This window comes from Mercenaria mercenaria, chromosome 10 (assembly GCF_021730395.1).
Source record: "Mercenaria mercenaria strain notata chromosome 10, MADL_Memer_1, whole genome shotgun sequence".
Lineage (NCBI taxonomy): Eukaryota > Metazoa > Mollusca > Bivalvia > Venerida > Veneridae > Mercenaria > Mercenaria mercenaria.
The window spans coordinates 24,043,213-24,331,570 of NC_069370.1; the positions used below are offsets into that span (position 1 = coordinate 24,043,213).

The 288,358-nt window shown below is 35.6% G+C and overlaps 11 protein-coding genes across 18 annotated transcripts in view; 6 read left to right on the top strand and 5 right to left on the bottom strand.

The window, feature by feature from the left end:
* The first annotated feature begins 2,495 nt into the window (after positions 1-2,495).
* Positions 2,496-22,760, top strand: LOC123559642 (speckle-type POZ protein-like). Its single transcript, XM_045351615.2, has 11 exons — positions 2,496-2,638; positions 3,774-3,972; positions 4,796-4,917; positions 5,806-5,957; positions 8,097-8,224; positions 8,746-8,923; positions 9,336-9,391; positions 10,563-10,685; positions 11,336-11,478; positions 12,587-17,002; positions 17,931-22,760. The coding sequence occupies exons 2-10, from the start codon at positions 3,934-3,936 to the stop codon at positions 12,729-12,731; spliced, it is 1,086 nt and encodes a 361-aa protein (XP_045207550.1). The 5' UTR covers positions 2,496-2,638; positions 3,774-3,933; the 3' UTR covers positions 12,732-17,002; positions 17,931-22,760.
* A 4,797-nt stretch (positions 22,761-27,557) lies between these two features.
* On the bottom strand, positions 27,558-55,023 carry LOC123559640 (uridine phosphorylase 2-like). Of its 2 annotated transcripts, none has more exons than XM_045351613.2 (9): positions 54,956-55,023; positions 44,963-45,055; positions 44,002-44,119; positions 39,618-39,779; positions 38,867-38,981; positions 37,495-37,565; positions 34,155-34,293; positions 33,671-33,817; positions 27,558-32,440 (listed from the first exon to the last, which is right to left on the bottom strand). In XM_045351613.2, exons 2-9 carry the CDS (start codon positions 45,028-45,030, stop codon positions 32,301-32,303), a joined length of 960 nt encoding a protein of 319 aa, XP_045207548.1. In that variant the 5' UTR covers positions 45,031-45,055; positions 54,956-55,023; the 3' UTR covers positions 27,558-32,300. The 2 variants fall into 2 exon arrangements, with proteins under 2 accessions (XP_045207548.1, XP_045207549.1); XM_045351614.2 differs by lacking the exon at positions 54,956-55,023 and adding an exon at positions 49,950-50,262.
* Positions 55,024-64,771: 9,748 nt separating this feature from the next.
* Positions 64,772-108,062, top strand: LOC123559637 (histone H4 transcription factor-like). Of its 2 annotated transcripts, none has more exons than XM_045351608.2 (10): positions 64,772-64,806; positions 68,988-69,175; positions 69,863-70,095; positions 70,445-70,550; positions 72,811-72,966; positions 96,347-96,424; positions 102,847-102,967; positions 104,472-104,610; positions 105,467-105,588; positions 107,631-108,062. In XM_045351608.2, exons 2-10 carry the CDS (start codon positions 68,992-68,994, stop codon positions 108,031-108,033), a joined length of 1,542 nt encoding a protein of 513 aa, XP_045207543.2. In that variant the 5' UTR covers positions 64,772-64,806; positions 68,988-68,991; the 3' UTR covers positions 108,034-108,062. The 2 variants fall into 2 exon arrangements, with proteins under 2 accessions (XP_045207543.2, XP_053408502.1); XM_053552527.1 differs by lacking the exon at positions 64,772-64,806 and adding an exon at positions 66,615-66,639.
* On the bottom strand, positions 78,188-91,236 carry LOC123559638 (estradiol 17-beta-dehydrogenase 2-like). The gene is made up of 6 exons (XM_045351610.2): positions 90,999-91,236; positions 87,785-88,186; positions 85,553-85,765; positions 83,780-83,962; positions 81,455-81,592; positions 78,188-78,611 (listed from the first exon to the last, which is right to left on the bottom strand). The coding sequence occupies exons 2-6, from the start codon at positions 88,116-88,118 to the stop codon at positions 78,232-78,234; spliced, it is 1,248 nt and encodes a 415-aa protein (XP_045207545.2). The 5' UTR covers positions 88,119-88,186; positions 90,999-91,236; the 3' UTR covers positions 78,188-78,231.
* Positions 108,063-117,557: 9,495 nt separating the features above from the next.
* On the top strand, positions 117,558-189,885 carry LOC128559835 (ankyrin repeat and SOCS box protein 3-like). The gene is made up of 9 exons (XM_053552529.1): positions 117,558-117,615; positions 160,913-161,018; positions 163,665-163,763; positions 164,730-164,879; positions 170,616-170,879; positions 171,149-171,356; positions 183,724-184,233; positions 184,900-185,066; positions 189,626-189,885. The coding sequence occupies exons 2-9, from the start codon at positions 160,922-160,924 to the stop codon at positions 189,856-189,858; spliced, it is 1,728 nt and encodes a 575-aa protein (XP_053408504.1). The 5' UTR covers positions 117,558-117,615; positions 160,913-160,921; the 3' UTR covers positions 189,859-189,885.
* On the bottom strand, positions 144,234-152,814 carry LOC123559632 (uncharacterized). Its single transcript, XM_053552528.1, has 2 exons — positions 152,701-152,814; positions 144,234-149,238 (listed from the first exon to the last, which is right to left on the bottom strand). The coding sequence occupies exon 2, from the start codon at positions 149,229-149,231 to the stop codon at positions 147,486-147,488; it is 1,746 nt and encodes a 581-aa protein (XP_053408503.1). The 5' UTR covers positions 149,232-149,238; positions 152,701-152,814; the 3' UTR covers positions 144,234-147,485.
* A 5,691-nt stretch (positions 189,886-195,576) lies between the features above and the next one.
* Positions 195,577-213,759, bottom strand: LOC123559635 (radial spoke head 1 homolog). Of its 2 annotated transcripts, XM_053552530.1 has the most exons (8): positions 213,601-213,759; positions 209,026-209,150; positions 206,178-206,272; positions 204,857-205,083; positions 204,538-204,609; positions 201,432-201,597; positions 200,906-200,943; positions 196,055-196,192 (listed from the first exon to the last, which is right to left on the bottom strand). In XM_053552530.1, exons 1-7 carry the CDS (start codon positions 213,652-213,654, stop codon positions 200,936-200,938), a joined length of 747 nt encoding a protein of 248 aa, XP_053408505.1. In that variant the 5' UTR covers positions 213,655-213,759; the 3' UTR covers positions 196,055-196,192; positions 200,906-200,935. The 2 variants fall into 2 exon arrangements, with proteins under 2 accessions (XP_045207541.1, XP_053408505.1); XM_045351606.2 differs by lacking the exon at positions 200,906-200,943 and having other exon boundaries at positions 195,577-196,192.
* Positions 213,760-213,823: 64 nt separating this feature from the next.
* On the top strand, positions 213,824-225,434 carry LOC123559634 (PIH1 domain-containing protein 2-like). Of its 2 annotated transcripts, none has more exons than XM_045351604.2 (5): positions 213,824-213,953; positions 217,319-217,507; positions 218,796-218,913; positions 219,569-220,152; positions 223,147-225,434. In XM_045351604.2, the coding sequence occupies exons 2-5, from the start codon at positions 217,325-217,327 to the stop codon at positions 223,282-223,284; spliced, it is 1,023 nt and encodes a 340-aa protein (XP_045207539.2). In that variant the 5' UTR covers positions 213,824-213,953; positions 217,319-217,324; the 3' UTR covers positions 223,285-225,434. The 2 variants fall into 2 exon arrangements, with proteins under 2 accessions (XP_045207539.2, XP_045207538.2); XM_045351603.2 differs by having other exon boundaries at positions 213,857-213,878.
* A 9,202-nt stretch (positions 225,435-234,636) lies between these two features.
* On the bottom strand, positions 234,637-253,340 carry LOC123559630 (ATP synthase-coupling factor 6, mitochondrial-like). Of its 2 annotated transcripts, none has more exons than XM_053552531.1 (4): positions 253,219-253,340; positions 242,927-243,097; positions 240,291-240,424; positions 234,637-234,906 (listed from the first exon to the last, which is right to left on the bottom strand). In XM_053552531.1, exons 2-4 carry the CDS (start codon positions 243,088-243,090, stop codon positions 234,845-234,847), a joined length of 360 nt encoding a protein of 119 aa, XP_053408506.1. In that variant the 5' UTR covers positions 243,091-243,097; positions 253,219-253,340; the 3' UTR covers positions 234,637-234,844. The 2 variants fall into 2 exon arrangements, with proteins under 2 accessions (XP_053408506.1, XP_045207533.1); XM_045351598.2 differs by lacking the exon at positions 253,219-253,340 and adding an exon at positions 246,695-246,759.
* Positions 253,341-271,733: 18,393 nt separating this feature from the next.
* LOC123559629 (GA-binding protein alpha chain-like) overlaps positions 271,734-288,358 on the top strand; it is a 36,818-nt gene continuing 20,193 nt past the window's right edge. Inside the window, exons 1-4 of one of the 3 annotated variants that reach the window (XM_045351596.2) lie at positions 271,734-271,846; positions 273,578-273,664; positions 277,466-277,617; positions 278,297-278,391. In XM_045351596.2, the coding sequence (XP_045207531.2) occupies positions 273,598-273,664; positions 277,466-277,617; positions 278,297-278,391 (314 nt within the window). In that variant the 5' untranslated portion in view covers positions 271,734-271,846; positions 273,578-273,597. Of the gene's footprint in view, positions 271,897-272,050; positions 272,204-273,577; positions 273,665-277,465; positions 277,618-278,296; positions 278,392-288,358 lie in introns of those variants that run through there. The other 2 variants (XM_045351595.2, XM_045351597.2) reach the window with 2 other exon arrangements.
* Positions 282,406-287,827, top strand: LOC128559836 (uncharacterized). Its single transcript, XM_053552532.1, has 3 exons — positions 282,406-282,596; positions 286,101-286,268; positions 286,668-287,827. The coding sequence occupies exons 2-3, from the start codon at positions 286,202-286,204 to the stop codon at positions 287,147-287,149; spliced, it is 549 nt and encodes a 182-aa protein (XP_053408507.1). The 5' UTR covers positions 282,406-282,596; positions 286,101-286,201; the 3' UTR covers positions 287,150-287,827.

Consider the following 288,358-nt stretch of genomic DNA (forward strand, 5'->3'; position numbering starts at 1 on the left):
AAGTTCTGGTCCTAAAAACTGTCTATTTGCCTCTTTCCTAACACAATGTCCACTGTCTTTTTATATGATCCAATGTGTTTTTGAGTATCTTATGCGGTTTGTACTTTCCTCTCAGGTCTTGTCCAACAAAGTGTCTGTCTTTCTTTTTCTTCAATGCATGATCAATGTATGATGTCCCGACGCACAAAGTTTTTTAGAAAAATGGTTTACAGACTGATATTTTCTCATTTCCTAGTACAAATGAATACTGTCTGTCTACTTATAGTAGTTGCTTTCGTTTTTTCTTAATATTTCCATCCTTGTCGATGTAAGTTCTAGTGGGTTTTTCTTCAACTTGTGAACAAGCGTTTTGTTTTGGCCACCTTCTAAATTATTTATCAGTCACATCTGAAATTTGTTCCACAGTATATTGAGGTATACGGTCTGTTTCACCCTCTGACCAATCGCTTCAGTCGTCTGACATCTAGAATACAAAAAATACATGAAGTAACATTCAAAACATGACCATGGTTTTCATGAAATCATTACATTTTGATGAAAGTCCCAAATGTAAATATGCATAAATGATAAATAAAGTTTATATGACTGAACAATTGTTGAAAAAGACGTTAAACCCGAACACACACACACACACACACACACAAGTTGATAACCTGTTAAATTCATTACACAACTAATGATGTTTTAAAGGCACAGGGGTTATGGCGTCAGTCAGTAAATCCTTAGCAATAAAAACCCAAATTGATGTCATGTGTCATAAAATATGTTTACATGGTACTGAATGGAACACGTAAAAGTGTACACAGATGAACCTTTTTCTTTAGGATTTTCTATAGAATACATTCGAATTCTATTTTTCACCTGGTCAAGAACATGTCTTTGTTACAATGTACAAACAAAGCCTGTTTTATCATGTTTTATCTAACATTCGACTGGTATAATTATTATACTATTTTTTGGATAAATTGAGCTAAGACTTAAAAAGTCTTGTTCTGAGAAATGTATATGTGCATATTTTCTAAAAATGATTTTTAATTTAACTTCGCCATGCATAGTGTGTCTTTAAGTTACTATTTACATACATAGAACGCAAGAGTACATTCCAATAGGTGAGATGTAATTTAGATAATATAAACTTCATCTAATGCAAAAGTATATCTATTTTTGAGTCTTATTAATTTCATTAAAAGCAAAGCATGCTTTCGTCACATTGAATAAAATGACATTTTGTTTCTTATAAATTAAAATGAAATAATATATACATATTTATAAGAAATGTTATATATTAATAATTTGAAGTTTGTATATTATAATCGAAATTCTTACCTTTAACGTATGAACATATTGCTTCAAATAAGAACAGAAAATGTTTCACTTCGTCAACATTATAATGAGTCCAAACATCTGGTTGGAAATGTACATTCCAGAAAAATATAAGTGGAAAACATTCACGATTGAAATGGATAGCATGTTATAAGCATAAAAAAGTGGAAACAATGGCTTATCTTTACAAGTCATAATTGCCCTATATTTGCATACCTGTTTCTTGATATTAGAATGTAATAAGATCTGGAAGTATACTCATTAGCCAGAATGCCCTGTTAAACAATAGAGTTAATAGGCCAATAGAAAAATGTAGTCTGATTAAAATTTTAAGCCCTATCTGCGGATAGGGCTTTCTGGTCTGATGATACTTTATGTAAATTGTTCAACATTTCTTCTTCCAGAACTAGATATCACTACTTAGCAGGTTTTGGCAGTCTTGTATTTTTGTAAATTCAAAATTATATTGTCTGCCAAATCCACCTATCATACAATAGAGTGATATGGCTCCATAAATGCGTGTGTTACTAAAATACATAACATGTTATAGAAATAACTGTTTCTGGATGGCGTCTTCTTTGACTTTAAAATCATAACTGATTTGATCTTTATTGAATAACTATTGATAGAAATGAAATAGAATGGTCCAGATTTTACCAAAATGTGCAGCTTAAAGTGATAAGTCAGAAAATATAAAAAAGCTAAAATCGAAAATTTGCATGCATAGGGCTTTCTGGCTCTAATACCTCGATATGTAGTTCGTAATACGTCATTTAAAGCACGAGAGTCATCTTACACCCCGGGGTGTAAGATGGATTTTTCCAGCACCGGTAAAAATACCGGAAATCCCCGTCTGGTATGCAAGAAAAAATTATCCAGGAACGTGTGTGCGCTTAAGTCATTTAGTCACAAGAAATTGCCCCTTTGAAACTATTAATGGTGTCACAGTTCCGTGTAGGAAGGTAAGGATTTGTACTCTGAAACAGGTCTAGCTATATGACAGCTCTGTGAAAAATGTTAATTTTGTTTATGATATGTATAGTAATTACCATCTGGAGCAATGATATAAACTTCTTCCCGGATACCATTTAGGTCTGTGTGACCTATAGAGAAAATAATATTTAGTGCTGTTGAACCCTATGTAGATTTAGAGGTCAGAGCCTATAAGTCTAACTGCGCATGCGTTACCGGAGATAAATAAAGGAAATTGAGATTTATCGACTTATTTACAAAATTACCAATCTTTATGTTTGTTAAGACCAAATTATATTCAAAATGTAAAGAACACGTGACAGAGTCAACCCATTTTATGTTGGTAAGTTGATGTATCGAAATATCCATAATTTTTACAAAAGTATGACCCCATCACTGATGATAATTTTTTTTTACAAGCGTCGTCTTGTTCCAGATTGACTTTGGAAATATGGTCCTAATGAAACATAATTATCTGCTTGTTAGTGTTCAAAACAGCCATAGCCTATACCATTAAATTGTAGGTGCATTTGGGATAACACAAAAGTAACTCAAGCTGTCGATTCCATCAAAATTTATGGTTTGTTGATAGGACCAGGAAGATGGAGTGGTAGACCAGTGCTTTGCGTTAAAGCATAACAAATTTATGAGTTTGATACAAATACATAATCTGTCTGCCCCTTTCTTCTGTCCAAAATTAAAAATTTATCTTAGAGCTTACACTGATCGAAACTATTATAATCTGCGAGCACTTGTCATGATCATGTCTGGAATATCGAGCATAGAGTTAGGGGCCAAATTATTTTCATCATAGTAATTTGGTTTTCATGGGTCATGGTTATTGATACACATGAACTTATAGGATGGGCATTATCCCGTAGTAGTCCCCTCTATATACTGAATGAACAAAAATAATAAAGGGAAGTAAAAAATACGTTGATTTAGAAACCTTTCTGAATGTCATATTTAAATAAATAACATACTTCATTCTGTAGAGAGGACTTATGGGATAATGCCATAGAATTTTTTTTTTTTTTACTCAGTAACTTCTAATATAAATTAAATATGGTTACTAAGATATCTACATCGTTACAACCAACAATTGATTTCCGATTATGACTGGATATATAGGCTAGAGCTCTTTCAGCTGAATAACTTGAGTAAGTAAAATATAAGACTGACATCTGCTTTGAAATATATTTGCTTTTTATAGGTAGAAAATGCCTTTTTTAAGGGTGCCTTATCTAAACCTTATCTATTGGACAGTGATACCAGTTTACTGAATTTATCAATTCAAAATCTATTTAGTTTGTGATAATATATTAATTACTTTACTTTGCACAGAATAAAACCAATATAAAAGATACAATGTACAATTCTAAGTGTGACATTCTGAAAGTAACTGTGGAAATTTACATTTTACTGCTGTAAATCCACTATAATGGTATTCTGTTTATGAAGTATTTTCTGTTTTTTAGAATTTCCTAAAAGATCTTGATATATAGAAGATTTTTATCTGGCTCCACATAAGCCGCCAAGCTGTCGTCCGAAGCATTAGAGCGGGAGTCGTCTTCGACGTCGTCGTTGGATCACGGCAGGCTGGCAGTCTCCCGTGTTTCAACGCCGCCACCCCCAGATATGTCATGTCCAGTTGCAGAAAACTGGTGTTACACACAGGTAGGTTAAAAATGATAATGCCTTGGAAAGTTAATTTGTTAGTGGATTTACAAAATAAACCTTCAATGTGAGACTGATTTGAAGAGGAGTTAAGGGAAAAGCTATTTAAGGCGAGCAGTTAGTTATATTATGACACTGTGAAAATATACAGTGAAACTGAAATATCCATAAGAAGGTAAAACTAAAATATTTAGCATATTTCAGTGTTTTAGTGTTTCTGCAGAGCTGTCATTAGTAACAAATATTCACTTTCACTAAAACGCTTTGGACATGAGCTGTCTGAAATTAAAAATGTTACTTTTTTTCTTTCTTAGATCTTGAAGGAAATGAATATGCTGTGTTGTTCTCCTATACTTTCTTTGTATTTATGTTGAAAATGATTTGGTAAAAAACTTTTGCAAAAAAGTGTGCATGATGGTCGTCATCTATTTGCATTATTACCATAAAATTAGACAATGAATAAATTTTGATTTGTGATATGTAATAAGCTGCAAAAATTCTTTTGCTCCTTTTTCCATGTGCAAAGTTAAGCAAAAAATTTTGTTGTGCTTTGAAAATTTTGCAGTCATCAACATTGCCTAGTCCAAATAGTTTTTGTGTAATCATTGCTTTGAGTAAAGTCCCAATGCAGAACAGTTTCTGCCTAATTTTTGCCATGATGTAAGCCCCTTATCAACATAAAATACCTAAAAAAAAATAAAGAAAGAAATAATGGTATATGAAGACTTTTAAACTGACCAAGATTGAAGGACTTTGTAGGAAGACTGTTACAAATGTTACAAATACATTTTCATCTGATTTTTCTGTTCTATTTGTTTTCCAGGTGAAAGTAGTGAAGTTTTCATATATCTGGACAATAAATAACTTCAGTTTCTGTAGAGAAGAGATGGGTGAGGTTTTGAAAAGCTCAACATTCTCTGCTGGAGCCAATGACAAATTGAAATGGTAAGTTTTACAACTTTATTTAAATATTAGGGAATGGATTTTAACTGAATGCAGCTTATATACCGATATCTGTTTGTTTCCATGTAAGGTCAGTATCCTAGTATATGCAGTATTTTCATGTGTGATATACCCACAAATGAAAATGTAAAATTTGATGCAGCTGATAAAACAAAATAAGAACCTAATGTTTTTCTTGTCATTGAAATGATGTGATGTCTTCCTGTTTACAAATGAGCCGCGCCTTGAGAAAACCAACATAGTGGCTTTGCAACCAGCATGGATCCAGACCAGACTGCGCATCCGCGCAGTCTGGTCAGGATCTATGCTGTTCACTTTTAAAGCCTATTGGGATTGGAGAAACCGTTAGCGAACAGCATGGATCCTGACCAGACTGCGCGGATGCGCAGGCTGGTCTGGATCCATGTTGGTCGCAAAGCCACTATGTTGGTTTTCCCATGGCACGGCTCAAATGTTGATTTCTTTCGCTTTGAATACACTACTGCAAGGAAATTATGCCATAAAAGAAATCATTCATTTGATTTTATTTCTTTGATCAGTTGTTGAATATTGCATGCAAGAAAGGTTGTAGATGCAGATGGGAATATGCAGTTGTTAGGCAACTACTCGCCTGGTATTTTTTAACTAGACAGGGCCTTTTTACTGCCCAGACAGTTACATGTACTTTCATGCAAGATATTCCCATCTGCACCTACAAAGTGAAAGAATCTTATATTACAAGATGTACATATAACAAACTTGGCACATGTTTGTGAAATCATATGAGGTTATTTGTGTGCTGGATTTGATTTGATTCTGTGTAATTTTGACCTTAAACTTGTCATTAAATGCGATGGTATTAAGATAGACACTACCTCTCATTTCTTTCAGGTGTCTGAGGGTGAATCCAAAAGGTTTGGATGAAGAAAGTAAGGATTATCTGTCCTTGTATTTATTACTAGTCTCCTGTAACAAGAGTGAAGTACGAGCCAAATTTAAATTCTCCATACTAAATGCAAAACGAGAGGAAACTAAAGCTATGGGTAAGTAAGGAAGAAAAATTTGCATTGGAAATAGTTCAAAATTTTTTGGTGTTAAGCCATAATCCATATTTTAAAATGAGAAGAGTTTTTTTTTTTATCAAAATGTCAAATAGATTTATATTAGTTTGATACTTGGCACATGCAAAACTTCTTTCTTAATGATTCATCTGTATACTTAAGTTTTTGATTGAGTTATGTGTCTGCCTGTCATATTTTGTGTTAGTTTCATAACTCAGACTTCCAGTGTTTTGATGCACTTTCACTTTATCTCTGATATTGCTTAATGGATTTGCCTTCAACCCCCAAAGAAGCTGTTCCCAATGATAATACAGATCAAATGGGACAAGGTCCATAATACACGCACAGATATTTTTGTATAATGGCCTTTATAGCTCACCGGAGCACAAAGTGCTCAAGATGAGGTATTATGACCGGTCATTGTCTGGCGTCCGTCCGTCCGGCGTGTGTTGTCCATCAACATTTGCCTTTTTGAACACTCTAGAGGTCTAAGTTGTGACCCAGTCTTTATAAAACTTAGTCAGAATGTTTTTCTTGATGATCTCTAGGTCAGGTTCGAAACTGGGTCATGTGGAGTTAAAAACCAGGTCACTAGGCCAGATCAAGGGAAAAGCTTGTTAACACTCTAGAGTCCAAAATTTAAGTTTGAAACTCGTGAGAATTGGTCAGAATGTTTGTCTTGATGAACGCTAGATCAAGTTCAAATCTGGGTCATGTTGGGTCAAAAAACTAGGTCATCCGATCAAATCAAAGGAAAAGCTTGATAACTGTCCAGAGGCCACATTTATGATCCTATCTTTATGAAGCTTGGTCAGAATGTTTGTCTTGATGATCTCTAGGTCAAATTCGAAACTGAGTCATGTGGGGTCAAAAACTAGGTCACTAGGCCAGATCAAAGGAAAAGCTTGTTAACAGTCTAGAGTCCACAGTTTAAGTTTGAAACTCATGAGAATTGGTCAGAATGTTTGACTTGATGACTGCTAGGTCAAATTCGAATCTGGGTCATGTGAGTCAAAAACTAGGTCATCTGGTCAATCAACGGAAAAGCTTGATAACACTACAGAGGCCATGTTTATTATCCTGTCTTTATGAAACTTGGTCAAAATGATGATCTTGGTGATCTTTAGCCCACATTGGAATCTGGATCATCTGAAGTCAAAAACTAGGTCACATTTTAAAATCAAAGAAAAACTTTGTGCATGCAGTAGAGGCTGCATTTTTCATTTGATATGCATGGTCAGAATGTTTGTCTGCATGAAATCTTGGATGATTTTTTTTTTATGTGGGTCATGTGGGGTCAAAAACTAGGTCACCAGGTCAAGTCAAAGAATAAACTTGTTTACACCCTAGGGGCACATTTTTTATTTTATCTTCATAAAACTTGGTCAGAATGTTTTTTATCATGAAGTCTTAAATTTCAAATCTGGGACACATGGGGTCAAAAACTATGTCACTAGGTAAAATCAAAGGAAAAGCTTTAATACACTCTAGAGGCCACTTTTTTTTTCTCCAATCTTCCTGAAACTTTGTCAGAATGTTTGTTTTCATGAAATTTTGGACAGGTTTGAATCTGGGTCATGTGGGGTAAGAATCAAGGTCACTAGGTCAAATCAAAGGAAATGCTTGTGTACACTCAAGAGGCCATGTTTTTTGGTCCAATCTTAATGAAAATTGGTCAGAATATTTGTCTCCATGAAATCACTACGTAAAACATGTTTACATCTTGGCCCTCTTGTTAACTTAAAATTTCAGGTTTAAGTTTCGTACACTTTCACTGTATTTTTGGATGATGTATGAATTTAAGTAAACTTTGCTTGAAAAAGTTTTTTTTGCACTTTCCCTGTATTGTTAAAATGTATTTGCTTTTGACTTGGAAACAGCTGTCCTAGTCATCAGACTTCTCAGTGTAACAATACATCTGGCACCAGTATTTTACATATTTATATTTCTGCATAAATTTAGGATAAGATTGTATATTTCGCTTTGAACTGAAATCACCCTTTGGATTTCCCCCCATTTTATTATTTAACCACAAAGTAGTGAAGTGCACTGTTTCCTGTGGCAGCTCATGTTTTATTGTTTTGGTCTTTTACAATTAGTTGTGTGAAATTGCTATTACAGAAAGTCAAAGAGCATATAGATTTGTTCAAGGCAAAGACTGGGGATTCAAGAAGTTTATTCGAAGGGATTTCTTAATGGACGATGTGAATGGATTGCTTCCAGATGATAAATTAACCATATTCTGTGAAGTATGTATTCAGTCTACTTAGTACATTTGTGTATATTCATTGTGATAAGTTGATAACTACAGATACATAATGGGTAAAAAAATATTAGGAATTATTATATTAAGTGATAAGTTCTCTACTGGATGAAAGCCAGTTCATGGGAAGTAGGCTTGCTCCTTATCTGTCTGTCATTCTATCTGTCCATTCCATTCTTGTCTGATTCATAAGTCTGCCATTTTATAGATACAAGATAAACATTATACATGTACTTCAGTGTTTGACAAAACTGCAGTAGTTGAAATACCAGAATTTTGTGTTTTATTGTGCAAGTCATAGTACACAGACATTAAATAATCTTAATTATTTCATTTTCCATGATCTTTAAAAAAAAAAGGAACAATTCCAAGATAGAGGTCAGAAAGAGACTTGTAAATGTCTGATTTTCAGTTGACTTGTAAATGTAAGATAGTTCAGTCTTATTTCAATGTTGTAAATGAGAAAGTGCTTAAATACTTCTCTTACAATTTGTCTTTTTTTTCAAGGTGAGTGTTGTTGGAGATACAGTCAATGTATCAGGCCAGTCTAACTGTACACCAGTCAAAGTGCCAGAATGTCGACTAAGTGAAGACATGGGCAGTTTATATGAAAGAACATCGTTCAGTGATGTGACATTATGTGTTGGAGGCAGAGAATTTCAGGCTCATAAAGCCATTCTAGCAGGTACCTGCATCTTTCTTGATTATTTGTATTTGGAGAATTTTCTTTGTATCTATATTGTCAAATAATTCAAAGCCTTTTAGCTCTCCTGAGCACAAAAAACTAAAAAGCCACCCAACTTTCCAACAACATTACCTGTCAGTATTTCGTGGAAACTAAAAATCTTCAAGTCAGAAAACACTGACATGCTTTCAAAATATTTTTCTTGCACGACTTTATACCAAAATTGTTCAAACAAGTTTGAAATAGGTGAGAGACCTAGGGCCGCCATAGCCCTTTTGTTCATTAGTGGATAGCTTGAAAATCATAGTAATCATACAGATTTTTTCTTGTTCTAGACTTGCTTCAGGTACTATCCAGCTTTATAATTTAATATAATGTAAATTGTGCTTAATTTAGTCATTTTTTATTGCAGCAAGGTCTATGGTATTTAATGCAATGTTTGCCCATGAAATGGAAGAAAAGAAACAAGTAAGTATCATTATTTATCAAAACCCATTTTTTTGTTTGACTTAGAAATTTTGTTCCAAGTCTTGTATGTAAGCTCCAGAAAGTTAGACATTCAGACTTCACACATGTCTAACATCATCATGAGATGACCTCAAGTGGCGAGTTACATAACTCTAGCTTTTCTTTTGTTGAAGTCATATCCCTTATAAAGATAGCAATTTTGTGAAGTTTTGCATGTAAGCATGGTTCTTGGGAACTACTACACCAAATTCTCCACACATCTTTTGCATCATGAAATAATCACCAAAGGCAGGTTTCATAACCCTTGATTACATTTTGCAAAGTTATGCTCCTTTTTATACTCCAAGATACAAAGTATAAGGAGACTATGTTGGAATCAGAAATGTCCATCCGTTGATCTGGACACCCATCTGTTGTGTCCACTCTATGTCATAACTGCTGGTAAGATTTTTTGTAAAACTTGCTTTAGTTATTATCCTCATCAAGACAACATGCTGCAGAGCAAATAGTCCAAGATTCAAGGTCAAGGTCACCCTTGGAATCCAAGTGTCAAATAGCTTAGTTTCATGTTGGCTCATGAAATGTCTTCTTACCACTTAGAAGATTTTCATAAAAGTAGCATCAAGACTCAAGTATATACCTCACCAGATTGATGTACAGAGTCCAAGGTCACCCTTGGAGGTCAAAGATAAGATAGCACAACTTTGTGTCCACTAACCTGCTTTGAAGATTTTCATGAAACTGACCTCAAGTATTTATCTTGTCAAGACAATATGCAGAGCATACAGCTCGGGTCACTAGGTCCAAATGTTATGTTGTTGAATGTCTAACAAGACTTTTCAGATTAATTTAAATTCTCTAAAAACTTGGGGACACTTTTCCCTATAGCTGTGTATAATGGAACATTTTCTTATAGGAAACTGCTGTCCTGATTTCTTAGTTATTTGACAGAGTTATTTCTTGGTCATATTGTTTACAAATTGTTTACTGTTTGAGATGTGAAATTTTGGGCCATCGGAACCCCCTACTTGTACTTTAAAATTTTGGTAATACTTTCATATGTATGCTGTTGAAGGATGGTATGATATTTTTAGATAGTTGAGTATGTTGTCATTAGACAGTTCTTGTACTGAACATAGTGGATATAGACAGTCCTTGCTTTTTATTTCAGAATCGTGTGGATATAGCAGATGTAGACCAGGAAGTTATGCGAGAAATGTTACGCTTTATTTATACAGGAAAAGCTCCTAATTTAGAAAAAATGGCAGATGATCTTTTAGCAGCTGCTGATAAGGTAATCATTTGTCTTCTACTGTTGGTTACTGTGTCAGTTCGCTCCTGTTATTGCTTTTTTCCATCCTTTCAGGGATTGACACTAAGAGTGATCCCCTGGACCGTAGATTTTCTGAGGGGTCCAGTAAAATCAGAAAATTGACAGGCCCCCAAGGTCACCAGAAACTAAGAAGTGATCAGTCCTAATCTAAGTAACCTTTATAAGAAGATGTGATAGTTAAAGTGCCGAAATGTTTTTGTAAAGCATTTTTTTTGCTCCCAATTTTGACAGCGCTGTAAGAAAATTCAAGGGAGATGATCACTTTTACCTTACACTGCAATTTCAGAGGAAATTTTCCTGACATTTCTAGGTGCATACTTCAGTGCCTGTAGGACCTTCATTAAACTAACTTGGCTTTGTTACATTCAGATCACTGTGTGAAGTCCTAAAAAAAAATCTTTTATGCTCTAAGAGGACTCATTTTTGCCTTGGGTCATCGTATCAATATAAAGTTTGAAACTAGGTTACTGGTCAGGAACCCAGGCAATCCTTGCATGTATCACTTATGTATTTGATTTGTTTACATGATAATTAGATAGAATACTGTTTAAACTATAGCTATAATACTCATGTTTCTTGAATTCATTTTAATTGAAACTATTATTTTTCAGTATGCTTTAGATCGTTTGAAAGTTATGTGTGAAGAAGCTCTGTGTTCAAATCTCACCATAGAAAATGTCTGTGAAATACTGGTGCTGGCAGACCTACATAGTGCTGATCAGTTAAAAACTCATGCCATTGATTTCATAAATAGGTAAGACTGATAAAATGCTGATAAAGAAATAATAAAGGAGTCCTTGTGTTTTATCAGTGAATTAAGATATATACAGGAGTTCGGATGCATAATAAATCGTTGTAATTGGTTATCTGGGGTAAAGAACTAGGTCAGGTAAGCGATACAGGGCCCTCATGTTTTACCTTTTATGATTCAGTATGTCATGACTTAATATTTACATTCACCCTATTCTTTTCCATTGAAATTTATGACGTTCATTTCGTATGAACAGCAAAGGAAAGGCGCAAAAGTTACGTCATCGTGGCTCAGTGATAACTGACCGCTGTTATGACGATGTCTGCGTATAGTCAGCGAGAACGTTCCTTAGATGACGTCGCAGTTGTTCTGTCTGGTGAACAGAATGGCTGGGAAGCTGATTTTAATGTTGAATGCTACAAAATATGTGCAATTTATAATATTATCTTGTTGTACCCCCCGACAACAAAGTTGTAAGTGGGGGGTGTATACTGGTTTCAGGTTGTCTGTCTGTCTGTTCGTAGACACAATCTTGTGCACACCAACTCTCCTCATCCCCTTGACACAATTTAATGAAACTTCACAAAAGTGATCAGAAACAAGAGTAGTTGTGCATGATGCATGTTAGGTTCTTTCAGAAATTTTTTTGGAGAGTTATGAGGCTTTGTTTATTGTTACTTTACTATATACATAGACACAGTCTTGTGCGCACCAACTCTCCTCATCCTCTTGACACAGTTTTATGAAACTTCACACAAGTGATCAGTAACAACAGTAGTTGTGCATGGTGCACGTTAGGTTCATTCGGGGAAAAAAATGCAGAGTTATGGGACCTTGATTTTTGTTATACTATATACATACAGTTTGCATATGCAATCTTGTGCACGCCTAACCTCCCGAACGGGGGGTACATTCATCACCTTCATTGATAGCTCTAGTTTACAAATGGAAATATAGTGTAAATATTAGAAATGAAACTATAAATATGTCATCACACACAGAAAATTTCATTTCTTGAATATCAGAAGAAAAAGGTCAGATGAGAAACTTATGATAGCACTCTTGTTTTTAATTGTATGAAGATTTATACTTGTTGTTTTAAAAATTTCAGTCACGCAACAGATGTCATGGAGACACAAGGCTGGAAGACATTGATAATGAGTCACCCACACCTGATTGCGGATGCATTCCGTGCTTTAGCAAGCCAGCAGAGTCCACCATTGGGCCCACCAAGGAAACGCGTTAAGCAGTCCTAGAACATTGAGGACCGATTGTGATAAAAACGTTGTTTTTGGGCTTTCTTTATGAATGTTTTCATACATTTATTTAAAAAAGAATAGTTATACGGGGATCTTGTGCATTGTTTGATGTATATGGTACTCATATGCCATCAGCTATATACTAAGAGCCAAGGAGACATACAACATGTACACCATTCACACCTGTGATTGCTCTTACTGCAAGATTATTGGGTCAAAATACATCGGCCAAAATGTTTTTGATCTTACAAGTGAACAACAGCTTCTTTTGTTGAGCATTTTATACATCACTGTTAGAGAAAAAAGCAGTGTTCTCCTTCAACATGTTGTCAAGGTAATGTGACATTGTTATTTGAATTTATTATCACACATTACTGCCATGTTGCCAAGGTATGTAACACAATAACATAAATGTGTCATCACACATATCTACCATGTTATCAAGGTATATGACATAACATTGTGAATGTCTACCATGTCAAGTTATTTGACAGGATAATGTGAATGTCTTGCCATGTTGTCAAGTTATGTGACACAATAATCTTAATGTGTCATCACATATAACTACCATGTTTTTAAGGCATATGACATGATTATGTGAATTTGTCATCATGTAACTACTACCATGTTATCAAGTTATAATGTGAATTGGTCATTACACATAAATGAATTTGCACTGATATTTGTAAGATTTTCTATGTTCTGAGCTAAACTATGTGTAAGAAGAGCTATCATAATCGCCCAAGTGTAGGCATGCATCCATTTTTGTTAAAGTTTGGTGAACTTTGCAGGTTTTTTTTTTTTTTTTTTTTTTTTTTTCACTCCTTGGCTTCAAAGTTAAAATATTTATTCCTCATTATCATCAGTATCTTTCCTTTTTAGAATTTTAGGTAAAATAGTCTGTGTACATCCAATTAAACTGAAATTACTCATTTAAATTCATTACCCTGTGCCATGATGGCGGAGGTGAATAAAGTAGTACAGTCCGTCCATCTGTCAGTTTTTTAAGGACGATACTATAAACCCATTGAACGGAGTGTTATGAAATTCGACATAATGATAGATGGCAGTGATGTGGAATCTAGGTCAGGTTTGAAAAACTGGGTTGAGGAATTTTTAGTTGTATCCCACATAAAGACCAAAACTATCCCAGCACAGTTCTTATTTATGCTTTTATGATGTTAAAGAATAAAAGATACAGGCTTGTTTCCATTATGAAAAATTTCAAAGAATTCCTTTTTTTTTTTTTTAAATATGCAGCATTTCACTATCCAGCATCAGAATAGTTATGTATATTGCTGCCTCTTATTATGTCAGTAGCTTTTTGTTTGTTAAAATCTTAAGAATGAAAAAGAATTTTGTTACAAAAGTAGAAAAGCTTATCAGTGTCGGTATCATATACAGGGTTTTTTAAATATCTCCCAATGTGTGAAGGGATGGACTTGATTTTGTTGTCTGTCTTACTGTTTGTCATTAAAGTTTGTCAGAAATACTCGCCTTTAACTTCTGGTTGGATTTCAAACAGACTTGGTAGGAAAGTGCTATAAATGCTAATTTGGTATACTATCAGTATTTTCAAATGAATGATTTGTTGCCAGTTATAGCCAGTTGCCAGTTATTAAGTCAGTTTATCACAAGTATATTTATATTTTCCCAAACAATAAAATTGTTGCATTATTTAACATTTGAACATGTCCGTCCTCTATTTTGACCAGCTATTATGCATTCACTCTTGCAGTATGGGATGTTGTACTTTGGGAACACAAGAGCTAAAAAAATCAATTTCTACCTCTAAACCACTGTTCTGATTTTGAAATAATTTCAAAGGAATTTTCATTAAGTTAACATTTACCAAGATTTTTCAAATTATACTGATTTATCAAAAAACATGGCCACTAAGGTTTGTGGTCACCTTTATCTATACAATGGAAACTTTGAAAATCCTTGCAGAAATGGCCTGCTTAAGTTTAAAAGTATTTCAGACAAATGACTCTTGAGTATTTTACCAAGATTGTTCAAATTATTCTGATTCTTTAAAAAAACAACAATGCCCCCAGCAGGCATGGTCATGTTGCCCTGTATGTATGTAGTATAAACATGAAAAATTTTCTTGTCAGAAACTTGTAGCCCAGTTTAAAAGCAATTTACACAAATACTCGTTTTGGTGAACCTTTTTTGAAAATCATTTAATTTTACAAATCTGCCATAAAACATGGCCACCAGAGCTAAAACTTTAAAAATCTTCAGATTACATCTTGCTAGCACTGGAGGGGACTATAGGAATGCCCTCCGTCCATCCGCCAATCTGGATCCTGCAATTAACTCAAAAAGTATTCAAGCTAGATTCATAAAACGTATATATTTGTATGTGAATAGAGGGCAATATACAGATTATTCATGTATATGATTTATGCTTGTAGGTCAAAGGTCAATATTGAAGGTCAAGTAAAAAATTTTTTTGCTTCATAACTTTTATATGCATTGATGGGTTATCTTAGTGCTACACAGAAATATTCCCCATGATGAGACAATGTGTGAACACATGACTTATGCTTGTCGGTCAAAGGTCAAGGTCACTTTTGAAAGTTTTCCACCGGTAGGGGACTACTGTATTGCCACTGCAATACTTGATAACTTGTTTGATTTTAAAATAATTTCACAGAATTGTCCCCTGGCAGACCCTGTACCAAGATCGTTCAGATTAATCTGTTTTGTCAAAAAATGTTGTCTTCTAGTTATTCCTGTTTTAACTTTGAATTATCATGGCCTTCTTGTGTGAGACTGTGTAAAGTTATACAACATCAACTTAAAAATACTGTGAATGGGAATATTCCTGTAAAGGGGCAGATTAAGATGTTTATCAGTGTTTTGCTACATAAAAAAAAATATGTATTTATTTTGTTGAAGTGTGATTATTTTTCATTGTCCTTTAATTCTTTCCTTGCATATATTTATTAAGTTACGATTTAAGTGTGATTCATATTGTTTTAAATGAAGGATATATTTGTGGAGTTACACCAGAGCTGTGACAATTTAAAATATCATGATAGTGAGAGAGAAATGTCAAAATGCAATATTATTCTTCCAGTTTTAGGCTCTTGCAATTAGAAAAGCAAGAGCGAAGTACTATAAAATGCTAGATATTATTATGTATTATTATTCCCCATCTTTGAAAAAGAGATGGGCTATTTTTTGCTCGTGTCTGTCGGGTTGGTCCATCTGTAGACATAGGATTAATGAATAACCAGAGAAGGCTTTGGCTGTTGTAGGTCAGACTTCATATGAAGATTGCCTTTGATAGTAGGTGACCCCTACTTTTAGGGGGTCAGTAGGTCACAGCAGTTTTGAAACTAAAAATTACATACCGTGCTACTTGTGACAGGCCATCGTGAGGGGCATTTGTGTTGCACAAACAGGTTTTGATTATTGACATTATTATTTCTTTTTCAACATCAATATTTTTAATGTTACGTTTTCTTGTTAAACGAGCTTTTTTACATTTTGCTAAGTTGCAGCTTATGTTTTGATATTTTGCAATTTTTCAGTGATTTATTTATAAAAAAAAAATCTTTTCATGATGCTTGAAATTTATGAATTTTTTTAATTGACATTATCTATTGCAATTTGGTATGAATTAAAAAGGTGGAGATGTTATATCATATCCTAGATAGGTTTGTTAGTTTCCTGGGTTTTCTATGTCCTTTTTGGCAAAACAAATCACTAAAAGTAAAATAGTAAATACAAATATTGTCTAAATGCCTGCATAAGACATTTCTGCATTGATTTAAACAGGAAATAAATCATTAAAACTAAAGATGTGTTTTTAGGATGCCTGTTGAAATGTAATAGTGTGATGCATGTTTACTTTAAAGTTTGTATTTTGATAGGATAGTTAATTTTAGCTACAGGAAGAGGACACCATTTAATTGTTGTTGTTTATATATATTTCTAGAAAATATAACACTTCCACTTGCAATTTAATGAAACAGTGAAAAGCAAACTATCTTTCACCACAATATCTTGAAATTTGAGCCACTTGAGGTAGCATGATTTTGGAACCCAATGTGACATATTTTAATGTGTTTGTTGTCTAGATCAGTACCAGAAGTTGCTCACCAAAAAGTCAGCTGGTGTGGTTTTGAAATAACATCACTGACATGGTTTAAAAATGCATTCCTCTCCATTCTGCAATAGATGCTCCATACCAAAAATAGAGAAGAGTTTGCCTTCTAATAACAGGTCACATTATTACTGTGTAAAATGTTACCGTATTTTGGTGTGTATTGGTCGCGGTAATGTATAGTCCGCATCTAATTTTTGCTCTGGAAATGGTCGGAAAATTTAACTTCTAGCGTATTAGTCGCAGTTAAATTTCGGATTTTTTCCCCAGCAATATTAATATTTACCGGCAAAAAAGTTATGGCGGCGGCCATATTGATGCCGCGGACTGAATTATTACCAGAACCTGATTGGTGGAAATCGGACAGTGTTGTTTTCGTTTCCAACCGTTTCGTACCAACAGTAGTATCGGTAACAGATTATATCAAAGAAAAGCGGCTTTTTGACACTAATTGGCAGCAGACGGTTTGCGTTTACATTCTGTTATCATGCAAGTTTAAGTGTGAATTGTTTGCACAGCAATTATAACACCTTTCCGTGTCATGTAATTAACCGCGTTCTTTTGATTCTGAGTAAAAAGATTAACAAAATATCTCTTTTTGGATTTTTTTCTTTTATTTAAAAATCAAAAGTAAAAAATTATCTTTCAAGTTTTTTAATACGCTCAGAATTAGTATAAACAATGTTTGGAATGGAGGACGGATCTGTCCAGATTTTATCCAACCCAGAGTACATGTCAATGGCGTCCAGTAAAACGAAAGTAGAAACAAACGTAATTCAGTCTGCAAAAACATCTTTGAATTAAAGTCATTCGTAATTTTAATAGTCTGTATAGGTTATTTACGATATATTTTATTGAAAGTAACCGCTATTGGTTGAAAAGCCGCCGATATTGATATTTTTTATCCATTTTGTTCGTTCGTAACAGATGCACGTAATTTTGCGAGAGCTACGGTCAGAAAATTTGCCCGAAAAAAAAAACTGCTGGCAATGTTCTGTCGTATAGGTCGCAGGAACTTTTTCAGGCAGCAGAATGGGTAGAAAAAGTGCGACCTATACACACTGAAATACGGTAAGCAAAAAAAAAAACACCATTTTTTAACAGAGGATTCTGATAGTGACAATGACCGCAAATATAACGTCTTTGAAAAGAATACTTGGCATCAGAAATATCTTACTTCTATCTTAAATCACAGCGTTTTTTTTGCTCAGAATAATTGATTTTTGTATTGATTACAGGTTTTCTATCACAAAACATGATTTGTATTTTATTTCTTTCTAAATAACTAGCTTAGATGTTGCCCATGTCTGGATAAAAAAAAACCTGACTAGACTATATATTTAATGTGCCCCTTGAAAGAAGAGTGTTTTTTGGGGTTTTTATTTGTTCTCGGTCAGTAGGTCATTCTATTGACTGGCCGTGTGGTTTCCAACCAGTAACTAAAGTACACTTTGGCCTACAGTGTCAGACTTTGTAGGAATGCAGCAACATAATAATCATCTCTTCCAAAGAATCATTAATGAACTTGTGAATACCCTTTATCCAAACTTATTACATAGTTTATCAGTGAATTTTTGACATACACAGAAATGGTTTTGAAAAATATCAAATATGGGTGAAAAAAAATCAGTTAAAACCATTGAAAAGCATGCAGTAACAGGAAAATTTGTTTGTTTTATTTTTAAGATCAAATAATGTCTTTCACTCATGAACACTAGATCCTTCTCATGAAAATATTGCAGCATGTACATTTTTGTACTATCAAGAAAATTTGTTTGTTTTCGATGTTTAATTCAATTTGAAATTTGTTTGTATTGTTTCAAGAGTGCTGCCCTATTTCTGCAACCGTTGCTGTATGTACACCTGAATCATTTTCCTTTGACATAGATTAAGGATAGAATTTCTGTTGTGAAATTTAACTTCATTGTAAAAAATTATGAACTTACTGTTGAGCAAACAGACATATGTTTATGTTACTATTTGTGGTACTTGTTCTAGGGCTTTTCATCAGGAAATTGGGAAGAGGCCTTGGCCTTTCAAACTGGGAAATTTATGCAAGATTATTGTCCATTTTGGGAAAAATAGTCAACCGGAGACTAATTAAATTTATCTCCCCTGAAACATGGACTAAAATCCAGGCCATGGAACATAACAGATTAGACTGGTAATGCGTCACACTGGTTCTGTGCACTGTTAGGCTATAGTGCGACAAAAATAGATACCAGACAAACACTTCCTCTGGAAATATTAAAATGTAAACAAAATCTTAACCATCTGTTGGCATGATTTTGGGAAATCTTGCCATGCATTTTTGGAATTATCTCTGCTACAGTTGGGAAAATATAGTATATTTTGGATTGGGAAGTGACCTAATATAGGCCTCTGTTATATAAGGATGAAAAGCCCTGTCTTCACACTCAAATGTAATTCAACTACAAAAACAAATTCCTGGATGCACTTTTTCATTTATATAAATGTCAGACAAAATGATATCCTTTATTGCAGAATAGACTACAAAATTGCTTTTCACCTTTATGGTAACTTATTATGTTGTTGTCAGAATATTGAATGAAATTGCCTCCATTTATTTCTTGCATTAAAGTTTGACATTTCTCAGAGGTCGTGTCGAGAAGGGTTTTTAGCATTTGTATTTGTGTAGTGTCAAGTGCTGTTTTGATGGTATTGTGTATGAACAAGCATGAAGATTTGTTTATAAGAAGAATCAAATAGATGATCAAATGATAGTGATTTTTTGGACAGATTCTGTACTAAACGGTGTTTGTACATAGAATTTTATGAGAAACATAAGTGCGGTAAGTAGTAATGACATTAAATTGAAGAGATTTTGATTGGGATTTTACAAAATGTGGATGTAGATTTAGCATTTTTTTTTTTTTCCATGCTGGTTGATAATGAGGATTTTTTAGATCAAGTCTTAATCTGGTTTCAGTAAACTTGTTATTGGTATGATCTTTACACATTATGTATACAATGTACATGTATTTGCACACAGTTTTCCAGAATACATGGAGGTAATGCAGTGATTTTTTAAGCACAATGTACAGATCAAATTTTGACTCCATTTGGCAAGATTTTAGTGTAGACTCGTAGATTTTACATACTTGCGCCTTTCTTTCAGTTTATGCCATACAGACATTAATGCTTGTAACCAATTTTGTCAAGGAAACATACTGTTAAAAGAGAGCACTTTTACTGTTATTAGCTCTCCTGAACTTTATTCAGGTTGAGATATTAGTATAGGTTGATGGTCCATATCTGTCATACATGGTCCAACGTCAACAGTTCTACTTAAACACATTTTCTGAAACTTCTGGTGAGAATTATACCAAACTTGATTTGAAGCATCGTGGCTTGGACCTCTCAGTTTTTCACATATGGTTCTGCTTGGCCCCCTTAGGGGCCACCAGAGCTAAAAATAGTAAAACCTTTTATTGATTTCTTCTCATGAACCACTTAACGAGTCTTCACCAAATTTGGTCTGTACCATCTGTTTAATTTATTCAGATAGCACAGTCCTATTACGTGGCCACCAGAGTTAAAAATAGGAAAACCTTATAACAGCTTTTCATGAACCAGTTGATGGATCTTCAACTTGGTAGCATGTTTTATGTACTTCTCTCAGGTTTGTTAATACAGTTCTGCTTGACCACTTTTAGGGGCTGCCAAGCAATAAGTAGAAAACCTTCCAACAATATGTCTTGAACTGCGTGATGGATCATCATCAAACTTGTATGGGCCACCAGAACTAATAGTAGAAAAACCTTTCATTAACTTCTTCCAGTGGTAATAATCTTCACCAAACTTGTTACATAGCATATTTGCATATAGACCTGTCTCTCTTTTATTCAGATGAGTTGGCTTATTAAGAACTGCCAGAGCTACAAATAGAGAAAAAAACACTTTTTCTCATAATCCACTTAAAATATTTTCAGTAAACTTTGCCTGTAGTATCCTAGAATGGATCTTTCTCAAATTTATTTACATGTTTCTGCTTGACTGAAGGTTGGGGCTGTTGCAGCTAAAATAGAAGAATCTTTTAAACAATATGATGGATAAAACTTAATCAGTTGCACCGTTAGTTGGACCACACTTAAGTTTGCTGTAATGGTTACGCAGTTTGTGGCCATCACAAAACGTTCAAAAGGTTAAATCCTTAGGTGAGTGACTTAGCCTCTTATGTTTTTTGTTGTTTGATTTGAAAATTACCATTATGCATACACCAATTAATGTAATAGCAGTGCTAGTCAAAGATGTTTTTTACTTTTTTTTAGATTCTTAACAAAACTCTGTACCACTAACATTCTGTGTACTTATTACCAGTTATCTTCCCTCTTCTATACTTAGTACATGTACTTTATTCCATGTAAAATCTGCTGTAGATAAGAAAAAATAGGATTCCTGTAAAATTCTCTTGTTTTTTTTCCATATGTTTCTTCTTCTGATAATTCTTGTCTTAATATGTTTATGCATGAGTAATGTAATGTGAAAATGGTAAATTCTTTAGTTTTTTTAAAAAAAATTCTAACACATTGGGCAGACATATGTGGGCTTTTAGCACTTATGTTGGCTCTTAAAAAATTGTCCTTTGTTAGATTTTATAGTTAACCTTTTTGCTTGAATGTTATTTTGACTTTCTAAGACAGTTTACAGTTCTGTTTATTTTGATGTAACATAATCGCCAACTATCTTGCTTGATGGAAAGCCAACATGATTTGATCACAAGTAAGTTTTTCATCCACTCAAAAAGAATTTGAAATGTGAGTGAAGCTGTCAAATTTGGAGTATCTTGTTTGTACCAGTAACAGTATATGTGAAAGCAGAATGTTTCAGTAAATGAAGCATGTAATTTTCATCTTTGGTCCACCACACTTAACACATGATGATGTTATGAAAAGGGAAGGTACTTGATTTGTTTTTGTTGGAATTATCATCCAGTTGACACAACCATAGGTCATAAAGCAGCTGTCCAGCATTTGAAGGTAGAGGAAGACTGCAGGTGCCCCTCCCGGCATTACTACAGGCACCTTGGTAGAACCACTGACCTTTGGTTAGCTAGCTGGATGGCACCCTTATATGATAGAATTCTATTCCCTAAGCAAGGTTAAGAACCCACAGCCGTGAGGGGCAAGTGACAAGCCACTGAGGCCTGGGGAATTGAGTATTAAGTTTCAAGTTATTTCTGTGTAGGCTTAAACTTGTTAGAATCTCAGTTTGTTTGTGATAATATAATTCTGAAGGAGAAAAATTGCACACTTACTTGTTTGTTGCCAGTTGTTACAGTTATCCTTTAGTAATCTAAAAAAAAAAAAAAATCTTACAATCCGATGTAAAGTTGTCAGTAGTCAAGAAGTTTTGATAAAGTTGCTTTTTTATATCAACATGGTATATAGACACACTGGCATACAACATACCTTATATATTACATACAAGGCAGTTTAAATACTTCTAACATTTACACACAATCATAAGTATATATATATACTGGTTAAGTTGTAGGGTTGAAATAATTTTTTTATTGTCAATTTCAGTCTGTACATTCTCCAGTTTTACTTCCATAGAAATGTCTTCAAGTTGCAGATGAAACACTTAATTTTTTTTACCCTGACCTGATTTTATTCCACTGGGTGGAAAAGAAAAAAATATAATAATTGTATGAAAATAGTTTGCTGATCATGTTCTTTGTTGCTGTTCATGTATTGTTTACATTTTGAGTGAGAAAATTGTATAAATAAATCTGTCTATGTTGTTAATATCCCAACTTTCTAATTGTAGCTAGGTTATTTATATTGTTAAATCACTCTCTGACAAGTGACATGTCTTAAGGATTGGATGTATTACACTGTACACTTTATCTATGTAAATACTATTAAAATGTGTAAATCCTTTTCAGAAATTTCTCCTTCTTACAAATTGTCCCATTGTTTATGTGTAACATCTTTATACAGCAGATTGTCCCGTTATGTGTAGGAACTTTATACAGCAGATTGTCCCTTTATGTATAACATCTTTATACAGCAGATTGTCCCGTTATGTGTAGGAACTTTATACAGCAGATTGACTATTATGTGTAGGAAGTTTTATACAGCAGATTGTCCAGTTACGTGCAGGAAATTAATACAGCAGATTGTCCCATTATGTGTACGAACTTTACACAGCAGATTGTCCTGCTATGTGTACGAATATTACACAGCAGATTGTCCCGTTATGTGTACGAACTTTACACAGCAAATTGTCCCGTTATGTGTACGAACTTTACACAGCAGATTGTCCCGTTATGTGTACGAACTTTATACGTAGGAGCTTTATACAGCAGATAGTCCGTTATGTGTAGGAACTTTATACAGCTGACTGTCCCGTTATGTGTAGGAGCTTTATACAGCAGATAGTCCATTATGTGTAGGAACTTTATACAGCTGACTGTCCCGTTTTGTGTAGAAACTTTATACAGCAGGCTGTCCTGTTATGTGTAGGAACTTTATACAGCAGATTGTCCCGTTATGTGTAGGAACTTTATACAGCAGATTGTCCCGTTATGTGTAGGAACTTTATACAGCAGATTGTCCTGTTATGTGTAGGAACTTTATACAGCAGACTGTCCCGTTATGTGTACGAACTTTACACAGCAGATTGTCCCGTTATGTGTACGAACTTTACACAGCAGATTGTCCCGTTATGTGTACGAACTTTATACGTAGGAGCTTTATACAGCAGATAGTCCGTTATGTGTAGGAACTTTATACAGCTGACTGTCCCGTTATGTGTAGGAACTTTATACAGCTGACTGTCCCGTTATGTGTAGGAGCTTTATACAGCAGATAGTCCGTTATGTTTAGGAACTTTATACAGCAGACTGTCCCGTTATGTGTAGGAACTTTATACAGCTGACTGTCCCGTTATGTGTAGGAGCTTTATACAGCAGACTGTCCCGTTATGTGTAGGAGCTTTATACAGCAGATAGTCTGTTATGTGTAGGAACTTTATACAGCAGATTGTCCCTTTATGTATAACATCTTTATACAGCAGATTGTCCCGTTATGTGTAGGAACTTTATACAGCAGATTGTCCTATTATGTGTAGGAACTTCATATGCAGATTGTCCATTATGTGTAGGAACTTTATACAGCAGACTGTCCCGTTATGTGTAGGAACTTTATACAGCAGATTGTCCTATTATGTGTAGGAACTTCATATGCAGATTGTCCATTATGTGTAGGAACTTTATACAGCAGATTGTCCCGTTATGTGTAGGAACTTTATACAGCAGATTGTCCTGTTATGTGTAGGAACTTTATACAGCAGATTGTCCCGTTATGTGTAGGAACTTTATACAGCAGATTGTCCCTTTATGTGTAACATCTTTATACAGCAGATTGTCCTGTTATGTGTAGGAACTTTATACAGCAGATTGTCCCGTTATGTGTAGGAACTTTATAAAGCAGATTGTCCTATTATGTGTATGAACTTCATATGCAGATTGTCCATTATGTGTAGGAAGTTTATAAAGCAGACTGTCCCGTTATGTGTAGGAACTTTATACAGCAGGCTGTCCTGTTATGTGTAGGAACTTTATACAGCAGACTGTCCCGTTATGTGTAGGAACTTTATAAAGCAGATTGTCCTATTATGTGTAGGAACTTCATATGCAGATTGTCCATTATGTGTAGGAAGTTTATACAGCAGATTGTCCTGTAATGTGTAGGAAGTTCATACAGCAGATTGTCTCATTATGTATAGGAACTACCGATAAGTTACTTTATACAACAGATTGTCCCATTATGTGTAGGAACTTTATACTGCTGATTGTCCCATATTTAATGTACAAGAACCAGCCAGTGCATCTAAACAGTACATGTAATAGTTGTATGACTTTATAGGGTTTCCAGGCACTATTTGTCATAGACATTCAAAAACTGTTAATTAATCACTTATCCAAGCTGTAGGCTGAATAATCTAGTGAAAAAGCTTGCCAGCATGTTACCTCCCCTAGTATTGCTTGTACACAATACTTTAAACCAGTGATATCTCTCGACAATAAAAACAGACTTGTTTTTGTTTTTATATGGCAAACTGAAGCTGGCATCACATACAACCTGTTTTGCACAAATTATTATGAATATATTTGTTTAAGTGTTTTATCATAATAAATTTGTTCTACTGTGATTGTAATAGATACTGTATATTTACATGGAAGGCCAAAGTGGAAATAAGTTCATTGTATTTTATGCACTTTCTCAAAGTTATTATTATCATAAATTCAAGGTCAGTGTCCAGTTCAACACTTGTCTTCTATAATTTGCAGTAAATGATCTCCATAAGAAAGTGATCAGCACAAGATCCAGGCCCTAATTACAGACACTTGAGGTCAAGCTCCCCTTCCCATCCTCCACCCCATTTTGACATGACTTGACCATAGCTGACAATCCAAACAATTCATAAGAATTTCAGCATGTTTTAAAAATATAAGCAATGCTCTTTATATTTGAAGACTGCCAAGTATGAAGTTGACAGTGGGAACACTTCATTGCACTGGATACCCGCTCTTCATCACCCATTCCCTGGGTGCCAAAAGTAATACATATCCTTTCATAGTAAAGTCCTCATGTAGTAATTTCCTAGAATGTCAATATTTGGTACAAGACTTCCCTGGCCTCTGGCAAAGCAGGTATCCATTCACACAGAGGTGTTCCATGGAAGGAAAATTAATTGATTGATGAAAGATATTGATTTCTCATTGAAACACGAATGTCAACTGTCAGGACTTGTGTCATTTGATGGAATGGTTACAGACCCATTGATTGATTAATAGGTTGGTTCTAATTTAAAAGTTGAGTCAACTATTGTTTCCACATGTAAATTTCCCTCTTGCCTATTGTGTATTGAAGAGCATTGATGGAAAAGTGCATTTTCAAAAATGCTGATTGTCACCTAGGCTCATTTTGTGTTAAAATACTAAAGATATTGGACAACAGTTGAAAGGGCAAATGGTGTCCAACATGCTATAATTACATGTCATTATGATACTTCCTTTTGTTATTACATACTGTGATATTCTTTTTGCTATTAGCTCACCAAACCTATTGGTATAGGTGGAAAGTGTGGCACCAATCTTCCGTCATCCACAGTTTACATAGAATTACACCAAACTTGGTCTGTAGCACCTTGGAAATGTATTCTCTCAAGCTTCTTCAAAGATTCTGTTAAAGCTAAAAATAGACAAGTATTTAGGGGCCTCTAAAGATAGAAACATCTTAAAGTGACTATCTCATGGATCTTCATCAAACTTGGTCTGTAGCATTGTTATACAGTACTCTCCCAGTTTTATCGCAAAGGGGAAACTGTGCCTCTTTTAGGGGCCATAGGCACTAAAAATAGATATACCTCTCATAGACTGCTTGATCCATCTCCATCAAACTTGGTCAGTAGTATCATTATACAATTTTCTCCCAATTTTTTTTTCAAATGGAGGCAATTGTTCCCTTTTAGGCGCAGCCAGAGCTAAAAAACAAAAATACTTTGAATGACTTGTTCTGTTGGACCACTTGGATCTTCATCAAACTTGGTTTGTAGCAACATTTCAAGGTCCTACTTAAAACTTTACAATTATGGGGAACTCTCCTAATTTTGATAAATGAGGGAGTCAGCCTCTTTTTGGGGACGCTAGAGCTTAAGATAGAAATACATTTGAACGATTTCTTCTCAAGAACTGCTTCACTGATCTGTATCAAATTTGATCTGTAGCATTGTTATTAGGTCCTCTTAATTTTTTCAAATAGGGGCCTTTATAGAGACAGCTAGAGCCAGAAATAGAAAAACCTTCAAATGACTACTCCTCATGAACTGCGTGGCGGATCTTTTGAAACTTGGTCTGTAGTATTGTAGTAAGATCCTTTCCCAAATGTTTCAATGATGGCATTTGGCTTTTTCTCATTGACTGATCAATGAAATATTCAACCAAATTTTCAAGAGATTTTAAACATGAGGATGGATCAGTCATGAAACCCAAGGCTCCTCAGACATTCACCTTGGGTTGATGCAATAAAACATAGGTTCTGCATGAGAAGACAACATTCCACCCTAGTTACTTACATATCCTTCAAGGGTTTCAGAAAAAATAGGCTGGTCACACAATTGTACAGAGTCATCATAGACGGATGAACAGACAACATGAAAACTTTCTCCCACTGTTTTTAAGGCGGTTAATTTTGGGGGAAAACCTAAACATTTCAGATTATAAGTTGATCAAGTCTGATCTGCTGTGATACAGGTCTGTTTGCTGCGTTATTGTTTCTGATATAGGTACTGTTTATGGCATCACACAGAAGGCCATACTGAAAATATATGAGCCACGCCATGAGAAAACCAACAAAGTGGGTTTGCGACCAGCATGGATCCAGACCAGCTTGCGCATCCGTGCAGTCTGGTCAGGATCCATGCTGTTCGCTAACGGTTTCTCTAAGTATAACAGGCTTTGAAAGCGAACAGCATGGATCCTGACCAGACTGCGCGGATGCGCAGGCTGGTCTGGATCCATGCTAGTCGCAAACCCACTATGTTGCTTTTCTCATGGCGCAGCTCATATATTTATGTTACTAGTACCTTCAAGAAATAAACTTGTGTTTATCACCATCATTACAATTAATATGATCATCAAAGTATTAGTCAAAGAAAAACACAACACAAACTTTTCATTTAAATCTTTCTATTGTAATATAAATATGTATAAAACAAGGTTACAAAGCTATTACTAAAAAGAAACTTGAAAAATGTGTTAACAACAGGGTCCTATATCGCTCACATGAGATTCATAGCTTCCTTGAATAATTCTGGTACAAGATCAGGCAAGCAAAGTATCTGTGAATTTATTTTGAAATGCCAGTGTTTTCTGACAAAGATAAAACCACTATATATCAAAACTAATTGTTTTTAGGGGTTAGTGGATTTGTTGTGTAGAACACACCCTTGTTTGTACTGCTAGGCGCTTTGTCGTAACTCATTGCACAGGTCTGGCGTATTGTGGTGGTGATTGGTTTATATAAATCTCTCTCTTTTACAATGCGGTCTCGTATTCTTGCAGATCTCACATATTGGAAAGTAAAGTGTTCTGAATTTAATTATACCTCTTAATGCACACTATCTCTCTTAATGCACACTATAAATTCATTGTATCCTTGTGATCGAGTTAAATTTCAGAGAAAGAATATATATAGATTCTCTTGTCCGAATCAGTTAAAAAGACTAAAACTTCACTGATTTGTGAGACACGATAACAGAGATTTGAGTATATGCAAATGTTGAAGCAGAACTGATGTGTACTTGTATATAAAGCAGCATTGAAACTTACGTTTTTTGGTTAGTCAATTTGTTGTGGCATATGCAGATTCAGTTGTACTGCTAAGGGCTTTGCAGGAACTGGTCTGGTGTAATGTGGTGATGTTTAAATTCTCTGCATCATATATACACAGTGGAAAAAGTGACAATACCCTCTGGAGGTTAAGCTTTTGGCAAAACAGAATACTTTTTAACAGCGGTCTGATATTTGAAAACTGACAATGGTATTTTTTATTTTTAGCTCTGAGCCTCTGGAGTCCATTTATTTGTTTTTGACAAGTCAAAATGATTTCAACGATTTTGGAGGAGGGTCCCCCCAAAAAAACAATTCTATGAAATGATTTCAAAATCAAACTGAAAAGCAATTTTGGAGAACATGTCATTTGCGGATATCTTTATTTTTAGTCTTGGCAATTATGTGTTTTTGACAAATAAAAAAAAACAGTACAGTAGTTGAGTGTCTTCTGTAGGTTCAGCTTTGTAAGAAACGTCTTTTAGAGAAACATTTAGTGAAAACTATCCCATTTCTTTAAAAAAATCAAAATAATTTTGCCATGGCAAACAGAATTGTGCATGGATGACGTAGACTTGGAAGAGAATGAAGGACAGCTACACAAGGAACTGTGAAGTTTCGCTGAAACTGGCTTAGTGGTTCAGTACAGCTGTTTGTTTTTGTTGGGTTTAACAATTACACTGACACAACTGCAGGTCATATGGCTACTTTCCAGCTTCAGTGGATGAGGAAGATTCCAGATGCTTCTCCGTGCACTATTTCATCACGAGTGGGCACTTGGATAGAACCCCCTGACCTTCCTTAAGCCAGCTGGATGGCTTCCTGAAATGAAGAATTCAACGCCCCAAGTGAGGTTATGAGGACCAAGTGACTCAAAGTCAACAACCTTAACCTCTCAGCCACTGAGGCCCCAGGTTCAGTAGAAGATGTTCTTCAAAGAAAATATGGACAATGGACATCCAACAATCCTAAAAGCTCACCATGAGCACTTTATGCTCAGGTAAGCTAAAAACTTAACAACATATAACAATATTAACTCTCAGCTGTAGTATATTAATAACAATAGTTATATATCTAACAAATAATACAGAACATTTCTGTTAACAGTACAATACTGAACATTCAAGTAACATTTTGATATATAGAATGAAGACGTATATAATGTAATAACAAGTGGCACAGTTGAAAGAAAAAACAGTACTGGGCTCTTAGTTGGATGAGAGACACTGTCGAGCATCTCAGAAATAATTTCCAGTGCCTGGGCCAGGATTCAAACCCACAACCTCTTGACTGACAGGCAAGCATTTTACCACTGGACCACAGCACCACCATTTACAGATTTAATGTAAGCAGAACATTTAACATGTTACTGTTAATGATATTGCACTGAACTATGGCAATTTTCAAACACCATGAAACAAATACCATGATGCTGCTAATGTACAATAAATATAACTAGCATGATGTGGAATGTATAACAGATAAACAGCCACACAACAGTAGGCTGAAAAGTTTTCAAAGAAAATATTTCTTAAGACGCTTGGCTCAGCTTTGCAAATTACCTTTTAAGTTATATTATGCCCACATTTCATACCTGAAAACACATTACAAAAAGTGGGGTGATATACGCCCGATGTTTTAGGTCAATGGAGGACGAGCACCAGAAGGTAACCATATATCAAAGCAAAGTTGTATCATAAGCTTAGAACTTAATCATTTAAATACATAAAGAGAAATAATATCATTCATCAAGTAAGTATTCACAGTAAATTTTACTGCACCTCAGTGTAATGTGTGCATATAAAGGAAGTAAAATGTGAAATGAACCACACCATGAGAAAACCAACATAGCGCGTTTGTGACCAGCATGGATCCAGACCAGCCTACGCATCCACGCAGCTTGGTCAGGATCCATATTGTTCGCTATCGGTTTCTCTAATTGCATTAGGCTTTGAAAGCGAACAGCAAGGATCCTGACCAGACTGCGTGGATGTGCAAATGCCCTATCTTGGTTTTCTCATGGTGCGGCTCAAATAAGGTTTTTAAAAGGGATTAAAGGGGGAGGAGTAATTAAGAATTAATTTATAGCAAAACGTATTTTAACACTATTTATATACGATGGGTGGTTATATGTCGGGCTTAATAATTTCACAAGGGCGCAGCAAGAGTTCAATTATTTCGTATGATATATAACAGCCAGAGTGTATGAATACTGCTTAAATACGATTTTGCTTTAAAAAATTTTGATACTAACACGTCTTTTATTGTAAAAGTTAAAAAATATGATAGAACTGTTTCTTGGCACATGTATGGCACCAAATGGTAGGCTGTCACGCTCCTTTGTTTATACATACCAGGACCGGAAATAGTAATATGTCTGGCAGTTCCATTAGGATGCAAATGATGGTGAATTATTCTGCACAGCTAATAACCAAGTTCATGTGTGTGTAAATTAATCAAGACAGTTGTGCTAGGTACACTTCATTTTAACATGTTTTTAAGTAAAATATTTTATCTAATTTGTGAGCGCTACTTCTCGATGTGTACATGGCACTAAATATCATATTGACATGACGTCAACATAATACCTTTGTGGTGATTTATGCATTGCTAATCATATTAGAATGTGGGTAGTTGCACTCTGCACAGCATCTCATCATCACCTACCTATATTATAAGTTTCAAGTCAATAGCTTGAATAATTTTTAAGTTGTGTATGACAGACAGATTTGACCTTTGAACTCAATTTGTGACCTTAACCTTTGATTTATGACAGACATATGTGACCTTTGATTCAATTTATGACTGTAACTTTTGAACTACAAACACTGTTCATGCACTCTCCACTTCATTTTGTCAACACCTACCTATATGCCAAGGCTGAAGTCAATAATTTTTTAAGTTATGCACCTGACACAAAATATTATGTCAGATTTGACCTTTGATCTCAATTTGTGACCTTAACCTTTGACCTACCAGTTTGTTTTTGCTCATTGCCATCTAGTTATATATAACTACACTAAGTTTTAATACCTTGACTACTAATGCTCCAACACGAATAAGACCGAATGAAAGACGAACAGACACACACACAATCATATGTCTGTTTTCCAAAACAGGCATATAAAAACACAGTGGCTTTAAAATATGAAATAAACATGTTTGTCAATATAAATATAACAGTGTGTTAATTTAAAAATAGTACAAAGTAAATAAATGTAGAACTAGCCACAGTATGAATTTGTACTCCCACTGAAAAAGCTGAGAGTGGTTGTTACAAAATGATATTTAACTGTGAATGCAGCCCGCCGCTTAGCTCAGTAAGTAGAGCGTTTGTCTACGGATCGCTGGGTCGTGAGTTTGATCCTCGGGCGGGGTGTATGTTCTCTGTGACTATTTGATAAACGACATTGTGTCTGAAATCATAAGTCCTCCACCTCTGATTCATGTTGGGAAGTTGGCAGTTACTTGCAGAGAACAGGTTTGTACTGGTACAGAACCCAGGAACACTGGTTAGGTTAACTGCCCGCCGTTACATGACTGAAATACTGTTGAAAAACGGCATTAAACCCAAAACAAACAAACAAACAAACTTAACTGTGAATGCAGCTCTGCATATACAGTAAGCTTTTATATTTAGTTAAGTTAAATAAATATGATGAGGATTTCCTACATTTAACCTTAATAATACCTAAAAACAAAATGAGCCGCGCCATGAGAAAATCAACATCCGCGCAGTCTGGTCAGGATCCATGCTGTTCACTAACAGTTTCTCTAATTGCAGTAGGCTTTAAAAGCGGATGCGCAGGCTGGTCTGGATCCATGCTGGTCACAAACCCACTATCTTGGTTTTCACATGGCATGGCTCAAATATTTTGAAAAAAGATGTGCATAGTATATCTTTAAACATCATTTGAATATCAATGCCCTTCTGTATCAAGACTTAACTCCTAACTGCATACACTTATTTTCAACAGCCTACTGTGTGTCAGAATAATCATGGTCCTATCAATAACAATGAGAAAATTTAAAGATAAATAGAGTATTGGATGATATAAATTTCTTTCTAAAACAAGTACAACATCTATTTCAGTCCCATATGCTGCCGTATATACTTGGCAATAATTTTCTGCGGCCGCATCTGCCATTCTTCCAGTGTTTCATGACTAGCTGTTATTTGGTCACTTTTTAGCCGGTCCACAATCGTACAACAGATTATTGCACCTGTCAACATACACACAGAATTAGTTTTCACAAACAAGTACACGGAAATGGAAGATCAGCAATTCGGCAATCCACATAGTCTATAACAGTTTTTTTGTTATATATATTTCTTTTAAAATACTTGGTAATGATATCTATATTGTAAAAAATTCTACACAAAGCAACATCTGTTGTTAAAACACATATGCTCGAGTGTGTAATTTTCAGTATCAAGTATGCTGAAATTGACCTTCAACTTAATGACTACTACAACAACTTGTAATAACAAAGTTACAACAACTTAAACAATGTGGGTGTACATGTGACCCCACATGATGCTCAGGATCTTTAAGATTATCTTTACCAAGATAGTATTTCTTAATTAGCATGATACAACATTTCTTTGTTATATACTATGAATCTTATTAAGGAAAAGTTAGTTTAAAAATTCTGAGTCTTCAATGAAATATCCACATTTATGTGAAAAAGTGCAATATAGAGAATGTCATCACTTTGTAAGAAATGAAAACTGAGCCAGCAGTTAGTAAAACAAGAAGCCTGACCAGACCTCTGTCACTTGCCTTAGGTGGGCTTACTTTTAACTTGCTTCCTATGACCACTAAGCCAAATTGTTCTCTAGTCATATATTGGTAACCACATTGTCTATCAAAAGACTGACAAACATGAGCAAAATGATACACCTGTATTCTTTCAAAGAGGGGCAAAATAAAAGTACAGCTAACTAGATGTGTTTTAATCAAGAGTGCTACCTAACATTCTCAAGTGGAATTAATTATACACTAGAGTAATGCACTGCCTGCATGTGCCAAAACTCTTCTGTAACCAACAGAGTTATGGTTCTTGGCCTACTAATATTCTGAGGATAAACATTTATGTATAATGGGATAAACATTATGTATAATGTTTCAAAGCTATAGCTCTTATACTGTCATCAAAAAAGGAACTGTACAGGGAAAATAAACCGAAAAATAGTCTCAAAAGAAATTTTAAAGTGTCTTATACATTAAGAGAACAGATCACACACTGGCTATATCAGAATTTTCAAGTCTAACTTTCTTAGTACTTACCACAATTAAAATGTTTTTCATATTACAACTTTAACATTCACCAAAAAATGTTTTTTTTATTATTTTTTATTTACAAAAATATCTCTATTATTAAAACAACTTTATCCCTAAGAATTTCTTTTCAAATTTGTCAGCAATTTTTTAATAACTGTATTTTATTTACTTTTGACAGCAGCTCTATGTGCCATAGCAGCAAAACAGAGAGACTCCATCTCTATATTCTGTATACCCCGGTCATGTATTCTCTTCAGAAACGCCATCTTATCTTCAGCAGTAAAGTCACAGAATGCTCCATCTAGTCGTGCTTGACCTGAAATGATAATTAAATAAAAGCGCTATATACCGTCATCTGCAAACAATTGCTATTTCAAGTTGCAAAAATGGTATAGTGCCTACCAGACTGAGACCATTTAAGTATCTAACTTCACATTTAATGGGGATAATAAAATCGGAATAAGGTTGTCAAAGTTACTGCAGGAACAAGAAGATGACTGATCTCTCCCAACACTGACATTGGATACTGTGCATCATGCATTAATATGTAACTATTGGTAGATACTACTGCTTTCATAAGAAGAAGAAATTTAGTTACAAAACATATGGTTCAACCAAGGAATTTAAATATAAAAGATCTAATGTGACCTTACCTTCGTAAAAGTCGTATGTGCACATGGTTTTGCCAATGACACTTTTGTAAGCTTTGTCCTCATTGGCTATTTCCAGGAGCTCTTCACACAGATTTTTGTCAAGGAAAGCTGGATGCTGCAGTATCATACCTAATGTTGCCTATGAAATAAAATAAAAAATATTTCAGTCAAAGATGAAAAACAAGAGGGCCCTGACAGCTCTATTTTGCTCACCCAACCTAACTCTAACCCCACATAACTTAGTATCTAATTTGGCCTTGATTTCATTCAAACAAACATTCTGACCATGTTTCATGTAAATCCAGCAGATCATTAACCAAGTTTTTAATTATTTGACCTTGTGACTAGCTTTTTTTTTACCTTAGTGATCCCGTTACAATTATATCTCAAACTTTAAACAGACAAACATTCTGACCATGTGTCATGAAGATCAGGTAGAAAATGTGGCCTCTGTAGTGTTAACAAGGTTTTTACTACTGTTAAATGTAAACCAGTTGACCTAGATTTCATAGAGACAAGTATTCTTACAAGTTTCATGAAGACCAGATAGAAAATTTGGCCTCTAGAGTGTTAACAAAATTTGTCACTGAACTTACTGACCTACTTTGACACTAGATGACCCAGTTTCAACTAATTTGAAATTTTACTGAGGAAAGCATTCTGTCCAAGTTTCATTAAGATCTGGTAAATATGTGAGCTCTAGAGCATTAACAGTAACACGGATGATTACACAGGACAAAAACAGGTGTATAACAATAGCTCAACTTGTGTTCAGGTGGGCAAACAAGAGCTTTTTGTAAACTATATGCACCTCCCAAGCTCACCCAACCACACATACACAAACCCATCCCTATGTTTGCCTATGAAAGAGGTAGGTGGAATGCAATCATCTTGTAAAGTTTGATGGCTATAAACGGAAGTGTTCTTCAGATACTGATCAGGAATTATTATGGGAATTGAGGTCACTATGACCAGTTGACCTTTGACCTACAGCACAACAGGAGGTCATCCTCTTGACCAAAAGCAATTATATTTAGTGTATAAAGTTTGAATAACAAACTCACACAATCAAGCTCAAGTTATTGTTAGGAAACCAAATGGTTAACCAACTGACAGGAAGATGGACAGAGATTAAAAAAACAACACATCCCTGGACTTTGAATAGAGTATTCGCTTCACAGAATAAGCAATTTTTTAGATTTAACCTTCAATAAATTGTGTCTAAGTCAAGGAGTTGCTTTCAACATAGTTTGCTTGATTTCATTCATTGACAAGCCTTTCGTGTGAAGAAGTGGTTGACAGTAAAAAGATTTATCAAACGTTAGTACAGAATGGTGTAGTTCTCTTGTGCTCTCTGTTATATTGTATGGCACTTACATCTGCGGTGCCAAATGTTGGCATTTTTTCTTATGTTTTGAAATGATGCTGTCTTAAATTGGTGTAAATAACACCAGCCACTAAAATGACACCTTGTCATAAGATGCATACTGCGTAAATAAAACATTTAATCCAGGGAAACTACTCTAATATAACTTAATATTAAAACTGTTCACTGAGGTTATTATCGTATAAATGTCCACATTGCCCAGCTACATAACTTAGTCTTACTAATTATAACAATGCCTAAAAGGTATAGAAACAAGAAGCTGCATTCAATAAACGCTTGATGCCGGCATCCTTGTCGATACAAAGCAACCTAAGTCCAAAACGAGGTCAAGTTCAATGTCAAGGTCAAACTGAGGTCAGGTGATGTCTGAAGATGAGGAATGGTCACAGGTTACATCTGCATTAGTATCAATTCATTCTTGTAAGAGGTATGATGCTAGACGAAACGGTCCCATTTGGTTAACCAAGAGATGGCTCATATAAAGCAACCTAAGTCCAAAATGAGGTCAAGGTCAAGGTCAAACTGAGGTCAGGTGATGTCTGAAGATGAGGAATGGTCACAGGTTACATCTGCATTAGTATCAAGTCATTCTAGTAAGGGGTATTGATGCTAGACGATACAGTCCCCATTTGGTTAACCTCGTAAGGATGGACAGATGGACGGACAGGACAATCACTATATGCCTCCCGCATCAGTAGATGCCGGGGGGCATAAAAAGAACCTGTTTGTGTCATTGGTTATGCTTGCCATTAAAAATCAGTTCTAAAAATTCAGTAATATCCATGACAAAATATGTAAAATGCCCTATTACTAGTACCAATTGTTTGACAGCAAATGAAATTAAGTTATATGCATGGTTATACTGATTTGTTTCTATGTTGTTTCCTATAAACCTGACTGTTTTATGTAGGCACTTTACTTTCTTGTAGCAGTGCCATCAACATATATGTATATATTTGCATAAATTGACTACTCCTATTGTCTCAGGATTTTCTCTTATAGTTGTTGGTATCAAACGAAACCTGTATACACTGCGGATTAAGTAATAGAAAGAGCATTGAAACTCGAGGGTAGACGATTTGTACGAGGGGGCATAGCCCCCGAGTAACAATCGTTTACCCGAGAGTTTTAATGTTCTTTCTGTTTTGTATCACAGCCATCCATATATGGTAGTTGTAGGCGTTCCACATTGCCATATACAGCAGTTCAGTACTTAAAATCCTTGCTTTACAAATATAAAGCCCAGGTAAAATAAACCAATGCTAGAGCAGAAAATCGATAAAATACACTTCGCTGTCTACTGTTCCAGACACGCTGGCATACTTTCCTATCCAACAGTGCGGTAACTAGCGTGTGGGTATTAAATACCTGCACACTTTTAGTTACCGCACCCTGTACTCAGTGCTTACGAATTACCTGCACCAAATTTGTTAAGAAAGAACACCTAGCTATGATACAAATCTTATTTGTTTACATGACTTCAATCAAATTTTCAGCATGTTATACTGCAATTACCTCCCAAAAGAATGTGGCTCCCCTCTGATTACATTTTGGCAGTGGATTATAACTTCAGTATATTAGATTTGGCGCAACTAACAGTGACTGTCACACTGACCTTTCATCCTCTGACCTCAGAATGGATTCATCCACCGCCCATGGGCAGTGCTCTGTCAAATTTTGGTACTGTAGGTCAAGGGGTACTCAACATATTGAATGGAAATAGCTTTTGTACTAAATGTCATTGTGATATTGACCTTTGATCCACTAACCTCAAAATCAATATGGGTCATCCACTGGCCATGAGAAATGTTCATATCAAGTTTGAGGATCATAGGTCAAAGCAGTCTTAAGTGGAATTTATTTAGTGGAAACGAAACTGCTAACAGACGGACAGACATAAAGAAGACCTGTGCCATTCCATAATACATCATTTGGGTATATAACAATACTAACAACTTCCATATAAGGTCTTAACAGTCCATCAACAGCAGCTTCTGTAATAACAACTGTCCCTGGCTCTATACCTGAAATATAATATGGAAACCCTCTTTACTGTCAAGTTTGTTTGTACAAAGCAATAAATTAATGATCTTTGCTTAAGGAATGGCTTAAAATGTAATGCCTTTTCTTTTTGCCCTTTCCTTTTTTTATTCATTTATTTTTCCCTTACATGCATCACCTCTACATGAATGTAAAAACGTATGTAAGGAAGTTTTCTTGGTTTGCAAGTAAATGTAAAATATTTGAAGACTGATTTTAAGGTCATTACTTGCAAGATTATCATCAAACCTGCAAATTACTTGTATCATTGTCCCAGGCACAACATTACAATGGCCTTCCACTAGTTCCTATCCTGAAAAATTTAACATCAGCAGACTTAATCTAATGTTAAGACTTATTTAGACCTTTGCTGCTTCTTAGCCTGAAGAATTTCTCATTGGTACATTCAGAATGATATAAGACTTACCTAACCCCCCACTGGTTCCTAGACTGAAGATTTTCTCATCGGTACATTCAGGACGATACAAGACTTACCTAGCCCCCACTGGTTCCTAGCCTGAAGATTTTCTCATCGGTACATTCAGGACGATACAAGACTTACCTAACCCCCCATTGGTTCCCAGCCTCAAGAATTTCTCATCAGTACATTCAGGATGATACAAGACTTACCTAACCCCCCACTGGTTCCCAGCCTGAAGAATTTCTCATTAGTACATTCAGGATGATACAAGACTTACCTATCCCCCCCCTCTCCATTGGTTCCTAGCCTGAAGAATTTATCATTGGTACATTCAGGATGATACAAGACTTACCTAACCACCCCCCCCCCACCACCCCCCTCCCCCATTGGTTCCTAGCCTGAAGAATTTCTCATCGGTACATTCAGAATGATACGAGACTTACCTAACCCCCTACTGGTTCCTAGCCTGAAGAATTTATCATTGGTATATTCAGAATGATACAAGACTTACCTAACCACCCCCCACCCCTCCCCGATTGGTGCCTAGCCTGAAGAATTTCTCATCGGTACATTCAGGATGATACAAGACTTACCTAACCCCCCACTGGTTCCTAGCCTGAAGAATTTATCATTGGTACATTCAGGATGATACAAGACCCACCTCCCTCCCCCACTGGTTCCTAGCCTGAAGAATTTCTCATCAGTACATTCAGAATGATACAAGAATTACCTAGCCGCCATTGGTTCCTAGCCTGAAGAATTTCTCATCGGTACATTCAGGATGATACAAAACTTACCTAGCCCCCACTGGTTCCTAGCCCGAATAATTTATCATTGGTACATTCAAAATGGTGTAAGACTTACCTAGTCCACCACTGGTTCCTAGCCTGAAGAATTTCACATCGGTACATTCAGAATGATGTAACAGCTTTAATACTTCATGGAACACAATAGATAATGACGGAATACCCATACCATGCTGTTTAACATAAAAATTTAATATAAATATACAAAATATTCTAGGTAAGGAGCCAGTTAAGCCATTTTTTTAGACAATATGTATGTCATATTCTAATAACATTTCTAAGTGAACAAATGGTCAATTACCAACCATGCTTCTTTTATACACTTATACATACACCCAAAACATTGTGCCTATATTTGATATGCATTTCAAAATCAGCCCTAATATTTTTTGACAATATGGTCAATGCTGAAATGGAAGAAAAATACCAACATCTCTGTATAACTAACCTGACCTAGTTTTTATCCCAAATGATGCAGTTTCCAATCTATATCAGGTAGAAAATCTGGCCCCTAGAGTGTTAAAAAGGTTTTTGAACTTGTCTACGATTTTAATATCGGTAAAATTCCGCCAAGTTTCATTAAGATTCAGGCAAATTTGTGACCTCTAGAGTGTTAACAGTCAAATTGTTGATGCATGACCATATTCATATAGGCCTTATTTTGTTATTATTTTATGTTTGTTGCTGATTTTTTAGTTTCTTTTTAGTTATGCCGGTAGTGGACACATGGCTTATAGCAAATGTTTAAATCAATTTCTGTTTAGAGAATATCAGTTAATGCACATTAACAAAAGTGATTTTTAACTTACACTGACAGACAGTACTGGCCCCACTTTGTACAACACATATCTGTCGGAACCATGAGATATGTCTTTCAGTGCCATACCCGCAGGAATCTGATAATCAATTTCCTTCACCATGAATTCAGCAAACTTTTTCATACGGTTTGGTGATCCACCAAAACACACAAACTGTAAACAGTATTTGTAAAATATCATGAAACAAGGCTTTGTCAAGTGATCTTATACACTGGTTGACACAGTTACATTTACCTAGACGTGTGACCATAGGACACTGATGCCCCCACTCCTGTCACTGTCGAGGGCCATAACTCTAACGTGGCTGTGTGAAATCCCAATTAAAACATCAGGTGCACAACTTCACGTGCTGAATAACAATCCTATGAGGTTTGATGAGGTCAAATACTTTTCGAGATATGCACTATACAAATTCAGATGGATGGACAAGAGCAAATAAAGGGGAATAACTTCATCAAAATGAAAGCAAGAGTTATGACGCCTAAGCCATTCAGCTGGTATTATTGAGAAAGGCCTGTATGAAGTTTCATTCAGTTGTAATGAGTAATAATTGAGATATTAGCTCGATGAGAATTGTTAACACAGAATGCCAATGCTGGGGGTATTGCAATAGCTCTGGTGACTTTTGTCACCGCAAGCTAAAACTAATTTTTTCCTTTAGCATATTCAAGAAAAAGATTCATTTACATGAACTCGGACCATACATTTAATGTTTCTCATATTAAACTAAGTCACAACCTGTGAGATATATGATGTTTACATATCTGCTTTCCAGAGACTCAAAATGTAATATTTGAGGTAAAATTATTTATATATTAGAATTTTCCTTCCTTATTTTAACTGACTATCTTAAGTTTATGAAGAACTGCTTTAAAAATGTTCTATAACTATTTTTTTTCATGAAAATACATTACATATTTCCCACATTTCTGATATTTCGCAAGGACAGAACTTCTCCCAAATCTGCTATATCCAGTGTGTACATACCACGTGGTTTGTGACGTCATTTTCGGGTATTACGGCAAGAAAATTTATAAACAAAATCCGTCGATTCAGAACTTAAAAGCACCGTAAGTACTTCATTTTTTCACCGATTTTAATAATTCTTTTACGAGGCTCAAGCCAAGATAGTGGGCTATAAACATAAGACAAAGTTTTCCTGAAATTCTAAGCAGTTTTTGCATAGGTCGGTTCCAACCCTGAAATTCGGCAAATTCTCGGAGGGTAATACGGCAAGAAAAACCAGTGTTTTACAAAATACTGCAGGATTGCTTTCCTTTACATTGTTCTGCCTTTCACCGCTGTTTATTTCGGTTCCAAGAAGTTCAGCGAATCACTTGACTGAAAATGAAATGGTAGGTTTCTCTGTGAAAACCTATGTCTTCGGAAAATGCTAATACGGCAAGAATGATATGACGGCAAGCAGATTCATGAATACTCCTATTGTCCCTAACAGCAGTTGAGACTTACTTCTGTCGGCAGGTTAGTAAATAGGGCATACATACATAGTGCATGGTATGCTAAACTTGAGGGAACCGTTTATAAACAGTAAGCCCTATTTCATTTTTGAAGTTTTGACAAAACATTTTTCCGTATGCCTGGGATTTATTAAAAAGAATAATTCAGTGGTCTGTTTTCAAAATTATTGTTACGTTTTCATGCACTTACAGTCCAAAGGAAAAATTGGGGCTTTGCTATACTATGAGAGCGATAAAGGACTGTCATGGCTGTCTTAAGATTATTTTTTAAAGTTTGTCTGTTTAACACAACTTGAAAATACGTTTTGCTAATATTTTTGGCAAGTAAAGTGATTGCACAGGCACAGTTTTACATTCTATTTTACGAACATGATTCTGAAACGATATTTTGAATGATTGTAATTTTGTTCTAAAAGATATTTATCGTTTGTCAAAAATAATTTGATACTATGACAACTTACGTATAGGGGTCTAAAGAATGCATGTAATACGGTACAATTTTGATATTAGATTATGCAAAATCTTAAGAAAATTCAAATTTATAATGTTACGTTTACCGAACAGAATAAACCTTCTTTTCTTTTCTTTTCATACTTTTACTTTTATGCCCCCTTTTTAGGACATAAAGTTTTAGCACTTTCTGGATTAATCATTATATGACTGGACATATAATTCTTACGTTTTATGTTAAGCCCAAGTTATCTTCAGTAATGATTCTGCGATCCTTACAATAACTAGGGTCATAACTTAGTAAACAACTGTTTCATGACATGACCTGTATTAAGAAGATGTTACACCGACCCTTGATTCCGTCTGTGACAACTATGTTTTATTTACCAACATTTATGCCTCAGGAGCAGATCAATATCGCAATGATATGTGCTCTTTGGTTAATTACTAACGCTTTATTCAAAGGTCAGGCAATATTTTTTTCTCTCACGTTCGGTGTGGTCTTTATGAGATATAAGGAATCGTTGGTTTACGCGTTGAAAGTGTCCAAATATTTAAGAAAATATTTTAACACATTACGTTTTGTATATTGTTTTTATTTTTTTGAAGGTGCATCTGCATTTTACACTCTAGTATGACATACTAGAAGTACACATGCATATTTTTGTTATTAATAATTCTATGGTTTACAATGATTAAACTGTGATTAATGGACGATACGACAAATGCAGAGTCGAGATGGAAATCCTTTGCACTTACTAAGTTTCAATGTGTATAATATGTCGTTGCGTTACTTGCGTGTATGGAAACTACAAAGCTGGCTTGGTGACCTTTTGTAGTTTTTGCATTTGTTGTGTTACCATTGCTTTCTTGGGTCTGATAAAATGAATTGTTCAATTTTACTTAAATTTTACTGTTATGTTTTACATTTCAAAACATTTCATAAACTAAAATTTGTAACTATCTGCTTATACTGTCATAATTTAATGTGTAATGCGTTAATTTTATTAAAATAAGTAACTTGATCGAAAATTTCAATTTCTGTGTGTAACCATAATCTCGAAATCTCAGACTTATTTCGAAATGCAGTTTCGATACATTATCAATTACTATTATAGATAGGCATTGTTCAGAGGCCCAGCTATCACTATTTAAATGATTGATAAGTAAACACATAATTTGAATATGTAGGATATATTTTCAATTTTAAACACTTTTTAGCAGTTTGACTCTTTTAAGATGGTTGTTAGCATTCGCGGATGCAACAGTATAGACACATAGGGACGCATTTATAAGATACCTCTTGTGACTATAAATAAAGTAGAAATTAGGAAACTTCTCTTGAAAACTCTAATTAGATAACAAGTAATGAAACAGAAAAAAACAGATCTACTAAATGATCTTTAAGAAGCATTGAAAAAAGCCGTTCTTTCATATCATATCATACTGAAATTTATCTAAAGAGAAGCTAAAGAAATCTGCAAACTGGTATTATACATGAGGAAACGAGTCTCAAACTCAATAATTCGCGAAACTGTTCGTAAAGGAACAAAAGGCATAGTCATGAATCTGCTTGCCGTCATATCATTCTTGCCGTATTAGCATTTTCCGAAGACATAGGTTTTCACAAGTGGTCTGCAGGCCTTCTTGGAACCGAAATCAACAGCGGTGTAAGGCACAACAATGTAAAGAAAAGCAATCCTGCATTATCTTGTAAAATACGGGTTTTTCTTGCCGTATTACCCTCCGAGAATTTGCCGAATTTCAGGGTTGGAATTGACCTTTGCAAAAACTGCTTAGAATTTCAGGAAAACTTTGTCTTATGTTTATAGCCCACTATCTTGGCTTGAGCCTCGTAAAAGAATTATTAAAATCGGTGAAAAAATGAAGTACTTACGACCTGCTTTTAAGTTCTGAATCGACGAATTTGTTTATAAATTTTCTAGCCGTAATACCCGAAAATGACGTCACAAACCACGTGGTAAGTACACACTGATATCACACTATGTGAGAAATCTTTAGAATATTTCAGTAGCTGCCACCCCTCCAGGGACCAGGATGGCCAACCAACGTGACTCTTGGATACCGCACACATGGAGAAAATGCCCCAATTCAAGCAACATTCTGCCTACCGTAAATAGTGTCTGTGATCAGTTCTCAGTACTTTTTTCAAACACTTGCCCAACTGTGAGCATGTTATCTGCACAGCTTTTACACAAAGAATCAGTGATGTGTACAGTATTCAAAAGTCATGTGGGTTGACCACCCTGAGGGACAGTGTCTTAAAAAACTTGTAGTATATGTTCTCACCAAACCTTTCTAAGTAAACAAAATTGTAAAGATTTCCTATATTTTTCAATCTAATTTTTTCCATGGATATTTACAATAATTAAATTCTTTTTTACCTAAATACATTGATGGGAATAAGTAGTAAGAAAAGACATTACCTTGACATCTGAAAACATTGCAGGCAAGTCATTGGCTTTGTTACTGAGGTCCAAGTGGTACAAAACATCCTCTGACAAGTGTTCTATATGAGGGTTCCGCACACTGACTGGGCCATCCCTTCAATTACAATTACATTTATTCCTAATTTTATACACTTACATTTTAAGGTTTAGCAGTATATCAACAAACTACAAAAATATTTGGTAAATGAACATCACCTTTACCATCAATCTACCTGACAGTCGTTTTGTAGAGTAATGTACGTGTTTTATATGCTGTTCAATTTTCATGCTAAACAATTCTTTCTTTCAATAAATTGGTGTTGTTTGATTTTTTCCCCAAAATATGGACCCTGCCCTTTAAACAAACAAATTCAATTTATTCCCAGTGAAATGTCTGGTCCCATTTAGTTAACTTTTACCCTGCTAAATTTCTAAAATGTTTTACCCTGCTAAATTTCTAAAATGGACTGGTTCATCTTTCAACTTGGGCAGTATCATTAATTATTTGAAGGGGTGTTTACTGAAAATTTACTAACTGAATTGCAAACAGTGCAGACCATGATCAACCTGCACAGACTGCAGCAGGCAAGAGGTTAAAAAACTAAAGTCATTGCAGATTTGGTCACAGAAATGAAAATGAAATATACATGTTTACAGTTTACAATCCATCTTTACTTTATAATCATTTAAGGGGTTATAACTGTTGCATTAACAGGGCAAGTGAGAAGACATTTGCTAATACATAAAACCATTCAAATCACATATCATTATCAAAGGAATATCCAGGTCAAGTTTCATCAACTTACACAAAATGATTCACTGGAGATGTCAATGGACAACAGTCACTGACAATGTAAGACAGTGAGTGATTGATATAACTCACCCGGGGGAACACTTCATGTTCCAATCAGCGAAAAATCATAATACTAATCAGATTGTATACTTAATAGCTGCTTACCTAGGAGTTATCCGACCACTGATATCCTTTTCAACATCCAGATCCATGAATCTTGGATAGTTTGACATTTCTTTATGAACTGTACTGTATATGCTGAAAATTAAATGAATAAAGTTATATGAACATTATACACTGATGCAGCTTCTGACCCTCTTTAGTTAGAAACAAGACATTCAAATGGGCCTTAGCCACTAACCTGTGTAGGACCCTGATCTTTTCAGCTTTATTCTGACTATTGTTCAGTGAATATGCATCAAACGTTTCATGAAAAAAAAGTCATTTAAGTTTGTTCTGGAGGTCACTAAATGTAGTCATGAAGAACCATTTGAACAAAACTTGAGAAGGTCCAAGGATGCCTGAATGTTTCTGACCAATATTTTATAAACAAGAACTTGTTTAAAGGTTTTCCTCTACTTTTCACAGTGGCAGAAAACTGAAAAGGTCCATACAAGGATGCTTGTGATCTAGTTTGGTGCATATTCACCTAATGGTTCATGAACAGAAGTTGTCTGAAGACTTTTCCTTTTTAGCACTGGCAGCCCCCAAATGTAGTCTAGTATACTTCAGTGTGGCTACACCACAAATCTCAGTTTTGAATATACGATTAGAACTTTTTATTATGAATACTAAAAAATTTCATAGAATTCCAAATAATCCAAAGCACTACGAAATAAGGAAGTTCTTGTGTATTCTTAAGAATTCAAATTAATTCAGTAAGTGTTCCAAACAAATCAAAACTTTTTCTGCTTTTTAATATTAAGGCCATGGCCATAAAAACATTTAGGGTCAGGCCAAAAATTTAGGATAGGTCGGGGTATTGGAAACAAACAATTTTTTATGCCTTATAATAATATAACCTTAGTTTTGCTGTTTAAAGAAGTAAAATTAGCCTTCTGAACAGGACAAGAGAGTACTGGACTGAGTTCATTTAGAATACAGTTAGCAAGTACATTAAATTCAAAATTTGTGTCTTAACCCTTATCATGTTGGACACGATTAATTCTGCCTTTGTGACCAGTGTCACCTTTTAATGTCTATCACTCAATCTTATTGTTCACTCAATAAAGTTTAAAAATAAAATTTTTGTTACTAAAAATTTATTAATAGAATTAAAATAAAATGTATGTTTTCTACGCAAATATTTACAAAACAAGAGCTGTCTGTCGACAGCATGCTTGACTATTGATGAAGTATGGCCTCAAAATATTACCAGAGATTTTCAGACAAAAGAAGAAAACTAGATACGACAATGTACCTGTTTTTTGCAGATTTGGATAAGTCTTGTACTATATGATGGTAAGCAAGTGTTCAAAGTTTCAAAGCCATATATCAAACAGTTTAGACAAAATATGGAATTGTATATGAAACTTAACTAATTTCTATGTAAAAAAAGGGCCATAACTGAGCTAAAGTCCTTGTCCTAATTATGTAGACTTGCCTTCATATGTAGACTATGACTGTAAACAAGTGGTCAGTTTCAAAGCCATATGACAAACAGGTTAGGCAAAATATAGACTGGTATGAAAAATTTAACTGATTTCCAAGTCCAAAACGGGCCATAATTCAGCCAAAATAGTTGACAGAGTTATGTACTCTTGCCTTCAGATAGAAATCATGATGATCAGCAAGTGTTCAAAGTTTCAAAGCCACATGTCAAATAGTTTTGACAAAATGTGGACTTGTACGAAAACTGAACCAATTTCCAAGTCCAAAAAGGGCCATAAATCAGCCAAAATAGTTGTCAGAGTTATGTACTCTTGCCTACAGATGGAAATCATAATGATAAGCAAATGTTCAAAGTTTTAAAGCCACACGTCAAATAGTTTTGACAAAACAAGGACTGGTTCGAAAAACTTAACCAAGATTTGTAAGTTAAAAGAGGCCATAATTCAGCCAAAATCCTTGATGGAGTTATGTACTCTTGCCTAAAACTGGACATGGTGATGGTTCACAAGTGTTGAAAGTTTCAAAGCTTTATCTCAAAAGGTTTTGTCAAAATGTGGACTGGTACGAAAAACTTAACCAAGGTGTGATGCCGACGCCGTGGTGAGTAGGATAGCTCTACTTATTCTTCGAATAGTTGAGCTAAAAATAAATATAATTCAATTTTCATAAATATTAATATATAGATGAAATAGATAAATTGTAATTAAACTGAGATATCATGTTACATACTATTCATCATGCACTTCATATTTTAATTAATTTATTAATTAATTAATTATTCTTTATGATACAGCACACATAATGACATATGGTTCGGTTTTGAGGTCACAATGTTTTTGACTTTAAATAACGGAACAATCTGTTATTTAGGTAATATTCACGAATAGAATTATTCAGTACAATAAATGTAAGTGTTTAATTTCACCAACACAAAAATTTATCACCTTAATAGTCTCTTAATGTATTCTGCAGATGCAGGGTTCATATTCAACATTACAGTTCGCCCAAGTTGCTTTGCCAATGCAATTGCTCTATTTCATTCAAATCTGGCCATTCTATTTCGCATACAGTTGTGTCACATCAACTGTATGTATTAAATTTAATTGAGTTGTGACCTTGACCTTGAGCTGACATGGCTTACTCATAAATTCTGCACATTGTCTTGATGAGGTGACCATTTGACCCAACTTTCATGATTATCCTTCAAGGGGTTTAGGAGATACAGAGCGACACGAAATTCAAGGCTCAAATCTTTGACCTGGAGTTGTGACCTTGACCTTGAGCCAACATGCCTGACTCATGGGTTCTGCACATTGCTTGATGAGGTAATTATTTGACCCAAGTTTCAAAATTATCAGTCAAGGGGATTAGGAGATACAGAGAGGACACAAAATGGAAGACTCAAACCTTTGACCTTGAGTTGTGACCTTGACCTTGAGCCGACATGGCTGACTCATGGGTTCTGCACATCATCTTGACGAGTTGATCATTTGATCCAAGTTTCATGAAAATCCTTCAAGGGGTTCAGAAGAAACAGAGCGGACAAGAAAGTTACAGAAGGACAGAAGACAGAAGGATGGACGGAGACCATTCCTATAACCCCCCGCCACGAGTGATTAAAAATTATATAATACAAAATCAGTGTGTTGTCATGTGCAAAGAAAATAAGTTATTGTATCTAATGCTTCAATGACTAGAAAAATTTGCCTGGACTCCAGAACTTTATTGACACAGCTGGTGAAACTTTCTGCTGATGAAACATAATGAATAGTATTTTGCATAAAAATGGAATTTACTTGTACAAGACAGTATCAATGAAACAAGAGGGCCATGACAGCCATAGATCACTCATCTGAGTTTGACAGATTGCTTGAACAATTTTTGTAGGTCAAGTGGAAAATATCTGTGCAATTATTTTGAGCCTTTTCTGATAAGATCTTTAATCTTTAGCCTAGCAGGCAGCAATTCATTCTGCCTTTGCGACCAGTGCAGACCAAGATCAGCCTGCACATCCGTTTAGTCTGATCATGGTCTGCACTGTTCACTATTCACTCAGTAAATTTTCAGTGAACACCCCTTCGAATAATAAGAGGTACTGTCCAAATTGAATGATGGAACAGTCCATTTTAGAAATTTAGCAGGGCAAAGGTTAAAGTACCCACTATATGCATATTAGCAAGTACCTTATCCATATATGAACAAGAGTGGCAGACTGTCACAAAATATGCCCGTCATCGAACTTGGCCTAATTCAAGAGCCATAATCCAAGAGTGCCTGGGGCGATTTGGCTGGTTATTGAACTTGGCCGAGATATTATGCCCACAAACATTGTCAGCAAGTTTGGTGAAGATCCGATGAAAACTGTTTGACTTAGAGGGCGGACAAGGCTAAATTCAGATTTTGAGTAATTCAAGGGCCATAATGCAAAAGTGCCTGGGGCGATTTGGCTGGTTATCAAACTTGGCCGAGATATTATGCCCATAAACATTATCTGAAAGTTTGCGGAAGATTGAATGAAAACTGTTTGACTTAGGGAGCGGACAAGACAAAATTCGCAGTTTTTCGAGTAATTAAAGGGCCATAATCCAAACGTGCCTAGGGCGATTTGGCTGGTTATCGAATTTGGCTGAGATATTATGCCCACATTTGCAGATTTCAAGTAATTCAAGGGCCATAACTCAAGAGTGCCTAGGGTGATTTTGCTGGTTATCGAACTTGGCCGATATTATGCCCACAAACATTGTAACCAAGTTTGGTGAAGATCAAATGAAAACTGACTTAGATAGCGGACATGCTTTTTGATGCCGACGGCCCGCCCGCCACGGGTGTTCCCATAATACGCCCCACTCATTCAGAGACAGGCATACAAAAAGTGGCCTCTAAAGTGTTAACTTGATTTTTCTATCATTTGTTAAATATCTCTGGAAACCCAGTTTAAAATTTAACCCCATTTCGTAGACAAATATTCTGACAAAGTTTATGAAGAGGAGGTAGAAAATGTGGCCTGTATAGTGTAAAAATGGTTTTCTTATTAACTGACCTGCCGTCCTAGTGTTTGAACCAAGATGACACAGTAACAAACTGACTATTCTGACTAAGTTTCATTAAAATTGGGGATTGTGGCCTTAGAATGTTGACAATCAAACTGTTGATGATGCACTACAGACACAGCTCACACTGAGTACTTAATGCTCAGGTGATCTAAAAATGTAATTAGAAATAAAATGATTACTATTACGAAAAATGAGTTGTTGATGTAATGAACCCCAGCTGCATAGTGACAGGCCACCATGCTAAGAGTAGTTATAACAAGTAGAGACTCTATCTATTAAATAAGGCAAAGCAGATTTCCCTCACTGGCAGTTGAGTCTATAAACTGAACTCTCAAATGACAAAATCAAACTTTTAAATACATAATAAATAAAATTAAAAGTGAACATACATGTATTTCAGATCATTTACTAGTTATACTTACTGATAAATATTTATACCACATAACACAATAACTGAAAATACAGCCCATGAAGTCTAAAAGACTTACCTTCAATGCTGCCCTTGAATAGAAGAAATTAAAGCAGCTCTCTTAAGCCCAGTCAGAGGATGCACTAGTTAGCATGACAAGAGTGGAAATATGTTCAATTTTACTGGTATTTGTATGCAGTCAACTGTATCACAGTAAAATTACATTATATATTCAAACAGAGAACCATGTCTTGTGTACAGATGTTATATTGTTAACAATACACATATTTTTTGTCATTTTCTGTAAGTCCTGAAACAGTGATCTTTTATCAGCAGTACTGGTTGGTAACCAGTTTCCAGACACCTTTTCATATTTCAGCTCCATTATTCCCTTAAATAATATTTGACATAAATGAAGCCCCACACTGTACAAACTTCAGCTCCTTCGACATCCGATGGTGTTATCAGCATCGCGTTGTGACGTAAAATATGGGTTCCATCGGGCCTCAAAATGAATGGGATCACTAAAAAAAGTTATTTTCCCCATGAGGTAAACCAGTAGCTGGACAAATATTCTGACGATGTTTTGCTGATATTTTGATATCAAATTAAGTAATTAAACTATTTTTACACATTTCTTTTCATTTATTTCTTCAAAAATGCACATGTAACATTACCCGACATTAAATACCGGTACCAGCTACAAAAGCAAACTGAGGTTGACTATAAAAAACTTGAATTTCGTCTAACACGAATTCTTGATAATTCCAATAGACTTAGAATAAAATTACTGCAAAAATAGACAGCCCTGCATTTTATGTAACTATTACCATGAAATTAAAAGTAGCACATGTTATCAGAAGACAATCAATATGTAGTTTAAATATTTCTTCTCAAAACAAAAACATTTCTGTAAAATTATTTTCAAATCGAGCCAGCAGTTTCAGAGAGAAGACTTTCAAATTTTCCATACAGCCATATCGGGAAAACCCCACCACTGCCTTTTTATTATTTGAAGGAATATTGTCAAGGGTCACTTTAGGTACACTGCAGTGAAATTATCTTGCAACTGGACTAGTAGTTTCAGAGAAAATCCAACTGTCATCACTTCAAAGCTAAGAAGGACCTTGATGAAGACTGAACAAAGCATGCCAAACAAGATGGCTCGTCGTTAACCAGTCAGTACAGACAACACTCCTGAAATATCTGTGTGTGCTGCAAACACTAAATACTCAATACTACAATCGTCTGACACTGCTGCAATGGGACTGCTTACAAAGGTAAGAAATGTTAAATTCCTGAGCACTATTTACATTCCCAGTGATATTCTACCAGTTCTTGATGCAGTATGAACAAGAGCTGTCTCCATAGGATGACACATGCCCCCAATGGCACTTTGAATGAATAGTTATGGCCGATGTTAAGAGTTTAGGACCTGTGACCTACGGAGCTGGGTCCTGTGCGCGACAAGTCGTCTTACTGTGTCACACATTCATGCGTATTTATTTTAAAATCCATGCATGAATGACAATGATATGGACCGGACACGCCCATCAATGCACTATCATGAAAAATGACCTTTAATGTTTAAGTGTGACCTTGACCTTTGAGCTACGGACCTGGGTCTTGCGCGCGACATGTCTTACTGTGGTACACATTCATGCCAAGTTAATTGAAAATCCATCCATCGATGACAAAGATATGGACCGGACACGCCCATCAATGCACTATCCTTTAACGTCTAAGTGTGACCTTGACCTTTGAGATACGGACCTGGGTCTTGCGCGCGACATGTCGTCTTACTGTGGTACACATTCATGCCAAGTTATTTAAAAATCCATCCATCGATGACAAAGATTTGGACCGGACACGCCCATCAATGCACTATCCTTTAACGTCTAAGTGTGACCTTGACCTTTGAGCTACGGACCAGGGTCTTGCGCGCGACATGTCGTCTTACTGTGGTACACATTCATGCCAAGTTATTTGAAAATCCATCCATCAATGACAAAGATATGGACTGGACACGCCCATCAATGCACTATCCTTTAATGTAAAAGTGTGACCTTGACCTTTGAGCTACGGGCCTGGGTCTTGCGCGACACGTCGTCTTACTGTGGTACACATTCATGCCAAGTTATTTGAAAATCCATCCATCGATGACAAAGATATGGACCGGACACAAAAATTGCGGACAGACTGACAGACAGACGGTTCAAAAATTATATGCCTCCCTTCAAAAATGGAACAGTTGACTCTCATGAAAAGGGTTAACAATAGATTACGCTAACAATAGATTACGCTTAAGACAAATCTGCCAAAGTTCTTCACCATTGGATATGCTAGAGGTTGACAGGCAGCCAGGAGGGAGGCTTGCTTTGTGTGACTTTCAAATCACAAGTCAACATAAAGTGACAACACACAATCTCCTACTGAAGTATGCTGGTAATGCTCAAATGCAAGTTGGACAAAAGGTTTGAACAATAAATGTAGCCAATTCTGTCATCATTAGCAATATTTCAGCCATTGCAAAATCCTAACAAGCACCATCAAATTTTTAGGATCTACAATGTATTGACAAATTGGTATAATCTCTTTCACATCAAACAGTGACACTGATGAAACAGAAACATATGAGATGAATGTGGAATAGAGAAAAATTACAGCAAGATAAGCTGTTCTGGAAAAGGGATACTGCAAAATACCAAGATTCTGACACAACACTCATAATGAAACCAACAGGATAGTGTCTACAGCAGATTTATGAAGGTGAGCATTTTTATGGACAAAAGGATACTACAAAAGAGGGTTCAAATACTGCCCCCCCAGCCCCGCCCGTAGCCCCCTCATCACAAAGGGGCACTGCCTCCTTCCCTGAAAAGGGAGGACCCCCCAGATCTCCCTCTACATCTTTTAAACTTCCTCCTTCTAACTATTTATATTAGAATTGAAACTAGAAGATGATTTTCTCCCCCAAAGCATTGTAGTAACAGGCAAGAAGTCAATACAGGACAGGAGCAAAAATCAAAGTGACTCTGATGGTTGGCAAAGTGACTGAAATGCAATAGGGATCATCTACTCAGTATGCCCAATCATCCCATGCAGTTTCAATGTTCTAGGTCAAGTGGCTCTCAAGTTATGAATTGGAAATGGTTTTCCATGTTCCGTCCCCTGTGACCTCGACCTTTAATGGAGTTACCTCAAAATCAATAAGTGTCATCTGTTCTGCATGTCAAATCATTGTATGAGGTTTCAGCATTCTCAAGTGGTTCTCAAGTTATTCATCGGATATTGTTTTCCATGTTCAGGTCCCTGTGACCTTGACCTTAAATGGAATGATCTCAAAATCGACAGGTTCATCTATCCAATCACCTTATAAATGAAGTTTAAACATTATGGGACAAGTGGTTCTCAAGTTATTGATCAGAAATGGTTATCCATGTTCAGGCCTCTGTGATCATGACCTTTAATGGAGTGACCCCAAAATCAAAAAGGAATTATCTGCTTTGCATGTGTTCAATCATCCTATGAAGTTTTGATTGCATAGCCTAGTGGTAGAGCATTCACTTCGAGTGCGGAAGTTTGTGAGTTTGATTCCCGGCTGCGTCATACCAAAGATGAGAAAAATGGTACCAGTAGCTCACCTGCTTGACACTCAGCATTAAAAGGGAAACTGGCTTCTTTCCTCTCATACCCTCGCAATAGATTCCATCAGGAATTTGGGTGTTGAGCATGATTGATGTAAGTTGAAGAACTTGCTTAACAATCAATCTAAAATAAATTATGTTTAAACTATGATGTTTCAACATTCTGGGTCAAGTGGTTCTCAAGTTATTGATCAAAAACGGTTTTCCATGTTCTGGCCCCAGTGACCTTGAGCTTTAATGGAATGACCCCAAAATCAATAGAGATCGTCTACTCTGTCAAGTTTGAAGATTCTAGGTCAAAAATAATATGATTGGTTCTGGTAATGAACTGCAATGGATTCTGACCCCAGTGACCTTGACCTTTGATGAAGTGACTTCAGAATCAATAGGGGTCATCTTTTTTCTCACTCTTTCATGCATGATGCCAATCTGTTTTTATTGTGATAACATTGTAGATGACAGAGGCGGGTGTGGCACTGTGTATGACCCTCTCAAGCCCCTTTTCCCTCTCGACATCTTTCTTTCGGTAGGTTGGGATAAGTACTTTACTTGGGGAATTAGGTTTTCTGTCTCACACTTGTCACATACCCAACTGTCAACTACTAATTCCTTATTTATGCCTATAGACTTGTATTTTTACTTGCATGTACCAATATAATATGCTTATCTTTTTTTGCTATGCTTTAACCATGTACTTTTCTTTCACAGCCTTTTTTTAATAGTTATATTATTTTTTTCATATGTTTGTCGGGAAATAGCTTTAAGCTAATGTTTTTGTTATATATAGTATCCAACGTTAAATAAAGTTTCTTGTATCTTCTTGTATCTTGTATCTTGTAACTCTGCATGTCCAATCATGACTTACTTATCTATTACAAAATGTGATGAACAAGCTGCTAATTAATAGTCTTTTAACTGCAGTATATATAAGCCTGTATTAATACCCTGCGCCAATAATGAAACACTGACAAAACACCCATCATGCAGATGATAGTTATCGGCATGACCGTCCTGCAAATAAGAAATATAATTTGCTCAACTGTCATGCCGACAGACACTTCCAGCAGCTAAACAGCGTGTGCCGCAAATTTGAAACATATTGGCCCTCAGAGGCCAAGACATTCAAGCCAATCCTGGGCAAAAATTATCCAGCATACATCTATAATTCATTAACTAAATACTAAATGAATATATATAACTTGCTGATGTATTTGTTTTTTGTCCTTGAATGTTTATATCATATACTATTGTCATAATCATACTAATAAGTAATAATTAGTCCGTAATTTATTGATCAAACAAAAATTATGTGCTTAATACTTATGTAGATCTAGCCCTGTTGCGCAATTCAACAGTGTTTATTTTCCAGCTTATCTCAAGATTTTTTTCTCAAAATATAGATATATGAATTTAAAACTATTAATTATTTAAAACATACTTTACATCTACTGTACATTATCCGAAACTCGAAAAGTAGATGATAAATTATTTCCGATTGTATCTAATCCCCGTACCGTACCCGTACCGTACATATACCTTATAACCCTAGCTAATATACAGAATATGTATAGGGAAATCAATTTGAATTTTAGAATGGTGTTAATTGCATATTATGATAGCAGTTATGGATTTAATAGACAAGATTTCTCAAATAGATACTTTGTTTTATGTATTGCTACAGCTGTTTTACTTATGTTGGGCTTATTTACATGTGTTTGTCGGAAAATAGCTTTAAGCTAGTGTTATATGTTTTATACTTATCCGACGTTAAATAAATCTTCTTGTATCTTGTATCTTGTAAGTCAATCCCCATATGTTTCACTTAATCGTTATTTTAATTTATTTTGAATATTGATGACCTATTGTTTACTGTTGAGCATACCATAGTTTCGAGAAATCATATATGTCAACACGTTATTTGTATTCTATAGTTTTCCAGAAGGTTCAGCCACTTTCCTGTATTTCTTAGTATTACAAAATGTTAGAAGTTTGGACCTTTAACATTCGATGGATAAGAGAGGATATATATTCTTTGGATATACTGAATTCAGTTTGCATTCTGTGTGAAATTTGGAATTAATACTATCTATCTATGTTTACTGCCTCACGCTTCTTGCGAGCATTATGGGCAGGGTGCACGCCGGGTGTTAGTGCAGATAAAAGTAAAACTGGAAGAAGACTTCCAGGCATAGTAAGAATATAAGACATAGCATGATTGTTAAAATGTTAAAAACAGTAGAATAAAAGAAGGTTAAAAACAACTGCTATATTTAATACTGGAACAGGGCCACTGCCTGCTTGAAGGATTCAAGATCAGGCAGAGTCGCAATATGCGGGGGTAACCTGTTCCACAGGACTGTGGTGTGGGGGAAGAAGGAGAATTTAAAGAAGTCCGAGTTGACGTGAATTTGGCGGAGACTGAGGGAGTAACCTTTGGCAATCTGTGAGGGAGGTAACTGCAAGGTACACGGCTGTGTCGTCTGCAAATAGCCGTACCTGGGAGGTGACTGTGTCAGGGAGATCGTTTATGTACAGTAGGAAGAGCAGGGGCCCCAGGACAGAGCCCTGGGGGACCCCGGATGTGACAGGAACTTGATCAGACATATGACCGTTGACCACGACAGACTGGGATCTACCAATTAGAAAGGAGCTGATCCAAGACACGATTTGTTTGGAGACACCATGTCTTGGAGTTTGAATAGTAATTTAATGTGGTTGACCTTATCAAAGGCTTTACTGAAGTCTAGCAGGATAAGGTCGGTTTGTTTACCTGAGGAAAGATTCCTTGATATTTCATCAACAAGTTCTATTAGCTGGGTCTCACAGGACCGTTTTTCCCGGAACCCGTGTTGCAGCTCATATAGAATGTTGTGTTTGGAGAAGTGTGTGGATAGGCTAGAAGCAATAATATGTTCTAGGAGTTTGCATAGAACACATGTTAGGGATATGGGCCTATAATTTGCTGGGTCACTTGTAACACCTTTTCTGAACTGAGGGGCTACATTTGCCTTCGTCCATTCAGATGGAAGTTGACCAGTATTTAGGGATCTTTGGAATATCAGTGATACTATGTCAAGGATCTCATATCGGAGCTCCTTAAGAACAATGGGCTTTATCAGATCTGGGCCAGCAGCCTTATCCACCTTTAGGTTTTGGAGAAGTTTCAGGACACCTCTGGGGTCAATGACGATATCATTCATAATCGGGTATCTGGTTTTACCGAGGGCATTCTTACATAGTTGGGTCAGTGAGAGTGCAGAAACTCCCGAAAAAACAGACTGAAACTGTTTATTCAGGATGTTTGTTTTTCCAATGCATTCTGAGTTAATTATGATCTTTTAGTGGAGTAATACCGTAGTTGTCCTGTCTGGCATTTTTTATGAGTGAGTAAAGTTTCTTAGTGTTGAATTTGGAAAAGTGCGTGTTGTCTGTATGTTGGATGTCAAGAATGTTTTCAGTGTATGTTTCGTAAGATAACCTATTTTTTGTTGTATGAGGATATCAGAATAATTTGTATAATTAATGTATTGCTAACGTAACGCATAAGCACAGATAGTGCTCGACTCCCTTTTCATGCTATCTTTGTTATAATTATTGTTGAATTGCTGTTAATAATAAACTTTAGGTCATTTGTGGCTGATTTGGGTTCATTATGTCGATAGCTGGATCCCAGCATCACACATTGAGTCATATACAATAGTTAAAAGGAACCGGACATTTAATAGAGCAGGTACTCGTTGTAAGACGTTATGTTTAGATTTGGACCAATCAGAAACAAGTTTTAAAAATAGCACGTTTGCTGGGGTATAAATAGATAGATGGATGACAGAGAGCTCATTCGGTATCCAGCGGTTGAAGAAGTCACATCGAGGATTCAACTAATAATTTATCCCAGTACTTTGAGAAGGAGACTATTGCAGTTACCCTGTCAGGGCGGATAAATTATTAAAAAGAAGACTTTGGAACTTTTTAGACTAAAGAAGAGTAGCAGAATTTCGATAAGGTTTCGAGCTATAGGGCCAGCACATAGGAGTTTTACCTTAAGGGTAGTTGAATGCTATATACGATAGCATATATAAGCTGAGCATCGGGAAGCTGAGGCAGAGACCCAGAGTTTGGTAATCTTCTGAGATAGTAGGAGAGTTCCGGCTTATAGACGGTTCAGCATTATGGGAGAAGTACAGCCAAGGCATCGGGGATAATACCTATATGGTAGTTGAATGCTACATATGATAGCATATAGGCGCTGAGTATCCAGGAGTCAGGGCAATTTTATAGAGTTTGAGAGGACAGAGGCCGAGCATCTATGCGATAGGACTCGTATGTTGTTGATTCAAAGACATTGTCTGACAGGAACTTCAACAAAAAGACCAGTCAAGTATAGAGTCTCCAGCCTATAGGAGTTTGAGCTAAGTGGAAATTGTTAGTTTGAAATATTTATTTATTTGCCTGATCCCTGAAATTGACTAGCTCATAATTAAAATCATTTACGAATCATTGGTACACGAATCATTTAGGCAAGGTAGCCAGAGGAAAATTCTATATCTGAGATATTTGGTCTCACCAGCTTTACGTTTTAACAAAGGACATTCTACATCGTTTGTCAGCTAGTCTAAGACATAGTCACCTTAGCGATTGGACCCAAACCATTGTTCAAGATACTAAAGGCGTAGGCACTTCCCTAGGTCATATAACCAGTATACTGACAGAGGTGTTTAATGGTTTTAAATTGCCGGCAATACTTATTTTGACCACTGTGCAACTTGACCTTTTGAAGCAGTTTGTCCCTTTTTCTGATTAAACGTTTTATATCTTGGGTGACCCATGGGAGGAACTGCTTTGTACCTATTTTTTTCATCGGGACAATCTTGGATATGCCTTCTTGTAATAGGAGTCTAAGCCTGATCCAGAGGTCTTCGACTGGGATACCCTCTGCATCTTTCAAGAGATTGACCTTAGAACTGTTTATAAATTGTTTGAAATTATCCCATTTAGCTTTTTTGAATAATGGAATGTTTCTGGGGACTTGCTTGTTTATGTAGGGTTTAAGTCGGGCCTGGGTAATGACTATGTTATGGTCTGAGATACCTGTTAGGACAGATACTGTGGTGACTAATGTTGGGTTTGTTGTTAAGAATAGGTCAAGTATGTTATCATTTCGTGTGGGAGTGTTAACCATTTGTGTTAAGTTGTAGTCATCAATAATTTCAAGGAGTTTGTTATAGGATTGGGAGTTTGTACTGTTTGGTTTCATTATGAGTATGTGGTCAGAGTTCCAGGTGAGATTGGGGGGTTTAAAATCACCAAAATCCACTTGGTGCCCTTAAGGGGTCTGGAGAGTTCCAGTGACCTATCGAGCTCAATAAGACTCATGAGATCATTTTCCTTTGGTCTGTAGTAGGCAGCAACATATAGAGACTGAGAGGCATTCATATTTATTTTGACCCATAGCAGTTCACACTGTGTACTGAGTTGTTGCTGCACTGATGAAGTATATTTGTTTTTGACCAGAATGAAAACGCCACCACCTTTACCTGAAAGCCCATCTTTGCGAAATGGGGTATTTCCTAATGAAGAGGGTAATATCTCACTTGTGCGGTGGTCTTTGGTAGTCGAGATTCAGTTCCTATGACGATGTCTGGATTTTGAGTGTCAAGTAGGACACAGAATTCATGTTTTTTATTGACTATAGATTGGCAGTTCAGATACATTACCTTTAGATTAGCATGTGGTGGAGGGGTATTTTTAACTTTGGAGGTTGACCTGGTGGGACCTGACTCTGGGCTACTATGTGAAAGCGGAGAAAAAAAGTTGTGATTTCTGGTGGGGGATGTGCAAGGGCTGGAGAGGCTTCATATGTTTACTGAATCACAGTGAGAGCACAACCATGAAAATGAGACGTCAAGATTGAGGAATTTGTTGTACATGTTATCCCCTACACCTTGGCAGGCAATGTGGTGCCACCTTTAGCATTAATCACATTCCAGTGCTTGATCTGTGTCCAGAACCTGGAGGTGGCAGCTTCCACATGGATAGATAGTACCAGGACCAGGATTGAGTTCAACATCTGCTGACAATGATAGCAGTAAGATAGATAAAACATGAGAGATTTGGAGCATTTTGGCTTTACTGGGAAATCATACCTGTACAGCTGTTTTAATCTTAAGAAAATAGAACAAAGTTGTTTTATATTATCTGGTACAATCTGACTGTATTTAAATTTGGCAAGAACAGGATTTGGACTATTCTTGGATATTAGAATTGAATTTTATACTAGTTAACATTCTCAAGATATTTGAATTGTTATTTTTCAAAATAAACTTTCTTATTGTTAATTGTGCTAGTTTGTTTTCTGTTATCTTTAGTATTGTAAGCAACAAGCGAACGTTTCCCTTTGACGTAACAGTATGAATAGTTCTAAATATTGTGTTAATTTTCCATTTTAAATTATTGATTTGATACATAGTATATAATACAACAACAACCTTTTTTGTCATCTTTTTAATTTACTACTACTACAGCATAATGATGAAAGTCCACTTTATTTACAAATGATAAAATGTCATTACAATGTATTTTATAAATGGAGCATAACACGTATGAATTTGACACATACTTATCTAAACAATAAATATAACACACATAAGAAAATTAACTTTACAAACAATACATCATAGTTGAAAAACTAATGGTATGTGAAATTAATTCAGTGAAACAACAAAATAAATAACCGACATTTTTCAAATTTCATTTAATGGCAATAATAGATTTAAACATCATTCTGTTTGAAGTTTTCAGTATTACAAAGAAAATAACAGGATAATTTTTTATTACAGATGTGCAGTCTGATCTTGGTCTGAAGTCTTTGCGATCTAGTCAGTAAATTTTCAGTGAACACCATTTTGAATAAAAAGAGGTACCACCCAAATGGATTAATAGACCAGACTATATTAGAAGTTTAGGATAAAGATTAAGTATGAATGAACGAAAGTACTGAACGTTTACTCTAAATATAATGGTCATAGTCAAAACGAAAAATTATGACCTTTACAAACGTTTACTCCAAATACAATAGACATAGTCAAAACAAAAAAGTAAGAACCGTTATAAATGCTTCATACCAATACAATTGATTAATCTACACATACAAGGGTCTCACATATTAGCTGGTCAGACATATCTGTAAATACTGGAAATCTCAGAGTAAGACGATAGTTAGACAGACCGCAGTATCACCGGCAAAGAGTCGAACTTGACGCAAAGTAGCTGATTAATATAAATGAGAAAGCAGAGGGACCCAAGAACAGAGCCCTAGTCCCCCCCCCCCGGAAGTAACAGGTACTCCTGTAGAATAATCATTATCTATGATGACAGTCTAGCTTCAAGACGCAGTATGTTCAGTTTAAGATTTGAGAAGAGACGCCACGTTCTTGGAGAGTGTGCTTTTTTGAGATTATTTATCTTGTCAAAAGCCTTAATAAAGTCAAGAAGAATGAGAATGAGATTGTAGTTGTATTTTCAATCAGCTGTGTTATGCAGGAACGCTTCTCTCTAAAATCATGTTGAAGATCAGAGCAGTATACTAATAGAGTTGAAGTGTGGGTATATATGGAAGAAACTATATGTTCCAGGGTTTTACAGGTGAGAGAAATTGGCCGTTAGTAATCTGGTCACTGCTGTCATCTTTCTTATGCACGGGGCGTACGTTGGTCTAGATCCAGTCATGCGGGATACCACAAGATGATAAGATTTCTGAAAGTGAACGGTTATGATGTCTGCAATATCATGCCTCAGTTCTATTAGAATGCTATGCCTGATCTTATGTACCCTGTGTGTTTGTTTTATTAGAATCACCAACGTCAAGTACGCTTTCTATGAATGTACTGTATAATTCTTTTATGCTAGTTTTTATGAGACCCTATTTTATTGAATTTACTCCACTGCTCATGGTTAGGTCTGTTTTTCTTTACTGTTTGTCAGATTTGATAAACTTTGATATTTCCTCAGTAACCCAGGGAAATAATGATTTATGGCCAATTTGCTTCTGTGGTACATATTTAGATATTCTTGCTTCACGTTTTTAATAGGCAAAACGATCTTCAACTGAAGAGAGAGAGAGAGAGTCTAGTGATATTTCTTCTCTGGGTCTCAGTTTAAACATATCTATTCCTAAAATAAAGTACATACATCAGCAGATGTGTCATACTTTAATCAAAGCAACACAGGAAAGGATAAGAATCGAAGACAAGACTTATAGAATTATTTTCCTTCTTCTCCCTTGAGTCTTTCATTTAGGTTCCTCTCAAAATTTAACTACATAGCAATTTGTCGTATACACCTAAATCAGCTAAATTATGATCACGTACATTGAAAGGCATACGTCATCTTCGGAAAAGAAAGATTTTTTGGTCTATGGATTCCCTAAGATGAGTTAAAGCCATAAATTATTTTAAAATGACCACTACTTTGGCGTATATTTTGTGTAAAAGGTTAATCTTTACCCCTCAATACCATTACATTTTGAAGTAGCACAAAAGTTTGATTACATATTTAATATACTCCATATCCATAAAATAATATATTATTGGACGCTTTTAGGACGACTATAGTCTGTTACACTGATCTGTCTTAGCGAATACAGTTAATATGTAGTATTTAACGCGTAGAAGAGTCAAAGAGCTATAAAAATAAATGTGTTTTATACTTCTTTGGAAGAGTCTAGGACGACTACAGACTACGTGTCCGGTTACCAGACGGTAATCTGAAAACTTTAGTCAAGCACACCACAGATTAAACTTGCTGGCTATAGTTAATGTGCCAAGAAATGAAAATGGCACACAAGCAGCATATATTTGTGCTAATTCAAATTGTGCGCAATGGAGGTGAAGTGCGCAAAAAACCTTTTTAGGAGCGATAATTGGATGAATATTTAGTACAATACTCACAGTTGTCTGTTTAAAATTGTTTGAAAGATTTTATTTACTCTCGGTAAATGCTATTGCAATAAAATAATAGATGTATCATAATTATAATTATAATTATATCTATCATTAATAATAACCCTTATATAACTGCCGACTTAAAAAATTCAATCAATTCTATTGTATAATCGTTGTATAGGAAAGATTATTATTGTGTCAACTTGTTTGAAGTAATGGAATTGTCGTGAAAATTCTTAAAAAAAAATAATAGGCACATAACAGATATTTGTGCTAATCACTGACACGCAATGGAGGCAAAGTGCGCAATGGAAACATTCTATTAGGAGCGATAATTTGATTTTTTTTAAAAAAAATACTCCCAGCTACAGATTTTCTGTTTAAAATAGTTTTACTTAATTTAATATCGGTAAATAATATTGTAATAAAATGATAGATATATCATAATTATAACTTTAACGAATTTTAATAACCCTTTTATTGCTCTATATAAAATAAGCTGCCGACTGATTAAGGTGTATAATTGAATTATCAGGATTATCACACCTATGCTAACTGATTGGGTCACGCATCTGGTAAGTACTTCACGCTATTTTAATTGGTTACATCAAGAAAGCGCGCACGTGTTTATTGATCTAATTATCGCTGTATAATGTCTTTTAATGTATAAAAAAGTAATTAAGTAAGTTTTGAGATTAAATATCCTAATGCTACGATTGTTCCAAGTTGTATTATCGCCTTTCTTAGATATACAAGTACAAATTATTCTGAAAAATGTTAATACATTATAAATAAAGGGTCATAGGTTTACTGAGCAGTGTGTAAATATTTTTTGTTTTGTTTATAAATTATGTACCATACTATTGTTGTTAAACATATCATTTTATATTTCTTATCTTATCTATATAATTGGATGAATATTTAGAAAACACTCACAGTTGTCTGTTTAAAATTGTTTGAAAGATTTTATTTACTCTCGGTAAATGCTATTGCAATTAAATAATAGATGTATCATAATTATAATTATAAAATAGAAAGAAGTGGAAACTTCACAGGTCGCTCAACACAACAAAAACGAAAATGTTGCAGGCTCGGTTTGATTGAGCCTGTTCATGGAGGGTAGTGGAAATGCATGCTACCGTCCACGCCCTCTAGCCCCGGGTTGAGCAGAACTCAACATTTACACATGCTAAAAGTACAAAAAGCAATTTAGAGACATCCGCACCTTATATAACTGCCGACTTAAAAAATCAATCAATTCTATTGTATAGTCGTTGTATAGGAAAGATTATTATTGTGTAAACTTGTTTGAAATAATGGAATTGTCGTGAAAATTCTTTAAAAAAAATAGGCACATATCAGATATTTGTGCTTCACGCTATTTTAATTGGTTACATCAAGAAAGAGCGCACGTGTTTATTGATCTAATTATCGCTGTATAATGTCTTTTAATATATAAAAGAGTAATTAAGTAAGTCTTCCATTTTACAATTGATATTAAACTAGTAGACTTTTAGCATGTTTTAATAATGAGTTTCAAATTCGCGTGTTTGTATGTTTAACATATAATTTATAACCTTTTTGGGAAAATTGTTTAGAGAAATAAAACTATCTATTAACGTAGTATTGTATAATACCATAGGTGAAATAAATATATCTGTATGTCTGTCTGTCTGTCTGTCTATAATTTTTTCAAAATGTTAAATTATGGGTTCGAATCTATCTAGAATGAAATGTTTGTGTATATTGTTCTAACGTAATTTATTTGTTTAAATTCAGTTGTTTGTTGTTCTGAACTTTGTCTGTACTTCAGGAAATATTGATATAGAAAATTTTTTTTATGATTGTTATTAAGTTTAAAAAAGACTTAGAGCCGCGCATATATGACATATATTATATGTTTAAAAATGTATGAAATCTAAATGTTTTTGCTATGTTTTCATCACATTGTTTCTTTTAAATATATCATTTCTGTTTAAGAAAAATTTGAAATTAAACTGCATTTACGATTTGCAGCATGTTGTAAATGATTACTTTCAAATCTATTAAATTCATATGTTTGTATATTTTTAACATCATATATATCATTCAAATACGTTTAAACTTAGTATAAATATATTAAAATAACATGTAAAAATATATAATTATTTGATGGTTGTGTTTCCTTTTTAATTATTATTATTTAATTACCCTTCCAATGATATTTCTTTTAAATAAATAATCATTCCTAAAAAAAATTGACTCCATTGCGCACTTTACTTCCATTTCGCACCATTGCGCACTTTATCTCCATTGCGCACTATAGGCGTACCCCAGATTACTTACGCGTTCGCGCCTTGTCACACTGCAGGTAACAAACATTTATTTTAACAAAGTGAATGAAATGAACTTGAATTTAAGAAATTGTTTTTGTTCATGTAGTTTATAAATTATGCAGGTAAAATGAACTTTCATTTCCCATCTTCCTTTGGCACCAATATTGGCTCCTCTGACTCCAACTTTTGCCAAATATTTTTTTTTTGGCAGTGGCTGGAGAACGGAATCGGTTCCCCAGACAGCGAACTTATTCGTCCGGAACCGGTTCTCTAACCAAAATACCATGCATAGGCTAGGGAACCGGAATTTCATTTCTATGCAAAAGCTGTCGAAATTCACTTTGTTTCTTTTGGAAAGTGGCTTGCATGTTATTATCTTAATTATTTACTCCATTTCATCAAGCTAGCTATATGCCTTTTCAATTTTCTTTATTACTGTGTCTCCAAAAGTGTACTCGCCGCATACTCTCCCCCATACTGGAAGATAAACATGTACTAATGAATGCGGAAATCGTCGGCATTGGAGCAAGCCGAAATTAACTTGAAATATAAACTTAAATGGTACTGGCTAGCGTCCTACAATCGGACACTTTTGGCATAATTTTCACGATAAATTGGGAGATAGATAGATCTAGTGTTGAAATTTCACATGAAAATAAGCTAGGTTCTCCTCCCAACTAAAGAGCTAATTTGTTAACTTCTAAAATTAGGTCAAGTACTTTTTTGAGGCCTGAATGAAGGGCAACCAAATCACGTTTTAAGGTCAAACAGTACCATATTTACGGACAGCAAGTTGAGACTTTATTGATTTTCAATTTACGTTCAACATTGAATTAAACTTTATTTTCGACCAAGGGAAAGTGGTTGTACAGTGTCTGAGTCATAAAATTACCTCTCTTGAATGAATAGTCCGATTGCATCTCTCCTGACAAAATCTTTTAAAATTTAATTTTTCAAAGTGGATATTTGTTTAAGGGTGTATTAAAATCATGCACTAAATTATCAAAGCTGTATTTCTCCGGTTTAAATGTTTACTAAATGTCTCGTCTGCTTACCTCAAATTTGCATGGGGCTTTAGATTTAATGGCGGGACCCTACAGAGATACTGCGCACCACGCCACTTCCGGCTTTCCCCAGCATGTAAACATGCTTCTTGAGTGCAGACGAAATGAAATGTAACATTTCTTGTAAAAAACTTAGATGTAACTTTGCTTTGTTGTTGAAAATCAAACGTCCATTTGATGGTAAATAGATAAGAAGGTTAAAGACCAAAATAAAGCGTTTACGGGACTGTCCGGTTCGGTGGTCGTCCTGATTTGGTGGTCGCCAGCCAGGACAGTACGATAAAAGAAACAATTAAAACAAACTAAGTAATTTCTTTTGATTAGTATTGATCATATATCTTTGAACGTGTAAATGCTGAGGTGTTACAGACCAGTATATAAAGTGATCAGATAATCTGCAAGAAGTTTAAATGGCAGTTAAATTACAAATATAGTTTGTACATCTATAAACATGTATTGACGCAAATACAAATTAATACTATTTTTTAAAAAATAATTTAACCACTGTTTAAAACAAATAACATTTAAAAACAACAAAGTAGTTTTATTTCATACTAGTTTACCTCGTTCCAATTTATATGGCGGACACGATATGTGGTGAGTACACTTTTGGAGACAGTAAACGTAGATAAATGGAAGGAAATGGTAAAATGAAGAATTAATATAATAATATGCATGATATTTACTTATAGAAACAGCGTGGATTTCGGCAGTGTTATAAAATTCCGGTTCCCTAGCCTATGCACGGTATTTTGGTTAGAGAAGAGGTTCCGGACGAATAAGTTCGCTGTCTAGGGAACCGAGGTATTTCAAACAAAACTAGGTCACTGATGCAAGAGATGTGTCATTTCCTCGGGCACATAGAACAGTTGATCCATTCGTCTGCAGTCATACAACCAGGACACATTCCATTCTCATCATAGTCGTCTTCTGAGTAGTTCACATCTACCTTTCTCCTCTTTTATACTGTTTGCTTGATTTATCTTACTGATCCTTTTAAGTTCCAACTTCTTGTCTTCTCTCGTTTTAAGCTTACCAGAGCCAAAGGCTCAGGGTGAGCTATTCTGATCACTCACTGTCCGTCGTCGGTAAACTTTTACTTTAAACGACATCTCATCATAAACTGCTAGGCCAATTTCATCCAAACTTCACAGGAATGTTCCTTGGGTGAAGCACTACAACAAGTATTCAAAGAATTGAATTCCATGCAGAACTGTGGTTGCCATGGCAACCAAAAGAAAAAACTTTAAAAATCTTCTCAAAAACCAAAAGCCTTAGAGCTTAGATATTTAGTGTGAAGCATTGCCTAGTGGACCTCTACCAAATTTTTTCAAATCATGACTCTTAAAAAATCCTCTTCTCAAAAACCAGAAGCCCTAGAGCTTAGATATTTGACATGTAGCATTGCCTAGTGGACCTCTACTAAAGTTGTTCAAATCATGACCCCGGGGTCAAAATTGACCCCACCCCAGGGGTCACTTGATTTTACATAGGAAAATCTTAAAAAATCTTCTTCTCAAAAACCAGAAGCCCTAGAGCTTAGATATTTGATATGTAGCATTGCCTAGTGGACCTCTACTAAAGTTGTTCAAATCATGACCCCGGGGTCAAAATTGACCCCGCCCCAGGGGTCACTTGATTTTACATAGATTTCTATAGGAAAATCTTCAAATTTTAAAAAAAAATAAACCAGAGGGCCTAGAGCTTAGATATTTGACATGTAGCATTGCTTAGTGGACCTCTACAAAATTTGTTCAAATCATGACCCCAGGGGTCACTTGATTTTACATAGGAAAATCTTCAAAGATTTTCTAAAAACCATCAAGAAAGCCTAGAGCTTAGATATTTCATGTGTAGCATTGCCTAGTGGACCTCTATAAAATTTGTTCAAATCATGACCCCGCCCCATGTGGTGATTTGATTTTACATAAAAAAAATCTTCAAAATTTTCTAAAAATAAACCGGAAGGCCTAGAGCTTAGATATTTGACATGTAACATTGCCTAGTGGACCTCTACAAAATTCGTTCAAATCTTGACCCCCCAGGGTCAAATTGACTCAGCCCCAGGGGTTACTTGATTGTACATAGGGAAATCTTCATAAATTTGCTAAAAATAAACCAGAAGGCCTAGATCTTAGATATTTTGATATGTAACATTGCCTAGTAGACTTCTACAAACTTCGTTCAAATCATGACCTAGGGGTAAAATTGGCCCCGCCCCAGGGGTTACTTGATTGTACATCGGAAAATCTTCCAAAAAATTTCTAAAAATCATCAGTTTGACATTTGAAACATGTAGCTCATATTACTCAGGTGAGCAGTCCGGGGTCATCATGACCCTCTTGTTTTTCCTTTCCTTCTCTTCTTCTCATTCTCTCTTCATCTTCAATAATCTATCTTCTTTCCTTTTTAGCTCACCTGTCACATAGTGACAGGGTGAGCTTTTGTGATCACCCTTTGTCTGTCAGTCAACTGAAAAGAAAGAGAGGGCCATGTAACGATAAAAAGAACAAAAGAGAACAATAGCGTCAATCCGTTAACAAAAGATTAAAGGGCCAGGGCCCCCTATTCAGACTAAAGAATATAACAAAAGAAACGGCCCTCTCTTTCGTTTTGTCATCCGTCCGTCCACAATTTCCTTATGAACTCAATAGAGACCACATTTTGTATTTGTATAATCAAACTTGCACTCAACTAGTATGGGCATAATATCTCGGTTCTTTTTAGAAAACTGGCCAGATCTCATCATGGGTTCCAGAGTTATGGCCCCCAAAAGGGCCAAAATTTGTTATTTTTGGCTTGTGAACAGGATAGAGACACCATTTTGCAATCAACTTTAATCAGACTTGCACACAATTTGTATTGGCATAATATCTTGGTTCCTTTTGAAAACTGGCCAAATCCCATCATGGGTTCCAGAGTTATGGCCTCTTAAAGGGTCAAAATTTGCCATTTTTGCCTTGTGAACATGAAAGAGACCACATTTTGCATAGATAGCTTACTTTTCCATTGCACTGATATGACATAGATAGGATTATGATTGACAAACAGTGTCACCCTATAAACAGATTGTTTCCCTAAATGTGTAAAATGGGCTTAGGGTAAGTCTCTACCCAATATGATTTTGAACAAAGATTTTTCCACCTTTTTAGGAAAATGCCTCCTAGAGTGGAACGAAAAGCGGTGGTGAACATCAAGCCTGAAGAATTGATTCTGCAGTGTGAATGGAGGGACTGTAACGAGATGTTTAACTGTATGAACACATTTACTCAGCATGTTACTATGCATCTAATGCAACATCTTCAGTATACGTCCGAGAACGGAGCAATGCTAGAACCAGGTAGGAATAAGGTTATTATCCCTGCTGAAGGCAGAGAAATATTGTTTTGGCATTGTCTTTCCGGCTGTTCATCATTCTGTCTATACATCCAAAATTGAAAACAAAAGTATTTCAGCTAGAGTTACCAAACCTCGCATGACTGTTAATTAGCTGATGATCTTTGCTTACATATAGTATTCAGGGCTCGACCTTAAGGATTGCCCTATTACCTTGGGCAGGTAAAAATGGAGTGCGTGCAGACAAAAAAAACATACTCAGTTGCTTGTCAAGCTGAACTTTGTAGATGGATGGTTTTCCATTAGATATTGCCCTCCGTCAACAGTTTTACTGAAACATCTCCTCCTCTGAAACTGCTGGTTAGAATTTATATTAAATTTGGTCAGTAGCATCCAGGCATAGACCTCTATCAAGTTTGTTCAAATAGTTCAGGTTGACCCCTTATAGGGTCTGCCAGAGCTAAATATTATTGAAAAAACTCTAAACAACTTTGTGTCATGAACCACTTGATGGATCTTCTTCAAACTTTTGGCATTGTATAAGGTTTTCTATCAGTTTATTTTAGAGTAGGGGCAGATTTTAGTTATCATTATACACCCCAGAGTAACAACTGACATATTGATATTGAATAATGAATAATGTATCTTTATATTTCATTGTAATGTAACAGCTTTATTAATTTTTTTCAAGAAATTGGCACAGATATGCACTGTTACTGGCGTGAGTGTAATGGAGATGTTGATGGAGAGACATCAGATTACCTGCGGCATGTCTACTTCCATACATTCCATGTGAAGATTAAATGTATTGGTGCACTTCTGCTAGAAAGGACAGGACGCCAGCCTTGTTTGTATGATTCAAGGAATAGGAACCTAATACCAGATCTGCCAGAATGTCTTGAATGTGGTTGGGATCAATGTCATGTAAGTTCTTCTGTGTCAGAAACAGCTGGCTCAGTTTTGATACCTAGATTGTTCAGATCAGTTTAATTTGTCACAGTTTTCAAAGCAATTTGACAGAAATGTTTTCTATTAAACTGGTTTGAGGTGTGAACCTCTGGTGAGCCATATAAGACTGTTATTTCCTGCTTGTTTGGACTTTATAATATTATTCTGTCAAGAATTTTCAAAGGGCATATGACATAGAATGGGACATCATCCTTGTTTGGTTATACGTTGTTAATTTACTGTACAGATATTGTATCAGTATATAGTCCAGGAGTATGATCATAGGTCTTGTATATAATAAGTGGGTTTCAAATTAAATTACCAGGTTAGATTTGAGAATGCAGAGTTGTTTTACCGCCATGTACAGAGTCACGCAGATGGTTATCCTGATGGTAATGCTGTTCAAGGTGGCTGCAAATGTCACTGGGAAGGTAATAAAATATATCTCAAATAATTTCTAGGGTTATTAGTGCAGTCATATGATGACTTAGTTTCATGAAATTGTGATATCTATTGGAAAGGCATGAAATTTGGTTCAGCTGTTTATCAGAATGTGAAAACAAAAGGATGTTAATTTAGTTGTACTACAAAAATGTAAATATCCCAGATGGCTACATTGTCTGCCATTTTCCCCAAAATCATAATATTCTATTTCCCATGTTCTGGAGTCTTACCAGTTATTAGTCCCCTACAGTTTCAAGGGCTGTAGGATTGCACTTTGCTGTTAAAACACATGACTTAGAGGGGCTAGTTTTCCATATATGATTATGGAACACTTTGAAAATTTTCTTTGCTAAAGCCCGGATAGTTTTTTTAGAGTTTCACAGCATTATTTCTTGTTCCAAAATTATTCAATCCAGCTGCGAATGTTAGAGGAGTGATCTAGGGCCATTATGGTCCTATTGCTTCAATAATTTACTCTTGTGGCCATTAAGTCAGATGGAACTATATGAAACGTTTTGAAGAAGTTCCGTCCATGGATGTTTGAGATCAAGTTTGGGGAAGATCCATACAGTGGTTCATGAGAAGAAGCTATTTAAAGGTTTTTCAATTTTTTCCTCCGACCCGGCCCATTCGTGTAGTCAGATGGAATATTTGAGCAGACATGTATGCCAGGATGCTATAGACTAAGTCTGGAGTAACTCTGACCAGTATTTGAAAAGAACAGGATGTTCGAATGAAATGTTGAGGCTGTCAGACAGATGAAGGAGGGACTTAGAATGATAACAAAAACTCCTCCTGAGCAAAATTCTTAAGTGGGTTGAAAACCTTTAATTAGTAAAGTTAACTAGAAATAGTTTCTAGTCATGAACTGCTTTATGGAGCTTCACCAAACTTGGTCTTGAAGAATGCTTGTATGATCCACTCTGATGTTTGTTGAAATAGTTTGACTTGGCCTCTTTAAGTGGCCACCAGAGCTAAAAATAGAAAAAACAACTTTAAAAACCTTAAGAATCATATGTGATAGATTTTTATGAAACCTGGTATCTTGCATATTCTCAAGATTGTTGAAATGGTTCTGTGCCCGAGTTCAAAATAGAAAAACATTTGGAGAAACTATTCTCATTAACCACTTTGTGGATCATCACAAAATTTGGTATGTTGCATCTGTTATGGTCCCCTATCTTGTTCAGATGGTTTGGCTTGTACCCTTTTTGGGCCAACATAGCTAAAAATAGAAGAAACCGTTAAACAACTTGTTCTAATGAAGCATTAAATGGATATTCACCAAAGTTGGTCTGTAACATCGTTTTAAAGTCCTCTCTCACATTTGTTCAAATGTTTTAATGGCCATCAGAGTTTAAGATAGAAAAGGCTTAAAACAACTTATTCTTATTAACCATTGCTTGGATTTTCATCAATAATAAAATCTGTAAAAAGACCCTTTGGAAGCATAGAATGCAACCAAGCATAATAATAGCAGACTCGGTTTGATTGAAGCTGTTTATGAGAGGTAATGAAATGTGCAACACCTCTCACGCCCCCTAGCACCTGCTTAGGTGGAACTTGATCTGTAGCCTCCTTGTATGTTATTCAGTGGTTTAGCTTGACTCCTTTTAGGGGCTGCCTGAGCTAAAAATAGAGAAAAAAGCATTTAATTAACTTCTCCTCACTCAGGAATTGCTTGATTACACAGCTTGGCCTCAAGATTCTTTGTATGGTCTTTGCTCAAGTTTCTAGTGATAATAAAATCTATAAAACATCACTTGTTGGTCATATGTGTCCATTTAAAACTGTTTCCTCTTACTCTCTCAAGTTTGTTCAAAACATTAATTTTTTCTTGTCCCGTTTTATCTAGGTACACATTGTTAATGCTGATCATTTTATTATATATTAAACATTTTAATTACGAAAAGCTAAGGTATTATCAAAAATGAAAAGAATAATAGCGAAGTTGGTAATTTCTTTGACATTTATGAGTTGTTAACTGTCACTATGCAAGAAACCTCACTGTGCACTGTTTATCTCAAAACTTGTGCAGAACTCAGGAAATATTCCTTATAAGTTTTTAGTGTATGGTAGGCTAAGCTGTTCCATAGATGGTCGAAATAAGTGAAAAAAGAAATTTCCAGAATTGGAAGTGGAGTAAAGTGATGTAAATGTTATCTATGCAGCTGGTGCTTGTGACTCGTGTACATACTCTTGTTAAATGTACATTAACATTTTACTAGATTTTACCTCATTTTACAGGATGCAGCGTTGTGGTGAAATCAAAACACAAATTAAAAGATCATTTCAAAAGTCACACACAGGAGAAGTTGGTTGGTTGTCCAACATGTGGAGCCTTGTTTTCATGTCGTACAAAATTCTTTGATCACCTGAGCAGACAGCAGGGTTACAGTACAGGTATCATTCTACTTTCTATAACAGTTCTTGTATGCATTTTAGGAGTCTGTACCCTCACTCATGTCTCCTCTTTTCATGGGCAACATAATGTTTTTGACTTTGCTGTTTTTCCATCTGCATTTAGCTTGTCTTTTCTCTGTACCTCCAGAATCCCTGGCTAGATTTCACAGGAGTGATTGATTGAGTGTGTAAGTCATCAGCAAGTTTTGCTAGGATCATTTTTAGATTGACATTACAGAGTATATGGAGAGCTGTCATACTGTATCAGGCATCCGCGTCCGTTGTTCGTCTTTTACCTCGGTAAAAGGTTCGATGCACTTTCTTTTTATCTCTGTAATTACTAGTGATGGGCAAATCGGTTAGATTTGCCAACTGATTAATCGGCATAATCGGACAAGCCAACCGATTCGATTAATCGGATAATCGGTTACTCTAGTTGCGTATCTATAAGTTCACCTCACAGTGTATGTTTTATGTCATTACTTAAAACAATGAACAACACAGACATCAATTATCCTATTTCTTTTGTATCCCTTCATAAACGCGAGTAAGTTAATGGCATAAAAGTGAAGTATTTGTGAAGATAGTAAACTTCAAAACAGGTACTCGTCTTAATTTTACAAGGGACTTTTCCAGTGATACTGTGTTATTAAATTAAACTTATTTATTAATCCTTAGTTAACGACTGGAATGATTTTAATGCCAAAAAAGCAAAAAATGAAAATTCCGTTGCTAATAAGCTTGCGTAAGTCTTTCCCGACTTAATTTTGTAAAAGCCATATATCTTCCAAAATCTGAGTGATCACAGACGACTTCAGTTTCTTTGGAAGCCATTTTATGTAGAGTAGTTTCCCTTGGCGTAACTGCCCCAAAGAACCGTAAATACCAGAAAGAAAAAGGTCAGAAACAACTAAATTATCTGTTTGGGGTGCCAAGTAATTAATCGGTCAGGGAAAAAGTGAAGTCGGCGGTCGCGCTCATGAATGCAACGCCGACGATTATTCGATTGTCGCCGATTGTTGGCCCATCACTAGTAATTACTTGATGAATTTGCTTCAAACTTAAAATAGTTATTTCCTATCATCACCCACATCATATCACAGAAAGGCCATAACTATCGCAAAAATAGTTAGTTCTCATTATCACCCACATGATAATGCAGGAGGGCCATAACTAACACACCAATATCTCATGAATTATCTCCCCACTTTTACTTAAAAGTTTAGCTTAAAGTTTTGGTGCACTTTGCACCATATCTCAGTTATTACTGAATGTATTTGATTCAGACTTAAAATAGTTGTTCCACATCATCACCCACATCATATGATACTGGGGGCATATCTCTGGTACCAATTTTTAGCTCACAGCCAAAGGCGCAGGGTGAGCTATTGTGATCACTCACCGTCCGGCGTCCATCGTCCATTGTCCGTCGGTAAACTTTTACTTTAAACGACATCTCCTCATAAACAGCTAGGCCAATTTCATCCAAACTTCACAGGAATGTTCTTTGGGTGAAGCTCTACAAAAATTGTTCAAAGAATTGAATTCCATGAAGATCTCTGGTTGCCATGGCAAAAACCAGATGCCCTAGAGCTTAGATATTTGGTCTGAAGCATTCCCTAGTGGACCTCTACCAAGTTTGTTCAAATCATGACCCCGGGGTCAAAATTGACTCCGCCCGAGGGGTCATGTGATTTTACATAGGAAAATCTTAAAAAAATTTCTTCTCAAAAACCAGAAGCCCTAGAGCTTAGATATTTGACATGTAGCATTGCCTATCGGACCTCTACAAAAGTTTTCAAATGATGACCCCTGGGTCAAAATTGATCCCGCCCCAGGGGTCACTTGATTTTACATAGGAAAACCTTCAAAATTTTTCTAAAAATAAACCAGAAGGCCTAGAGCTTAGATATTTAACATGTAGCATAGCCTAGTGGACCTCTACAGAATTTTTTCAAATCATGATCCCCGGGTTCAAAATTGACCCCGCCCTAGGGGTCACTTGATTTTACATAGGAAAACTTTCAAACATTTTCTAAAAATAAACCAGAAGGACTAGAGCTTAGATATTTAACTTGTAGCGTTGCCTAGTGGACCTCTACAAAATTTGTTTCAAATCATGACCCCCGGGGTCAAAATTGACCCCGCCCCAGGGGTCACTTGATTTTACATAGGAAAACCTTCAAAAATGTTCTCAAAATAAACCAGAAGGCCTAGAGCTTAGATATTTAACATGTAGCATTGCCTAGTGGACCTCTACAAAATCTGTTCAAGTCATGACCCCCGTGGTCTAAATTGACGCCGCCCCAGGGGTCAGTTGATTTTACATAGGAAAATCTTCAAAAAAATTCTAAAAATAAACCAGAAAGCCTAGATCTAAGATAATAGACTGGTGGCATTCCCTAGTAGACTATTACAAAATTTATTCAAATCATGACCCCCGGGGTCAAATTGACCCCGCCCCACGGGGTTACTTGATTGTACATAGAAAAATCTTCATAAATTTTCTAAAAATAAACCAGAAGGCCTAGAGCTTAGATATTTGACATGTAGCATTGCCTAGTGGATCTCTACAAAATTTGTTCAAATCTTGGCCCCCCAGGGTCAAATTGACCCAGCCCCAGGGGTTACTTGATTGTACATAGGGAAATCTTCATAAATTTGCTAAAATAAACCAGAAGGCCTAGGTCTTAGATATTTGATATGTAACATTGCCTAGTAGACTTCTACAAACTTTATTCAAATCATGACCCCCGGGATAAAATTGACCCAGCCCAAGCGGTAACTTAATTGTACATCGGAAAATCTCCAAAAAATTTCTAAAAATAAACCAGAAGGCCTAGAGCTTAGATATTTGACATGTAGCATTGCCTAGAGGACCTCTACAAAATTTGTTCAAATCATGACCTCCGGCATCAAATTGGCCCCGCCCCAGGGGTTACATGATTGTACGTAGGAAAATCTTCCAAAAAATGTCTAGAAATAAACTAGAAGGCCTAGAGCTTAGATATTTGGTGTGTAGCATTGCCTAGTGGATCTCTACAAAGTTTGTTCAAATCATGACCCCGGGGTTAAGCTTAAATGCAAATCTTCATAGCAACCATTTAACCAGGTGAGCAATATAGGGCCATCATGGCCCTCTTGTTCATGAATTATGCTCTCGTTTTACTTAGATTTTAGGTTTATTTTAATGCATTTTGTCTATATCTCTTTTGTTTTAGATGGGATTTAATCCAAACTTAAAATAAATGTTCCATGTCATCCCCCACATCATATGACACAGTCATATTGATATTTTTTCTTTATGATATTTAAAACAATCGTTGCTTTTCCTGGTATGTGCTTCATGACATATATCTGTGGTTGAATGTTTGTCATATTAGTAACTAAAGGCAGTCATGACTCTTGTTTCACGTAAGATTGAGCATGTGGTCTAAAGGAGCTTAGTTATGTCATATGAAAGGCATGTCTTGATCAGAATTATCTGTTGGGGTTGTATCAAAATATTGTAATGAATATTACTTATGAATGTTACTTATACTGAAAGATTGTAGAGCAGTCATCCATTTACACAAGGAAGTATAAAATACACAGAATGGCAACAGGAGATAATCTCGCGTAAGCTGGTGTCAGCGCGTTATCTTATTGAAACGTTTGCAGACTTCATCAAATCAACAGACACTTATTAAAGCATTACACTGGCGATACGGCCAGCACATAATAAACCAAATCTGGTCCAGATTTCAAACAACAACTGTTGATTTCTCAGACTTCCAATCATCAATTCAGTCCTTCCCCATGTAGGAGATACTGCTAACATTAAAAAAACACCATTATCATTATAAACAAACGATCTAATAGAAAGTTTTTCACTACACAAATTTTTACTCTGCTGTCTATTTGATACACTGGTAAAAGGAGATCTCATTCAGCTCCCAGGTGATGCTGACGAGATTTGCTCTGTATGCCTTTCAAGTTGCCGATCTATTTCTTAGCTCGACTTTTCAAAGAAAAAGTAGAGCTATTGCACTCACCCCGGTGTCGGCATCGCCATTGGTTAAAGTTTTTGATAAAAGTCAAATATCTCTGTTACTATCAAAGATATTTTCTTGAAACCTAAAAAAGTTATTTACTATCAATAGAATTTTTGGTTAAAGTTTTTGATTAAGTCAATATCTCTGTTACTATCAAAGCTGTTGACTTGAAACTTAAAAGAGTTACCTACTATCAAAGTCTGCATCAGGAGAAACAATCACCATAACTCTGATTTGAATTTTGATGGAGTTATGCCCTTTTTTTAACTTAGAATTTTCTGTTAAGTTTCCGATAAAGTCAGATATCTCTATTACTATCAAAGCTATTGACTTGAAACTTAAAATAGTTATCTACTATCAAAGTCTACACCAGGAGAAACAATCCCCATAACTCTGATTGAATTTTAATGGAGTTATTCCCCTTTTTGATGTAGAATTTTTTTTGTTAAAGTTTCTGATAAAGTCAAATATCTCTGTTACTATCAAAGCTATTGACTTGAAACTTAAATAGTTATTAACTATCAAAGTGTACACTTGGAGAAACAATCCCCTTAACTTTGTTTGAATGTTGTCAGAGTTATGCTCCTTTTTAACATAGAATGTTTGTTTAAAGTTTTATAAAGTTTTTACTGGCAAAGCTCTAATTTTGAGTCAAGCACTGAGAAAAGTTGAGCGTTCTGTCTTACACACAGCTCTTGTTTTTATAGCTCATTGATTTGCAGTGCTTTTATAGATAAAAATGGATTTTACATTGTTTTTGTGTTGTAAGACATTTTAACGGTATACTTTTATATTGGAGGCTCTGAGATATTTTTGTCTGAATCCATTAGGAGGGTGGGAAAGAGTTTTGCAAGATACACGTATGTACAAACTTACTGAGACATGGATATTGCATTTTATGCTTAAGCAATGTGCAAAACACAGTAAATACAACAGCTTCACATTTAACAATTGTAACAATAACTTGTTAACCTTTAACCTGCTGGCGGTAAGTGATTCTGCCATTGCGACCAGTGCAGACCAAGATCAGCGATGTGCAGACTGATCATGGTCTGCACTGGTCGTTATTCAGTCAGCCAATTTTCAGTGGACACCCATTTGAATAATAAGTGTTACTGCCGAAATTGAATGATGGACCAGTCCATTTAAGAAAAATAGCAGGGTGAAGGTTAATAAAGATAGCTGAGAACTATTAAAGCACTTATTTTATTTGTATTGATGTCTTACAAGTTCAGTGTACCTTTCCTAGTTTAAACCTCTTATTGCTTCTGTCATTCTTATCACATTGTTTTAAAGCTTCTGGTTTGAAGTTGAACCAGTGACCCAGTAGCTTCATAACAGGTTCTTGTAGAATTGACGGAAGATGCAGGTAAACAAAGGGTAAAGTTCTTGCTAGGAAACCACTGTAATAAAATGGTTGAGGATTTTTCACCGACACAGCCATTACAATCGTGTTCACTATAGGTGAGAGGTCAGGAGTTGTTGATGATTCATGGTTTTCATATTTAAATTCTGGTGTAAAACATTCTTTCCCAAAGTCATCTTTTACTGTCTGACTGGCAGATTTCCACCATCTTTCAGCTGCGGCAGTTTTGTCGTATGCCAGAATTCCTGAAAATGAAGTCTTGTAATGATTATCAATACATAGTTAATACGATTTCTTTCAGAAAGTTTGCCAAAAATAGCCTCAAATGATGTACCATCAATCTCTTGTTATTAAACACCATGTATGAATGACCGGCTAGTATATTTCAACAATATGTTAAACCCTACGATATTTGTATCCAGCGGTAGAAAATATTGGTACACAACAGGCAGACCAAGAGACGAACATGCACGACTTCAGTATAGCCCACATATGTCTCTTTGTCTGTTGTGTTCCCTCAATATATTCTACCGCTGGAAAGATTTCATAAAACTAGCATTAATTGTTAACCTCTTCAAGACGGAGTGCAATGCAGTGCAGGTGTCTAAATTGAAGGTCAAGGTCACTCTTGGAGGTCAAGGTCAAATACTTTATGTCTGCTCCATATTCTCAAAATTGCTCCGAAGATTTTCTTTAAACTAATATCATTCATTTACCTGACCAAGATAACATGCAGAGCACATAACGAAAGTCACAAGATCAAAGGTCAAGGTCACAGTAGGATGTCAAAGGTCAAATATCTTCACTTAGTGAAATTTTTCCTGAAACTAGCAACAACTTATAATTTATGTCGTCAAGTTGATGATCAAACTACTTTACACTTGTAACTGTGTTCAGGATAAGGATCACAGTATGAGGTCAAAGTTCAAATATCTTGATTCATGTTGACTCCATATCCTGTAAATCACTGAGAAGCTTTCATAAAACTAGCATCAGTTCTTCAGCACATCAAGATGACTTGCAGAGCACACAACCCAGATCATTTTGTCTGAGGTCAAGGTCACACTTGAAGGTCAAATAGCTTAAATTTATTTCCACTCCATATCTTTTAAACCACTAAAATGAATTTCATAAAATGAGTGTTAGTTGTTATCGTCATCCAGATCACATGCAGAGTCCATAACCCAGGTCAGTAGATGTAAGGTCAAGGTCACAGAGGTCAAATATTAAATAACTTAAATTTTTGTCTGCTTCAGATTTGTTTATATTGTGATTTTTTTAGCTCACATGTCACAAAGTGACAGTGTGAGCTTTTGTGATCGCGCAGCGTCCGTCGTCCGTCCGTCCGTGCGTCAGTGCGTAAACTTTTGCTTGTGACCTCTCTAGAGGTCACATTTTTCATGGGATCTTTATGAAAGTTGGTCAGAATGTTCATCTTGATGATATCTAGGTCAAGTTCGAAACTGGGTCACGTGCGGTCAAAAACTAGGTCAGTAGTTCTAAAAATAGAAAAACCTTGTGACCGCTCTAGAGGCCATATTTTTCAAAAGATCTTCATGAAAATTGGTCAGAATGTTCATCTTGATGATATCTAGGTCAGGTTCGAAACTGGGTCACGTGCGGTCAAAAACTAGGTCAGTAGGTCTAAAAATAGAAAAACCTTGTGACCGCTCTAGAGGCCATATTTTTCAAAAGATCTTCATGAAAATTGGTCAGAATGTTCATCTTGATGATATCTAGATCAAGTTCGAAACTGGGTCACGTGCCTTCAAAAACTAGGTCAGTAGGTCAAATAATAGAAAAACCTTGTAACCTCTCTAGAGGCCATATTTTTCATGGGATCTGTATGAAAGTTGGTCTGAATGTTCATCTTGATGATATCGTAAGTTTGAAACTGGTCAGCTCGGTCAAACTAGGTCATTAGGCTAAAATAAAAACCTTGTGACCTCTCTAGAGGTCATACTTTTGAATGGATCTTTATGAAATTGGTCAGAATGTTCACTTGATGATATCTAGGTCAAGTTGAAACTGGGTCACGTGCGTCAATAACTAGGTCAGTAGTCAAAAATAAAAAAACCTTGTGACCTCTCTAGAGCCATATTTTTCATGGAACTTCATGAAGGTTGGTCTGAATGTTCATCTTGATGATATCTAGGCCAAGTTCGAAACTGGGTCAACGTGTGGTTAAAAACTAGGTCATAGGTCTAAAAATAGAAAAACCTTGTGACCTCTCTAGAGGCCATATTTTTCACAAGATCTTCATGAAAACTGGTCAGAATGTTCACGTTGATGATATCTAGTTCAAGTTTGAAACTTGGTCATGTGCCTTCAAAAACTAGGTCAGTAGGTCAAATAATAGAAAAACCTTGTGACCTCTCTAGAGGCCATATTTTTCATGGGATCTGTATGAAAGTTGGTCTGAATGTTCATCTTGATTATATCTAGAATAATTTCGAAACTGGGTCAGCTGCGATATAAAACTAGGTCATTAGGTCTAAAAATAGAAAAAGCTTGTGACCTCTCTAGAGGCCATACTTTTGAATGGATCTTCATGAAAATTGGTCAGAATGTTCACCTTGATGATATCTAGGTCAAGTTTGAAACTGGGTCACGTGCCGTCAATAACTAGGTCAGTAGGTCAAATAATGAAAAAGCCTTGTGACCTCTCTAGAGGCCATATTTTTCATGGGATCTGTATGAAAGTTGGTCTGAATGTTCATCTTGATGATATCTAGGTCAGGTTCAAAACTGGGTCACATGAGCTCAAAAACTAGGTCACTATGTCAAATAATAGAAAAAAAATGACGTCATACTCAGTTCAAAACTGGGTCATGTTGGGACAGATGAGCGATTCAGGACCATCATGGTCCTCTTGTTTATAAAGTGCAGCAACTCCATTTGATTCTGAAAATTTTCACTGGATTCTAACGGGTGATAAACGAGGCATGAATTGATGGAGCAGTACACTATACATTGGGAAAGTAATGCTATTCGATGTCTGTAGGTGTCTCATAAACCAAGCATGGCTGGCTGTTTTAGTAGGAATGACACTATAATAAACAAACACTTTTCTTTTATTTAAACATACCTGTTTTGTAACCACTGGGAACAATTGTTGATACTTTAACACCCCATTGCTCCAGCTCATATCGTAAACTCTCAGAAAATGTGGCCAGTGCAGCTTTTGAAGCGCAGTAGACTCCCATATGTGGAATAGGAGCCAAACCTAAAGTATAATAACATAGTGTAAATATTTATATGTATAAGAGTATAGAAAATGTTTTGAGTATAGCATACTTATTATGAAAACTGATGTCAGTAGTATTACTTAATAGGAGTTATAAATAAATTATAAATATGGTTTGTAGAAGTTCCTTAAAGTTCCCTATAAAGTTAGTTGTGAAGATATATTACTTTGTCTTTTCTGTCTGTCAGTCTGTCTAATCCACTTTTCTGTTTTGGATTAAGTTAGACTTTTACACTGCGAAGTTTTTCTTGGCCTTTGAACTATGATCTAAAGTGCATGAAAATATTGTCTGTAGTATTTCGGTGAATTGTCAAGACAAATTCTCTCAAACTGCTTGTTGGATTTCAATCAAACTGTAGAATGACTCAGTACCAAGGCTAGTTTTGCATGTTTTATATATTTTAAGGTTGAATGATATTTGATGTAGTGATGGCTTTTTTTAAGGATTCTTTTTTAATAAAGATTGTTCAGACTATTTTTCTGTTACTGCTCGTTGAGTTTAATGTGACTTCATAGGAATGATTAATATGAGGCCTAGTTGTGCATATTTTACATGTGTTATAGCTGAATGATTGTGGCTGGGTATAGGCAGTTAAAGTATGATATACCTGAATCTTGTCCCAACCAGATACCTGAAACTTTGACTTGTCGAAAAAACCTAATGCTTAGATTTCAGCCTAGACTAGCAACTAGACTGATAATAACTGTATTTCTATATTTTTTCCTTTTCAATTTCATAGAGACAAAAGCCAGTCTATTTTACAGATTTTCACACAGGACTGATGTTGAAATTATCATATTGGACATAGGATATAGACTGGCTCAGTTCACTACATTCAATCATAAAAATGTAAAAAGATATATCATAGTCTAGGAGCTAGTCTAATTTCAGCCAAACTTTTTAAGAAGGTTCAAGTCAGCAGCTTTCTTCTGCACATAGTTGTTATTCCATTAATATAAATTTGATGGAGTATTGCCCATCAACAATTTTAAACTCAACTATTTGAAGAAAATGTAGAGCTATTGCATGTGCTCATTTATCCATGTCTGCATCTCAAAGTTAAATTTGTAGTGCACAGGTTCAGTAACTTTCTTTTGATTTTTGACAAAGTTATGCCTCTTCTTTGACTTACTAATGTTTGGCTCATCTGTGAATTGGTAATTCAGTATCCTTTTGTGGGAATAGATTTGAACACACTTTTTCACTGTACGTGATGTTGTGACATGTACATACCATAAATTTGCTTTTTCTCAAGGTTATGCCCCTTTTTAGACTAAGCAAGTTTTTGTTAAGTTTTTGTGTGTAAGCTGGTATCTCAGTAACCACTTCTTTTTTTGTTCTTTTTTTTTCCAAAGTCGTGACCCCTTGTTGACTTAGCTGTTTTTGTCTAGTTTTTATGTGTAAGCTGTTATCTAAGTTAGTATTTTAAGATGAGAAAGTTTTATGATTCTATAAGTAGAATTGTTGCCCCTTTTGTAATTGTATATGTCATTGTATTAATTCATTTAATATTTAACCCACCCACTTAGCTCAATAGGGAGAGCGCAGATCTAGGAATCAGGGGAGTTGTGAGTTTGATCCCTGGGCAGGCCGTATGTCTACCATGAGGATTTGATAAAAGACATTGTGTCTGAAATCATTTGTCCTCCACCTCTGATTCATATGGGCAAGTTGGCACTTACTTACAGAGAACAAGTTTGTACTGGTACAGAATCCAGGAACACTGGTTATAAGGTTAACTGCCTGCCGTTACATAACTGGAAAAACGGTGTTAAACACAAAACAAACAAACAAAATTCATTTACTTTAAAGGTACATATCTAAAATCCAATGTGTACATTGTAGTCAAATTGTGTTTTCATGGTATTAACCTTATAACATGTTGTTTGTTTTCTCGGTAGACATGCTGTCCTCCAACAGCTTTTGCTGTGATTTCCCTTAAACAAACTTGTATCATAAACACCATTTTGTTTGTCAGGTTCACACACAATGTCATTTCTCATAAGATTTAGATTACTTTGTACAATTTTTTTTAGGCAAACTGATAACTCAAACAACTTTATACAAAAATTTACCAGGGAAGGTACTGCCTAGCCAGAATTTTTATTGCTAGCCGTTATGTTGTAAGAAAAATAAGTTGTAAAAGAATCAGAAAGATGTCAAACCTGCATTGCTAGCTACATTAACTAGACGCCCTTTGCTTCTTCGTATGAGAGGTAAAAATGCTCGGCAAACATTTATTGGTCCCATGTAGTTTATAGCCATGACATTCTCGATGTCATCTGTTGACATGATCTCTATGTTGCCAATATAACAGATCCCTGCATTATTTATGACAGCCCACAGTTCTGATGAGACAAGAAATGTTTTGTAAATCACACATTAAGTAGGTATTTCAAAAAAGGATTAATTGTTCTACCCATTTCCCATCTATATCAAGTATTTTGAGTAGTAACTTACTATTTATTTCTTATTGGTTAACTTTTTGGAACTGTTTGGTAGTGCTTAACAACTTCAAACAAAACATATAATAAAAAAGAGCATAATTTACTGTAGTTCTAATGATTTATACCATTGTCGATAATTGGTCAAGAACATGTTCACAATTTCATAATCGGATGGACCTGAAAAACCATGACGTAACATATTTACATCACATGTTGAAAAAAGAAAAAATAGGGAATTTTAAGATAAAAGGTCAGCCTATTATCACACAATATTATTTTTCTTTTCACAGAAATTTACCATAGATATGCTGCAAAAACTGTCAATAGTTGGTTACGTGAGGCTATATATTGTGCAAAAACAGCATCAATGATCGTGTTTTTATAGCAGGTAGAAACTGACAGTTGAAGAAATGAAAACTATCATCATTTCCATCTCAGTCCAATGTTTTATGAGCTTATGCAAAAGTCATGCACACATACGTCAAGTTTTCTTTTTAACAGCAATCTATTGACTTACTACCATAAACCAATTTACTGAAATATTGTCTTTTAGATTAATGTTCCAGTTCGACACAACATCTCTGTGTAAATATACATTTGGTTGAGCAAACACTTTCCATTTTCTCTGTTCAGTTGTTTAGGCTACTTGTAGTGATCTGGACATACTCATCAAAATGGCTGTTTGGTGTATACCGTATAGCGGGTTATTTCTACGCGCGTGATAATTCTGCGTTTCTGCGGTCTCCCGGTGTAATCGCAAAAAATATTTCCGGCAGACTTTTTACCCAGAAAAAATTTAAACCGGAAAAAAAGTCTGCATTTTTTCACCAACTAATTTCACGTTATGTTTACAATGCGATGCTCTAATTATTGGACATTACCGCCGTCGTCTATCAATTACCAATAATTGTATAATTGAGTGTGATGGTCCAACAAAGTCCTAACTGTTAACCCCACAGATTTTGTTTCATGTTATAGCAGTTTGCTAACATATACCTTTTCAATTCACATGTAATTATATCTTACAATTTATTCATTCAAAGCAGAGTTTCTTTACAGCTTTAATTGGTAATTTAGTTTATTTTTCACGCGCTAGAAATTCGCACAGCGGGGTATTAGCTACTCCTTTGCATTGAAATCACAGAAATCTATTTTTCTTTCATGTGAAAACGTAGACATAAAACACGCATAAATTTATTCCACATTTTTTGGGACCAAAACGCAGAAGTTTTTGACCGCATAATTAACCCACTATACGGTATGCATAATAGTAGTTTAGTTCATTCATCAGATTTTGTGTGGACAATAACTTTGACATACATTGAGCAATCTTGTTCATATTTGGCATAAATACTGAACTCAGTTTATCCCAAAGGCTAATGTCGCAATTGGGGTAGTAAAAGGTGTATTTGAAGATCTGGTCTGGTCTGTTGCCCTTTCTTGTATTCCAGAAAATACATACTTACATAATTTTGTATAGTGAAAACTCACTGTTATGTCCAAGCTTGGCTTGAACCTGGATGGCGGCCTGTTTGACTTGCTCTCGATTCCTCACGTCCATCTGAAGTGTTTGCAGTCTTGTGGAGCAGTCAGCCACTAGCGCTTGTTCCCCTTTTTGGCCCTTAAACAGACATCCAGCAAATACATGGTAACCCATTGAGTCAAGCTTCTTGGCAAGCTCATACCCTATTCCTCTGTCGCACCCTATTGAATAAAGAATATTTATAAATTAGTTGTTGTTTGAAAAAAAAAAACTCTAGTTAAAAATGAAGTAAGAGCTGTTAGTATAACATATAATATGCGCTATATGACTGCATCATTGCACAGTCTAATTTAGTTTGGTATGAAACTTGCCAAGTATACAATGACCTTTTGGTTTAGTTGGGCTGCTCAAGAATTCTCAGTCTGTTGATATGGAACCGTTGGCATACTAATCTGCAAATGATGGAATCATCTAACAATGACCACAAGAAATCATCCTAAAACGATTGACACGTTTTGGCCCAAGTGTTCTTTAGATATCAGCTGGAAACTGTTTTCAGTCTCAAGATCACAGCGACCTTGGTAATTTACAAACTAAAGAAATCTTCATGTGAAGTTTGAGACTCAAGCTTACTTCCACTATTGATCTGAAACCAAATGATCTACCAACAAACAAATGAACCGGGCACAGGCCGACTAAAATCAGCTACTCTTTTTTTCTAAGAAGAGCATAAGAAGAAATCTTTTTAATATCGGTCAAAATTTATTATTAAACCCTAACAAAATGTTACAGCATTTAGGGTTAGGGCGGTATAGGCATCACTATTACCTTTTTTCATTCAGGTTGAAATTTTGTGGTGAAATTCACAATTTCACTATATCTTCTTAACTTGTGCCTCTACTATCAATAAACTTCACAGAAGGGTTGGACTTAGTAATGTCAGACACCTTATAGCTAAGGTTGAGGTAACCTAAGGTCGAGGTCATCGGGGTCAAGTATTGTAATAGAACCAGTTAATGTTAGATGGCAAGCTTCTCAGTTTCACAATAACTTCTTGACTACTGCCCTATAATCATGAGATCTCACATTAGGGGCAGACATCTATGGGTTTAAGGCAGTTACTTTAATTGTCAAGGTCACTGGAATCAGATTTTGTCATAGTGTTTCACTTAGATCTCAATATATCATAGTACTAAAATCCTTTATGCCTCCACATCCAAGCCCTACCCTACATTTTCTACCCACCTATCGCCAACGATATAGAGGACATTTGTTTGTTTAAGTGTAAGATCGAAATATATTTCACCGAGTGAACACTATAATGCTATATTTTCACGAGTGGCGTAGCGACGAGTGAAAATGTGAATAATGGTGTTCACAAGTGAAAAATTTTTCGATCTTACACTGAAACAAATAAATTTTCTATTTATTTTATGTATTTTTAATGTTTTTAACCAAATTATATTCAGTTTGTCCGCGCAATGTCACGTGCATCGCATCTTAACGTCATAATGTCATGACGTCAGGGTGTCTATGTAGAAAAACTATGAATAGTGCTGTTACGTTTCCTGATTTCCTTTACATTTTATTATGATAAAATGTAAATATTTATGATCCTTTTATTATCTTTATCCATCTTTACCTTTACTGTAGAATATTTTGCAAGGGAATTCCAGTCATTGATCATTCATATCATTTCGCATTCAAATGTAGTTCTGTTCCATTGAAAAATAAAAATGATATTTTCACTGTTTGAAACAGTGAAAATATCAATTTTATTTCACTGATAAATTCAGTATTTCACAGAAGAGCATAGAATAAATTTAACCCATACCTATGCATGGGCTCGCACTTCATTAAATGTTGGCAAAATACATATGTGGAGTGTCTCTATGATAAGAAACATTGAGAAATTATGACTGGCGCATGATGGAATATAAATTACCAATTGTTTAATATGCATAGTGCCAAATTGCCAAACCGCGCTTTTCAGATGAGAAATGTGTGATTAAAATTGGGAAGTATATTTACCCATTTGGTACAATGTTTCTCATAGTTTACCTAGAGGTGGGGTATAACATGTACAGAGTCTGGTGTCAGTGATCATGGCCCTCTGTTCTGTCAGAGAAAACCACATTTCACCAATATCTTAATGTATGTACAACTATCTTGCAACTTTCAAGAAATAAGATCTTCTTAGAAATAAGTAGAAATTTGATGAATTGAAGGCTGTATCTTACCTGTTACAAGAATGGCTTTGTTTTCCACGGATATATAGTGTTGAGGGAGACAACTCCAGTGATGAAACAACCCAAAGATACATATTGAGTATCCAGTTACTATGTAATCCAACATGAATAATACTAAGCTACTGAGAAAAATGAGCACCAATTCTACAAATGACCAGGTAGTCCAGGAGATTACATTCCTTACCAACTGGACTAACAACAGTGATAAATAAACACCAATTAATGTCAAACCTATGGTGTTTGAATTGAGATTCAAAGACTCAATTTCTATGCTCAGCTTTTCTATGTGCAAATTAGTTTCTTTTTGAGGATTTCCTGTTTCCATCTCAACAGGATATATGGTTCTGATTTGTTTTGGTTGAAGTTGTTGGTTAATTTTATGTTTCTGGACTCCTGAAAAACAAAACATGAAAAAGGTTGCATAACGATCAGTAAATGGGAAGAAAGGGCAGAGTTTGACATAAGGGAAATTATTGGCTGTAAGTTTACTGATAAAATACTAGATGCCATAATTTTCTTCTAAAGAAACTTGGTCAGAATACTTGCCTTAGGAAAATCTCAAGACGACTTGTTAGCGTCAAAAAACAGGTAACAAGGTCAAATCATAGAAAACCGTGCTATCACTACAGGCCACACTTTCTTCTTAATATTCTTTAATTTTTGTCAGTGTGTAGACCTGTGAAGTCATATTCAAAACAAAACTGGGTCACCTGGTCTCTAAAGGGGGTGTCCGTGGCCAAGTGGTTAAGGCCACTGACTTCAAATCACTTGCCCCTCACCAATGTGGGTTTGAGCCTCACTAAGGGCGTTGAAACAGCATGTGAGGAAGCCATCCAGCTGGCTTATGGAAGGTCGGGGGTTCTACCCAGGTGCCTGCTCGTGATGAAATGATTCACAGAGGGGCACCTGGGGTCTTCCTCAACCAAAGCTGGAAAGTCGCCATATGACCTATAATTTTATCGGTGCGACATTAAACGCAACAAAAACAAAAACAAAAATGATCTCAAAGTAGGTTACTAGGTCAACTTATTGAGAAACTTTGTAAACACTCTAGAGGTCACATTTTCGTCTGTTTATCTCTATGAAATCTAGGACAAATTTAAAGTTGGGTTATCAGTGGTGATAAACAAGATCACAAGGGCAAATCAGACAAACAACCTTATTAGTACTAGATGCCTTTGCGATATGGCTGAATATTGCATATCAGTCCACCTTAAAGGTTAAAATTAATGAAGCAATATATGGAACCATGTGAATTTATTAAAAGCAATCTTAAAAGCAATCTCTAGTTACTCTCAGTTTCTTCAATTTTGTGATTCTAGACATTGTATTGTCATTACCCACGTTGACCTTGAACTTGTCATTAGGAGCTATGGTATTTAGATGAGTGACATAGGCCCTCTTCAAGTGCAGTGCAATAAGAAAATGGTACGAAGAAAGTAACTATGTTCTTGATAATTATATTCTCAACCCAGCTATTTATCTGTCTGTCCATCACAAAATTTTGTCTACAATTTATTTCAGTATGAATAGATTTTCCAGTGTTGACCATGCAGAATGATATGTATATTTTTTCTCCCTAGAAAGTTTTTCAAATAATTTGCCACAAATGTTAAAGGTGGTTAAACACATTTTGATCAAGTCAGGTATTTGTCCGAAAATTTAATAAATGATCTTTTACCTTTATTTGCTTTCACAGAGTGCTCAATACATGTTAGATTTTCGCTGGAAGTGCGTTTGATTTTCCTATCCTGGTTGCCCAAATAAGACAGAATTATTCTAGCATATGTATAAATTTAATAAACGAAACCTGCCTAATGAATGATATAGAATTATAAGAATTATTGTATTATATTTGTCAAAGATTTACATTGACAAATATATATTTAGCCAAAATACGCTAGAAATGCAAGTTTGTAATATTATTATTACCTCCCTTTACCAATTTTGGTTGCGCAACCAGGATAGAATTTTGATGAATGAATTTTGTAACTACATAATGTTTTAAAACATGTCTTTTGGTTCAGATTGTTGAAATATCTCCGTATCTATCAAATGTAAATGTAAAACTACTTTGAAATCAAAACGAATAGTTTACTTTTTGAAGACTTGAACATTAAAGGGGATTAATTACAAAATTAAATGAAAATTAATAAAAGAAATATTTCTAATAGGGATCTTACTCTATGTACAAGGTATTTTTGTTCTTTAGATAAATCTGTCACATAATATATTAAATATATTAACAACAAAAACATCATAAAATGTTGCTTAAATGTGATTGACTAGCTTTAAGCATAATGAGAAGATGTGCAAATGCAACATTCTTATGTTGTCTTCTTTTTCAAAAGCCACCTGTAATTACTAATGTTCATGTGACATACTTTAAAATTAGCAGTTGAGCGAAAGTGGAAAGTTAACAAAACAATTGAGACCAGATTAGATGCAGATTAAATGCGCACTTTTGATCAGGTTTCAAGCTGTTTGCTACCTTTAAATCATTCATTCCAAATTTGGAAGATTGAAAATTTACAATTTATAAGCAGACGACAGGTTCACATAACACAATTTATTCTAGCATGCTCAGTTTTAAATTGTGAGTATTGTAGCATAAAAAATGAAATTAAACATAAACAAATTCTGAGACTCCAGAATTTAGATGAAATTAATGTGATATTGCATGCACTTTGAGCTGGAAATTTCAAAGAACAGGTAGACCTTTTGACTCATCCTTTCATTGGCATTGGCATTCCAGTAACCATTAGTGCGAATGGATTGAAAAATTACGTACTTATTCACTGGGATAAATTGACATGCACTGCACAAGTTCCATAACTCTATTTTGCTTTCTTACAAAGTTATGTCCCATTTTTTAAAAAAATTTGATGTAATCTGCTATTTCATAATCTTTGATGTGACCAGTTATCTCATTACCATATTGAGATTTAAACTTGTTGCCCCTCATTATGTCTGTGTTTTCATGAACTTTTTTTAAGTGACCTGGAATAGTTGAGCACTGCTGCCCACCAACAGCTCTTGTACTCTTGAAAATTATTAGACAAAAAATATTAACTGTCTATTGATTGCTATTAACCATTAATTTATTATTTTATGATGTATTCTAGGAAAAAAAATCTTCAGTATTTTTGTATTTATACATATGATAAATTTTTACTTGTTTTGAAATTAATAAAAATTGAAATACCTCAGTTTTAATTTCCTGAACTGCCATCAAAGAAGCTAATCCATTCTTTAATCCAGCATGTGTTTGACCAAGATTTCACTGTTTATAAACTGTTGGGCAGTAGATAACAGGGTTACCAAGTCAAATGCTGATAACTTAATCAATAGTTATCTCTGCTTGAAAAAGTGCACTTAGCAATTAATGAACATTTAACAGGTCACACTAATTGAAAGGTCATTTGACAGTCTGACAGTTGTAAACCTGTCATCGAAAGTTAAAACAGGGACTCCTGGAGTGCAAGTCTTATCTTTGGAGACATGTTCACAGTAGATTAAGGACAGTTCATGAATGTTATCTTTTTTCTTACTGTTGAAATTGCTGCAGTTTATTTGATATGAAAGTTTTCAATTGAATTTTTTTTTAGTTTTAATTTGAAAGCATTGTGTTTTCAGTTACTATATCAGACTGTATATTTTGATGAACTCCTACAGACAATAATAACTTGGAAAACTTGAAAATATGAACCTGACAAGTAAACATTCCATGTAAACAAAATTAATGTTAAGAGGACCCCTAATTAATTCTACTGCATTTGCATACTGCACATAATAAGCAGCAGTATGTATAATATTCTACCAATTTACTATCTTATTCACTGTTTAATCCTTAATTGATTTTAATCCAATCACAAATTTATTTTCTGATATCATTAATTCATTCGTTAATATTACAGATTCATTTTATGATATCATTAATTATTTCTGGATATCATTAAATCCTAATGAGTTTTAGATATCTCTAGTCCCATTAATATCAGTTTTATTTTATGATTTGTCATATTCAGTTAAATGATATCTTTAATTTTATGATGTCCATAAAATGAATATTTGTTATCACAAAGAGAAGTTCAGATATCATTAATAACATTCAGGAGAATAACATAGATTTTGTGATATCACTATATCTATTTTATGATACCGTTAAATTAATTTTAGATACCTACTTCTATGTAGAGTACAGAGACATGGTTGTGAAGGGTAAAAGAAATACTAGCCCATTTCATTCACCCTTTTCTCACTTTAAAAACAAGGAGTTAGACAATTGGGTGCTTTTGAACTTCATGATATGTCCTTGTTCAAGATTGTAAGTGATGGCTAAAAATTGACTGTATGCTTGAATACAGTCATTTGATCCTTAAATGAATGCTGCCTAAGTTAGTTGTAAATTGGGACAATTTAAAATGTTCAGGAAACTAACATACACAAATAAAACGAATGTATTCTGATTGTCAAAAAACTATTTAAAAGCTATTTTAATATCAGAGAATTATCATGCTACAATATTTTTTGCAATACTTACGTTGAGACGTGTTGCACTCGGAGGCAGTAAAACACTAATTATTGAGATAAAGAATCTGATTTTTTTTTTTTTCATTTTCAAAAAAGATTACCGTTATTGTAAAAGCTCCTCAAATTATCTTGCTATATGACTTTATCTCTGGTCAGAATATCCACTATATGAATTTGTGCCAGTCGCGTTTTCCCAAATATACAAGAAATGCAGAGAAATTTAATGTAAGTCATATGTGTCTTAAAAATAGCTGATAAATCCCAATTAAGTTTGCTTTAACATATTATTTGTAACATAATATAATCAAAAAAGAATAATGTGGTATCATGTGGTCTGAGAAATGATTCTGATTGTAAAATCATACAATGGTACATTGTTGTTCTTCATTAGTGAAAGAGGTAATACTTATTTTGAGTGAGGAACTTAAAATGATGCTACAGACCAATTTTGATGAAGATACACCAAGCAGTGAGAGGAAGATCTTTAAAGATATTTCTGTTTCATTGTTGTATTGGTATGCATTTTGTTTCATGAAAAACCTCCATAGGCAGGGGAGGTTGGTAATTACAAAATTCTCGTTCAAATTGGGGCTTTTGGCCTCTTTTAAGAGCTAGAGTTAAACTTTGTCTGTAGAATCATTATAATGTCCTCTTCCAAGTTTGTTCAAAGAGGGCACAAAAAGCCTTAAGTCAACTTTTTTTCATGAACTGAATGAAGGATCTACATTTAACTTGGTCTGTAATATAATTGTAATGTCCTCTCTTAAGATTATTCTAATTGAGACGATCAACCCTTTCTAGGAGCCACTAGATGTTAAAGTAGGAAACCTTTTAACAACTTCTTCTCATGAAAGGCTGAATAGATCTCCATCAAACATGGTCTGTAGCATCATTATAATCGCCTCTCTTGAAGCTATTCAAATGGGGGCACTTAGCTGCTTTTATCAGTCGCTAGAGCCAGAAATGGGGGGGAGGGGACATTTAAACAACTTCTTATGAATCTGTGAATGGATCTTCATCAGCCTTGGTCTGTAGCATCATTATAAGCTCCTCTTCCAATTTTATTGTAATGGGGATACTTGGCCCCTCTTAGGGGCCATTAGAGCTAAAAGAAAAGGAAAAAAAAAAAGAAATATCTTTTAATGACTTCTTTTTATTTAGGTGGTAATAGGAGCAAAGTGTCAGTCTAAGTATTTTTAGCTCACCTGAGCACATAGTGTTTGGGTTTAGCTATGGTGATCACTTACCATCTATCGTCCCATCCTTCCACACTTCAGATGGTATCTCCTCAGAAACCGTGTGGTTAAAATGGATGAAACTTAGTCTAGATGTACCTTAGATCGTCTTCTTTAATAATTGTTCTTTAATAATTGTTCAAACAGTTTCGCTTGGTTGCACAAATGGGCCACCAGAGCTAAAAATAGAAAATCTTCACTTCTGATCTAGTCTGATTTTGAAATAATTTCACGTAGATGGTAATTGTATGACCCTCTACCAAGACTGTTTTAAATTATTTTAATTCATCAAAAAAATATGGCCATCAGGGGATGTGGTTACTTTTCCCAATGTGTATATAGTGTAAACTTTAAAAATCTCTTTTTGAATGAAACTGCTGGCTTGATTTTAAAAATAATTTCACACAAATAGTCCTTGTGTGATCTTCTACCAAGATTGTTCAAATTACATGTATTTTGATATATCAAAAATATGGGTCGCCAGGGGGCTGGGTCACTTTTCCCTCTATGTATATAGCGGAAACTTAAAAAAGAATCTAGTCAGAAACAGAAGGCTCAATATTAAAATAATTTTTACACAAATGGCCCTTGGTGACCCTTTATGAAGATTGTTAAAATTATTCTGATTCATCAAAAACATGTATGCAATGTGGCATCAAGAAACATAAAAAAATATGGTCACTTTACCCTTAATCATCTATGTAGTGAAAAGTATAAAAATCTTCTTGTTTGTCTCTCAGTATCCTATGTCATCATTCCCCCTGCCTCTTCACCACCTCCCCCTACCCCACAACACACACACATATTACCTGTCCATATGTATTTTTATTAGAAACATTTAAGATATTCTTGTCAGAATACACTGGCACTGTTTCAAAGTAATTTCATAAATATTTTCCTTGCATAACCATCTACCAAAACTGTTCAAGCAGGCAGTGTAACTCAGGTGTGTGATCTAGGGCCACAATGACCCTCTTGTTTATACACCCTTTTTGTTCTTAATGATTAGAAGTATCTTGTAGGTGTTGATAGTTTAGCCTGATTTGAATTACTTTCCTTTTTGCAGTATTTTTGTTATTAATGCGACATTTTCATTTTGTTTATTCTGGGCAAAAAACGTTTATAATTATATTACTGATTTTTGTAAAATGTTTTTGTTAATGTGACTTTCAGATTTTCTTTGTCAGTTACTAATCAAAAAGCATATAGAAAATCATCTAAGTCTCTTAAAAATATTTTTTTTATTGTCAAGTACTCTTAAAATGTTCCATGATAAGACACTTCCTCAAGCAAGAGTACTGTGAGTGAGTGCAGCATCTTGTGATGATAGTTGGTAGCAGTGTGACAGATGAGAAATGTTTACATAGATCTTGTCCAGGTAGGAAGTGTTTGCTCACGGTGTACTCCTGTATCAATGTTGTTATGACTCCTGTCAGATCTCTAGGAATGCTTTTACCTCCAAGGTCTTCATCTGTTCTTGTATCATAGTGCTGTTAATTTTCTGTATTTGCGAATCATGTACTTTATTTTGTTTGACTACAGTGCTACTGGGTGTCTGCTCTTTTTTAATCAGTATGGAAGTTTTGCAATGCTGCATCACTAAGAATAACCAGTTTTATTGTTTTTTTAAATACAAAGTTTACATATTTTAGAATAGAGTTGCCTATATCTTGTTTTTATAGCTCACCTAAGCATGATGTAGCTGTTTATTATCCCCGTCTGACGTGAACTGGGCTAAATTCTAACACGATTGACATTAATTGCTACTGTAAAAGCAGAAGTTTTCGCGAGGGTTTAATTTTCGCTATATTCGCGAGGCCCAACATCTCACGAAAGTATTCGCCATTAAGTATAATGCTAATTCAAGTAGGATACCATTTTAATAACGTCGCGAATATCAAACCTCGCAAACATAGTCAGAAATCCAAAATCGTGAATTTTTGACCTCGGTGGGGGTGGGGGGGGGAATCTGTGCTTTTACAGTATATAAAGAAATAGCAAACAGCCTATATGAATCTTGGTTAAAATATGATTGGCTAATACATTTTGCCCCCAACGATTATAACATAAGAGATTCTACTTCTGTTCCATTACATGCGAATTATTTCAGGGCCAAACAGTTAAAAACAACATTTCAAAAACATAGTTATGATAAAAAGTCGTACTGACTTATCTGTAGGGCTGTAAAACACATTTTGATCTCTAAAGCGAATTAAATTAACTCAATTATGATTCAGCAGTGAATGTAAGACATAAGTTTGAAGCCTCATAATGATGTGATGTCATGCAAAAGTTAAGCTCGTAGAATACTAGTTTATAAATACTTCTGATTAAAAAGAGACAAATAGTTTCCGAGCTGTTAGAATACTAGTTTATAAATACTTCTGATTAAAAAGAGACAAATATTTATATGTTCCATTGGCTATGCAACACTTTCTAACCTTGGGGATAAATTGTATCAGCATATGACCCGAATGACGCATTATGCTGAAAATGTAGTACTGTAAAATGTGAATTATTTGCATTGTTAGAATCGAAATAATAAATATGTTCCAATAATTTTACCAGTTAAAAAAATATGAGCAGTCGTTCGGATGTGAACAATAAAATCACTCGTGCTTGGCACTCTTTGAATAATTATTACGCATCCTAACTCCTGCCCATATTTATAAACTGATAAAATATAGGAACAGATTTATTATTTCTGAAAAAGGCACAATTATTTTATACTGTCAAAATCTGCTGAACTAGATTTAACAAAAAACGAACATGATTGTATTTTCAGGAAAACAGTACCAGTGCAGCCATTGTAACAGTACGTTTGGTGCAGAGAGGTTACTGAGAGATCATATGAGATATCATGGTTTGTATTTCTTTAGCTGACCTCGGCTCAGGGTAATCTAATGGTATAGGTGAAAAGAAAGGACTATTGTACTTGCCCTTTAATGGTGTCTGCATCCACGTCCCTGTCTGTGTCCCAGTAAGTTAAGTTTTATGTACTGTTATCAAACTTCACACTTTTGTTCAGTGTGATGATCTTACATGCAATTCACATGTTACATAACAAACAATATTTTTCATCAACTATATTAGATTTTATGTAAACAAAATGGAGGACAGTTTCGTTATCACTTACCTCAGAATTGGACAGATTTCCTTACATCGAGATCTTTATCAGCAAGGTAACATCATACATTGTCAACAGCCTGGTTCCAATTGTTCATAAAGTGTGAAAAATCTAGAAGTACCAAATTTTGCAGAGGCGGTTTCGACCAATACATGACTTGGCAGTAAAGATTAAGGTCACAGCTGTCTTGAATTCTATTTTTAGAACATTCAAAATTGGCCACCATTCAAAAAATAGTCATTTTTAGTAAAACATAGTCTTACATATTTATGCATAAACTGATTCATGCTCACTCCCAAGGTCAAATGATGTATTTGTTTGAAATGAGTCAATTTTCACGTTAGTATGTCTGTACAACCGTGGGTGTTGAGAAAGAATATGAATTATTGTTATATATATAAGTATGTATATCTGAACTGAATAAACTACTTGTACTAAAACATCTTCTATTGTTAGCAGCATGTGAACTATGTCTGACTATCTTATGACAGACATGATTTCTGTTCTAGCAACAAAGGAAAGCTTGGGATCTTTTTCTTTGATTTTCAGTTTATGTTTATCTTTTAATTTGCATTACTTTAGTTCATGCATACAGGCAATGTTATGCTGAAAAAAGAGAATAATGTATGAATTTATGGAATTAATGTATTACGTCTATTAAGACATGTTGTAGTTGTTTAACCTTTATCCTGCTAAATTTCCAAAATGAACTGGTCCATCGTTCAATTTGAGCAATGCCATTTATTATTCAAAGGGGTGTTCACTGAAAATTTACTTACTGAATAGCAAACAGTGCAGATTAGATTAGCCTACACAGATCTGTTAGCACTGATCGCAAAGGCATAATCACTTACTGCCAGCAGGCTAAAGGTAAAAGAAGAAATTGAAGTGATGTTGGTGTGATGTTATAAATTTGATCATGTTAGAGGAACATTTTGAACAAATTTACAGGCAGTCAATGTATGCAGTGGGCAAGGTTGGAAAACATGTGCTTTGCTACTTTTCCCAATTTATTTATAGCAGTTACGTGGTAGAGGTGGTGATACTTCTAATGATACAAAAAGAAGTATTTACATTTCTTGTTTTTAGCTCATCTGATTTTTTGAAAAAAAATGATGAGTTATTGTCATCACTTGAGCGGTTGACGGCGTCGGCGTCTGCGTCTGCGTCGGCGTTGCCTGGTTAAGTTTTATGTTTAGGTCAGCTTTTCTCCTAAACTATCAAAGCTATTGCTTTGAAACTTGGAATACTTGTTCACCATCATAAGCTGACCCTGTATAGCAAGAAACATAACTCCATCTTGCTTTTTGCAAGATTTATGGCCCCTTTTGTACTTAGAAAATATCAGATTTCTTGGTTAAGTTTTATGTTTAGGTCAACTTTTCTCCTAAACTATCAAAGCTTTTGCTTTGAAACTTGTAATACTTGTTCACCATCATAAGCAGACCCTGTACATCAAGAAACATAACTCCATCTTGCTTTTTGCAAGAATTATTGCCCCTTTTGGACTTAGAAAATCAGTTTTCTTGGTTAAGTTTTATGTTTAGGTCAGCTTTTGTCCTAAACTATCAAAGCTATTCCTTTAAAACTTGCAACACTTGTTCACCATCATAAGCTGACCCTGTACAGCAAGAAACATAACTCCATCCTGCTTTTTGCAATAATTATTGCCCCTTTTGGACTTAGAAAAATCATTTTCTTGGTTGAATATTATGTTTAAGTCAACTTTTCTCATAAACTATCAAAGCTATTGCTTTAAAACTTGCAACTCTTGTTCACCATCATAAGCTGACCCTGTACAGCAAGCAACATAACTCCATCCTGCTTTTTGCAATAATTATTGCCCCTTTTGGACTTAGAAAAATCATTTTCTTGGTTGAATATTATGTTTAAGTCAACTTTTCTCATAAAGTATCAAAGCTATTGCTTTAAAACTTGCAACAGTTTTTCACCATCATAAGTGGACACTGTACATCAAGAAACATAACTCTATCCTGCTTTTTGCAAGAGTGATGGCCCTTTTTAGACTTAGAAAATCATGGGTAGGACAATATTTCTATTATACAAAAAAAATCAGATGAGCGTCAGCACCCGCAAGGCGGTGCTCTTGTTTAGCTCACCTGTCACATAGTGACAAGGTGAGCTTTTGTGATCACCCTTCGTCTGTTGTTAGTCCGTGCGTCTCGTGCGTCCGTTCGTGCGTCAACAATTTCTTGTCTGCACGATAGTGGTTTCATTAATGATTTTATTTTAACCAAACTTGCACACAACTTGTATCACCATAAGATCTCGATTCCTTTCTTGAACTGGCCAGATCCCATGATGGGTTCCAGAGTTATGGCCCCTGAAAGGGCCAAAATTAGCTATTTTGACCTTGTCTGCACAATAGCAGCTTTATTTATGATTTGATTTTTACCAAACTGGCACACAACTTGTATCACCATAAGATCTTGGTTCCTTTCTTGAACTGGCCAGATTCCATTATGGGTTCCAGAGTTATGGCCCAGAAAGGGCCAAAATTAGTTATTTTGACCTTGTCTGCACAATAGCAGCTTCATTTATGATTTTATTTTAACCAAACTTGCACACAACTTGTATCACTATAAGATCTTGGTTCCTTTCTTGAACTGGTGAGATTCCATTATGTGTTCCAGAATTATGGCCCCTGAAAGGGCCAGAATCAGCTATTTTGACCTTGTCTGCACAATAGCAGCTTCATTTATGATTTTGTTTTAACCAAACTTGCACACAACTTGTATCACTATAAGATCTTGGTTCCTTTCTAAAACTGGCGAGATTCCATTATGGGTTCCAGAGTTATGGCCCCTGAAAGGGCCAGAATTAACTATTTTGACCTTGTCTGCACAATAGCAGCTTCATTTATGATTTGAATTTAATCAAACTTGCACAAAACTTGTGTTGCCATAAGATCTCATTTCCTTTGTTGAACTGGCCAGACCCCATAATGGGTTCCAGAGATATGGCCCCGGAAAGGCCAAAATTAGCTATTTTGACCTTGTCTGCACAATAGCAGCTTCATTTATGATTTGATTTTAACCAAATTTGCACACAACTTGTATCACCACAAGATCTTGGATCCTTTCTTGAACTGGCCAGATTCCATCATGGGTTCCAGAGTTATGGCCCCTTAAAGGTCCAAAATTGGCTATTTTGGCTTTTGCAGCCATATAGAGACTTCATTTATGGTTTTATTTGATACAAACTTCCAAAATATCTTCAACAACAATAAATCTTGGATTCCATGACAAATCAGATCCAATCGTAGGTTATTTTATATCTGATTACCTCCCCTGATTGTAATCAAACTGGATTTATATCAGTAAGTACTTATAGGACTTATTTGAAATTTCATTATTGTCATTAGTTGGACTGAGCCAATCAGGGTAGATAACTATGGACTGATTTTGTGTCAAATTACCTCCCTTTATTTCAAATTAAAATTGGTATATCTTCGTAACTAATGAAGATACTGACCTGAAATTTCATTTATGACAACAGATTCCTTCTTTTGTTCACTAACAATAATTTTCTTTTTAATTACTTCCCTTTTACGTTACTATAAATAGCTTATTTTTAGTAACTTTTTTATTATTGGCTAAAACCGAGACCACTTTTTTGTAGTACAACATGGATGGTACTTCCAATTTTTAGGTGTATTTTGACATATCTGTACCTTTTAAGAATTTTTTTTTCTTTTTGGTTAAATTTCTTCCCTTTGTTGTTCCTATCCTTTGGACATAGATATTTTTTCTGAGGACAAGAAGTGCAATGATAACAGGTGAGCGATATAGGGCCATCATGGCCCTCTTGTTTCTCAAGTTTTCTGCATTTTAGTCATTATATGCAGATAACACGATGTCTCTTCCCTCTATTGGATTTAAATATTAGTCAGAACTGAATCTATCATGCTGGACAGGATTGATTCTGCCTTTGTGACAAGTTTAGATCATGATCAGCCTGCACATCCATATGCTGTCTGATCAAAATCTGCACTGTTCGCTGTTCAGTCAGTATTTTTTTTGTAAGCACCCCTTTTAACAGTTAATGGTACTGCTTAAATTGAAAGATGGACAAGTTCATTATAGAAATTTAGCAGGGTAAGGGTTACTTTATCATAATTATGTCCTATATTTGTTATAAAATAGTATCATCAAAACAGTATGAGTACTATTTCATTGTCTCATTTATTGTTCAGTCTTGTATTTGTGTCTGCTCTAATTTAGAAAGGTCATTATATTTTACAAAAACTCAGTCATACTTTTATCAGATGTTAGCCAATTTCTGATATACAGCTAGATACTTTATCAGTTGACCATGAATTCATAGTTCAGTTGCTTTGAGAAAACAAGATAAAAAAATAATAGAAATATTCATACTCTTAAACAAATTTAGGTAGTAAATAATGGACCTGTGTTTCAAATATGAATAAAGTTACATTGGAAAAAACTTCAATAATTCTCTGACATATTTCATCTGCTGTTAAGTATAACTTGTTGATGACCCTTAGTGATTACATGGTCCCTTGACCATGACCTTCACCTACTGACATATTTTCTTCCTTTTTAAGATATTGCCATGAAATTTGGAACACTTGTACAGTTTTGAACATACATCTGAAAATGGACTTTCAGTAACCTTGATTTTGACCTACTGACCTACTTTCTTCTTTTTAAGGTATAGTAATGAGATTTTGAGATTTTTTTTGTAGTTTTGCACAACATTTTTTGTGCATCTTTGTACATTTTCTCCATGTACAATATACAAATACAATATATCATATTTTCAATACCCTGTTCATCTGACAATAAGCTGATGTCTGGGGGTATTCATCAACAGGTCTTGTTTATAAATGTTCTCACTTACATTTGAAAGATGTATATAATAATTTGTATTGTCTGAGAAGATTCGTGATTATAAAGTTTTCAACAAAATCATTCTTATCAGTACTTGCTAACATTTCTAAATTTTTACATTTAAAGAAATTCATTCAAATAATTAAATATGAATTTGAAATTCATGTTCTGAATTAAGCAAAATCCTGGAAATTATATGTTCAGGGGCCTTCGTGGCCAAGTGGTGAAGGTCATCGACTTCAAATCACTTTCCACATTGATTTAGGTTTGAGCCTCACTTAGGGCGCTGAATTCTCGTGTGAGGAAGTCATTCAGCAGGCTTACAGAAGGTTGGTGGTTCTAGCCAGGGGCCGTCCCATTATGAAATAATGCAAAGAATGGCACCTGTGTCCTCCTCCGCCATCAAAAGCTGGAAAGTCGCCATATGGCTTATGAATGTGTTGGTGTGATGTTTAACCCAACAAAAACAAGAATACTTTATATGTGCTAAACTTTATGACTTCATATAATTCATTATGCATTTTGGGATTCCTTATAACGATTTCTAAATATATAAGAGGATTTTCAGACTTAACAAAATACTTTTTTATTGCCCAGTCAAAAATGTCCCATACATTTGATTTTCTTCATGATTAATCATGTTCAGGCTATCATCACGTTGGACATGATTAATCATGTTCAGGCTATCATCATGTTGGACATGATTAATCATGTTCAGGCTATCATTATGTTGGACATGATTAATCATGTTCAGGCTATCATTACGTTGGATATGATTAATCATGTTCAGGCTATCATCACGTTGGACACGATTAATCATGTTCAGGCTATCATCATGTTGGACATGATTAATCATGTTCAGGCTATCATCACGTTGGACATGATTAATCAATGTTCAGGCTATCATCATGTTGGACACGATTAATTATGTTCAGGCTATCATCACGTTGGACATGATTAATCAATGTTCAGGCTATCATCACGTTGGACATGATTAATCAATGTTCAGGCTATCATCATGTTGGACACGATTAATCATGTTCAGGCTATCATCACGTTGGACATGATTAATAAATGTTCAGACTATCATCACGTTGGACATGATTAATAAATGTTCAGGCTATCATCAAGTTGGACATGATTAATCAGTGTTCAGGCTATCATCACGTTGGACATGATTAATCAATGTTTAGAATTTGATGAAGGTGGACATGATTAATCAGTATTTTACACTTTAATCAACAGATTCTCATCACTATAATATGATACCTCTTGATTTTACAGTTAATCAGTACAAGTGTCCTTTTTGTGAGATGACGAGCCCTTCACCATCCAACATGAGACTACACATGAAGTACAGACATTCAGAAGATAAACCATTTAAGTGTGACAACTGTAATTACAGGTAATCTAACTTACACTCTCTTTAACAGCAGTGTCATGAAAAAACATTACCAACATGGCAGAAGAACTAAAATGAGATATGAATGCTTTATAACATTGACCAAAATATAGAAGCAATTTCCCATGGTGTAGCCGGAATGATATAATCTACATCTTAAAAATAGTGACTTTATTCAAGAGGAAATCACTGAGATATATTATTTTGATTATAACAAAATATCCAGGATTTACTACCTACATCCCTAACTGCATCCACCAAATGTTTGCCTGTTTTGTGGGGTTTTCTTTTCCAGCATACCATTATAACATTTGGTGCTATGACTTAATAGTTGTAACATAAAAGCAGTTGCATAATGTCACAATTTCAGTCTTGTCTGTTTATAAGGAATGAAGTTAGGTTGTGCTAGAATAAAAGTTTGATAACACTGAAGGGAAGTGAAATATCTTGACACTTTGATATCTGTAAGAGGAAGTGTTCATCATTAGAACTAAAACTCCTATCTTGGATATGCTGGAGATAAGAAACAAAAATTGATTTTATCTTGTCCTCCAAACTGATCTGAACAGGAAATAAATTCTTTTTCAGTAAGCAAGGAATCAACCAATAAAATATGTATAAAGGAGCATATGATTAAGTTTGATATCTCTAGGCATACATAGAAAATATATGTGTCACAGGTTGAGAAAAATGTGAAGCCAGACTGGGACTCAAACCCTGGCCTCCGATTCTCTACCGACTGAGTTACCCGTCTGCCCCATTTTAATATTCAAGTTCTATCCCATGACATATTTCCTTACCAGTTTGAAATTTGTCCTCTAATTTCAGCGGGTACTTTATATATAAGCAGTTACAGGCGTCGGAGACTAACCAGTGTAATTTCGTCATGGTCCCATGTTGGGCACCAAATGTCATGGTGAGAAAAATGTGCAGTCAGTCCTGGGCTCAAACCCTGGGCCAGTGCTTTACTGACTGAGCTAACCGGCTGCCTGACACATATTTTCCCCCCTTACATGATCAAGTCCGTACCGTGACATACACCCCCACAAATTAAAAATTTGTTCTCAAATTCCGGAGGTACATAATATTGCAACCTGGTATTTTTAGCTCAACTATTCAAAGAATATTCTAGCAATTCTAGTCACGTTGGCACCAGCGTCGCACCTTGGTTAAAGTTTTGCATGCAAGTACATATAGCTTTTACAGTCATATTCTTTTTCTAGGTCAATTTCCAGCCTCAGCGGGTCAAGTCCCATAACTCTGACTTGTATTTTGGCCAAATTATGCCCCTTTTGGGACTTAGAAAACCCGGGTTAAAGTTTGCATGCAATTTAAACTGTCTCCAAACTATGCGATATTGAATTGAAACTTCAAATTTTATCTTGGGGGTTATAAAACTAGGTGATAACATGGGGGGGGGGGGGGGTACAATATAGTTTTTAACGTCACTACTTCTTGTGACAAAAAATGTGCAGATAAACAATGAAGTGACAAGTATTTATTTCAGGTGTAAATCTATGGCTGACCTGAGGAAACATCTAGAAACACACAACAATGATGGTCCTATTAAATGTGAAGTGCCTGATTGTCAGTACGAGGCCAAAAATTACAAGTACCTGGAGAACCATTTTCATAGAATGCATGAGGTATATGTCACTTTTATCAGTTTCTTTTGTCAGGAAAAAGTTGGGATATATGACAGAATTTATGAGAAAAGGGAAGTTTTGAAAATTGTCAAAATGCCAAGAGTTTAGGTTTTTTGCACAAAAGCTTAAATACAATCTAAACAACAAATTGTTACACCAACACTAAAATGCAAAATATACTGCAGATGAAGAAAATGAGAAAATTGAAATAGATGAAAATGTTTGTTTTGCAGTTTTTATCTCCTGCCTTTTTCAAGAAATAATTGGAGACACATAAAAGGAATGTGTCCATCCATCTGCCATCACACTTCGTGATCAGTCTGCAACTTTGCCATCCATCAAAGGATTTTGAAATTACTTCGCAGAATTACTTCCCATAATTAGGGGAATTTGTTGGGCACAAGATCCAGTCCCTTAGCTCCAAGGTCAACATCACACTTGAAGGTCAAAGGTTAACTTGGTTGTTCCATGTCTGATCAATAAGTTTGCCTTTCATCAAGGAATTTAAGTATTACAGTACTTGGCACAAATGTTTGATGAGACAGTAAATTGCATGAAAGACCTGTACCACTATCACAAAGGTCAAAGATATTAGGTCATTATTCTTATCGGTGAATAATTTTGATACGTATGTATGAATATTCGAGTAATTTTGATATGCATGTAAGGGTATTCAAGTAATTTTGATATGCATGTATGGATATTCAAGTTACAAGGCACAAACTGTCACCATAAAACTACCGGGGGACCATGGTAGAGCTCTGGTATGCGAGAATGAGTTGGTGCTTGCTCTCAAGAGGTTGTTTGCTCTACAGATATTTCACTGTATGTCTCTGTTTACATTTAAATATTACAGAAGCAAAATGCAAGTTACCAGTGTCATGTGTGCGATGCAGCGTTTACACGAGGTGCCCTCCTGACTACACACCTGAAAACGAAACACAAGTTTAACTGGCCTGCAGGTCATTCTAGATTCAGGTATGTTATATATACTCTAACTCCGTGTCTGATGGCACTGCAATTATATTTTCATATTTGGCCATGGGTGCTCAAATATATTCGGATCAGCACATCACATTTCATGACCAAATGTTGAAAACTAAACTGTAAACACTGATTTCTACTACCATAAACTTGTTTTATCAAAGATCTGTATGCTTTGAATAATGTTTTTGATTTCTGCATATTGTGTTTTCAATGAATAAAAAATACAGATGATTTAATGAAAGTACAATCATGTCCAAAATAAATATATTTTATTTTCATTTAATCAATTGTCTGTGCTAAATACCTTTTTACTAATTACTACAAACTTTTTATTCGTTAGAACAAACATAATTGATTTTTTCTTGGACCAGCCATTTTAAATCAAATTTTAGTATTTATTGATGTAAAAGTTGACCAGTCCTTAAGTAAATCCAGGACTGCTGAGAGAGTCCTCAGTAGCGTGTTACTTAAAATATATTTATGCATTTTCTATGGTGGTGAAATGCCTGATGTGTTTGTAAGGAGACGTGTAATTGACATCTGTTTCCACACTTTGAAGTTCTGATGCACTTTCACTTTATCTCTGAAATTACTAGATGGATTTGCTTCAAACTTGCTTCCGTATCATTACCCACATCATATGACACAAGGGCTATAACTTTTGCACCAATATTTGATGAATTATGCCCTTTACTACTAAGAATTTGGTTAATTTTGATGCACTTTCAACAAATCTTAATAATGGATTATGATTCAGACTTAAAATATTTGTTCTACAGCATCGTTCTCATGATATGAGATAATATGCATAACTCTAGCACAAAGATTTAATGAATTATGTCCCCTTTTCACCTAGAATTTCTGTTTATTTTCTTGCTGTTTTAACATACCTCTGTTGTTACTAAATGAATTTGATCGAGACTTAAAAAAATGGTTGTTTCACATTATCACTCACTTAATATGACACAAGGATCATAACTCTGGCACCAGAATTTTATGCCTCGAATGTCAGATTAAAGTTGTGATGCGCTTTTACTATATCTTTACTAAATAATTTGATTGAAACTTAAAATAGTTGTTCTAAATTATTAGCATCATGATATGACACATGGCACATTACTCTTGCAGAAATATTCAATGAATTATGTCCCTTTTATACTTATTTAATGTTTTGATACACTTTCACTTTATCTCTGTAATCAATAAATACATTTGACTCAGCCTTAAACTATTGTCCATTAACATCATCCACATGGGAGTCATTAAACACTCAAGTGATAGCTCCATTGACTGTGCCAAGGGGCCAACAGAAATAAAAGTAGAAAAACCTTTAAATGACTTGTGCTCATGAATAGCATTGTTGGCCAAAGTAATGGTCAGAGGCATTTCTTGCTTGAACCTCTCAAGAGTTTGTTCAAATGGATCCATTTGGACCAAATTTTAAGCAACTATGATGGGCAACATACGTAAGAGGCCACATTCTTTTAGCATGTTCAGAATCTACACAAAACTTACTCAGAACGAGGTCCCATAGTCCTAAAATGTTAATGGGGAAGATTGAATCCAGAGCTCTGGCCCTTGAATTTTCCAAAATTTCTAGAGTTAGTGCTTTTAAAGACAACATTTCTACAGATACCTTTATGAAATGCATTTTAAATGTCTATGGTTAGACAGTAACAGAAAAGTTCAGTAATAAGCAAGAATGCTCAAATAACACGAGTTATGGCCTTTGATTAAGTAAAAATTGCAATATTACACTTTGGTTCCACATCAGAGGCTACAACTTTTGAGCTTGAATTAATAAAATTTTCCATATTTCACATTGTTAACATCTTCATGAAACTTAATGGAACATATGGCTGCATGAGCCCATTGGTTATTGGCAAGATTCTCAAATAACACCAGAGTTACGTCCTTGATTAAGTAAAACTTGCTGTATTTCAAATATTGAGTAACTAACTTGTACAAGTAATCAGGTGAATAATATTTGGGTTTATAGGTTCTTTCATTTTAAATTTTCTTTGTATACACAGGTACAAATGTCATTCTGATGGGAAATTTCGCTTGCAAACTGTTAGATACGAGAGTGTTGAGCTTACAACACAGGATGAGTCCAATTCTTCCCATAATACATCAGCATCGAGTTCAAGTCAACAGCTGTGTGATATGCCAAACCTGAATGAGCCGTGTTCATCACAGTCCACAGAGGGAATCATTCTAGTAGACATGGGTGCTAGATCAGATACAAGCTGTGGCGAGAGATGTTTGATATCAGTAATTGATGCTGGAGGAGAGAAGAAAGCTGAACACATTTCAGAAAACAAACATGCACATAAAAAACATGGTAAAAATTTAATACATGAAATTGGGCATGGTGAAGTAAATAGTGAAAACATGGAAAGTAATATCACAGTTTTTGCGGGGATACAGATTTAAACGCAAACAACAACAATAATTATGGTCAAGATAGAGATTAGATAAACCCAACAGTAATAACATTGACTGACATTGGCAATGATTTACCAAAAGGTGAGAGTGAAGAAGAAATAGAAAAACCGATTGAAACAGAATTGTTACCAATGAAAAAGGAGAATATATGATACAAAACGAAGTCAGGGGATAAAGAGACTGTTCCTTAGATAACAGGAAAAATGGAATTTGAAGAAGAGACAATGTATAACTACAAATGCTTGGAGATGTGGCATTACAGGATAAATATCATGGTGTCAAACAGTCCCGACAAGTAGCACATTACTTTACCATATTGTAAACTTGTAATGGAGAAAAAGCGAATTTACCAGGAGCAATGTTAAGATGTCAGACAAGTAGCTCATTGCTTAACCACTGTACTTTTTGGAAACAAACAGTTTGTGAGAAATGTGTGCAAATAGAAACAATTATGTATTCATTTTAAATTTTTAAAAGCAAGTTGCCTTTCCATTTACAGTTTGATATCCATTGAAATATTGCATTTTTTGTGTTGAATTTAAAAAAGAAACATTAGCATGTGTTATTAGAAGTATCAGGAAAAGAAAGACCGTCCATATTGTTCATGTTGACAATGAACTGGAATGATTATTGACTGTAGCCTTGACTGCTGAGAAAGAACTACATTCTACTGTCCATAGATGAAAGTGGAAAAAGCACTGTTCTGTTGCATGGAAATCTTTCTTGTGTCCAGTGCCTTTTTCTTTAGCTCGGTTTTACCCGCCTGCTTAACTAAACAGGGAGAGCGTAGATTTACAGATCGTAGGGTCGTGAGTGTGATATCCAGGCGAGGCGTATGTTTTCCGATGATTTAATAAAAGACATTGTGTCTCATATCATTCATCCTCCACCTCTGATTCATGCGATGAAGTTAGCAGTTACATGCTGAGAACAGGTTTTGTACTGGTACAGAATCCACAGACTGGTTAGGTTAACTGCCCACCATTGCATAAATGAAAAATGGTGTTAAATCCAAACAAAACTACTAAAAATACTGAAGGTCTCCCCAGAAATATATTGTTTCTTTTCAAGTCATCTGTCCATCACAAAATAGTATCTGCTTCATATCTTTTCACCTCCTGGAAAAATTTTCAAATGACTGTTACTGGTTCTAATGTTAATCATAATGGGAAAGTGTAGAGATTGCAGCCAGTGTCTGTTCAGAGTCAAGCAGCAGCAAAAGGTTGCTTTTTGGGGGAAAAAAGCGCATGTCTTCCCAAAATACTTCATTAAAGTGAAAGAGTGAATCCATACTTAGCAAAAAGAGATGTGTTGGCAGATGGACTTTTTAGCTCGTGCTCAAAGGTGAGCTTTTGTGATCGCCCTGTGTCCGTCGTCAACAATTTGACTGTTAACACTCTAGAGGTCACATTTTTGGCCCAATCTTAATGAAACTTGGTCAGAATGTTAACCTCAATAAAATCTTGGACGAGTTCGATATTGGGTCATCTGGGGTCAAAAACTAGGTCACCAGGTCAAATCAAAGGAAAAGCTTGTTAACACTAGAGGTCACAATTTTGGCCCAATCTTAATGAAACTTGTTCAGAGTGTTATCCTCAATGAAGTCTTGGACGAGTATGATATTGGGTCATCTGGGGTCAAAAACTTGGTCACCAGGTCAGATCAAAGGAAAAGCTTGTTAACACTGTAGAGGCCGCATTTATGACTGTATCTTCATGAAACTTGGTCAGAATGTTAATATTGATGATCTTAAGGTCCAGTTTTAATCTAGGTCATGTAGGGTTAAAAACTGGGGTACTAGGTCAAATCAAAAGAAAAGCTAATTAACACTCTAGAGGCCACATTTATGTATCTTCATGAAACTTGGTCAGAATGCTAATATTGATGATCTGCAGATCAAATTCAAATCTGGGTTATGTGGGGTCAAAAACTAGGTCACCAGGTCAAATCAAAGGAAAAGCTTGTTAACACTCTAGAGGCCATATTTATGACTGTATCTTTATGAGACTTAGTCAGAATGTTAAACTTGATGATCTTTAGGATAAATTCGAATCTGTATCATGTTGGGTCAAAAACTAGGTCACCAGGTTAAATTTAAGGAAAAGCTAGTTAACACTTTAGAGGCCACATTTATGAGCATATCTTAATGAAACTTGGTCAGAATGTTAATCTTGATGATCTTTAGGTCAAGTTTAAATCTGGGTCAGGAGGGGTCAAAAACTAGGTCACTAGGTCATATCAAAGGAAAAGCTTGTTAACACTCTAGAGGCCACATTTATGACTGTATTTTCATGAAACTTAGTCAGAATGTTAAACTTGATGATCTTTAGGTCAAATTCGAATCTGGGTCATGTCGGGTCAAAAACTAGGTCACGGGGTCAAATCAAAGTAATAGCTAGTTAACACTTTTGAGGCCACATTTATGATCATATCTTAATGAAACTTGGTCAGAATGTTAATCTTGATGATCTTTAGGTCAATAGGTCAGGTGAGCGATATAAGGCCTTAATGGCCCTCTTGTTAAAATTACTGCCATAAAAGATGCAAAGCAGACATGAAAAGATCCTTATTTGACCTTTGATCTCCCTCATGCTTCCTTGACCTTATATTAACATGATCGGAAGCTTTGTTCTGCATGTCATTTCATTGTGGTTAAGTAATTTGAAAATACTTCCAAGGGGTAAAAAGATTCAGAGAGACTCAAGATATTCCCCATTTAACTTGATCTCATTGAGCCACTTGGCCTCGAATTCACATGACTGCATACCTCCAAATGGTTAACATTTATGGCAAGTAATTTGAAAATCTTTTCAGTGGTCAGTGTTTAGTAAATAGATACAGAAACAAAATTTTTTATGGATAGACAGCAACACCTGAATCTAAAACAATATGTCTCCTCTCCTTATTTGTAATGAAAAGTGCTCTATGTTTCATATCTTTATAATCTCCTGAACAAATGAGCTGCACCATGAGAAAACCAACATAGTGTGTTTGGGACCAGCATGGATCCAGACCAGCCTGCGCATCCGCCCATTCTGGTTAGGATCCATGCTGTTCGCTTTCAAAGCCTATTGCAATTACAGCAACTGCAGATGCGCAGGCTGGTCTGGATCCATGCTGGTCGCAAACCCACTATGTTGGTTTTCTCATGGCGCGGGTCAAATTACCTACCCACCCCCATATGTACGGATACATATTGATTTGATTTGTCTGTTAAGCCGTCCCTACTTTTTCCTGCTTTATTATTTGGCTTCTACTTTTTAACTCGCCTGCATTCATGTTGAGCTCTTAGAATCTATTTTGCATCGTTTGTCTATTGTCCGCCATTTCTTTAAAAAACATTTAAACCACCAAGCCAGTTTCATCCAAACTGCACAGAAATGTTCCTTCCATGATCCCCAGATCTAAAGCATCCATGCAGATTTCTGGTTGCCATGGCAACCAAAAGGAAACATGTTTAAAATATCCATAAAGCAAAGTTATATTTTACTAACATGAGCACAAAGTTCTTAAGTTAAACTGTCTTGGTTACACTGTGTCCGTCCTGCGTCATCCATCCTCATCATTTGCACTCCAGAGTTCACGATTTTTGCCCAGTCAAAACAAAAATTTGTCAGTTTGTAGGTGTTAGATACTTGGTCATCATGGGTTAAGAACTTGTACGCAATACAAGCATGTCAGTTAATAATGAATTTCACACCTCTTGGCATATCAACATCGCCAAATCATGAGATACACTTGATTGGCCACACCTATTTCTACGATATATACAAACGATTGAAATATGCAAACAATGCAATGATGTTGATTCTCTTATTAGTATCTGCAAATGCCAAAAAATCGGCCTACCTACTTCTTCATTGATGATTATGATTCGTGCGTGCATGCATGTGTTGTCAACTGTTATATTTAAATGACATCTCGTCCAAAACCACTGAATGGATTTTGATAAAACTTGGCCTGGATGTTACTTAGGTGGTCCTCTACCAATTTGTCTAAATGGTTGCACCAGGGGCTGCTGGAGCCAAAAGTAAAAAAATCTTCAAACGACATCTCCTCTTAAACTGATGGTTCGATTTAGAAATAATTTCACACAAATAGTCCTTATGTCACCCTCTACCCAGATTGTTCAAATTATACCGATTTGTAAAAAAAAAAACAGGTCGCCAGGGTACGTGGTCACTTTTTCCTTTTTGTATATAGTTGAAATTCAAAAAGTCTTCTTGTGTGAAACTACTGGCCTGATTTTAAAATAATTTTACAAAAATGATCCTTGTGTCACCCTCTACCAATTAGATTGTTTAAATTATTTTGATTCGTCAAAAATCATGGCCGCCAGGGGTTGTAGTCACTTTTCACTATATAACTTAGAAAATCTTCTTGTGTGAAACTCCTAGCCTGATTTTAAAATAATTTTACACAAATGGTCCTTGTGTGACCCTCTAATAAGATTGTTCAAATTATTCCGATTCGTCAAAAAACATGGCTGCCAGGGGGCGTGGTCACTTTTCCCTATATGTATATTGTAGAAACTTAGAAAATCTTCTTGTGTAAAATTATTAGCCCGATTTTAAAATAATTTCACACAAATTGTCCTTGTGTGACCTTCTACAAATAATGTTCAAGTTTTTCTGATTAGTCAAAAAGCACGGCCGCCAGCGGGCGTGGTCACTTGATCAACAATTTCTTTAAACATCTCCTCCAAAATCACAGAATGGATTTTGATGAAACTTTACACAAATGATCTCTGGGTAGCCCTTTGTCAATGTTGTTCAAATGGTTCCGGTTCATTGAACATATGGGTCTTTTTGGTTAAAAATAGGTTTTCAGCTACCAGACTTTAAAAATCTTTTTCTCTAGGGCTTTGATATTTGGCATGACTTTCAACCATAATTGTCCAAATTACTGCCCAAAAGTCATTAATGGCCACGCCCCTGTGTATGACATATACTTACTAAAGTCTTATATATATGAAACTTTGAAAATCTTCTTCTCTGAATCCATAATAGCTAGAGCATTGATATTTGGCAGGTGATATCAGAGTTGCACTGTATGTTGTAGTTGTTCAAATTATTGCCTTAGGTTCAAAAATGTGTGTGACATGTATATAATATAGGCTAACATAGAAGAAACCTAACTCTGTACTCCTACTTGTACCATTACATTATACAAACACACCTGAAGCCTTGTACACAGGTGAGCGCTTTAATGACCCTGTTGTTACATATGTCCCTCTTTGACTTTATAATAGTATTTAAGCATTTTCAGAGGGCACCTGTCATTCAATGTTGACTTTATAATCATTCTTGTCTGATTCCTCATGTGTTAAGAAAATACAAGTATTTTTCACATCAATTATCCTGACATCCATCTATCAATATAGTTTACTTGAATTTAGTATTGTTTTTGCAACTTTTTCAAGACAGCATCAGTATTAAAAAGAAACTTAAATACTTTTCTGAGCGGAAGTACATCACAAACGCGGGTTTGGTGTAAACTGTAATGCATCTGTTTATAATGATCTATATTAAATCAAAGTAATATAAAAACTTTAAGAATATATATTTGCAAAGGTCTTTCCGTTAACATTCTGACATAAATCTTGCTGTTACAGAGTATAATATATTCTTACGCATAAGAATGAAAAACTCTGGTTATTCTACAATAAATCACACTTGGGAACTTGTAATTTCGATTCTAACACAACATACTAGTATCAACTGTGTTAGAAAAATGGTAACTACTTTTTACGACCGTGCTACACATCTGGATCGGATGATGTCACTGCACACGCATGGGTTATTTAAGAAGTAATTTATATAATTTAATAGCCCTTGTGAAATTATTACGCCCAACATATAACCACCCATCGTGTATAAATAGTGATAAAACATTGTTTTGCTATAAATTATTTCCATTCTAATATGTTCTTTATAGTGTAATTTATATCAAATATGATGGAACTGTTTCTTCGCACAGCTATGGTGCCAATAGTAGGTCTTTGTTTATACACGCCAGGACCGGAAATGGTAATATATCTTGCGGCAGAGTTCAGTTCGGGGGGAAATTATTGCGAATTATTCAGCAAAGCAAATAACTAACTCAGTATATGTGTAAATTAACCAATCACTGGCTGTAAGTGCAGATGGGAATATCCAGCTCTCGGGTAACTGTTTACGCGGTAACTCGGCACGGAGCCTCATTACCGCCTTAACAGTTACCCTCGAGGTCGAATATTCCCACCTGCACTTACAAGCAGTGAAAGAATATTATAATACAAAACTGAGTAAATAAAATAACTCTCTGACATTAGTTACACAATACCAGATAGTATTAGACTGATAGGGTCAGTCTGAGGTATAAGTATACCAATGTATTCAACAAGACAAATTAACAATCCCTTTTGTAGGATAAAGGAAAAAAATATCCGTGTCTTGCACTTTTTAGTCATCACACCATCAAATACAAAAACATAGCAACTAAATCACTAAACTTGCTCATTTTTACATTGTATCTTCTTTTTGATAAATGTACTACTTTAACAAATACTTGTTTAAAATAAGCATCAGCAGTTTATAAACTACATCCCCATAGTATATAGGGTGTGTGACACGAAAATTTAGAATTTGTTATATTTCTTTAAAAGGTCTGACGATCTGTTGAAGCCTTCCATATAGTTTATGATAACCCTGAGCATTGTTATAGCTTTTTGGTAATATGAAGATTTCTATCATTAAAATCCTCTTAACTTTGAGAAAGTTCTCGCAAAATGAATAAGTTATGATTTATAGATGCTGTGTGATGCTGCTCGATGGACATCCCTGTCAAGGAGGTTTCAAAATTGAAATCATCTAATTAAGTTGTAATTCTTCTGCATAAATGTGTTTCACCATTTCTGAAAAAATATAGGTTGTCCATCATTAAAAAATCATCAAGGTACCTCCAGACACCCGAACACTTTCAGCTTTGTAACTTCTTTGGCATTTTGAAAATTCGTAGGCAATGTTTACAGCGCAATCAACAAACAATATATCAGCATGTTCCATGCATACTCAAACAACAGTGTGTCTCATACCGCCCCCGACTATGACCGAATCTGACTAGATCTTGGCTCGAGTCCATTGTATCGACTGAGTACCTAAGCACTAAAACACGGTCAGTTTTCATGGTGAGGTCTCTTTTTGCTGGCATCATGAATATGTACCATATGTAGCAATATATTGACATGGCTGCATGAATGCATTCTTATGCCGTCCTGAACATGGTGAATCACAACAGTTACATGGACTAGATTCCTGACACATAACCATAACGCGTCACTTTCTTAAAACACATAGTCTCTAAATTCATATTGTATATCGCACAGTATCCGATGATTGACTTTAGTGAAATAAATTTGGCTGATGCTACCGTTTTGGTGCAGAAAGAGTAGTACTTGAGCACTTCAGTGTGGTAATGATACCTTTTTGAACATGTGCCGCTAGCATTCTAAATATCTGTCGGCAATATAACACATAGGCCTACTACTGACTGAACTAACATACCAGCAATATATCAACATAGTTGAATACATCCTCAAGCCTTCCTGAATGTTGTGAATTACTGCAGAACCGTTTAAAAATACATGTATATTAACCCGTTCTTTATCAGCACATCAAGAATAAATTGCTCAAACTGATTTCTTAGTGTATCTCAACAAACACCGATGATGACCTTAACGGACCAAAACTTTGCTCGAGTCTATGGCTCTGGCGCAGGATCAACAGTAATTGATTGCTCAAACATGTTCAGTTTCCGTGAAGAAACCTTTTGACATATGCCACCTTCATATAATTAAAAATCCGTTGGAATATAAAAACATACAAGTGATATATTTACACATGGTTCGATGCATCTTCCAGTAACCACTTTTCACACTGGCTATAGCTTTCGCAGAAGCGGTGGTTCCAACGCCGCGGTGATGGAGGATTCGTCGCAGAAGCGGTGGATAAATATGGCTGGCTGACTACACTTACGGTAAGTTTTCTAACGGGTTTTCCCATATATTTTTTACGTTTGAATGAAAGCAACCAGTGAGACAGGAGCCCACATGTGTACTCTTCCAGCTACAAACACTTGTTCAGAGCAATTCTTTGTCATTAATGTAAACACTTCTGAACAGTTTGATGAGGGACTGTCGTTTTTGTAGAATTTCCTTCAAAAATGGTAAAATTTTGTACAAAGCGACCCCTGGGCAAGTTTGCATCATATTGTAAGTATAACGCCGTCAAGCAACAACTATTTTTAGTAATCTGTGAATTTTCATTGCAGGCATATAAAATAATTAACCAAGAATGATTCAAACGCAGTGTGTGGTGGGGACAATTGCAACGCATTACAGTGTATCTTGTTTCTTTAATGTTCGTTATGGACATCTAACTTAACTAAACAGCACTTTTCCTGGGATTTTGATTGGGGTATGTCCATGAAATCACTTTGACATTGGACAGCAATAGAAATTGGATGTTTAATAATAATATACTATTGATTTGCATGTCCCCTCTGATGAATACATACACGAAAAGTAAGCTTCTGTGATGCATGAAAGTAGTTCCAGTATGGCGTATGAACACATAAACGTCATAAGCCTTTTTTTCTAGCTCAGATAATCACTAAATCAGCTAGACGTTTTGGGACAGCATTAATAAAAAAAACACACACAAAAATTAATGGTTTGAACCATAACCTCTGCCAAGAAATAACACCATGTTCTTTCGTACCAAATGCACTTCGATTATGATTATTTATATGAACGCATGAAAGATTTCTTTAACATTATTTTCCCTAAATATATATACAAAATATCAACTGAAAAATAAATTGCTTACCACATGCAACTTTTACCTCATATCATATACCAACCTGACTAATGTACAATACAGTTACAACCCGCCCGCTTAGCTCAATAGGGAGTGTGTTGGTCTACGGATTACAGGGTTGTGAGTTTGATCCCCGGGCAGGGCGTATGTTTTCTGTGAAGATTTGATAAAAGACATTGTGTCTGAAATCATTCGTCCTCCACCTCTGATTCATGTTGGGAAGTTGGCAGTTATTTGCGGAGAACAGGTTTGTACTGGTACAGAATCCGGAACACTGGTTAGGTTAACTGCCCGCAGTAACACATGACTGAAATTCTGTTGAAAAAAGGCGTTAAACCCAAAACAAACAAGTCCACGAAACAAACAATACAATTACTAATGCATAGCATACCATAACAAAATGCTATATGAGTTAAGAATTTTTACAAGAAAGCTGATATATCTCTACTACTACAATATCCTTTACTGCAGGATTTCAAAATCTACTTCAATAAATCTGTTTCAAAAATCATACTGGCCATATAGATCTACATGAACAGCAAATGCCGATTGTCCCGTGGTCAGAGTTGTCATCCATGAAAAACAAGCGTACTGTTAAAATACCCTCAGCTTGTTTGAGTTACTCCCCTTTGTTACTAAAACGCCATTTGCCTGTCGAACCCTGCATTTCTCTAAGTTAAAGTGGTTATCGAATATTCTACTCAAACCAGAAGTAGGTATACTTTTTACATGTGATTAAACTGTACCTTAGCTGTATAAGGGGTTTGAATGGAAGATAGATAGAAACTGAGTCCATATTATAGAGAACATGCCCGGTTCCAGATTTTTTTTAATTTTTGACTGGGGATGGGGGTGGAGGGGGGCACCAGCCCCCTGAAAGTTTTTTGAAATACGGGTATGAAATGGTGGCCTCTAGTGCATTTATGGGTGGCTGTACTACCCTCATTTTAGAGGGGTCAGGGGGCTCTCCCTCTAGAAATTTTTGAAATACAGGCATGAAAGGGTGGCCTCTGGTGCCTTTTTAGGTCTAAATTTTGAGGTAATGGAGGGGTTACTCCCCTCTTGATATGGTTGGGGTGTCGTAGATAAAACAATTCAGCTCAGAGATGTTTATTATACTGTTAGGAATCTCTGAGCTGAAGCGAAAACTAAAAGTAACCAGGAATTGTGCCAGAAGTCTGTCGCGCTATAATTTCATCAAATGAAATGCAATGAACTCACCTTTTACGTTAAAATGTTTCTTATCCATTTTCTTTTGATTGGCATAAATCTAATTCATGCAACATAATTTGAACACAAGTTATACACACAAGTTTCAAATTGGTACCCCTGCATGTCTTCAATATTTTGTCTGCCATTGCAGTTGTCACCTAATCAGGGTATATAATTATACTCTTCATTTGAAAACCAATAGGCAGTATATAATCGTTTTTTATTGACCTTTTCTGAGATTTTAAACTTTCTAAGGTGTTTTTTTATGAATTTTATCGAAAATGGTTATGTTTATGATTAAAATAAATTCATAAATACATGAAATTTTGATCTTGATTTTAAAAATAACCACATGCTCTGAACTGTTGCATGACATCATCAGTTTCTCATGAGAGACAGTGTGCGAGGTGTTGCGGTTTGATACTAGTTAGTTAATCAAACGGGGTTTCGCCATAACTTAATGGAGGCGACCATCAGAAAATAAAAACAGCATCAGTTTTAAAGTTATGGTAGCCAGAACTAGGACTGTTGTAGCTCTCCCTTGGAAAATTTTGAAATACAAGTATGAAATGGTGGCCTCTAGTGATTTTCTCGGTCTAAATTTTGAGAAAAAATTATTCCTTTAATTGCCAAAATAATAGGGTGCATCTTTGCTGAGTATAGGTAACTGCTCAGCCAACTGGGGGGGGAGGGGGCTACTCAGCCAACTGGGGGGGGGGGGGGGAGGCATGATCCTCCTTGGCCTGGCCCTGGACCTGGGCCAGGGGAATATGGTAGAACAATGACCACCAGGTCCCAGAAACTAAGAAAAGTCACAAATTGTATCTACAGCTAAATCTGACCAGCGCCATAGCCACACTGAGGCAAACCGAGAGGCAGTTGTCTCGGTTAAAATTTGAGGAGCCAAAAAATGGTGTAAAAAGTAGGCCTATCACACTGATGAAAAATTTAGTCAGAAAACCTGGCAGTCATATAGATAGCCTTGCCTGGCCCGCTTGGCTGAGGGGGCCCATGCCCCCCTCCCTTCCCCACCCCCCAGTATGGCTGAGAAGGACCTATACTCATCAAAGTTGCACCCAATTATTTATTATTATAAAATTTTAACCAAAAACCATACTAGAGGTCACTATTGCCATACATGTCAAGTACCACAGAAAATTTTCCAGGAGATTTCAGTTGAAAATCAAGCGAGATATGATGAAAATCCAGGAGATTTTTATCAACCAGCATTTTTTAAGAAATGTTTGGTCAAATATAAAACTGTGTAACAGATTAGATCTAAATCATTTTCCTTTCTGACTTGATAACTCATATGGGCAATGTTTTCAGGGGCATATGTTGCATTTTAAAACATTTTAACTTTAAAACAACTCGGGGAGATAAAATTTCTAGGAATAGTTAATGAAGGATAATAAAGCAGTAGTTTGATCAAGTCAAGTCAAGTCAAGTCAAAAGTTTATTAATTGTAACAAAGGCCTCCGGCCCAAAATACACTACATAATAAATAGTAAGTGGTTCAATCAGATAGTTGTGATTCCACAAAATGTATACATATACACTGATTAAGTTGAGACACATATTCATAGATTCAGCACACAGTCGACTAGCAAACATATCTTAACATAATAGTTCTATAGGCTGCTGAATATCATAATTAACAGGTCAAACATTATTTAAAAGCTTCTCAAGATACAATGCTGTTTGATATAATACCTTTTCATTATCAGCGCTAAGTATGTTATAAAAACTTTGTATACTTCTGTCAGATGAATACCAATTAAGAAGATACTGATTACGGATCTCACTAAATTTCTCACATTGAAAAAAAGCGTGATATTCACAATCAACAATACTAGTGTTACTTCTATTATAACAAAATTGGCAGATACGAGATTCAAAAGGGGTATTGTTGTGCCTACCAGTTTCAACATGCAGCTTATGGCTTGAACAACGAAATTTTGACATTGCTAACCTGTATTTAAATGGCAAATTTATTGTAAGGTAACGTTCTGTATTTAATAAAGTTTTAAAATGTTTATAATGGTGACATCTACTTGATTCATTGATAGACTCATTCCAGTTTTGTGTATGACAATCAATGAGTCTTTGATATCTCACTATTTACTCGATATTAATTCCGAATATTGCGGAACCAGTGAATGCGTCGGAACTGGCGAACTAACTGTACTAATATTTCTAAATTTTCGAAGGGAAGAGCCCCTGACCCCACTGATATGAAGGGAGAACCCCCAAAATTCACCAGAGGCCACCATTTCGTATCTGTATTTAAAAATTTTCCAGGAAGAGAGCCGCTGACTCAACTAAAATGAGTGGGGAACCCCCTCTCATATCTAAATTTAGACCAAAAACTGCACCAAAGGGATCAAATTTAACTTTTTTTCCCACTAGCAATTTTTTGCTTCTGCCATTTTTTTCCACTAGCAATTATTCAACTCTTAGCTTGCAAGTGGCAATTGTATCTCCCTTTGCGACCAGTGCAGATCAAGATCAGCCTGCACATCTGTGCAGTCTAATTATAATCTGCACTGTTTGCTAGTTAGTCAGTAAATTTTCACAGAATACCCCTATGAACTATAACGGTAATGTTCAAATTGAAAGATGGAGTAGCCAATTTTAGAAACTTAGCAGGATGAGAGTTAAAGGCTGTTTTATAAGTTGTTTTGCTGTTGTTTGGTTTCATGTAAAAGTTAAATGTTCAGCTCTGTTTCCAATTTTTTTACGGTTCAAACAGGCAAGGACTTTCTGGTTTCAAAAGTACGAACCAAAGTACTCGATGATTCTTTGGGCTTTGGCTTGACTCGGAATTAATTATATTAAGTTTTAAGTTCTTTCAGGTAAATGCCCGTGACGTCGCTAGCATTTTAGTTCTCCGTGGGCCTTTTTCGACAAAAGAAACTTGTAATTTTCCTCTCCATTTTAGCGTTGCAAATCACCAACCAAAATGAAAATAAATATCGTCTAGACGCTTACATAGATATCCGATAATTATATTTGTATAACAGCGACAAGTGTCTACCATCGGTCACGTGATTATTGATAAAATAACTACCCCAAAGAAGCTTTTAAAGAGCAAAGGACAGTTTGAGAGAATTCGTTGATTTTCAAACATGATCGCGAAAATATTCGAGAGCCATGATTTTCGACTTACATTTTTTTATTACCCTGTTTTCTGTTAAATTGATTCTGACTAATGAAATTATTTGCTTCTTAGTAACATCGTTAACTTTTTGCTGGATATATTTTTTGCCACTCCTGACCACAAACCTTGTTGGCGGGGGATACCAATTCATCGAATTTGCTTGTTCTTAGTCAAATTTCGCTAAATTCGATCCCTGCACCAGAGGCCCCCATTTCATACCTGTATATCAATTTTTTTTTTCCAGGGGGAGAGCCCCCTGAACCCTCTAAAATAAGGGGGTTCCCCCTACAGTACACCTCAATATTTAAACCAAAAACTGCACCATAGGCCACTATTCCGTATATGTATTTCAAAACTTCCCAGGAAGAGAGCCCCGACCCCCTAAATGAGAGGTTTACCCCATTCATTACCTCAAAATTAAAAAATAAAGCCCCAAGGCCCCCAAATTCATACCTGTATTTTCAAAAATTTCTAGTAGGGGACCCCCCCCCCCCCCCCCCCCCCCCCACACCAATTGCCCAAGTTTCCCAATTTGTGTCTGGCTCTGGCACTATAAAAACATCATTTTTCCCATTCATATTATTAAAGACAAACACGAAGTACTGAGATCTATACAGTCTCAGTTTTAATATTTTTCTTGAGAAAGATGCAACAAGGTTCCATATCATTAAAGACATAATTATGTACAAATGAAATTTTATACAATGTTTATACAGTGTTCCCACTGGTATTTAAAGCAGGAGGTGATAACTGAATTTTTCTTGGCAATGCACTTTTGCGCACCCTGACAAAGAGATATATAACAGCTGTCTCCAAAACTGAGGGTGCAAAATACCATTCTGGGGGGTGAAAACCCCCCCATTTGAGGGTTTCTGGGAACACTATGAAAAGTGTATGTTTGACAGTCTGTTACACTTCTGAAGAGCATTTGATATTTAAATGTCATTTTGAAGCAAGATGGAACTAAATAGAACATGTGCATTTAATAACGGGTACCATTCCATAAGGTTGTTTTGGTCAAAAGGTAGGTTAAAAAAATTACTGAATGTTTGTGACTGTTTGAGGCAGTATCAGTGTTTATTCTAGACAGTGATTGTGAGAACCACGCTAGTTTTTAGCTGGACTATACAAAGTATATGGAGAGCTATCCTACTCGAGTCGGCGTCCTTTCGCGTCCACACCTTGGTTTATAAAGTTTTGATGCACTTTCTCTTTTTTCTCTTTAATTACTTGATGGATTTGCTTCAAACTTGAAATAGTTATTCCTCATCATCACCCATATCATCTGGCACAAGGGCCATAACTCTTGCACCAATATTGTATGAATTATCTCCCCTTTTTACTTAGAATTTCAGGTTAAAGTTTTGGTGCACTTTCTCAGTTGTTACTAAATGGATTTGATTCAGACTCAGAACAGTTGTTCCACATCAGCACCCACATCATATGACACAAGGTCCATAATTCTGGCACCAGTTTTTCATGAATTATGTCCCCTTTTCACTTAGAATTTTAGGTTAATTTTGGTGCAATTCACTATACCTCTGTTATTTCAGAAGTGATTTGATTCAAACTTAAAACATTTGTTCCACATCATCAACCACATCATATGACACAAGGATCATAACTCTGGCACCAGTATTTCATGAATTATGCCCCCTTTTTACATAAAATTTCAAGTTAGAGTTTTGATGCACTTTCACTCTATATCTGTTAGTACCAAAGGTATTTGATTCAAACTTAAAATAGTTACATGTATTTCACATCATCACTCACATCATATGACACAAGGGCCATAACTCTTGTACCAATATTTCATGAATTATGCCCCCTTTTTACTTAAGATTTCAGGTTAATTTTGGTGCACTTCACACTTTATCTTTGTTATTACTAAATGAATTTGATTCAAACTTTAAATAGTTCTTCCACATTGTCGTCCTCATCATATGACACATGGTCCATAATTCTGGCACAAATATTTAGTGACTTATATCCCCATTTTTTACTTAGAATTTCAGTTTAATTTTGATGCTTTTTCACTATTTCACTTTTGTTACTAAATGGATTTTATTTAAACTTAAAATGGTTGTTCCACATGGTCCCCCACATCATATGTCACAATGTTCATGTTGCTGGCTCCAAAATGCTATGAGTTATGCCCCCTTTTTACTAGAATTTCAGGTTCAGGTTTTGATGCACTTCTGCTCTATCTCACTTGATTCAAACTTCAAATAGTTGCTCCTCATTACAAGCCACATGATATGACACAATGCCATGGTGCATTTTCCATGAATTATGTCTCTTTTTATACTTATTTAATGTTTTGATACACTTCTCTATCTCTGTAATAACTAAATATGTTTGACATTGTCCAGTATCTTATCCGCATTGGAGTAATTAAACACTACAGTGAGAGCTCCAGCATCCTCAGATGTGCCCAGTTTAACTATCCTGCATTGAAATAGTCGAGCATGCTGTCTCCTGTGACAGCTTTTGTTTTAAGATTCAGCACCTTTCTGGGTCATATGCAGGACAAAGTGCACTCATCCTTGACTGTAGGCACATATTCATAAAACTGAAATCTACATACACAGCAAAACTTGTAACAGCACAGAGAGCATTAGCTGTCTTACGACCTAAAAAACTTCACACACATCCAAAAAAAACTTTTCTTTAAATTTTGCTTCCTACTTTGATCTCGAACTTCAGCTTTGCAGAGGTCTTGTTATGGTGTATGACTGGAGAAACTAACTGTTAGTTTATCCCCAGTATAAATTTTTGAGTGAGACAACACAGGAGTTACTGTTCATTCACAGATATATTACCATTATTATGGATTTTATAAAACTAGTCATCTATTCTTAGCCTCATAATCTGGCACTTTCTTACAAAACTGTGAATATAGTGAAAATATGGTTTATATAGACTTATATAGGGAAAAGCTTTGAAAATCTTCTTGTCCAAACCACAAAGCCTAGGGCTTTGTGGTTTGTTATGTAGCATCATCTAGTGGTCTTCTACTGAGATTGTTCAAATTATCCCCCTAGGGTCAAATATGGCCACGCCCCAGGGGTCACATGGTTCATATTATTAGTTACACTGCTTGTTGGTGACAGGATACGGGATATACGCTGTTGAGGAAATCCATATCAGGTGAGAGCGTAGCTCGGCCTATATGGATTTCGAGACAGCGTATATCCATATCCTGTCACCAGCAAGCAGTTAACGATTTTATCTTGCCAACTACCTTTTACTCCTCGCTGTACTGATTGACACAAATTTTATATTATGATAAATCTTTTACAGTGCAGCTAAAATCTTCCGGGTTTTCATGCTTTGATTATAGTTGTTAACACCAGCCAAAAATGAAAATGAACTGTATTTTGACAGAATCACAAAACCCCAGAAGCTCATTTATACGGGTTTATGAACTGGTTTTGAAAAACTTTTACGTTTCATCCTTTTCGAAAAATCATCAATAATTCAGACGATGTCAAAAAATTTTATTTTAAAACTTCCGCTTTAGCCCCGTTCCTGTTAATTCTTTATCTTGGCAGGTAGTTTAAAATGATCCTACAATAAAGTCCCTGTCTTACAAATGCGTTAATTTTCCTTTGCTTTTCGATGATTTTATTAAAAAAAACATTTCAACTTGTCAACGGTCAAGGTAAATCGCGGCCGTGCCATACAGAGTTACTGTTCTTCTATATAATTTCTACTCACTTCACAAACCTAAATTAGGTAGAAAAGTAAGAGCGGCAAGAAACACTAATTTTTTTTATCTCGGAAATGATATCTATAGCTTGGGCTTATAATCTGACTTGCTTTAATTCCTAGCCATGCAGCACCCATTTTTTATTTCATATCTGTAATTTACAAGCAGGATTTTGAGATACCCTGTCGCCACGTGAGTTGTTGACAATAGAAATGCAAGAAACTTGTAGGAGGCGAGATAAAGACTTATATAGGGAAAAGCTTTTGAACTCTTCTTGTCAAAAACCTACAACATTCATATTTGGACTACATGTATAGTTTTGAGTGGCAAGATGACATTGACATGAGTTGACCTTGATTTTGCCCTAGTGACCTACTTTCACATTTCTGTAGCTACACCCTTCATTTTTGGGCCACATGCATAGTTTTGTGCACTGGAAAAACTTTGACCTGACATTGACCTGTAAAGACTACTTTCACATTTTGAAGGTACAGGCTTCAAATTTGGACCACATGCATAGTTTTTGTTCCGAAATGAAATTTGACCTTGATTTTGACCTAGTGACCTACTTTCACATTTCTCAAGCTACAGCCTTCAAATTTGGACCACATGCATAGTTTTTTGTTCCGAAATGAAATTTGACCTTGATTTTGACCTAGTGACCTACTTCCACATTTTTCAAGCTACAGCCTTCAAATTTGGACCACATGCATAGTTTTATATACCAAAAAATCTTTGACCTTGACATTGACCTAGTGACCTATTTTGACATTTCTCGACTACAGCCTTTAAATTTGGACCACATGCATAGCATTGTGTACCGAAACAAACTTTGACATTGACCTAGTGACCTACTTCCATATTTTTGAAGGTACAGGCTTAAAATTTGGACCACATGCATAGTTTTTTGTACTGAAATGAAATTATGTCTCCCACCACACAGTGGTATGGGAGACATATTGATTTACTCCAGTCGTGTGTGTCTGTCTGTCACAAAGCTTGTCCGCACTCTAAGTCGAACATTTCTCATCCGATTTTCACCAAACTTAATCAAAATTTGGTTTGACCAAAGACCTGGCCAAAGTTCGATACTAGCCAAAATCGGTCCGGCATCTTGGAGTTATGGCCCTTGAATTACCAAAAATCGGCTTTTTACTCTTGTCTGCACTCAAATTAAACATTTCTCACCCTTCACCAAACTTGAACAAAATGTGTTTGACCATGAGACCTCGGCCAAGTTTGATAACTAGCCAAATCGGTTTAGGCCTTTTGGAGTTATGGCCCTTGAATTAATGAAAAATCGGCCTTTTTATATGCCCGTTTGAAAAACAGGACGTATTATGGGAACGCCCCTGGTGGGCGGGCGGCGTCCACAGACCTTGTCCGGAGCATATCTTCTACCTGCATGGAGGGATTTTGATGAAACTTGGCACAGTTGTTCACCATCATGAGACGGAGTGTCATGCACAAGAACCAGGTCCCTAGATCTAAGGTCAAGGTCACACTTAGAGGTCAAAGGTCAAATTCAAGAATGACTTTGTCCGGAGCATATCTTTTTCATGCATGGAGGGATTTTGATGAAAGTTGGCACAATTGTCATCATCATGAGACGGAGTGTCATCGCAAAAACCGGGTCCCTAGGTCTAAGGTCAAGGTCACACTTAGAGGCTAAAGGATAGAAGAATGAAAAATTCAAGAATGACTTTGTCCGGAGCATATCTTCTTCATGCATGGAAGGATTTTGATGTATTTTGGGCCCACAGTTGTTCACCATAATGAGACAGAGTGTCATGCGCAAGAACCAGGTCCCTGGGTCTAAGGTCAAGGTCACACTTAGAGGTCAAAGGATACAAGATGAAAACTTTGTCCGGAGCATATCTTCTTCATGCATGAAAGGACTTTGATGTAGTTTGGGGCCCAATTGTTCACCATCATGAGACGGAGTGTCTTGCGCAAGAACCAGGTCCTAGGGGTAAGGTCAAGGTCACACTTAGAGGTCAAGGATACAAGAATGAAAACTTTGTCCTTTAGAAATTTTTCTTCATGCATTGAGGGATTTTGATACAACTTGGCACAAATGTTCACAAGCATGAACAGAGTGTCTTGTGCAAGAACCAGGTCCCTAGGTCAAAGGGTCAAGGTCACACTTGAGGCCAAAGGTCAGATACAAGAATGACTTTGTCCGGAGCATTTCTGCTTCATCCCATGGAGGGATTTAGATGTAACTTGGCACATTTGTACACCATCATGAGAGGAGTGTCATGCACTGGTCCCTTCTTTTGAATTACCCCCTTTGCTGTTCATATAAATAGCTTATATTGTAACTTTTCTTTAAACAAGTCGTAGGGAAAAATCGAGACCACTTTTCTGTAGTACAACATGAAATGTTACATCCAATTCTGAGGTGTTTTTTGAGCTATCTCTACTGGTAGGTTTTTTGTGTGGATTGTAATTTTTTATCCCCCCGAAGGAGGCATATAGTTTTTGAACCGTCTGTCCCTGTCCCGTTGTCGGTCTGTCAGTCTGTCAGTCTGTCCGCAATTTTCGTGTCGGTCCATATCTTTGTCATCGATGGATGGATTTTAAAAAAACTTGGCATGAATGTGTACCACAGAAAGACGACGTGTCGCGTGCAAGACGTAGCTCAAAGGTCAAGGCCCACACTTAGACATTAAAGGATAGTGCATTGATGGGGTGTCCGGTCCATATCTTTGTCATCGATGTGGATTTTCAAATAACTTGGCATGAATGTGTCCCAACAGAAAGACGACGTGTCGCGTGCAAGACCAGGTCCGTAGCTCAAAGGTCAAGGTCACACTTAGACATTAAAGGATAGGGCATTGATGGGCCTGTCCGGTCCATATCTTTGTCATCGATGGATGGATTTTCAAAATAACTTTGCATGAATGTGTACCACAGTAAGACGACGTGTCGCCGGCAAGACCAGGTTCTGTAGTCAAAGGGTTCAGGTACAACTTGGGACTTTAAAGGAATAGTGGCATTGTGGGCGTGGTCGGTCCATACTTTGTCATCCATGGAGGGAAATTTTTCAAATAACTTGGCATGAATGTGTACCACATAAGACGACGTGTCACGCGCAAGACCCAGGTCCGTAGCTCAAAGGTCAAGGTCACACTTAGACGTTAAAGGTCATTTTTCATGAATGCATTGATGGGGTGTCCGGTCCATATCTTTGTCATTCATGCATGGATTTTAAAATAACTACGCATGAATGTGTACACAGTAAGACAAACGTGTCGCGCGCAAGACCCAGCTCCGTAGGTCAAAGGTCCTAAACTCTAACATCGGCCATAACTATTATTCCAAGTGCCCATTGGGGCATGTGTCATTCCTATGGAGACAGCTCTTGTTTTTTTTCTTTTTTTTTTTTTTTCTTTAAAGATTAACTTCCCTTAGTTGTTACTATAAATAACTACATTGTAACTTTTTTATAATTGACCGTAGGAAAAACCAAGACCACTTTTCTGTGGAACAACATTAAATGTTACTTTCAAATTTTGGACGTATTTTAAGGTATCTCTACCTGGTAAGGGGATTTTTTTTGTGGACTTAGAAAAAAAAAGAATTACAATAATTCTAAAACAAAAAACATTGTAAAAAACTAGAAAATTAAATTCCATTTGCAAATACAGGTGCTAGTGTAAAGAAATTTGCTGTGACGGGCGTATATTGTGACATTCTGGCACCCTTGTTACTTTTGTCCGCACTCTAAGTCGAACATTTCTCATCCGATCTTCACTAAACTTAAACAAAATGTGTTTGACCATGAGATCTCGGCCAGATTCTATAACTAGCCAAATCGGTCCAGCCATTTTGGAGTTACGGCCCTTGAATTACTGAAAAATCTGCGTTTTTACTCTTGTCCGCTCTCCAAGTCGAACATTTCTCATACGATCTTCACCAAACTTGAACAAAATGTGTTTGGCCATAAGACCTTAGCCAAGTTCGATAACTAGCCAAATCTGCCCAGGCACTTTTGATTTATGGCCCATGAATTATGTCTCCCCCAGGAGACATATTGTTTTTGCCCTGTCCGTCCGTCTGTCTGTCCGTACGTCACACTTCATTTCCGAGCAATAACTGGAGAACCATTTGACCTAGAACCTTCAAACTTCATAGGGTTGTAGGGCTGCTGGAGTAGACGACCCCTATTGTTTTTGGGGTCACTCTGTCAAAGGTCAAGGTCACATGGGCCTGAACATTGAAAAACCCTTTCGATCAATACTAGAGAAAACCCCTTGACCCAGAATGTTGAAACTTCATAGGATGATTGGTCATGAAGATAGATGACCCCCATTGATTTTGGGGGCACTCCATCAAAGGGCAAGGTCACAGGGGCCTGAACATGGGAAAACCCTTTCCCATCAGTAACTAGAGAACCACTTGGACCCAGAATGTTGAAACTTCATAGGATGATTTTACATGCAAAGTAGATGACCCTATTGATTTTTGGGTCACTCCATTAAAGGTCAAGGTCACAGGGCCCGAACATTGAAAACCATTTCCGGTCAGTAACTTGAGAGCCACTTGACCCAGAATGTTGAAACTTCATGGATGATTGTACATGCAAAGTAGATGACCCCCAATCGATTTTGGGGGCTCACCATTAAGGTCAAAGTCACAGGGGCCCGAACATTGAAAACCCTTTCCCGGGCAGTAACTTGAGAGCCACTTGACCCCGAATGTTGAAACTTAATAGGATGATTGGTCATGCAGAGTATATGACCCCTAACGTTTTTGGGGTCACTCTGTGAAAGGTCAAGGTCACAGGGGCCTGAACATTGAAAACCATTTCCGGTCAGTAACTTGAGAACCACTTGACAGAATGATGAAACTTCATAGGATGATTGGGCATGCAGATAGAGACCCTAACGATTTTAGGGTCACTCTGTTAAAGGTCAAGGCCACAGGGCCTGAACATGGAAAACCCTTTCCAATCAATAACTTGAGAACCTCTCGACCCAGAATTTTTGAAACTTCATAGGATGATTGTTCATGCGAGTAAATGACCTATTGTTTTTAGGGTCACTCCCTTAAAGGTCAAGGTCACAGAGGCCTGAACATTGTAACCAGTTCCGATCAATAACTTGAGAACCACTTGACCCAGAATGTTGAAACTTCATAGGATGATTGGTCATGAAGAGTAGATGACCCCTATCGATTTTGGGGTCACTCCATTAAAGGTCAAGGTCACAGGAGCCTGAACAGTGACTTGAGAACCACTAGGCCAAGAGTGTTGAAATTTAGCGGGATGACTGGACATGCCAAGTAGATGATCCCTATTGCAAGGTCACAGGGGCCTGAACATTGAAAACCATTTCCGGTCAGTAACTTGAGAACCACTTGACCCAGAATGATGAAACTTCATAGGATGAATTGGTCATGCAGAGTAGATGACCCCTTTAAAGATTTTAGGGTCACTCTGTTAAAGGTCAAGGCCACAGGCCCCGAACATGGAAAACCCCTTTCCAATCAATAACTTGAGAACCTCTCGACCCAAGATGTTGAAACTTCATAGGATGATTGTTCATGCAGAGTAAATGACCCCTATTGTTTTTAGGGTCACTCCATTAAAATTCAAGGTCACAGGGGCCTGAACATTGATAACCAGTTCGATCAATAACTTGAGAACCTTGACCCAGAATGTTGAAATTCATAGGGATTGAACATGCAGAGTAGATGACCCCTATTGATTTTGGGGTCAGTCTATTAAAGGTCAAGGTCACAGTGGCCTGGGTTTATGTTTAAAAACATTTTTGGAAATAACTTGAGAACCACTTGACCCAGAATGTTGAAACTTCATAGGATGATTGGTCATGCAGATAGAATGACCCCTATTATTTTGAGGTCACTTGATCAAAGGTCAAGGTCACAGGAGCCTGAACAGTGACTTGAGAACCACTAGGCCAAGAGTGTGAAATTTAGCGGGATGACTGGACATGCCAAGTAGATGATCCTATTGCAGCCCAAACCCTCAGTGTCTCTTTGACTTTCGCTCTGACCCCTATTGACTTCTTGCCCATAGGACTTTGCATTGGGGGAGACATGCGCTTTTTTACAAAAGCATTTTCTAGTTACTGATTGGGTCCACTCATCCAGACCATCTAATTGGATCCACTCGTCTAAACCATCTAGAGAAACTAGACATTTTTCATAGGGGCAGTTGTGGGAGACATGCGCTTTTCTCAAAAGCATCTCTAGTTTGACTTTGATATTGACCTAGTGACCTACTTTCACATTTCTCAATCTACAGCCTTCAAATTTGGACCACCTGCATATTTTTGTGTTCTGAATTGAAATTTGACCTTGGGTTTGACCTAGTGACCTAGTACCTACTTTCACATTTCTCAAGCTGCAGCCTCCAAATTTGAAACACGTGCATAGTTTTGTATACTGAAATGAACTTTGACCTTGAAATTGATCTTGTGACCTACTTTCACATTTCTCAAGCTACAACTTTCAAATTTGGACCACATGCACAGTGATGTGTACTGAAATGAAATTTGCCCTTGATTTTGACCTTGAGCTTGTCTGAAATTTGGAACAATCAAAATGGGTCAATGGTGGGCGCCAAGATCACTTTTTTGATCTCTTGTTTTACATATACCAATACTAATTTATTTTATCGTATAACTTCATGTCTAACTGATGTGAAATGATATTGTGACAAAATATATGCAAACTCTGAAAAAAAACATTCCAAGAAAAATTAAAATCCAACAATTACAAGGTATGTGTTAGTTGTTTCATGTAATTTCTTTACTCTTTATACCTATTTACATAATAATCTAATGAATGACAAAGGAACTGCTAAAATTAAACGCATTTGTTGTGCATTTAATTTCAGTTAAGCCTTTTCTCTTTTTTTATATTGTTATTTTTTATGTGAACCTGTGAAGCAGTTTGTCAAACTCTCTCTTTATTGAACAACACTGATGTCCGGTTAGGGAATGCATTTTTTCGAGATACAATAAGTAATCCGTGAGAACTATTTCTGCCTAGCTTGTCGCAGATATTTTTCATATGAAAACGTTATACACAGTCAGGTGTAGTTCTCTATCAACAAAAATTCACATTCTTGATGATGTTTTCAAATACGGACAATCAGTTGTTGCTCGAATAGTTGACATTTTTATGCCAGGGAGGTGCAGTTATTAAATGTAGACTACAATACTGCATTGCTTGGGATTGACATACATGTATCTCCATATTTAAAATTGAATTAAGTACACATATTTACTCATTACAAGCTTTTATTCTATTTAGGTGGGGTGGGGGATGCTCCCCATACAATCTATTGAAATATATCAGACCAGGTAAATATCTATATCTATATCTATTACTAGATGCTATTGTCTTACAATAGCTGTAGGTCATGTTGTCTCTCAGTTATATGCAACGTTCAATAAATACCTTTCCTTTACTTTTATATGATCGTCATATCTTTGCAATGAACGGTATCAATTGCGAGAATATTCTACTAAATGTCAGTATCATAATTTGGTGTGTTTTTTTACGTTTAATAGCAATTTATAACACTTCTGTTACTAAGTGTATCAAAACAATAGTTATTTATCAAATTTAATGGAAATTTTCCTAAATGTATTTGGTAAAATGATGAAATATTTTATCATATGCGGTTTTAAATTGACCAACTAATTCAAGATATATTGCATATTTTGTGTACAGTCCTTTGTCAGCTGGATGTTAGACTTTCCTAGTTGATCGTGTCTAACAAAAGAGGAGGACGATGCCATGATAGTTCTTAAAGCCCACAAATACTGAACTGCTTTGATATATTTTTGTTTCCTGATTCGTCGGATCCTAAATAATATTCTGCTGTTGTTCTGCTTTCTGTAACGGCATGGAGAACATGTGCAGATGGTTTGTTAAAAGCTTCAAGAAGATCCATTGGAAGTATAGAACTCAACTAATCAAATAATAGAAGACTCGGTTTCACTAAGTTTGTTCATGAGAGGTTTAGAAAGGTGAAATATCCTCACGCCCTTAACACCCGCTTAAGTGGAATTTTATTGTGATAATATTAAATGAAATCCATAAAACTAAAGGACCAGAGGTTTTTATATAGATATTTACCCAATCACTTTTGTTTTTTCACAATAACATGCTTTAGTTTCCCTTTCGTGACTAAGACATTCAGCAGTCGAGGGCTTAATTTTATATATACTGTTCTATCACACTGGAATATGGTGGGGATATAGAATGTGGGCATTGTTGCCAAAATACTGTTTTAAGCACACCAGCATTGTTTTACAACTGGCCGTTCCAAGGCGTTGCCGCAGTGCATTCTTTTCCTTTATTTTACGTTTTGAACTTTCTGTCTATATGCACTACTTTGTTCATGTATTTATCATGTTCTAAACTATGCATGCATTACTGCAGTGTTACAGTTTAAAGGGCGTTGCAGAGTATATCACATATCAGATCTTTTGAGAAATACTTTCAGTTGCAGAGAAGGAATGATGAAAAAAAGACAATAAAATGACTACCCCATGCCCCTGATATGCCCTTCCTTCTGCCATTAGCTAAACGTAATTTAGGAAAGCCCATATTCAACTAAGAACGTTTTAAATGCACGGGTAATGAATAATACTGTTTGTAGATAGCTTTGTAATTGCGGGGCTGAAGACGAATTAAGTAGAACACTTTCAGTGTTGATGTAAAAACTTAATGAATATGATTAACCTGTACTGGTTTCCCAGTAGTTTCCGGACCCAAGTAGTTTTCCGGACCTTTTACATTTCGTGCTGTATAGACTTTACGCCTTCGTAAAGCATCTGGATAACAATATCATATCATCTAGACCTTTGTTGCCTTTACATAGCACCAAAAACACAGCATTACCGAAATAATTTATTATTTGAATATCCCGGTTGTTTTAACTTACTTCGATGTAATGTTTACACATGAGATTGTCAACTGCAGGGGAATTCCAGTTCCAGTGCGCATGCGCAGAAATTGAGGTCCTTTGAAGGTAAACATCAGTTAATCGATGCTACCATTTACAGACAATACAGTAAAAACATTCCGATAATAATAACATAAAACGAAAGTCAGAAAAACTTGAGCTATTCAGTATTCTATGGCATTAAATTATCAATTAAAAATACCGTATTTTCCCGAATTAAGGCCCCCCTCTAATTAACACCCCCCACCCATTTTGGAGGGAAAAAAAGTCAACAGGAGCAAAAACATAATAATAACATAAAACGAAAGTCAGAAAAACTTGAGCTATTCAGTATTCTATGGCATTAAATTATCAATTAAAAATACCGTATTTTTCCCGAATTAAGGCCCCCCTCTAATTAACACCCCCCACCCATTTTGGAGGGAAAAAAAGTCAACAGGAACAAAAAAAAAAAAAAATCACCTACCTCATTTTTAGCTCACCTGAGCAATGCTCAGGTGAGTTTTTCTGATCACTCGATGTCCGGCGTCTGTCTGTCGTCTGTCGACTGTCTGTCCGTCAACATTTAGCTTGTGTATGCGATAAAAGGGCGTATTTTTAACTGATTTATGAAAATTGGTCAGAATGATAACCCTTTATGAAATTTTAGGCTGAGTTCGAAAATTGGTCATCTGGGGTAAAAAACTGGTCACTAGGTACAAACAGAGAAAAACCTTGTGTATGCGGATGAGGCTGTATTTTTTTAATTATCTTCATGAATATTGGTTTATTATTGCCTTGATGAAATTAGGCTGAGTTCGAAATGGGTCTCTGGGGTCAAAAACTAGGTCACTAGGGCAAATCAAAGAAAACCTTGGTATGCGATAGAGGCTGTATTTTTCAATTATTCTTCATGAATTTTTGGTTTAGAATGATAACCTTGATGAAATCCTAGCCGAGTTCGAAATGGGTCATCTCGGGTCAAAAACTAGGTCACTAGTCAAATCAGAAAAACCTTGTGTGTGAGATAGAGGCTGGTATTTTTCAATTGATCTTCATGAATATTGTCAGAATGATTGCCTTGATGAAATCTAGGCCAGTTCGAAAATGGGTCATCTGGGTCAAAAACTAGGTCACTAGGTCAAATCAAAGAAAAACCTTGTGAAAGCGATAGAGGGGGTATTTTTCAATGATCCTTTATGAATTTTGGTCAGATGATTACCTTGATGAAATCTAGGCCGAGATCGAAAATGGGTCATCTGGGTCAAAAACTAGGTCACTAGGCAAATCAAGGAAAAACCCTTTTGTATGCGATAGAGGCTGTATTTTTCAATGATCTTCATGAAAATTAGCCAGAATGATTACCTTGAAAAAAATCTAGGCGAAATTCGAAAATGGTCATCTGTGGTCAAAAACTAGGTCACTAGGTCAATTCGAAGAAAAACATTGTGTAGCAATAGAGGATGTAGTTTTCCAATTGATCTTCATGAAATTTGGTCAGAATGATTGCCTTGATGAAGTCTAGGTCAGTTTGAATATGGGTTATCTGAGGTCAAAAACTAGGTCCTAGGTCAAATTAAAGAAAAATCTTGTGTATGCGATAGAGACTGTTTTTTTCAATTGATTTTTATGAAATTTGGTCAGGATGATTGCCTTAATGAAATCTAGGTAAAATTTGAATATGGCTCATCTTGGGTCAAAAACTAGGTCACTTGGTCAAATCAAAGAAAAAACTTGCGTATGTGATAGAGGCTGTATTTTTCAATTGATCTTCATGAATTTTGGTCAGAATGATTGCCTTGATAAAATCTAGGTCGAGTTTGAACATGGGTCATCTAGGGTCAAAAACTAGGTCATATCTAAGAAAATGCTTGTTTTATCGCAAGAGACCAATTTTTTGGTCCAATCTTAATGAAAATTGGTCAGAATATTTGTTTCCATGAAATCACTAGGTCAAACATGTTTTACACTGTTATGGTGTGTTTGTTAGGTGAGCGACCTAGGGCCATCTTGGCCCTCTTGTTATAAGTCCACATAATAAGTAATTTACAGTAAGTATCCAATGAATTAAGAATTAAACACACTTTAAACAGTCCATGTACCGTAAGTCCAAAACATTTATACTAAGTACGGTACTTATCCAATCATCAAATAGAAAATTAAACAGTAAATCCATTTTTGATTTGTTTTTGCACCACTTGCGCACAGGCTTCCTGTCGACTTTAAACTAATTTGCGGCAAAGTGTTTACCCTTTTCTTCGGCAGTTTTAATAACTTTTAATTTAAAAGCAGGCACATAAGCAGCGTGTCGAACCATTGACATTGTGTATTGCGCTATTAGCTACCCGCATGTACTAACGAAAATGTTATCAGTGTACACAACTGTTTGGGTCATGACGTAATGTGTAATGTCGCGAGTGTGTCAAAAAGCCAGACATGGAATACATGAGGTACCGTATTTAAATGCATAAAAGACAAACTGCATTAAATTGGATGCCAAATAATTACGTTTTATGGGGAAACACTTTATAGTTAGTTTGAACAATGTTTTTAAGTTTTGTAAAAATTTTCATTTTTAGCTAACCTGTCACATAGTGACAAGGTGAGCTTTTGTGATCACCCTTTGTCCGTCATCCGTCGTCAGTCCGTCCGTCCATCCGTCCGTTAGTGCGTCCGTGCGTCAACAATTTCTTGTCTGCACGATAGTGGTTTCATTTATGATTTTATTTTAACCAAACTTGCACACAATTTGTATCACCATAAGATCACGGTTCCTTTCTTGAACTGGCCAGATCCCATTATGGGTTCCAGAGTTATGGCCCCTGAAGAGCCAAAATGAGCTATTTTGACCTTGTCTGCACAATAGCAGCTTTATTTATGATTTGATTTTTACCAAACTGGCACACAACTTGTATCACCATAAGATCTTGGTTCCTTTCTTGAACTGGCCAGATTCCATTATGGGTTCCAGAGTTATGGCCCCTGAAAGGGCCAGAATTAGCTATTTTGACCTTGTCTGCACAATAGCAGCTTCATTTATGATTTTATTTTAACAAAACTAGCACACAACTTGTATCAACATAAGATCTTGGTTCCTTTCTTGAACTGGCGAGATTCCATTATGGGTTCCAGAGCGACGGACCCTGAAAGGGCCAGAATTAGCTATTTTGACCTTGTCTGCACAATAGCAGCTTCATTTATGATTTGAATTTAATCAAACTTGCACAAAACTTGTGTCACCATAAGATCTTGGTTCCTTTCTTGAACTGGCCAGATCCCGTAATGGGTTCCAGAGTTATGGCCCCTGAAAGGGCCAAAATCAGCTATTTTGACCTTGTCTGCACAATAGCAGCTTCATTTATGATTTGATTTTAACCAAACTTGCAAACAACTTGTATCACCACAAGATCTTGCTTTCTTTCTTCAACTGGCCAGATTCCATCATGGGTTCCAGAGTTATGGCCCCTTAAAGGTCCAAAATTGGCTATTTTGGCTTTTGCAGCCATATAGAGACTTCATTTATAGTTTTATTTGATACAAACTTCCAAAATATCTTCAACAACAATAAATCTTGGATTCCATAACAAATCAGATCCAATCGTAGGTTCCAGAGTTATTTTATATCTGATTACCTCCCCTGATTGTAATCAAAATGGATTTATATCAGTAAGTACTTATAGGACTTATTTGAAATTTCATTATTGTTATTAGTTGGACCGAGACAATCAGGGTAGATAACTATGGACTGATTTTATGTCAAATTACCTCCCTTTATTTCAAATTAAAATGGGTATATCTCCATAACTAATGAAGATACTGATCTGAAATTTCATTTATGTCAGCAGATTTATTTGGCAGATCCTTCTTTTGTTCACTTACAATATTTATTTTTTTTAATTACTTTCCTTTTACGTTACTATAAATAGCTTATTTTTAGTAACTTTTTTATTTTTGGCTGTAAGGAAAAACCGAGACCACTTTTCTGTGGTACAACATGGATGGTACCTCCAATTTTTAGTTGTATTTTGACATATCTATACCTTGTAAGATTTTTTTTTTCTTTTTGGTTAAATTTCTTCCCTTTGTTGTTCCTGCCCTTTGGACTTAGATATTTTTTCTGAGGACCTTCTTGTCTTCAAGTGCAATGATAACAGGTGAGCGATATAGGGCCATCATGGCTCTCTTGTTTTATTTTTTTTTTACCTCAAATGAACTCTTTGGAAAAGGTAACGCTCCCGGGGGCGTTTATTCGGGAAAATACGGTAGGAACCAAAATAGACAGGGATTTACCTACGATACCGTCTATCAGTCAAATGTTTAGCTGCAGTGTCCATGCCCGAGTGGTCAGGGCGTTAGTCTACCAATTTTGAGACCAGTCTTGTTATTTTATTAAGTTGTTAATTATGTCTTCCCCACCTCTGGAGGAGACATATTGTTTTTGCCCTGTCCGTCCTTCCGTCCGTCCTTACGTCACACTTCATTTCCGAGCAATAACTGGAGAACCATTTGACCTAGAACCTTCAAACTTCATAGGGTTGTAGGGCTGCTGGAGTAGACGACCCCTATTGTTTTGGAGTCACTCTGTCAAAGGTCAAGGTCACAGGGGCCTGAACATTGAAAACCATTTCCGATCAATAACTAGAGAACCACTTGACCCAGAATGTTGAAACTTAATAGGATGATTGGTCATGAAGAGTAGATGACCCCTATTGATTTTGGGGTCACCACGTCAAAGGTCAAGGTCATAGGGGCCTGAACATTGAAAACCATTTCCGATCAATAACTAGAGAACCACTTGACCCAGAATGTTGAAACTTCATAGGATGATTGGTCATGAAGAGTAGATGACCCCTATTGATTTTGGGGTCACTCCGTCAAAGATCAAGGTCATAGGGGCCTGAACATTGAAAACCATTTCCGGTCAATAACTAGAGAACCACTTGACCAAGAATGTTGAAACTTCATAGGATGATTGATCATATAGAGTAGATGACCCCTATTGTTTTTGGGGTCACTCTGTCAAAGGTCAAGGTCACAGGGGCCTGAACATTGAAAACCATTTCCGGTCAATAACTAGAGAACCACTTGACCAAGAATGTTGAAACTTCATAGGATGATTGGTCATATAGAGTAGATGACCCCTATTGTTTTTGGGGTCACTCTGTCAAAGGTCAAGGTCACAGGGGCCTGAACATTGAAAACCATTTCCGATCAATAACTTGAGTACCACTTGACCCAGAATGTTGAAACTTCATAGGATGATTGTACATGCAGAGTAGATGACCCCTATTGATTTTGGAGTCACTCCGTTAAAGGTCAAGGTCACAGGGGCCTGAACATTGATAACCTTTTCCGATCAATAACTTCAGAACTTCTTGATCCAGAATGTTGAAACTTCATAGGATGATTGAACATGCAGAGTAGATGACCCCTATCGATTTTGGGGTCCACTCTGTTAAAGGTCAAGGTCACAGGAGCCTGAACATGGAAAACAATTTCCAATCAATAACTTGAGAACCACTTGACCCAGAATGTTGAAACTTCATAGGATGATTGAACATGCAGAGTAGATGACCCCTATTGATTTTGGGGTCAGTCTATTAAAGGTCAAGGTCACAGGGGCCTGGTCATGTAAAATCATTTCTGGAAAATAACTTGAGAACCTCTTGACCTAGAATTTTGAAACTTAATAGGATTATTGGACATGCAGAGTAGATGGCCCCTATTTATTTTGAGGTCACTTGATCAAAGGTCAAGGTCACAGGAGCCTGAACAGTGACTTGAGAACCACTAGGCCAATAGTGTTGAAATTTAGCGGGATGACTGGACATGCCAAGTAGATGATCCCTATTGCAGCCAACCATCAGTGTCTCTTTGACTTTCGCTCCTGACCCCTATTGACTTCTTGCCTATAGGACTTTGCATTGGGGGAGACATGTGCTTTTTTACAAAAGCAATTTCTAGTTTTATTAAAAGTTCTTAATTTTTTTTTTTGTAATATTACCAGTCCACTAAATACATCCCGTCATTTTGAGCATGACGTTGCAAATGTCAATAGAACGTAATTAGGCGTAACTGTAATGAGCGGATTGTAAATTTAGTATTTGTTAAATTCTTGAAATATACTTTTCAAATCATCATCAGGCCTTAGAATTATGTTTTAATTTTGAATATATATAACGAAATCTGAAATTTTTGCTTTTACAGAAAGGTTACAACTTTTACACTAAAAGGTCCGGAAACTACTCGGACAAACTGAGATATTAATGGAATTAATTGCCCCGTTTGAGGCCTCATCTACATTTGTGTTATGAAGGCAAGAGTAATACGAACTCTGCATGGTGTAAACGAAGAACCTAGCTTTTTTCTGTGAAAATTTTATGTTTCTACTATGTTTTGTTTGAAAGTTACTGGCAAAAAATAGCGATTTCAGTCCGGAAACTACTGGGAAACCAGTAACTCAGAGTCCTGAATTTAACACTTGCATTAATTAAAAAAAAATCTGTTAAAATTCTACTGGCATAATTGATTGATTGATCATGCTTAAATCTAATCAAAGTGAACTTGCAAACAATGCATGTAATTTGCACATAACCTTACGATAAGAGCATAGATAACTATTGTGCCGACATTGTACTGCATTTCAAATTCCTTTCCTTCTAGGTACTTATTAAAAGCAGATATTGGTAACATATTTTCCCTAATTGTATGCTATATTTCTTGTAACTTTCGAAAATAAACTCATTTCAAATTCAACACCATAAGAATAGTCGTAAATAATTAATATCAAGAGAGAGAAGCGACGTGTAAAATGCATTGTAAATTAAGTGGATGGGATACAAATTAAACAGTTAAAATAAATTGAATATATTTTTTCCTGAAAACGTGTAAATATAGATATTTGAAATGTCCCACTGGCTTGTTTAATGACATGATACTCGATGTTATAAGCAATTTTACTGAATTTTTCAGAAAGTATTCAGCAGTATTATTTTCGTAGTCGGTCGCCATATTAATGACGTCATTTCCGGATCCAGTTGCGGTCCCCAGAAGAGATACATACATATTGCTTTTGTCTTAGACCAAGGAATAATTTGGTATATGTGGCTATATTTCTCAACTACTTTCGAGCGGGATTACAATGTCTAGTTTTACATTTGCATTTGATAGACATATCAACTATTGAACAATCTGAACCAAAATGCAAGTTTTAAAGCTGTGTGTAGCTTCTGAATTCATTTATTTCCAATCTATCTTGGTTGCGCAACCAAGATAGGCAAAGGGAGGTAATAATAATTTTTCAAACTTGCCTTTCTAATGAATTCCATCTAAATACATAATTTTTAATGCAAATATTTTACAAATATATTACAATATGTCTAATATTTATACATTTCCTTAGGCAAAGTATGTTTATCAAATTTATACTTATGATAAAATAACTCTATCTTGGTTGGGCAACCAGGATAGGAAAATGAAATTTTAAAAATACCTCCAGTGAAAATCTAATTTGTATTAAGTGTTAAGTGAACATAAATGAGTGTAACTGATCAGATGCTAAAGTTTCGAACAAATCCGTTACATGGCCAAAATCTGATTATCCACATTTAAGTACTAGATTTCTGTCTGGAATATGGAAATACTAAAATTTCCTATAGTAGAATATTATGAATAAAAAAAACATGAAGTGTGATTATGGCATGATGTGTCACCTGCTGACAATTTCTTATGTCATTTTGTTATAGTTTTACTGGTGTATAATGTATTCTAATAACGTAAAATTTGGTAAATGTAAAAAAAGGTCCAGTAACATTAATTTTATGATTATGATAAGTAATGACACACTGCAATGTTTATGAACTTAATCTAAAGTTGCTGATTCCTGATGAAAGGTAATTTATGTCTCACCTTTAACGGAAGAATCACACAGTCCAATTACTTCATAAAATGAATTCTGTTTTAATTATAGTAGGAAATACCTAAAATGATCAAAAATTCTACTCAAACTATCCTAATAATACCTTAAACAATACTTATCTAGTTGATCATTTTCGATATTTAATACCAGTTGCAATCTGTTTTAAAAAAATTGATGTTGATTAAAAAGCATGCCCCTTTAAAGATAAAATACATAGAAATATTCTCTGTTTGTTGATATTAAAGGCACTCACTACAGTTTTTCCAGATGGGTCGATATTTACCCCAACACCGTGCCAATTTGGTTTCGATGAAGCTTACTGCAGACTTGGTGCGGTCTTCTGCGCATGCCCGGAAGTGATTATCTAATGTCGCGTACGGCAAATTATTGTATGTTCGCATGCATTTAATGTACAAAATGTTAAATATACTGACTAGATGTTAGGGTAAGTATCACCATGGTTACAAAATATATACATTTAAAGTACTTTTAGTTCAAATTGCTTCAGTCGGACATATACTGGAGTCTGTTATTTATTACCAGCGTTCAAACTCTGCATTGAGTCACAGCTGTTTCTAATCCCGTACCGTACATTGGTAAACTACAGGTTTTGTTAAAAAAAAGGCAGAAACTTTCATCGTTCTACACCATCAAAATGCTTCAGAAACACCTTAAAATCCACTTATTAAGAAATCTGCCGTTTGATAATTGTATATATATATTTCTAAGTCATTTGCTCAAACACTGAAAGAGTATTTCGTACCAACCTGCGTTGTATAAATGCCCGCCACACCCCACCTCATTGTAATTTGATTTAAGCGAAATCAAATATGGTGACCTATCAATTTTCTTTTTGTTTTAGATTAGGTAGACATAACTAAAGGTATGTGCAGAGTTTGATTAAATTCTATTATGTGAAACTCGATAAAATAGCAGAAGTACCAACTTAAAACTGACAAAAATATGCAAAAATAGCCATTGGGTCTGCTGAACAAGTATTCCTTTCTTTACAAAATCATGTTCTTTTGATTTCTCTGAGCATGTTTCTAATAGATATATTGTTTTCTGTTATAAAAATGCTTAGATAATCAAATTTATGCTGATTATTGTACTTTACTGAAAGATATTTTAGGATTACAGAAATTTTGAAAAATGTTTAAAATAGCACCACATCTAGGGGCAAATTAAATTGAAACAAAGCTGGTGACCTAGTATTTTTATTGTGCCCCCCATGAGTGATGGGGGCATATAGATTTGGTCTTGTCCGTCCGTCTGTCCGTCCGTCCGTCCGTCCATCCGAAGTTCGTGACACGCCTAGCTCAAAAAGTATTTGATATAAATTCATGAAACCTTGCATGAGTCTTTATCATGATATGAACTTGCGCACCTCCTATTTTTCGTCTGGCTCCGCCCCCTATTTTTAGAGTTATGGCCCCTGAAATAGTCAAAAATGCACATTATCACCTTGTGACGCGCCTAGCTCAAAAACTATTTGATATAGATTCATGAAACCTTGCATGTGTATTAATCATGATATGAACTTGCACACCTTTTATTTTTCATTGGGTCCGCCCCCTATTTTCAGAGTTATGGCCCCTGAAATAGTCAAAAATGCACATTTTCACCTTGTGACACACCTAGCTCAAAAAGTATTTCATATAAATTGATGAAACCTTGCATGAGTCTTTATCATGATATGAACTTGCGCACCTCCTATTTTTCATCTGACTCCGCCCACTATTTTTAGAGTTATGGCCCCTGAAATAGTCAAAAATGCATATTTTCACCTTGTGACACGCCTAGCTCAAAAACTATTTGATATAGATTCATGAAACCTTGCTTGTGTATTAATCATGATATGAACTTGCGCACCTCCTATTTTTCATTTGGGTCCGCCCCCTATTTTCAGAGTTATGGCCCCTGAAATAGTCAAAAATGCACATTTTCACCTTGTGACACGCCTAGCTCAAAAAGTATTTCATATAAATTGATGAAACCTTGCATGATTTTTTATCATGATATGAACTTGCGCACCTCCTATTTTTCATTTGGCTCCGCCCCCTATTTTTTTAGTTATGGCCCCTGAAATAGTCAAAAATGCACATTTTCACCTTGTGACGCGCCTAGCTCTTAATCATGATAAAAACTTGCGCACTTCCTGTTTTTCATTGGGTCTGCCCCCTATTTTCTGAGTTATGGCCCCTGAAATAGTCAAAAATGCACATTTTCACCTTGTGACACCCCTAGCTAAAAAAGTATTTCATATAAATTGATGAAACCTTGCATGAGTCTATATCAAGATATGAACTTGCGTACCTCCTATTTTTCGTCTGGCTATGCTCCCTGTTTTTAGAGTTATGGCCCCTGAAATAGTCAAAAATGCACATTTTCACCTTGTGACGCGCCTAGCTCAAAAAGTATTTAATATAAATGGTTGAAAACTTGCATAAATCTTTATCATGATATAAACTTGCACACCTCTAATTTTTTGGCAGGTTCCACCCCTATTTTTAAAGTTATGGCCCCTGAAATAGTAAAAAAATGCACTTTTTCACCTAATTATGTGCCTAGCTCAAAAAGTATTAGATGTAAATTCAGGAAACCTTGCAGGAGTCTTTATCATGATGTGGCATTGCACTCTTGGCATTCTTCTTGAGAATCTTACTCTTATTACAGAGTTATGGCCCTTGAAATAGCCAGAATAGTGGATTTTTTGTTTGTGATGCTCATAGCTCAAAAAGTATAGGGCCTAGAATAAGGAACCCTTTTCATAAAATGTTTGTTGAGGCTATACCCCATTAAGACTGCAAACATTTGAATTATTGCCCCTTATTTGTGACTAATGTACCTGTGGGGGGCACACCCTGTGTCCTACAGACACATTCTAGTTTAATTTTTCAATACATCTTAACATGATCTTTTAATACAAAACATTTCATCAAAATCTATTATTGAGAAAAAAAATACGAAACTGTAGCGAGCGTCTTTAAATTTCATGGATTAAAACAATCTTGAAATCTACAAAACTTAGTTATAATTTCACAGTATACATTGATTAAGGTACTTCCGTAAATTGAAATTAGAAATTCATGTGAAAAATCAGAACCCTCGAAACAGCTTTTGAAATGCAAGGACACAAAATATATATGATAAAAGTTGAAAAGATATATCTGTAGGTAAACTTGCGAGCATGAAGGCTACGCTGAACCCTATCTCCACAGAGCTTTGGAAGAATATGAGTGAACATTTTTGGTGCAAAAATTCAGTATCGTATGCAACCTAAATTGCTATAAAATAATTATTTTCAAATAAAAAAAATGCCAAAATAATGCACACGAGCTTAACTTTTTCTGGAAAATGTTGTTGAACATTCTAATGCGCAAAACACGTGCACAGTTTTTCTAAAATATTTCACCGCCATGTTTATTTCCAGGAATGAAATATGATTGTTCTTTTACTTCAGATTTCCTTACTGAAATATGTATGTCTCCTTATTCATGGTTAGAGATATCCATTTAGTATAGATTTTCACTGTCCGATCTCCTTAATCTGTTACCGATCCTTCACATTTAAAGAATAAATGCAATGTGTAATGATAGTTTTCTGCTTTACACACCTCTCTTGGACAAGAATGCTGTTTCACATAAAATTTGTAAGCATCCGCTGGCAAAATATTAATGAAAGATCGGAACTTTTTCTAAAATAAAGTTGAATTTCAATCATTTTCAAAAACTGGAAATATTGCACATTGCGTTGAATTTATAAATAAAACAAAAATCCCCAAAATAAACCATTTTAGAACTTTTCCGGAACTATACGTTTCAGCCGAATAACTCATTTCAAGATGACACAAAACTGATTTCTCTTCGCAAACAATGTCAAAGTTCACCTGAGGAACATTGCTGAAACAGTAAAAGTGCTTACTTGTTTCAGTTTTACGTCCTGTAGAAAACAATCAACTCTCAACTTTAAATGCATATTATGTTCTATAATTATTCCAGTATAAAAAAAAACGTCGGATCTTTTCCGTGAGAAATAAACAGAAGCAAATTTAACTATTTGTTTACACTTCAGTCATGTGAAATTAAAGGCATGTACTATCACGAGACTCCCGTGCATTTTGAACCTCGTGGTGAATAAACTGAATTTACTTTCAAGTATGGTGTCTCAGTTGAGCCAGTTATTTGTTAATTTCAGAGAACATACATTAAAGAAGTGTTTATGAGATTATGCATATGTACGAATATTTACTAGTCTACCTTGCTTTATATTAACGACGATAGAAAAGAAGTGTGCACTCGGCAAAGAGCAAGTCTATTATTTTCAGGTGTATATATACTGAACACTGATCCCAATGTTCATAATTTTCAGATAAAGAACTCGTTATCCTTGGTTTCGTAGACAGTCTTAGTACTGGACCGCTGCTTCCGCTGTCAACACCGCAGTAATCACTAATGTAAAGTCAGTGTCCATTTCTATGCCGGAATTTCAATACACATTTATTATCAGTCTAAATCTATGAAAGTGTGAAAAAATATCATAGTTTAATGAAGAACCAAGTAACAGAAAAGTTACGTTTGAGATATTGCTGATTTTAATCATCAGGTTTTCGTGTGAGAAGTTCAGATGATTGCATTTTGTAAAATGTTACGTAGTTTTCTACAATAGTATACAAATTGTATTACCTCCTAACATATTTGGCTGTACATTTTTTCTGCGATTTATTATATGCTGCATAAATTCTCATATTGTATAAAAAGTCAATAGATCAAAATTGGTTAGTTTACGACGCATGAAACATCTAATAAGGAATCACTGTACACACCGAACTTGTCCCGGACCAGTATGTGGAAAGACTGTGGCGAAATGTTTCAAGATTGTCTAAAAATATTTGCATATATCTTGATAAAGCAAATATTTCGATTGTTTTTATAATTTATAAATATACAGTCATGTATGTGTGAGAAAGTTACGTTAAGTAATTTCGGTAGTTACCGCAGGAAGTGCCGAAAATTCCATTTCCACCAAATTTTCCGTGAGATAAGCAGCGCGTAAGTACATAAATTCCACTATAATAAATTAAACCTTTCTTATACTTGCACATTCCTTGAAAAGAATTTTGGATCGTTGCCAAATCTTGTTCACATTAAGTCTGAGACTTCTCTTACAATTTTAGGCAGTTTGGTACACCATACGTAGAAAATTCATTGTCCGCACATTGCACTACTTTTATGTATGCTGAAAATAGCAATATTTTATTTTCGTTTTAATACATGAGGTGGTCAGATTTGAAAACAGATTTTGTACTAAGTTTAGTTCTATTCAGTAAAACAATTCTCCTATGCACTAATTGAAACTTTGAACTAACTTTTGCCATTCATGAATTTTTAATAAAGTATTTTGAAAGGATTTATAAATCTAACCAAAAATTTGGAAAATACAGGTAAAATATCTTCTTTGTTTATTTCCAAATTTTAGTTTTACTTTTTGTACAGCTACTTTTAGTTCAGGTTTTACAAACTGAGCTGTTTTTGTACTCTGGAACAGCTGCATTTGAAAGCTTTTGTTCACTATATTTTCACACTTCAAATGAAGGTCACCCTAAATTCAAGATGGTGGAAGTACCTAACTGTTGGTGAGTTTTGTCCAAGTTATAACAGCTTGAAGACTTGAACAAAGTTGTCATGTTTGTTTTGTTTAGTAATACAGCTGAAGTATAGTTTACTTGTTTCAGCACACCAACATAAAGCATGGGGCCTGTTGAGGTCCTTCAACACAACCTTTCCTGTAGAGCAGTCACCTGCTATCTCTTCTATAACATTTCTGGTAGAGTCACACACTAAAACAGTACCATCATTTGACAGTGTTATACCAGAAGGCCCAGTCTTACCACCATAACTACCAATCACCTCACCCTGCCAGTTTAACCTTGTAATTGTTTTCTTTTCGCAGTCGGATACATAGATAGAATTTGTGTTAGTGGTAACATATATTGGATTGCTGAAAATATTTTTTCCCCTGACTGTTGTCAATATAGTACCATTGGTATCAAGAATTTGGAGTTTTGCAGGATAAAGGAATGACACAACAAGTTTCCCCTGACAGCAACTTATACCATAACATTCTCCATCAACCTTCAGAGTTTGTTTCATCTTTAGTTTGTTTGAGCAGACCGATATAAACTGAATATTTTGTTTGTCAGGAAGTGTCACAGCAAGTTCTGTACTGGTAACTGAGGTGACATCCCATGACTTATCATCTAGTTGTAATTGGTCAGTAACAGATTGACTGCGGGTATTCACCATTTTTACAGCATTGTTATCCCAGTCAGTGATGATAAGTAGACCAGGAGTAAGGAGAGTCATTCCTGTTATATCACATCTGTCTTTATCTTTTGATGCCTTTACACAGATTTGACCCTGATGTGAAGTTTGTCTGGATTTTACATCAACTGCTGGAGGAGGACTTCGTTGTTTTAATGATTTCTCTGTCAATGTACCCAGTGACCTCTCCTTGTCAAGCAGGTTTGATATTGCTTTATTTGGTATAAAGTTGTACTCTTTGACATCAAATGATGCTAGCTGGTTGACACTTTTCTCATAATCTTTGATCATTTCCTCAGCAAATTTAAGCTCCATGAAAAGGTTGTCTGTTTGTTTGGATGTGTTGAGATGTTTAATGGAGTCAGACGATGTCTTCATAGACTTGGTTACATCATTGCAAGTTGTTTCTACTGTCATCAGGTTCTTGTTATTTTCTTGTTGGATGGCCTTTGCTGCATCTTCAGCCTGTTTTTCCAGTTTATCTAGTCTTTGATTTATTTCTGTCCGAAACTTCTTTATGTCAGCCAATACATCTGTCAAAGAACTGTTGGACTTTGCAGTAATTTTCTTCACATCTTCTGATTTCTTGTAACATTGCTCGGTAATGGTTTCCAGGGATTTCAAGATATCTAGATGTTCTTTGCTGTTTATGATCTGGCCAGAAATATCAGGGATGTAGCTGACTTTGCAAGATGTACCTGTGTGTTCAAGAGTAACACATACACTGCAGAGTAGTGCTTTGTGGTTCCAACAGTAGAACTCGATCATTTTTTTCATGTGTTTAGTGCAAGGTTTCGTAAGGTCAGGCTGACTCGAATGAACAGAGGCTGGAGAAATGGTTTGTGGCATGCTGTTTTTATCTAGAAGAGTATGATGCCTTGAAAGGGTATGCCTCTTGTGAACCACAAAACAAGTCTCGCACAGATGCTCCCTGCAGTCTTTACAGTAACCATGGGCAGAGAGTCGAGGACCATCACGGTCACATGGCTGACAGTAAACTTTCACGTCTTGATCAGAGCCCATACTTGTTGATGATGAAAAATTTTTGGGCATCTTTTTACCTGGGACAGCCATGTCTAAACTGAAATGTAAAATAAACATGTTCCTTAAAAATAATTATACCTGTAATTCATTCTCTATATTATTTGACATTGCTGACTGTAATAGTTCAATAGCTATATGACTGCGGTTGACTTTCTAAGACTGTGCTATGGTAATATGCACTAAGGACAAATATGATTCAACAGTCATCGTCAACATTAAAATATAATCTTATTAGCTTATCTGATTTTTTGAAAAAAAATGATGAATTATTGTCATCACTTGATCGGCGTCGGCGTTTATGTATAGGTCAGCTTTTCTCCTAACTATCAAAGGTATTGCTTTGAAACTGCAACACTTGTTCGCCATCAATAGCTGACCCTGTACAGCAAGAAACATAACTCCATCCTGCTTTTTGCAAGAATTATGGTGCCTTTTGGACTTAGAAAATATCAAATTTCTTGGTTAAGTTTTATGTTTAGGTCAACTTTCCTCCTAAACTATTAAGGCTGTTGCTTTGAAACTTGCAACAGTTGTTCACCATCATAAGCTGACCCTGTACATCAAGAAACATAACTCCATCCTGCTTTTTGCAAGAAACATAACTCTATCCTGCTTTTGGCAAGAACTATTTCCCCTTTTGGACTTAGAAAATCAGATTTCTTGGTTAAGTTTTATGTTTAGGTCAGCTTTTCTCATAAACTATCAAAGCTATTGCTTTAAAACTTGCAACACTTGTTCACCATCATAAGCTGACCCTGTACAGCAAGAAACATAACTCTGTCCTGCTTTTTGCAAGAATTATGGCCCCTTTTGGACTTAGAAAATATCAGATTTATTGGTTAAGTTTTATGTTTAGGTAAACTTTTCTCCTAAACTATCAAAGCTATTGCTTTGAAACTTGCAACAGTTGTTCACCATCATAAGCTGACTCTGTACATCAAGAAACATAACTCCATCCTGCTTTTTGCAAGAATTATGGCCCTTTTTGGACTTAGAAAATCATGGGTAGGACAATTTTTCTATTATACAAAAAAATCAGATGAGCATCAGCACCCGCCAGGCGACGCTCTTGTATTTAGCCATGCTTTCAACTAGAGGTTTAACAATAATTACAGATATCATTTATAATACATGTCATGTCATTTACCGTGCAATCTGAAGTAACAGAATTGCTCAAGTAAAAGTGTCTCATTTCAACCATTGTTAAAAACAAATGTTTACCAGCTTACAACAATATTTTCGATAATTTAATTGACTTGCACGCGTGTATGGAAAAAATCTTTAAAAACAATTTTTTCATTGAGCGGCCAGTTAAAAACAAAAATATTCAGTAAACAGGCTTGACAATATAAAGTATATGGAGAGTTATCCTGCCCACCCTGAAAAATTTCTGGGAAAGTTTTGATGCACATTCAATTTATTTCTGTTATTATTTAATGGATTTGCTTCAAACTGAAAACAGTTCTTCCCCATTATCAACCTCATCTTATGATACAAGGGACCTAGCTCTCATACCAGTGCTTTATAAGTTACCGTAATAATTCTATTTATAGCCTATGCTCTAATAAACGCCCAGTCCCGACTTTTTGTAAAAAAACCGGCCTTTTTTCAGAAAAAAAAAAAAATACGATGTTATCTAATAAGCGCCCATCCTATGAATCTTAGAAAATAATCCTACTTTTATCAGTTAAACAGCGAGTTTTCTTATTTCCCTTCTGATGTAAGATCGTACATCACTTTTTTTGTCTTTTAATTCCAAACATTTTATATGAACACGGTATTTCAGTGCCTCCTACTTGCACGAAGAATAGCACTATCACTGTGTTCGTTTTCAGGTTCTGATATGCATGTCAGTATAGTTCCGAAAGGATGATTGTTTTTATGAACATGATATCCTTTTATGGCTGCTTTAACTGAAACTAACACACATGCTGCCATATCATATATACATGTAATGTGTATTGACCTAGGTAAACATGTGCTTATGCAAAGGCGCGCGCTTTTCGTAATCACGTCACGTCACTAGTCGGTCATTTCAAGACGGGTTCCGCAATGGAAATTTAATCAATACTGGATTCAAGGCGCTTCAGTCTAAAACAATAGGGTGTTGTTTTAAATTTGCTTGAAATTGACAGAATCACAAACAAAAATACTTAAAACTATATTCATGACAGAATAAATTAAATTTAATCATGTATTTTGTGAGTTTAGCTTGGCCGGTTATAGTACTGATCTAGTACGGCCGTTATCGATATTTGTATGACTATCACATCTTACTTTCTCATAGTCACCGATATGTTTGAAAATAAATATTCCATCAAGATTTTGAATGTTTGCTGGTGATTTGTCTCTAATATTCACCCATCCCTAACTTTTGCGCTGACCATGTTTCTAATAAACGCCCAGGCTATAAATAGAATTATTACGGTATATCCTCTTTTTCCGTAGAGTTATAGGTTAGAAGTTTTGATGCACTTTCTCTCTGTCTTTGTTATTACTGCATGTATTTGATACAAATTTAACATGTTTGGGCTGCATCATCCGTCACAAGGGCTATAACTCCTGCATCAATATTTCATGAATTATGCCATATTTCACTATTTCTCCTCTAGCTGCTCTTGTTATTTAGGGTTTGTACAAGCATTGCAGAGTTCTGCACCCTTCGACTTAGATTTGGAGTTTGTGATTCAAACTTCTTCCACAATTTCAGATGGATTCCAATGAAACTTCATACACATAATTACAATATAGTGTAGATGTGTGTGATATGTTTGGCTCACAGGCCCACAAAGTCATGCTTACACTCTAAAGATTACAATTTTTGCTTGATTTTTATGAAACTTCAGAATCGGTTGTCTCTATAAAATCACAGACAAGTTTGATACTTTGTCATCTTGGGGTCAAATACTACTGGTAGGTCAAATAACAGAAAAAAACCTTGTTAGCTCTCTAAAGACCACATTTTCGAACTGATCTCCAGAAACTGTCAGTATTTTTTTCTTTTTTTTTTCTTTTTGAAAATTTTTTCGGGTCAAGATTTGTTTTTCTTGGTTAAAAAGCTAGGACACTACCGGTAGATAAAATGTTAGAAAACTTGGCAGGGATTTTTTCCTTCATAAGATGACCCTGGTAATTAGAGACATTCCCCTGCTCAAAAAGTGTTTTTCCCCTGTTGGACAAAAAATCCACTAGTACTTCAGCCAAGAATCTTACACAAGCTAAAGGCAGTATGTTTAATAAAGTCATCACTGAATCAGATTATCAGTGTCTGTTTCATCAAAAATACCACTATCATTGCAATATATTCATTTATACTTAGTTATTTTGGGTAAGAACTAGATCATGTTTGATACTGTTTTGTTTCAAGCATTGTCAGCACATACCGTCATGAAGTTTTTCTTTCTGAAGTCAGAAATAAGATATTTAATCTTTGGTCAATATGGACCCTGCTCTTGCTTAGTTTGTATTAAATAATTAATATATGTTTTAAATAACATACCTAAAGAGAACTTCCTATTCTTGTCCAAAGTTTTCACTCCACCTAGTAATCTTTATCTGATGTTTATTTTGCATATAATTAATATATGTTTTAAATAACATACCTAAAGAGAACTTCCTATTCTTGTCCAAAGTTTTCACTCCACCTAGTAATCTTTATCTGATGTTTATTTTGCTGTCTCTATTGACAATAATCATTTCAATTTACTTCCTGGTCATGTGACACTGATTTAACAAGTTTAAGAAATTATTTTATGAAATAGTATCTTTCGATTAAGTTTTGAAATAGATAAGTATAGATATATGAGTTTATAACTTTTAAAAGAACCAAAAAAAACCCCAAAACAGTTTTCTTTGATCCTTAAGGTGTTAAACATGTTGTTTTTAACTTTCGTTCAGAAATCAATAGCTAGATTGTCATCCAGATATTTTTAGCTCACCTGAACTTTGTAAAGGTAGAGTGTCTGGCATATGTCATCCTGTGTCCATTGTCGTGCATCAACATTTTTAGCTCAGCTGAACCACAGGTTCAGGGTGAACTCTTGTAATGGTGTTTTTAGCTCACCTGAGCCAAAGGCTCATGGTGAGCTTTTGTGACCACTCAATGTCCGTAGTCCGTCGTGTGACGTGTGTCGTGCGTTCAACATTTTCTAAAAAAATCTTCTTCTTGAAAACCACTGGACAGAATTATATCAAACTTCACAGGAATGATCCTTGGGTGGAATTGAATTCCATGCAGAGCTCTGGTTGCCATGGCAACCAAAAAGAAAAACTTTAAAAATGTTCTTATCAAAACCTAGAAGGCATAGAGCCTTGATATTTGGCATGTGACATCATCTAATGGTCCTCTATGAAGTTTGTTCAAATTGTGCCCCTGGGGAGAAAAGAGGCCCCGCCCCAGGGTCCCAATGTTAACATAGACTTATATAGGAAAAAATCTTCTTGTCTAAAACCACAAGACCTAGGCCTTTGATATTTGGTATGTAACATTAACTTGAGGTCCTCTACCAAAATTGTTCAGATTATAACCCTGGGGTGAAAAGAGGCCCTGCCCTGGGGTTCTCAAGTTTTACATAGACTTATATAGGAAAAAACTTGAAAAATCTTGCCTGAAACTGCCAGGTCTAGGCTTTTCATATTTGGTATGTAGCATTGCTTTGTGGTCCTCTACCAAAATTGTTCAAGTTATGTCCCTAGTCTTACATACTAGGGAAAAAAATCTTCTTATCTGAAAGTTCCAGGCCTAGGACTTTGATATTTGGTATGTAGCATTGCCTAGTGGATGTCTAACAAGATTGTTCAAATTATTCTCCTGGGGTGAAAAGAGGCCCAGCCCTGGGGGTCACTTGCTATATGAGTTATATAGGAATAAATACTTCAGAAAAATTATAGATCATATTTTCTAGACTATTTAATTATAATTACCTGATGACTGCAAGTGATTAGGGGTCACCTGACTGTGGCCTTGACCTACTGACCTACCTTCTTACAACCTTGAAATTTGGATGACATGTACAGCTTTGTACACCTATCTTAAAACTGACTTTCAGTGACCATAAATATGATCTACTGACCTACTTTGTAATATTTTAGCATCAGTTTGCCATTTTAAACATGTGGCTCATATTATTCAGGTGAGCGATTCAGGGTCATCATGACCCTCTTGTTTTTTAGCTCACCTGATCGCTCGATGTCCGGCGTCTGTCGTCCGTCAACATTTAGCTTGTGTATGCGATAGAGACTGTATTTTTCAACTGATCTTCATGAAATTTGGTCAGAATGATTACCTTGTTGAAATCTAGGCCGAGTTCGAAAATGGGTCATCTGGGGTCAAAAACTAGGTCACTATGTCAAATCAAGGAAAAACCTTGTGTATGCGATAGAGGCTGTATTTTTCAATTGATCTTCATGAATATTGGTCAGAATGATTACCTTGATGAAATCTAGACCGAGTTCGAAAATGGGTCATCTGGGGTCAAAAACTAGGTCATTAGGTCAAATCAAGGAAAAACCTTGTGTATGCAATAGAGGCTGTATTTTTAATTGATCTTCATGAATATTGGTCAGAATGATTACCTTGATGAAATCTAGGCCGAGTTCAAAAATGGGTCATCTGGGGTCAAAAACTAGGTCACTAGGTCAAATCAAGGAAAAACCTTGTGTATGCGATAGAGACTGTATTTTTCAATGATCTTCATGAATATTGGTCAGAATGATTACCTTGATGAAATCTAGGCCGAGTTCGAAAATGGGTCATCTAGGGTCAAAAACTAGGTCACTAGGTCAAATCAAGGAAAAACCTTGTGTATGCGATAGAGGCTGTATTTTTCAATTGATCTTCATGAATATTGGTCAGAATGATTACCTTGATGAAATCTATGCCGAGTTCCAAATTGGGTCATCTGGGGTCAAAAACTAGGTCACTAGGTCAAATCAAGGAAAAGCCTTGTGTATGCGATAGGGGCTGTATTTTTCAATTGATTTTCATGAAATATGGTCAGAATGATTGCCTTGATGAAATCTAGGTCAAGTTCGAATATGGGTCATCTGGGATCAAAAACTAGGTCACTAGGTCAAATCAAGGAAAAGCCTTGTGTATGCATGCGATAGCTGTATTTTTCAATTGATCTTCATGAAATTTGGTCGGAATGATTGCCTTGATAAAATCTAGGTCAAGTTCGAATATGGGCCATCTGGGATAAAAAACTAGGTCATTAGGTCAGATCAAAGAAAAACCTTGTTTATACAATAGAGGCTGTATTTTTCAATTGATCTTCATAAAATTATGTCAGAATGATTGCCTTGATGAAATCTAGGTCAAGTTTGAATATGGGTCATCTGGGGTCAAAAATTAGGTCATGGGTCAAATCAAAGAAAAACCTTGTGTATGCAATAGAGACTGTATTTTTCAATTGATCTTCATGAAATTTGGTCAGGGTGAATGCCTTGATAAAATCTAGGTCAAGTTTGAATATGGGTCATCTGGGGTCAAAAACTAGGTCACTAGGTCATATCTAAGACAATACTTGTTTAAACTCAAGAGACCACATTTTTGGTCCAATCTTAATTCAAATTAGCCAGAATATTTGTTTCCATAAAATCACTAGGTCAAACATGTTTACACTGTTATGGTGTGTTTCTCAGGTGAGCGACCTAGGGCCATCTTGGCCCTCTTGTTTATGTCAGCTACTTAAAATATCTTCTTCTTATGAACCACATGATGAATCTTCACAAAACTTTGTCAGAAGCATCCTTACATGGATCTCTCTCAGTTTTGTTCCACTTAGCCCATTTCATGGCCCGACAGAGCTTAAAATAGAAAACACTTGATGGATCATCACAAAACTTGGTCTGTAGTATCCTTCTGAAGTCCTTGTCCCATGTAACTCTAAGGGGACAACTTGTGTATAAAAAAAATTGGAACCATTGCCTCTCAAGAGGCGTCTAGTAGGATCTGAATATTTGGTTTTGGTTTATGTTTGGGATTCTAGCAGGTATAGAAGGTTTGATTCCATACCTCATATTTTTTTACACTATAACTGAGATTGTGAAACCAAAATTTTTAGTCCTGTTTAATGCCATATAACCTGTTCTGTGTGTGTTGTAAAACCCAAATCAGATTGTAAGGTTCTCTCTCTTGTTCATTGAAATTGGCCCTTTTTAGGGACCTATAGAGCTAAAATTAGAAAAAAAACTTAAATGACTTCTTCCCATGAACCATTTGATAAATCATGATCAAACATGTCTGTAGTATTTTTATATTGGCATCTCTCAAAGGAACTTGGCGCAAACAGTTACTGTTACAAATTGATTTGTTGACCTCTAGGTCAAGGTCACACTTGTAGATAAAGCATTTTTGTTAACTTTTTAAATCTGATCTGTAGCTTTTTTATGTGTGGATGTGCATTTAAATAACTTTACATAAAAATTCACTTACAAGATCACAAAACTTAATAGGGAGGTTGATCATGACCAGCAGATGAGCCCTATTGATTTTGAGATCTGATCAGTAGGTCAAAGGTCAAGGTCACATTGGCCCAGAACAGTAGAACTTTATTTGCCAAATATCTAGAGAATATTTTGGTCTAAGATCTTATTTGACACAGAGGTCACTTATGACTGGTAAATGACCCATAATTACCGTATTGATTTGAGGTCAGTATGTCAAACATCCAGTGCAGAGTGACCAAATAATTTCCTTGTGCAGTTACAGTTACTGAATGCATCAAGGGGGGCATTTCATGTTCTACGAGCTCTTTTTTTATCTACAGATCTTATGTTTAGAGGCATTTAACAGTTGTTGATTTTCAGAGATGCAAATTCAAACCCAAATGTGTTGCATCATAATATATTATAAAAATCTACAGCCTAATATTGTACAGTAATAATTTCAGAAATTTAGAAGTTTTTTTGGTGATTCATAACTTTGAAATCTTTGAGTCTCCGAGAAAATTATGAGTCCCATCTCAATGAAGAACTTTGAAATACTCATTGTCTACACTTTACACTGCCAAAATTACAAAACACTGAAAGTATTTTAAACACAGGACACAGTTTTAGTCGAGCCCGCTTGCAGAAGCGAAGACATAGTTGTCCAAATGTCTGTTTGGTGTATGTGCGTGCGTGCGTCCGTCCGTCCGTCCGGATTTGTTTGTCCGGACAATAACTTTGACACGCATTGAGCAATCTTGTTTATATTTGGCATGAATGTAAATCTCAGTGAGACAGAGTGTTCTGCGCAAACCCCAGGTTCCTATCTCAAATGTCAAGGTCACACTTAGAGGTCAAAGGTCAAATTCAATAATGACTTTGTCCGGAGCATTTCTTCTTCATCCATGGAGGGATTTTGATGTAACTTGGCACAATTGTTCACCATCATGAGACGGAGTGTCATGCGCAAGAATCAGGTCCCTAGGTCTAAGGTCAAGGTCACACTTAGAGGTCAAAGGATACAACATTGACAACTTTTTCCAGAGCATTTCTTCTTCATGCATGGAGGGATTTTGATGTAACTTGGCACAAATGTTTACCACCATGAGACGGAGTATCATGTGCAAGAACCAGGTCTTTAGGTCTAAGGTCAAGGTCACACTTAGAGGTCAAAGGTCAGATACAAGAATGACATTGTCCAGAGCATTTCTTTTTGATGCATAGAGGGATTTTGATGTAACTTGACACAATTGTTCACCATCATGAGACGGAGTGTCATGTGCAAAAGTCTAGAATTACTTCCCTTTGTTGTTACTGTATATAGCTTATATTGTAGCTTTTTTTATTACTGGTCATAGGGAAAAATTAAGACCACTTTTCTGTAGTACAACATGCACGTTACATCCAATTTTGAGGTGTATTTTGACCTATCTCTACTGGTAAGGATTTTTGTGTGGACTTGGAAATTTTTTTTTTTTTTAGATTTACTTTGTTGTTACTACAAATAATTTATATTGCAACTTTTTGCAATCTTTTTTAGCTCATCTGATTTTTTGAGAAAAAAAATGATGAGTTATTGTCATCACTTGAGCGGTGTCGGCGTCAGCGTCTGCGTCGGCGTTGCCTGGTTAAGTTTCATGTTTAGGTCAGCTTTTCTCCTAAACTATCAAAGCTATTGCTTTGAAACTTGGAACACTTGTTCACCATCATAAGCTGACCCTGTACAGCAAGAAACATAACTCCATCCTGCTTTTTGCAAGATTTATGGCCCCTTTTGTACTTAGAAAATATCAGAATTTTTGGTTAAGTTTTATGTTTAGGTCAACTTTTCTCCTAAACTATCAAAGCTATTGCTTTGAAACTTGCAACATTTGTTTACCATCATAAGCTGACCATGTACATCAAGAAACATAACTCCATCCTGCTTTTTGCAAGAATTATGGCCCTTTTGGACTTAGAAAATCAGTTTTCTTGGTTAAGTTTTATGTTTAGGTCAGCTTTTTTCCTAAACTATCAAAGCTATTGCTTTAAAACTTGCAACACTTGTTCAGCATCATAAGCTGACCCTGTACAGCAAGAAACATAACTCCATCCTGCTTTTTGCAATAATTATTGCCCCTTTTGGACTTAGAAAATCAGTTTTAGTCAGCTTTTCTCATAATCTATTAAAGCTATTGCTTTAAAACATGCAACAGTTTTTCACCATCATAAGCGGACACTGTACATCAAGAAACATAACTCTATCCTGCTTTTTGCAAGAATGATGGCCCTTTTTAGACTTAGAAAATCATGCGTAGGAGAATATTTCTATTATACAAAAAAATCAGATGAGCGTCAGCACCTGCAAGGCGGTGCTCTTGTTTTTATTTACCATAAATGTTTGCCTCAATGAGACAGAGTGTCGTGTGCAACTCCCAGTCCTTTTGACAGCTGCAGGCTCGACATGTTGCCCATGGGCATCTAGTGGGCATCTAGTTGTAAACTGTAGGGCACATAAAATTTAGTGCAAAAGACTGCATGTCGTTTATATTGATCAGTATTGACAATAAATGGGGTGGGTTCATCAGCTGGTCAATGTTCTTGTTTACTTATACATTTATCACAATATCACAAGATAAATCTAAAATGTAGATAATTTTGTAATGACTGCGGGGGACCTAAGTTACTGTAATTAAAAAGGGCTTACTACTCCCGAGATAATTTAAACAACAGCATGTTTATATTATTGTTTGAATAATATGGTTATTATGCATCGTTTAACGCAAAAAGGTTGTCAAGGATGCAAGTAATATTATACAAAAATATTTTCTGTAAATGTTTTAATGAAGAAAAATCATAATTATCAAACCTGTTATCGTTTTCATATCATGCGGGATTTATACTTTGAATTCACTGTTATGTAGATACACTCAAGGTCTAATAGGTACATTTTTCTTATAAATGTACTAGCAGAACTCTGCCTAGTTCTTCTACTTTGTCTTTACATTTTAAAGTCTTGCTGCAGACATATTAGGTTATGTTTCTGGGGTTGTTCATAAAAACATGGGCAGTGTTACACTTTGGTTTTTTAGGTCACCTGAGCATGAAGTGCTCATGGATTGTGACCAGTCATTGTCCGGCGTCTGTCGGCGTCCGTCATCCGTCAACATTTGCCTTGTGAACACTAGAGGCCACAGTTGTGACCCAATCTTTGATCAGATGTTTGTCTTTATGATTTCTAGGTCAAGTTCAAATCTGGGTTATGTTGGGTCTAAAAGTAGGTCACCAGGTCAAATAAAAGGAAAAGCTTGTGAACACTCCAGAATTGTGATTCAGTCTTCATGAAACTAGGTCAGAATGTTTGCCTTGATGATCTCTAGGTCAAGTTTGAAGCTACATTATGTGGGGTCAAAAGCTAGGTCACTAGGTCAAATCAAATGAAAAGCTTGTGAACACTCTATAAGCCACAGTAACTGTTGTGAACTAATATTAATGAAACTTGGTCAGAATGTTTGTCTTAATGATCTCTAGGTCAAGTTTGAAGCTGGGTCAAATCAAAGGAAAAGCTTGTGAACACTCTAGAGGCCACAATTGTGACTCAATCTTCATGAAACTTGGCCAGAATATTTGTCTTGATGATCTCTAGGTCAAGTTTGAAACTGGGTCATGTTTGGTAAAAAACCAGTTCAGTAGGCCAGACAATAGGAAAAATTGTGAACACTCTAGAGGCTACAATTTTTACCCAATCTTAATGAAACTTGGTCAGAATCTTTGTCTTGATCATCTCTAGGTCAGGTTCGAAGTTTGGGTCATGTTTGTTCAAAATCTAGGTCACCAGGTAAAAAAAGCTTGTTTATACCCTAAGGGTCACATGTTTTATTCTATCTTGGTCAGAATGCTTTTTATCATGAATTCTTGGATGATTTTAAATATGGGTCACGTGGGGTCAAAAACTGGATCACTAGGTAAAATCAAAGGAAAAGCTTGTATACACTGTAGAGGCCACTTTGTTGTTCCAATCTTCCAGAAACTTTGTCAGAATGTTTGTTTTCATGAAATGGACAAGTGCAAATCTGGGTCATGTGGGGTAGAAAACTAGGTCACTAGGTCAAATCAAGGAAAATGCTTGTTTACACTCAAGAGGCCACATTTTTCTTAATGCAAATTGGTCAGAATATTTGTCTCAATGAAATCACTAGGTAAAACATGTTTACACTGTTATGGTGTGTTACTCAGGTGAGCGACCTAGGGCCATCTTGGCCCTCTTGTTTCAATAAATGTACATTTAGTATACATATTTTCAGGGTTTCTGTATGGATTTTCAAGAGGTTTATCCTGATACATGCTCCTCAGTATCTAGAGCTGCACGGACAGGAAATATTGACCTGTTAAAGAGACTGATCAGATCTGGTAAGTTTCAAACGGATATTCAAAAAGCATGGTACAAAAAATAATCAGTAACAGTTTTAAGGTCAAGGTCCTACTTTGAAGTAAAAATGCTTTATGCTATTTTTCTCTATGACTGGTATGAATGCTTTAATATTTAAATGACTTTGCACAAGAGAAAAAAGGAGCTGAGTCTGTTTGTTCTTCCTCTATCCCACATTGGTACAGTCCATAACGATCAAGGAATGTTAAAATCATATGGAACAAAGAAGAGAACATGTCAAGAAAAAAACCCCCAGAAAACCATTGTTTCTTCTGGTCTGCCTCTTTTCCACAATTTGACCACCTCCTTGTATGTAAGCCCAAACACCTGATTTCTGGACAGGTTCAAGATGAAACAGCTTCGGAGTTAAAGAACAGACTAAAAACAAGTAACTATAGCACTATTTAAATGTTCAAAAGTAGCAAAAAAACTTCTACAGGGGGCATAAAAACCAAAACCTGTTGTTTATGTTCATCTTTTATGGGAATAAAGCCCTGGGACCTAAAAGAAAATATAATACCAATTATATGCTAAGAGCCTAGAATGTTCCTTGGGTGGCTCCCTTTCAGATCCTTCAAATCTAGGTCATCCATGCAGAATTCTAGTTGTAATGGCAACCAAATGGAAAAACTTCAAAATCTTCCCCAATTTAGAAAAGAATTGGATGACCCCCAACCAAATTTTTATCCCAATTTTCCTTGGGTGACCCACCACCAAATTCCTTCTGATAATTCTGTTTGGCTAAATAAGATTTTATTGCAAATGGCAAGTTCAGTTTCAAAATATTTTGGCAGCATTGATCCCTGGGTGACCAGTAAAATGATTGCCTAAATTTGGACAAAGCTTACTGTTGTTGCCGTTCGCCAGCTGCTAAAAGTGCAAATATTAAAGATTCAGTGTGAGTTATATTTCACTGGTACTATCAGTTACTAAGTTCATACTCTAAGAAACACGTCAAAGAAATTTGGGCAGTTTTGACCAATTAAATTGTTGACAAAAAAAGATTATATTTTTTCTTTACACGAAAATTGCCGTTAGGTAACAAAGTGAATACGCCAATAATCTGGAATACACTGGACATGTTATTGTCACAAAATTGTTCCAGTTCACGTAATCTAGTGGGGAAGAGAATAGGGGTGCACTTAAACTGCCTAGCTATAACTACTGCTGTTGTAGGGAAGTGGTGGAGTGTCTGCCTTAGGTGTGAGAGGTTCTGGGTTTGAGTCCCAGTCAGAGCTTGAATATTTGCATTCTGCTACCACATGCTTTTGCTGTTATCAGGCTGTTATAGATGTTCTATATTTTTAGCAAACAGTATCATGGATCATTATTTAACAATCCAGATCACAGCTGAATGTTAAATCAAATGCACCCAAATGGAAAATATTCACTATATTATGTCCCTTTGATGTTTTTGCTCTCCATGTTCAAGAAGACTTACATTTCCTTGATCACAATTTTTTTTTATATGAAAATATTAAATGCTCTTAATTCTATGCTTCTGGTTAAAATATTGTCAATATATCTATTTTTGACAAATATATAGACATTTACCTTCATTTCAAAGCTTTTTAACTTCATACCTCTGATTGAAAAAATTAAGTACTATCTTTATGCAATGTTCCTTGGGTGACCATGTACATAGAATGGATAATTGCCAATAATGCATGAGAAAAACGAGCCAATAACCTACCAAATATCATAAAGGACTTCACTTTCATACAGGTAATTAATTACTACTTTTACCAAGAATAATAATATTCATTATGTCTCCCCATACATGGGGGAGACATATTGTTTTTGCCTTTGCCGTCTGTCCGTCCACTGAGCTTGTCCAGTTTTCACAGTTCGAACTGCTGGCTGGATTTTGATGAAATTTCACGAAGTAATTGGTACCAAGCCTAGTTGTGCATATCACCAGCACGTTCCACTTCGCTGCGCAAAATGGCCGCCACAGCTTAAAATAGAAAAATCTTGTCCAGCTTTCACAGGTCAAACTGCTAGCTGGATTTCGACAAAACATCAAGGAGTGATCAGTATGACCCTAATTGTACATATCGCTGGCACATTCAGCATCGCTGCACAAAATGGCCACCAGAGCTGAAAATAGAAAAATCTTGTCTGGCTTTCACAGGTCAAACAGCTGGCTGTAGTTCGACAAAACATCACAGGAGTGATCAGTACCAAGCCTAGTTGTGCATATCGCCAGCATGTTCTGCTTCACTGCACAAAATGGCCGCCAGAGTTTAAAATAGAAAAATCTTGTCCGGCTTTCACAGGTCAAACTGCTGGTTGGATTTCGACGAAAACTCACAGGAGTGATCAGTACCAAGCCTAGTTTTGCATATCGCCAACACGTTCTGCTTCGCTGCACAAAATGGCCGCCAGAGCTAAAGAAAGAAAATCTTGTCCTGCTTTCACAGGACAAACTGCTGGTTGGATTTTGACGAAAATTCACAGGAGTGATCAGTACCAAGCCTAGGTGTGCATATTGCCAACACTGCACAAAATGGCTGCCAGAGCTAAAGATATACATAGGGGGGGGACATATGTTTTTGTGACAAAAACACCTTCTAGTTCTTTTTGTTTTGATATGAAAATTTGACGTTTTGAAATATCTTTTATAGGCAAACCAGTTGATATTAAAGATAACAGAGGTTGGCAACCACTTCATGAAGCCTCCTTTCATGGAAATACTGAATGTCTCAGAAATATCTTGAAGCATGGTGAGTTTGAATGTAAAGTGTAGGGTTAAAACATGTTTTTTCGTGTAACAAGACAATAGAATACGGATTTGGTTTGTGCATGAGCCCTGTCTCAATCAATTTAAGTTTGATAAACCCAAAAACTTTAAGTTTTCAAACTTCGATATAATCAGCTCAGATTGAAATTTATCAACTTAAACTGGTTGATGAGATAACTATAAACAAACTGAAAAATATCAGGTAAATACTTCCTGCTCGTCAGTTGTTCTATAACTAAGGAATAATACAGCTGATAATGCTTGGCCTAATGAAATCTAGGTCAGGTGAAGACATAGGGGTAAGACCAGGGTCAAGTAAACAGTATAGGGCCTTCTTTTTTAGAATTAGTTCATGATTCTGCCACAGCTGAAAGTAGAGAAACTTTCACCACAAGTATATTAGAGCTTGTTCTATAGTTTTGCTTGTCAACTGTGGGTTAGGGGCCTCCAGAGTTGTATTAAATAGAACAGTTTTTACTGACTTGATGCATGTTCACCAAACATAGTCAGTATTATAGTCTTCCTCAGTGATATTTTTCCAGGATTGAACTTTTAATTGATAGTTTCAGTCAAAATAATTGTTTTACTGTTTTCATTGCCCCTGAACCAGTAAGGAACTTTACAGTGTTTGGCAATGCTTCTTTCATTCATTTAAATTGAAGGAAATAGTCAAAGTTCCTTGATATTAACCCTTATGGATCCTGCTAAATTTCTATAATGAACTTGACCATCTTTCAATTTGGACAGTACCATTAACAGTTAAAAGGGATGCAAAAAGATAACTGAATGGCGAACAGTGCAGATCATGATCAGACTGCACAGATCAATTGTGTCCAGCATGATAAGGGTTAATGTGTCAAAAATAATTTATATGACTTACCAGAAAATTAAATTGCGATTATGAATGAAATATTTTACATCAGAATACAGCTTGTTTTAATGTATATAGGAGCAGAAGTGGATTGTAAAACATTTGAAGAACAAACTCCATTGATGTTAGCATGTAAAGGGGGCCACCCAGAATGTGTCGCTTGTCTACTAAGGTCTGGGGCAGATCCCAACAGTGCAACCCTTGAGGACTATACACCGCTTTGGGAAGGTAAAAAAAGTGATTTTAACATGTTCTGCAGCGAATGAAGATATTAAAGAATATATTAACATTGCTTTCCATAATGACTCTTTTTGTGTTGTTATTTGTTTGTAGAAGTTTGTAACTGCTTTCATTGTTCGAACTTGATTGGTAGTTTTGGCTTCAGTTCATGTTGACAAGAAATACTTTAGGCAGTAATTTTGTTTCTCGATTAGTGCTCATGATGAGCTTTCATGACCTTTGTCCGTCAGCAGTTGTTTTCTTCATTCTCTAGCATTCACATTTCTAAAGTAATTACAGTAAAGACTGATAATGGTTGGAATAAAAGAAGATTTGTCTTAGAGTTGTGTAACTATAATTATGTCTCCCCCCTCCCCACCCCCACCCCCCACTGAGGGAGTCAAGTTGTTTTTGCCCTCTCCATCCTTCCATCCGTCACAATTCATTTCTGATCACTAACTGGAGAACCATCTGATCTAGAACTTTCAAACTTAATAGGGTGGCAAGGGGTGTTTTTGGGGTCACTATCAAAGGTCAAGGTCACAGGGGCCTGAACATGGAAAACCACTTCCGATAAATAACTTGAGAACCACTTGACCCAGAAAGTTAAAACTTCATAGGATGATTGGTCATGCAGAGTAGATGACCCCTATTTATTTTGGGGTCACTCTGTTAAAAGTCAAGGTCACAGGCCTGAACATGGAAAACCATTTTCCATCAGTAACTTGAGAATCGCTTGACCCAGAATGTTGAAACTTCTTAGGATAATTGGACATGCAGAGTAGATGACTTCTATTGATTTTGGGGTCACTCTATTAAAGGTCAAGGGCCCTCTGTGGCCGAGTGGTTAAATCACTTGCCCCTCATTGTTGTGGGTTCGAGCCTCACTCGGGGCGTTGAATTTGTTTTGTGAGGAAGCCAACCAGCTGGCCTATGGAAGGTCGGTGGTTCTACCCAGGTGCCGGCTCGTGATGAAATAATGCACGGAGGGGCACCTGGGGTCTTCCTCCACCATCAAAAGCTGTAAAGTCACCATATGACCTATAATTGTGTCAGTGCGATGTTAAATCCAACAAAAATAATAAGAAAATTAAAGGTCAGGGTAGCAGCAGATCAGATTATACTAGATCAAATCGTTGAAAAAATTTATCAGCCTGAGTTACGAAAGACATGATCAGAATGTTTCAATGAAATCTAAATCTGTTGAGCAATACAAGGCCTTTGGGGACTTCTTGTTTGTTATTAACACAAACATAATTATAAATTTCTTGCTGCTTCAAATACCTAAAACATGGCTACTAAGGTGTATTGTCACTTTTCCCTATATGTATGTAGTAGAAACTTTAGAATTATTGTTTTTAAGAACTGCCAGCCAAATTTTGAAATAATTTCACACAAAATGAATCTTGTGTGACTCTTTATGAAGATTATTCAAATTATTCCAATTTGTCAAAATACAATCATGGTCTCCAGAGGGCTTGCTCACTTTTCCCTATATGTATAATGTGGAAACTTTTAAAAAATCTTCCTGCCAGAAATGGCTGGCCCGAATTAAAAATTATTTTACTCAAATGTTCCTTGAGTTACCCCATACAAAGTTTGTTCCGATTATTCTGATTCATCAAAAAGCTTAAGGCCAGAGGTTTAAATAGAAAAATCTCCAAGTGTTATCATCTCCTAAATTGCTGCTCCGATTTTAAAATGATTTCAAAAAAATGTGTCTTAGATGACCAAGATTTTTCAAATTATTTTGATGTGTCAGAAAGCATGGACATCTGGGGGCAGTCACTGTACTCATATATAGTCTAAAAAGGCTTGTCAGTAACATTTGTAGCTCACCTGTCACATTGTGACAAGGTGAGCTTTTGTGATCACCCTTCGTCCGTCGTCCGTTGTCAGTCCGTCCGTCCGTACGTCCGTCAACAATTTCTGTCTGCATGATAGTGGTTTCATTTATGATTTTATTTTAACCAAACTTGCACACAACTTGTATCACCATAAGATCTCGGTTCCTTTCTTGAACTGGCCAGATTCCAGTATGGGTTCAAGAGTTATGGCACCTGAAAGGGCCAAAATTGGCTATTTTGACCTTGTCTGCACAATAGCAGCTTTATTTATGATTTGATTTTTACCAAACTGGCACACAACGTGTATCACCATAAGATCTTGGTTCCTTTCTTGAACTGGCCAGATTCCATTATGGGTTCCAGAGTTATGGCCCCTGAAAGGGCCAGAATTAGCTATTTTGACCTTGTCTGCACAATAGCAGCTTCATTTATGATTTTATTTTAACCAAACTTGCACACAACTTGTATCACTATAAGATCTTGGTTCCTTTCTTGAACTGGCGAGATTCCATTATGGGTTCCAGAGTTATGGCCCCTGAAAAGGTCAGAATTAGCTATTTTGACCTTGTCTGCACAATAGCAGCTTCATTTATGATTTGAATTTAATCAAACTTGCACAAAACTTGTGTCGCCATAAGATCTCAGTTCCTTTATTGAACTGGCCAGATCCCATAATGGGTTTCAGAGTTATGGCCCCTGAAAGGGCCAAAAGTAGCTATTTTGACCTTGTCTGCACAATAGTAGCTTCATTTATGATTTTATTTTAACCAAACTTGCACACAACTTGTATCACCACAAGATCTTGGTCCCATTCTTGAACTTGCCAGATTCCATAATGGGTTCCAGAGTTATGGCCCCCTAAGGGTCCAAAATTGGCTATTTTGGCTTTTGCAGCCATATAGAGGCTTCATTTATGGTTTTATTAGCTCACCTGTCACATAGTGACAAGGTGAGCTTTTGTGATCACCCTTCGTCCGTCGTCAGTCCGTCCGTGCGTGCGTCAACAATTTCTTGTCTGCACGATAGTGGTTTCATTTATGATTTTATTTTAACAAAACTTGCACACAACTTGTATCACCATAAGATCACGGTTCCTTTCTTGAACTGGCCAGATCCCATTATGGGTTCCAGAGTTGTGGCCCCTGAAAGGGCCAAAATTAGCTATTTTGACCTTGTCTGCACAATAGCAGCTTTATTTATGATTTGATTTTTACCAAACTTGCACACAACTTGTATCACCATAAGATCTCGGTTCCTTGAACTGGCCAGATCCCATTATGGGTTCCAGAGTTATGGCCCCTGATAGGGCCAAAATTAGCTATTTTGACCTTGTCTGCACAATAGCAGCTTCATTTATGATTTGAATTTAATCAAACTTGCACAAAACTTGTGTCACCATACGATCTTGTTTCCTTTCTTGAACTGGCCAGATCCCATGATGGATTCCAGAGTTATGGCCCCTGAAAGGGCCAAAATTAGCTATTTTGACCTTGTCTGCACAATAGCAGCTTCATTTATGATTTTATTTTAACCAAACTTGCACACAACTTGTATCACCACAAGATCTTGCTTCCTTTCTTGAACTGGCCAGATTCCATCTTGGGTTCAAGAGTTATGGCCCCTTAAAGGTCCAAAATCGGCTATTTTGGCTTTTGCAGCCATATAGAGACTTCATTTATGGTTTTATTTACTACAAACTTCCAAAATATCTTCAACAACAATAACTCTTGGATTCCATGACAAATCAGATCCAGTCGTAGGTTCCAGAGTTATTTTATATCTGATTACCTCCCCTGATTGTAATCAAAATTGATTTATATAAGTAAGTACTTATAGGACTTATTTGAAATTTTATCATTGTTATTAGTTGGACTGAGACAATCAGGGTAGATAACTATGGACTGATTTTATGTCAAATTACCTCCCTTTATTTCAAATTAAAATGGGTATATCTCCGTAACTAATGAAGATACTGATCTGAAATTTCATTTATGCCAACATATTTATTTGGCAGATCCTTCTTTTGTTCACTTACAATATTTTTTTTTTAATAACTTCCCTTTTACGTTACTATAAATAGCTTATTTTTAGTAACTTTTTTATTATTGGCAATAGGGAAAACCCGAGACCACTTTTCTGTGGTACAACATGAATGGTACCTCCAATTTTTAGGTGTTTTTTGACATATCTATACCTTGTAAGAATTTTTTTCTTCTTTTTGGTTAAATTTCTTCCCTTTGTTGTTCCTGTCCTTTGGATTTAGATATTTTTTCTGAGGACCTTCTTGTCCTCAAGTGCAATGATAACAGGTGAGCGATATAGGGCCATCATGGCCCTCTTGTTTGATACAAACTTCCAAAATATCTTCAACAACAATAAATCTTGGATTCCATGACAAATCAGATCAAATCGTAAGTTCCCGAGTTATTTTATATCTGATTACCTCCCCTGATTGTAATCAAAATGAATTTACATCAGTAAGTACTTATAGGACTTATTTGAAATTTCATTATTGTCATTAGTTGGACTGAGCCAATCAGGGTAGATAACTATGGACTGATTTTATGTCAAATTACCTCCCTTTATTTCAAATTAAAATGGGTATATCTCCATAACTAATGAAGATACTGATCTGAAACTTCATTTATGTCAACAGATTTATTTGGCAGATCCTTCTTTTGTTCACTTGCAATAATTTTCTTTTTAATTACTTCCCTTTTACGTTACTATAAATAGCTTATTTTTAGTAACTTTTTTATTATTGGCCGTAGGGAAAATCCAAGACCACTTTTCTGGGGTAAAACATGGATGGTACCTCCAATTTTTAGGTGTATTTTGACATATCTGTACCTTTTAAGAATTTTTTTTCTTTTTGGTTAAATTTCTTCCCTTTGTTGTTCCTGTCCTTTGGACTTAGATATTTTTTCTGAGGACCTTCTTGTCCTCAAGTGCAATGATAACAGGTGAGCGATATAGGGCCATCATGGCCCTCTTGTTTTCAGTTTTAATTTATTTTAACAATCCTTGGCTGCCAGAGGTTATGTTGACTCTTCCATTTATGGGGAATGCAGAGAAAGTTAAAAAATCTTCTTGTCAGAAACTACTTGCCAAATGTAGACTAATTTTTCACGAATGATTCCTGTGAAACTCTAGTTAGTGATATTATAGGGTCATTGTGACCTTGTTTACTGATTTAACTTAATTAATATATATCAAAACAGCATTGAATTGTTTCAGAAATGGGTCTTGTAAGATACAAAGATCAGGATCTTCTTGTGGCAATGCTCCTTGACCATGTGAGGGGCTTGGCAGCCCCTCAGCCCTTTGCTAAATTTTCCTTTTCACTTTTTCAGAGCCAGTCACATCCCTAATATTATTTGCTTTAACACTGTTCTGGAAGTGTTATTGGAGTTAACACTGACCCAGAAGTAAAACATTGTTGGCGTAGACACTCTCCTAAAAGTGAAATGTTGTTGGCATAAACAGTTTCCTATAAGTGAAATGTTGTTGGCATAAACAGTTTCCTATTTATAAGTGAAATGTTGTTGGCATAAACAGTTTCCTATAAGTGAATTGTTTTTGGCATAAACAGTTTCCTATTTATAAGTGAAATGTTGTTGGCATAAACAGTTTCCTATTTATAAGTGAAAGTTAATGTTGTTAGCATAAACAGTTTCCTATAAGTGAATTGTTTTTGGCATAAACAGTTTCCTATTTATAAGTGAAATGTTGTTGGCATAAACAGTTTCCTATTTATAAGTGAAATGTTGTTAGCATAAACAGTTTCCTATTTATAGGTGAACTGTTTTTGGCATAAACAGTTTCCTATTTATAAGTGCAATGTTGTTGGCATAAACAGGGTCCTGGACATGAAATGTTATATTTACTTTTATTTCAGCTTCTCTTAAGAAAAATTTGGAGTGTGTAAAACTGTTACTGAAAGCTGGTGCTGATGTCAATAAACAGAACTTCACTTTAGATACTGCATTACATGGAGCAGTACAAGAAAATGAAGACAATCTCGATATTGTAAAATGTCTTGTTAGGGCAGGTGCTGATCTGACTTTACAGAATGAGTGTGGACTAACACCTTTGTTTATTGCTGCACAGTTTGGGCAGATAACTTACTTGGAATTGTTCATAGAATATGCAGCTTCTAAAGGTAATATCACTTACCAGTACTCATGTGATATAAACTATGATATTTGTAACTTTTCAGGTCATGAATTATATAATGCTGTAAGGTTATGTCATATGTTTCATCTCTGATATAATACAATTGGGATTAGACATTATTTGACAGATTAAACATAGCTTCAAGTTTATTCAGTAATTTACAGACATTCATTTGTCCATTCTGAGTATGTTAGTAATCAAATTGAATTTATCTATATATTATATTGAAATTTAACTTTACTGCAATAACTTCAGGGGATACATTTAAAAAAGGTTTGGTGAACAAGTGTGCAGAGGACAGTGCCACTCCTCTGTTCCTGGCAACACAGAATGAACATGTGAAATGTGTGAAACTTCTACTTGACAATGGAGCAGATGCTGATTTAGGTATTGCAGGTCCTGAGAGGCCAACAGAATTTCAAATTCTACCACTTCATATGGCACTGTACAAAGGTAACAGAGAGTAAGTATTACTGTTAACATTCTATCTGTGTAAAGATATTTATATGCTCATATATGAAGGTGATAGATCGCTTGAGTGACGGCATAGAAAGATGGCATATAATATTTCAAAATGTCTCCATGTCCTGGTGCTGGTAACAAACAGAAACTGAAAACTCTGTATTCACACTAAAAAGGAAGCATGACATCAAACAGTTGAAAGGCTCAAGCTTTTCTCTTTTTTAAGTTCAGTCATCCACTCTGGTTCTTCAGGTCTGAGTAATTATGTCTCCCCCAGGAGACATATTGTTTTGCCCTGTCCGTCCGTCCGTACGTCACACTTCATTTCCGAGCAATAACTGGAGAACCATTTGACCTAGAACCTTCAGACTTCAAAGGGTTGTAGGGCTGCTGGAGTAGACGACCCCTATTGTTTTTGGGGTCACTCATCAAAGGTCAAGGTCACAGGGGCCTGAACATTGAAAACCATTTCCGATCAATAACTAGAGAACCAATTGACCCAGAATGTTGAAACTTCATAGGTTGATTGGTCATGAAGAGTAGATGACCCCTATTGATTTTGGGGTCACTCCGTCAAAGGTCAAGGTCACAGGGGCCTGAACATTGAAAACCATTTCCATTCAATAACTAGAGAACCACTTGACCCGGAATGTTGAAACTTCATAGGATGATTGGTCATGAAGAGTAGATGACCCCTATTGATTTTGGGGTCACTCCATCAAAGGTCAAGGTCACAGGGGCCTGAACATTGAAAACCATTTCCAATCAATAACTAGAGAACCACCTGACCCAGAATGTTGAAACTTGATAGGATGATTGGTCATAAAGAGTAGATGACCCTTATTGATTATGGGATCACTCTGTCAAAGGTCAAGGTCACAGGGGCCTGAACATTGAAAACCATTTCCAATCAATAACTAGAGAACCACCTGACCCAGAATGTTGAAACTTGATAGGATGATTGGTCATAAAGAGTAGATGACCCTTATTGATTATGGGATCACTCTGTCAAAGGTCAAGGTCACAGGGGCCTGAACATTGAAAACCATTTCTGATCAATAACTAGAGAACCACTTGACCCAGAATGTTGAAACTTGATAGGATGATTGTACATGCAAAGTAGATGACCCCTATCGATTTTGGGGTCACTCCATTAAAGGTCAAGGTCACAGGGGCCTGAACATTGAAAACCATTTCCGGTCAGTAACTTGAGAACCACTTGACCCAGAATGTTGAAACTTAATAGGATGATTGGTCATAAAGAGTAGATGACCCCTAACGATATTGGGGTCACACTGTGAAAGGTCAAGGTCACAGGGGCCCGCACATTGAAAACCATTTCCGGTCAGTAACTTGAGAACCACTTGACCCAGAATGATGAAACTTCGTAGGATGATTGGTCATGCAGAGTAGATGAACCCTAACAATTTTAGGGTCACTCTGTTAAAGGTCAAGGCCACAGGGGCCTGAACATGGAAAACCATTTCCAATCAATAACTTGAGAACCTCTCGACCCAGAATGTTGAAACTTCATAGGATGATTGTTCATGCAGAGTAAATGACCCTTATTGTTTTTGGGGTCACTCCGTTAAAGGTCAAGGTCACAGGGGCCTGAACATTGATAACCAGTTCCGATCAATAACTTGAGAACCACTTGACCCAGAATGTTGAAACTTCATAGGATGATTGAACATGCAGAGTAGATGACCCCTATTGATTTTGGGGTCAGTCTATTGAAGGTCAAGGTCACAGTGGCCTGTTCATGTAAAATCATTTTTTGGAAATAACTTGAGAACCACTTGACCTACAATGTTGAAACTTAATAGGATGATTGGACATGCAGAGTACATGACCCCTATTTATTTGAGTAGATGAACCCTAACAATTTTAGGGTCACTCTGTTAAAGGTCAAGGCCACAGGGGCCTGAACATGGAAAACCATTTCCAATCAATAACTTGAGAACCTCTCGACCCAGAATGTTGAAACTTCATAGGATGATTGTTCATGCAGAGTAAATGATCCTTATTGTTTTTGGGGTCACTCCGTTAAAGGTCAAGGTCACAGGGGCCTGAACATTGATAACCAGTTCCGATCAATAACTTGAGAACCACTTGACCCAGAATGTTGAAACTTCATAGGATGATTGAACATGCAGAGTAGATGACCCCTATTGATTTTGGGGTCAGTCTATTGAAGGTCAAGGTCACAGTGGCCTGTTCATGTAAAATCATTTTTTGGAAATAACTTGAGAACCACTTGACCTACAATGTTGAAACTTAATAGGATGATTGGACATGCAGAGTACATGACCCCTATTTATTTGAGGTCACTTGATCAAAGGTCAAGGTCACAGGAGCCTGAACAGTGACTTGAGAACCACTAGGCCACGAGTGTTGAAATTTAGCGGGATGACTGGACATGCCGAGTAGATGATCCCTATTGCAGCCAACCATCAGTGTCTCTTTGACTTTCGCTCCTGACCCCCATTGACTTCTTGTCTATAGGACTTTGCATTGGGGGAGACATGCGCTTTTTTACAAAAGCATTTTCTAGTTCTTGTTTGTCTTATCTCTAGGGCACTGAAGTGTGTTAGCTGAGTTACATTTGCCTGGCATTTTCTGTATTGAACTTTGTCAACAAACAGGCAATTTTAAGCTCCACTATTCGGAGAATAAGGGGGCTATTCTACTTGCCCTGGCGTCGGCGTCAGCATGACCTTTCTTGGTTAAAGTTTTTCAGCAACCTTTGTTTTTCTGTCATATCATTGTTACTATTGCATATATCTTACTGTAACTTCACATAAACATTGTCCAGCATACAAACAAAATATATGCAGGGGCTGGGCCCATTATACTTAAGGTCAAGGTCACCAAGGTGTTATACTTTGATTATTTGTAAGGTTAAAGTTTTTCAGCAACCTTTGTTTTTAGCTCACCTGAGCCAAAGGCTCATGGTGAGCTTTTGTGACCGGTCAATGTCCGTTGTCTGTCGTCCGTCTGTCTGACATCGTGTGTCCGTCAACATTTTCTAAAAAAATCTTCTTGAAAACCACTGGGCAGAATTACACCAAATTTCACAGGAATGATCCTTGGGTGGCCCCCTTTCAAAATTATTCAAAGAATTGAATTCCATGCAGAACTCTGGTTGCCATGGCAACCGAAAGGAAAAACTTTAAAAACCTTCTTGTCCAAAACCACAGGGCCTAGGGCTTTGATATCTGGTGTGTAGCATCATCTAGTGGTCCTCAACCAAGATTGTTCAAATTATCCCCTCGGGTCAAATATGGCCCCGCCTCAGGGGTCACATGGTTTATAAAGACTTATATAGGGAAAACTTTGAAAATCTTTTTGTACAAAACCACACGGCCTAGGGCTTGGATATTTGGTATGTAGTGTCATCTAGTGGTCCTCTATCAAGAATATTCAAATTATCCCCCTAGGGTCAAATATGGCCCCGCCCTGGGGGTCTGAAGTTTTACATAGACTTATGTAGGAAAAAAAGTTTAAAAATCTTCTTGCCTGAAACCACACGACCTAGGCTTTTGATATTTGGTATGATGCATTGCCTAGTAGTCCTCTGCCAAAATTATGCCCCTAGGGTTAAAAGAGGCCCCGCTCCAGGGTCAATTATTATATGAGTTATATAGGAAAAAATACTTAAAAAATTATCTGATCCTATTTCTAAGACTGTTTGATAATAATTACCTGATTACGCTAAGTAATATGATGTCACTTGACTGTGACCTTGACCTGCTGACCTACTTTCTTGTTTTTAGCTCACCTGAGCACGAAGTGCTCAAAGGTGAGCTTTTGTGATCGCCCTGTGTCCGTCGTCAACAATTTGACTGTTAACACTCAAGAGGTCATAATGTTGGCCCAAACTTAATGAAACTTGGTCAGAATGTTACCCTTAATAAAATCTTGGACGAGGTTGATATCGGGTCATCTGAGATCAAAAACTAGGTCACCAGGTCAAATCAAAGGAAAAGCTTGTTAACACTATAGAGGTCACAATTTGGGCCCAATCTGAATGAAACTTGGTTAGAATGTTACCCTCAATAAAATCTTGGACGAGTTCGATATTGGGTCATCTGGGGTTAAAAACTAGGTCACCAGGTCAGATCAAAGGAAAAGCCTGTTAACACCCTAGAGGTCACATTCTTGGCCCAATCTTAATGAAACTTGGTCAGAATGTTGCTCTCAATAAAATCTTGGACGAGTTCGATATTGGGTCATCTGGGGTCAAAAACTAGGTCACCAGGTCAAATCAAAGGAAAAGCTTGTTAACACTCTAGAGGTCACAATTTGGGCCCAGTCTTAATGAAAATTGGTCAGAATGTTACTCTCAATAAAATCTTGGACGAGTTCGATATTGGGTCAGCTGGGATTAAAAACAAGGTCACCAGGTCAGATCAAAGGAAAAGCTTTTTAACACTCTAGAGGTCACAATTTGGCCCAATCTTAATGAAACTTGGTTTGAATGTTACCCTCAATAAAATCTTGGACGAGTTCGATATTGGGTCACCCGGGTCAAAAACCAGGTCACCAGGTCAAATCAAAGGAAAAGCTTGTTAACACTGTAGAGGTCACAATTTGAGCCCAATCTTAATGAAACTTGGTCAGAATGTTACCCTCAATAAAGTCTTGGACGAGTTTTATATTGGGTCATCCGGGGTCAAAAACTAGGTCACCAGGTCAAATCAAAGAAAAAGCTTGTTAACACTGTAGAGGCCAGATTTATGACTGTATCTTCATGAAACCTGGTCAGAATGTTAATCTTGATGATCTCAAGGTCCAGTTTGAATCTGGGTCATGTAGAATCAAAAATTAGGTCACCAGGTCAAATCAAAGGGAAAGCTAGTTTACACTATAGTGGCCACATTTATGACCATATCTTAATGAAACTTGGTCAGAATGTTAATCTTGATGATCTATAGGTCAGGTTCAAATCTGGGTCAGATGGGGTCAAAAACTAGGTCATTAGGTCAAATCAAAGGAAAAGCTTGTTAACACTGTAGAGGCCACATTTATGACTGTATCTTCATGAAACTTAGTCAGAATGTTAATCTTGGTGATCTTTAGGTCAAGTTTGAATCTGGGTCATGTTGGATCAAAAACTAGGTCACCGGATCAAATCAAAGGAAAAGCTATTTAACACTTTAGAGGCCACATTATGACCATATCTTAATGAAACTTGGTCAGAATGTTAATCTTGATGATTTTTAGGTCAGTAGGTCAGGTGAGCGATACAGGGCCTTCATGGCCCTGTTCTTCTGTCATATCTTTTTACTACTGCTTATATCTTACTGTAACTTCACATAAACATTGTCCAGCATACAAACAAAATATGTGCTGGGGCTGGGCCCATTATACCCAAGGTCAAGGTCACCAAGGTGTTATACTTGGGTTATTTTTAAGGTTAAAGTTTTTCGGCAACCTTTGTTTTTCTGTCATATCTTTGTTACTATTGCTTATATCTTATTGTAAGTTCACATAAACATTGTCCAGTGTACAAAGTATGTGCAGGGGCTGGGCCCATTATACCTAAGGTCAAGGTCACAAAGTTTTTATACTTGGAATTATTTTCATGTTAAATTTTTTCGAAAACTTTGTTTATAGACATATCTTTGGTTCTTTAAAAGACAATGACTTTAAATTAAAAATATTTCTTTATAATCATCATCTGCAGGTGTGGTTACAATCCCCATAACATAGGCGGGTGTGTAGGTTAAAGCCCCACTGGGACCAACTTTTTTTTCTCCATATTTTCCTTTTTTCTAGTAAGTTTTTAGCCCACCATCATCAGATGGTGGGCTGTTCAAATCACTACGCGTCCGTTGTCCGCCGTTCTTCCGTCCGTCCGTTAACAATTTCTCGTTATCGCATCTCCTCAGAAACTACAAGGGGGATTTTGACCAAACTTTGTCAGAATGATGTATTGGTACCCTAGTTGTGTCCCCCTGAAAATCAGACTGGTTCAACAATTTTTGAGTGAGTTATGGCCCTTTGTTTTTTTTTATAATTTACATAGATTTATATAGGGAAAACTTTAAAAATTTTCTTGTTCAAAACAACAGGGCCTAGGGCTTTGATATTTGGTATGAAGCATCATCCAGTGGTCCTCTACCAAGATTTTTCAGATTATTGACCTGGGGTCAAGTATGGCCCCGCCCCGGGGGTCACATGGTTTACATAGACTTATATAGGGAAAAACTTGGCTTGAAAATCTTCTTGTCCAAACCACAAAGCCTAGGGCTTTGATATTTGTAATGAAGCATCATCTAGTGGTTCTCTACCAAGTTTATTCAAATTATCCCCCTAGGGTCAAATATGGCCCCGCCCCGGGGGTCACATTGTTTATATAGACTTAAATAGGGAAAAAAATTGAAAAACCTTTTGTCCAAAACCACAGGGCCTAGGGCTTTGATATTTTGTATGTGACATCATCTAGTGGTTCTCTACTAAGATTATTGAAATTATTCCCCTAGGTTCAAATATGGCCCCGCCCTGGGGGTCACATGGTTCATATAGACTTATATAGGGAAAAGCTTTTAAAATCTTCTTGTCAATAACCTACAACATTCCAATTTGGACCACATGTATGGTTTTGAGTGGCAAGATGAACCTTGGCATGAGTTGACCTTGATTTTGACCTAGTGACCTACTTTCACATTTCTGTAGCTACAGCTTTCAAATTTGGACCACATGCATAGTTTTGTGCACTGAAAAAAAACTTTAACCTTGACATTGAGCTAGTGACCTACTTTCACATTTTTGAAGGTACAGGCTTCAAATTTGGACCACATGCATATTTCCATGTTCCAAAATGAAATTTGACCTTGATTTTGACCTAGTGACCTACTTTCACATTTCTCAAGCTACAGCCTTCAAATTTGGACCACATGCATAGTTTTGTGTACCGAAACAAACTTCGACCTTTACATTGACCTAGTGACCTACTTTCACATTTTTGAAGGTACACGCTTCAAATTTGGACCACATGCATAGTTCTGTGTTCCGAAATAAAATTTGACCTTGATTTTGACCTTGATTTTGACCTTGTGACCTACTTTCACATTTCTCAAGCTACAGCCTTCAAATTTTGACCACTTGCATAGTTTTGTGTACCGAAATGAACTTTGACCTTAAGATTGACCTAGTGACCTACTTTCACATTTCTGTAGCTACAGGCTTCAAATTTAGACCACATGCATAGGATTTTGTACCGAAACAAACTTTGACCTTGACATTGACCTACTTTCACATTTTTGAAGGTACAGGCTTCAAATTTGGACCACTTGCATAGATTTGTGTTCTGAAGTGAAATTTGACCTTGATTTTGACCTAGTGACCTACTTTCACATTTCTCAAGCTACAGCCTTCAAATTTGGACCACTTGCATAGTTTTGTGTACCGAAATAAACTTTGACCTTAAGATTGACCTAGTGACCTACTTTCAAATTTCTCAAACTACAACCTTCAAACTTGATGCATATGCACAGTTTTGTGTACAAAGAACTTTGTCCTTGAAATTGATCTAGTGACCTACTTTGACATTTCTCAAGCTACAGCTTTCGATTTTGGACCACATGCACAGTGTTGTGTATGGAAATGAAAACTTGACCTTGAGCTAGTCAATAAGTCTTGAAATTTGGAACACTCAAAAATGGCACATTGGTGGGCGCCAAGATCACTCTGTGATCTCTTGTTACTTCTTCCAAGACTTATTATGGATGTATTGTACAAAAAGTGGAAAATTTTCATTTTATAAGCGATTTCTTGCTGTTCAAAGTGAATTTACCTCTGAATCAAGAGGGGTAGAGGGGTAGAGTTAGACATCTTTAAAAATACTGAGTTACATGTGGTAAAAGTTCTCTATTTTGCCTTCTTTCTTTAGATTACATATTATGGAAGAAATGCAGGTAGGTTTTATTTCTGCCCCAAGGTTATTTTTGAATGAAGTGAGCAAAATTCAAAACAGACCCACAGGATTCAACCTTAATTTTTCAATGTTGGAGTTAGAACTCTGTCTCATTAAATCTGTTTAATTGAGGCAGCCTAGAAAAAAAAAGGATATTTACAATTTTATTTTGTGTTTTATAATTGTTATCCCCCGCCGATGAAATCGGGAGGAGGGTATTGAAATGGCGTTGTCAGTCAGTCTGTCAGTCCGAGCTCACATTTGCATACTTAGGTGGCTATAGGAACAATAGGTAACTGTACTTTTTCTTTGATGTTATTCATTCCGTAAGGCTTTTATGTGGCTATTTTTCTCTTACGTGGCTAAAAGAACAATAGAGAGAACAAAAGAGTAGCCACATAAGTATCCATATGTAGGAACGTCCGTCCGTCCGCAGCCATTTCTCAGTAACTACCAGGTAGAATTTCATGAAACTTGAAATAAACATAAACCAACATACTGCGATGATGCCCGTCAAATTTTATTTTGATTGGTCAATTTCCCTAAGAGTTATTGCCCTGGATTTAATAAAAAATGTCCGTCCGCAGCCATTTCTCAGTAACTAGCAGGTAGAATTTCATCAAACTTGAAATAGACATGAACCAAGATACTGCGATGATGCCCTTCAAGTTTTTTTTTCTATTGGTCAATTTCCCTTAGAATTATTGCCCTTGATTTAATGAAAAATGCACAAAAATGTCCGTCCGGAGCCATTTCTCAGTTACTAGCAGGTAGAATTTCATCAAACTTGAAATAAATATGAACCAACATACTTTGATGATGCCGGTCATTTTCTTTTTTTATTGGTCAATTTTCCATACAGTTATTGCCCTTTAATTGTTTAAAAATCCACAGATTTGTACATAACAAACCAACCAATTGGAAGAATTTCATTAAACTTCTTTTCCAAGAACATTTATTATAAACATGTCGAGGGTTGAACGCAATACTGTAGTAACTCCTATTAAATAAAGAAGGACTTACGACAGTATTGCGTTCAACCCTCGATGTGAAGTTGTGTACCCACACCTGGTTGCCACCTTGCCTTGGTCACACCCCCCCCCCCCCCCCCCCCCCCCCCCCCATTGTTTTTTTTTTCATTGTTTTTTTTCCATCTTTAATTTTCCATCAGTATTTATAATCAACATGTAAACTTTTGTACCCTCCCCCCCCCCCCCCCCCTCCCCCCAAAAAAAAAACAACATTTATTTTCTGTTAATTTGATTTTGACTAATGAAATTATTTGCTTCTTTGTAACATTCTTTACTTTTTGCTGGATATATTTTTTTGCCGTTCCTCACCACAGACCCTTTTGGCGGGGGATACCAATTCATCGAATTTGCTTGTTTGACAATAGTTTGATGTTTCTTTTATCAAAATTAATGCTGAAATGAATTCTCTGGAAACGTTTTAGATAGTGGCCAACACATTGAAATTTGTCTCTACTTCAGCTTCAAGAAATACCATAAATTATAAAAAATTTACAAAAAACGGCACGGTAAAAGTTGTTTAAAATTTGCATCACAGTGCAAAACACGGTCAACTTTAAGAATATACCAAGCAAATGCCATTTTTAGCTCATCTGATTTTTGGAAAAAAAATGATGAGTTATTGTCATCACTTGCACTGCGAAAAATATGTGCATATACGGGAGTATACGGTCCCGTATATGTCTAATATACGAATATCATATAAAAGGTATCTTTCCTGAAAGTAAGATCAAAACCTATGCCTTAAACATACTTTTGGACCTTGACAATCCCTAACTTTGAATACTGACATAAACTGTTGAAACGTATTTATGCTAAGTATGAATGAACGGATCCATGTGAGAAAAACATGAATGTCCAATTAAAGAATATGGGATTCCCGTATATGGAATGTTCCATATACGGGAAAAATGTTTCCGTATGGCCCCTTTTGCACTTAGATAATATCAGATTTCTTGGTTAAGTTTTATGTTTAGGTCAACTTTTCTCCTAAACTATCAAAGCTATTGCTTTAAAACTTGCAACAGTTTTTCACCATCATAAGCGGACACTGTACATCAAGAAACATAACTCTATCCTGCTTTTTGCAAGAATGATGGCCCTTTTTAGACTTAGAAAATCATGGGTAGGACAATATTTCTATTACAAAAAAATCAGATGAGCGTCAGCACCCGCAAAGCGGTGCTCTTGTTTAAACATTACTATTAGGGGTCCAGTACCTTAAACTAGATCACTAGGTCAAATCATAGAAAAACTTTGTTAACACTGTAGAGGTCACACTTTGTACTTGATCATCATGAACCTATGTCAAAGTCATATGTTAAGTTTAAAGGTGTCTTAAACTAAGTCAGTATGTAAAATAGTAGGAAAACTCTTCTGAAGCCTTATTATGTCTCCCCCCCCCCCCCCCCCCCCACTGGGGTGACATATTGTTTTTGCCCTGTCCATCCATCCACCCATCCGTCACACTTCATTTCTGATCAATAACTGGAGAACCATTCGACCTAGAACCTTCATACTTCATAGGGTGGCAGGGCTTATGGAGTAGACGACTCCTTCAATGTCAAAGGGGCCTGAACATGGAAAATCATTTCCGATCAGTAACTTGAGAACCACTTGACACAGAATGATGAAACTTTATAGAATGGTTGGTCATGCAGAGTAGATGACCTCTATTGATTTTGGGATTACTCTATTAAAGGTCAAGGTCACAAGGGCCTGAACATGGAAAACCATTTCTGATCAATAACTTGAGAACCACTTGACCCAGAATGTTGAAACTTCATAGGGTGATAGGACGTACAGAGAAGATGGCTCCTATTGTTTTTGGGGTCACTCTATTAAAGGTCAAGGTTGCAGTGGACGGAACATGGAAATCCTTTTCCAGTCAATAACTTGAGAATCATTTGACCTAGAACCTTCAAATTTAATAGGGTGATAGGACTTACAGTGTAGATGGCCCTTATTGTTTTTAGAGTCACTCCATCAAAGGTCAAGGTCACAGGGGGCTGACATTAGAAAACTACTTTCAATCAATAACTTGAGAACCACTTCACCTAGAATGTTGAAACTTAACTTGGACATGCAGAGTAGATGACCCCTACTGATTTTGGGGTCACTCGATCAAAGGTCACAGTAGCCTGAACATGGAAAACCGTTTCCACTTCATAACTTGAGAACCACTAGGCCCAGAATGTTTAAACTTAGTGGTATGATTGGACATGCCAAGTAGATGTTCCCTATTGCAGCCAATTGTCAGTGTCTCTTCGACTTTTGCTCCTGTCCCCTATTGACTTCTTGCCTATACGACTATGCATTGGGGGAGCCTGGTGCACTATTCTACAAAAGCATCTTCTAGTTTTATTCTTGATCATCATATATTTTTGTTAGACTGTTTGTCTCTATGATATCTCTGCTGAATTCAAAACTGGGTGACCTGAAATAAAAATCTATGTCACTAGGTAAAGTCATAGAAAACTCATAGACCACATTTTCTGCCTGATCTTCTTAAAACTTTGTCTCTATGAAAAGCAAGGTGAAATTTAAGACTGGGTTACTTGAGGTTAAACACATGGCCACTATGTAAAACTTTTTTAACAATCTAGGGGCTACATTTTATACTTAATCATCATAGGTCTTTGTTGAATGTCTCAATGAAATATAGGCCAGTTCCAAAACTGAGTTACCTAAATACTATGTCAAAAACTAGGTTGCAATAGAAAACCATTAGTAACATTCTATTGGCCACATTTTTTACTTGATTTTAATTTTAATAAAACTCAGTCAGGGCGTTTGTCTCTCTGAAGTCTATGTCAAGTTTAAAACTGGGTTATGTAAAAACAAAACTAGGTCACAGAATAAAATACTAGAAAAACATTGTGAACACTCTAGAGTTAGTGTTCACAAGACTTTATCAAGGTTTGTCTTTATGAAATCTAGATCAGCTTTGAAATTATGTTATCTGAGGTCAAAAACTAGGTCATTGGGTCAAGTCATAGAAAAACCTAGGTCACTGGGTCAAGTCATAGAAAAACCTAGGTCATTGGGTCAAGTCATAGAAAAACCTACGTCATTGGGTCAAGTCATAGAAAAACCTTGTTAAAACTCAGTAGGCAACAATTTCTGTTGGTTCTTCATGAGACTTTGTCCGAATATTTATCTGTTTAAGATTTGTTATGAGGTCAGTTGGGTAAAAAAAGCTAGGTCACTGGATCAAATTTTGAATATCTTTTGTCAGTTGTCAACCTGATTTACATAAAATATGGTCAGAATGAAATTTAGGCTAAAGAAAGAACTACCTCAGGTGAACGATAAGGGTCTTCAGGGCCCTCTTGTTTGGCAAGATTTTTACATCTGCCTTCAAACAGCTATTCATTCTTACTTTGACCTTGATAACCTTGAGTTATCTCTCATTTCAGATGTGTTGAGATGCTTGTACCTGTTACAAATCTGGAACATTTTACATGGGAAAACAACAACTACAATCCTATCACATGTCTTAACTACAATCCTGTGGCTATTGCTGCTAGTTTGGAGTCTGAAGACTGTTTGAAAGTTCTTTTAAAGGAGCCTTTCTTCACAAGTCTCTACAGTGGAGAAGAGAATTCAAATTATCTTGCTGAAAGAAATATCTTTAGTTTTAATACAAAAATAAAACCAGCAGTGCTTCTTACAAAAAAGTTTAGATTGTTCATAGAGAAGTGTTTTAGATTAAACAAACTGGTTTTGCATGAATGCATTGCATCTGTGTTAGAAGATGGCCTCGAATATCTGCCTGTATTCATATTAATGTTAAGGCTTGGTGCTACTGTTAACTTTCCCAGATATTGGCTGGACCATGCGGCAATGGCAAGTTGTGCTGTTGATTATTTCTGTGCCATGTTAAAGTACACAGTTAGGGCAAGCAGGGGAATCACCGAGAGTGAGAAGTAAGTATGGTGATTTATCAGTAACTGCATAATATAAACACTTGTAAAACAAATAAGATACTGTGAATATGTTTTGTTACTGCAGGACTTTTTTTCAAAATTTTGTGCCCTAAATCAAAATTAAGCTAGACTCTTTCATTTTCACCAAGTTTAGTATAAAATGTATATACGAAAATGAAAAATGATGAAATGAGAGAAAATACATGTTAGTGAAAATACGTGTTGGTAAAAATACAAGAAGAATGTTGATTTTCTCCATTATTTCAAGTGGTGCCATGATTGACTCCCTTCTGCACAATATTTTTGGTTACTTTAAAAAATATTTTGTCAGTAAGTTTGTACCACTGGACTCTCATATCATCCTTATCTAAAGGATTTTCCAGGAAAAACAATGGCATAATAAGTGTGGACATATTTTTAGACCCGTACCAATGTTTTGCCAGAGGTCTTACAGTTTGCCCTTTGTCAGTACCATGGTCATTAACTTTTCGATTTTTCAAAGCCAAAAGTTTCTTCCTGCTGTCAGAATGAAATTTAAGCATATTATATTGAGGGAGAAAGTAAGAGGTTTTTTAGTTGTTATGTGTCCACATAAGCTTAAAAATCTAATGTTGGATTGCCCTTGTAATTCTTATATACATCTAATAATATAAATAATGTTTTCAGATTGTTCTGGTCGAAACAAGGTAGTAATTCTGTTTCTACAAATGCCATACGGCATACAGTCATACGAAAACTACAGTGTCACTTGACTACTTGTGCTCAAACTGACAACAGGGAGAGACTGCTTAAAGAGCAAATGGGAGATCAATATAGAACTGTTGTTAGTCCAGGTAATATGATCATTAGCTCCCGAGCCCAAAATGCGCTCCTAGGAGTTTTCTGTCAGCAGTTGCTACTAATCGGTTCATTTCTTCACTAGCATTCACATTTCTGAAGCAGTCTTATTCTAACATGGAGAAAATGTACTTGGTCAAGTCTGATTGTGTGCCAAATTGGACCAGTAGGTAAAAGAGTTGAGACCTTTGCTGTATAAAAATGCCATAAATTATTTAATGTTTACTCTGAAGCTTCGTCACCAATCGTGAACATTTCCCATGTAAGACCCAGACTCCAGCTTAAGGGTCAAAGTCATGGAAATCAAAGATTTAAAGTCATTATCTTCTTCTTATAAACTTCAAGTCCAATTCAGAAATAATTTCACAGAAATGTTCCTAGGTTGACCCGCTAACAAACACCTTCAAATCATTTTGTTAGCTCATCTGATTTTTAAAAAAAAAATGATGAGTTATTGTCATCACTTGGTCGGCGTCGGCGTTGCCTGGTTAAGTTTTATGTTTAGGTCAGCTTTTCTCCTAAACTATCAAAGCTATTGCTTTGAAACTTGCAACACTTGTTCACCATCATAAGCTGACCCTGTACATCAAGAAACATAACTCCATCCTGCTTTTTGCAAGATTTATGGCCCCTTTTGTACTTAGAAAATATCAGATTTCTTGGTTAAGTTTTATGTTTAGGTCAACTTTTCTCCTAAACTATCAAAGCTATTGCTTTGAAACTTGCAACACTTGTTCACCATCATAAGCTGACCCTGTACATCAAGAAACATAACTCCATCCTGCTTTTTGCAAGATTTATGGCCCCTTTTGTACTTAGAAAATATCAGATTTCTTGGTTAAGTTTTATGTTTAGGTCAACTTTTCTCCTAAACTATCAAAGCTATTGCTTTGAAACTTGCAACACTTGTTCACCATCATAAGCTGACCCTGTACATCAAAAAACATAACTCCATCCTGCTTTTTGCAAGATTTATGGCCCCTTTTGGACTTAGAAAATATCAGATTTCTTGGTTAAGTTTTATGTGTAGGTCAACTTTTTCTCTTAAACTATCAAAGCTATTGCTTTGAAACTTGCAACACTTGTTCACCATCATAAGCTGACCCTGTACATCAAGAAACATTACTCCATCCTGCTTTTTTCACGAATTATTGCCCCTTTTGGACTTAGAAAATCAGTTTTCTTGGTTGAGTAATATGTTTAAGTCAGCTTTTCTCATAAACTATCAAAGCTAATGCTTTGAAACTTGCAACACTTGTTCACCATCATAAGCTGACCCTGTACATCAAGAAACATTACTCCATCCTGCTTTTTTCACGAATTATTGCCCCTTTTGGACTTAGAAAATCAGTTTTCTTGGTTGAGTAATATGTTTAAGTCAGCTTTTCTCATAAACTATCAAAGCTAATGCTTTGAAACTTGCAACTCTTGTTCACCATCATAAGCTGACCATGTACAGCAAGAAACATAACTCTGTCCTGCTTTTTGCAAGACTTATGGCCCCTTTTGGACTTACAAAATATCAGATTTATTGGTTAAGTTTTATGTTTAGGTCAGCCTTCTCCTAAACTATACAAGCTATTGCTTTGAAACTTGCAACAGTTGTTCACCATCATAAGCTGACTATGTACAGCAAGAAACATAACTCCATCCTGCTTTTTGCAAGAATTATGGCCCTTTTTGGACTTAGAAAATCATGGATAGGACAATTTTTCTATTATGCAAAAAAAAATCAGATGAGCGTCAGCACCCGCAAGGCGGTGCTCTTGTTTCCTTAAAACATGATCAGCAGTGGGCTGGGATAGTGTTCCCTATATGGTTATGTGGATTTTTTTTCTTAATTTTAATTAAGTAATCAAGGATCGTGATGTCCCTCGTGTATGACAAAAAAGACTCCCTTTCTAATTATGTTTTGCCACCCCGCTTTGAAATTCGAAGAAGTGGGGGTATATTGCTTTGCACATGTCGGTTATGCCGGTCAGTTTGTCGGCTAGTCCATCTTTCAGTAGAGCAAACAGTTTCCACACAATAACTTAAGAACCACTTGACACAGAACATTCAATCATGGAAGCATGATTGATCTGAACCCTGAAAAAGGTTTCCACGCAGTAACTTGTGAACCATATGACCCAGAATCTTCATATTTTATAGCGTGATTGGGCTTATGAAGTACCGGTAGATGACATTTTAGTGTTTTTAGGATCAGTAAGTCAAAGGTCAAGGTCACAGGGGTCTGACGCTTGAAAATGGTTTAGGACCAATACCTTGAGAACCACTTGACCAAGAACCTTCAAACTTAGTTGCATGATTTGGCTTATATAGTAGTTGACCCCTTCTGTTTTCGGGGTCAGCAGGGACCTGAACTTGAAAACGGTTTCCGCTCAGTAACATGAAGACCACTTGACCTTGAATCTTAGACTTGATACTTTGATTGGGCTATTAAGTAGATGACCTCTGTTGTTTTTCAGGTCAGTAAGTCAAAGGGTCAAGGTCACAGGGACCTCAACCTTGAAAATAGTTTCTACTCAGTATTTTGAGAGCCTTCATTTTTAGCTCACCTGTCACAAAGTGACAAGGTGAGCTTTTGTGATCGCGCGGTGTCCGTCGTCCGTCGTCAGTGCGTCCGTGCGTCCGTAAACTTTTGCTTGTGACCACTCTAGAGGTCACATTTTTTGTGGGATCTTTATAAAAGTTGGTCAGAATGTTCATCGTGATGATATCTAGGTCAAGTTCGAAACTGGGTCACATGCCTTCAAAAACTAGGTCAGTAGGTCTAAAAATAGAAAAACCTTGTGACCTCTCTAGAGGCCATATATTTCACAAGATCATCATGAAAATTGGTCAGAATGTTCACCTTGATGATATTTAGGTCAAGTTCGAAACTGGGTCACATGCCATCAAAAACTAGGTCAGTAGGTCTAAAAATAGAAAAACCTTGTGACCTCTCTAAAGGCCATATTTTTCACAAGATCTTCATGAAAATTGGTCAGAACGTTCACCTTGATGATATCTAGGTCAAGTTCGAAACTGGGTCACATGCGGTCAAAAACTAGGTCAGTAGGTCAAATAATAGAAAAACCTTGTGACCTCTCTAAAGGCCATATTTTTCATGGGATCTGTATGAAAGTTGGTCTGAATGTTCATCTTGATGATATCTAGGTCAAGTTTGAAACTGGGTCACGTGCGGTCAAAAACTAGGTCAGTAGGTCTAAATATAGAAAAACCTTGTGACCTCTCTAGAGGCCATATATTTCATGAGATCTTCATGAAAATTGGTCAGAATGTTCACCTTGATGATATCTAGGTCAAGCTTGAAAGTGGGTCACGTGCCGTCAAAAACTAGGTCAGTAGGTCAAATAATAGAAAAACCTTGTGACCTCTCTAGAGGCCATATTTTTCATTGGATCTGTATGAAAGTTGGTCTGAATGTTCATCTTGATGATATCTAGATCAGGTTTTAAAGTGGGTCACATGCCATCAAAAACCAGGTCAGTAGGTCAAATAATAGAAAAACCTTATGACCTCTCTAGAGGCCATACCCTTGAATGGATCTTCATGAAAATTGGTCAGAATGTTCACCTTGATGATATCTAGATCAAGTTTGAAACTGGGTCACATGCCTTAAAAACTAGGTCAGTAGGTCAAATAATAAAAAAACCTTGTGACCTCTCTAGAGGCCATATTTTTCATGAGATCTTCATGAAAATTAGTGAGAATGTTCACCTTGATGATATCTAGGTAATGTTCAAAACAGGGTCACGTACCTTCAAAAACTAGGTCAATAGGTCAAATAACAGAAAAACCTTGTGACCTCTCTAGAGACCATATTTTTCAATGGATCTTCATGAAAGTTGGTCAGAATATTTATCTTGATAATATCTAGGTCAAGTTCAAAACTGGGACACATGAGCTCAAAAACTAGGTCACTGTGTCAAATAATAGAAAAAACAACGTCATACTCAAAACTGGGTCATGTGGGAAGAGGTGAGCGATTCAGGACCATCATGGTCCTCTTGTTGGTATCATGATTGGGATTATGAAGTAGATGACCCCAGGTCAACAGATAAAGGTCACAAGGGCCTGAACTTTGAAAACAGATATCGCTTATTCTAACACGATACGATTCATTTTCCTATTAAACAAAGAAGGCAGAAAACAGTGAATTACTATACAACAAATCACTGTTCTGACATCACAATTATTACGTCATGGCGTCAAACGGCATATCGGCGCGCTGATAAAGAAACTGATTGAAAACGGGCAAATATTTAATAAATGTCATCAAGGATGTACTTAAAAATCCTTGGTAACATGTTAGAATTGAAATAATATATCTCATTTAGTGATTTGCTCCTGAATAAATCATTGTTTGTCGTTCAGATGCGTATTACTATATCACTCAGGCTGGGCCCTCATGATATAATTCCTTCGCATCTGAACTCCAACCAATGATTTATTCAACGACAAATCACTGGATGAGATATATTATTTCTTAAATATAAAATCAAATTGTTGAATATGATTTTGACAAAAGTATGTTTTTTCTGTTTTGTAGATGAACTGTTCAATCTACAGAGCTTGTGTCGACGAACTGTCATCTTACAGCTTATAAAATCTACAGGCTATACAAAGAAATCAGTTGAAGCTTTACCATCTCCACATCTGATCAAAAACTTCATTCTTATTGAAGATGACCTCCCATTTTCTGAAGTAGTGTTGAGTGCTTTTGAGAGACTGGAAAGGGAAGAAATTAAACTTGACCAACTTTTTGCTACTGTTGATGTGTAAAATGAAATTAAACTTTAATAAATTGTATCAGTGTTATCTCTTATTTGGCAAATTGTGATGATGCTTGTTAGCTCAAATTAGTTCTGGATGAGCTATTGTGATCACTCAGCATAATGTCATCCATCCATCTGTCTGCCATCCATCTGTCCACACTTTTCAAATGACATCTCTGAAACACTTTGGTGGAAGTTGATGAAACTTGGCCTTTTTGTTCCAAGGGTAGTCATTTACCAAAGTCGATCAAAGAAGTTTATTCAATTGATAATTCTGGTTGCCATGGCAATGGAAAAGAAACAATAACTTTTAAAAAAGGATGATTGGGGCTGTGTATTTTGAAAATAAGTAATGTGTAAATGCTAGTTTGCTCTTGAAAATTCTTTGAAGGTAAGAAAAGGATCCATATAGAAATGAAAAAAATGTCCTAAATTGGAAAATGTGGTAAATGTTTGAAGGTCAAGGTGATCCAGTCAACATAAAAGTACTTGTTTAAAGAAAATACTTTCTGAATTTTCTTGTTTAATTTTATCATCGTCCATATCACCAATATTGTCTGAAAAGGTTAGTTATTTTGCTTTTGTGATCACCCTTCGTCCGTCGTCATTCCGTGCGTCCGTCAACAATTTCTTGTCTGCACGATAGTGGTTTCATTTATGATTTTATTTTAACCAAACTTGCACACAACTTGTATCACCATAAGATCTCGGTTCCTTTCTTGAACTGGCCAGATCCCATTATGGGTTCCAGAGTTATGGCCCCTGAAAGGGCCAAAATTAGCTGTTTTGACCTTGTCTGCACAATAGCAGCTTTATTTATGATTTGATTTTTACCAAACTGGCACACAACTTGTATCACCATAAGATCTTGGTTCCTTTCTTGAACTGGCCAGATTCCGTTACGGGTTCCAGAGTTATGGCCCTTGAAAGGGCCAGAATTAGCTATTTTGACCTTGTCTGCACAATAGCAGCTTCATTTATGATTTGATTTTTACCAGACTTGCACACAACTTGTATCACAATAAGATCTTGGTTCATTTCTTGAACTGGCGAGATTCCATTCTGGGTTCCAGAGTTATGGCCCCTGAAAGGGCCTGAATTAGCTATTTTGACCTTGTCTGCACAATAGCAGCTTCATTTATGATTTGAATTTAATCTGACTTGCACAAAACTTGTGTCACCATAAGATCTTGATTCCTTAGTTGAACCAGCCAGATCCCTTAATGGGTTCCAGAGTTATGGCCCCTAAAAGGGCCAAAATTAGATATTTTGACCTTGTCTGCACAATAGCAGCTTCATTTATGATTCGATTTTAACCAAACTTGCACACAACTTGTATCACCACAAGATCTTGGTTCCTTTCTTGAACTGGCCAGATTTCTTCCTGGGTTCCAGAGTTATGGCCCCTTAAGGGCCAAAATTGGCTATTTTGTCTTTTGCAGCCATATAGAGACTTCATTTATGGTTTTATTTGATACAAACTTCCAAAATAACTTCAACAACAATAATTCTTGGATTCTATGACAAATCAGATCCAAGCAGAGGTTCAGAGTTATTTAATATCTGATTACCTCCCCTGATTGTAATCAAAATGGGTTTATTTCAGTAAGTTCTTATAGGACTTATTTGAAATTTCATTATTGTCATTAGCTGGACTGAGCCAATCAGGGTAGATAACTATGGACTGATTTTATTTCAAATTACCTCCCTTTATTTCAAATTAAAATGGGTATATCTCCGTAACTAATGAAGATACTGATCTGAAATTTCAGTTATGTCAACAGATTTATTTGGCAGATCCTTCTTTTGTTCACTTACAATAATTTTTTTTTAATTACTTCCCTTTTAGGTTACTATAAATAGCTTATATTTAGTAACTTTTTTATTATTGGCCGTAGGGAAAAACCGAGACCACTTTTCTGTGGTACAACATCTGTATCTGTATGGTTACACTGCAGGACCTCGCGGTATATTCGCAGTGGGAACATGGATGGTACCTCAAATTTTTAGGTGTATTTTGACATATCTGTACCTTGTAAGAATTTTTTTTCTTTTTGGTTAAATTTCTTCCCTTTGTTGTTACGGTCCTTTGGACTTAAGATATTTTTTCTGAGGACCTTCTTATCCTCAAGTGCAATGATAACAGGTGAGCGATATAGGGCCATCATGGCCCCCTTGTTATAGGTTTTAGGAGGTAGTGCAAGGTATCTTTCAAATCTACTCCAAGATTGTTGAACTTGAGATTAAAATATCTGACGTGGTTTCTTTCTACAGCTGAACATAAAAAGAAAACAAATAGTATGAAAATGGCTGTACTTTATTATACACAAGTGCAGAGATCATCAGAAACCTTTCTCTACCTGGTAGACATAAGTTGATTGTTGCTTAAAACGACACCTGTTAACGTAACATGCAGTATGTACTTTTTATACAACCGTACACAGCTCTTTCTGTAAATTTATACAAATAGTATTTAAACTGGATTTTTTAGCTCACCTGTCACATAGTGACAGGGTAAGCTTTTGTGATCGCCCTTCGTCCGTCCGTCTGTCGTCCGTCCGCAATTTCTTGTCTGCACGATAGTGGTTTCATTTATGATTTTATTTTAACCACACTTGTATCACCATAAGATCTTGGTTCCTTTCTTGAACTGGTCAGATCCCATTATGGGTTCCAGAGTTATGGCCCCTGAAAGGGCCAAAATTAGCTATTTTGACCTTGTCTGCACAATAGCAGCTTCATTTATGATTTGATTTTTACCAAACTTGCACATAATTTGTATCACCATAAGATCTTGATTCCTTTCTTGAACTGGCCAGATCCCTTAATTGGTTCCAGAGTTATGGCCCCTGAAAGGGCCAGAATTAGCTATTTTGACCTTGTCTGCACAAATAGCAGCTTCATTTATGATTTGAATTTAATCAAACTTGCACAAAACCTGTGTCACCATAAGATCTCGGTTCCTTTCTTGAACCGGCCAGATCCCATAATGGGTTTCAGAGTTATGGCCCCTGAAAGGGCCAGAATAAGCTATTTTGAATTGCAGCTTCATTTATGATTTGATTTTAACCATACTTGCACACAATTTGTATCACAATAAGATCTCGATTCCTTTTTATACGCCCTAAATTTTAAAGGCGTATTATGTTATCGCCTCGGTGTCCGTCTGTCTGTCTATTGGTTAGCAATTTCCCTTCCGCTCTGTAACTCTTGAACCCCTTGAAGAATTTCCAACTGATTTTGGGGTCACTGTTAAAGGTCAAGGTCACATTGGCCTGAATATGGAAAACCATTTCCATTCAATAACTTGAGAACCACTTGAACAAGAATAGGATGATTGGACTTGCAGAGTAGATGACCCCAATTGATTTTGGGGTCACTCTATTAAAGGTCAAGGTCACAGGGGCCTGAACATGGAAAACCATTTCCGGTCAGTAATTTGAGAACCACTTAACCCAGAATGTTGAAACTTCATAGGATGATTGGTCATGCAGAGTAGGTGACCCCTATCTATTTTGGGGTCACTCTGTTAAAGGTCAAGGTCACAGGGGCCTGAATATGTAAAACCATTTCCGATCAATAACTTGAGAACCACTTGACCCAGATGTTGAAACTTCATGGGATGATTAGACATGCAGAGTAGATAACCCCTTTTGATTTTGGGGTCACTCGGTTAATGGTCAAGGTCACAGGGGCCTGATCATGTAAGATCATTTCCGGTTAGTAACTTGAGAACCACTTGACTGAGAATGTTGAAACTTCATAGGATGATTGGACATGCAGAGAAGATGACCTCGATTGATTTTGGGGTCACTCTATTAAAGGTCAAGGTTGCAGCAGACAGAAAATGGAAATCCATTTCTGGTCAATAACTTGACAAACATTTGACCTAGAACCTTCAAACTTCATAGGGTGATAGGACTTAAAGAGTAGATGGCCCCTATTGTTTTTGGGGTCACTCCATGAAAGGTCAAAGTCATAGGGGGCTGAAAATAGAAAACTCTTTCCAATCAATAACTTGAGAACCACTTGACCCATAATGTTGAAACTTAATAGCATGATTGGACATGCAGAGTAGATGACCCCTATTGATTTTGGGGTCACTTGATCAAAGGTCAGTGTCACAGGAGCCTGAACATGGAAAACCATTTCCAATTCATAACTTGAGAACCACTTGGCCAAGAATGTTGAAACTTGGATGACTGGACATGCCAAGTAGGTGATCCCTATTGCAGCCGACCATCAGTGTCTTTTTGATTTTTGCTCCTGTCCCCTATTGACTTGTTGCCTGTAGGACTATGCATTGGGGGAGACATGCACTTTTCTACAAAAGCATCTTCTAGTTTTCAGTCTTTAATATTTTAACAAAACCATTTCTTACTTTTCCCAGTTTTTTCCCAATTTCTTTCCTTTTTATTATCAAGACGGGAATGGACTTTTCAAGATTCCCAGGTTTTGCATGATTTCCCAGTCCTGTAAGAACCCTACAGAGATGTTGTTTTACAGTTTTTTTTCTGTTTTTAGCTCTGACAGCTACTGTCTGTCACAAATCAGAATAACTTGAACAACCATAATAAAGAATCATTCAAGGTGCATTTGTAAAAAAATTCTGCTATTAGATTTTCTTGCAAGAAGATTTTTTTATAGTTTCCATTATATACTTAAAGGGAGGAGGTCATGCCCCCTGATAACAGCCTTGATTTTTATGCTCCCATCTCTGAAAGAGCAGGGTGTATTATGTGACACCTGTGGCGGGCGGTCGGCGTCCAATTAAAGCATGTCCGCTCTCTTAAATTGAACAGTTTTCATCCGATCTTTACCTAACTTGCTGACAATATTTGTGGCATAACATCTCGGCCAAGTTCGATAACCACCCAAATTGCCCCAGGCACTCTTCGATTATGGCCCTTGAATTACTCGAAATCTGCAAAATTAGCCTTGTCCATTCAAACAGTTTTGATCTGATTGTCAGTTTCATCCCACATGGAGCCTCACAAATACCTTGATTACTTCTTACTCTTGTTTGGGGTTAACAAGCTATACAACATCAACATTATTACCTTTATGATATGTAACTGAATATTTAGACAGGCGTATTTTGTGACAGTCTGGCACTCTTGTTTAAGCATCGTTATAATCTGAATAATCTTGGTAAAGTGTCACCTAAGAAAATTTCTTTGAAATTATTTCAAGATTGGATCAGTGAGCTAGGAGATATCATATCAAGACATTTCTAGTTTTTGGCACCTACTGTGAAATCATTAATATTCGTTGGGGACTAATTTTCGTGGATTTCCTGGTTGAGTCAATCCGCGAAATTTAATCCCAACGAACAAGTAAAATTCCCATTCACTTTATGTTCAAAAGTTGTAATCCACGAATTAATATCCCCACGAAATTGCCATTTTGACCAAAACCACGAAATTTCTTGCCCACGAAATTAAATGATTTCACAGTATGTGTAACCAAACAGAAATGATCGAACAGTTTTGGTCAAGGAATATTGATCAGGTCAATTTCCAACATATGGTTTTAGATGTTTGAAAAAAAGTTGACAGACCACAGTAGCTCACTTTGTTGCGAGTTAATAAGGTGCTCTGTAAATAAAAAAGGTTTACATACTAAACATTTTGCTATCTTTTTTATGATATCGAATTCAAAGCCTATCAACCACCAACTCTTTATGGCTGATATTACTGAAAGAGTCACTATGAAACTTAAATAATTACTTTCTAACATTTTATTGTTTCTTGTAAAAGAATCATACAAAACAGAATTCATCAAAATTATATTCTGAAAATAATGAGCATATTATGAATATCTTAAATATCTTAAACAATATACACAGCACAGACCGAGACACAAATATAACAATTATCTTTAATTAGCTTTACTGTGTTTCATGATTTCTTAGTTTGACCAACCTTATCTTCCTTTTAAAGTTATGAGGCTTTAAAAATAACTCTTAAGTGCCATACTTAGATTTTTTTTCTGGCCCGCAACAAATATTAACAAGAAATGCCTTTGCAGGTACCAGCTACCTTTATGTTACATCTCCACAGTGTCCTGACCATTGAGTCCATAAAATAGAAATAAATATTGAGAGAGTAAAGTCATGGTTGATATGAGATGTTAAATTGTTTATGACTCCGCCTCCTGAGCTTCCTGAGCCTCTTCCTGATTCCCAGATTCTGCTGGTTCCTGTTTTGGCTCAGCAGGTGCTTCCTCTTCTTGGTTCCCAGCACCATCCAGGTTTTCCCCTGTTTTCTCAGCTTGAACAGGAGATGGTGGTTTATCTTGTTGTTCTTGTGTCTCTGTTTGTTCTGGTGTTTTTGTTCCTTCTGAAATAATCGATAATCCTCAAATATGGTTTTTAATGGTAACAAATACTAGAAAATATATAGTAACTAAAAACAAATAACTAATTTCGTGATTTTTTTTTTTAATTTTTACTTTTGGTTACATGGATATATGGTATTACTTCTTGCTTAAATATAATAGCATTATGTTCAGTTTCAAAATAACATTTTATTTGCAATATAAAAATTGCCAACATGTAAAAATTCAGCTTAAAATTTTCTCGCATTTGGTAATGTTGTTATACAAAAGAGGCTGTAAAAAGAATTAATACAGGACTAGAAAATACAAAATATAAAGACATTACATAACTTAAAATTAGTTTAATAAAAGAAAGTTCATGCAGGAAGAATTAACTAAAAATTCAAATTAACATTCTATATTGATTTGTATGGTTTTTATTTTTGATATTTCTACGTAATGCACCTATCAATGTTTTGCCCCAGGGAGTTGGCAGCATGCTACCCAAGGAGAATTAGAAAAAGTAAATGTATACAGACACAAAATGGAGCAAAAATTTGTTTGAATGAAGATATTTTTCTAGCATCAAAAAATGACCCCCTTTTTTGTTTTGATTTCTGTCCAGCTTTGACAATATTTTTCAAGGAAAGGTTAGTTACTGACATTTAAAATGGGTCCTGGTGTATGCTGCAGCCACTGGAAGTTTTTCAATTACATTTTAGATAAAGAAGATGAGCCTATATTCCCTTCTCCCGGGATCTAAAATCCAGTCACATCTATTTCCGACAACACCCCATTGTTCGTCGAAATCCTGCACATCAAGTAACGGCTTCTGTCTAAAGTCATGTGTATCCCCACCACCCACTAACAGAGGCAAAACATTGAAAGGTGCATAATGATAAGCGAGTATAATATAGAAAAAGCCATAGTGCAATGAATCACTCACATGTCAGTGAGTTGCAATGTTTGTTGATATAATTAGCACTTTAAAGCACTTCCAAAAGTAAACCAATGATAAATAGGATGTGTGAAACATAACAAAAACTGAGAATAGCAAAAGCTATACAGACATGAATATACTGTATATCACTTATCAAAATGTTTCTCAAAAGATAATGAATAAGACTAAAAGGCCTTTGGCCTCCGCCAAATAATATGTTGCGACATCACTATTGCTGTGTTTTAACTTAAATGCGCATGGATTTTTCATATATGAATAGAAAACCAAACATTTTAAACATGAAATAGAAAAAAACACCAGCTCTAGAATAGTGTGCAACCTATTTTTTTTAGCAATCAGAGCGAGTTATTTTCTAAAAAATGTGGCTTCTTTTTCTTGAAGACCAATATGACTGTAGCAGTAATTTTTGAAGAGCGGCTGTACACCCTAAGAGCATCAACTGGATGCCTCTGATTGGTCAAACGTAAATTTCACACTATGTCAGATTGAGTCCATGAAGAGAATTCTTTGAGAAAAGGAAACCTCAGTCAGTCACTCCGCTACACTCTGTTCCCCTCCCTATCGGTTTCTTTTTCACGAAAATTACACTTCATAAACTCTATCTATAACATAAAAAAAATCAACAGTGTGGTTCTTGTTGCGCTTGAACCACAACAGGAAAATAATTATGAACAATTACATGTCTATAGCCGATTATATTAAATTAGTAGTGAAAGAAAAAAGTTTTGGCCTATTTAAAACGAAGCAGAGGAAATTTAACACCTTAAACAGAAATGACATTTTAAAAGTGAACAACTATACATAGCTCTGAGTTAGTTTTATCATCTGTATATTTAGTTAAATTCTTTTTTTTTAATCAAGAAGTATACTACAAGGAACAAAGAGCATAATTATGAGCCTCACCATGAGAAAACCAACACGGTGCATATGCGACCAGCCTGGATCAAGTCTGGGCATCGCCGCAGTCTGGTCAGGATCCATGCTGTTCGCTGACGGTTTCTCTAATTGCAATAGGCTTTGAAAACGAACAGCATGGTCTGCGCAGTCTGGTCTGTATCCATGCTGGTTGCAAATGCGCAATGCTCGGGTGAGTTTTTGTGATCGCTCGATTACCGTCGTCTGTCTTTCTGTCGTCTGTCAACATTTAGCTTGTGTATGCGATAGCGGCTGTATTTTTCAACTGATCTTCATGAAATTTAGTCAGAATGATTACCTTGATAAAATCTAGGCCGAGTTAGAAAATGGGTCATCTTGGGTCAAAAACTAGGTCACTAGGTCAAATCAAAGAAAAACCTTGTGTATGCGATACAGGCTGTATTTTTCAATTGATCTTCATGAATTTTGGTCAGAATAATAATCTTGATGAAATCTAGGCCAAGTTCGAAAATGGTTTATCTGGGTTCAGAAACTAGGTCACCAGGTCAAATCAAGGAAAAACTTTGTGTATGCCATAGAGGCTGTATTTTTCAATGATCTTCATGAAATTTGGTCGGAATGATTGCCTTGATGAAATCTAGGTTGAGTTTGAATATGGGTCATCTGAGGTCAAAAACTAGGTCACTAGGTCAAAATATAGAAAAATCATGTGTATGCGATAGGGACTGTATTTTTCAATTGATTTTCATGAAATTTGGTCAGAATGATTGCCTTGATGAAATCTAGGTTAAGTTTGAAAATGGGTCATCTAGGGTCGAAAAGTAGGTCACTAGGTCAACCAAAGAAAAGCCTTGTGTATGCGATAGAGGCTGTATTTTTTCAACTGATCTTCATGAAATTTTGTCAGATTGATTACCTTGATGAAATCTAGGCCAAGTTTGAATATGGGTCATCTTGGGTCAAAAACTAGGTCACTAGGTCATATCAAGAAAAAAGCTTGTGTATGCAATAGGGACTGCATTTTACACCAAATCTTCATGAAATTTGATCACAATATTTGTCTGGATGAAATCTAGGTCAAGATTAAATATGGGTCATCTGGTGTCAAAAACAAGAAAAACCTTGTGTACACAATAGGGGCTGCATTTAACACTTGATATTCATAAAATTTGGTCAGAATGATTACCTTGATGAAATCTAGATCAATGTCAAATACAGGTCATCTGGGGTCAAAAACTAGTTTACTAGTTCAAGTCAAAGAAAAACCTTGTGTATGTGATAGAGGCTGTATTTTTCAACTGATCTTCATGAAATTTTGTCAGAATAATAGCCTTGATGAAATCTAGGCCAAGTTTGAAAATGGGTCATCTGGGGTCAAAAACTAGGTCACTAGGTCAAATCAAAGAAAATACTTGTTTACACTCAAGATTTTTGCACCAATTTTAATGAAAATTGGTCAGAATATTTGTTTCCATGAAATCACTAGGTCAAACATGTTTACACTGTTATGGTGTGTTTCTCAGGTGAGCATCCTAGGGTCATCTTGGCCCTCTTGTTTCATGGTGTGGCTCATATATAAAGGTGTTTCATTTTTGCACTGCTTTAGGTAAGAAATGAATAGATATTACTTATGATTATATTGTAGAGTGATGCTGCATTAGGCTAGATGCTGTAACAATTACATAGTAGATGGAAGGACAACAGCAATACTGCATCCAGCACAGGCCAGAGGCTAGATGATTTATTCTGATATAAAATATATGGCAAATGAAGAGTATTCAGTGGAGGTTAAAATGATGGGTGTAATGCCTAAAAAGTTCCTACTATGGATCGAAAAAAAAAAAGATACATGTTTTGATTTCCTATCATTAGGAAGAAATTCACAAATACTTCATAAAATTAAAAAATAAAACAGCAGAATTATTTTGTGAATATGCTTTATACAGTATACACATGTCTGTTTTTCTAACTCGTATAACAGCATTTGCTAACTTCAACATGAGGGTCATGAGGGCCATGATGGCCTTATAACGCTCACCAAAATAACTTATTTAAGCTTTAAATATCTATATGAGTTCTATAACAAAGAGAAAAAACAGCTATTTTAACAAAATCAGTGGCAATAACTCTGGTTTTATTTCACTCTTGTATAACTGACACATTCTTGACTATAAACAATCATTTCTGAAACCTTCTAGCCATGTTAATTTTGTAATAACTGCTCAAGATGTTTTGACAATGGAAACTAGAGCTAACACTGAGGAAGACAGTAGGTTCTATGGTGAACTTTTAAAGGGAAGGTGATCATGACCTTATACCAACACGTGTAACCCTGACCTTGGATCTAGTGACCAGGGTTGTATACTTGCTCATCATCTTGATGCTAGTTATATAAAAGTACTTCCCACGGTTTACATGATATGAAGCACAAAGAAAATAAAACTACTTGATCTTTCAGCATTTATGCTGGTTATTATTTAAAAATGGTTTCAGAGATAGGTCTACAGAAAGGAATTACAGACAGATGGATGGACCTTTGACTAAAAGACATGTCTTGACTGGTAAACAGTTTGTGCTAGCTTTATGATGATCCTTTCAGAGGTTAAGAAAATATGGAGCAGACGAAAATTAAGCTATTTGACCTTTGGCCTCCTATGTGATGGCGAACACTGTTTCTGAGATACGCCCCTGGAAAAGAATTAGGGTGGAAGGATGTGTGCATGACTCAATTATACTTCCAATAAGCTTCCTGTCTCGTGGGGGATAATAGGACAGAGGACAGACAACAGATAATGTGATGACGGATAATTGGTGATCACAACAGCTCACACCCTTGAGTACTCAAGGGTGAGCTATAAATGAAAGGATAAATATATTTATTAGTGTACATGATGATTACCTTGCAACAACCTGGGATGTGATCCCGTTGTTAGTCCTCTGTTAAAATGATAATAGTGAGTTAATAGACTGATGAAAATAATGATGTACTACTTTCAAGCTATCTATAAAGCTTATTAAAGAAACAACAGCACCAACTGAAGCTATTTTAGCCTTCTCCGTTTAACAAATGTAAATAATTATGTTTTGTATAGAATAGGAAATATGACAGAAATATTAAGGAAAAAAGTCTGCAAGGCCATTTTTAAAATATTACTGACCTGGTAAAGTAAGATAAGCAAATGAGATTTATTAGAGAGAGAGAGAGAGAGCAAGAAAGAAATTAGTATATACCAGGGTGGTCAATAACATTTTAAAATTAAGGGTTTGAACAGGAAAGTTTTTTATTTGTTTTGGCAGTTCTTCTTAAAATCGAAAACTTTCAAACCTATACAGGCAATGGAATCACCTAGTTTCGGTGTCTTATTGACCACTCTGACACAGTGAAACAAAACTGTCATGAACACACTAGTTCTACTTTAACTAACCTTGTTCACCAGTTGCCTCCCCTGTTGCCGAAGTCCTTCCCTCTGGCTGTATATCTTCAAGGTCGTCATCTTCTGATGCAAGATGAATACCAGTTACAATACCAGCTTTCCATTTGGAGATTATGTTTGGTTGGGCTTCATCATCGTCACCCTTTTCTTCTTTGTCCTTTACAAGTTGAATAATTTTTGAACTTTCAATTTACTATCAGAAACCAGAATGTCATTTTTTTTTTCTAATTTGAAAAAATAATGTTTAAACTTCCCATAGATGAAACTAAAGTGACAATATTATTTGCAGAACCCTGCCAAATTAAAACAATTTTTAATGCCTTTTGTTTTAAGTTTATCAGAGTGTCTATTACAGTAATGTAAAAATGGCATTAAGCACTCTGCATGTTGTAAACAATGGATGATAGTTAATGAAAATCTTCCTAACGATTTAAACAATAATAGTGGAGCTGAGATGGACCTTTTTAACCTTCAAGTCCGACTTTGACCTAGGACCTATTGACCTTGGTTGTGAGCTGTACATATGAGCCGTGCCAAGAGAAAACCAACATAATGGATTTGCGACCAGCATGGATCCAGACCAGCCTGCGCATCCGCGCAGTCTGGCCAGGATCCATGCTGTTCGCTAACAGTTTCTCCAATTCCAATAGGCTTTAAAACCGAACAGCATGGATCCTGACCAGACTGCGCGGATGCGCAGGCTGGTCTGGATCCATGCTGGTCGCAAACCCACTATGTTGGTTTTCTCATGGCACGGCTCATATAGTCTTGATTAGGTTCACAACAGATGCTAGTCTTAAAATTTATGAAATTTTTCCCAGCGGTTCAAAAGATACGCAGCAGACATGATGGATGGATGGACAAACTGACATGCTGTAGCAAAATTATTTAAGTTGAAAAAGGGGTATAATATTGCTAAACTGTAACCCAGAGTTATGAAACATGTCATCCTATGGTGCCAAAGATGTGTAGAAAATCAGAAAATATTTGGTCAAGTAATTCTGAAAAACTCACTTACATGCACAACAGTCACAAAATTTCTATGTTAAAAAGGGGCATAATACTGAAAAATAACATTAGAAGTTAGAGTTGTGTAACTTGACCCCAGGAGTCAACTCATGATGCTAAAGATATGTGTGAAGTCTGAAAGAATTTGACCGATTAATTTTTGAGAAACCTGCTTATATGTAAATCTTTAACCTGTAATTTTATGTTAAATTTTAAGGGACATAATTTTAACAAAATGTCTTTTGTTACTAAGCACATACTAATTATTAGAGTAAACTTTCATGCCTCTAGGTTAAACACTTTTTGAGTAATATATGACATCAAGCCTTTAATGCACAGACAGGACAGGCAGGTTGACAAAGGAAGACAAAATTACTTGTCCCAAAACAGGAGCATAAAAAGTTAAAAAGCTTAAAAGTTATAAGCCAACATCTCCGCTGAGTCAAGACCTGACATGTGTTGATTGTGTTTACCACAACAATATCCCACTGTAAGCAATAAATCAGTGGTACTTATGCAAGGGAGGGTTCTAAGAAATACACAGCATTCACAATTCACATTAAAACAAGAGCTGTCTCCATAGGATGACACATGCCCCCGATGGCACTTTGAATGAACAGTTATGGCCGATGTTAAGAGTTTAGGACCTTTGACCTACGGAGCTGGGTCTTGCGCGCAACACGTCGTCTTACTGTGTCACACATTCATGCGTAGTTATTTTAAAATCCATGCATGAATGACAAAGATATGGACCGGACACACCCATCAATGCACTATCATGAAAAATGACCTTTAACGTCTAAGTGTGATCTTGACCTTTGAGCTACGGACCTGGGTCTTGCGCACGACACGTCGTCTTACTGTGGTACACATTCATGCCAAGTTATTTGAAAATCCATCATTGGATGACAAAGATATGGACCGGACACGCCCATCAATGCACTATCCTTTAACGTCTAAGTGTGACCTTGACCTTTGAGCTACGGACCTGGGTCTTGCGCGCGACACGTCGTCTTACTGTGGTACACATTCATGCCAAGTTATTTGAAAATCCATCCATGGATGACAAAGATATAAACCGGACACACCCATCAAAGCACTATCCTTTAAAGTCTAAGTGTGACCTTGACCTTTGAGCTACGGACCTGGGTCTTGCGCGCGACACGTCGTCTTACTGTGGTACACATTCATGCCAAGTTATTTGAAAATCCATCCATGGATGACAAAGATATAAACCGGACACACCCATCAAAGCACTATCCTTTAAAGTCTAAGTGTGACCTTGACCTTTGAGCTACGGACCTGGGTCTTGCGCGCGACACGTCGTCTTACTGTGGTACACATTCATGCCAAGTTATTTGAAAATCCATCCATCAATGACAAAGATATGGACCGGACACGCCCATCAATGCACTATCCTTTAATGTCTAAGTGTGACCTTGACCTTTGAGCTACGGACCTGGGTCTTGCGCGTGACACGTCGTCTTACTGTGGTACACATTCAGCCAAGTTATTTGAAAATCCATCCATCGATGACAAAGATATGGACCGGACACGAAAATTGCGGACAGACTGACAGACCGACAGACTGACAGACCGACGGACCGACAGACGGTTCAAAAACTATATGCCTCCCTTCGGGGGCATAAAAATTGTTTTTCAAATGTTTGACGTCGTAGCCACTATATAAATTTCATATTATGCTACTGTGATAAAGCTGTGAAACTGATGTCATTGTTAGTAATTGTTGTGGTCTATCATAAGTAAAGAAAGAATAAATTTTGAAGTTTTAGCAGGAAAAGCTAACAATTTTTGTGATAAAAAGAATATTATATTTTTGCCCTTCCACAAAGAATCTGTTAAACGCATCGAATAAAACTGATAATTTGCAAGACAGAACCTCACGTGTTTTTTTAAAATTTCATTCAACTTATTTAATAAATTCCATATGAGAAATCACTCATGTAGTATCCTCTATGTATTATACATAAAGTTATAACTGTATTAAGTGTCCAACACTTTAAGTGGATTATGTTCATTGTGTTGAGTTGAAGGCATTTTACAATGTTTGCAGAAACAGAAATCTTACCTGCTCAATGCCTAAATATTCACCATGCTGTTCACAGCCAATATCAAAAACATATTTGCCCTTTCCCATTGGCTAAAACAGAAAATGATTTTACACACATTAATTATGTTAAAATGGACATCTGAAGTGAATATTGCTGTGTTTAAATGTACACATTTTTTTTATATCAAAATTTTTAAGGATAAAGGTGCGCTTACAGCATTTATAGAAATATTGGACATCTTATCAAAAACTACAAATAATTGTATACAATTCAGTAAAGGATTCTCTCTTAGACTCTACCTGACTTGGATATATACTATAAATGTTATCAACTTACTCTGTCCTCTTTGAAAACTCCTACATACTTATGATTAGCATGTACAAGTTCTCCATGTCCGTCTCTCTTTCCAAGGTTCCAAGTTCCTACATATTTTGTACCAGTGGCAGCATATGTGTATGAACCTTGTCCATGTCTTACATGATTCAACCATTCACCCTCATATGTATCACCATTTACATAAAAATATTTACCAAAACCGCACCTCTGGTCATCTACCCAGCTACCTGTCGAAAATATATTATAATACCTTAATGTTAAACATTAAATTGACATTTAAAACGATAAAAATGAAGCTTGAACTTTTAAAGTCTGATAACTACTGTATTTTGTAATTTAGACATGAATGTTTTAAAAGTATAAAAGCAGTGTTTTAAAAGGAGATAAGCATCTGAGACAAATTTTCTGAAGTTCTGAACACAACAGACTTTATGATAATATTATTATTTTTAAAAACAATTTAACACATGCACCACATTTCAATTCTTCAACTTTTTCTCTATGTCAAATATTCTTTATATATACTTACCCTGTGTAAATGGAGATCTATATTCAAATTTGAAAATGAAGAAAGCACCTGCATACAAAGTTTCATCATAATATTTTGTTCCAAAATTGAATTACTGATCACAGTGATCAGCTTTATTTTCTTATTTACCACACCATCCCAATTCACAGTATGAATATCTAACTTGGGTTTGTATTTTGGGCTTCTAGGTCTAGGTCATTATTATTTAAAATATATCCCAAGTCTAGTCAGAATAGATCAATGCAAATTGAGGCTATTGGCTAAACACATTTTTTTCTTATTTTCAGTTCCAGTGACCTTGACACTGACAATACGGAGCTGAAATGCAATCCCCAACTAGGTCTCCCTAGACTTTTTATCCCTGAAAGCTACCCCTGTATTAAATTCCATGGCAACATTCATCCCATAACTGAGTTACTGACTGTATATCATATTTCTATTTTCAGCAACAGCAACCTTGACCTTGATCCCAACATCCCTAGATACACTTCCAACCAGAACTTTATATAAGCCCTTTATACACCAAATTTGGTGACAATATATCAATTTGACTTAAACTTATTATTATGAAAATCCATATCACAATTTAATAAACTGAAACCCTGGTAGGGTATTTTCTCTCTCTGCTAATTTCATACCCTTATGCCCTGTTCTACACACTTTTAACTTCTCAACTGTTTTTTTTTCTTATTAGCTGACCAGCTTTCAGGACAACATTAGATATTTAGAATGAAGGAAAAAGAGAAATACAGCTGGGCACTAATAATAATATTTGTACAGAAACTTACGTACCTTCGTATCTTGAACCATCTGGATATATAAAAGTACCATTGCCATGTTTCTTGTTTTTGATATATTCGCCTGTGTATCTGGAACCATTCTTAAATCTGAAATTTATTTTTATTACTCGGTTAATAATGCAACCTCTAACTTTATAAGAAAAAAAGTAGCAAACAAAAATATACTTCAGCACTAAAAAGTATCATACTAGTATTTCAAGTTTTTGAGTGATTTAGGCCAAAAGAAACTGTTTAATAGAGGGAACATTTTCAATAAAAGATGGAACAAGCAAGCGAAAGTTTTATTTCAGTTTCATTTTTCTCAGTTTTGTGGTGCATATTTTTAGCTCACCTGTCACATAGTGACAAGGTGAGCTTTTGTGATCACCCTTCGTCCATCATCCGTGCGTCAGTCCGTCAACAATTTCTTGTCTGCGCGATAGTGGTTTCATTTATGATTTTATTTTAACCAAACTTGCACACAACTTGTATCACCATAAGATCTCGGTTCCTTACTTGAACTGGCCAGATTCAATAATGGGTTCCAGAGTTATGGCCCCTGAAAGGGCCAAAATTAGCTATTTTGACCTTGTCTGCACAATAGCAGCTTTATTTATGATTTGATTTTAACCAAACTTGCAAACAACTTGTATCACCATAAGATCTCGGTTTCTTTCTTGAACTGGCCAGATTCCATTATGGATTCCAGAGTTATGGCCCCTGAAAGGGCCAGAATTAGCTAATTTGACCTTGTCTGCACTATAGCAACTTCATTTATGATTTTATTTTAACCAAACTTGCACACAACTTGTATCACCATAAGATCTTGGTTCCTTTCTTGAACTGGCGAGATTCCTTAATGGGTTCCACAGTTATGGCCCCTGATATGGCCAGAATTAGCTATTTTGACTTTGTCTGCACAATAGCAGCTTCATTTATGATTTGAATTTAATCAAACTTGCACAAAACTTGTGTCACCATAAGATCTCGGTTCCTTTCTTGAACCAGCCAGTTGGCTTAATGGGTTCCAGAGTTATGGCCCCTGAAAGGGCCAAAATTAGCTATTTTGACCTTGTCTGCACAATAGCAGCTTCATTTATGATTTGATTTTAACCAAACTTGCACACAACTTGTATCACCACAAGATCTTGCTTCCTTTCTTCAACTGGCGAGATTCCATCATGGGTTCCAGAGTTATGGCCCCTTGAAGGTCAGGTATTGGCTATTTTGGCTTTTGCAGCCATATAGAGACTTCATTTATGGTTTTAATTCGATACAAACTTCCAAAATATCTTCAACAACAATAAATCTTGGATTCCATGACAAATCTGATCCAAATGTAGGTTCCAGAGTTATTTTATATCTGATTGGCTCCCCTGATTGTAATCAAAATGGATTTATATCAGTAAGTACTTATGGGACTTATTTGAAATTTCATTATTGTTATTAGTTGGACTGAGACAATCAGGGTAGATAACTATGGACTGATTTTATGTCAAATTACCTCCCTTTATTTCAAATTAAAATGGGTATATCTCCATAACTAATGAAGATACTGATCTGAAATTTCATTTATGTCAACAGATTTATTTGGCAGATCCTTCTTTTGTTCACTTACAATTTATTTTCTTTTAATTACTTCCCTTTTACGTTACTATAAATAGCTTATTTTTAGTAACTTTTTTATTATTGGCTGTAGGGAAAAACCGAGACCACTTTTCTGTGGTACAACATGGATAGTACCTCCAATTTTTAGGTGTATTTTGACATATCTATACCTTCTTGTCCTCAAGTGCAATGATAACAGGTGAGCGATATAGGGCCCTCATGGCCCTCTTGTTTTTTATAGTTATAGTTATAATCAATGACATGTTTTAAAATAATAGCACTGTGCATCATAAAAGTAATAAATATTCAACTACAGTCAAAATTTGTTCACTCGAACTCGGATCATTCGAGTACCACCCTTCTCTCAAACTCATCCTCAGGTCACAGCAAAGTCCCTATGTAACGTATATAATCTTTGATGGCTCAAACTACCGATAATTCAAACAAATTTGCCAGTCTCATCGAGTTTAAGAGAACGAAATTCGACTGTATTGCTCAGTGTAGCGTGGCTTAAAGAAAAGACTTCATGGAATACAAATTGAATACAAATTGCATGTTACTGTTGACACTACTCTTTACATTCACTATATGTTTTGTACAGGTAGAAAAAAACCTTTTATTTTTATATAAACAACAATTGGTGCAATAATACTGAAGGCAGTCCTTTCTACGAGATTGCAATGTTTGCTAGCCTTGAAGCCTTTGAAGTTTGATTTTGTGGGTGTGGTTGGAGAGAGGTGGGTGTTGAGGTTTGAGGAAGGAGTAAAATGTGGATTGTTGCATTCTTCAAATCGTCTCATCAACATCCACCTTTATTTAAAGTTGTGCTCTGGACACAAAATACAAAGGAAACTTAATGTTTGAAATCAATTTGTGACCTAGACCTTAGTCTTCATGACCAAGTTTATACGCTCTGCACATTGTCTCATTGCCATCTACCTGTATGCCAAGTCTGAAGTCAATATCTTGAATGATTATTAAGATTTGCTCTGGACTCAATATATGGTGGACAAATTTGACCTTCCAGCCCCATTTGTGACCTTGATCTTTGACCTACTGGCCAAGTTCATATGCTGTGCATATCCCCTTTTCACCACCTTCCTATATGCCAAGTTTAAAGTTAATACCTTGAATAGTTAGGTCCATGAAGTAATGGTGATCTGTACACAAATTATGAGGGACAAATTTGACCAGAGAAATCACTAGAAATCCCAGTCCATTATGCAGCAACATAATTTATATAACTGCCATACCTGTAAACACCATGACCATGTCTTTTTCCATTTTCATACAATCCTTCATATGTATCACCATTTGGCAGTGTAGCTTTTCCTTGACCATGTCTCTCATCTTTGTCATTTCTACTACCTTCATATTCCTGAAAAATTCAAAATCAGGTAAAATAAGGCAATCGGTAACAACAATGGATGCTCCCCGAAGCAAATATCTAAAGGGGGGTGGGAATTCAAAAACAGGGTCATAGAGTTATGGTTCTTAGTTACTGCACTTCCCGGCAAAGGCCTTAATAAATGTGTTAACTATAAAGTCAATCCTTTATAGTTTTCAACTGACACGCCAATCTTTTATACATAAGGGAGATATGATAACTAGAAATACATTCCGCATGCCCATGGGCAGAATGTCGAGCCTGCCAACACCTTTGGCCTCTAAGTGTGACCTTGACCTTAGACCTAGGGACCTGGTTTTTGTGAATGACACTCCATCTCATAATGGTGAACATTCATGCCAAGTTACAACAAAATCCCACAAGGCATAAAGAAGAAATGCTCCGGACAAACTTCAGTTTGAACTTTGACCTCCAACTGTGACCTTGACCTTTGAGATAGGAACATGGGGTTTGTGCATGACACTCTTTCTCATTGAGGTAAACTTTCATGCCAAAGATCAGTAAGATTGGTCGATGCATGTCAAAGTTATGGTCCGGACAAACTTCAATTTGACCTTTGACCTCCAACTGTGACCCTGACCTTTGAGATAGAAACATGGGGTTTGCGCATCACACCCCTTCTCATTGAGGTAAACATTTGTGCCACACATAAACAAGTTTGGTCCATGCATGTCAAAGTTATGGTCCGGACAAAATCGGACGCATGCACATACACCGACCCGCCAAAAGTGATGACTATATCGAGCTCACCGCAAGCGGGCTCGACAAAAATAGTGTAATCTAGAGTTATTTTTCGTATGTACCAAGTCTCCTTCAATGTGTTCTATAAGAATTTAAAGTTTGAAGAAAGTATCTCTAATAGTTCAGATGCTCTGGATGAAGTTTTTAACACAAAGGGAGGTAATTAAAAATGAGCCAGTAGAGTTATGGTTCTTAGTTATTGCACTTCCTCTCTCTGACCTCTATAAATGTGTCAAGTATTGAGTCAATTATTTATATACTTTTCAAGAAACCATCAGAACGGTTTTCATACATAAAGGGAGATATTTCAAAAACAGGGTAACCTAGAGATATTGTTCTTCTCTCACTGATTTCTATCAACATGTAAAGTATTAAATTAATTTCTCATATAGTTTTCAAGTTATGCTCTGGACAAGCTTCTTTCACACGAGGGGAGATAATTCAAAAATGGGATCAGCTAAAGTTATGGTTCTTTATCATTGCAAAATTATCCTCTAACTGACCTCTATCTATATGTAAAGTATCGTGTCGATCCCTTTATAGAACTTTTTGGATTTAGGCTCCGGACAAGCATTTTTACATAAAGGGAGGTAATTCAAAATTGTGACCACCTAGAGTTATGGTTCCTTATTACTGCAGAGTTATAGGTCCTGGTTACTGCACTTCCTTTCAATTTGTGTGAAGTATCAAGTAATTCCTTCTTACAGTTTTCAAATTATGCTGCAGACAAACTTTTTTTCACATAAGGGGAGATAATTCAAAAATGGGGTTAGCTAGAGTTATGGTTCTTTGACATTGCTCTTCCTCTCACTAACCTCTATCAATAATTCTAATATGCTTTTCTCTGTTAAAACACACTTACGCTAGAATGATGTCACGTTAACGTGCGATGACTTCAAAGTTTTTGCTGCGACCAAGAAAGAGCGCTACTATATTTTATCTACTGTTGTAGATTAAGGGCATATTAGAAACGAAATAATGTATGGCAAAATCGTGTATTAACACTATTTATACACTCGGGCAGTAATACGTCGTACAAATAATTTAATAGTGTTAAAACAATCTTTTGCTATAAATTATTTCTTAAATAAAGTATTAAGTCAATCCCTTTCATAGTTTTGGACTAAGACTCTTGACAAGCTTTTTACAAAAAGGGAGATGATTCAAAAATGGGACCATAAAGAGTTATTGTTCCTTATTACTGCACTTTTCTCTCAATGAGCTCTATCATTGTGTGAAGTTACAACTTAAGTACTTTAAATACTTTTTGAGTTATGCTCCAGACAAGAAGTATGATGAACAGACGGACATGGTGGCAACTATATGCTTTGGGGAGCCTAAAAATACTTCACAGGTTCCTTTTGAAATTTAATCTGTGTTAAATCATCAATCTGGGGCTTTTTTTTTGAATAACTCACGGTAAAGTGAAAGTTGAAGATCAGGAACAGCATGAAAAAATAGGTACTTGCTAATGAGCTAATAAAAAAGTACACTGAAACAGAAAAAATCCATGTTTATTTGTAACCGTATTTACACACAGATCTAATTCTTATCAATTTCTAAATGTTTATTTTTATTGAAGGCATTCAAGTGGCAATACAATAACATATATTTTTGACCTTGCTCAATTTATATATAGGAAGTCTGGCATTTTTACCAAAACATGTATATAAACACTAAACAGAGACACATTTTCTTGTGACTTCTTTTATTCTATATTTTGTTTCCAAAATGGATACCAGGATAAAAAACAATATATTGTGGGACTTAAAATGACATCATTTACCTTGGACTGTTAGTATGCATTTATTCGGTTTGGATGTGCTTTCGTTAGGTTTATTGGACAATATACGGTTAAAGTCCCTTCTATTTACAGAATGAACAAATACAAGGGAGTAAAAAAATATGTTGATTTAGTATCGCTTCTGTATGTCAGTGAATATAACATTCTTCATTCTGTAGAAGGGACTATTACCTGACAATTCCGCCTATTGTTTTTTGTCATGATTATGTAATCACATTTTTGTAATTTGACATATTCAAAAGATACCAATATATAGAGGATATTACATGAGTGTCTTTTCGTATTGAATTTATTAAACTCGTTGAATAAAATGATAAAATGCGAGGCTCTGCCGAGCATTTTATCAATTTTATTCAACGAGTTTAATAAATTCAATATGGAAAGTCACAAATGTAATATTCTTTTTATCACATGTTAGCCTTTTCTGTCGAAACATCAAAAATTCTACTTCCTTCTTCTATATAAACAAGTCAATTTGACCAACGTCTCCTATACTATAAACGACGTCGACGTCAAAGCTTTATTACACTAGTGTATTATCATTTTTATTTAATGGCTTTATTACACTCCCGCGACGCCAAACGTGATAAAAACTGATATAACACTGGGAGCATGAAACACAGCTGAAGGCAAAATATATCCCCACACAACCTATTTTCAAACACAACCTATTTTCAACCACCTAGGACTTTGTATGATAAAAATCTTTACAAGCCAAATTTATCAGTTGTGATTGTTTCACTGTTTACAGCAGAGACAGAACATGTTAGGAACCTATTCGCCTTCAGTTTTGGTACTTAGAAAATTATATAAATTCCATTTATGTAGCAGTACTGTGTTTTCATGAGGTTTTTCTTATTACTAAAAAACCTGCATCTTTCCTTGTCTACTACCTATTCTTGCTTAAGCCAATGTCAGTATTTATATATCTTTTGCATTAAATGTTTATTGCTTAACACATGCTTACTGCCATAATTGTGAAGCATATTATTATTAAATTATTTTGACAATGCAATCATGATGCCTGTCCTTGCAACATTTTTTTCATTTTCTAAGCAATTTGAAATATTTGGAGTGTCAAAAGCTTACCGACTATATAATACATTGTCATATTTGACAGCTATCAATGTAGCAGATGTGACACCCTGGTTCTCTTGAGTAATTGAGCACATGATATAGTCCTTTAGATAATGCACTAACTTTTGGCTGCCATTTACTTTACCCTACCCCCTGTAATTTAGGTGCCAATTTAGGCAAGAGTACCTACAGTATATTGATCTGCCATGTTGGTTTTAGTGTTTGTTGCCAGACCTGAATTTTGGGTGTATTATGTTTGCCATGTTGTAATGAAACTACAGTAAAAGTTTAGTGCCGTTTCATTTTGCTGGAAGGAAAATACCACCTGTGTTCAAATTTAGGTTGTAAATTTTCAGCATGACTTCCTACTGATGGCTTTCAAAATCATCCTGCCAGGGATTCGATCAGTTAAAAACTTGAAACTTAAATGGTATGTTTTATAGCACTTATGCTGATAGAAAGTGTTAGACAATAAACCAAAGATTTCGACTTGCATTTATACAAAACTGCACAGAAAACTTGTTAAGCGGTTGAAAACTGGTTGTGCCGGGATATCTGACACACAAGTTTTCATGACAGGACCCAGTTGCACAGATTTTTAATACGTACATTAATTTTCATTCATTTAAAATAAAGATACCCCGTATTTTTTTTTTTTAAGACATTTTTTAAACTAGCTCTACCATTATTACAGGGACCTCTAGTCTAAAGTGCAAGTGCTCCCAAAAGTTACCAACTTCAACAAGTACAATTTTATTTACAAATTCGGTGGTACAATAACATATGAATAATACTTACCCCTAAGTATGGCCCTTGTTCCTCTTCAAATTCTTCAGAACCAACATCAGACATTTTGACGGTTGTGTGTTGCGAAAACAGAAAAATAAGTGACTGCACTCGGATTGTCTAAGATTTAACCGATGTAATCAAACCGTTGCTACGTTTTCATAACATCCGGTTGACTGGATCTCAAACTAATACGTTTCGACAATAAATTCGCGAATTAAATATGAATACAGTCTAATAGCACGAAAATCATGACGTTTTACGCATACCAAGGACGCTATAGTGCGAAAGTGCGTGCTCTTTCATGTTTTCATTTGCCTTCATCTTATGCGATCGCTCAAGAATATTGAAAATAATTTAGCAAGGTGTGCCATTTTTTCTCTTCTCCCCTCCCCCATACGATTTAAAAAGAAACCGCACAATCCGTACAGTTCGTGTCGTCAACTCGGATAATTTCCTTTCCGTAAACCTCATCCCTGTTAGTGTTTTATGATATTACACTTTTCACAGATCTATCTGATAGATATATCAGGATACAGTTATAATTTAGGAAAAGCATATTTAGTACATTTCTGAGACATTTTACTCGGGTATTTTAAAAGGTAAACTGTTTTGACAACACTGTGTTGGTTTATGAATTAACACATCAGATCTCCCTTTAAAATGAAATATGGTTGAAATTCAAGTTCGTGTACATAGAGAACTGCTTGCAAAAATAAATTAGTTGATATAGGAGAGATCCTGTTTGTATACAAATCCATTGTATTTTCTGTAAGACAGTGACCGGTTGGGCATTCGCTGAACGTCCATGTTTTTTGTAAACAGTGTTTTTTTTACGGCCAAAACTTTCTTAAAATCACAAATTATATCAGTAATTTTTTTGATCAATGGAAAGGTTATATTTTAAATCAAGCAATTTATTAATTACTTTTAATTATTATTTCGAAATAAAATGGATTAATTATGAACGCTTAACTTACAGTGTTTTGAACATCACTACGCGCGCTATTAAAATTATATGTCATTCAAAACGGTTATTCATTTTAAAAAGATATTTCAGTACGAAAATATGAAAATTGTAAGTATTTCAAATCTTTTTGAATTTTGAAAATCCATAAATGAGCGAAAAAGTTCTTAAGAATTCCTACCCCATACACAATGTAAAAACATTTGTTTTGCCCACCACCAGATAAACAGGTATTAATGTGTGATGTCACAGCAATCTCTCCTATTGAGTAACTAACTAACTTTGGGTATATTCAACAGTCATAGTTATGTGTATTCGACATCTTGAATAAATATCTGCGTGGAGAAACCCATAATGTCCTTGAATAATTTTTCTTGAGTAATTTCTATGATGTCATATTTATATATGACATCATTAGAACATTTTGATCACACAGGTGCTCTTTCCTTTTACATCACTGACTTTTGCATTAAAAAGCACCTGTGCAATTAATTAGTGTGCACATGTATACAAGGTCTGGGACCAGTATGAATTTATGACAATTAATTATCAATAGACAATAAAAATTCATGCAAAGTAAAATATATTGAATGGCGTACAATAAGAACATATCATCATAACATCAGAACTGGGGACAAATATTCAGCTATAGAATTTAATATAACTTTAAATCTACAGCTAAGCCCATAGCTGAAAGTTCACACATTTATTGACTACATTGATACATAGTATTGGCACTTAAAGTGTCCTGTACATATTCAGGTAACATGGCATAGGCTATCATTAAATAAAAATTTGTTTGCGGTAACACAACCTACCCGTAAAAATCACCGTGACCCAACTTTTTAGCTCACCTGTCACAAAGTGACAAGGTGAGCTTTTGTGATCGCGCGGTGTCCGTCGTCCGTCCGTCCGTCCGTCCGTGCGTCCGTCCGTCCGTAAACTTTTGCTTGTGACCACTCTAGAGGTCACATTTTTCATGGGATCTTCATGAAGGTTGGTCAGAATGTTCATCTTGATGATATCTAGGTCAAGTTCGAAACTGGGTCACGTGCCTTCAAAAACTAGGTCAGTAGGTCTAAAAATAGAAAAACCTTGTGACCTCTCTAGAGGCCATATATTTCACAAGATCTTCATGAAAATTGGTCAGAATGTTCAGCTTGATGATATCTAGGTCAAATTCGAAACTGGGTCACGTGCCCTCAAAAACTAGGTCAGTAGGTCTAAAAATAGAAAAACCTTGTGACCTCTCTAGAGGCCATATATTTCACAAGATCTTCATGAAAATTGGTCAGGATGTTCACCTTGATGATATCTAGGTCAAGTTCGAAACTAGGTCATGTGCCTTCAAAAACTAGGTCAGTAGGTCAAATAATAGAAAAACCTTGTGACCTCTCTAAAGGCCATATTTTTCATGGGATCTGTATGAAAGTTGGTCTGAATGTTCATCTTGATGATATCTAGGTCAAGTTCGAAACTGGGTCACGTGCGGTCAAAAACTAGGTCAGTAGGTCTAAAAATAGAAAAACCTTGTGACCTCTCTAGAGGCCATATATTTCATGAGATCTTCATGAAAATTGGTCAGAATGTTCACCTTGATGATATCTAGGTCAAGTTCGAAAGTGGGTCACGTGCCATCAAAAACTAGGTCAGTAGGTCAAATAATAGAAAAACCTTGTGACCTCTCTAGAGGCCATATTTTTCATGGGATCTGTATGAAAGTTGGTCTGAATGTTCATCTTGATGATATCTAGGTCAAGTTCGAAAGTGGGTCACGTGCCGTCAAAAACTAGGTCAGTAGGTCAAATAATAGAAAAACCTTGTGACCTCTCTAAAGGCCATATTTTTCATGGGATCTGTATGAAAATTGGTCTGAATGTTCATCTTGATGATATCTAGGTCAAGTTCGAAACAGGGTCATGTGCGGTCAAAAACTAGGTCAGTATGTCTAAAAATAGAAAAAATTTGTGACCTCTCTAGAGGCCATACTTGTGAATGGATCTGTATGAAAGTTGGTCTGAATGTTCATCTTGATGATATCTAGGTCAAGTTTGAAACTGGGTCAACTGCGGTCAAAAACTAGGTCAGTAGGTCTAAAATTATTAAAATCTTTTGACCTGTCTAGAGGCCATATTTTTGAATGGATCTTCATGAAAATTGATCTGAATGTTCACCTTGATGATATCTAGGTCAGTTTCGAAACTGGGTCACGTGCGGTCAAAAACTAGGCCAGTAGGTGTAAAAATAGAAAAACCTTGTGACCTCTCTAGAGGCCATATTTTTCATGAGATCTTCATGAAAATTAGTGAGAATGTTCACCTTGATGATATCTAGGTAAAATTCAAAACAGGGTCACGTACCTTCGAAAATTAGGTCAATAGGTCAAATAATAGAAAAACCTTGTGACCTCTCTAGAGACCATATTTTTCAATGGATCTTCATGAAAATTGGTCAGAATTTTTATCTTGATAATATCTAGGTCAAGTTCAAAACTGGGTCACATGAGCTCAAAAACTAGGTCACTATGTCAAATAATAGAAAAAAACGACGTCATGCTCAAAACTGGGTCATGTGGGAAGAGGTGAGCGATTCAGGACCATCATGGTCCTCTTGTTTTTGTGGCCAGTGAGATGATTTTTTTTTTTTAAATATGATTATACGCAAAAAAAAGTTCCCTACCTACCTTACCCACACAAAATTTGGTTTGTGTTATTGCAAACAAACAATTTTTTAATTATGGCCTTATATCTTTTTCTGTAATAGGCTGAAATGGAAGGAGCGTACAGCAGTGATGCTATGATGCGGCAAGCCCAACAGGTGTGGTCCATGCTTGATGACATGGCCGATAACGACCCAAAAGCCTATAAGGCTTTTATAGATAAGCAGGCATCTGAAAGAAAGGAGTTCATGGCTCCACCTGAGTCTTGTATGTGTGTTCAGACTCAGATGGTGGTGAGAAAATAACTTTATTTTTAAAAAAATAACTGACTAACATTTCATATTCTACAAAAACAAAAATATCACTCTTAAAATTCTTTTCTTTTTTTAGCTCAAAGTTCACATGATGGTACTTAAGGATTATAAGATCTATGTCTGTCCGTCTGTCATCCACAATTTGTTTAAAGAAGGTCTCCTCCTAAACTAGATTGGTGATTTCATCAAAACTTCACAGTAATGTTCCTTTGGTGGTCCTCTTTACGATTCCTCCAAATACTTGTCATCCATGCAGAATTCACTTTGCCATATCAACAAAGAGAGAAACTTTTGCAGAGTGTGCCACTTTCATTTCGAAATAATTTCACAGTAATGTTCCTTGAAAGACCCTATACAAAATTCCTTAAAGCAGTATTGATGTGAACATGGCCACCAGGGGTGAGACAAGTTTTCTCCATGATGTCTATATGGAAAACTTTAAACTTCCAAAAAGAAAAGAAAATGCTGGCCAGATGTTAAGAGTAATGTAACAAAAATTTCTTTGGGTCACAAATTCTTTCAGCTAGAGCACGTTTTCCTTACCTGTCGATTGTGCACACTGAAAATATTCTTGTCAGCAACTGCTGCATTGATTTCAAAATAGTTGCACACAAAAAGTTCTTTCAGTAACTATTTACCAAATTCCTTCAAGTAGTTGTGTTCTATATATAATTTTTGATACAGATATCAATACTCATCCTGAATAGTCTTAATCATGACCTACTGACCTACTTTCTGAACTTTTTGTAGGTACAGCATAGAAATTTGAACCATGTTTATAACTTTTGATACAGATTTAAATACTCATCTTTAATATTCTTAACCCAGACCTACTGACCTTCTTTGTTGTTTTTGAAGCTACAGCAAAGAGATTTGGACCACCTGTATAACTTTATAACAAATTTCAGCAGTTATCTTGAACAACAATGGTGAAGATAACATGACCTACTCACCTAGGTTTTTGGTTTTGAAGCTTTAGCAAAGAAATTTGTTCAAGCAAGCACCTAAACTCAAGTGAGCGATATAGGGCCATCTGGCCCTCTTATTTTTTTACGGCATTATCCAATTCTGCTTGTGAATGGGCATATTAGGCCCTATTAGGTTGAGCTCTTGTTTTAACTTAATTGCTTTCAGTTGTAGTCGGATAGTAGAATAATACTTTATTTTGATATCTATGGTTGTATTGACTATTGAGGAGGTTTTACTAAACAGTTGTATTCATTAAGGAGAGTTTTATCATATTTTACTAAACAATTGTATTTAACAGAAGCCAAAAAGTGTAAAGTTCTTCATCAACTTTTGCTCTTGGAAGAGAATTCCTCCACCTGCCGATGCAGAAGAACCTGTGAAAGTGGCTGGTAGTGCGATAGGCAATGATGATGGAGGTATGTAACTTGAATTCACTTGTAGATGAAGGCTCATGTTGAGGTATGTGAACAGTTTTTGCCTGTACTCCATCAGACTAGTGATTGTATACAGCTGTAAATCAGTTTACATTAAATTTGTTCAAATGATCATGATTGTGTATTCAGCAAATAAATGTATTTTTGTTTTCATGTCATCCTATTGTAACTGATTACATCTGGAAACCAGGAGAAGTCATACTTACATACTGATGACATTTCATACATCATACATGTTAAAATGTGAAGAGGCTGTTCAGGTTGGCCTTACATTTTCAGCAGTCTTGTCAAATGCATGTCATAAAGTCAGAGTGTTGTAATAATTGAAAGCAGTCGATAATTTCTTTATAGATAGATTGTATTAATTAAGACACTGTCACAAGTTTGCCTGTCCCACTTAGACCATGTAACAAAACAGCTATAATCACTCAAAACATTTCAATGAGTTCTATCAAACTAGGATTTTTAGCTCACTTGAGCACGCGGTGAGTGGGGGGGCATCTGTATCCTTGGAATACATTTTTAGTTACAGTACAACAGGATACTTTTCTTGTTGCTTTATATTATTTTAATTGAGTTTAAAAAATCATTAGTTTCATACTTTTTGATAAATGGATCATATATTGTATTGTTTCAGGTTCTGCAGCAGTTACAGCAGTAGCTTTCAACGAGAAAATCTTGAAGGAATATGGGAAAAATGCAACAAATACAGCAGATCAGGATATTCTCATACAGATAGCCATGGACTTCATTGAAAAACAACATCCTCATGTAACACTGAACAGAAAATATAAAATACTGGAGAGATCACACAAAGGCAGTTTGAAATTAATTCAAGAAAGTTTATTCCAAGCTTTCCAGACTAAGGATAAGAAGCATGAGGAGAACTTGGAACATGTGATGAAACAATTTGCTCCCGCTACTCTGGAAACTCCAGACATGCTTCTTAAACAGCTTTATAACCAAGACGATAATAATGATAATGAAATAAACAAAGGTGCAGATAGTGTTTCAGGTAAACTTTCAGGAATAACACTGAATACAAAACCTGTGGGGAAGGGTCTGATTGAGGAAGTGTCTAACACTACAGTGACATTACCTGAACCTGTGTATGACTTAAGTTTAGTTCAGACAGATTTAAAATCTACAAAAAGTTTCCTTTTGAAAATAAAGTTACCTGGTGTGAAGTCTGTTAAAGAATGTGAACTGGATATATCAAAGGTAAGATACAAAATTGTAGCGACACCCTGTGTTGGCCTGTAAATAGTGAAATAAGTGATATAGTAGTCTGCCTAGGCCTGGCTTTAGGCAGATACCAATGGTGTTTATCCCAAATAATTATAGGAAAATATAATAATGGCATTCTTAAAGTTACATTTATTAACTAAAGAAACATAGATTATAGGGATCTTACATGCCTGCCTGTGTAAGACAGGTTTTTCCCTACCTGAGGGACAGTGTGGAATGAAAAACCAAGCGTTAGCGAGGTGTTTTAAATCCAAGCTGTCTCGAGGGTCGTGAAAATAGCTGTCTTACACAGGCAGACATGTTGGATCATTTTTCTTGCCTATCACGTTCAAAATAGATTGTGATGGCAAATATATTAGCGTATTTCCTGGCATTATTTATAAAGTTTATGACGTCATAATAGTGCCAGTAGTATGTGATGTCACTGGAATGCACGCTATTTTAGACAAGGTTTTTCCCTAGGGAAAGACAGGAATATCTATCCCTGGCACGTGCTCGAACAAATGTATACTTCCCCCGCTAGGTAGGCAAGAATAAATACACTAGCATAGCATTACATCAGGTAAATGGTAAAATAGTGAAATATTACAGACAATTTGCAAAGTGCTCAAGGTGACTTACTGTTTGAAGTCTGTGGTCAATCAGATCCCTGTCATCTATAGTTTGATTGTTAACACTCTTGAGGAAACTTGGTCATAATGTCACCCCTCAGTAAAATCGTGGACAAGCTTTATGATTAAGTCATCTAAGTTCAAAACTGGGTCACTAGGTCTATCTTTTCTTCTTAAAACTTTGTAAGAATGTTTGTCTGCTTAAAACCAAGGATGAATTTGTAACTGGGTTACTTAGGTAGAAAACTAGGCCACTAAGTCATGTTGTTGAAAAACTTAGTCAATGATCTTCTTTATTTACATAAAACGTGGTCAGAATGTTTGTCTCTTTGAAATTTAGGCCAAATTAGATACTAAGTTATCTGGGCCAAGAACAAGCAAGGTCAAGTGAGCAGTCTATGGCCATTATGGCCCTTTTGTTTCTCTGAATAACCCGTAACTGTTGAAGCAGACTCTATTTTAGGAAATCAATACATAGTTTGTCAAGATAACTAAGTAAATGTAGTAAAGTTCTTTCACTGGCTTCATCTTCAAGGTAGGACCAAATGTTTGGTTAAATGTTATCAGCATGAAACATAAAGTATGAAAGCTTAATCATTATAAAATTGAGCTGCTCCATTGTCAAGTTTTCAGTAGAAAGCAATATTGGACGCAATTTGAATTTTAGGTACTATCTCTATATAGGGGACACAAGAGCTGAAAATTGATAAACTTTTCAGTGACTATCCCATGAAGTGCATGTCGGATCTTCATCAGAGTTGTCTGTAGCATCATTATAAAGTTTTCTCCCAATTTTCTTCAAATGTGTATGATTGAACCCTTTTAGGAGCCACAAGAGTTAAAGATAGACAAAACCTTTAAAAACTTCCCACAAGCCATTGGTTTAATCTTGATCAATTTCAGTCTTTAGCACCATTATCAGGTACCGTCTCCTCCCAAGTTTGGTCAAATTGACCCTTTTAGGCTTGACTAGAGCTTGTTCAACTTAGGGTCTTGTATTTCTTGATATTCTATTTCAACTTTATATGAGACATAGTATTACATGTATGTGGAAGGGCTTCAAATAGTTGAGCTCTTTGAAATTAGACAGCTCTTGTATTTTTGTGAAATAATGAATACTGGTATATTTCATGTATTTCAAGATATGATTATTATACCCCCACAAAACGAAGTTTGTGGGGGGTATATAGGAGTGAGCTTGGCGGTCGGTCGGTCCGTTGGTTTTTGTGGTTTCCGGATGATAACTCATGAAAGGCTTGACCGATTTGAATAATTTTTGGTACACAGGTGTAACATCAGAAAATACAGGTCAAGTTCGAATTTGGGGTCAATAGGTCAAAGGTCAAGGTCACAGTGACCCTGAACAGTTAAACAGTTTCCGGATGATAACTTGAGAACACTTGGGCCTATGATCATATATTTTGGTGCACAGGTGTAACATCATGAAATACAGGTCAAGTTTGACTTTGGGGTCTGTAGGTCAAAGGTCAAGGTCACAGTGACTTGGAACAATTAAATGGTTTCCGGATGATAACTCGATAACACTTGGGCCTAGGATCATAATTTTTGGTACACAGATGTAACATCATATAATACAGGTCAAGTTCGACTTTGAGGTCTGTAGGTCAAAGGTCTAGGTCACAGTGACTCGGAACAGTTAAACGGTTTCCAGATGATAACTTGAGAGCGCTTGGGTTTAGGATCTTAAATTTTTGTACACTGGTGTAACATGATTAAATACAGGTCATGTTTGACTTTGAGGTTAGTAGGTCAAAGGTCAAGGTCACAATAACACGAAACAGTTAAACGGTTTCCGGATGATAACTTGAGAACGTTTGGGCCTATGATCATGAAAATTGATAGCGAGGTTGGTTATGACCAGCAGATGACCCTTAATGATTTTGAGGTCAGCAGGTCACAGGTCAAGGTCACAGTGACCCGGAACACTAAAACGGTTTTCGGACAATAACTTCACAACGCTTGGGACTAGGATCACGAAATTTAATAGGGAGGATGACCAGCAGATGACCCGTAATTATTTTTGGTTCCAAAGGTCAAAGGTCATTTAAACCTTTTCCGGACAATAGCTTGAGAACGCTTGGGCCGAGGATCATGAAACTTCATAGGGAGGTTGATCATGACCAGCAGATGACCTCTGTTGATTTTGAGGTCAGTAGGTCAAAGGTCAAGCAAGTGCAGCTTTGACATTGGCTTAGTTCTTTGACAAGGCCATATTGTGGGGGTATAATTCGTCACTCCTGTGACAACTCTAGTTTAATATAAATTCAAAAAGCAACACTGTCTTGTCAAAACATGATTTGCTTTTATTAGTTTCTTCATTTGACATATATTTCAGGAAGAAGTCTTGCTGGTTGTAGACGGAATGTACGAGCTGAAGCTGACTTTGCCGAGTCCAATTGTCTGTTCACAAGCTGCTGCAAAATTTATCAAAAAATCCTCAGTTCTGACAGTAAACATGCCAATAAATAAGTAGCACTAAGTCAAATTTTAAATTCAAGGTGGTCAGCCTCAGGTGGGTTAGGGACATGTAATGGATTGGAAACTTTTGCCGCTGATCATTTAAGCTTATTAGTCTCCAGTCCAAATCCATTACTGTAGTTACCTCCCCTAGCGTTCTGTCCAAAAGTCACAAGCAACGGCTGTTAAAAATCAGAGTAACCCAGGTACTTCAGTCTTCCAAACATGGTTGTTAACACTGTGATGATCTAATGGTGAAAAGAAAAATACTTGGGAATAGCAAATTTTTTCTTATGCATATTTTGTGCAACATGTCACCTCATGAACATTTCGCAGTACTCGGAAGAAGTTGTTGTACTAAGGGTTAAAGGCTAGTTTTGTAAATGTGTCAGTATTTCAATGTTGAAAGAGTTATAGCTCTTAAATGCCATTTTTGGAGAGGATGGTGCAAGTGCATGTGAGGCCCAAGTCTCACCAGTACTACTCGGAAAAAGTATATTGGATGATTTGACCTCACAACATGACTTGCACTATAGTTATTATTATTGTTATACCAGATTTATATAGCGCCCTTTCATGATAAACACGTTCAAAGGTGCTTTACATATAGCAAATGCAGCCACACAGGCTGCAGAATTCATCCTCTACTAATACAGACACAGAGCGATCTGACCAGAGGGACAGAGTGAGATAGAGCCCCCAGAACAGATACAGAGAAATCCTTTCTAAATACAGGCCAGTCTGGCTAACTTAGCCCAGCTCTTTGCGAATAGACAGTTTGGTGGTGTATAGCACCGATACATGTGAAGCCGTCTTTCCTGGGAAGAACCAGTACAGGCCTCTTAGGTGGGAGACATTCAAAAGCATCCCAGAAATTTCCAGTGCTTGGACCAAGATTTGAATCTCGGATCTCTGGACCACTAGAATGTCTGGCATATGTTTGTAGCAGCCACCACTCCTGCATGTATTTTGCCCTCTGTTGCTGCCTGTTTTATTCAGTTCAACTTTTTGATACACTTGCTTTTTGTGTTTCCTGTAATGCTTTTTATATTGCTTTTATGATATTTTTCTTCTCCTTCTATCACTGGTGCCCTTTGTGCTTTCTCTATTTTATAATTTACCATAGGAAAGCCTATCTGTTGTCAACTGGACGAGTACACTGGTTGGACAGCAAGAGCCTTGTGATTGCTCGAGAACAAATTTTGTTTTTGTTTTAAGACATAATTATATATGTACTTAAAAAGTGATTTATACTGTGGTCTCTTTGCAATTAAAAATTTATGTATTGTGCATTTTGTTAAAAATGGTTAAGTTCTTTTGGCGGTACCTCTAACTATACACAGTAGTGCAGTTGATAATAATTTCATTGAATAAGCTCTCATGTGATACTTGCTCTCTTTATTTTATTTTTATATTTATAAATATTTAATTATTTAAACTCCTGGTATTTTATGAATTATGCAGACTATTATGTGGAAATTTGTATTAAACTATGTACCAATGAATCACTTTACGTACAGCTCTTATATATTTATTGCTAGTTGTTTGTACTAGTTTTCAGTAGTCTGTTGAGCTGAAGTTGTATTGTTTATATGCCGACTTAAAATAAAACTTATCTTAGACCACCGGCCCTTCATAGTTTTTCAAAGTAGTTATCCACAAAATAATAATCTTTAAGCTGTCTTCAGCCATTAAACTTCATAGAACAACTGTCGATGACCTTTATTGAATTTTGGAGTCAAAGGTCAAGGTCATACTGACATTAAACCTACAGCTATCAAAATTTATAGGAGATTGCTAGGGTTGCTTTAGATCAAAGGTCAAGGTCACAATGACCTTCAGAGTGATTTACAGGAAACAGTTGATCAAGTATGGTGGTCTGAATGTAGCATAATCATATGTGAATATGTTGCTGCAATCACAATTTCATGTATGCTGCAACTATCATGAAGCTGTATGGTTGCTTGTTATAGACATAATATACATAAAAGATGATGCAAGCCAATTACACATTTATACATGTATGTATTATCTACCTTTTTTCATAATTATTATAAAAGCATTTATGTCTCTGGAAAGATAAGAGTCATTTGTGATGTGCCTGACGAATTTGTACTGAATACTTAAAAATGTTAAATTGTCTATAAATAAAGAAATATAAATTGACGAATATATTGTCATAATTGAGTCAAAAAGGTCTGCAAATAAGTTAAATCACTTTACAATTTCACATGCCATAAAAATTATTCCCTGTGTGTTATCAGCACTCGGGCTGTAGATCATCAGACAGAAAGTTTAACAAGAGGGCCATGATGGCCCTAAATCGCTCACCTGCGTACCATTGCTCTTAATGATAAGATCAAGTTTTGACATAGATCACATCATGGGCATACACATTAAATATCATCAGGATAAAAAATTCCTTGTAACTGTCCCTTTTGACCTTTGGGTCACATATTAATCAGAGCCAATCTCCATATCAAGTTTGAGGGTCCTAGGCTCAAATTCTGCATTTTTGTACTAGCATGACTATTTCTTACCCTGGAAGACTTAAATAACATTTAAAACCAATCTCATTAGATGCTGCTGATGTATATTCATTTACATAAAATAAAGGGAGGTAATTTGTCATAAATTCAGTCAAAAGTTATCTACCCTGATTATCTGAGTCCATATGATGGCATAAATGACATTTCAAATCGGTACGGTATCTTCATTGGTTACTGAGATACACCCATTTTAATTTGAAACGAAGGGAGGTAATTTGACATAAAATCAGTCAATATTATCTACACTGATTGTCTCAGTCCAACTAATGACAATAATGAAATTTCAAATGAGTCCTATAAATACTTACAGAGATGAATCCATTTTTATAACAAGAGGACCATGATGGTCCTGAATCGCTCACCTGTTCCCACATGACCCAGTTTTCAGTATGACGTCGTTTCTTCTATTATTTGACATAGTGACCTAGTTTTTGAGCTCATGTGACCCAGTTTTGAACTTGACCTAGATATCATCAAGATAAAAATTCTGACCAATTTTCATGAAGATCCATTGAAAAATATGGCCTCTAGAGAGGCCACAAGGTTTTTCTATTATTTGACCTATTGACCCAGTTTTCGAAGGTACGTGACCCTGTTTTGAACTTGACCTAGATATCATCAAGATGAACATTCTCACTAATTTTCATGAAGATCTCGTGAACAAGAGAGCCAAGTTGGCCCTAGGTCGCTCACCTAAGAAACACACCATAACAGTGTAAAACATGTTTGACCTAGTGATTTCATGGAAACAAATATTCTGACCAATTTTCATTAAGATTGGACCAAAAAAATGGTCTCTTGCGATAAAACAAGCATTTTCTTAGATATGACCTAGTTTTTGACCCTAGATGACCCATGTTCAAACTCGACCTAGATTTCATCAAGGCAATCATTCTGACCAAAATTCATGAAGATCAATTGAAAAATACAGCCTCTATCACATACACAAGTTTTTTCTTTGATTTGACCAAGTGACCTAGTTTTTGACCTCAGATAACCCATATTCAAACTCGGCCTAGATTTCATCAAGGCAATCACTCTGACCAAATTTCATGAAGGTCAATTGAAAACTACATCCTCTATTGCATACACTATGTTTTTCTTCGATTTGACCTAGTGACCTAATTTTTGACCCCAGATGACCCATTTTCGAACTCGGCCTAGATTTTATCAAGGTAATCATTCTGGCTAAATTTCATGAAGATCAGTTGAAAAATACAGCCTCTATCGCATACACAAAGTTTTTCCTTAATTTGACCAAGTGACCTAGTTTTTGACCCCAGATGACCCATTTTCGAACTCGGCCTAGATTTCATCAAGGTAATCATTCTGACCAAAATTCATGAAGATCAATTGAAAAATACCGCCTCTATTGCATACACAAGGTTTTTCTTTGATTTGACCTAGTGACCTAGTTTTTGACCCGAGATGACCAATTTTCGAACTCGGCCTAGATTTCATCAAGGCAATCATTCCTACCAATAATTAATGAAGATCAATTGAAAAATACAGCCTCTATCGCATACACAAGGTTTTTCTTTGATGTGACCTAGTTTTTGACCCCAGATGACCCATTTTCGAACTCGGCCTAGATTTTATCAAGGTAATCAGTCTGGCTAAATTTCATGAAGATCAGTTGAAAAATACAGCCTCTATCGCATACACAAGGTTTTTCCTTAATTTGACCTAGTGACCTAGTTTTTGACCCGAGATGACCCATTTTCGAACTCGGCCTAGATTTCATCAAGGTAATCATTCTGACCAAAATTCATGAAGATCAATTGAAAAATACCGCCTCTATTGCATACACAAGGTTTTTCTTTGATTTGACCTAGTGACCTAGTTTTTGACCCGAGATGACCCATTTTCGAACTCGGCCTAGATTTCATTAAGGCAATCATTCTGACCAATAATTAATGAAGATCAATTGAAAAATACAGCCTCTATCGCATACACAAGGTTTTTCTTTGATTTGACCTAGTGACCTAGTTTTTAACCCGAGATGACCCATTTTCGGACTCGGCCTAGATTTCATCAAGGTTATCATTCTGACCAATATTCATGAAGAATAATTGAAAAATACAGCCTCTATCGCATACACAAGGTTTTTCTTTGATTTGACCTAGTGGCCTAGTTTTTGACCTGAGATGACCCATTTTCGAACTCGGCCTAGATTTCATCAAGGCAATCATTCTGACCAAAATTCATGAAGATCAATTGAAAAATACAGCCTCTATCGCATACACAAGGTTTTTCTTTGATTTGACCTAGTGACCTAGTTTTTGACCCGAGATGACCCATTTTCGAACTCGGCCTAGATTTCATCAAGGTTATGATTCTGACCAATATTCAAGAAGATTAATTGAAAAATACAGCCTCTATCGCATACACAAGGTTTTTCTTTGATTTGACCTAGTGACCTAGTTTTTGACCCGAGATGACCCATTTTCGAACTCGGCCTAGATTTCATCAAGGTTATCATTCTGACCAATATTCATGAAGATTAATTGAAAAATACAGCCTCTATCGCATACACAAGCTAAATGTTGACAGACGACGGACGCCGGACGCCGGACATCGAGCGATCAGAAAAACTCACCTGAGCATTGCTCAGGTGAGCTAAAAATATGGCCTCTAGAGAGGTCACAAGGTTTTTCTATTTTTATACCTACTGACCTAGTTTTTGACCGCAGTTGACCCAGTTTCAAACTTGACCTAGATATCATCAAGATGAACATTCAGACCAACTTTCATACAGATCCCATGAAAAGTATGGCCTCTAAAGAGGTCACAAGGTTTTCCTATTATTTGACCTACTGACCTAGTTTTTGATGGCATGTGACCCAGTTTCAAACTTGACCTAGATATCATCAAGGTGAACATTCTGACCAATTTTCATGAAGATCCATTCAAGGGTATGGCCTCTAGAGAGGTCACAAGGTTTTTATATTTTAAGACCTACTGACCTAGTTTTTGACCGCAGCTGACCCAGTTTCAAACTTGACCTATATATCATCAAGATAAACATTCAGACCAACTTTCATACAGATCCCATGAAAAATATGGCCTCTAGAGAGGTCACAAGGTTTTTCTATTATTTGACCTACTGACCTACTTTTTGATAGCACCTGACCCAGTTTCGAACTTGACCTAGATATCATCAAGATGAACATTCTGATTAATTTTTATGAAGATCCATTCACAAGTATGGCCTCTAGAGAGGTCACAAGGTTTTTCTATTTTTAGACCTACTGACCTAGTTTTTGACCGCACGTGACCCAGTTTCGATATAGAGTTTAGATATCATCAAGATGAACATTCAGACCAACTTTCATACAGATCCCATGAAAAATATGGCCTTTAGAGGGGTCACAAGGTTTTTCTATTATTTGACCTACTGACCTAGTTTTTGAGGGCATGTGACCCAGTTTCGAAACTGACCTAGATATCATCAAGGTGAACATTCTGACCAATTTCATGAAGATCTTATGAAAAATATGGCCTCTAGAGAGGTCACAAGGTTTTTCTATTTTTAGACCTACTGACCTAGTTTTTGACTGCACGTGACCCAGTTTCAAACTTGACCTAGATGTCATCAAGATGAACATTCTGACCAATTTTCATAAAGACCCCATGAAAAATGTGACCTTTAGAGTGGTCACAAGCAAAAGTTTACGCACGGACAGACGACGGACGCTGCGCGATCACAAAAGCTCACCTTGTCACTTTGTGACAGGTGAGCTAAAAATCAGGGGCGGTAATCATGCATTGGTATATGCATGTAGAAGATACAGAGTACAAGCTTTTACAACAATATATCAGAAAAGTATTCATATCAATAAACATTCAATCAAGAGTTATCTAACAAGACTATTTCTTAACATGGAAGACATAAATAACCTTTCAAACCAATCTCATTAGAAGTTGCTAGGTATAGGAGAGATCGCCGTGACGTCACGCGTTAACATCTGTTTATCTGGTGGTTGGCAAAACAAATGATTTTAACACCGTTTGCGTATTGAATCAGAATTTTTGATTTTTAATAACTTTTTTGCTCATTTATGGATTTTCAAAATTCAAAAAGATTTGAAATACTAACAATCTTCATATTTTTGTATCCAAATATCTTTTTTCAATGAATAACCGTTTTAAATGACATATAATTTTAAAAGCAGCGTAGCGATTTTCACAACCTTTAGAAAAACAGTGTAAGTTAAGCGTTCATAATTAATCCATTTTATTTCGAAATAACAATTAAAAGTAATCAATAAATTGCTTGTTTTATAACCTTTCCATTGATCAAAAAATTATTTATGTAATTTGTGTTTTAAGAAAGTTTAGACCTTTAGAAAAACATCACTGTTTACAAAAAACATGGACGGTCGGCTTCTGCCCACCCGATCATTGTCTTATCAGTTCTAAAAATAGAATTTGTATACAAACACGATCTCTCCTATATTCATTTACATCAAACAATAAAGGGAGGTAATTTGTCATAAATTCAGTCAATATGTATCTTCACTGATTGTCCAAGTCAATCTGATGACATAAATGAAATTTCAGATTACTATCTTCGTTAGTTACGCAGATACACCCATTTTAATTTGAAATAAAGGGAGATAATTTGACATAAAATCAGTCCATAGTTATCTATCCTGATCGTCTCGGTCCACCTAATGACAATAATGAAATTTCAAATGAGTTCTATAAGAACTTACTGATATAAATCCATTTTGATTAAAATCAGGGGAGGTAATCAGATACAAGAGATCACAGAGTGATCTTGGAGCCCACCATTGAGCCATTTTTGATTGTTCCAAATTTCAAGACTAGCTCAAGGTCAAATTTCATTTCAGTACACATCACTGTGCATGTGGTCCAAATTTGAAAGCTGTAGCTTGAGAAATGTGAAAGTAGGTCACAAGATCAATTTCAAGGTCAAAGTTCATTTCGATAAACAAAACTATGCATGTGCTTCAAATTTGAAGCCTGTAGCTTTAGAAATGTGAAAGTAGGTCACTAGGTCAATCTCAAGATCAAAATTCATTTCGGTACACAAAACTATGCATGTGGTCCAAATTTGAAGGCTGTAACTTGAGAAATGTGAAAGTAGGTTATTAGGTCAAAATCAAGGTCAAATTTCATTTCGGAACACAAAACTATGTATGTGGTCCAAATTTGAAGCCTGTACCTTCAAAAATGTGAAAGTAGGTCACTAGGTCAATGTCAAGGTCAAAGTTTTTTTCGGCACACAAAACTATGCATGTGGTCCAAATTTGAAGGCTGTAGCTTGAGAAATGTGAAAGTAGGTCATTAGGTCAAAATCAAGGTCAAATTTCATTTTGGAACGTGGTCCAAATTTGAAGGTACCTTCAAAAATGTGAAAGTAAGTCACTAGGTCAATGTCAAGGTCAAAGTTTTTTCCAGTGCACAAAACAATGCATGTGGTCCAAATTCAAAGGCTGTAGCTACAGAAATGTGAAAGTAGGTCACTAGGTCAAAATCAAGGTCAATTCTCATCTCAACTCGTGTCAATGCTCATCTTGCCACTCAAAACTATACATGTGGTCCAAATTTGAATGTTGTAGGTTATTGACAAGAAGATTTTAAAAGCTTTTCCCTATGTAAGTCTATATGAACCATGTGACCCCCGGGGGTGGGGCCATATTTGACCCTTGGGGGATAATTCGAACAAACTTGGTAGAGAACCACTAGATGATGCTACATAACAAATATCAAAGCCCTAGGCTTTGTGGTTTGGACAAGAAGATTTTCAAAGTTTTTCCCTATATAAGTCTATATAAACCATGTGACCCCCAGGGCAGGGCCATATTTGACCCTAGGGGGATAATTTGAACAATCTTAGTAGAAGACCACTAGATGATGTCACATGCAAAATATCGAAGACCTAGGCCCTGTGGTTTTGGACAAGAGGTTTTTCAAAGCTTTTCCCTATATAAGTCTATATAAACCATGTGACACTGGGGCGGGGCCATATTTGATCCCAGGGATATAATTTGAATTATCTTGGTAGAGGACCACTAGATGATGCTTCATAACAAATATCAAAGCCCTAGGCTCTGTGGTTTTGGACAAGAAGATTTTCAAAATTTTTCCCTATATAAATCTATGTAAATTATAAAAATAAACAAAGGGCCATAGCTCACTCAATAATTGTTGAACCAGTCTGATTTTCAGGGGGACACAACTAGAGTACATCATTCTGACAAAGTTTGGTCAAAATCCCCCCAGTAGTTTCTGAGGAGATGCGGTAACAAGAAATTGTTAACGGACGGACGGACCATGGACGCAGAGTGATTTGAATAGCCCACCATCTGATGATGGTGGGCTAATAAAATAACTCTGGAACCTATGATTGGTTCTGACAGATTCATCATGGAATCCAAGATTTATTGTTGTTGAAGATATTTTGCAAGTTTGTATCAAATCAAACCATAAACGAAGTCTCTATATGGCTGCAAAAGCCAAAATAGCAGATTTTGACCCCTTTAAGGGGCCATAACTCTGGAACCCATGATTGGATCTGGCCAGTTTTCGAAAGGAACCGAGATATTATGCCAATACAAATTGTGTGCAAGTTTGATTAAAGTTGATTGCAAAATGTTGTATCTATCGTGTTCACAAGCCAAAAATAGCAAATTTTGGCCCTTTAAGGGGCCACAACTCTTGAACCCATGATGGGATCAGGCCAGTTTTCGAAAGGAACTGAGATATTATGCCACTACAAGTTGTGTGCAAGTTTTATTAAAGTTGCTTGCAAAATGTGGTCTCCATCGTGTTAACAAGCCAAAAAGGGCAAATTTTGGCCGTTTAGGGGCCGTAACTCTAGAACCCATGATGGGATCTGGCCAGTTTTCGAATGGAACCAAGATATTATGCCCATACAAGTTGTGTGCAAGTTTGATTAAAATCAAATACAAAATGTGGTCTCTATCATGTTCACAAGGAAATTGTGAACTGACGGACGAAGGGTGATCACAAAAGCTCACCCTGTCACTATGTGACAGGTGAGCTAAAAAGTACTGGTTTGTCCAAACAGACAATAACTAATGCTGTGTATGTAAATATTTATAACTGACCCCAAAGTACATTCATGTCTGTCACTTCTAACAATAGTTTTAGTGCTCTTTTTGTCTTTCTAAGTTTTATGACAATAAATTGAAAAGTGGAAGTGCAAAGTTGGCATGTTCCCCAAGACATAGATATTTCAAATGCAAAATTAGTTCTGGTACATTGATTTTATATACACAAAAGATGGTAGCATAGTTGACAAAGCTTTAATTTCACAACTGTTGTTTTATCAAGACAGCAGTTGATAATTAACAGATATATTAAAAGAAATGTAGTAACCACATCTATTTAAGTTGCAGTGAGTATACCATTTGTGGCCGCCTAAAATCTCTTCTGCCAAAGTTTGAAATACATTGTCATCACTTTTTGCTACCTCTACCATTTTTTAGGTGGATGGTCTTGTGTCAACATTTTTACCTTAACTCCTCTGAAACTACTGGTCAGAATTACACCAAACTTGGTCAGTAGCATCCTGGCATGGATCTCTATGAAGTGTTTTGGGCCCCTTTTTTATGGGGCGCTAGAGCTAAAATTAGAAATCCCTTTAAATGACTTCTTATGAACACCTGGAATGATCTTCATCAAACATAGCCTGTAGCATTATTATTATTAGGTCCTGTCTCAAACTTGTTTAAATGGGAGCAGTTAGCCTCCTTTAATGGGTCAATAGGGCCTTCATATGAATTTTCATCATGAATCATTAAATGGATTTTCATCAAACATGGCCTGTAGCATCAATATAAGGTCCTTTCCAAAAATTTTTTAAATGGAGGCGATAGGCCCCTTTTAGGGGCAATAGAAATACCTTAAAACAATTTCTCCTTGCAAACTGTTGGATGGAACTTCATTAAACTTTATCCTGTAGCATCATTTCAAGGTCTTCTTTCAAATTTGTTTAAATGGTTTGACAAGGGACATGGAGAATTAAAAGAAATTATTTCTTTTAAAGTTTTCTTTCATTTTATTATGCCCACCCCCACCACCCTTTCAAAGGAGGAGTATTTTGTTTTGCAGATGTCTTACGATCGGTCCATCTGTAGGTTTCCGGATGATAACTCAAGAACACTTGGGCCTAGGATCTTGAAAGTTAATAAGGAGGTTGGTCATGACCAGCAGATGACCCCTATTGATTCTGAGATCAGTAGGTCAAAGTTCAATGTCACAGTACGGAACAGTTAAAACCGTTTCCGGACATTAACTTGAGAACGCTTTGGCCTAGGATCACTGAACTTAATAGGAAGGTTGATCATGACCAGCAGATGACCCCTATTGATTTTGAGATCAGTAAGTCAAAGGTCAAGGTCACTGTGTCCCTGAACAGTTAAACTGTTTCCGGACGTTAACTTGAGAAAGCTTAGACCTAGGATAACGAAACTTAATAGGGAGGTTGATCATGACCAGCAGATGACCCCTATTTTTTATTTTGAGGTCAAAGGTCAAACCTAATTATGCTCCAGGGATAAATCTGACCTTTGCGCTCCATTTTTGACCTACTGACCTTGTTCATGCACTCTGCATATCATCTCATCGCTACCTGCCTGTAGGCAAAGATAAACATCAAATTTTTGGATGGATACACCAAACACAAAATATGACAGACAGACAGGCAGACAGACACATCTCATAACATAATATGTCTGTTTTCTCAAATCAGGCATATAAAAACCTCTTCTTTAGCAAATTCTTTAGCAAATTGCACCCTATTGACAAAAAAACAACAAAATAAATACTATTCCTTAAATGTATTTCATTTGGAAACAAAAGCAAACTTTGTTTCAAAATACCAATGCACTAAAAACATATTTTTGAATCTAATATCACTGATTCAAAGTTTACTTTTTTCTATAAACACATTTATATACAATAAATGTATAAACGTTTGCTTTTATGTTAACAAGTCCAAACCACAATAATTTTCCTATAGATACACATATTCTACAATGGTAGGTCTTTAGGATCTCTATCTTCCTGCGTTGGAGCTGTTTCCAATTCTTTATCTAAAATGTAAATAAAATGAAAATGGAAGTTAAAACGTGTGAAGGTAGTATTGCAGGAAACTAAAATACTGTAAAATTATTTAATTTCATTGGCATGAAATTTCGTGGTTTTGGTTAAAACTGCCATTTCATGGGGATATGAACTCGTGGATTTCAACTTTTGAGCATAAAATGAATGGGTATTTTGCTTGTTCGTTGGGATTTAATTTCATTGATTTACACAACCACGAAATCAATGATTTTACAGTACAATAAACATGGTAACCATCCTTTAACAGATGTTATTGTAAACATATACTGTCTACTAATATTAGTAATGATAATATTAGCTTTTCAGCAAAAGACAAATATCTAAAACAAGTTACTGATCAAATCTCTTCTTCTGTATCAAGTTTTCTTTAACCTTGATTTCTCAAAACCATTAATTTTACACATCATTCTAACACGGGTACTTAACAGTGCCTGCGGTACTGACTGTGCCGACGAGGATTGAAGGCACCTCGCTTCCTGTACCGCAGGTACTTCGTCAATGTTTACAAAACGAGCGAGATCGGCGAGTCATTTTGTTACTGCATGGAGTATTTTTTCAAAAATCGGGGAATGTAGCGGGGTGTAGATGTATCTTATCTACATATCCATGCTAAAATTTGTGGCAAATGATCAATTTCCTAGAAACGTAAGGACAAATAAGTTGAGAATGAAACGTGATTTTTTCACATCAGTGACTGTTTAGACTCCATTTCTTTTCGCTGACTCAAACGATGTCGTCTCTGCTGTCGTAAATTGTATTTATAAATGACATGTGATCTGCTAAAACATAAAATGTGTCCAGAAAATTCCGAATTTGAACGTTATGCCACTTTTGGAAAAGTGCCGCAGGCATTTCGACGATGCCGCAGCCCCTTCGAGGTGCCGCAGGCACTTTCAAAAAGTATCGGGACATAAATTTGGCCGAAACTAGACAAACAGACAAATGGAAGAACAGAGAAACAACATTTCCTTCAAGAAAACGAAAAGAAAAACGGGTGTGGAATAGTATGCAGTGGAATGCAAGTCAACTGGAGTCAGGTACCCTCATATTGTCGCATTTCAGAAAGCGGTCCGCAGAATAAAAACCCTACTTTCATTTTCACGTAAAACAACTCGAAAACAAGCGAATATTAGCATGAAAAGTGTCCTATTTTATGTAAAATTAATTCCACGAGTGGAATGATGCACATTTGGCTCCCGATTTATGCGAAAATGCGCGAAAAATAGAAAACTTAAGATCTATTTATTAGGGACTTCTTTCGGCTACACCTACACCACGGAAGCACATTTTTGACCAGATTACTGCATTATAACCTCTGCCACGAGATATGTAGGTAGCTGTCAGGATACTTCAAGAAATTATCATGATAAAGCGAAGTTTTCTAATAAGAGTCTCAATAGTCAGAAGTTTCCTGTAAATATTATTGCGATGATTCACATTATAATCTCGATACCATTTGTGTAAGAGCCCATTGTGGACAGCTGACATTTACTAGCTAGACAGTTATTACCGTATAAAATCAGAAACTATATCGATGTTTGAAATTTTCTGTAGTTATTTTAATAGCCTAACGTTTCCTGGAAATATTAAGTATATCAACAAAAAAAAATATTTTAAAAATGTTTTCAGAAAAAATGAGAACTTAATAAGTATAGCTCATAAACGATCAAACGGGAGAATTTTAGTAGTTTTTACATGTACGTAAAACCCTATTTTATTCCCTGCAAACAAAACTTTGAAAAAAAACAAACCAACAACATATCGAGCAGCATAGGGTTTTTATTCTGCGGACTGCTTTCTGAAATGCGACAATACGAAGGTACCTGACTTCAGTTGACTTGCATTCCACTGCATACTATTCAGCACCCCTTTTTCTTTTCGTTTTCTTGAAGGAAATGTTGTTTCTCTGTTCTTCCATCTGTCTAGTTTCGGCCAAATTTATGTCCCGATACTTTCTGAAAGTGCCTGCGGCACCTCGAAGGGGCTGCGGCATCGTCAAAATGCCTGCGGCACTTTTCCAAAAGTATCATAACGTTCAAATTCGGAATTTTCTGGACACATTTTATGTTTTAGCAGATCACATGTCATTTATAAATATAATTTACGACAGCAGAGACGACATCGTTTGGGTCAGCGAAAAGAAATCGAGTGTAAACAGTCACTGATGTGAAACAAGAGCACCGCCTTGCGGGTGCTGACGCTCATCTGATTTTTTTTGTGTAATAGAAATATTGTCCTACCCATGATTTTCTAAGTCTAAAAAGGGCCATCATTCTTGCAAAAAGCAGGATAGAGTTATGTTTCTTGATGTACAGTGTCCACTTATGATGGTGAAAAACTGTTGCAAGTTTTAAAGCAATAGCTTTGATAGTTTATGAGAAAAGTTGACTTAAACATAATACTCAACCAAGAAAATGATTTTCTAAGTCCAAAAGGGGCCATAAATCTTGCAAAAAGCAGGACGGAGTTATGTTTCTTGCTATACAGGGTCAACTTATGATGGTGAACAAGTGTTGCAAGTTTTAAAGCAATAGCTTTGATAGTTTAGGATAAAAGCTGACCTAAACATAAAACTTAACCAAGAAAACTGATTTTCTAAGTCCAAAAGGGGCAATAAATCTTGCAAAAAGCAAGATGGAGTTATGTTTCTTGATGTACAGGGTCTGCTTATGATGGTGAACAAGTATTCCAAGTTTCAAAGCAATAGCTTTGATAGTTTAGGAGAAAAGTTGACCTAAACATAAAACTTAACCAAGAAATCTGATATTTTCTAAGTACAAAAGGGGCCATAAATCTTGCAAAAAGCAAGATGGAGTTATGTTTCTTGCTATACAGGGTCAGCTTATGATGGTGAACAAGTATTCCAAGTTTCAAAGCAATAGCTTTGATAGTTTAGGAGAAAAGCTGACCTTAACATAAAACTTAACCAGGCAACGCCGACGCAGACGCCGACGCCGACGCCGACGCCGACAACCGCTCAAGTGATGACAATAACTCATCATTTTTTTTCAAAAAATCAGATGAGCTAAAAATCACATTTCATTCTCAACTTATTTGTCCTTACGTTTCTAGGAAATTGATCATTTGCCACAAATTTCAGCATGGATATGTAGATAAGATACATCTACACCCCGCTACATTCCCCGATTTTTGAAAAAATACTCCATGCAGTAACAAAATGACAAAAATGACAAAAATCACTCACCGATCTCGCTCGTTTTGTAAACATTGACGAAGTACCTGCGGTACAGGAAGCGAAGTGCCTTCAATCCTCGTCGGCACAGTCAGTACCGCAGGCACTGTTTAGTACCCGTGTCTAAAGAACTCTTAATGTGGTACTTGGAACATTTCAGATTTTCATGAAACAGACCCTGTTAACCTTTCACCTCAAAGTGTGACTTTGACCTTGGTGCTTTAGGTCTGGGTCTTGCAAGTGACATATTTATCCTCTCATTATGCAGAACATTTGTGCCAAGTCCTTTTAACAAGAGCTGTCACAAGAGACAGCGTGCTCGACTATTTCGAAGCTGGATAGTGAAACTGGGCACATCTGAGGAAACTAGAGCTGTCACTGGAGTGTTTAATGACTCCAATTGTGGATGATGATATTGCACAATAGCCTGAGTCTATGTCAAAAATATCAACTTAAAGTAATAAGAGAGGTAAAGATAAAATGTATCAAAACACTATATAAGTATATCCTAAGCAAAAAGGGGCATAATTCATTAAATATTGGTGCCAGAGTTATGCACCTTGTGTCATGTAGTGTGGGTGATGATGTTGAACAACTATTTTAAGTTTGAATCAAATCCATTCTGTAATAATAGAGACAGAGTGAAAGTGCATCAAAACTTTAACCTAAAATTCTAAGTAAAAAGGGGGAATAATTAATGAAAAATTGGTGCCAGAGTTATGCACCTTGCATCATATGGTGTGGGTGATGATGTTGAACAACTATTTTAAGTTTGAATCAAATCCATTCAGTAATAATAGAGACAGAGTGAAAGTGCATCAAAACTTTAAACCTAAAATTCTAAGTAAAAAGGGGAAATAATTCATGAAAAAATGGTTCCAGAGTTATGCACCTTGTGTCATATGATAAGGGTAATGATGTTGAACGATTGTTTAAGTTTGAATCAGATCCATTCAGTATATACAGAGATAGAGTGAAAGTGCAAAAGTTTAACCTGAAATTCTAAGTAAAAAGGGGAATAATTCATGAAAAATGTGCCAGAGTTATGCATCTTGTGTCATATGATGTGGTGATGATGCTGAACAACAATTTTAAGTTTGAATCAATCCATTCAGTAATAACAGAGTAGAGTGAAAGTGCCCCAAAACTTTAACCTGAATTCTAAGTAAAAAGGGGGAATAATTCATGAAAAAATGGTGCCAGAGTTATGCACCTTGTGTTATATGATGTGGGTGATGATGTTGAACAACTATTTTAAGTTTGAATCAAATCCATTCAGTATTAACAGAGATAGAGTGAAAGTGCATCAAACTTTACCTGAAAATCTAAGTGAAAAGGGGGGATAATTCATGAAATATGGTGCCAGAGTTATGGCCCTTTTGTCAATGATTGGTGATGATGAGGAATAAGTATTTCAAGTTTGAATCAAATCCATCAAGTAATTACAGAGGTAAGTTGAAAAAAGAGAAAGTGCACCAAAACTTTAACCAAGGTGGGGACGCGGAAAGACGCCGACGCTGGGGTGAGTAGGATAGCTCTCCTTATACTTCGTATAGTCGAGCTAAAAATGATTTAATCCCATCATGGATGGCCGAACAATAATTATTTATTTGGGTTTTACGGCGCATCAACACAGTATAGGTTATATGGCGCCAAACAGGACTACAAATTTCGGTTTCATATCTCATTTACATCGAAATAAAAACATGAGGTATGGAATCAAAATTTGCATACCTGCTGGAATCACAAGAGTTACAGCACAACCAAGTGTTAAGACCCTATTAGTCGCCTCTTACAATCATGCAAGGGTAAGGCAGTGGTTCCAATTCTTTTCATACATGATACACAGATAATCCCAGAACCACATGGGGCCGGCCAAGCAATGAACCAGACACAGTGTTAAGGACAGACAGATGGAAGGACACATGCACCATTACACCATAGTTTTGTTATTCAAAAACAGGTGTATAAAAAGCATTTACTTATATTAAAATGCTTTATGAATACCCACAATTTTTTATATTGATTATGGATGCAGGTCTGGAACATCAACCTTAATGTACAGTTCACCACAAGCCAATTTCTAAATGGATCTAATATTGTGGATCACTGCTTGTAAACAATCTCTAAATGTTAGTATGTATTATAATACATTCATACCAACAAAGTTGAAAGACGGAAATTTGGTCATATCTTGGCCTGCAGCTTTGTACTGATTTTGTAAGCGATCTATTTCAAATTGGAACTCTTTCATGGTCTCTGGAGTGGCATCTACCAGTTTTCCACCTGCTGACCTGTAATAAAGAAATAAAACTAACAACAGGGTCTAAAGTCTCTCACTTGATCCTGACCAGGAGACTTTGAATATATGTCATCATAAACTTTCAAGTAAAGCCTATTTTAACATTACATATAAGGAAGAAGATTATGACAAATATAAAACTACTAAGAAAAGAAAACTTGGGCTCATATTCATAACACTTTATAGTAGAAAAAAATCATTAATACTGGAATTAAGATTTCTTATAATTTTCAGTTTCATTTTAAAACCATTTTTGTAGATTATTTAGCTTACAACTACTTTCACTGAACAGTAAAATGGAACCTGAATCTACCTTTCACCCATACAATAATTTAATAGACAGGAGCGACAAAGTGGCCCTAAGTCGTTCACCTGATCCCGACTAGCTGACCTTGACCATTTGTATGATACAATGAATGGTAACAACTGTTCTTTTATCTATCTTTCACTTGATGTAGATTCTGTCATCAGTTTAATTTACATACTGTTGATGCAATGGGGAGGGCTGTTTATTATCTAGGAAAGACTTACAACCCATTTGCTATTTTTCATGTCAATATTACATGTTCAATTTTGACTGTAACATATACACATTCTGCAAGTTGAGATGAAAATAAGTAATAACAAGAGCACTGCCATGCGGGTGCAGACGCTCATCTGATTTTTTTGTCTCTGTATAATAGAAATATTGTCCTACCCATGATTTTCTAAGTCCAAAAGGGGCCATAATTCTTGCAAAAAGCAATGTAGAGTTACAGTACTTGCTGTGCATAGTCAGCTTTGAATGGCAAATAACTGCTCTAAGCTTTAAAGCAATAGCTTTGACCATTAAGAAGAAAAGTTGACCTAAACACAAAACTTAACCAAAAAATCTGATATTTTCTAAGTCTAAAAGGGGCCACAATTTTTGCAAAAAGCAGGATGGAGTTATGTTTCTTGTTGTACAGAGTCAGCTTTTGATGGTGAACAAGTGTTGCAAGTTTTAAAGCAATAACTTTGGTAGTTTAGGGGAAAAGCTGACCTAAACACAAAACTTAACCAAGAAATCTGATTTTCTAAGTCAAAAAAGGGCCATAATTCTTGCAAAAAACAGGATGGAAATATGTTTCTCGCTGTACAGAGTCAGCTTATGATGGTGAACAAGTGTTGCAAGTTTCAAAGCAATAGCTTTAATAGTTTAGGAGAAAAGTTGACATAAACATAAAACTTAACCAAAAAATCTGATATTTTCCAAGTCCAAAAAGGGCCAAAATTCTTGCAAAAAGCAGGATTGGAGTTATGTTTCTTCCTGTACTGAGTCAGCTTATGATGGTGAACAAGTGTTGCAAGTTTTAAAGCAATAGCTTTGATAGTTTAGGAGAAAAGCTGACCTAAACACAAAACTTAACCAAGAAATCTGATTTTCTAAGTCCAAAAAGGGCCATAAAATTCTTGCAAAAAGTAGGATGGAGTTATGTTTCTTGCTGTACAGAGTCAGGTCAGCTTATGATGGTGAACAAGTGTTGCAAGTTTCAAAGCAATAGCTTTGATAGTTTAGGAGAAAAGTTGACCTAAACATAAAACTTTACCAAGAAATCTGATATTTTCTAAGTCCAAAAAGGGCCATAATTCTTGCAAAAATCAAGATGGAGTTATGTTTCCTGCTGTACAGAGTCAGCTTATGATGGTGAACAAGTGTTGCAAGTTTCAAAGCAATAGCTTTGACAGTTTAGGCGAAAAGCTGACCTTAACATAAAACTTAACCTGGCAATGCCAACGCCGATCAAGTGATGACAAGAACTCAACATTTTTGTCCAAAAAATCAGATAAGCTCAACAATCACTTATGTAAAATGGACCAAGGAGAGGACGTTATAGTGATGCCACAGCCCAAGTCAATCGGTTCATGAGAAGAAAATTGTTAAAAGTTTTTTTCTAATTTTTGTCCTTGGGGTCAAGTGCCTCCATCTGAACAAAATTGGGACAGGACCTTGCCAGGAACTATAGACCATGTTTGATGTAATACTGACCAGTTATTTTAGAGGGGGAGATGTTAAAATGCTCACAACTGGATGCCAGACTATCCACTTATACTGACAGCTCAACCTGAACAAAGTTCAGGTATTACAGAGCTAAGAACCAAAAATAAAATTTGGCATAAGACCTTGACCTTGACGCACAAGTTCTGTATATCATTTTGATAAGATCACCATTTTTACCCCCAAGTTTTCATAAATATCCTTCAAAGTGTTTTGAATTACATTGAACAAATACATAATCCTTATTCCTTGGTTCTAACATTTTAACCTTCAACTGTAATGTTGACCTTGAGCAAGCAGAATTGGAATACTGGTTTTGGTTTTCATTTTAATGAGATGAACATTTCTGCAGAATTTCATTAACAGGAGGTTGAGAATATACGAGGTCATCAGATGGACACGAAATCAGACATATCAAGTGGAAGCTATACACCTCCATCTTCTATGGGAGAAAGCAAAATGATAGAAGTCACTTACTTCTTCTTTTGTGCATATTCCCTGATTTTCTCCACAAATAGCTGTTGTACTGGATCATCTGCTTTTTGTGTTAGGACTACTGATGCACAAACATTGCGACAGGCCTGTTGCTGCAAACACCGACCTACCATGCATAGTCGAGTCAAACAGGTTTTAGTTAACATCTTCACCCTTAAAATAAACAGAGTACTACTTGAAAATTTAGCAAGCAAAAAAAATAACGTTTTCATCAGATTCGATTTGTATCTCAAGCAAATGCAGGTTACCGTATGTGACATGTCCTCATCAAACTAGAGTTGTCACAGGAGTGACGAATTATACCCCCACAATATGGCCTTGTCACAGAACTAAGCTAATGTCAAAGCCAAACTTGCTTGACCTTTGACCTACTGACCACAAAATCAATAGAGGTCATCTGCTAGTCATGATCAACCTCCCTATGAAGTTTCATGATCCTTCGCCCAAGCGTTCTCAAGTTATTGTCCGTAAAAGGATTAAATGACTTTTGACCTTTGGAACTCGAAATCAATATGGGTCATCTGGTTGACATGACCAACCTCCAGATTAAGTTTCCTGATCCTAGTCCCAAGCATTCTCAAGTTATTGACTGAAAACTGTTTAAATGTTCCAAGTCACTGTGACCTTGACCTGTGACCTACTGACCTCAAAATCATTAGGGGTCATCTGCTAGTCATAACCAACCTCCCTATCAATTTTCATGATCCTAGGCCCAAGCATTCTCAAGTTATCATCGGATCCGAAAACCATTTAGCTGTTCCAAGTCACTGTGACCTTGACCTTTGACCTACTGACCTCAAAGTCGAACTTGACCTGTGTTTCATGATGTTACACCTGTGTACCAAAATTTAGATCCTAGGCCCACGCGTTTTCAAGTTATCATCCGGAAACCATTACACTGTTCCGAGTCACTGTGACCTTGACCTTTGACCTACAAACCTCAAAGTCGAACTTGACCTGCATTTCATGATGTTACAACTGTGTACCAAAATTTATGATCCTAACCCAAGCATTCTCAAGTTATCATCCGGAAGCCGTTTAACTTTTGAGGGTCACTGTGACCTTGACCTTTGACCTACTGACCCCAAATTTGAACTTGGCCTGTATTTTCTGATGTTACACCTGTGTACCAAAAATTATTTAAATTGGTCAAGCCTTTCTGGAGTTATCATCCGGAAACCATGCAAAACCAACGGACCGACCGACCGACCCACCACGAATGAGTCTTCCCATTTGTTTCGCTGAGTGCATTGGCACATGGTGTATGTTAGAATGGTAGTATTTTTATATACGCTAAACGAAAAAGGATAATGCAGCATGTTTTGAAATATATACATAACATATTCATCAGTGTCTTCAATTCTTAGCATACTAGCAGCAATTGTATCTGCCTTTGCAACCAGTGCAGACCAAGATCAGACTGCACTGTTTGCTGTTCAGTCAGTAAATCTTCAGTGAATACCCCTATGAACCATAAATGTTAATGTCCAAATTGAAAGACAGACTCATAGAGTAGTCCATTTTAGAAAATTAGCAGAGTAAGATTTATAATCTGGATCATTTTTCTTGCACTCATCACCAGTAAGTTGCAAAGTGGGCATTATTTGAAAGGTAAACAACATAATTATATTTGATCAGTTTCATTGCAGTTTATCAAAAGTTAATTTCAAAATACTTAACAAACATGCCAATCCACTGTACCTGCAGGCAACAGGTAGTTGAATTGATTTAGGTTGGGGGAACTTGAGCTCTTTACACGGAAAGCGCTTAATGCTGATTGTGACAAAAAGCCAAAACTTACATCATTTTTAAAAAAAAAAGTTTTGCAAAAATTTAATAGGTTTTAATAGTATTTTACTATCTACAGATTTCTGGAAAAATGCTTATATAGTGGTGTCCGGTAATATCACGGGTTCCCTCGTATCGCGGTAGTCTCCTTTTGCCGGACATTCTTCGCCGAGCAGCACCGCAGTGACTTACATTTGTAAACAGGTACCACGGGATTTTGTTTACAAACATTTTTTGCAAAATTCCATTGTAAATGGTAAGTATTACTTAGTTTTATCGCAACCATTCAATATCTCAAAATTATGCATCTGCTCATCACCCCTTCCCGCCCAAGAACGCTTTTATTTAAATTAAACTAAATCCACAACCTGGACAGCTTCAGAAAGTTCGTCTGATCAATGCATTGTTTTTATGAATGAAATTATTGCGGTCATATGATGACGCAAGTAAGCGTGTCCCGCAGCTGTCAAAATCAAATACCGTGATATTTGAGAACTATGGGATTGTTAAAGTAGGTCAAATATGACTGACATTTTATTGTGTTTTTTACATATTTTTCACTTGCTGAGAAAGAAAGATGATTTGCAAGTTATAACAGACAGTTGGTTTAAAGTGTTAATGCAGAAAACAAACTGAAGATCAGAATTTATTGATATGTTATTTATGTTCCGACTGTTAGTACCGCGATACGAGTTAACTGCATTCTACCCGTGTATTAGTCGCAGAAAAAAAGGAATCTCAAAAACATGTAAATGTGTAAGGAAATGCGATTTTCTCGGCATTGGTTGGCCATTGTTGCAGCACCTGTAATTTTAACAAATGTGACAGTGTGTTCGGGTTTAACGTCTTTTCAACAATTTCAAAATTTGATAAAAGATAATTTTCTCTAGATTTTTTTTCTATATGCCTGTTTCTCATCGATTCGAGCTTTCTCATCGATTCGAGCCCTTTTGTTTTAGTAAAATTCATGCTTATGTAACTTGTTCTTCCATCAGAAACTTGTGTCATTTACATTTTAAAATGCCTTGGAAAATATAAGTCATGAAACCGCTGAAAAATTGAGTAAATACTGTTTTAATATTTTGCATCAAAAATTGCTTATTTCAAAAGAAAATTACACAGCGAGTAATATTGTGAGCCCAAATTTCAAATTAAAAGCATCCTGCATGAGCATAATTCTACTGTTGTAACAAGTGAACAAGAATTCAATCTTGATAGAAATTTGCTCATGGAAATAGACTGTGCAAACATTATTATTTATTGACCTACAAAACAAAGAGCTCGAATCGATGAGAAAGTTTTTAAATGATGTGGAGTTTGACCTCCTTCAGTCTCGTGCAAAAAAGTACATATAAAAGATGATAACATTGTAATTCTTAGTGTCCATTGTTAAATGCAAATATTTTTGTAACAACAAAAAAAATTTATTTAACTGAACAGGGAAGATATCAAACCAACAAGAGAGCATGTTCTCCATGGCTCACACCCAGCCACAATATACTATTTAACTGAACAGGTTTACAAAAATATGCACACCCCTAAAAGATTTAAGAGGCTCAAATCAAGGAGAAAGCAGCATATTTGAAATAAACTTGCGCATTCTAAAATGCGGGTTTCAATTTATGAATTATTCTCCGAGTTTCATTGATTTTCATTGCTTGAGCTTATTTGAGTCTTTCGCTGAGAGACAATGTTTAGATCATCATCAACTTCAAGAGAATGTCTCTCATTTTCAATCCAGGCCAAGTCTCCACAACCTGTAGTTCTACAAATAAACATTGGACTTCAATATTTTACGATTTTGACATTTCATATAGTCCGACGTTTCCTTTAGAGCGTTCCGCAAAATATCTTGCGGAAGGTTTTACAAGTTCACAGTGGAAGTGACTGAAAAGCGATAACTAAATACCAACAACGGACAAAGAAACCTATTTTACACACCAATTGAATATACTGTCTTACTGAAAATATTGAAGATCTGTCCGCACTCTCAAAGTGAAATTTACATCCATGCACTTTCGCAACACAACACAAAACTGTCAAATCTTCTTTATTTTAGTCTCACAATCAGCTTTGAAAAAAATGCGGCCGGTTACTAACGTATTGTCTATGTAGTATGCATATGTTTATAATCGATGGGTGTATCCAGTATTTATTGTTTTTAATTTAATTAAAAGTTATTTCAATAAATTATTAGTTCATATCAAAGCAGTTTGAAAGGCTAGTCAACGTGTATTTGGCGGTACCCATGCATTAAATAATGGCCACAGATTTTTCACTAGTGCCGTAGGCTAAACGTATAATGTGTCAGGGAAGTGATTGGAGGTGCAGTTTTAGTTACGGTAAACCAATATATCACGTGCTTGCGAGTTTTCCTACATCAGTGTCCGACAAATCAATTGCCCGGAGCCCGCGGGCTACCAGAAATTTTCGTCGGGCTACCAAAAAAATACTGGCGGAAGCCCGCCGGGCAACCATAAATTTGAAGCATCAGTAGCCCAGTTATTGTATATTTTACAAAACTCCCCAACAAAATCATCAACATCCGGTCGTTTACTCGATTGTAACTTGCAATAAACAACTTTCCATGTGTACTGATTAACGGGTCGTAAACCGTCCTATTAGTTTAACCCCGCCCATTTATCGATAATTTCAACGGTGGCTGCAGAAGCAGTCTCCGCCTACGAATATCAAATATGCAAACTATCGTGGACTGCTCTCCGCTCGACTAATCAAAGTCGACCGATTTAACGATAGTTAATTATGACCGATGTACCAGTCAAAATCTCTAAATTCAATCGGATCCTCTCGTACATTACCGACGACTGATTATGATAGGTACCACGCTTTCACTGCTTCAACAGTTCAAAGGCTGGGAACCAGCGTAAAATGAGTCATTAGTAACATGTCTGTCAGCATGTGCGAAAAATGTAAAACATAAAAACTGTCAATTTACTACACGAGTCTTTTGTATAATGCCGATTTCTTTGGTCAATACCATTTCATGATTATGTGAACATTTAACTAGAGATTATAGAATGTTTATAGAATGTACAAGTACCGTATTTACCCTAAGTCTTGGGACAGCATAAAATAATTATTTTTTTCACTGTCCCAAGACTTATTTCCCGAAAAATAATTATTTTGAAAAGTGTCCCAAAAATATGGACACAATTCTCGGTCATCGGGTAACATCCCCCACCCACCCGTGTTGAAAGCGAAAAAATAAACGTTTAACGATTATCGGTAATTATTCTGTTGATAAACAAAGTAATTGGCCTTGTTTTCATCATCAATTAACACCCCCTCAAAGAGCTAAAAGTGTGTCGGTATCATGACATTAGAAGTGGAGATCAAAGCGGTATAGTTTCCCCGAGATTTTCATGGCATTACGTCATGTTTTCGCGCCAAGTTGTACATCACTGTGTGATCGTACCGCCTCAGTTCTTTAAAGAGCTGACAAGTAGATCTAGTGTTGTGAAAATCAATGAAAAAAACTTCTTTTTAATTTGTTAAAGTGAATGTGCAATATCCCGTATAAGCTGACAGGTAAACGTGTCAAACTATAATAGCGGATATCTTACCTCTGTGACCTATTTGCCCTCAAGGAAATTTCAGAACGGTTTGAGAAGAATATCTTATTATAAAGTGTCGTGTCAAAAAATACATGTACATGCACAAAGATTCATTCAAAACTTATTTAAAACAAGAGCACCGCCTTGCGGGTGCTGACGCTCATCTGATTTTTTTTTGTATAATAGAAATATTGTCCTACCCATGATTTTCTAAGTCTAAAAAGGGCCATCATTCTTGCAAAAAGCAGGATAGAGTTATGTTTCTTGATGTACAGTGTCCACTTATGATTGTGAAAAACTGTTGCAAGTTTTAAAGCAATAGCTTTGATAGTTTATGAGAAAAGTTGCCTTAAACATAATACTCACCCAAGAAAATGATTTTCTAAGTCCAAAAGGGGCAATAATTATTGCAAAAAGCAGGATGGAGTTATGTTGCTTGCTGTACAGGGTCAGCTTATGATGGTGAACAAGTGTTGCAAGTTTCAAAGCAATAGCTTTGATAGTTTAAGAGAAAAAGTTGACCTAAACATAAAACTTAACCAAGAAATCTGATATTTTCTAAGTCCAAAAGGGGCCATAAATCTTGCAAAAAGCAGGATGGAGTTATGTTTCTTGCTGTACAGGGTCAGTTTATGATGGTGAACAAGTGTTGCAAGTTTTAAAGCAATAGCTTTGATAGTTTAGGATAAAAGCTGACCTAAACATAAAACTTAACCAAGAAAACTGATTTTCTAAGTCCAAAAGGGGCAATAAATCTTGCAAAAAGCAAGATGGAGTTATGTTTCTTGATGTACAGGGTCTGCTTATGATGGTGAACAAGTATTCCAAGTTTCAAAGCAATAGCTTTGATAGTTTAGGAGAAAAGTTGACCTAAACATAAAACTTAACCAAGAAATCTGATATTTTCTAAGTACAAAAGGGGCCATAAATCTTGCAAAAAGCAAGATGGAGTTATGTTTCTTACTATACAGGGTCAGCTTATGATGGTGAACAAGTCTTCCAAGTTTCAAAGCAATAGCTTTGATAGTTTAGGAGAAAAGCTGACCTAAACATAAAACTTAACCAGGCAACGCCGACGCAGACGCCGACGCCGACGCCGACAACCGCTCAAGTGATGACAATAACTCATCATTTTTTTTCAAAAAATCAGATGAGCTAAAAACGCAACAACATCATTGTTTTTGTTTCTTTAAACCGCGTCCCGATTTTCTATTTACGTTCACGAGGTCACGTAACAGAAATCTGTTTGCCAAAAATCGTTTTACTTCATATTTTTAAATTGCTGCCGCTTTTTCATTATTTAAGATTTTTCTATTCTGTTTTTTGCACTTTTTGGTCAAAAGTCTGAATTTTATGCCTATAGTTTGCATCATTTATTTACTTTTAGAAAGAAATAAGTATTTAGGATCGCGCTCTTTGAAATTTTGCAAGTAATTTTATGAAAATTCGACCTTTTTTATAGAATTTTGCCTACATTTCTGTCGGTACCTTTTTAAAATTGTTATAGAATTCAAATTATATTACTTCTCAATCTACGCTGAAAATCTGAAGCGATAAAATCAAAAAATGAATGTGTGACGCGCGTTTTTTGTATATGTGTCAATAAACAAAAGTAACGGCGTTGTAAGTTAGACATTACGATAGGTCGCACGTGCTCTTGGAATGGAAAATTACCGGCATGGCGTTTTGATAGCTGTACGATTCGCGGGTAAATTCCAGTCAGTGGTAAATAAAAATAAGTAACTAACGGAAAACGGACTTCCTGGCTGCAGTAAAAAAAAAATATACAACACTTAACTGGTATGGTAAAAAAACACTCTACTGTCAAAAGAATATCAAGTAAAAACACGACACGAAAATGTTAAAAAAATAATCTTTGGTTCTTATAATTATTTGACATTTTGATCGATACAAAAACCATACAATGTATAATAACGGTATTTGACTTACATCATGAATCAGTAACAACCATAGTCCCAACACTTAGGGAGGAAAAATATGCTGAGAAAATACATGTCCGAAAAATTAGGGACAAGAAAAATAATTATTTTTCCAGATTTTAAGGGTGTCCCAAGATTTAGGGTGTCCCAAGACTTAGGGTAAATACGGTACTCAAGTTGATCTCAGTATTGACACTGGTGGCAGTATCATTGATTGGTCACCCCTTCCCCACCCTAAGACCCTGATACCACCCTGAAAAAAATTCTGACATTCTCAGGTGTTCCTTAATATTCCCACCCTACAAGACCCCTGATACAATCCTGAAAAAAAAATTCAACTATCAAAACAGTAGTTTGATAGTTGAAAAAAAAATTGCAGGGTTGTATCAGGGGTCTTGTAGGGTGGGGATATTAAGGAACACCTGAGAATGTCAGAATTTTTTTCCGGGTTGTATCAGGGGTCTTAGGGTGGGGAAGGGGTGACCAATCAATGATACTGCCACCTGTGAATATTGACAGTGACTTGCAATTTAAATACATTTTGTGAACATCTAATAAGGTCAACTTGAGTATTTATACTTTCTATACCCCTTGAGTATAAATACTCAAGTTGACCTCAATACTGACAGAAATTTACAATTTTAATATTTTAAGACTTTTAAGTTGTAAACTAAGAGATACTTGTGTGAAAATGTTTCTTTAATAAGATGTTGTATTAACTTCAACTTGTACTTCTATATTATGATTAAAGAGAATGAAATGTTTATCTTTGTGTTTTTAGATTTCTGTTATTAACAAAATATTGTTAAAGACTAATCTTATTCTCACATCTCAGTAAGTCAGGTACGGATAGAGCAAGTTAGTACTTTCATGGTTAATTTTCTGGGCAACTACAAGAAAATGCTGGGCTACCAGAAAAAAATTCTGGTAGCCCAGTGGGCTAGTCCAAATAATTGTACTCGAGAGTTGAATATCGTTATATTATTTTGACTTGTCGATATCCGCCTCCGAGTACAAACCAGAAAAGGTAAAGAATGTGGTAGCACTGTCCTCTTCTTTGCGTAAGTAACACCCAATGGCAGTGACTGGGAAAGAAATTTTGTCCATGGGACAATGGCTCGTCATACACAATAAATTATGTGACATTTATAAATCTTATGTGACATTCAGAAATTTCTATGGGACAATTGCGACTTGTAAACTAAGAACTGGCATTGTAGTATGTACACATTTCATATTAAAGAAGCTCTCAGTAAAAAACAAATATAGTAACTAAAACTGTAACAGCTTGTCAATAAAGAAAATTATTGAAAACTGACAAAAAATGGAAGTCTAGAATAAAATACGATTTTAAAACATGTTTTTAAACACTGGAAGCACTTTGAATCTGCACACTGAATACATTCATTTGTGTAAGATTTGCACTATTAAATAGTTTCATCCTTTTGCATTCAATACAATTTAGACATATGACCCAGGGCTCATCAGCACTTAAACTTATGAGACATTTTTCATTTTTATGTGACTATGGCTCATGTCTCATGGGTTTCCCAGTCACTGCAATGGAATCCGTTGGGCGGGAATTATGTTATAATAATGCAACGGATAAAAAAAAAAGAAATACATACATAGAAAGCCTGTAATTTTTCCTTTTCAATGATGTATATATTACCGAGATTTCTTGAGAAAATTTCAAACTATGGCAGTTAAAAAATTGCCAAGGTTTAACACGAGTGTACTACATATTGGAAAATGGCCGATTACCGGTAAACACATTACTACACGAAGCGTTTTCATTGGTCACGCCTCCGACCGCCATCACATGAAGACGCAGGGTTTTTTTTCGGCCGTTTTTATAGCCGTTAATGGGCTATATTCCCAATGCAAAAAAGTATGTATTTTTCCCAAAATGAGTGCAAAAATTCCCAATCTACATTCTGAAAACAATTTCATCAAAATTGCACAAAAACTGACCAAATTATGGACAATTTTGAAATTGAAGTATGTTAAAGAGGTTGTACAATGTGAAACAAGTGTATGAGAACGTGCTTAAATGCATTCTTACTATATCCTATGGGACTAAATATTTCCCAATTTGGAACATTTGCGCGTAAAAAGTCCCAATTTTGGGGGTATAGGCTATGTTCCCAAATTAGCTAGAAAAAACCCCGAGACGATTTAAACGTTAGAGGTTTAAATTTTTTACATCAGAAATTCTTGATAAATATTTCCTGTTCTTATGCTTTTTATTTACTATTTATGATTTAAAACAACAGGTAAGCAGTTAGGTCTAAAGAAAAATCGTGACTACTGATAAATTGTAATTTCAATTGACCACAGTTTCCACCACAGTTTTGATTGTTTCTGGTTGCGACCTCTAGGTAGACAACGTAAAATATCAAAATGTAAAATCGGCCTGCCCGAGGTCTCATTATTTAGACTACCCAGTGGGCTACCAGTAAAATCATAAATTTGTCGGACACTGTACATTACATCTCAATAAAATAAGGTAGAAATCTGTGCTATGCAAACGACTGTCATTCGATTAAACTTGACACAGGGACATGTTGAACGTCCAAATATTAAAAGACACCCCGTGCAAGTTTAAAAATTATGTTATTGAACTATCCAACCTCATGACATCCCTCAGAACCCAGAGAGGCATCCCCCGTTTTAAAAACAATGCACAATTCCTTCAATTTAGATAAAAGAGGTACTCCCCCACCAGGTTTTTTTTTTAATTTCTGGAATAAATACTTAATATATCCTAAGTAAATGCTCTCAAACTCAAAGACATGTATGTTTCAGTGGGTGGGGTAAAAGTGCATAGGCCTACAACAATAAATAACTGTTTCATGTACGTATGTTTGCAAAACAAATAACAGCACTAAAATGAACATAAACATTTGTATTTAATGTTCAAACACAATGCTTCTACTGTAATATTTTACAGTATAGACAGATTTCTTACTTTTGACTTTTACTCGTCCGCCGCAGTCCTAAGCAGTTACAAAAATAAGATTAAACGAATTATTTTTAATCGCCGGTGATCGGGCGGTCCTGCAATAAACCACTAAGGACCACTAAGGACCTCTAAGTGAGCACTAAGGACCACTAAGGGGTGACTTAGGGTACAGTAAGGACCATTAAGAAAAATCTAAGAAATAAATGGTAAAATAAAAAAGATATGAGTAAATTATTTCAGGCAGTTTTCTTTATACCATCAAGTGAATAGAAATATCTAAATATAGTGAATCTAAAATATATGTCTTCGAATATAGAAGCTTATATGATAACTTTATACAGAAATAAATATCAATAATTAATTTGTCATAAATATTTCCCTTTCTAAGAAATTTAATGAGTATATTTTGCAGATTTCTTGATTGCATCCATTCAAGCTGTCTGTTTGATAAAATCTTTCAATTGTATTAAATTGTTGCTCTGTTGTATTGTAAAAACTGTTACAAACAACTATTCAGTGGAAAATGATATTTAATTAGTCCTTTGTAGGTACACTTATGGCTTTTGTACCTTTTTTCTCCTCAAAGTAAGTAATTCCAATTGCAATTAATTTAATCAATGTGATTAAAGGCCTAGATTTTGGCAGTGGGCCAAGGGATTTCTGTCTTCACCAGCACAGTTGGGGGCTAATGACCATCACAGTATGGTTCCAATAAACAACAACAACAACAACAACAATAAATTTATTGCATTAAACATTTTACAATGTCTATAGCAAACTGACAACTCCAACACGAACATAGCTTTACGGAAGATCTTACATGTACTTAGTTTCTGATTTTACTTGCATGGTATAAGAATTTGGACAAATTTATTAACACATTTCTAGATTTTATTGACAAAAGGTTAGATAGTTTTTGAAGCGTAGGCCATGTAAAATAATATCTCTTTAGATATTTTTGTCTGAGATCTTTGTATTTAGTACATATTAAAAGATGATGAAATTCATTTTCAACCATATTTGATCTACATTGAACACATATTCTATTATTTCTTGGAACATTAACATGTCTACCTGTTTCTATGAAAAGATCATGGGAAGAAGTTCGAAATTTAGTTAAGGCTATTCTGTATTTTTTCTCTTGTATTTTGTCTAAGTACGACTCAAAAGCAAATGAATGTTTGAATAAACAATATGTTTCTAAACGAGGTGAATTATTAATTGCCGCATACCAGGTTTGATGATATATGTCTATAATTCTTTGTCTAATGATATTATAATTTAACAACATAGTAAATTGATTTTGCCACAAATACGCTAACCCTGCTTGATCTAATATACATTTTACTTGATACGCCCAATTGGTTTGGTTATAGGTAACGCCATTATCAACATCAGTCTTTAACATACAATACGTTTTAAACAATAAAGAAGTATCTTTCTGTTGTAAAACTTTAAGCCAGTATTTTATAATTATTAGTTTCCTATAAATATACATCGGAATTCTTCCTAATTCCCCGTAAACAGCATCCAGATTGGTGGAAGTTCTCACACACAGTAGTTTTCGACAGAATTTAGAGTGCACAAATTCGACATCCGGGCTTTTATGATAGCCCCAAATTTCTGCGGCATAATTTAATATAGGAGCTACAAGTGTGTCAAATAAACCTAATTTCTGTGACACTGGCAGTTCTAACTGATTATTTACAATAAACAAGTTATGCATGGAAAACGAAGCATGTTGCGCAACTAATTTTTGCGTGCGATTCCAATTTCCGTTTTTAAATAGATAAAACGCCTAGATATTTAAACGTTGTAACAACCTCTATACGTGAATCATAAAGATAAAAATCATGGGAGGTATGACGCCCGTTTTCGAAAATCATAACTTTTGTTTTGTTTACATTTAAACGTAATCCCCATGTATTACTGTAATTTTCAATGTCATTTAACATTGACTGAAGAGAAAATGGATCATACGCAAATATAATCGCGTCATCGGCAAATAATAGAAGAAAGATTTTAAGATCATTTATTTGCAACAAACCATCTATATTGCTATTTATGTTGTTTATGATATCATTTAAGAAAAATAAACATAACAAGCTACTTGACGAATCACCCTGTTTTACGCCAATATTAGACTGTATATATGAAGATTTATCTGCCTTGTATCGCACATACGATTTTACAACATTATACATAGATTTTATAGCCTTGATAAATTTTGAACTAATATTTTCCTGCATTAATTTATGCCAAAGATACAGCCTATTTATTTTGTCGAACATTTTTTCCCAATCTAAAAATGCAGTATACAGTTTTCTTTTAGACGCTAATGTTTGAGAAATTAAAGCATGTAAAATAAAGATACAGTCTACTGTAGACTTGCCTCGCTGGAAACCAAATTGATTATCTATCAGTTTCTCATGTTTTTCGGCCCATTTTGTGAGACGTGCAACCAGAAGTCTAGAGTATATTTTAGACAGGATATTATTCAAAGTGATACCTCTGTAGTTTTTAGCTTCGTCGGCGTTCCCTCCTTTAAAAATAGGTATTATAATTCCTTCTCCCCAAGTTGTTGGGAAAATACCATCATCTAATATTTTATTATAAAGTTTATGCAGAAAAGGAGATATAATGTCAAACGAGTTCTTAAAAACCTCAGAGATCAATTGATCTGTCCCTGGACTTTTGGAATTACTTTGCGCTGAAACAGCTGCTTTAATTTCTGTAATGGAAAACTCTGTGTCCAAGTCATTGTCTAAAACATTATACTCACTCGGTATTACGTAGTCTGCATTATTATTTTCAGTTTCATAAAGCTGATTAAAGTGCGTGTATAAATCATTAATATTCAAACTATTTGATTCATTATTATTTTGTTTATACTGCCGCTTAACATTTTTCCAAAAAGATTTTGGATTAGTTTTAGCTAAATTAGATATACGTGTACCTTCTTTCTTGTAAAAAGCCTTTTATACTTTCGTTTTGTTTTAATGTACGTTTGTTTTTTATTCAAGAAATTATTCTTATTAATTAGACTTTTATCTCGAATAAATGCATTTCTTGCTTTATTGTATTCTTTGCGTGTTTCATAACATTCTTTATTAAACCATTTTCTCCTCTCGCTATTGCTATTTATACATGTACTATTATTTATAATTCGCGTTTTTCCGAAGATTTGAAAAGTTTGATCTTGCATAAAGTTAGTGAATGACTCAACAGAATGATTCACATTACTACTCTCTACGCTTTCAGTCATGCGTTGTAAAGTTGTAAAATTAGCCAATAGATTGCTTCGGAATGTATCAACAAGTGTGACGTCCCACACAATGAAGCGCTCCTGTACGATAACATTATCACGTGACTGTATTTGTGGGGGTTTGCATTCAATGTTAAAATTTAATGCGCAATGGTCAGAAAATTCATTCGGTTGCATAATTTGGAAGTTCTTAAAGTATTTAAAATCTTCGTATTTTAGCAAGAAATAGTCAACCACTGACGCACCATTCCTATTATAAAATGTCATGCTTCCTATTCCTTTATCCAAGCCTAGCCTAGAATTTGCTATTAATAAATTTGTAGATTTACATAACTGAATAATACGTTTACCTTGAGTATCTAATACCTGATCTTTACTACATCTCGGAAAAACAACATCATTATACAATAATTCTGCATTATCTAAATATGCATCACGTACAAGATATTCAATTTCATTCGAGGTTCTACCGTTTAAGTCTCCAATTATGCATGTCTTTCCTAAGGCATTATACTTTTCAATTCCAATTTCTATTAAATCGAAAATATCATCATTGTTAAAACGTGTTATAATTTTAGAATCATTAGGTTTAATATATGTACTACACAAATATATATCCTGATCAAACTGAAAAAGACTCTTACAAAGTTTAATCCATACTATTCCACACTGGTGTTTTTCTACGACTTTAATTTTGCTTCTAAATTTTGATTTAAAGTAAATGGATAATCCTCCACTATATCTACCTTTTCTGGTATTCACAGATTTATTCCAAATAAATGGTCAACATCATAACCTTTTATATTTAAATTGTAATGCGTTTTGGGTGATACCCAGGTCTCAGATAGAATAATCACATCGTGAGATTAACTATTTCTAAGAAATCAGTATCGGCTAATTTTCGCGTTAATCCATTTATGTTCCAGGAAAGAATGTCCAAACTTTCTTCATGACTCTCCTAAGCTGTTGTGGGTGGGGGTGTGTATACAGCACCGTCGATGTACAATTTATCGGCGACAAGTTTCACTGTCTTGCCTTTCTTCTTTTCGTTTCTCATAACGGAATAAAGCGGTTTACGAGCCTCCCGCCATTTTTGAGGTATTTGGACACCTACGCCAAGTTGCTTTGCCTTAAGATCGTCCTTCAGGTTAAATGCCGTGGCACGAATTTCTTCCCTATCAGAGAACGAATGAAATTTGACGATTATCGGTCGTGGCTTCTTGGAAGTATTGGGATTTCCCATTCTATGAGATCTGTCAAACTTCATGCGTGAACTGTCAATACTAAGATGATCTTTGATCATTTTTCTAACTTTCGTCTCGTCGGTTTCTGGAGATTCTAATTCCATTCCCATGGCTCCCTCTTGGTTTTCCGGTATTCCATAAAATATTAAGTTTTCCCTCATGGGTCGAAACTCTAAGTCCGTGACCTTGCTGTTTAACTCGCTGCGATCTTTCTCTAAGTCATTAACATGAGTTTTAAGTGATGTACAAGATTTTTGAAGAGTTTTAATTTGATCACCAGCCAATTTTAACTCTTTGTTTTGAGAATCGTACTGTTTACTTACGAATGTAACTGTGCTTTCAACTTCTACCACTCGTGTGTCAATATTGTTTACTTTTAATTCCAAGTCACACAACTTCTTGTTGATACTATTAACTGTTTTTTCAATGTTATCGATTTTTGACACCGATATTTTGATGTTTTTAATATCCTCTATGATGCTAGAAGCCCATGGGGGCGGTTGGTTGAGGGTCATTGTTTATTGGAGAGTCAGTCTACCTTTCAAGTGAGAAGGGGAAACAAAGTAATTTATTTTAAATTAATGAATAATTAATAACATTAATTTTAATGTTATACTAGGTTTTTTGGGGGGCATTTCTATGTAAAGAAAAATATTGTTGATCAAACACAATAATAAAATAATCAGAAACTTATTTTCACAATTATAAAATAATGAGAAGAAATATGCAAGTTTTTATTTTTTCAAATTCTGTCTGGAGAATTGTGATTTTTCAGAAAAATGTGACTTTCACTCATCTAAAGCTGTCAGAATACTGTAGATATCATTTGTCTAAAATTGAAAACAGTATGTGCATTTCAAAGTTACAAAGCAAAGCATGAAAAAAAGTCACTTTTGGTAACAAACTGAAAATGAAAATTGAGTATAGATGGAACACAATAATTTTATATTAATTTTTTGTCAGCACAAAGAACTCATGAAGTTTTCACTATACTTGTGTTTTATTATCATTATTATTTTCAATATTATTACTGTATCTTTTATCATCCTATATGTAATATAATAATAATAATAATTATTATTATTATTATTATTATTATAACATTAAAGTAATAGTTATTATAATCTATATGATATCAAAATAATAATAATTATTATTATCATTCCACACTCACTGAAGAAAAATTAATGTCTTTCAACTCCACTGCACACATCTTCATGGTCTAGTTGGGGTCCCTGCTGTGCTAATTGCCCTCTAATCAGTTACTGTTACATAATCGCTGATAAGCAGCAAGTTTTCAAGTTTTTTTCAAGTTTATTCAAGCAAATGTTAAGTCCCACTTATGTGGGCAGCATTAACAGCATATAATATATACAAATACATACATTTAACAAACAGTGACACATTGGAAAACGGCCATTGTTATTGTCTTCCATAATTTTTTTTTTTTTTTTTTTTTTTAACTCTAATTCGATAATACATGTATAATGAGTAATAAATGAAAATTTTAAACTACATGTATAACAGTTACTGGAGAACAGTAGCAATGAAAATTACTGTTCAGTATGATTAAAGGAAACATATTGCTGGAGAACAGTAGCAATGAACATTACTGTTATAAGTATGATTAAAGGAAACATGTTGCTGGAGAACAGTAGCAATGAAAAGTACTGTTCAGTATGATTAAAGGAAACATGTTACTGGAGAACAGTAGCAACGAAAATTACTGTAATAAGTATGATTAAAGAAAACATGTTGCAAGAGAACAGTATCAGTGAAAATTACTTTTATAAATATGATTAAAGGAAACATCAGATGAGTTTTTATAACAGTTTCACAATACTGATTAATGGTTAGAAACTGTAGAGTTTTAAATATGGAATATATTGTGAACTTTTAATGGAGAGAGATATCATTTATTTAACACCTTAATGAAAAGGCAAGCCTAATACCGAAAGCGAAAATGAAATTAGACCTGCAAAAGGCGTCAAATTTAAGTTTGCTCTATATACAAAATTTACAGATTTATATGGTTATGTACAAAAACAATATACTACACATTACAAATACATGTATATATGAATATACATGTCAAAAGTTTTAAACAAACACAGATAACAAACAAACACAGAAAAAAAGACAAACAAACAAACAAGACAAGATAAACTATCAATAATAGAAATTGAGGCGTATCAATTTTTTCAAATATATCAAATGATCTGTATTTGCATTTGGACACTGAAAGAGTTTACTTTCATCAGTCTTTTGTAACTATACATGTACACTTTTAAGCTGTAGTAATTGGGACATATATAACTTGACGTATTTTAAAAGACATGAAAACTTAGATTGGCACTTGGTGAAATAAGTGGACCTAAATAGAGTAGTATAAAGTAACTACTGTTAAATTGGTTGCATACATTGATTAGCTAATTAGCCTTTTTGAAATGCTTTATAATAATGTTGCAAAATAAACTAGCTTTTTTAAGTTTTATGGAGTTATGCGACGTAAGTAGTTCTATAAATTTTATCATGTTAGGTCTAGTATAAATATTTCTATCTATTAACTGTTTTCTTTCTGTTTTAAATAATGGACATACAAGGAAGAAATGATATTCATCACCTAAATCATTGCAAACTGTACATTTTCTATCATTTGAGGGTATATTACTCCAACGACCTGTTTCAATTGGTAAATTGTGGTTTCGAGTCATAAATGCCATTATTCGTTGACCTAAATGTGTGGGAAGCTTGTTAATATATGCACTCTGTTTAAATTCTGTTTTTAAGTATTTATAAATATTAGATGCAGAAGTATTATTTATATCTGACATCCATTTTTGTATAAACGTGTCTCTTAACTTTTGACCAGTGGACTTAATTAGCCACCTGCTATTTAAAGCTTTGGCTATACCAAATACCGGAGAATCCTAGGTGACATAAGTATTGCTTAATGTTTTCTAGTCATTGTGATTTTAAATAATTATCTGAATGAAGTGTATAGACCATGGAATATATTTTTGATGCTAATTTAGTAGTTTTATCACTATCAATGTTTTCGATTACACGTGACCAGTAAGCAATGACTCTGTTTTTTATGTCAACTTCTAATGGTGTTATTCCTAGTTCCCCATAAATCATGTAAGAGGGCGTAGACTTTTAAGTTAAAAATATATTTATAAAATTTAAGTTGTACTTTTTCTAATATTTCCATGTTGCCAAATCCCCAAATTTCACTTCCATAAAGTAATACCGGTTTAACTGTTTTTTCAAAAAGCTCAATTTGCAAGTCGTATGGTAATGATAGGGTTTTAATTTTCCTTAACAATGCAAACATTGCCTTATTACCTTGTTCTGCTATTTTTTGCTTTGTTTTGTAAAAACTTCCCGATTTAAAAAAGTAGAGCCCAAGGTATTTGTATTCTGAGACAACCTCCAAGTCACTATTACCGATTTTGAATTTAATGTTATGTTTTGTTCTGCCTTTACTAAAAACCATAATTTTTGTTTTATTTATATTTATATTTAACTTCCATTGATCACAATATTCTTTAAATATATCTAATGCGTGCTGTAAGTCCTGTTCACTATCACTAAGTATAATTGTGTCGTCTGCATAAAGGAGTAAAAACACTTTTAAAAACGTACGTGCACCATCAACAAAATAATGTTTTGAAACTCCTTTAACATTTTTTTCATCTAAAAATAGCTCTAGATCGTTAAGGAAAATAGAAAATAAAAAAGGCGATAAAGCAGATAAGATGGAAGTTGTATATTTGATTTGGGGGGGGGGGGGGACACTTATATAGTAGTGAATCTAGGCCTTTAAGTGTTTATAATCACACCTTGGATGTTTAAATTGTCTGTACAAGATATTTGCAGTTATACAGGTAGGTGACTTTACCCATTTGGCAAGATTTTATAAATAATGTTAAAATTTCCACCTAAATTTATCATCTTCTATGATATACATGTTCGAGCGTTACAAAGTGTTTTCTTTGGACATTTAATACTGTTTAAAATCTGTCATTATGCCTGCAAGACCACGTAAAAAAGCCCTTTGTACAGACTCGGAGAGGTGTAAATTATTTGATTTTATTAATAAGAATGTTATGCTGATTAATGATGAAAAAAAAAATAATATAACAGATTAAAAAAATAATATATAATATAACATAACAGAATATTCTAGTATGTCCGTTGTATAAGAATTACGAATTAAATATTAAAGTCTAGGTAAATTTAACAATCTGCTTGATAAGCAGTAAAGGATGAAATAATATTGACAATTTGAAGGCTTCTCCCTTATTTGTATAAAATATTAATTATGAAATATTTGAACACAAAAGTTCTACCCCACATGTCAACTTTGATTAGGTTAGATGCATGTTTGCTACTGTATAATCAAGTAGCAGTATAGCACTGCCCTTTAATATCTTGTTTATCACACATTAATCAGGCTGATTAAGTGGGCATACTTTTTGATTATATAGATTTGTATGATAATCTTGTTTATCACACATTAATCAGGCTAAATAAGTGGGCATACTTTTGATGTAACATTATATATTAATGGTTTTACTTTTCTGTAAACATATATCTGATTTCTTGAAATGACATATAATATAGTATATGAATTTGTTATGGTACAAAATTAAAATAAGGTTAATCAAAATTTTCAATGACTTTAGTGATTAGTATGTTTGTATATAGAACTTTTGATAAGCAATGCAATTGTGTGTTTAATATTCTATAAATATATATCTGATTTCTTGATATGACATATAATATATGAATTTGTTAAGGTACGTAATATCAATAAATAAGGTTGATTAAAATTTTCAATGACTTCAATGATAAGTATGTTTGTATATAGAACTTTTGATAAGTAATGCAATTGTGTGTTTTATTGTTCTGTAAATATATATATAATATATGATTTATTGATATGACATAATATTATGATATAGTATGGATTTCTTAAGATAATTAAAATCAACAGATAAGGTTAATTAAAATTTTCGATGACTTAATTGATTAGTATATTTGTATATAGAACTTTTGATAAGCAATATAATTGTGTGTTTTATTATTCTGTAAATATTTATCTGATTTCTTGATATGACATATAGTATATGAATTAAATATCGGGCGGTGATGAGGTTAAGAACTACTAAATTAAGGTCACACACGCCTAATAGTATTCCCTATATGGTTACATTATAGGAATAAGGTCAGTAATTCGGTCGAAAATGTGTTTCGTGGTGTAGTCGAAAGAAGTCCATAATAAATAGATCCTAATTTTCCCATTTTCTGCGCAAATTCGTGTAGAACGAGTGCTTTTATCACACTTTTTCGCCACTAGAATACATTCTGCATGATATGGGACGGTTTTCATGTTCATACAACCCACATAGCAAATTTTGCAGATCGAAACCGGAAGTAGGTGTTTATTGCGCGGAGGAGAGTAAATATGCGCCATTTTTAGGGTAGCAGACCACAACTGACTGGCATTTCACTAGGAACTATTCAACCCCCTATTTTCTTTTCATTTTTTCGTTAGTTTGTGATAGAACTTTCATGAAAAATTGGTGTAGGAAAAAGTGATGTTTTCTTAAGATACGTAAAGACGACATGAAGTTGTCGTTTTTTATATGAAACAAAGAAGGATTTGAATTACTGACCTTTAACCTATACATCAGTTCCTTCTTTATTATCATACCCCCAGATACTACATTTGGGGGTTATACTGGATTTCGGTCCGTCGGTCGAGGCGTCGGTCTGTAGACGGAATTTGTCTTGGCTATTTATTAGCAACTGTTCGCCAGATTTCCATCAAACCTTGTATCTGTACCTGTATCTGTATATATTAGGTGCTGGACCAGTTACGGTATCGGCTACAGGGTGGGGCTGGGGAAGGCGCTAGTAATCTTGGAGGGCCGACTTAAAGCCTTGTACTGTCTTTGGCACACTAGATGATTCCAATCCTGCGGCGTTTTCACAAAGAAAGAGTTTCTTCATTGCTCAGTTTTACAGTGTCTTACTAATAAACCACGTGAATTATTAGCCACTTGTTTTTCGAGAACGTCTGTCGTCTCACAGTCTGTAAATTTCCTGATTTTAATGTGCCTCCTCTGCTTCGCCGGGTGCAGGTATTCCGATGGAGGTAGTGCTGGCACCAGTCCGTCAGCCACCTTGAACAAGAAGATCAACTGGTTTGACTGACGACGCTGCTATAGAGTCGAAAGTTCCAGTGTACTCAGCATCCTTCTTACACAGCTCACATCTTTGGTTTTGTAGTTGCCAGTTATGAATCTAGCCGCCTGATGCTGAACCTTTTCTAATTTGCCTATATTATACTTTTCCCACGGATCCCAGATAACTGACTGATTGTCCAATATTGATCGTACAAGTGAAATGTAAGTGATTTTCCGACATTCAAGTGGTAAATGAGGCAGATTTCTTCTCGCGTTTACATAGCTTCTGAAATTGTTTGTAGTTCGACCAATTGTTCGTCCTCTTTGCATACTTATATAACGAGCCTTCTTCTGGGGCATTCTGTTCAAACTTTTGTTAAACCAAGGGAGAGAATTCTGTTTCTTAAACATTTAAGATGGAATAAATTTGCCCATAATACTTTGTAATTCAAATTTTAGCCTATCCGAGAGTTACTGAACAGTAGAACCACTTTTGAACATATTAACCATTGCAGCCGATAATCCCTCATGTGAGGTTTAACATCCGAATCAGTTACAACCATGATATGGTCACTAATGCCAGAGACACTACATAATGATTTCACTAGAGATGATTGTTTGTGAACACAATAATAAATATGTTCTTTCTCCTGCATTTTAACATGTTTTGAAGAGGGGTTTTTTTGCACCCTTTGGGGTTTTTGATTTTTGGTCAAAAGATGAGCAACCAACCTTGGAAACACTTTCAATAATAAGTGCTTGCTCGGTATCCCGATAGCCCGTTGATGAAGCTATTTGGAAAACTGTGTTTCTCGAGACTTCTGCTACAATGGCTCACGCTCAACAGTGTTATGAGAGGACGCTGGCGTTTGAGGGCGACTTATACAAGGTAGATCTTGGACTCTTGAAAGTTACTCCATTATTATAAACCTTTGCACACCTATAAAGGGTGATTTAGATGGGTTAGAATCCCCATAAACAGTTTTAAATTGCTTGACTGGAATATTGGAAGAACAACGCATTATGTAGGACCTAATTTCATTCCTACCCGAAGCCTCCATGCTTACGATAAATAACACATGCACACGTATACTCTCGTGAGTGTGATGTGTTAAAACGCTTGTAATTCAGCTATACAAAACCAACTGTATTGAAATATTTAATGTACATGGCTTCTGAAGCCCCCTAGAAGTCCATGGAAAAATCGCGCTTGTGCACGTAATAGTTTCTACTGAAGTGCGTTAGTCTCAATATTTTCCAAATTCCCTCCTATTACAGCAGAGGCGTAGAGATAGGCCGTCCGTCACAGAGACGACATTCTTTTCTTATATATGCAAGCTCTGTGTCAGTCAGTCTTGTCAGTTTGTATGTCTATGACAGACAGTGATTTGGAGCCAAGAGTTCTTGGAAGCAGTGTAAGTTCACTGTGCCTTGTTCGTTTGATTTCTAAAATTTGTTTTTATGAAAGTTTATGTATTTATTTCAAAACATTTTTTTTATAAGACGAATATGTATACAAAATGAAATTCACGGGCATTTTTTCTGTCAAGCCTGTCCATGTTTAAAAGAATTCTCATAATCTATTTTAACGGGTACCTGTTTATGGGCAGGCAGATGATACCGGAGATCTATCACCCGTTCTTAACTGAATGGTCTCGTTAATAAACACCAGCCTAGTTGGCACCTATCTTAGAATTTAGTTTAGGTGATGACAGTAAAGTTAATATGTATGTCAGAATAATTTGTATACAAATGAATTTGATATATCGATAACGTAACACACAAGCACAGATAGTGCTTGATTCCCTTTTCATGCTATCATTATTGTTGAATTGTTGTTAATAATAGGATTTTGGTCATTTATTGACGATTTGGGTTAATTATGGTGATAGTTGGATCCCAGCATCACACATTGCATACAATAGTTGTAAAATACTATGTACGAATTTGGACCAATCAGATACAAGTTCTATAAATAGCACCAATCAAAGCTCACATCTACTAAAGTATAAATAGGTAGACGGACGACAGAGGGATCATTCTGTATCCAGCGACAGAAGAAAATACATCGAGGATTCAACTGATAATTTATCCCAGTACCTTGATAAGGAAGTTATTGCAACTACACTGTCGGGGCGGATAAATTATTAAAAAGAAGGCGTTTGAAGTTCATAGACTAAAGAAGAGTTGCAGAATTTCAACAAGGTTTCGAGCTATAGGGCCAGCGCATAGGAGTATTACCTTAACGGTAGTTGAATACTATAGACGATAGCAAATATAGGATGAGCATCGGAAAGCTGAGGCAGAGACATAGTGTTTGGTAATCTACTGAGATAGTAGTCCTGAGAGTTCCAGCTTATAGACGAGGTTCAGCATAATTGGCCAAGTACAGCCAAGGCATCGGGTAATACCTAAATACTAACCTAAATACTTTTAAATATGTATGTATGTTTATATTGCTTAATCTTAGCCTGGGAAGCCGTTTATAATTATTTGTTCTTTGTCAGAAGAAATCATACCTAATACCTATGCATTAAAGATCACTTAATTTGCGCTAATTAGTGTTAATTGGCATTCATTGAGTTTCTGATATTATCAATGTCAATTTGCAGGTATAATAAAAGTTAGAAATTGTCAGACTGGATTCCCAGGCTAGCTTAATCTGTACGGTTTACATTTATGAATTTTGTTAATGTGGAATGCATTATTTTTGTATGCGTATTTGTTAGTATTTTTACTTTATTTTTTTTTTGTAAAGCACTTTTGAACGTGTACACGTGCATGAAAAGAGTGCTATATAAATGTGGTATAATAATAATAATAATAATACCTATATGGTTGTTGAATGCAACATGTGATAGTACATAGCCGCTGAGCATCCAGGAGTCGGGGTATATCTTATTGAGTTACAGGTTTAATTAAGAGAACACAGGCTGAACATCTGTGCGATAGGACTCGTATGTTGTTGTCCAAAGACATTGTCTGACGGGAACTTCGACAAAAAGTCCAGTCAAGTATAGTATCTCCAGCCTATAGGAGTTTGAGCTGATTTTTAGTTGAAGGTTGATAGTTAAATCATTGAGTGATTTTTGCCTGATCCTTGAAATTAACTAGTTCTTAATTGGAATCATTTACGAATCATTGGTACACGAATCATTTAGGCAAGGTAGCCATAGGAAAATTTATATACGAGATATTTGGTCTCACCAGCTATACGTTTAAACAAAGGACATTCTACATTGTTTGTCAGCTAGTCACCTTAGCGATTGGACCCATTTCATTGTTCAAGATACTAAAGGCGTAGGCACTTCCCTGGGTCATATAACACATATCCTGACAATGTAGTTTATTAAAACTATTTTATATCTTTATTTTACAAGACATATTTTTCCACATAAACAGAATACGAATAATTTATATAAAATTTGTAAAAATGCAAAGTAGAGTTATGGAACCTGTGCACTGCATCTCAGATCATCACAGTGAACATGTGTGTGAAGTTTCAGTTACTAATAAAAAATACTTCATCTGAATTGTGAAATATCGCTTACTTTGCATTTGCATAATATCTAAATTTTCCCCAACACATGGAAACAAACCGCCATTCAGAGTAACACGTAGTAGCCTGTAAAATGATCCAGACTAACTACTGACACGAGTTCAAGACATTTTTAAATGAATGGAATGACACTGGTTATTGTTTAAATGTAATGAAAAAGAAATGAGGAACATATGTAATCAAAGTACTAAAAGTACAGAAAGGCTGGCTACCACAAAATACTGGATGAAACTGTGCGGGAAAACTGTTTGCAAAATCTTAAATATTATTGGTTTTTCATATCAAACTAAAGTAAGCATAGGGTACTGTTGTGCGGAATCATCTTGATTAACTTGAGAAAGGTAGTGATATGATATTACAGACTATAGCTGTCATAACAAACAATGGTAATATTGATACTGGATTTTGTATATGCATAAATGAGGTCAAATAAACACAGGTATTAAACTAAATATGTGTTTAAAATAAAAACTGAGCACATTTCATGTACCTGTACTTACGGACCAAGCTAAAATAATGTTACAATAAGGTAAATTGTTTAAACATCCTGTTCGAATGAAATACATATGAACAGTATGTTCATGTGTACATTTATAGTTTTGAAAATTTACTTTTCTACCTTATATTACAACATGGTGTAAGTCCACGGTTACCTATTTAATATTTTTATAATATATATAATTAACTAACTTTAATATTTGCCAGTTCCATTCTGACATATATTTCATAAAGTTGCACGGTTGATTTGAACAACATTCATGGTAGTAACAACTTAGCGATTTGATGTACAACTTATTTATAGCACCAATTGACCTAACGCAGTGAATCTTCAGTATAACAACAACTGTTTTGATGATTTTTAATTTTTGTCAACGTTTTTCTGGTCAATGAACATAAACTGTCTGCGTGATAAGCTACTTTGCGTGCTTGTTGTTTTCTGTGTAAAGTCTACACTTAATCTGCTGTTACAGAATTTTATTAGGTCTTCTGCACATGAAATTCTTGCCTTGCTACCAATGACAGCCTGGTAACAGGCACATTTCACAGTCGCCTCAAGTCCATCACACACAGATTTACCATGACTTGTTTCATAAAAATTAGATATGCTTATTGTTAGTTGCTCACTTTTGAGCAAGTAGATGTAAATGAAATGGCTATCTAAAACCTGGCTTTAGAACAGTTATTTGTACTTTCTCGTTAATAACTGTTTAATGCTTTTTTATGCATGGTGTTTTCGAACAACAAATTGTTTTTCTTATGTATTGATTATTATTTTGCTTTTATAATTAGTAACTGCAATTTATTGTGTATATTTCTTAGTAATGTATGTATGATATTTATGTTTGTATAATTACAATTCTGTCTACAATATTCAGTTTTCAGTATTTTGAATAAAACAATATTTTGTAATAATATTGATTAGGTAACAACCTTTTAAATGTCTATTTCATGCTACATTTTACCAAAATGAAATTTATGACATTGTAGGATGAAATGGGTAACTTACTGAAACATCTGATTTTTAGGGGCCGTGTCTTACACGAACTACTTTGAATCGCTTCATTACAGCTATACAAAACCAGAAAGTTAAAAGTTATGTACCATTTACTTATCATTCAAAGACATATTTACACTGGTAAAATATAAATACACAAACTTTACCGGAAGCAGGAAATATTCATGGGGGGCGTATCCTACACGATTTTTGTGGACAGTCCAACTGCTGGTTTTAACACTAAATGTCTTAGTTATATGTGTCTATAGAACTTCAAAACCATTGAAATTCTTCGACGTCGGTTTGTGCGCTACATCATAACACACTGCAAATGTTCATAAAGATAACATGTCAACCGATAGATACCACCATATAAACGTCTTCATTCAGAAAACGTTTTGTATACGCATCACAAAATAAGCCTTAAGCGCTGTATTTCTTTTTATTCTGTTTCTTCCCAGGGTTTTCCATATTCTGGTATTCCTGTGACAGTAACTGAATAACCAAAGACCAAAATTAGCGTTGTTTCGACCAAGATTTACAATTTCGACCTCCTTGAATTTTAAGCATTTATAAAAAGTCCCTGCATAACACATTTTTAGCCATTTTTAGTGGTATAAACATATCATAAAACGCCTGAATAATTACAGATTCACTCCCCGTTTGTTGTGTTGGTTAAGGAATTGAAGAAAGATGTAATGAATCACCACAAAAGAACCCTTACTTCATACTGTTCATCAGAAATACCATATAACATGCTCAGTCACCAATGTGCGCACTTTATTATGATATTGCCGTGTAGTAAGTTTGAATATGTAATTAGCGACGCCTTTATAAACTTCTGTTTTTACTTTCAAATATTTTTTCGTTAAAAGAAATCACGATTATAAATGTTTGAGAAAAAAAAGGTTTTATTACAACAGGTGAGTTTAACAATCTTTAAACAAATCAATGTTAAACCTGATATACACGACGGAACTATTTGAATTGCAAATGGGATGATATTATGTTGTCAGTCTCAGCAATTTGATGATCTTTGTGACTTTCGATTTATGGTAATAATAGTTCGCCAGCCTAAAAACTAAACAGCTATTTGATACAGATGTATGGTAATTCGGAATATCCCATATTTAATTATTTTATAAACAACTTTTTTTTAACAAATTAAAAAATATATATATATATCTATAGTGTGATACAATATAAATTGCATCATGGCCATGTATTATTTATCTGCGTACAATTAAGTAAGCAGCTCTTGAAGAGAACAGCTCTGTCATTTCTCGGCAAAAATTAGCATCTCGTGTCAATATACGACATGCTTACACTGTGTTAAATGTTTGACAAAATAGGTATTAAATGTTATAAACTATGGTTGTTTGATATGTCCAGATGTTTAAACATTACAAACATAACCGTTTTCTATAGCTAATATAGCTTTCTGTCCAATTCCTTAATTAATTGTTCTGTAAATGTTTCATGTATTACTGAAATAAAATATGTTTAAACTAACCGTTTCCTAATTTTTGCGGGAGTAATTGTATTTTTTTGTGATTTTTCTCATGCTGGTGTCAACGCTATACTGTGTTCATCTACATCTACATCTACGGTGTACTGCCCAACAATCAATTCTGATTATGACTGGGAGGCGCTTGTCAGGGACAGACTGTTAAAAGATGAGCAAGTTCATAAGGTGCAGTTAAAAAGAACTACAATTACTAAGATTAAAGAAAAACATAGATATGGATTAGAAGGTTACAGTTGTCAGCTTTTCAGTGAATAGAATCAAACTGGGGTTGAAATGTATATGTAGTGGGAGACCCTTCTAGGAAAGAATTGTTCTTGGAAAAAAAGGAGTTAGAATGGTATTGCGTATGAGATTGTGGGATCAAGTAATTCAGGTTCATTGTAGGTGTGAGATGGTTATGGTCAACTGCAATAAGACTGTAATTTATTTAAAATATATATATATATAATAAGGGGATTTTTGAAATAGGAGTCCAGTGTCAACGCATTTTGTGTAATTTTCAAATTTACCATCCCCTTGCCTAGGCATAGTAAATAGAGATCAATATAATGATTCCTGTTCTGTATTACAAAAGTGCTTCTATTGTGACATTTTGATACAGGCAAAAATGTATTTAAAAGTTATTTTTTACCATAAGTAAAATCATATGATGCAGGTATTTAAGAGTAAATAAAACACATATGAATAAATCCTAAATGTTTTTGTTGTGCAAAATGTGTGATATTGTGTCTTAAACTGTTTTCATTTTCCACTCAGTTGTGAAAGACTCAAGGTCAGGCAGTGTTGCAATATTTGGGGGTAACCTTTTCCACAAGACTGTGGTATGGGGAAAAACGAATATTTCAAGTAATCTGAACTGACATGGACTTGACGAAGATTTAAGGGATGCATGTGTCTAGTTAACGGTAGGGGGGTTCTAAGTAATTGGGGAGGGAGATAACTACAATGCCATGGTATATCTTATAGAACATGACGAGCTTGAAGTCAAGACGTCTATTCTCAAGCGTGCGACAGACAAGGGTGTTTTGCATTTGTGTTACGCTGGAGTAACGGGAGTAATCATTCATGACCCATCTGATCGTGCGTCGCTGGACCATTTCTCTGTGTATGTGGAAATATCTTGACTATATTTAATGCATTTCTATCGTTGAAAATTTTAGGGTCTATATCTACCTCGCCCCTTAAAAATCTTCGTCGGGAACGATTCTTGCAAAAAATCTTACACAGTGGTCTCCCTTACCCTTGAGTCACGTGATTTTTAACTTGAGCGGAAGATCCTGCTTTGTCTGCCATTTCCGTTGAACCAAGTTTCCGGTCCGAAATTACCAATTAACGGAGTTTTTAAAGTAAATATTCTGTTATTAAGAACAAAAAAGAGCATATTTTATTGTTGTCGGTAAGAACAAAGCAGAGTTAAATTATTTGTAAAATTTTAACTGAATGTTACTTTCGTTTGACAAGGCTAAGCGTTGTTAAAAAATGTGAAACAGGATGTTAAACATGCGAAAACAAGCCGGAAGTTTTCAATAGAACGAATGCGCTGCAGCAGACATCGATTTCCTCTTCCTTTACTGGACATAGTGGGACATGATTTCTTAATTATTTGCTGATTTTATACTTCCACATGGAAGTGAATATAAGTTTGCCTGTTAAAGATGTCCGCCATGTTTCTTGTCTTTTTGAGGTCACAATTGAGTGGAAAAGTAGGTCAAATAATATGAAAATCCAATGTATGACACAATACATTGTTTGCATATTATATAGTTATATTAATCAACATATCATCAGTAAATACATAGAAATAACCAATTTGAATGTTAAACATAAGAAAGTTATATCAGGCCTTTTTCCAATAATTTGGGAATATGTCACCTTGGTCATGAAAAATTGAAATACATCAAACTCAGTCTAGATACAGTATAATTTTCGGACCTATTTGAGGATGACATTTTGATAATTGTTCAACATGAGCTGTTTTTTTACTTATCTACTGGGTAGCGTCCTACAGCCAGACTCTTTGAATATTTTAAGTACTTAAATTTAACCATTGTAACTTCCCTGTGTTGTTGAAAATCAAGTGTCCGTTTGATCGTAAACAGATAAGTAAGGTAAAAGACCGAAATAGAGTGTTTACGGGACTGTCCGGTTTGGTGGTCGCCCCTTGGCAGTCTCTGCAATAAAACTTTCCTATCTTCTTAACCAGTACATAGAAGGAATTCTATGCAAAGCTCTCTGTTTAATTAAACCCAGGCCTTTATTTCATCATTTTGGGAATGCCACCAGCACCAGTGGAATTGGGAAAATGCTCTCGGAAATTATCTTTATTGGGAAAATTTGCAAATTACCAAAATCTATGAAAAGATATTTTCTGTGTAAAATATTAATGGTTTGCATTTCAGTAATTGAATTCAACGGTATAACTGAACTGTTGTTTTAATAACCAAAATATACATACAAATTAGCAAAACTATTTAAAACAGCAAAAACCCTAAAAGGTAACACGCATTTGGGAATTTTAAATTCAGAATTGGGAAAAAACACACTTTTTTGCTTTGGGATTAGCTCCTTTTACTGGAGGTAGATTTATAGGGGAAAAAACACTGAAACCCCTGTCTTGTCAGTGTTTTTTTTCCACTGATTTGGGAATTGGGCTGGAGCCATTACAATTGGAAAAAATATGTGTTTTAAAACACCTAAATTGGGAATTGTTAAAAGTCATATTTTCTATTAAAATGTCACATTTAAGAAAATATGGTCATAAAATATATCATTATGCATTAAGTAAGCAAATTGTCTTGTGTTTCAAGGTTTCGTAGATACAGTCTTGTTTGAAAAAAGTAAGAAAAATTTAAATTTGGGAATTTTAGCTTTGAAATTGGGAAAAAGACCCATACTATATACGTTGGGATTTGGGCCCCAAATTGACTGGAAAAAAACACTGATTGTTTACTTTAAACAAACAAGGTTAAAAGATAGATGTGTACAGGTGAGCAGCTTATACCCATTTGGGCTTCTTGTTAAACTTTTTGTGTTAAATTGTGAGCTCCAATGTCTGCTTACAACACTTGTTTTTATAGTTTCAGGTGGCTGAACTGCCATGGCAGAACTGGTTGATGACTCTGCTGTGACAGTCACAGTTGGAGATGATGGTTACCTAACTATGGGTTTGTACCAGTTTGGCTTTATTTTTAGCTTGGCATGTAATGATCAGGGCCCACACTGGGCTGAAAAAAGTTGGAGCCACTCTTTTTCTCGGGAACGGTAGGGAGGGTGCTGGAGAGGTTTCCCTTCCCGCGGCCCGTTGAAAATCTTTGTTACTTCCCATAAGCAAATGGTGATATTCTAGCTATATAGGGGGACTTTTGAATGAAAGTGGGTATACCTGTAAAGCAAGTTTTGCATTTTAAAATGTTGTTGGATGTTTGAAGCAACCTGTCTGAAATATTTTTCCATTACAGCTTCTTTTTGTTGTGGGCCCACTATGTAAATGCATGGCCCGGGGGCTGTGTTTTTGGTGCTCTGTGCTTCCGAGAAATCTACCCTGATACAGGATTACATTTCAAATCCATTCCTAACTTTTATAGACATTCAAAAAAACTTGGCAAACACCTTTACTAATTACTTACTAAGATCACAGACACGGGTCCAGTGTATTTTTTTAGCTCACCTGTCACATAGTGACAAGGTGAGCTTTTGTGATCACCCTTCATCCGTCGTCAGTCCGTGCGTGCGTGCGTCCGTCCGTCCACAATTTCTTGTCTGCACGATAGTGGTTTCATTTTGGATTTTATTTTAACCAAACTTGCACACAACTTGTATCACCATAAAATCACGGTTCCTTTCTTGAACTGGCCAGATCCCATTATGGGTTCCAGAGTTATGGCCCCTGAAAGGACCAAAATTAGCTATTTTGACCTTGTCTGCACAATAGCAGCTTTATTTATGATTTGATTTTTACCAAACTGGCACACAACTTGTATCACCATAAGATCTTGGTTCCTATCTTGAACTGGCCTGATTCCATTATGGGTTCCAGAGTTATGGCCCCTGAAAAGGCCAGAATTGGCTATTTTGACCTTGTCTGCACAATAGCAGCTTCATTTATGATTTGATTTTAACCAAAGTTGCACACAACTTGTATCACCATAAGATCTTGGTTCCTTTCTTGAACTGGCGAGATTCCATTATGGGTTCCAGAGTGATGGCCCCTGAAAGGGCCAGAATTAGCTATTTTGACCTTGTCTGCACAATAGCAGCTTCATTTATGATTTGAATTTAATCAAACTTGCACAAAACTTGTGTCACCATAAGATCTCAGTTCCTTTCTTGAATCGGCCAGATCCCATAATGGGTTCCAGAGTTATGGCCCCTGAAAGGGCCAAAATTAGCTAATTTTGACCTTGTCTGCACAATAGCAGCTTCATTTATGATTTGATTTTAACCAAACTTGCACACAACTTGTATCACCACAAGATCTTGCTTCCTTTCTTCAGCTGGCCAGATTCCATCATGGGTTCCAGAGTTATGGCCCCTTGAAGGTCCAAAATTGGCTATTTTGGCTTTTGCAGCCATATAGAGACTTCATTTATGGTTTTATTTGATACAAACTTCCAAAATATCTTCAACAACAATAAATCTTGGATTTCATGACAAATCGGATCCAATCGTTCCAGAGTTATTTTATATTTGATTACCTCCCCTGATTGTAATTAAAATGGATTTATATCAGTAAGTACTTATAGGACTTATTTGAAATTTCATCATTGTTATTAGTTGGACTGAGACAATCAGGGTAGATAACTATGAACTGAATTTATGTCAAATAACCTCCTTTAATTCAAATTAAAATGGGTATATCTCCATAACTAATGAAGATACTGATCTGAAATTTCATTTATGTCAACAGATTTATTTGGCAGATCCTTCTTTTGTTACAATATTTTTTATTTTTTTTAATTACTTCCCTTTAACGTTACTATAAATAGCTTATTTTTATTAACTTTTTTATTATTGGCCATAGGGAAAAACTGAGACCACTTTTCTGTGGTACAACATGGATGGAACCTCCAATTTTTAGGTGTATTTTGACATACCTATACCTTGTAAGAATTTTTTTTTTGGTTAAATTTCTTCACTTAGTTGTTCTTGGTCCTTTGGACTTAGATATTTTTTCTGAGGACCTTCTTGTCTGCAAGTGCAATGATAACAGGTGAGCGATATAGGGCCATCATGGCCCTCTTGTTTTTTGGTTTTTTTTTATTAATATAAAAAAAACTTTTTTCACACAAATATGCTTTCTATATGTTACTGTTAGTCAAATGAAAAAAAAAATGATGACAAAAATCAAGTCACAGTGTCGTGTATGATATTGTGTGAAAAAAAAGGATTTTTATATTAAACAAAAAATACACTGGACTTGTGCCTGTGACTAAGATACTGTCTGACGGTGGCGACAACGTTAAAAAATTCATCAAACCATTCATTATTTTGCCGATTTATTTATTAATTATTTGATCCATGGAAATTAAAGGCATCAATCATTTAATCTGCCGTAATGACAACGAAACAAAAAGATTATTTTAACCCGATAATCGGTTGCTAATTGATTGCAAATTGCATCCTCTTGCGTGTCAAGATGTTTATTACACATTGTTATATGTAAAGTAAATGCAGACTGGGTAGTACTATCCCGAAATAAGTTAATTTTATAACGTAAAATTATCGGAACCAGTCAACTGTTTTTTAACATAATTTCTCGGAGGTTACGATTTAGAACGTCTGAAACAAAATGGCGGTCCAAATTACGAGCATTTTTTCATTTTCGCCACTTGCGATTTTTCTTCGCCACTTTCATCGCAGATTCGCCAAATGGCTCGAGTGGCGAACGACAGCGTGGGCCCTGAACGATACACTGAAGTTACAATATGATACATGTCATATTCAGTCTAAGATACGATAAATTTTGTAAGCGACCTAAGCTTATAAGGTAGCTTATAGGGTATAAATTTCAAGATGGCTAACAGGGTTCATACAGTTTTAAATTAAAAGTCCTGAAATTTGATACTGATTCTTAGAAATTCCTGAAAAAATCCAAAAGGTCCTAGGAAGTACATGGTTTTATTCTTGACTTAAAGAGTGCTTGAAGTCCTTTTAAATGCCTATCAGATCCTTAAATTCAGTGAAGTTTGTAATATTTGTATAATGCTTGGAGAAATAATGAAAAACAAAAGAACACCAATAGATTTGGTGACCATATAATTATGTATCTCGGTGAAATTTGTTATTTTCACCACAATCAAATGTAGCCGCTAATAGCATTTATATCAATGCACAGAGTGTAAATTGTGTGAAAAACAAATTTAATATGGAAACATGGATGAGACTGGAGTAAAATCTAACAGGAAAAAGGAGGGACATATCAGAAATATATCGGCAGCCAAGAATTACTTAAATTCAGAATCTTTTATTGTTCTGCCGATTATTAATCCTTGAAAGCCATAAGTAGTCCTGAAATTTAAAGGGAAAATTCTTTAGAAGTCCTGAAATTTTGTGATTGGTCACAAAGCCAAATTGAAGAATAATAAAGTTACTGTTTAAATAGTTTATATCTGGTATCCGGTTACGGGTATAGTGCCCAATTTAGTTAAATACATGATTATACAAAACTACGTCATGTATTATAATCTATACATAATAGAACCATGATATAAATTTTTAAGTTAAGGATGATAGAGGAACAAATGTCAGAGTGAACTAATTTTTAAAATTAATTTAGAAGGCCAAGCTTTAGTAATTGAGAATTGGCCACTTTTGCATGTAATGGGTTAGCATTTAAAATTTCAACATTTTTGTAAGCATTCTTATTGATATACTTTCGACTGGAAACTCTTCCTTAAATGGGTCCAGTATTTATTTGCAATAAACGCAGGCTATGAATATAAATGACTCTCTTTGAATGTTTACAGCTGTAAAGAGAAACGTGGAACAAAATGGATTGGAGGGAGATGTGGACGATATTGTAAGTGAACCTGACCAGAAAAGATTGAGACTTGTAGAAATGACTGATGATGAGTCTGGTGTGGTAGATGAAAATCAAATAGTTGTTGCTGGAATTCAGGTTAGTTTGCCTCACTTTGGTAGTAAAATTCTAAAAGGATGGCTAATGATAGCTGTCTGTCTATTTCTGTGTTCATGCAGTTCATAAACATGTTCAAATTGAAAAATATTTTTAGCTCGCTGCCATTTTTAGCTCGTTGCAATTTTTAGCTCCACTACTTGAAAATATGAGATTTTGTGCATCTGGTGTTTATATCGGAATTTCACACAGCCAGGTGAGAGGTACGACTTGTGACAATTAGAAATTAAGCTTAAAAGGACATAAAAGTTTGGATCGCACATATCTAAAAATGTATTTGACCTAGGGTCATGACGCATTATAGGAATATTATTCATCATGTGAAGTTGTGCACCTGGGGTAACGGTTTTGTTCTGTCTTCTGTGAGACCAGAGAGATATGCGTAAGGGGCATACAGGTTTGTGCCACATGTATCTATAAAGTATTTGACTCGAGTTGTGAAACATTACAGGAATGTTATAAGGGTTTTTTTACCAGGAGGGAAGAGGCCTAGGCCTGTGATTTAGGAGAAAAAATAGCTCGGTATTTGGGCAAAGGGGAATAAAAACCTGATGTAAAGTCAATTTTGGGGGGAAACTTTTCAGGTGAGCAAGAGTGGCCTGTTGTATGACGTTCTTTTACATGTTGTCATATTGTAATTAAAACTTTATAATTTGTTTAGGAGAACCCAGATTTGGAAATTGAGGAGTCGCAGATTATTCAGGATGACTCTAGTATCATACAAGATTCCCAGGATGTTCAAACACTCACAGATAAGTATGTCTGAATTCCTGAATGTTACTTCAGTTATGGTTTTTGATATCTGGTAAAATCATTAATGTTCATGGGGGACTAATTTTCGTGGATATCTAGGTTGAGTGCGACCACAAAATTAAATCCAAACAAACAATCAGACCTGGGGTCAATTACTTTAAAATGTAATTAATTAAATTACAATTACATTGAGAAATGTCCAATTAAATTACCATTACATGAAATTTAGCAATGTAATTAATTAAATTACAATTACATTGGAAATTGTAATTAATTACATTCAATTACAATGTACAATACCAGATGTGGTGCTTCTTACACGAACGCTGTAGCAAAGTTCTTTACTTTGTACTACACAAACATGATAATCCACATGTAAACTGATTTCAGTTATTTCAAAATTGAATTTAAGCTCAAAGTAAAATCTGTGTTTGCAGGAGAACATTACTCTATCTTTAATATTATTGCAAAAGAAGCTACAAGTCAGCCCTAATTAATAGTTAATACATCGTCTAGCAGAATACGGTTAGAGAAGATGCATGTAAAGTCAGGTATTTCTCTGAGGTCTGAATTTCTCTGAAGTTTATAGGATCATGGTTCTGCAATATGTTTCAAATTTAACTAGTCTAGTTCAGTATTTAATCATTTACATTTTAAACATATATTAAGTTTTTATCCTTGACACTACAAGTTATCCAAAGGACCACATCGAAAATAAGTTGTAAAACATTCATGAGTCATCCTAGAATAACTATGTCACTAAAACTGTAGAATACTCATAATGTCTACAATAATAATTAAATCTTTTATCTTGTTAGAACTGTGAAATGCTATGTTGTTTATATCATTTAATACAACAAATTTTATCACAGATAAAAAATGATAAAACTAAATGCTAAGCATTTCAATTTTTGCTCCGATAAAAATCTAAATAATAATTATGCAAATAACAATTTCAAATCCTAATTTGATCATTTTCTCCAAAAACATAGTGACAAACATCATCAAAGATTACCAGTTGGTTCTAATGAAACAAATATCAGAACAAAGGAGCTATGTCCAAGGGGTTAACACCTACCATAATATTCTGTTGTTATTTTTCACAGCTATGAAATGCATATTAGCACTAAGGAAGTGTCACTGTATAACATTAAACATACCCAGTGGTGGTCATTAACGATGTGCTCAAAAATGTAGCATGTGCCAGGTAATTAAGTAATGCTAATTTCAATTACGCTCACTTGAAACTGATTGTTCAAATGTACCTCTACATGGACATCGAGTAGATGGCGCACCAATTACATGTACATTTAATTACTTATGAATTATTTAAAATCATTAGTACATTACATTTTAATTTCCAACATAAACAATCTCAATTTATTTAGATGATTACATTCGAACAAACATGAATTTATTGTTGAAATAATTCTTGACTAAAACAAACTTTGTTCCTATGAATAAAGTATTTCATAGTATGATCTAAGTTATCATCCGGATAGAATGTATTGAGTGTATGGAATGGTTAATGTTTTAAATTATGTACACCCTATTACATATTTTCAGCATTTTATTGTTTTAGTATAATGTATAACCGTATTTCAAAATGTCTTTGTTTCACATAAAGTGACTTAACTACACTCAGTGCACTTTTAAGCAAATTCTCTATAATTAGTACTACAGTTAGGTATTAGGTTCTAACGTTTAAATTCTCTAACTTATAGCCTTAAATTTTTTACTCACTATAAGATAAATAGGTCGAGGAATAGAACAAAATGTATTCAGTCTCCATTCAATAATAACAGAATATGCACAGGAGGGCTATTTATTTGATTTTCATATAACTGAATCAGTTTATAAATATAAGCAATAGCCAGAATATAAATGGTAATTGAAAAAGTACACCGACTTTGATTGTTATTAGTACAATTCCATTTTCTTTTCTTTTTGTTTTTAGGTATATATTTTACCATAATAATATGGATGTACATTTTTAGAAATTTTTCTCAAAAAAAAAAATCTTTATATGTATAAAACTAAATTATATTTTAAATTTAAACTAAAATAAAAATAAATACGGACCCTTTCATTTGCAACTTGAAAACAAATTTACATTGTCAAAAAAAACTTGTTGGGTTTTTACGTGGGGTAGGTGGGAGGGTACAGCAAACAAACATATTAGTTTTGGCCCATTATAAAATACTTTCCTCATTTGGTGTGAAGAAGCACCCCATATCCGACTTCGCCTGATCAACAACTTGAAAAATTTTTAGATACTTCAACAACTAAAATTTTTCCCATTATCTTGTTTGTGTGGAAGTTTCGATATAAAATATCAATCGTTTATCGCTTAAGACATTTAATTCATAAATCTTTTTATAATTCCTGTGCGAAAAGTAGTTCAAAACGTTTTTCTTTTGTGTACCTCTCACACTTTTCAAATTATTTAAAGTTTTATCGTTACATGCATTGGTCCATGCAATAACATAATTAGTTGGAATCGTAGCTTGCTCATGGGGTCAAGGTGATATCTACTGACAAACTGACTGAAATTGGAAGTGTTTTATAAAGGCGTTATTGGTCGGGTTCATAAGTTGCAAAACTTGTTTTTGATACCGATACTTTGTTGTCAGGGGGAGAATACTGGTTTAGGTTGCCTGTCTGTCGGTACAGCTTTTGGCAATATAGTGCGCACCATTCTATATCTCCCTTACATTTCATATTTCAACCACACACGTGACAGTACAATTTGCATGGGATGTGATCATTATGAAAAAAAATTGGATACTTATGGACATTAGTTTTTTTATATACAGTTCTACATTTGTGTCTTTCTATTTGACACAATTAACTGTGAAATATACACAGACAGTTACAAACAGTAGTGTGCAGCATTGTAGGTTCGTTACATTGACAAAAATTCCAGTATGGGACTTGTGTTTCTTGTACTCGTGTAAGCAGTTGATATTCAGTTTGGCTAGCCTAATTTCCAACCCTTGGCAAACATTTATGAACTTCAACAAGTCGACACCATTTGCTTCATGTTACGTAATAATTACTTCGCTAGTATGGGACTTGTTTTTTGTTAATATTCTGTTACATACATCTATTTTCATTCATTCCATTTATATGCAAATTGTGTGGTTCAAATTAAACAATCGTACTGTGTCATGCATGTGGTACATTCATCACTTTTTGACAGTTTCGGGTCGCATGGATATTGATTGCAAACTTGTTTTGTGATTGGTGTCATTAGTCAAAGTGTCAAGCACAGTGTCTTGTGATCTTGAATAATCACATACCTTTGGGTGGTGATGGGTAATGGGGCTAATAATTTTAGAGTTTGTTTATCAAAAGTATTTCATGAATCTTACAACTTACATATTTTAAGAAATATAGCGTAGGCTAGGCATTGATTTTGGCGAAGTTGCTAGCATTACTATACCTTGTAATATTTAGACGAACTGTTTGAATTTTAACTCTGCCACTCTCCTTGTTGAAACTATTAAAATGTGAATTTAATAGGTTGTACAATTATGTAAGGATTTTTTGTTCCTGAAATTATAGTTTAAAGAGTATGTTAGTCATGTTAGCTGGACAAAGGAAGCTGGTACTTCTGTGTAATAATTTCTCAAAACTTTCCTCATAAAAGAATTCAGATAAGTATTGGAATTTGATCAGTGGCATTTGTTCAACATAAACATTATTTTTTGCTTAAAACACGTATTTCCATGTAATTCTTGAAATGGGTTAACATTTCATAAGATGTTTAAAATTTCTAGTTTCTGTTTAACAGAAATAAGTGTAAATGAGCCAACAATAAAATTGATTTACTAGAAAGAAACAAACAGAATAGAAAATCTTTAAATAATTAATAAAATGCCATCAATTTAAAAGCATACATAAATCAGAATGGTTAACATAAGGCAACAGTAAAGTACATAGAGGAACTATTTATCGATATGACATATAGGCGTGGCGTGTAATCTAAAAATAAACCTGTGTGATGGAAAAGTATCGGACGTAAATAAATTGTTTTATAAAGGCGTGTTTAAAGTTTTAATATATTTTAAAGGTTTTAAAGTTATTAAATAAAGTAGTAGTGCATAGACTTAGTTCATTGGCAGTGGCAGCCTTTATGCATGGCTTGTGTGTGAATCAGGAAAGTAACCGCGGGGCTCCTCTTGGATGATTTTATTAAACAAAATGTATGAAATTATTACTACTTTATATAACTTTGGTCAATTTAACAAAATTAGAGTGAAATAAAACATTACAAAAAAAAAACAACCTGAAATTTCATGGTAACTCTTATAAAACAAGTCAGGGTTGTCATTAAAGCGGGGAAATACTTGTATTCGAAGCAAATATGATGGTACCTACAGAACACGAGTTTCTCGTGTTATTAGACTGTGTCTGTATCAAATATATAACAAATAAAACGATTACTGTATACACTTTTTATTTTTAGTTTTATACTTCTATTTTTTCTGCACATGAGACATTTTTAATGGTTCATTAACAAATTATTACAGTAAAAACTAGTTCTCGACTAAACAAAATTCTTCCAGCCTCTTGTTTGTGCAGTATTTAAAAAATCAAAGTGCTAAAAAACCAGTAACTGAACAAGTTCTCGACTAAAGAGAATTCTTCCAGCCTGTTGGTCGTGCAGTATTTAAAAATCAAAGTACTAAAAAACCAGCAACTGAACAAGTTCTCGACTTAACAAAATTCTTCCAGCCTGTTGTTCGTGCAGTATTTAAAAATCAAAGTACTAAAAAGGCAGCAACTGATTGGTAACGACTGAAAGAAATGTGTTTCTAAAATACGAGTGTCTTTCATGCGAAATTCATTATGTAGACAAGTACACATGTATATTAATTATTATACGGAATGCAACTTGAATAATTCCGCCTTCACAAATATTCACTCTGTAGTTAATGACGCTACTTTTGCTCTCCTGCACTCTGATTGAAGTAGTGAATCAAAGTATCTGAAGTCTTTACCTTCCGAACGTTCTGGGAGCAAGCGGTTTGGCACATCACCGGTAGCTTTCCCCTTCATAAGCACACAGACAGGTGCAACTTTGAACAGATGGTCAATGTACCTGTTACACAGGTCTACTGTCATATTGCTGTACCAGAACTGTGTGATTGACTTTACGAGCTCGTCCTTCGTTCTAGGTTCATCCTTCGCTATCGAACGTTTCAACTGGCTCCAAACCATCTCTATTGGATTAAGATCCGGTGACTCTGAAAAATAAGGATTCATATACATTTAAACAATCAAATACTGTTTATAACTGTAAACAATATTATAAATAACTCAGTTGTTTTCATGAACAATATACTGAAGTTGAATAGCGAACAGTGTAGATAATGATCAGACTGCACGGATGTGTCTTACAGTAACACTTTCCTAGTTACATTTCTAAAACGGACTTCTCTATCGCCAAATTCAAACAGAACTATTTATAGTTTAGAGATGTTTTCATGAACGATTAACTTGCTGAATAGCTAACAGTGCAGTTCCTGAAATATAATTATAACTTGTACAATGTATGAAACTTTTAGTTACTGTTCAGATTACTTACCCGATGGCCATACATTCCACCAGTTGATGCCATTCTCTCTCATAAATTCCTGAGTTAACTTTGACTTATGCTTGGGGTCATTGTCCTGTTGGAAGCGATGACCATCCGGATATACATGGTGAATGAAGGGTAACAACATATCTTTTAACACGGATTCAGTAAAAAACTTGCTGTCCATAATTCCTTCAAAAATAAGAATTTTTGTGGGTCCTCTACGACTGATACCGGCCCACACATGAACTTTTAACGGGTGTTTTGGTTTCGGTAAGGAGTGACTCATTGTACCTATTTGTCTGTATGTGGTGGTTTTATTGTTGTGTAGTTGTATAGAAGATTCGTCTGTGAATATAATGTCGCTCAAGGAATCGTTAACTGCTATCAAGTTCTCGCAGAATACCACACGTGGCATGGTGTTCGGTCCTCGTACCATCTGCGCATACCTTGGTTTGTCATTAGTGTAACCCGCTGCCTTTATAACCGATTTTGTCGTTGTCAAGGAAAATTCTGCACCGTCTTCTTTTAATTCTTTGTGTAACTCCACAGCAGATTGATACGGGTTTAGCCCAAGTGATTTTTTTACAATTTCAATGTCTCTGTTACTGATTTTGGTGAATTTTTTAACGTTCTGTTCACTTGTTACATTATAAGGATCAAAGTATCCATTCTGATAATTCCTTATCCAGTACGAAATAACGTGCCTTGGTATGTCCTGTCCTTGTGCATTCAGAGATTTTAAGATATCACGATTTCGTTTGCCTGACTTATACAAGTCAATGATTTTTAATTTAACACTGTGATTAACTCGACGATTTTTACTCATTTTCTCTTGAATAACTATGTATTGCTAGCAATCACTTGTTCAAATTATAAAGATTTCTGAAGTGAGTGGGCATGATCCGTGTACTTATAATACAGGTGTCAAGTTTGACACCCATGTGTATTGTCTATTAGTACAAATACTATGTGTATTGCATAATGTGTATTGTCAATTTGACAGCCGTGTGTGTTGTCAACAATGGTTGAATTTGAATTTAATATTTTTAAAAGTGTCATTTTGGTCAAGTAGCACCCTGTTTCTTGTATACATGTATGTATATCATCGTGGCATGGGACAGCGTATTGTATTGGCAAGATATTAGCATTTAAATTATGTCAATTAAATTCTAAAGTAACATGTATGTTGCCATCCCTAATCACGGCATGTATGAATGAAAGGTGTAACATCGTGACACGTGCTGATGTATTATTATTATACCAGATTTATTAAATTTTATGTATGACATAAGTATTTGAAATTAAACGCGTGATTTATGTCAAAGTTGCGGATTGTATCAGTGTATTAGAATTAAAAGAAAATTGACAAGATATTGGCTATGATTTGTAGCTTTTTATTTTATTATTATTATACGCACCTTGTAAAGTGTTACAATTATAAATAAGATTCAACTATGGAACAACCACTTGTAAAAAATCTCGTATATAAAATGTTCTGTTCTGTTAATTTGATGCTCAGTGAATTAAACAGATGTGTAGATATTGTGCCCATTGTATATAATGTACCTTATTAAATTTCATAAGATCTGTTAGGTTTTATCATAGCTGCCTACATTTAAAATCATAGTTAACTATTTTATACGGCTTTTTACTTATAGCTAGCTAATCCTATACAATTCTATATCTTTGTACGTATAAACATGTATATATACATGTATACTTTGATTTTTTAATAGCAATACATGATATAATTAAAAGATGTGCAATGAAATTATTGAATAGATTTGGTAGACTTTGGTAACTTGATAGATCTATCCTTGTCATTCAGTCTTAGATTCAAACATGCAGAACTATCTTAAAGAAATACATCAGTCATTACATTCACATTTCCGAATAAAGAATTTTATTCATTTATCATTTATCATTGAATGCACGCAGACAATCAAGCATGTAAGAGATTATGTCTTGTGACTTGATCACTGTTTGAGATAAGAGTTATCAAAGCGCTATCGCTTTTTGCTTAAGTGGATTAAAGTCATTTTAAAAATAAAATTGCTCTTTTATAAAGAAAGATTCGCTATCAGCCTCTGATGTATAATAAAATTAATTTCGTTTTGTGTTTCAGATTATGGTAGACGGAGTTTATAAGGTTCAGTGGGGAAGGAAGGACGAGGTTGACACAGCGGTGGTGATCGCAGCGGGCAGTGAGAAGGAGATGAAGGCAGAATGCAAGAAGTTACAACGCGAGCCTGTCGCACATACCGCAACATCCGTTGCTACGACGAAAACAAAGGTAATTACGTAGTGACAAGTCTACATATATTTTCACAGTAGTTAAGTGTAAAAGTCATTTCTTTCTTGCATAAAGCAGTCTTGTCACATAATAATTTTAGTTAAAAATTAGAGACAGCAGCAAAGTTTCTGGTGTAAGTGACAAATGTAAACACGCGAGAATTTCGAATTTGCATAAGGGGACAATAAGTGTTCTCTTAATTAATTCGAACAAATGTGACGCGCCAGTTGAAACGGGTAGTTTGGCTGAATGACGTTAATTGGTACCATTGCTTAAGCGTAGTGTACGTTTATACGTTTGAACAGAAATTTATTTACATGTGAAATAAAATATAAATTTTCTGAAACTGTAAAAAGCATTTTAATCAAGACTGACATACAGTTTATTTTCCTTTTTCAGACTCCAAAGCCGAGACAGCCCGCCAGTGTGATACGGTTGTATCTCCACCTGGGTTTTACCCAGAGACAACTGTAACTGTGAGCGGTGGGTCAATCACAGTGTCGACATCATCTCCGGTCAGCGCAGCAACGACAGGGGTACAGGCCGTTACTACATCCGCCGTGACAACAGCCATGTCTTCATCAGCACTGACGGTTGTACCAGCCATCACGTCATCCGTCGTGAGCACAGAAATATCGACGCAAGCAGCATCGCCGACGTCAGTCGAACCTGCCGTGCATGCTGTGCCTTCAGGCGACACTCCAACAACATCACGTCCTGGATTCATAAGCAGAACAGGCCGTCCAACGGGATTTGGACCACTCCAGAGCAACTTGTTGGCATTGGAGGCATCCGTTAGGTCTATGGCAGCGGAACAGATTAACTTACGAAAGCTTTTCGAAGCCGAGAGACGCGAACGAAGGGAGATGGAGGGGAAGTAAAAGTAATGAGGGCTCTGCTAGAGAGCATCGCGTGTAAGCTGGAAGATATGAATATCAACAACAACACCGTTAGGCCTACAAGCACCGACGATCAGGAAGTGCCAGCTCAACACCATATTCCAATTGAGGACCTTCGAGACCTTCACAAGGCGTCATCTGGACCTGGGAACATGGCGGCACATCTAGTGCAACGTCTTTATCCAGAACTTTTTGGAGTGACGAACTTACGATATATGTACAGTTGGAATGGCGGGGAAATCTAAATAAGAAAGAGCTGTGCGAGGAAGGAAGGTTGTTGTGCAGCAGTATGTGTGTACGTTCTATCCGGAGGTGAAAGACCAAAGACTGTGGAAGGATGTTGTAGTTCCTAAGGTTAACGAACTTTTACGCCGTGTGAGCAGACAAGAACGTAAACAGAAAAAGCAGTCAACGACGTGCAATCAAGAACAAAGTCCAGCACTCAGCATGCCAGATATAAACTTTTCGTACGTGTCCGACGACTTTGTGTCATATATGAACCTGTGAGAAATATGAGACTTTCGAAAGAAACAGCATTGTACAAAGTTGCGTTTAAATGAATCTGTGTTCTTCTTAATGTATATACATGTCGTTTTTTTATCCAAAAAAATAACTAAAATAGAGTACTCCGATTTTTGCTTTACTTACAAAGACCCACTAGCTCCATGTTTTGTATATATGTTTTGCTACTGTAGTTTTAGTTTGATCTTTGTGTATTTAAAACCGCCAAACACAGTTGTTAGGTATTGAATAAATTCTGTAGTTTTCATGTATACATTACATATGTCTGTCTATAAATACAATAAAGCATTTCTACTTCTTTTTTTGTGTGTTTAATATAATTATGCTTACTACTGTTATCATTCTCCAAAACCCCAATACTGCATTCTCTCCCTATCTCAAGACGTAATTCTCAGTGGACTGCTTTCGCCGATACCATGGACTTCTATACCTTTACATTTGTATATCAGGTATGCATTGAAATATCCTTCCAAGGGATTATAGAATTGTGTGAAAATGTTGAAGCTCCATGTATAATATAAATGTTCGGCAAAATGCCTTCTTTTGAGTAATTTAAGGCAACATTTTTTCCGTTCAATGGGCGTGGCTTAAATAAATTTCTTGCTTGAAATTCCTCTAAAGAATACATCTTGCCGAAATTTTAGAACTAGTGGTGGAGGGGGGTCATGC

Coding starts and splice junctions, on each gene's coding strand:
- LOC123559642 (XM_045351615.2), top strand. CDS start 3,934: ATGTCATGTCCAGTTGCAGAAAACTGGTGTTACACACAG. Junction 4,918..5,805: donor GCCAATGACAAATTGAAATG/GTAAGTTTTACA, acceptor CATTTCTTTCAG/GTGTCTGAGGGTGAATCCAA. Junction 11,479..12,586: donor GCCATTGATTTCATAAATAG/GTAAGACTGATA, acceptor TAAAAATTTCAG/TCACGCAACAGATGTCATGG.
- LOC123559640 (XM_045351613.2), bottom strand. CDS start 45,030: ATGTCAAACTATCCAAGATTCATGGATCTGGATGTTGAAAAGGATATC. Junction 44,120..44,962: donor AGTGGTCGGATAACTCCTAG/GTAAGCAGCTAT, acceptor TTGTAATTGAAG/GGATGGCCCAGTCAGTGTGC. Junction 33,818..34,154: donor CACATACGACTTTTACGAAG/GTAAGGTCACAT, acceptor TTATCATTTCAG/GTCAAGCACGACTAGATGGA.
- LOC123559637 (XM_045351608.2), top strand. CDS start 68,992: ATGCCTCCTAGAGTGGAACGAAAAGCGGTGGTGAACATCAAGCCTGAA. Junction 70,551..72,810: donor CTGCAAATGTCACTGGGAAG/GTAATAAAATAT, acceptor CTCATTTTACAG/GATGCAGCGTTGTGGTGAAA. Junction 96,425..102,846: donor AGATCATATGAGATATCATG/GTTTGTATTTCT, acceptor TTGATTTTACAG/TTAATCAGTACAAGTGTCCT.
- LOC123559638 (XM_045351610.2), bottom strand. CDS start 88,118: ATGGAAACAGGAAATCCTCAAAAAGAAACTAATTTGCACATAGAAAAG. Junction 81,593..83,779: donor TAATGTAGCTAGCAATGCAG/GTTTGACATCTT, acceptor ATTATACTTTAG/GTTTGGCTCCTATTCCACAT. Junction 78,612..81,454: donor TCCCAGTGGTTACAAAACAG/GTATGTTTAAAT, acceptor CTTCATTTTCAG/GAATTCTGGCATACGACAAA.
- LOC123559632 (XM_053552528.1), bottom strand. CDS start 149,231: ATGGCTGTCCCAGGTAAAAAGATGCCCAAAAATTTTTCATCATCAACA.
- LOC128559835 (XM_053552529.1), top strand. CDS start 160,922: ATGGATTTTCAAGAGGTTTATCCTGATACATGCTCCTCAGTATCTAGA. Junction 161,019..163,664: donor AAAGAGACTGATCAGATCTG/GTAAGTTTCAAA, acceptor TATCTTTTATAG/GCAAACCAGTTGATATTAAA. Junction 164,880..170,615: donor CTATACACCGCTTTGGGAAG/GTAAAAAAAGTG, acceptor CTTTTATTTCAG/CTTCTCTTAAGAAAAATTTG.
- LOC123559635 (XM_045351606.2), bottom strand. CDS start 213,654: ATGTCTGATGTTGGTTCTGAAGAATTTGAAGAGGAACAAGGGCCATAC. Junction 206,273..209,025: donor CATGGTCATGGTGTTTACAG/GTATGGCAGTTA, acceptor AATAAATTTCAG/ATTTAAGAATGGTTCCAGAT. Junction 204,610..204,856: donor GAGTTTTCAAAGAGGACAGA/GTAAGTTGATAA, acceptor TTTCTGTTTTAG/CCAATGGGAAAGGGCAAATA.
- LOC123559634 (XM_045351604.2), top strand. CDS start 217,325: ATGGAAGGAGCGTACAGCAGTGATGCTATGATGCGGCAAGCCCAACAG. Junction 217,508..218,795: donor GTGTTCAGACTCAGATGGTG/GTGAGAAAATAA, acceptor TGTATTTAACAG/AAGCCAAAAAGTGTAAAGTT. Junction 220,153..223,146: donor GTGAACTGGATATATCAAAG/GTAAGATACAAA, acceptor CATATATTTCAG/GAAGAAGTCTTGCTGGTTGT.
- LOC123559630 (XM_045351598.2), bottom strand. CDS start 246,744: ATGGATGTAAATTTCACTTTGAGAGTGCGGACAGATCTTCAATATTTT. Junction 243,098..246,694: donor ACAGATCTTCAATATTTTCA/GTAAGACAGTAT, acceptor GTTTATTTTAAG/GGTGAAGATGTTAACTAAAA. Junction 240,425..242,926: donor GAATATGCACAAAAGAAGAA/GTAAGTGACTTC, acceptor TCTTTATTACAG/GTCAGCAGGTGGAAAACTGG.
- LOC128559836 (XM_053552532.1), top strand. CDS start 286,202: ATGCAAGAAGTTACAACGCGAGCCTGTCGCACATACCGCAACATCCGT. Junction 286,269..286,667: donor TTGCTACGACGAAAACAAAG/GTAATTACGTAG, acceptor TTCCTTTTTCAG/ACTCCAAAGCCGAGACAGCC.